The sequence below is a fragment of the Balaenoptera musculus genome, chromosome 3, assembly GCF_009873245.2.
Source record: "Balaenoptera musculus isolate JJ_BM4_2016_0621 chromosome 3, mBalMus1.pri.v3, whole genome shotgun sequence".
Taxonomy (NCBI): Eukaryota; Metazoa; Chordata; class Mammalia; order Artiodactyla; family Balaenopteridae; genus Balaenoptera; species Balaenoptera musculus.
The window spans coordinates 111,048,290-111,322,927 of NC_045787.1; the positions used below are offsets into that span (position 1 = coordinate 111,048,290).

General features: G+C 41.0%; 6 protein-coding genes, 1 long non-coding RNA gene and 2 other non-coding genes across 24 annotated transcripts; 7 read left to right on the forward strand and 2 right to left on the reverse strand.

Moving 5' to 3' along the window:
* The first annotated feature begins 277 nt into the window (after window positions 1–277).
* Window positions 278–50,098, forward strand: JADE2 (jade family PHD finger 2). Its single transcript, XM_036847779.1, is given in 15 exon segments — window positions 278–359; window positions 3,824–4,008; window positions 5,542–5,670; window positions 8,954–9,011; window positions 11,135–11,223; window positions 21,992–22,149; window positions 26,344–26,504; window positions 27,178–27,389; window positions 28,654–28,821; window positions 30,329–30,445; window positions 31,698–32,162; window positions 41,213–41,330; window positions 44,011–44,139; window positions 45,410–45,504; window positions 45,506–50,098. Coding segments are annotated over 13 exon segments (2,550 nt in total). The 5' UTR covers window positions 278–359; window positions 3,824–4,008; window positions 5,542–5,604; the 3' UTR covers window positions 46,220–50,098.
* Window positions 50,099–54,025: 3,927 nt separating this feature from the next.
* Window positions 54,026–56,880, forward strand: LOC118892126. Of its 2 annotated transcripts, none has more exons than XR_005019239.1 (3): window positions 54,026–54,168; window positions 54,797–55,025; window positions 56,802–56,880. It is a non-coding gene; the product is annotated as an uncharacterized LOC118892126 (long non-coding RNA). The 2 variants fall into 2 exon arrangements; XR_005019240.1 differs by lacking the exon at window positions 54,026–54,168 and adding an exon at window positions 54,342–54,392.
* Window positions 56,881–59,515: 2,635 nt separating this feature from the next.
* On the reverse strand, window positions 59,516–90,487 carry SAR1B (secretion associated Ras related GTPase 1B). Of its 2 annotated transcripts, XM_036846311.1 has the most exons (8): window positions 90,338–90,462; window positions 80,988–81,103; window positions 80,332–80,407; window positions 76,310–76,429; window positions 67,411–67,476; window positions 65,839–65,942; window positions 64,655–64,786; window positions 59,516–63,382 (listed from the first exon to the last, which is right to left on the reverse strand). In XM_036846311.1, the coding sequence occupies exons 3-8, from the start codon at window positions 80,387–80,389 to the stop codon at window positions 63,266–63,268; spliced, it is 597 nt and encodes a 198-aa protein (XP_036702206.1). In that variant the 5' UTR covers window positions 80,390–80,407; window positions 80,988–81,103; window positions 90,338–90,462; the 3' UTR covers window positions 59,516–63,265. The 2 variants fall into 2 exon arrangements, with proteins under 2 accessions (XP_036702206.1, XP_036702205.1); XM_036846310.1 differs by lacking the exon at window positions 80,988–81,103 and having other exon boundaries at window positions 90,338–90,487.
* Window positions 69,706–69,778, forward strand: TRNAR-UCU. The gene has a single exon. It is a non-coding gene; the product is annotated as a tRNA-Arg (tRNA).
* Window positions 74,702–74,808, reverse strand: LOC118893766. Its single transcript, XR_005019606.1, has one exon. It is a non-coding gene; the product is annotated as a U6 spliceosomal RNA (small nuclear RNA).
* A 7,555-nt stretch (window positions 90,488–98,042) lies between the features above and the next one.
* SEC24A (SEC24 homolog A, COPII coat complex component) lies at window positions 98,043–158,962 on the forward strand. 3 transcript variants are annotated; one of them, XM_036846085.1, is made up of 23 exons: window positions 98,051–98,640; window positions 111,575–112,057; window positions 116,042–116,212; window positions 118,126–118,203; window positions 118,778–118,938; window positions 119,230–119,402; window positions 121,710–121,812; window positions 122,844–122,970; window positions 124,851–124,960; window positions 127,150–127,262; window positions 128,634–128,752; window positions 133,414–133,469; window positions 134,561–134,767; window positions 135,612–135,732; window positions 136,052–136,210; window positions 142,594–142,767; window positions 145,650–145,760; window positions 147,419–147,594; window positions 151,147–151,284; window positions 153,801–153,905; window positions 154,231–154,323; window positions 155,490–155,593; window positions 156,016–158,962. In XM_036846085.1, the coding sequence occupies exons 1-23, from the start codon at window positions 98,544–98,546 to the stop codon at window positions 156,128–156,130; spliced, it is 3,294 nt and encodes a 1,097-aa protein (XP_036701980.1). In that variant the 5' UTR covers window positions 98,051–98,543; the 3' UTR covers window positions 156,131–158,962. The 3 variants fall into 3 exon arrangements, with proteins under 3 accessions (XP_036701982.1, XP_036701980.1, XP_036701981.1); XM_036846086.1 differs by lacking the exon at window positions 118,126–118,203; XM_036846087.1 differs by lacking the exons at window positions 134,561–134,767; window positions 135,612–135,732; window positions 136,052–136,210; ... (6 more) ...; window positions 155,490–155,593; window positions 156,016–158,962 and adding an exon at window positions 133,842–134,542 and having other exon boundaries at window positions 98,043–98,640.
* Window positions 158,963–163,079: 4,117 nt separating this feature from the next.
* CAMLG (calcium modulating ligand) lies at window positions 163,080–173,512 on the forward strand. 2 transcript variants are annotated; one of them, XM_036849348.1, is made up of 4 exons: window positions 163,083–163,508; window positions 165,091–165,551; window positions 169,256–169,321; window positions 172,902–173,512. In XM_036849348.1, exons 1-4 carry the CDS (start codon window positions 163,337–163,339, stop codon window positions 173,091–173,093), a joined length of 891 nt encoding a protein of 296 aa, XP_036705243.1. In that variant the 5' UTR covers window positions 163,083–163,336; the 3' UTR covers window positions 173,094–173,512. The 2 variants fall into 2 exon arrangements, with proteins under 2 accessions (XP_036705244.1, XP_036705243.1); XM_036849349.1 differs by lacking the exon at window positions 169,256–169,321 and having other exon boundaries at window positions 163,080–163,508.
* A 4,354-nt stretch (window positions 173,513–177,866) lies between these two features.
* DDX46 (DEAD-box helicase 46) lies at window positions 177,867–233,874 on the forward strand. The gene is made up of 23 exons (XM_036846611.1): window positions 177,867–178,050; window positions 180,284–180,472; window positions 181,770–181,913; window positions 186,844–186,940; window positions 189,255–189,420; window positions 190,882–191,033; window positions 192,792–192,905; window positions 194,298–194,463; window positions 195,180–195,300; window positions 195,867–196,042; window positions 196,970–197,091; window positions 199,057–199,135; window positions 200,944–201,026; window positions 206,919–207,083; window positions 207,950–208,112; window positions 217,061–217,254; window positions 218,889–219,026; window positions 219,341–219,490; window positions 222,328–222,504; window positions 224,673–224,891; window positions 225,288–225,432; window positions 232,252–232,325; window positions 233,503–233,874. Exons 1-23 carry the CDS (start codon window positions 178,034–178,036, stop codon window positions 233,548–233,550), a joined length of 3,099 nt encoding a protein of 1,032 aa, XP_036702506.1. The 5' UTR covers window positions 177,867–178,033; the 3' UTR covers window positions 233,551–233,874.
* Window positions 233,875–242,660: 8,786 nt separating this feature from the next.
* C3H5orf24 (chromosome 3 C5orf24 homolog) lies at window positions 242,661–253,300 on the forward strand. 11 transcript variants are annotated; one of them, XR_005019386.1, is made up of 5 exons: window positions 242,661–242,954; window positions 248,771–249,200; window positions 250,912–250,985; window positions 251,532–251,577; window positions 251,839–253,300. XR_005019386.1 is itself a non-coding variant. In XM_036848089.1 (4 exons), exons 2-3 carry the CDS (start codon window positions 248,774–248,776, stop codon window positions 250,950–250,952), a joined length of 468 nt encoding a protein of 155 aa, XP_036703984.1. In that variant the 5' UTR covers window positions 242,661–242,954; window positions 248,771–248,773; the 3' UTR covers window positions 250,953–250,985; window positions 251,532–253,300. The 11 variants fall into 11 exon arrangements, 5 of the variants coding, with proteins under 5 accessions (XP_036703984.1, XP_036703985.1, XP_036703986.1 ...); XR_005019387.1 differs by having other exon boundaries at window positions 252,116–253,300; XM_036848089.1 differs by having other exon boundaries at window positions 251,532–253,300.
* The last annotated feature ends 21,338 nt before the right edge of the window (window positions 253,301–274,638 follow it).

Below are 274,638 nucleotides of genomic sequence, written 5' to 3' on the forward strand. Positions count from 1 at the left end.
CTTCCCACGCCGGCCCCAGCCGCGGCGCGTAGCCGGGGGTAGCGGCCCTCGGAAGGGCACCGCGGAGCAAGGTAAGATCCAGCCCCCGGCGACTGGCCCTGCGCATCTCCACGGCGTTATTTTGTGTTTTTGCAACAGATCTCCAGCGCTCCTCGCTCCCTCGCGCTCTCTCTCTCTTGCTCGCTCGCTCCCTCTCTCTCCTGCTGGCTGCTTGTTCTAGGAAGCCAGCGCGCGGGGGGGGGGGGGGGTGCCGATGCACAGCACAGGGGAGAGAGATTGCGCATGTTGGTCAGTCGTGTTTTAAAGAGTACATTGCGGGGAGGCTGAGAGGGGCGCATGCAACAACAACTTTTGGAAGGGTGAGCTTGGCGACCTTCTTTATTAATGACTGCGGCAAAGCGCCCCCGGGCCGGGGAGGGGGCGCGGGCGGGCGGGGGCGCGCCGGGGCTGCAACTTGCCCCGCGGGCTCTGGCAGGGCGGAGGGGCTGCGGCGGGAGACCTGTGCGGAGAGGAGGTCGCGCGGCCGGGTACGTGGGTTCGGAGGACCCGGGGCTATCTGCCCTCCTGTCTCCCCGAGTTTATTTTGTTGATACGCAGCACGTCCGGGCGCCGAACCGGGCTGAGCCGGTGCACATGACCCTGCGCTGGGCTCACGTGCAGCCGGTCCGGTCCCAGACACCTTCCGGGGGCCACCGCCTCCGCCCTGTCGCCCCCTCTCCGGGCTGGGTGCACGCGGGCTCTGCACGCGGGGGCAGCATGCTCAGCTCCCGGACGCGGAGGCTCTGCACAAATTAACCACAGTTTTTTGGAGGGGCGGGGGATACCCTTTCCAGGTGAGTATGGAGGGTGCGCAGTCCCAGCGCGGGGGGCGCGGGCTGGGGGTCGGGGGCAGCGCCCCCCTCCAGGGCTGCGCGGGAGTCCAGCGGGGGAGAAGCGCTGGGAGTGGAAATGTACCGGCGGCGGCCGGAGCGGCGGGTGCGCGCCCGCGGGGCGACGGCAGGGGGCGTGGCCCTTGTTTACCTTCTCCCAAGTCTGCCGGTTCGCGTCCCGCTCTGGGGACGGTTCTGCAGTCCCCTGCCGTCCGCCTCCACCCCTGAGTCCTGGGTAGTACCGGGAAGATGTAGGCAAGCGGCGGCCCGAGCCTGGGACCTACTCACCTGACTCCCAAATGAGTGACATTGCAGCCCCCGCCCCCACCAAGCACCGCTGCAGTCCCTCTCCCGGATCCCGGCCCCGCCCCGCCCCCGGCAGAGGCATCTTCCCGGCCTCACCTCCTTCCTCCCTCTCTCCCTCTCTCCCTCCCTCCTTCCCACCCACTCGCCTGCGCCTGCGGAGCCGCTCCTGCCCGCCTCCTCCCCGCCTGGGTGCAGACTTGTGGCTCCCTCCGGTCCATTCCCGCTTATCCCTGGGCCCTGAGACACCCTCTTCTTCAGGCCAAGGGATGAGAGGGGGTCAGCCTGATGACTCGTAGCTTTAATGTCAGAAAAGGGGAATGTCTGCGAGACAAGCAGGAAGCCTTCGCTATAGCTTCTAGAGGCCCAGGACACCCACCCTCCCTACACACACACCATCCTCACACACACAGCTGCCACCCCCCAAGGGGCTCGGCTGCCCTCACCCGCTACGCCTCAGCCCCTCCTCCAGCCCCGGGGGCCAAGGCCACCTCCCGGCGCCACCCCGGGCCCGAACCGCTTCTTGCCCTTCCTTCGACTGGGCCAGAGCCCCCCGCAGCCACCTCCGGCTCCTCCTCCCGGCTCCCGCGGTCAGAATCACGCCGGCGCGCCTCCAGCCTGCTGTCCCCCGGACTGCCTTTAGGGGCAGGCTGGAGGCGCGCGCCACCCCCTCCCAATCCCCTTATCCTCTGCTGCCGGCCGGGACATTTTTCCTTAACACCTTGAACGCAGATCTCCTGCCCTGGGCTACTGGGAACGGGAAGGGCTGTGTTTCCCTTTTCTCGGTGCCAAGGGCAGGAAGCATGCGGCGCCTCTGGTCTCTGCAGACTCCCAAACCTTGCCCCGCGCTTAACATTCTCTCTCACTCCTTTACCCCATCCCCCCGCCGCCTCCATCTACTGCGGGATTCCAAGACACAAAGTTTCATATAGGGTCTGAGTTTTCAGGGTGTCCTCAGGAGGAGTCGTGTTTGCACTCCGAGCTGAGGAGCTGAGTGGGCACGACTGACCTGCCACCTTGCCTTTGTTGCAAGGGGGAGGAGCCCTGAGCTTTGAGTCCAGACAAACTGTGAGGATGTCCCTTTAACGTTTATGTTTGCAAACTGAGTCCTGGGCCTGGGTGGTGGTTGGGCTGCCTGGCCCCTCCTCCCAGGGTGGCATTAACTCCCTCCCTTCACTGGTAAAATTCCCAGTAGGACATTTGGCAGAAGATCTGGGCAGGGAGCTGCCAACCAGGCCTGGCCCTGTCTCCTGGGTTCCCAGGATGCTGGCTTCTCCCCTACCCTGACTTCTCCCACCTTAGGGCCCCAAGTGAAGGCACCATCCCTCCCATCCCATCTTCCTCAGGCGGGTTGGGACTCGCAAAGTGATCTAACAAGAAGAGAAGGAAAATAACAACAGAGTAACTGTAAGAGGAAGGAATGAGTAATAAAGCCGACCCAGGCAGGGAGGAGGGCTTTTATGTTTAAGAGATGCTATTTGCTTTTTAGGTCACAGGCTGCAAAAACAGGCTTTGATCCGAAGTGGGCGAATAATTTATTGAGAAAGTTTGCATGGTAGGGGAAAAAAGGGATGTTTGTTTGATCTGGAGGCCTCTCAGTTGTCCCAAGTGCTGTTGGCTGTTGTTTAGAGTGGAAAAGCATTTGGTTCCACAGCAAATGCCTCACCGAGGGAAGTCCTCGCCCCAGACAGCAAGACTTGCAGTGAATGTTGGTTTTGAAATTGTTTAGCCAAGGGTCTCCCCAGCACTTTTGGAGTTGAAGTGTTTAAGGATAGAGTTGTTTGGGCTCGGGATGCAGCAAATGTGTCCAGAACATTTCCCATCCAACAGGCTTTTCCTTTCCCTAAATTGCCTGGCTAAACAGCCAATAACACTGATCCAAGAGGCTGTCAGAAATCTCCACGTAGCTTTCGTTGACAGGTGAGGTGGGACTGCTGATCCCCAGTCCCCAAGTCCTTCCAGAATCATGAGGTTAGGCTTTTGACACTGATTTCCACATCCTTGAGTTTGGGGGCAAGGTATTCTGGTTAATCAGTGTTCCAGTTAACAGGGAGGTACTTGTCTTATACCCAAGACCCAAGTCAGAGGCTTCTAGTCCAAATTCTTAACAGCTCATCCAGCAGGCTCTTTGTGGGGCTCACAGTTTTCCCTTTAGGTTCTCCAAGGGGAGGCCAAGTCAGAGTTATGAGGAGGAGGGTACCCCTTGCTTGCCCTGTCCTCCACATAGGACCCTCACTATGTGTCTCAAAGATGAGGAACCCAGGAAGATTCTCAGACAGCCCATAGGAATCTGGAATACCCCAGCCATACCTGGGAGTTGTAGGTCTGTGCACTGTACACTGTACCCCCTGGGGGGGGGAGGGGGGCAAGGTGCACTATTTGGAGCCAGACAGTCTAGGTTTGAATGCTAGCTTTGCAGTCACCAGCTGTGGCAATTGCTCTGTGCCTCAGTTTCTTCATCTACAATTGAGGTTAATAACAGTACCTACCTCATGGTGGGTGTGTGGATTAAACGATATATTGCATAAAGAAGACTAAGCACAAAGCCAGGCATGTGGTAAGCACTTGATTAGTATTAGCCATTCTTACTATTATTATTAATGACCTGGATAGGACCCAAATGCAGCTGACCTTTGATCTCTCCCCTTTAGGCTAGGCCAGAGAGCCAGCTCCCTTCTCTGAAGAAGGGATCAGAAGGACCCTGCAGTTGCCAATGGGCAGCCATCCATGGGAGCGAGTGGACTGAGCTTTGCCCTCTCTGAGGTGGAGGGTAGGGTGCGAAGGTGCTGAAGGACAAAGTAGACAAAGCCCCTTTCTGTCTCCCAGGATCCCCTTGGTATGTCCCCAGAACTGGGTCTGGAGGGTGGGTGTGGACAGTGTGTTCTAGGGGAGCTGGGTGCCCCCTGGGACACTTGGAATTGCAGGTGGGCAGTGGTGGGTGTTGGAGGAGGGTTAGGCTCCCGCATGATTGGAGAAGTAAGTTTGAGGATCTGTGTATACAGAATCATTTTTGTCATGGCAGTTGCTGTCCCCGAGAAGGCATCAAAGTTAATGAGAGATAGCAAAGAGTGGGGCTCTGACCCCCGTTTAAAATGGTTTAAGAGTGTGCAGCTCTTGCTTTCTGAATGTCTGGCCTTCCCGACACAAGCAGGCTCTGAGGACAGGTTTTCCAGCCGAAATATCATTAAATTGTATTAGCATCTTATTACACACACGCCTTAGTGGCCTGCCTCAGACAGGGAGAGTTTTTGTTTCTCTTTGAAAGATTGTGTCTGGAATGGTAAATTGCCTGCTTGAAAGCCTCCCCACCCCCCCTTTTTTTAAGGAGGAAGACGAAATCCTGCTGTGTGTGGTGGCAGGCTGGGTAGGCCTGGTGGCCCCCAGAGAGGAGAGGCCGGAGGCCAGGTTGGGGTGTTTTAACTGCCTAGGGAGCTGCTGCAGTAGCAGGCCTGAAAGGCCCACTGTTTCCAGGGTCAGCTGGAAGGGCGTTAATGGACGCCCAGGGTGTTTATTTGAGTTTATTTGTGGAGAGGTCTTTAAAAGGGGGCTGGCATTGGGCATTGGTGTTTCAAGTCCAGACCCGAGGCCCCCACTAAGACCAATGGCTAGTGTTGCCAAGAAAACATCTGCCACCAAATTGCTGCCCTATTACTGAGTTGACATTGATCATTAGCCAGGAGCCCAACCAAATAAAGCCTCCTGGAAAATGTGTGAGGTTAAGACAGGGAAGGCGGGCTATGCAAACGGGACGAAATCTTGGGCTGAGGTGTTTGCTCCCGCAAGCCGCGAGCAGGCCAGCTGGGCTGTGTGGTCCCACACTTCTAGAGGGAGGAGACAAGAACACACGCGGCACTCCATGTGTACCAAGCCCCTGTTATGTGCTGGGGCGCCAGCAGGGATCCAAACAGTTGCGCTTTTTACTCTCGTGGAACGTATTTTCCCAAGGAGAAGGACATTCAGCAAGTAGCTCAACAAACACAAATTATGATGGGTGCCCTGAAGAAGCGGACTGATTGGGTGGTGGGCTTTCTGTAGATAAGGCAGCTGGCATAGACCTCTGTGACGTTTAAGCCGAAACTTGAAGGATGAAAAGTCAGACGTGCCTAGGCTGCGTAGATCATCCCAGGCAGAGAGCACACCTGTGCACAGGTCTTGACCCATGGACTGTTTGGTTTGTTTCGGGAAATGAAAGGAGGCCAGTTTGGCTGGGAAGTGGTGGGGATGGGGGCGGTGGTCAGTATGTGGTAGGCAGGGGTAAGATCTCGTAGGGTCTTATGGTCAGAAGCTTGAGTTTTGCCCTTTGAGCAGCAGGAAGCCTTTGAAAGATTTTAAATAGGGCATGACATGATCTGATTTATGCTTTTTGAAGATTATTCTGGCTGCTGTGTGGATCTTGGATTATGAGGGAGCCATAGCGGAAGCTGGAAGATGAATGAGGAGTCCTGCAAGAGATGAGACTGGCTTGGACCAGTATGGTAGCAGTAGAGATAGGGGAAAGGTGGGTGGATTCTCACTGTGTCCTGGGGGGAGCGCCCACTGGACTTGCAAGGGTTGGCGGTGGGGCGGAGGAGGCTGTGGGCTGCTGCTCATTGAGGGGACTCAAAGGGGGGGCCCGAAGGAGAGCCGTGTGTGTCTCCGTGCTGGGGATGGTGTGGGAGTGCAAGTGGGCTGGTGGCAATGGCAGGAAAAGGGGACACTTTCTTTCCCAGAGTCGTCTTTGTAGGTAAGGTTTCAGGAGCACTTTCTGTCCCTAAAAGCAAGTGCCTTGTGACCCTGAGGTATTTTCCCAGAGCAGACCTTGCTTTGGGAGAGGTTGGGGGAGGCAGTGGAAAAGGAAAACCAGAGGCCAAGACCATGTCTTGGCACTCCCATCCCCCGCCTGCATGTATAGCCCTGGATTTCAGCTTTGGTAAAAGAGTCGTCCCTGTCCCCTTTGCTGGGTTGGAGAGGGCCTTCATGGGGCAAAGGGCTATGCCGCACGGGAGCCCAGGCCTCATTTGGGGCTTCATTAGCCACTGATAGTAGAGGCTCACCTGCGGCAGGGAGGCCTTTGGAACAGACTTGGTTCAAAGGAAAGAAGCAAAGCAGTGGTTTCCCTCTGAAGCCTAGTTATTATTCAAGTTAAGCCACCGCAGAATCTGCTCCCTTAATAACACCCTGCTAAGGAGGACTCTGGGGTGTTTCACAGAGGGCAGGTTGGACGGGCGGCCGGCTGAGGGTGGCGTGCAGGTCTGCACGCTGACAGGGCACACTGGTCCTAGGCAGTGAGAAGGTCATTGGCAGTCAAGAGGTCCTGTTGTAGGGGACCTTGCTTACCATACAGGCTCACTGCCTCGCTGAGGAGGCCTTCAGGTGGGCGCTGGTTAGGAGGACTATCCACCTGGCCCGAGTCCGCTGTGGAATTAAGAACCAGCACTCATACGGAGTGCCAGCCACTGTGCTAAGGGCTTTATACTGCTCTCATTTACTCACCAGCTGGTTCTGGCCCACAGATGTGTTTAGTTTGGCCCTCTCAAAGTGTTTTAAAAATCTGAATCAGTTGCCAACATTTTAAGTTCAGGAGATTTATGTAAAATTCCAGATCCAGTTTGTGTCCTTTGGGAGGTGTGTCTTTTCCAAGGTCCCTGGTCTAGTGAGGGGTGCATGTAGTATTTGAACTTGGCCTCCCTGAATCCAGTGCTCCTGCTTTTTATGCTATGAGAGAGCCTGGCTTGCAAGTGCCCCTTTGCTGGAAATGAAGAGAAATGCAATTCATGTAGAGGATTGCAGGAGAAAACAGGTGGATGCGCTTAGAGCACCTCTCCCCCTACTCCCGTTCCACCTGTGACAGGGCTGGGTTGGCAAGATGTAGGCTAGAGTCAGAGTTCTGCTAAAGTCACCTCATCACACTCAGACCCCGGAGGACAGCAAGGATGGGCAGCTGTGGGTGGTGGAGCATTATTGCCCCATTCAGTGTATGACCTGAGCCACTGGGCTGCTTGCACTCTGCTGCACAGAGGCAGGGTAACCTAAAGGTCAAGAACATGGTCTCCTGAGTCAGACCTCTTACGAGCACTGTGATCTTGGGCGAGTCACTTAACCTCTGAGCTTCATTTTCCTCAGCTGCAAGAGAGAAGCAGCCATCAGGCCCACCAGCACCAAAGGGCTGTTCTGAGGCCTCAGTGAGGACGCACCCCCTCCCCAAGCAATGGGTGCTTAGCAGTTTTAGCTCTTGTTCCTGCCTCCTTGGTGTCCATGCTACCACTAGGCATCCCTCCATACCCCCACACCCTCTAGAGAGCACTTTGCCTGCACCTTTGGAGCTGGGCAGCAAGCAGCCCCAGTGAACCTTCCTGTCATCCTGATCCTGCTACTGGGGACACAGGGGTGGAGAGAAGCTCCTGGCTAAGGTCAAGTATGAGGCAGGAGGGTACTTCTGAGTAGCTCAGAGTTCTGGGTAGTCACACCCCACCTTAGAGAGCCAATGCTCCCTGGTCTCTGCAGGGCCACAGTCAAATAAGGTGACCCCCAGGCTTGGGCATGAGCAGACTTGGGATGACAGCAGGTGGCAAATGGGATTCCGAGTGGGGGTGGGGAGCCTGGCTGGCCTGCAGCTGGGGCGGGCAGCGGGGCTTTTTCCCTACTGACACTGGCTCCTTGTCCTTTGCTGTGGACAGTGAGGCGGCCCAGGGTCTAGACTGACAGGAGCACGGTGGGAAGCACTCTGGGCCCTGAGCCCCAGGTCTCTTCTCACGTTAGGACTCGGCCACTGACTAGCTGCGAGACCCGGGGCAGGTTAACAAGCCACTCAGTGTGCTCCCCTCCAAGAGGGGACAAGAGCAGGCTCTGCCACCCAGGACTCTGCAGGATTAGAGGAAATAGTGGGTGGGAAAGCACTTCCAAGAGGCAGGAGCTGACAGGGGCACAAAGGCAGCTCAGTGTGGGCTCAGGGATCAGACCACGTGGATTCAAACCCCAGCTCAGCCAGTCACTAGCAGGACAAGGCACTGAGCCTCGTCAGTAAAAGAAGCTAATAGCTCACAACTCCCCAGGCTGTTAGGAGCTGAGATAGCATGGGGAGGGGAAAGAGCTCAGTATGGGAGAGCTGCCCTTCCTACCTCGAAGTTAAATACTGTCGTGGAGAGAAAGTTGGTTTTTACTTTTATCTGGAGAAGGCCATTGAGGGGAGGGAGGGCAGCCCAGCCCAGCCCATTCACCCTGGGCCTGGTGTGGCTCAGGGGCCCAGCTTGCAGCCTCCCTGCCCCCACCCCATTTCCACACCCCTCTGGCTGCTGCTCTCAGTATGTGCCCTCAGTGCTGTCTGGACTGGCTTGTCCCTCAACTCCGATAACCTGGTCCTCCTGGAAGAGTCAGTCTTGTTTCCTGTGCCCTCCCTCCTCAGCACCCAGCAGGGTACCACTTGTAACTTGTAGGTGAGAGTGGATTCTTCGGTGGGCCTGAGTTTCCTTGAGTAGAAGCTGGCACTGGGCAGGTCCTAGTCTCTGTTCATTCTGGGGCTGCTGACCCCTCTTGCCCTCCCTCACCTTTGACCAGACTCTCCGTTGTCTGAGGCTCTGGGCTCAGGAGGTGGGAGATGCCGCCCCCTCTTCCAGCCCCAGGGCCCTTGTAGGTGGGCGGGGAGAGGGAGAGGCTGATGAGGAGAAGGCTAGGGCACGACCTTGTTCTCACTCTGTCTCTGCAGTGGGGTGAGCGTGGGGAGGTAGGTTATTGGGCAATTTTCTGAAAGACTGAGGATTTCCCAAGCCGCCTGTGAGTATAATGGGGCCTGCCTTTCATTGCAGATGGAAGAGAAGAGGCGAAAGTACTCCATCAGCAGCGACAACTCTGACACCACTGACAGTAAGGCCTTCCATCTGGGGCTCCTACAGGGAAAGTGTTTGCATAGTTATCAGGCCCACAGGCCCAGGTGGGGGGACACTGCCCCATGGTCTCAATGGTGATGAAAGCATAAATCAGGCCAGGTCCCTCTGCTCCTAAGAAAGTCCCCACACCACTATGGCCTCCAGGGCCTTGCCGTCCTCTTTACTCTACTCCCCTTTACCCTCTAGCTCTCAGCCCCATGTGTTTTGCTCTGGTTGGAACAGATCAACTCCCCCCTGGGCCTTTGCCTGTGCTGTTCTTGGCTGCTAGGAACACATCCCTCTCCCTCTGGCCCTGCCGTTGAGTCAGGGCCCTGTAGAAGTGTCCACACAACAGATAAAAAACCTGTCACTCTTCATTATAGTGACCTGATAAGTATCATTTCCCAACCAAGTATCATTTCCTTATTAAGGTAAGCTCCTTGATGAGAGGGGTCATGTCTTGCTGACGGCTGTATCCAGCTAGATTGGGCACATAATAGGTGATCAGTAAATGTTTACTGAAAAAATTGATGAAGGAGTCTGACTTTCATGGGATCTTGGCAACAGAACCTCAGGGTAGACTTGTGCAGGGGCTGGGTGTGCCAGCCCTGGATGGGGGGGTGGGGCACTGTTACAGAGAAAATGGGGCTTAGGGAGCCTCTTCTGAAATACAGAGGCAAAAAGGGAGGTTTGTGTCAGGTGAGGGCTTCTTTCTGGTACTAGAAGGCAGCTCTTCTCAGATGCCCTAGGAACCTGGGCCTGCATGAGCCAGTCGGAGTAAAGAGTTCCATTCTGCCCTGTGTAGGAGAGACACTCTGCCAGGAAGATCCCACTTAGCGGTGCCCTCTGGTGAAAGCCCAGGCTGAGGAAGAGCCTGCACTGCCAGGGAGGCTGGGCCTGGAGCTCTGCAGCTGTAGACCTTAGTTTGTTCACGTATGTGGTGAGCAACGGGGATTGGGGAGATCTCCAAGGCCCCTTAGAGCTCCCGGAGTTCTCTGATCCCCCGGAGCCTGAGGACACATGCACTAGAATGAGAAATCAGGTCCCAGCCTCTTCTCTCCCTCCAGGTTTCACTCATTGTCCTTTGGGGTCTGTTTGCTCAGCTTGGCTCTGGTGTCTGACCTGGCCGGCTGTTCCTCCCTGCAGCAGTAGATCACAGTGTCCGGCCCTTTGTGGCTGCAGTCACACTGCCTGTGGCCTGTTTCAGTAGAGCCAGGAAGAACTGCATCCTCTGCTTCTAACTTTATTTCAGGCAAAGGAACTCTTGAGGGCCAGGCGCCCGCAAGGGAGAGCATCTGGGCAGCTGAGCCCTGTTTCTGCATTGGAGTTGGGCCAGGCTGAGGCATCCTCCCTTTTCACCAGTCCCCACCACTACCCATCCATAGCTGCTGCTCCTTTGACCTGTAGGAGTGGGGGCCAACCTGAGTGTAGTCCAGCGAGGGCCTCTAGACCCTAGTGATAATAGGTAGTCTTTATCAAGGCAGCGCTGTGTGCCAGGGACCGTGCTAAGACTTTACAGGCATGATGTCATTTAATTCTCACAACAACTCTTTGAAGATAGTTATTCTCTGCCCCCATTTTATAGAAAAGCAAGCTGAGGCTCAGAGAGACTAAGTCATTCGTCCAGGGCGAGGAGCTAGTAAGTGGCTGAGCCAGGGCTCAAGGTTAGTCTGTGGGTCTACTTTAGAGCAGCAGTCTTCCCACTACCTTGTCTCGCCTCTGCATACCCACTGGGCATCATCCCAGAGTGTCTAATCAGCAGTGGGGGTGGAGAGTGGCCACAGAAGGCTTATTATAGCCCTCCTTCACCAAGGAGGAAGCAGAGGACCAGAGAGGGCAAGGGACTTGTCATGGATCACACACAGGAAGCTAATACTGAGTCCTTGTCCAACTGCCTTTCACCTCCCAGGCCTCTTCTGGTTGGTGAGTAGAGGAGGCATCATGTCCCCATTCATCGTTGGAAAGGCCCAGAGCAGGGTCAGTCCACCAGGTGCTTACAGAGGTCTCCACCTCCTGAACATTCAAGACAGAGCTTTCCTGACAGGTTTCCTTTCCTTGGACATGGGTGGGTGGTGTTCCTGGCCTTCCAGGGGCCCCTCATGGGCTGTGCTCTCTCTGCAGGTCACGCTACATCTGCATCAAGATGCTCCAAACTGCCCAGCAGCACCAAATCAGGCTGGCCCCGGCAGAACGAAAAGAAACCCTCAGAGGTGGGTAGTGACAAGTATCCTGGAGAAAGATGAAACAGAGGTGGAAAGGAGAGGGCGGGATGTATGGGGGAAGTGCAGGTATATGGGGGGAGGGGAGAGGATTCCTGGCAGAGGGTGCAGTCATTGCAGAACAAGACCAGTATGGCTGAGTAGAGTGGATGGGAGGAAGGGGTGGGGGAGCCAGTTCTCATAACCTTGTAGGTTGTTGTAAAGATGTTCCTATTGATCTGAGTGAGAGGAGAAGCCTTTCAAGGATCATAAGCAGGGTAATAATATAGTCTGCAGTTCTAATGAAAGGTCCCACTGGCTGCTGTGAGGAGAGGGGAATATGAGGGGCAAGGGTGGGAGCGGGGAGGATTCTTTGGCAGTTGTCCAGGAGAGAAATGACTTAGTGGCTTAGAGCTGAGTGATGGCAGTAGGATAAGAAACAGTAGGACCTGGGACATTCTGGAGGTTGAGCCAAGAGTGACAGGATTTGCTGATGCAGGGATGAAGGGTGGAGTCCTCAAAGTCATCCAGTAGGTCATCCACTCCTTATTATGCCCATTTCACATGCATCTGCCCTTTAAGCCTTCCTTACTTTGACTCTGTTTCTTGGGACAGGTAGAGGTACTTATGGCCTCTGGAGCTGTGGAGAAGAGCTTTGGGGGTGGGTAGACAAATGGACATGCGATCCTGCCTCTGCAGCCCCTGAAAAATTGCATCCTAGAGCCTCATCGCTCCCTCTTAGGTCTTTAATGCATTGCACTGGGCACAAAAGAGACCCTTGGCACAAATGAGGCTGCCAGAGCCTTGAGTACCCAAGAAGGGGGTTGCTTTCGAATCTGACCCTTAAGAGAGAGATTGTTCTGCAGCCCAGAGAGTAGCCAGGCACTGGGCTAGACACTACTTTTTTAACCCTCCTGTTATAATGAGGAAATTGAGGATCCTAAGGTTATACAGCCAAGATGTGAGGTTCTTGGGGCCAACCGCGCCAAGGGTGGGAAGGCTTAGAGTTCTGGGGCAGAGCACTTGGCCCGGGTTGAGGGAGGATATCTTTGTTCTGAGCCTGGCAGCCTCCTCTCCCCTCCCTCACTGCAGGGGCCATCCTGGAGCTGCTATCATTAGCCAGTCCCCAGGGGGGGGGGCGTCTTCCGAAGAACCTTGCATTTGAAAAAGGACTCCCCGCCTCCTCCGGGAGCTGGCCTACCCTGGGACTCTCCTTTTGTGGGGTTGGGGGTGGGGACACCTTTGAGACTTGAAACCTCCCATTCCCATCCCCCAACCGAGTGTCCTCCCTCGGCCCTATAGGGGAGCGGTGGAGATGGAAGGAGATATCTCCAGGAATGCAGTCAGGACTGGCATGAAAGCAGAGGGTGAGGTGGGCATGGGAGGATGCTGTTCTTGAGGCTCTTGGCACTTCCTGGTCTAGCCCTGCTCAGTGGGTGGAAGGCATGTGCTCATGTGCACTGGGAAGTAGGATGCAGAGTGTGCTGGGCCCTGGGGGTCCCTGGGACCACCCCTCCACCCCTCTACCCCCACCCCCATCTTGAGAGCTGCAGGGGCTCCCAATTACTACTAGGGTTGGATTAGTAAAACAATAGCCATCTTTTGTGCCTTTCTGGTCCTGGAAGGCAGGAATTGTTCTGCCTGTTTTGGAGCTGAGGAACCTGCCTCTCAGAATCCCACCTGCCCCCTGCTTTCAGGGGCTATTCAGATTGGAGAAAGGAGGGGAAGTTCTGGGGAGGCCCTGGGGCTGGCTTAATCCCTTCCCCTGACTCTCCCTTCATGCCCCAGTGGGAGGAAGGGCCTCCTCTCAGGGCGCAGATGCCTGGGGCAGTGCTGCCATCTACACCCGGGATAGGCAGGGGGCTGGGGGGAAACAGGTGTCAAGCAAAGGCTGAGGGGAAAGGGTGATTTGCATGGGGCTGAAAATTCCCCTGCCTCTTGGGTTTTCCAGCACAGGGCCTTTGAACCTTTCCCCACCTAAAAATAGAGTCAAACCATTGCAAGGGTGTTGATCCCCAGCCCTGCTGGGGACTGGCCATGCACGGCCCTGGGTTCAAACCCAGGAGCCTCTGCAGGGGGCTCTGAGGCCTGACTGGAGACACCCGCCCTCAAGTCTTAGGCTCCAGGAGAGCTGAGGAAGTCTTCCCCGCCTTGAACTGTCGCCAAGGACAGGCTTTTCCTCCCACAGCAGGCTGGAGAGCAGCCTGCGAGGTTTCCCTCGTCCCCTAAGTGAGGAGGCTGAGCCGTAGCCGGCATAAATCCCAAGTTATCGTGGGGCAGAGAGGAAACCATCAATGAAAGCTTCCAAATTATTTGGCTCATGAGAAGGCAGAGATGAAAGCGAGGATTTGGCGGCAGATAACGTTTGCAGTAAATCTCTTCACTGGGCTGTCCCTTCTCTTTCTGTGCATGGGCTGGAGAGAAAGGCCTTTATAATCTGCGGGGGCTGGGGGCCGAGGGCTGTGGACACCTGGTGAAAGGGCATCTGGAGTCCCTTCTGCTCAGTCCCCAGAGTAAGAAGCCGGAGGGGGGGTGCTGGTTTTCAGGCTGCTCACACGGTCTGCTCCCAGTCTGGCCCAAGTTCCCAGCCTCAGTGCTTGCAACTTGAGATGTGTGTGGCGCAGGAGTCCCTTCCTGGCGGCCGCAGAGCCACGGGACCCGTGGTTTACTTCGTCTCCTCATCTGTGAAGGTGGACGGTGATGGGTGGAGATTTGAAGATTAGGAGTGTTTAGCGTAGCAGCAGCACTGGCACGTAGAGAAGCCACCAGCTATGGAAAGAGCTGGGGCTGGGTTTAGGCGACACTGGCAGGGCTGCCCCTGGAACGACCTGTGCACTCTGAGGGTGCAGATCAAGGAGCACCCTATACACCAGCGGGAGGTGCCCCAGGCTGGAACAAAGTGCTCTGACCAGGAGTCAGGACCCTGGACAGGGCCGAGGCCTTGAGGCCCAGCTTCCCTTCTGGCCCTTAACCAGTGGGTGGCCTCCCTCATCCTGAGTGAAAGGGGACTGCAGGCCTCAGTACTGGGGGCTGAAAGAACAGGCCCTGGAATTCCTGGGAGGCTGGGTTAGGATTTTTGGTGGAAGTACACTAAGTCTGCAGTTGGCCCCAGGATCCCGTTCGGCAGTGGAGGGGAAAGGTGGGGCTGACCCCAAGAACACAGGCTGCTGCCTTCTTCTGCTCTGCCTGCCAGCGGGATCCCAACAAAGCTGAGATCCGACCCTTGGGGCTTAAGTCGGCCAGACTAGTCCTGAAGGAGAGGAAGGGATTAGCCTGGTTAGGGAGGTGATATTAGTACATAAACCGTGCTGAGGCCTTGGGTTTCTGGCCTGGCCTGTCTCACCAAATAGCATGAACATAACTTAGTGGGTCGTATCTGTGAGAGCCTGATAGAGATCACAGACCAGAGATTATTTTTTTAAATACCAATATCAGACCCCCATCCCTTATCATTCCCAAGAATTCTGACTTAAATGTTCTGGAGTAGGACCCCAGGTACCTGTACTTTTTAAAAGCCCTCCTGCTGGAAGCCAGGCTTAAGAACTACTGCCATAGGGTAGGAATAAAGACGCAGACGTAGAGAACGGACTTGAGGACACAGCGGGGGAAGGGGAAGCTGGGATGAAGTGAGAGAGTAGCAGTGACATATATACACTACCAAACGTAAAATCGATAGCTAGTGGGAAGCAGCCGCATAGCACAGGGAGATCAGCTCGGTGCTTTGTGACCACCTAGAGGGGTGGGATAGGGAGAGTGGGAGGGAGGGAGATGCAAGAGGGAGGGGATATGGAGATATATGTGTACGTATAGTTGATTCACTTTGTTATACAGCAGAAACTGACACAACATTGTAAAGCAATTATACTCCAATAAAGATATTAAAAAAAAAAAAAAAGAACTACTGCCATAGACAGTTTCTCCTGATCTGCTAAGACAGGAGTTTCTGGCTTGGTCCTCCCTGGAAGTTGAGGGAGGAAGGGAAGGCCTTCCAGCCTGGGTCCGTGACCTAAACAAAGGCTGGGAGTGTGGGTGGGGGCATCCCGCAGCTCACCCCTTCTCCCAAAGCAGCCAGGGGACTGACAGGTTTCTGCCAAGCCCTCCGCCTAGCATAGGTGGGAAGGGCAGTTTGAGAAGAGACCCGGAGGCCGTCCTGTGGTTTGGAGGCTGCTGTCTGAAGCTGTATCTTCCTCAGGCCTGGGGCAGAGAGGCAGATGGAGGGGCAGGCCGAGAAGTAAGGGTTTCCCCTAGGCAGGCTGTCTTGAGGTAGAAAGCTGAAAGCTGTGTTTTCAGGAAGTCAGAGTCCCCAGAAGTCAGCCAGTGGGCAGGGACATAGGTCTTTAGGACCCTAGAACTAGTGATTAAACTCAGCAGACACTTGAGAGCACCTACTAGGCCCAGCCTACTGCTAGGGGCACAGAAAATGCAGGCCCTATCCCTGGGGAGCTTGTCCTCTGACTGTTAGCAGGATGCAGGTGCTATACAGGAAAGTGTCCGTTATGAGAGGTGCAGCCGCTTTGCCACTAAGGAGCTCTGTGACCTTGGGCAAGTAATAGTTTCTCTCTGAGCCTCAGGGTCATCATCTATAGAGCCCTGCCCTGCAGTTACTGTTCTGTAGATGTGACTGTCGTGTCCTGAGGCCTGTGGAGCCTGGGGGTGGGGGAGATCCCAGACGTGAGTGGAAGTGAAGCTTGCCTCCCTGGGATGGAAGCCTGGATGGTCCCAGAACAGGGTGGGCAGGAGCTGGCCTCCTTTTTAGGCCCCGGTGACAAACTGTATATACCCCTAGATGAGAGAATGGGGCTTCTCTGCCTGTCCACAGGGGCCCTTCACCAGTGCTCAGCCTTTCACCTCTGGGACAGGGCCCAGGAGAAAGAGGTGACCCTGTGAACAGCCTCTGCCACCAGTGGAGTGTCTTCCTGACCCAGGGTCTATGAAAGTTCCTCTATAAGGATGGCCTTCCCTAGGAAAGGCAGCGAGTGGAGAGTGAGAATGCAGTATATCTGCTTGACCCATTGCTTTTGAAAATGGACCCCTTCCTCCCTGGGTGAAGGCAAGGGTGACCAGATTGTGCTGGGGTGCAAAGCCACAGGATAAATAAGGTGTATTCTTGGAGGAGCCAGAGGTGTTACCCAAATGTTTGAAATAACATATTTTATATTAAAACAATGATGGCGTATGTTGTAGCAAAATGCTCCCAAACTTGAGAGGTAAAACAGGAGGCTCCAAAAAAAAAAAAAAAAGTTTTTTGCTTGCCCCTGTGGTTTTCAGCGGTGTTTCTAGCCAGCAGTTCCTCTGCTGCCCTGGGAAGCAGGCAGGCAGTGAGGGGAGCCCTTACGCTGGGCTAAGCGCCTGGTCTCTGAGCCTCCCACTGCCTTCCTCTGGGGTGGGGGGCAGAATCCACTTCTCGTATAGTTGGAAACATTGCTGCTCCCGCCAACTGGAAAGGCCTCCCGGCCTCTGGGACTTGTCTTGCAAAAGAAATGTGTGTAATAAATTCTCTTTAAGAGCAGGAAGTGCTGTTATCCTTGTGAAAGAGAAAGAGATGTTGAGTGTGTGTGTGTGTGTGTGTGTGTGTGTAAATGTCTGACCAAATTAGCCTAGTGGTAGCTTGAATGGGACTGGGAGGCTATTTCCAGAGCCCTTCTCTGGTGTTTTAGGCCTAATTTTAAGTATCTAAGTACGCTCTTGGCTGAGATAGTCTTTATCAGTTTCCAGCCCAAGAAAGAGATTTTTTTTAAAAGAAGAAATAGCTGACTGGTTTGCAGGCAGCATTACATTGGTTACAGGACAGTGCAGACCTTAGACAAGTGGTTTAACCTCTCTGAGTCTTGGCCTCCACATCTGTAAAGTGGGAGTAATATGAATTAGGTGAGATTGTATATATATAGCGTTTAGCACAGCACCTGGCATACTATAACAGGGCAATCACTTTTCACTATTAGCTGTTCTTTCTAATGAGATGAGGTGCTCAGAAAAAAACTGATTTCAAATGAGGTGCCGGTAGTAATTTTACTTGGCTCTTTCAGGACAGACTGTCAAACATCCTTGGGGAGATTAGAGAGAGGGGGCACTCCTAGCTTTGCATTGGGACTTTTGGTGTGGACAGAGTCAAGGAGAGGCAGTCCTGGCCAAAGCCATTTTCATTGGCTTTGGGACAGTGACCAAGACCAGTTCCTGAGTTCCACCTGGAAGAATCCTTTGGGCCAGCCCTCTGTCTCCACTCTCCCTGCTAGGAGGACAGGACAGGAAGTTTCAGAGTTTAGTCATACTTCAGACCAATCCTGGGGTTCATTCATTTACTCACTCACTTGTTCCACAAGCATTTCTTGAGTACCTACCTGCTATGTGCCAGGCACTGTGCCACAAACAGGCACAATGATAAGCACGACACATGCAGTCTCTGCCTCTCTCAGCTTGATTATTAGAGGAGATGGACATTAAACAAATAATTACACAAATAATCATATTCTGTAATTATGATAGGTGTTGGAGCTTTTCCTTAAGTGACTGAACTTCCCCTTGTGCCTCTTGGTCTGAAATACACTATGATATAATACTTCACCCTTGAGAAAAGGAAACAGAAACTAAGGTCCCAGGATGAAATGTTCAAATAACATTCATAAATCTTGTGATCATATACAGAAACTCTTAGCATAGCAGAGTGAAAGTTGCCTGTTGTCATTGTCTTTATTTGCTTTTGGACATCATGTCAGACTCCAGATATGACATGCTTTCTGGCATAGCCTGTTTTTGGTTCTTCTGGGGAAATAGATACAGAAAGCTCAATAGACTTTTCAATGCCTGTGGTCTTCAGTCTTGGGAAAAGGAACTAGAGGGCAAGCCACGTGCAGTTTCCCCACGTCTGGGCAGAGCAGGGTCTTCAGCTCCCTTCAGAGCTGCATTGGCACCTCTGGCACTCACATTGGTTACTAGATTAGAGTTTTAGACCTTTAAGCATTCTTCATACTGTTTGAAGAAGCTACAATTAACATCTCCCAAGCAGCTCAGCAGAAGTTGGTTGCTAGGCAGCAGACCTTTAAAGACAATTTGTCAATTTCTGCCAAAAGAGAAAAATAGTAAACATTCACATTCTTAGAAAATTGCTTGTTTTCCAGCTTCCAACTTCCTTGCCATGGCAAGGCCTCCAGTTCATCAGTGTCCATTTTATTCCTTATTTAGTTTTCATAAATAATTCAGAGACATTTTAGGAGAATAATCAAGCCTTTTTTTAAGCCTAACCTTTGGCAGTTCAAAACAGAAAGATGTTTGGGTTGCCGTATTTGTGGACAGGTTTTATATGAATGTACAGGGGTTCCTTTGGAAGGTACAGAGTACCGAGCTGTAGCCTTGGGCAGCTACCCAGAAAGGTGGTAGCAGATCCATGGGAGGCTCTTGAGTCATTCAGCCTTAGTTAGCACCTAGCATGTGTCAGGCCCTGCGTGCACTGCTGCAGCAAGAGACGAGGAGATTCCAGTACAGGGGCTGTGGAAGTTCAGAGGAGCCCAGAACTCAGCCTGGCATCAGGGAAGACTTCCCAGAGCAGATGTGGGCTGGACTAATACCCTAAGCGTGAAACAGGCTGCCCCCACTTTGGCAGGGAGAAGAGTGTCCCAGCAGGGTCCTCTCATGTGCCAAGGGTGAAAGGTACTTGGGAGGGAGACTACCCGTGCATCCTTGTGGCCATGGGGCCTGGTAGACTCTGCAGCTCAGCCTGAGGGCAGTGGGAAGACAGTAGAAAGCCACTGGGGAACTTGGAACTTGCGAAGGTCACTGTCTGATTTGCATATTCCAGCCCTTGGGGAAACCACTTGATTTGGCTTAGGGTTAACTCAAGGGCATTGGCAATGAGCAGGTGGCCAAGAGGGGCTGGGGTTGTGCAGGGGTGCTGAATGGCTCCGGTGTTGTCTATCTGGGTTCCTTTGCCACTTCCAACATGAAGGACCTTGTGTAGGTTATTAAACTAACCTGAGTCCCGGGTTTCTCAACTGTAAAATAGGGATGATGGTAGCACCCACCTCACAGAGTTGGTATAGGGACTAATAATTCAAGAACAGCCATTAGACTGGCGCTGGGCACACAGTGCTCGTTAAGTGTTGACTGGTACCACTAAGATAGTGCTGCCCTTCCTGTGCTTCCATCAGTCCTCTGCCCAAAGGGGCCACTGGTGTCCAGTCTGCCCCCTGCTGCCTGAGTGACCGCAGATGAAACTTGCAACTCTCTTGGGACTGGACTCTTTTTTTTTCTCTCTCTCTCTCTCTCTCTCTCTCTCCTGAATCTCCCTGACTGAATTGAGCACGGGATCCCTTCCAGCTCTGAGTTCTCAATGCCAAGCCTGTTCCTAGGTCAGGGCCACGTCTCCGCCCGCTGGTGTGGCTTGGCACTGTGTCTGTGCCTTACAGACTAGGGCTGCCTCTTGCTCCATTCAGTCCACGTGCTTGGGTTATTTCAGCTCTGGGTATATCCATGATGTGTATCACCTGTTCATGGGGGTTCAAAAAGCATTGCCAAGGAGCCAGCTGGGGGCCCTGAAGGGCCCTTTTATTCATTCATTCATTTAATCATCCACTCAGTCACTATTTATTGAGCACCTACTATGTGCCAGTCACCCTGCCAGGCATTGAGAATGTTGCAGAGAATAGGACAGGTGTGGCAGGAGAGATGACAAGAAGCAAGCAACATGCATACACCAGTTAATTTTCAGGAGTATAAGTACTGAGACGTGAGGCAGAATGATGGGCTGGAAAGTGGCTCTGTCGGGTGGTTGGCGGCCCTGAGTCAGGGTGATCAGGGTGATCCCTCAGAGGTGACATTTAAACTGCAGCCCAGGATCAGGGAACAGCAAGAGGTTTCAAACTCACCTGTGCCTTTTTGGAGGGGCACACAGTGACACTTGGCTCTTGAACGGTTGATTTCTGGTGCAAGATGACAGGCTTTCACTGTTGGGCGGTTCCTTTTGGCATCAGAGCAACAGGGCGTTAGATGTCGTACCACGTGGCTTGCCAGGGTTGGGAGAACTTTGAGACAGTCACCAGTCCACTGTGGGTTCAGTTTACCCCCACCAGGTCCTATACTGGGCCCCAGAGGGAAATAACCCAGCCCCAGCCAGCAAAGGGAGGTGACGAAGGATACCACAGAAGCACCCAGTACCTGAGTTTGTGTTCTTCTATCAGCCGTCTTGCTACTTGCTAGTAAGATATGCAAATTATCAGGGCTGTGAAATCTTTGCACATTTCATCTTCTGTTTAATTAGCATTTAATCGTAATCTCATTTTAATTTTTTCACACTGGCACCCTAATTAAATGTTAGGGTGTTAGTCTTAACAATTAAATTATATTGGCAAATAGAGTCTTCAAGAAACTTGACCTTTTGCAAGCCAGGGCCCTCTCTAGCTAGATGCAGACATTAATTTTCTGCAAGATGCTGCCTTGAGCCCCCTTGGTGCCCCCATTTCAGTTGTTTCCTTGTGGTTACAGCCCTAGGTTCAAGAGAGACACACAGCCAGCGGGTGGGGCCTCCTGCAGGCAGAGATTACCACTGAATGGCTTGTCACGAGCCTCTGGAAGGCCAGTGGATGCTGATTCTTCCGGGGAGGGGAGTGGGCTTGGAGCTGGGTCTGAGGCCTGGAGGACTCCTTGAAGTGGTTTCTCTTCTCTCCACAATGTGAACTCTCCTTTAACTTGTGATTCTCATGTGATGATCACTGGGAAAGTTGGTACCAAAGCAAGTCACATAGTGTCCAGTGCTGCCACCAGGTCCTACAGCAGCCCTTTGTGGAGGACCCAGTGAGGCCGAGCAGCCAGGGCAGGTGAGGCACTGCCAGTGCCACTGAGACTTGCCTTGGAGGTTGCTCTGGGGTGGGGGCAACAGACAGAATGTGGGAAGAGCTGTTTCCCCCCGAGTGAGCAGGTGCTCAAAAGAAAACCAAAGCACGAGGGTGCGTCCACTCACGGCCTAGCCCTGAGGGAATTTGGATGGGCGTGATTGAGAAGGAATTCAGCACGATCCTCCTACCCCATCACAAACAGAGAATGGTACTTCAGAGCTCCCACCGAGCAGGGCTCATGGTATCCTTGTTCTTTTTTTTTTTTTTTTTTAATTTTTATTGGAGTAGAGCTGATTTACAATGTTATGTCAGTTTCAGGTGCACAGCAAAGTGAACCAGTTATACATATACATATATCCACTCTTTTTTAGGTTTTTTTTCCATAGATGCCATCACGGTATCCTTGTTCTTGAGAGACCACGGAGACCCTGACCCATGAGAGGCTGTTCTCTGGGCTGCCCCAAACCCTGGGCTCTCCCTCAGCTATCTGCATGAGGCCCTGGCACGTAGTTGCCTGGACTCTTTGACGCTTGTGACTGTGGTAGCAACAGCAAACATAACTTTGAATCTTCAGCAGAAATTTCTGAACAGTCACTTCACGGCAGTATTGCATTCACAGAAGCCTTTCTGCCATCTGATTTTTCCTCACTGTTTTTGCTTTTCTCGGCAAGTCTTTCCTCTTCTCTCTGAGGTCCACTACCGTCCATCACCAGATTCTGTCCTTGAGCAGGTCAGAGCACATAAATTCAGTCCAACACATTTACTGAAGATCTTCTGTGTGCAAAGCACTGTGCTGGGTTCAGAGAAGATGCATTCTTGTACTTACTGCTTTTGTGCCGTCTTCTTATTTTTGAGTGAGTGGGCTTTCTGCATTTGCCTTTTCCTGCCCTGGCCTGTGAAGCAGATCACACTGAGGCAATCTGAAGCCATTCCCTCTCCACCTTTGCTCCCCACAGGTTTTCCGGACAGACTTGATCACAGCCATGAAGATTCCAGACTCATACCAGCTCAGCCCGGATGACTACTATATCCTGGCAGACCCATGGCGACAGGAATGGGAGAAAGGTGTGCAGGTGCCCGCCGGGGCAGAGGCCATTCCAGAGCCCGTGGTGAGGTGAGCCGGGAAGCCCAGGCCAGGGGGGCCATAGGCAGGGGATGAAGGGGAGGCTAGGACCAGTCAAGGGATTCCTTTCTAGTGTGTCTCTATTCTTAGATTCTTTTGCCCTAAAAAAAACATTGCAGTGTTCCAGAAATACTGTAGCTTACCTCTGAGGCCAAGGGTTTGAGCTTGGGCTCAGCTCCGGAGCCAGACAGCCTGGGTTCAAATTGCCAGTCATATTCAGTGCGACCTTGGGCCAGAAATGTAACCTCCCTGGGTGTCAGTTTCCTTGTGTGTAAAATGGGAGTGATAACAATAGCACCTGCCCCATGCAGTGGTCGAGATGATGTAGAGAAACGATGCATGGAAGGTCCTGGACACAGGACCTGGCACACACGAGCACTCAGTGAAAACCGGCCGTGGATTAGCTTGATGTCGATCCAAACTGGGTCCCACCAGAGGATCTTCTCAGGGAAATCTCCAGGCTTTTAACTAGTCCTTAAGATAGGGATAAGCCATGCTCTTGACTTCTTAAACCTTTTTAAGGAGTTCTTAGCAGGACAGAATGCAGTGCCTGGCACACACATCAGATGTTCACGAAGCAGTTGCTCTGACCAGACTTTGAGGAGGCCCTCCTGCCAGGGCTAGGTCAGGGTTGGGTCAGGGATGAGTCCTCTTTGGGCTTTGGTGCCTTATGCTCTTGTAGGTCAGGGAGACTCCTGGTGCTCTTGTCAGGAGGTGGCCTTGTGGCCGTAAGCCTTGCATCGAGTGACAGAGTTCAGCCAAGTGCTTCTTTCTGCACCCCGGGAAACCCTCCAAGTCATGTCTTGGGATACAGGGGCCTACTGTCCTGGCCTCCTCTGCCCACCAGCTTGCCTGGGCTGGGCAGCTTGTGTTATTGGCAGTTCATTCCCGGCCTTGGCAGCCCTGTGGCTCTCACTTAGGCCCATTTTGACCAGGCCTGGGGCAAAGACCTCAGCTGTCACCTCCCTTGACGTTGGCACTGTTGCTTCCTGGCAGCCACACCTATGACTGGCTCACAGACACCCAGTGCCTGCCTGATGCCAGGCCTGTGCTGGGCATGGGATTACAGAGGCGAAGCAGACTCTAAGCCTCACTCGGTGCTCAGCGAGGATTGGGTGTTGGGCAGTGCTCAGCCTCCTGGGCTCCCAAGGGATGAATGCCTACCAGCTCTTGTCTTCAGCCCTCTGAGAATCAGGGAAGCTCCAGGCCTCTCTGGACGGGAGTGTATGCGGGATTTAGAGAAAGAATTTATTCTACACATCCTCTGCCCAGGGCCAAAAACATGGGTCAGCCTCCTAGCCAGTTTCGCACCCTCACCTCTGCAGACTGAAGAACTGTTACTGACCTCTTTGAACCTGTTTCCTTCTCTGTAAAATGGGTCTAAAAACAGTACATGCCTGATACTGTGGTGGTGAGGATTAAATGAGAATTCACATGCCAAGGGCCCAGGATAATGAGGCAGAGGGGTGGGCCACCAGCTGGGCAGAGAGGAGTGAGCCCTGATTAGGCTCAGCCCAGCAGTCTGTCCTCTGTCCTTGATGTCAATGTCAGGTGGTTCCAGAAACATCCGCCGGCCTGGGTAATTACTTGCAGATGCCTCCACACCAGTAGCTTGGCTACAGTTGGTGTTTTATCTGTTGACATCAAGACGAGAGCATGTGTTCAGACAGCTCTGGCTCTACTAGGTACATTCCCCACATACACATGGCTGCTCTAGGCTGACAGGGGCCAGGCACTCCTGGACTATCCATGCTCTTTGGAGAGGATAGACTGGAGGGGGAGAGATGCTCTCGTGGAGATACCTCTGTGCCCCATCTTTCCCTGTCTCCCTCCAGCCTGGTCCCTGCATCTTCTGGGGTGCCTTCCGCCGCACAGCCCTCATCTGGAAGCCAGCACGGCAGCCACCGTGCTCAGAATTGTTATAGGAACGCTGTTCCTGAGAACTTGCTATGCCGAGCCTGTTACTCTCGTCTTCTCATTTAATTATCATGTTGGCCCTCTAAAGGGCATATTGCTGTCCCCATTCTGTAGATGAGGAAGTTGGGAAATTCTGGGGAATTCCCTGCCTGACCGCCGCCAGGGCCTTGTGGGCTGGGCCGGGAAAACACAGGCCACGGGAACAAGCCCTGGGTTGCCCCTGTGTGGCCCAAAGAGAGTCTTATGCCCTGATCACCCTGGCTTGCTGACTCTGCCCTCCCCTGCTGCTACCCTGGCTCCATCCATCCCTCTCTCCTAGCCCAGTCCTCCCTGGCCCTTGAGCAGGTCTGCCCACCTCATGGTCTGAAACTTCTCTGGATAATGAGAACCTCTCACTCTCAGATCGTGAATTGAGGGAGGGCCTACTGCTCCCTCGGTGTGGCCAAAAGACTCAGCTCAGGGCAAAACCAACCTCTGGTGTCCGTCTGGTCTCCTGGAGTAGAGAGCCCTCCCCTTCTCCAGATCCCAGCCCAGCCATCCACCTCCTCCCAGCTGACCTCAGTCTTACTGGCTGCAGCTGAGACTGAGGCCTTGGCCTAGGGTAAGGTCTGTCCACCCTTGATAGGAGTGTTTCCTCCATAGTCAGAGCCAGAAGAGGCCAAACAGATGAAGATGAGAGCCCCAGGAAGTACAGGAAATGCCTTTTTTGTTGTGAGCCCTTTAACCTCAGCTTCCCAGAGAAAGGAATGTGATCTTGGCCCCAAGAGGTCTGGCCAGGTGGCAGCTGACTGAGCACACAAGTGTGGGTAGTTATGCCAGTAGGTGGTGGGCATTCGGGCAAGAGTTATCCAAAACCCCAGCTAAGCATATGCTGGGGGCACAAACAAGGCAGGGTCATGGCAAAATTATGGTGTTTTTCAAAGAATATGTTAATTTAAATAAAAGCCTCATGAGGAAAGGCAGAATTTTGTAGGACCAAGAGTACTAATATTCTTTCTATTTGGAATGATCTGGGGGTCAGGGGGCATCACATCATTATCTTTGCCTAAGACCTTCCTTTATCTGGACATCTTGTGTGGGAAAAGGTGGTGCCAGGCCCTTTCCCTTTCTCCTTGTCTCCCTCAATCTCCTCTGGGCCTCCCTCCTGCCTGGAGGCCATTCTGCCTCCCTGTCTCCTTCATCCTTCCTGCCCCCCTTGCTGACACCGGGGCATTTCCTGGCGCCCAGGAGCCCTCCCCACAGCTGAGCCACGTCTGTGCATCCAGAGCCCTGCCTTCTCCTCCCCAGTCGGCGCTGAGTCACAGCCCCTGGCAGCCCTGCCTTCGACCCCAGGAGGCCTCTCGGGCAAGTAAGGGGCCTCTCAGCCCTGGCAGGGCTGGCCAGATGGAGGCCAGGCTCCGCAGCAATAACCATGGCAACTGGTAGGGGGTGGGAAGAGCTGGCATTCTGAACTGGCATCAGGAACTGAGGGGCAGCACACAGCTGATCCAAGAGAGGAAGCTGTGCCCTCCCAAAAGGCAAAACACCCTCATATACCATTTCAGAAGAAGCAAAATGTATATCTTAAAACACATACTCACACACATATAGTGCTTACTACATGCCAGGCACAGTTCTAAGAGCTCTACATGTATTCATCCATTTAATCCTCATGCCAACTGTAGAAGGTAGGTGCTGTTATCATTAGCCCATTTTCTGGGGCACAGAGAAGTTAAGTGGCTTACCCAGAGTCACCCATTAAGTGGTGGAGCTGGGCTTGGAGACCTCACCCTGCAGTCAGGGCACTTCCAAGCTGCCTCAGAGGCAGAGCCATGGCCTGAGGGTGGGCTGACCTGGAGTGTGACCCTGAGACTGTAGCAGGTGCATCCTCTTCACCCCAGAGGAGCCCTGGCCTCAGTGCCCCTGAGGCTATTGGTGGAGGAGGGGCCAGAACTTGTGAGGGCCTGGGAACAATCCCTGGCCTCTCCCCAGCTTTGAGGGGTATGCTGAAGGACCTGGAGGCCAGCTGGCTCTATCCTCCTGGTCCCAGAGTGGCTGGCACTGGGCATTGCCCAGGACAGCACTTGGAATGCCTCCTACAGCCTCTGCAGGGTGGGCAGGTGGGAGGAGGGAATGGAAGGAGGTGGGCCCTGCTCGGCATCGAAGTCTCACTCCTCACTTGCCCACTAGCTCCTCAGCCATGCTGGCCAACTTACTAAAGGCCCCCAGACCCAGCAAGAGTAGCAGGCTGAGGGCACCCTCCCCTCACACCTTCTCTTGATTTCCTAGGATTCTTCCACCATTGGAAGGCCCCCCTACCCAGGTGTCCCCTAGCGGCTCCGAACTTGGTGAGGGCTCCCAGCCTGATTGGCCAGGGGGCAGCCGCTATGACCTGGACGAGATTGATGCCTACTGGCTGGAACTCATCAACTCGGAGCTCAAGGAGATGGGTAGGTGACCCGCGAGCTGAGAATGGGGTGGGGGCAGGCCAAGGAGGGTTTTCTTCTGAACCCCAACATCCTCACCCTCAGAAGGGCAGTGGCCATCACTGGTCTTTGGCACTTCACAGGTCTGGGGGGAGAGTCCCTGCTGCATTACTGATTAGTGTGCTTCAATTTCTGTAGCTCTCAGATGGAGGCAATAATAGCATGTCATTTATACGGTTTGGGGGAATATTGTAGTAAGTGTGACTGTTGCATGAAGACTGAGTGAGCCCTGGGAGTCTAGGATTACAAATGGGGCCAGGGTCAGTTGGTATGGGCCTTCTGGGTGGAGCCTACCACGTCCCAAGAAGGGCCAGCTCTGCCATATTCAGCCACCTTCCCAGGTCCCCCCATACACATAGCTCAAGCAGTGGGTTCCCCACGGAGCCGGCTGCATCCCAGAGACACTTCCATGGTATCTGTGTGTACACAAGCATGTGTGTGGTCACAAGCAGGGTCTGAAGTCACAACACCACACCAGGCCCCGGGGGCCTTTGAGGTTGCGTGGTCCAGCCCAGTCAGTTTTTGGACCATGGAGCTGGGGTCCTGAGATAGTGCAACCAGTGAATGGGTGGAAACCCTCCTGTACATCTGCCCTGAGAGGCCAGGCTCCTGACACCCTGCCCTGCTGTCCTCACAGAGAGGCCAGAGCTGGATGAGCTGACGCTCGAGCGCGTGCTGGAGGAGCTGGAGACTCTGTGCCACCAGAACATGGCGCGGGCCATCGAGACGCAGGAGGGGCTGGGCATCGAGTATGATGAGGATGTCGTCTGTGACGTGTGCCGCTCTCCCGAGGGTGAAGATGGCAACGAGATGGTCTTCTGCGACAAGTGCAACGTCTGCGTGCACCAGGTAGGCAGCCCCCATCGCCGTCCCCATGCTGTGCGGGCAGGCCCCTGCCTGACCCGGTCACCCTGGCTGTAGGGGTGCAGCAGCACTGTGGGCACGGGCCCCTAAGAAGGAGGGCGAGGGGGTGGAAGGGAATGGCGTGAGTGCCCGTGGTGCCAGGGATACCCAGGGCCCCTCGGCTCAGCCCCCTCAGCCAGATTTGAGTAACGCCCATTGGATGGTCTTTCTGTCCTTTCCTGCCGGCCTCCCTCAGATTCCCCCCACTGAACACCCTACCCCGCTCCTCCTCTGCTCCTCACCATCCTGAACTTACAACAAGGCAGCACGGTGTAGTGACTGAGGGCAGAGCCTGGAGCCAGGCCACCTGGTTTCAAACCATGGCTCTGCCCTTTGCGAGCTATTTGATTTTGGGTAAGTTTGTTAATCTCTCTGAGCCTCTGTTTCCTCAAGTGTAAATAAAAGTAAGTTGTTGTGAGGATTAAGTTCTTTGCTATGAGTCATTTGGTTAGAACGGTATGGTAAGAGTTGTTCGTGTTTGTTAACATTATTGGTATTATAAACCAGGTGCCGCCTGACTAGGCTCCCCTCTTGATCTTGGGCCCCAAGGCTCTAGGTCTGGGGCATCTCTGGGCCTTGTTTGTAGAAGATGTAGAAGACCTGACTGGAACCCAGTGGACCCACTCTGGCCCTGACTTTGAGGCCCTCCCTTACCCACTTCTGCTGGAATAGCACCCGGGGAGCTTAAAAGGGCTTCACCTGGCTGGCAGGTTGGTAGGCAGTGCACCACCCTCCTCATTCATCTACGTCCCTTATACCCAGCAGCTCTTAGGTCCATAAGCCCTAGGCATTACCAGAAGGGTGCCCAATCACAGATACCTGTGAAAAAAGATGAAAGCTCTGGGCCTTGTCCTCAGGCAGCATACATACCCAAATTTGTATTCAATTTAAGGGAGTTCATGGATGCCCCTGAAATCCATCACTGATTAGGAACCTCTGCTGAAGTGACTGTCCTCCCAGCAGAGGGCAGAGCTGAGCCCTTTCACAGAAGACTGTGAGATGGTGAAATTTCAGCGCACAACCCACGCAAAGAGAATCCCTGGGGCCCTTGCATTATAGTCCCTTAGGAGATCTCTTTGGCAGAGATGAGTAGCAGTGTCACTCTGTAGCTCCTAGCTTGGGCTGGGGCTAGGACTATTTGTAGCCGAATGCTGACCAGACGCGGATTGGCCAATGCCTCTGACCTGTGACCACCCTGATCTCTCCCCAGGCATGCTACGGGATCCTCAAGGTGCCCACGGGCAGCTGGTTGTGCCGGACGTGTGCCCTGGGTGTCCAGCCGAAGTGCCTGCTCTGCCCCAAGCGAGGAGGAGCCTTGAAGCCCACTAGAAGTGGGACCAAGTGGGTGCACGTCAGCTGCGCTCTGTGGATTCCTGAGGTGGGCAGATGTGGGGCTGGGGCGGCCCTGGGGCACAGCCATGGGGAAGTGGGTCTGAACAGAACTCAGAACCCCGACGGCAGCGCACTAGGAAAAGAAGGTGATGGGCCACGTTAAATGGCGGATCTCAGGTGTCGAGCCTGGGAAGAGCTCAGGCAGCAGCCCACAGGGAACTTCACCCATGGACCTAGGCAGAACTTGGGTGGCTGTTCCCATGGGAAAATGGGATTATGAGCCACTGGGAGATCCAGGTGGTAGGTGTGAGAGCTGGACAGAAGTCAGGCAGCCGACTCTAGGGGAAAGTAGGTTGTGGGTCTACCCAAATCTAGGCGGTGGTCCCAACCAAAGTCAAGTGCTTTTTTTAAAACGAAAATAAGCCAAATGACCTAAAAGGAAATCAGGTGGGGAGCCTGATTAAAATCGGAGAGTAGGGCTGTGGCTGGAATGGGGGGAGGTGGGCCCAGGTCTGAGTCTAGGCTGGGGGGCGGGAACCATGGACGATGGGCTGGGCCCACAGTGAGTTAGCAGAGGCCCTGGGCTCCTGTCTTATTTGAAATGTGAAATGCTGACATTCACTGGCGTTTCAGCCCTCTCCCTGCTGTGTGCCCTGACCCAGAATGAGGCCCCACTCCAATGCTGCCTGTGCCCGGAAGCAAGCCAGGTGGCCCTGTCAGCAGGTGGCCCCTCCCCTTCCTGGGCTCGCAGTCTGAAAGTCCTTGCTGGGACCCACATCACAGGTTTCTGTGATCATAGTGGTTATGTCAGCAGTAGTCACTTGCTGCCACATCAGCATCTTGAAGTCTGGGACTACCTCTGAGTATACCTGGTCTGGGCACGGCAGGGACACAGAGGATCAACAAGGACCTACCATGGGGGCTCTTTGGTTCAGGATCTCTGGACAGGGGCCCTTTTTCCCTCCTTAGGCATGGGCAGTAGGAAGGCAAATGTACCCTGCCTCTGGGGCTGAGGAGTGGGCTGTGCCCAGGAGACGGGCATGATTATAGCCCTGTCTCCATAGGAGGGGCTAAACAAAGGCACATCCCCCTTGGCCAGGAAAGCCCTGGAGGTCCCCAGGAAGAGATCCTACCGTGGGGACCTATAGTCACCACCCAGAAAAATAAGTAAAATAAATTCAAGTTCTAATAAGAACTCTGAAGATGCTATTAACAAAGGCCTGAGGTACAGAAGAGAGGGGGACCTTGCATGTATTCATCTGCACATGGAAGCATCTCTGTCTTGAGACTCACATAGTCACAGGCACACATACACTCAGTCAGTTACACACACGGAAGCGCACTCTCCCAGTCACAGTTTAAGCCTAGCCGCTATAGAGCACACACTAACACTCACTCCATGGTCAACTTGGGAAGCCAGGAAGGACTTGGGACTCTCCCACTGCCGTGTCTGCTCACCGCCTGGTTTCAGCAGATGGGTCCCCCATTTAGGTGATCCCTGGAGGCAGGCTGGGGATGAGAGGCCTGATGCAGCTCCCTGTGTCCTGCCCCAGGTCAGCATCGGGTGCCCCGAGAAGATGGAGCCCATCACCAAGATCTCGCATATCCCAGCCAGCCGCTGGGCTCTGTCCTGCAGCCTCTGCAAGGAGTGCACGGGCACCTGCATCCAGGTACACAGCCCCTTCACCCCGCTGCTGCCCGGGAGCCCATGTAGGAGCCAGCTACACAGAGGGGTGTGTCTGGGACACCCTGTAAAACAGGCCACTGCCAGCACCCTCCACCTGCCCCATGGTGCTACAGACAGAAGCACTGATGCGCCTCGGACAGGGACCAGAGTCAGCACCCCACCTGCCAGGCACTCCTCCATCCCTAGTTCCACTAGGCACGGGGCACAGGCCTGGGGAGCCAGGCTCACCACCCCGTTACAGTACTGAGGGGGCTTTCCCCACGAGCAAGGGTCTGTGGGCTGAATAAATACGTTGACCTCTCTTCTGATGTCAAACTTGACATGTGAGAGGGGTAAGAATCAAACTTTTCCTCCAACTAAGCTAACAGGCTCTCCCTACACAGGGCAGGGCTGTGTTAGTTTGTTGACAGTAACGGTTCCCAAATTCTAGGGCTCATCAGTATTACCCAGAGGACTTGTTAAAACACAGATTGCTTGGCCCACCCGCCAGAGGTCCTGATTCTGTAGATCTGTAGGTGGGGCTGAGAATTTGCATATTTCTAGCAAGCTCCCATGTGATATTGATGCTCCTGGCCTATAGGTTGGGAAGTGGGAGGGTCATCCTTTCTCTCCCTTGTCTCTTCAGGAACAGTTGTCATTGTAAACACTAGATGTACCTCTACCCATTTATAATACTTTCAGAGTTTGTGAGTGCAGTGTAAACGGCCACTAATATTTCGATGGGTTATTGCTGCAACAGTTGTCAGCTGCCCACAGCCATCATCCCAGGTAACCCAGGCCCTGAGTTGGCCCTAACTGCCTGGACAGGAGAAGAAGGAAGGGACCCAACTCTAGCCCCTCTTCCCAGAGGACAAGGGAGGGGCATAACTCCCCGTCTTAGATGACACTGCAGGAGTAGAGGAGGCAGGGACCCATCAACAGCCTCTTTCTTTTGATGCCTCAGATCCAAAGTCATTGTCCACACAGAAATGCAGCTTGTCCCCAGAGGGGTTGTCAGTCATCTGATTGTTGACTTCCCCAGGGTACATGATGCTGTCCAGCTCCCCCAGAGCTCCCCCTTCCCATCTTCCATGACTCCCTCCACAACCTGCAGGATGTTGGCAGCCCGTGCCATTTTGTTTAGGGTCTCACCAGCATTCTGCATTCTCAGTGTAACCCTGGGGGATGCCCCACATTCTTCTTCCCTCCCACCAGGGCTCCCTTCATACCTCACCCTGCCCTTCCTCTCCCTCCAGTGTTCCATGCCTTCCTGCGTCACGGCATTCCACGTCACATGCGCCTTTGACCACAGCCTGGAAATGAGGACTATATTAGCAGACAACGACGAGGTCAAGTTCAAGTCGTTCTGCCAGGAGCACAGTGATGGGGGCCCACGGGGTGAAACCACGTCCGAACCCGTGGAGCCCAGCCCAGCCAGCGAGGACCTGGAGAAGGTGACCCTGCGCAAGCAACGGCTGCAGCAGCTGGAGGAAGACTTCTATGAGCTGGTGGAGCCGGCCGAGGTGGCCGAGCGCCTGGACCTGGCTGAGGCGCTGGTCGACTTCATCTACCAGTACTGGAAGCTGAAGAGGAAAGCCAACGCCAACCAGCCACTGCTGACGCCCAAGACCGACGAGGTGGACAACCTGGCCCAGCAGGAGCAGGACGTCCTCTACCGCCGCCTGAAGCTCTTCACGCACCTGCGGCAGGACCTGGAGAGAGTGAGTCCCCCTGCCGCCCCCCAACCCGCCTGCCCGGTGGGCAGCCCAGGAGGCCTTTCCACCCCTCCCTCGCTGCCCTGGAGCAGCCGTGGTTCACCAGGATTCAAATTGTGAGCTCTGGCCAAGGCGCTGAGGGCCTCCCGCTCTCAGACAGGGTTGGGGTAACTGAGAGTTTGTAGAACAGGGGAGGATCCAGCTCTGGAGTCTCTGAGTCCCTCTTGTCCCAGCCCTTTTGCAGGCCTGGTGAAGGGTGGGGGCCCTGCCAGGACTGTGAGTCTGGGAAACACCAGGGCTGGGGCAAGGACCCAAGCTTCTGACTCCTAGTGGTCTCTGTGGGCCCTGCCTGGTCCCAACACACGTGCTTTGCTTGGAGTCGGAGGCAGGGGAGGAACTGGGAATCACAAGTGAGTTGAATCAGTGTAATAAGCACGTGCTGGGCCAAAGCAGGGAAGACAGGTGTGAGTGCAGCTCCTGGGGGTGCTGGATAGAGGGAACGGTGTGAGCAGAGGCACCGGGGTGTGAGGGTGGGCTGGAGACCAGCAGCGGCCTGTGTGGAGTGGAAGGATGGGGCTGGGTGGGTGGACCAAAGTGTGTCTGGAAGCTGCAGAAGTGTTTTAAGCTGGGACTGTCCTGCTGTGGCTGCAGGTTCCAAACGCTCACCCAGGAGGTGGAATCACAGGGCCCAGATGGAGTGAGTGGGTTGGCCAAAAGCCCTCAGCTGTGCCCTGGGAGGCAGGTGATCTTGCCTTGGTCCAGGCGCATCGCTTTGGGGGCTGAGTGAGATGTGGAAGATGTGCAGACACCTCGGTTCTGGGCTGGGCCGTGGAGATTGGGGACCAGTGAGAGTTGCTTTCCTAGAGCATGGAGGCCCCCCAAAGCCTCTAATGCCTGCTGTTCCTCCCAGAAAGAAGGGGAAAGGATCCTGCCTTCTGTGGAACTTGGCTTTTTTGGTACCCCTCCCCTGACTCCTCCAGCTGATAAAGTACCACCCCCCAAGTTGGGGGCACCCCAAGGATGAAGCAGGGTGTTCCAAGTCCTTGATCCAGTCCTCTGAACCCCAAGTGCTGTTCTGGCCTCTCCTCTGGGGGACATTCAGTTCTAGGATTCGGAGTATGAGGGGTCATGTCAGGGAGACACAGACTCACATGCCCACCCGCTCCCCAGGCCATGCTGGGAAACAGCCGGGGTGGAAGCATCAAGGGGGCTTTGTGTGACTTAAGGCAAGCTGCTTTGCTTAGGCGTGTCTCAATTGGCGAGTCTGGTTAGAGCAATTCAGCAGATGTTGTGCTGTGGGCTGGGTGGGGCGGGGCGGAGGGCATGGAGGTGGAGGCTCTGAAACTGGACCCAGCTTCTCCACCCTCCTGCACCCCACGCATCTGCCCTGATGCCTGGTCACGTGGAAATGACCCAGCTGGCCTGGGAGGGAGCTTACTGCCTGGCAGCCAGCCTGCCACCAGGTCAGAAGGTGGGGGGGCAGGGGGGTCACCAAATGTCCACGGCTCCAGCCAGGACAGAGAGCAAGGCCACCTACACTGCAGTCACCGCTTCCTGGGTAGCCCAGCCTCCTGTCTCCCAGGGCCATCAGGTACAAATCCTTCGAGACCAAAGCTGCTTCCACACTTGTCCTCAGGCCACCCTTGAGTCTCCACCCCCAGGGTCTTGAGTACAGACACCCTGCTTTTAGCCCTCCTGTTTCCAAACGACTCAGCACATCTGACCTCCCTGGTCTGTGCTGCTCAGCCCACATGTCTGGCCCTGGCTAGGCTGCGTGGAGAGGTCAGGGGACGGGCTCACCTATTGAACCATCATCGTGGAAAAAGAGATGAGAGGTAGATAGTGCCACCCTTAAGGAGCAGATGGGGAAGGTGGGGCTCAGAGAGGTGAAGAAAGCCTTGGAGGAATGTGTGTTTTCTAGAGTTGAGTTGAATTGGGGCCTGAATAGGGGAGGAGTTTGTCAGAGAGTTGTTGGCTTATTCTCTATTGTGTACATTTCCTGGGCAAAAGTACCCCCTTATCAGTCCCCCGACCTTCCGACCCCATTGTCAACTGGTACAGGTGAAGCCAGGGGCTGAGGTTGTCATGGGCTAGGATACTGAGGTAGCTCTGGGGCTCCTGGGTCTGTTCCTCACAGACGCCTTTGGTTGAGGCACAAAGCCCTCCAAAGTCAGGTGTGAGTTGGTCCACTCTTCCCCAGGAAGAGGAGGCAGGGCCAGCCTTGGAGTCTGTGCAGCTTCTTAGGGCTCAGGAGGGCCCTGTCAAAATGCTGCTTCTCCAGCAGCCTCCAGGCTGGGCTGAAGGGCACCAGCTGAGTGCAAGGCCAGGGAGTACACAGCCCTGGCAGGCTGAGGAGAGGAGGTCAGACAGCCATGTGCCAGTTGACCCCCTCCGGTCCAGCCTCAGATCTTTTCACGGCCATGCGTTGGTGACTCGAGTGAGTGAACAGGGCCGAGAACTATGCCATGGGGGAGGCTTTCTGCAAGGACCATGGCTGTTGGTGGCCTGGCCAGCAGGCCCAGTCTCTGACCATGACCCTGTGCCAACAGTCAAGAGTATCCAGCCTGTCACTGGGCACCACGCCAGCTTGGGCTGGATCCATCGAGGATTCAAGGCAGGGGTTGAGACTGAGGCTGTGTGTAGCCTGGGTCTACATTCAGTTCCAGCACTTCCAGCTCTGTGCCTTCTGAGTTATAGTTTCTACTTCTCTGAGTTTCAGTTTCCTTGCCTGTAAAATGGGAATAAGGATCTAGCTGACCTTAGATCCCAGGAAAGATGGGGGGACAGAGCTTAGCACACTACCGTCCATTGTTAGGGGTGGTTATTGTTGCTGTTCTGTCTCCTAGAAGGGTGGGCTGCTCAGACGGCGGGCTCCAGGGAGGACTGAAAGGGCAGGCCCAGTGCTAGGGCCCAGGAATCATGCATCCTCCCTGATTTTTTTTTTTAACTTTTTATGTATTTATTTATTTTTTGGCTGTGTTGGGTCTTCGTTTCTGTGCGAGGGCTTTCTCCAGTTCCGGCGAGCGGGGGCCACTCTTCATCGCGGCGCGCGGGCCTCTCACTGTCGCGGCCTCTCTTGCTGCGGAGCACAGGCTCCAGACGCGCAGGCTCAGTAGTTGTGGCCCACGGGCCCAGTTGCTCCGCGGCATGTGGGATCTTCCCAGACCAGGGCTCGAACCCGTGTCCCCTGCATTGGCAGGCAGATTCTCAACCACTGCGCCACCAGGGAAGCCCCATCCTCCCTGATTGATTTGCCTCCCAAGGCAGGAGTTTTGCTGAGAGAAGCAGGGGTCATGCTACCACCAGCATGAAATCCCATTTTACGGTCAGCCCAGAAGATGTGCTTTCCTAAAATTTCAGCCTTGGGCCTCAGCTGTGGCAGGCAGCACAGGAAAGCATGGCCACTGCAGCCTCCCAGAGTTATTCACAGCTGACCAAAAAATTGCAGCACTGATGATCAGCGATCAGCCCAACAAACACCGGCTGGTGTCCCCTAGCAACCGTGCTGGTAGTTTGGGCTACGCGGGGCCTCGCTGCCTGTGGCTCTGGATCTGGTTACCAGGAGTTTATTGAAGGTTTTACCTGGCCTGAGAGGAGCCGAGAGGGCAGGGGCAGCTCTCAGACACACACGCCCCAGGGGATGGACATGTAGGAACTCCCCACAGCCTCATTCCCCATAGCTCTCTCCAGGAGAGGAAGGTTCTGCCCTCCCCCACACTCGCCACCTGTTTTCTCGGCAGTTGTCACACCCCGTTTACTCTGTCCTCAGTGCCTGGGTTGTGTCTCCTTGACCTCCCACCAAAGCCTATCTTGTCCCGGGCAGCCGTGGCCTCCAGCCTCCAGCTTGTCAACCCCATGGCTCCCAACTCTAGGATTTTTTCCAACCCATTAGCCCCTCTACCCACTCAAACCCTGTCACCCCCTCCAACTGCTTCGGGTCAGTAGCCCCAAATCCCCAATCCCCCTTCTTCACCACAGCCTCCCATTCTCCCTGCTCAGTTCCTCCTTCACTGTCCCCTGCTTTCTTCACTCCCACCCCATGTGGCATTAGCTCACTGCCAGTCCCTTGCACCTGTGCAAAGGCCACACCCCGGGCAGAGCCTCACCCAGTAGGAGGCACTCAGCCCACCAGGAGTGATCCTATAGCAGTGAGCAGGTGAGCCCCCCAGGGTGCCTGCCAGCCAGCCTTGTTGGGACAGTAGCCAGCAGCATTCTGGGCCCCCCCATTACCACCTGTCTCCACCCCTGCCCCCCTCCCTCAGGGCTCTCCCGTCTCTTAGCAGACCTCACCTCCTGTTCCTCAGACCAGAACCCTCCAACTCCTTGCCCGGTGGTGCCCTCTGTACCCATTCTCTGCCCTTTTCTCCCATGTCCTCCCCTCCCCGCCCCCCCAGGGATCTCTTTCCAGCCCACACCCCGCAGCACAGGAGTATCTATCTTGTCTTCACCCCTTCTCCGTCTCCAGGATTCCTCCACTGTCCGAATTCATTTTACCTTCTCCCATCTTCAAAAACAAGTCCTCCCTCCCCATGTCCCTCTAGTCATGGGTTTCTCACCCTCGTTACTCTCTCCTTTTCTGTCATCCCTCACTGTTCTTTACTTCTTTGCTTCTCACTCCGCCTAGGTTCCTGCCACCACCATATTCCAGAACCTTCCACCAGGGCCACCTACAGCCTCCATCTCCCGCTTCTCCATCCTCATCCCCCAGCCTTCTCAGCAGTGGTTGCCACAGTCAAGCATGCCCTTGGTCTTGAAACACTTTTCCTGTGGATGCTCTGACCAGATTCCCCCCGATACCCCAGTTCTGCTCCCTCTCTGAATCCTCCTTGGTCCCAGTGGTCATTCACCACACTAGGTCTGACCTCTCATTGCGCATCTGCTCCACAGCTTTACTCCCCATCAGGAGGCTGGCTCCAGCCCACACCTCCCTCCCCAGCTCCAGCATCTCGTGCCCAGTATGCCCTGTCCCCACCACAACCTCCCCGGGCTCCATAAATGCCCCCTACACTGGTCCATTCTAGCTCAGGATAACTGGCTGGGAGTCCTCCCTGCTCCTCTCCTCACCTCAGCCCACATCCAGGTTCTCTTTGCAAAACTTGCTGTTATCAGAACAATTTTATCAAAAAGTAAAACCTGCTTTTATTACTGATCCCTGCTCTAGTTCAGGGGGACTTTTCCACTTGATTCTTTTTTGTACTCTTTGATTTTTTTTTTTTTTTAAAGAGAACGTTTTGCCTTTATAATTAGAAAAAAACAATGTAAGGAGTCCGATAGCCTGGGTGGGCTTCTAAGGTGGTATCTATAGTTTTCCCCAAAAGCCATCAAGGAAGAGGAATTTTAACAACATTCAGTAACATGTAGCTATATTACCAAGAATCTTGGGAGAAATTAGAGAAGTAATTGATGATTCCAGGGTGAAGTGGGAATAAGGGGTCACAATGTGACCAAAGTACCAACCAAAGAATGCGGGCACCATTGGGATTCTCACAGAATCTTCCGTAGCAGGAATCTCCAGACATTAGTGATTGTGTAATGTAGGTACCCTTATCATGGAAAGAAAATTGAGCATTTACCTCCAATATATTGTATTTTTAATATCTCATTTATATCTTCCATGGTATATTATAAAAGCAAACCTAATCAGAATTTCTAATAGGACCAAAAAACCCCCCAACACTAGAAGTTCTAATATTTTCTTCCTATACTGTGATGAGCTGTCAAAATCAACAGCCCATGGAGCTCACTTTGGAGGCCCTCGGCCTAGGACAGTAGTTCTCAGGTTCCATGGTGCTATGTAAGATGTATACTTGAGGGCCCCCGCCTCCAGAGAGTTTGATATTCCCCCAAGCCTGCAAATCTGTATTTTTAACCAGCCACCCCAGGGATTTGGGGGTAATCTTGACCAGTAATTCATTTGAGCCTGCCTTGAGAAACCTTGCTCTAGTGTTTCGAAAAGATTAAAAAAAAGAAAGAAACTATATCTGTATTTTAATAGGAAGTAGACCTTGGCTGATCTGTTTTTAGGCTGGATATATTGACTGGTTTATTCTTAGGCCTCCAAAGTAGCCACGAATCCATCCACCTCTCTTCATCCCTACTGTCCCCATGCGCACTTGGCCGCATGATTGCCAGGAGGAAAGAGACCAGGGTATGAGGAGAATAAGGTTGGGCTGCTTAGATGTGGTGGACAGGAATGCCCTCTGGAGGTGATATTTGAGCCAAGACCTGAAGGATGAGGTCTAGCCTTGGGAAGAGAGGGTTGAAGAGCATTTGGGGCCAAGAGTTGAATGTATATCAAGGCCCCAAGGCAGAAGTGGGCTGGACACAGAAAGAAGGGGACTGGAGGGCAGTGCGGCTGGAGCTTGGAGAACCATGGGACATAGACTGTGAGATGACAGTGGGAGGTCAAATTGGGCAAGGCTCTGAGCTGTGGCTCTGGTTTTTTTAAGTGTGACAGGGAGAAAGCTATATCTGTTTCCTAGGGCTACTGCGACAAAGTACTACAAACTCCGTGGCTTTAAACAACATGAATTTGTTTTCTCACAGTTCTAGAGGCCAGAAATTTTAGATCAAGGTGTTGGCAGGGTTGATTCCTCCTAGAGGCTCTGAGACTGAAACCCTCCATACCTCTCTCCTAGCTTCTGGTGGTTGCTGGCAACCCTTGACGTTCTGTGACTTGTAGACCCATGACTCCAGTCTCTGTCATCACATGGCATTCTCTCAGTATGTCTTCACATGGCCTTTTATAAGGACATTAGTCATTGCATTTAGGGCTCACTCATATCCAATGTGACCTCATCTTAACTAATTACATCCAAGGTTCCAGGTGGACATAAATTTTGGGAAAGGGCACCATTCAACCCAATGCAGAATCTATTGGAGGTTTCAAGGGAAGGAGGATTTACATTTTAAGATTTACATTTGTATTTCAAGAATATTGCTCCAGGATAGCAGAGAGGTGAAAACAGCTGGCCATCCAGGTGAAGATGATGGGGGTGTCCAGGAGGTGGAGGGAGCTGTTGGGATGGGAGGGAGTCAAGTTCACCAGGAACGGGAATTCCCTGTGGTATTCCAGTCCAGTGGTTAGGACTCCGCGCTTTCACTGCCATGGGCCCGGCTTCGATCCCTGGTCAGGGAACTAAGATCCCGCAAGCTGTACAGGGCGGCCAAAAAAAAAAGTTCACCAGGAAGGACTGATGGGACATACTGATGGATCAGCTGTGGGAGCAGATGAGGGGGAGCTGGGTCCTTAAGGATGACTCCTGGGTCTCAGAACTTACACATTCCTGCTCCCTGTCCCCACCACCACCAAAATCCCTCCACAGTTCCCGCTGACCTGGCTCAGTCAGGCCTCAGAGCCTGACACTCTAGCCACAAGGCCTTGCTCTCCTCTCCCCTACCTGGCCTTACTCTGGGTTCTTGTCTTCAGCCTGTGCCCCTCTGTGATCACCTCCCACCTGGCCTATCTGCCCCTTTCTCCAGGGAACCTTCTCCCCACCCCCAAGTCTGGGTCAGGGCTGCCTGGGTCAGTACTTGGTCAGCATCTCTCTGCTCTGCTGGGCAGCAAGCTCTCAGAAGAAAGGGGCCCTGGTGGCACTGCTCGCAGCTGAGCCCAGGGCCCAACACAAGCCTGTGCTTAGGGACATGTGGGAGGAGTCCAGGATCTGCGAGAAGTCAGACGGTGCCAGTGAGCTGGAGCAAGGGCAGCTGGGCCAGGTGGCTGCCCCCTGGGGAGGTGCTGGCCACAGGAGAGCCTGGTGTTCACAGTCTCGGCTGGGGTGCGGAGTGTGCTGAGAGTCTGTGCAGAACCTGTTCTCCAGAGGCCTGCTAGCCTGGTTCAGGTGTTCGGGGTCTCCTTCACCACTAGGCTCAGGAAGGAGAGGAGGGGGCCACGCCAGCAGAGAGGTCTGATAACGGCTACCCCAGGGCAGTAGAAGTGATGGTCACGACGACAGGCAGGGCTCTGGAACTCTCAAGTCATGCCCAGGCAGTTTAAGGATATGAAGACTGAACTCAGCCTTGAAGACGGAACCCAGCTGGAGGTAGAATCTGGTGGGACCCAGGATTCCAGTCCGCACTTTCTGGCCAGCTGTCCCTGTTGCTGCTGGAGACTGTGACCAAGCTGAAGACAGTGCCAGAGCAAGGCAGTGTCCTGATGGGGAGGAGGCCTGGTCTTGTTCCCGGAGGTGTGATGCACCCTGGGAGCAGCCGGAGGGGGATGGCACACTGGGCAGAGGGAGGTGCCGGGTGGACAGGGAGCAACGTGGCCCATCCTTCAGGTGCTTCCAGACCAGCTACAGGGTGGGCCCTGTCCCATGGGCTAAGCAAGCTGGTCTCCCAGGCCCTAAGGGGCTCCTCCTAGCTGGCCTAAGGGAGTCAGAGAGGCCCTGCCCTTCCCCCTGAGGAGTTCTGTCTCTAGCCGAGCAAATATGGCCGAGTGCACTTGGGCCCTTGACCAGAGCAGCTGTGGGCCTGGCTCAGGGCCAGTGCAGCAAGTGGACACGGGTCAGCTGCAGGCTGGACCCCAGTGCATCAGGGACAGCCTGTCCGTTCAGAGCTGTTCTGCTGGAGCTCTCTCTACTTATGTGCCGGTCATTCGTGTCTCAGGATAGGAGGTGGGTGGTTTTTGCCCGGGTGCTTGTGGCTGAAGTTTCTTCAATGGAAAGAAGCCTTGGACAGGAGCCAAGGGGTGAACTTGGTGACCTCTCAAGGCCCCGACAAGCCTTGGGGCACTGTGTATACAGGGCAGGGCAGCCACGTTGGAAGGGCCTTGGGCGCTGGCATGACTCAGCCTGGAAGTTTAGGCCGAGAAGAGGAAGGCAGAGTCGACAGCCCGAGCTCCGCAGATGCTCTCCCTGCTGGCTCTGATCCAAAACACAGCCTTGGCCCCGTGTTTTGGATCAGAGTATTGCAGCTCAGGGCTGAGGATGCATTCAGGGCCTGGGTATTGATTCCCAGATGTCCTGGGCAGGTCAGGCAGCGGTGGCCCCTCAGAGCTGGGAGGTCGGGGTGGTTGCTTGTGAGTAAGGTGGAAAACCTCTCTTGTGTTTCCTCAGGTTAGAAATCTGTGCTACATGGTGACAAGGCGCGAGAGAACGAAACACGCCATCTGCAAACTCCAGGAGCAGATATTCCACCTGCAGATGAAACTTATTGAACAGGATCTGTGTCGAGGTAGGCGCCCCCCCTGCCCACCGCTGCCACCCCTCCTGTGCACACCCTCAAGGGGCTGGGTCCCAGGGAGGCTGTGCATCTTCGGGGCCTGTTGTGGCATGTGTACAGGGTCAGGGGCCACTGGCCCCCACCCCTACCCTCTGTATCCAGTTAGTAGGCCCAGGCGGGGGCCTGCCGGGGTCCTAGGTGTGTGTTGGCAGGCAAGGAGCCAAAGATGCAATGTGGGCATCGGGCCTGCCCTCGGGGAGCTTTCTGGTTCACAGGACGCTCAGGCAGTGCTGGGCCATAGTGGTTCAGGAGGAAATTGCACGTGAACAGGTACAAACCAGAAGTCCCAGCGGCTCTGTGCTGGTGCTGGGGCAGGAAGGGCCCAAGCTGGTGAGCTTCCCTGAACCCCTGTGTGCCTGCATTTCGATTCTGAAGAAGGCAGCTGCCCCAGAGGTGGAAGAGGACCTGTGTATTTGTTCTCCCAGACCCTGTCTGACAGGATTCAGGCCCTGTGCCAACAGTTTTTTCCCTCTGTCTTATGCTTTTGCCATCACATGCATTTAACAGATCTGGAAATCAAAGGTCAAAGAAGCTCTGACAGTGTTCTTACTTATTAGTTGTGGATATTGCCGGACAACAGGGCCCTTCCTGGACTGTTTACATGTTAAGGAAGGCAGTGCATAGCCCAGAAAATGGTACTCTAATGTTGAATTGTATGCAGCAGAAATAGCTGGATGGAGAGATTTTTAAGCCAGGGGCTGCCACTGCCAGCTCAGCCTATGGATCAGGCTGGGCCTGGAGTAGAGGGAGGAGAGCTGCCGGGCCACCACCAAAGCCAATGACTGAGAACCTGCTACTGCCCCACCCCTGCCCAAGAGCTGAGCTGCCTCGACTGCGCTTTGGAATCACCACCCACTCTGGCCAGCACTTCCCAGGACAGGTGCTGGGTCACGGTGGGTCACAGCCATGTAGAGGTCAGGGCTGACCGTGTACCTCAAGGACTATGGCAGCTTCCTGGCTGCCCGACCTTTCCAGGCTCCCTGTCATCTGTCGGTTCCTTCGGCGAGCACTGATTGAGTGTAGACAGGATGCCGGGCTCTGTGCCGGGCACTGCGAGCACTCTGCCATGGACTGAATGGACAGGCTTCCTGTCCTCGTGGAGCTCACCATCTGGAAAGACAAAGGAAAGTGGTGTCCAAGGGGCTGCCATTGGTGCCAGTGCAGGGACAGAGGTATCAGGGATGGCTTCCTGGTGGTGGTGTTGCCGGAACATCTCAGCCTTCTTAGGACTCACTATGGCCACACATTCAACTGCAGGAAGGCAGCGGAGAGTGGTAAGGTGTGCAGTGCTCACAGGCACAGGATTCCAGAACCATGGTCAGGAGCTTGGAGGGTCGGCATCCCCGCATTGAGTCTGGAGACATTCGCAGCTCCTAGACCTGAGTGGCAGCAACAGGCCACCTTTTGGTCAGGGCAGGGCATTTGGAGAGAAGACCGATTTGCCTCTGCTTGAAGCTGGTGCCCTCAGTGTTGTGACGCTTGACCCGTGGGGTGAGACATGGGCTACAGGCATATTGCTGAGGCCTGTCTGGCCAGAGGGCTAGAGAAGGTTTCCCAGGGGCGGTGTATTTAAGCTGTGAGCTGAACCAGGTGAAGGACAAGGCAAGGAAACTGCATATTTGGAGACCTGGAGGCCAGAGCTGTCTTGTTAGAGAAACTGGAAGGAAACTGGCATATCTGCAACTAGGGCAGAAGGAAAATGTCTGAAGTGAGGCCGAGGGGTTGCCAGGGTCATATGTGCAAGGTCTTGTGCCCTTGGAAGGAGCTCAGACCATGGTGAGGGCAGTGGGGGACTTGAGAAGCCTCTCTCTGAAGTACCTAGGCACTGATCCCATGTGATAGATGAGAAGACTGAGGCCTGGCCTGAGGTTACACAGGGAATTAACAGCAGAGCTGGGAAGATTCCCGGAGTTGGGGCCACACTCCTCAACCTTCTCTTAAACGCTTACTCAGGAAGCCCTCCAGCCTCTGGCTTAAAAGCTGGGAGAAGATTCCTGGCAGCTCCCCACCACAACATGTCCCTCCCCTGCTCCATTGTGTTCTACGGCTCCCCAGACCCATGTGGTCGTGGACTAAAAGGATATGAGGGCCAGATGTGTACCCTGAGTCTCCCATCAAAGCAGACCAGGAGAGCAAGGCAGGGGACTTGCTCAAGGGGGCTGACCACTGTGTCAGGAGGGGAACTCAAGGCTCTTGACTCCTCAGAGTGTCCTGTCCACCTTCAGGTCTGGCTCCTTGGCCTGGCATTTAAGGCCCTGCCCTGTCCACTCACCTCCAGCCTTCCCACCCACCAGGACTCTGTGCTGAGATCTTTAGGCCATATAGATCAAACCGCAGTCCAGGTTCTACAAAGCGGTCTTCCACCCTCCGCGTGGCCCTGTGCCCCTCACCAAGCCCCTCAAGGGCAGTTACCCCTCTCTCCCACACTAGCTACTCCCTGACTCACTGGAGCCCCAGTTATCCCAGGTCCCACATGGCTCAGAGCCTGGACCACAGAGGCAGGAGGAGGTGGCCTAGAAGGCAAGGCCCTGGGTGATGGGGAGGACTCCTTGGATGCCACACAGTGGTCTTAGTTCCGGCTGGGCTGCTTGGGGTAACCATCTCCCTCCTGCTCTCTCTTTCCCTGACGCAGAGCGGTCTGGGAGGAGAGCAAAGGGCAAGAAGAGCGACTCGAAAAGGAAAGGCCGCGAGGGTCCGAAGGGCAGCCCCGAGAAGAAAGAGAAAGTGAAGGCAGGGTCCGACTCAGTCCTGGGGCAGCTTGGTGAGTGGCCTGGTGCACACAGCCAGGCTCATGCCATCACTCCACTTGCAGCTCCCCACGAAAGGCCATGGGGACCACCAGCATCCCTGCTGCAGAGTGGGACACCCGAGAGGGGTAGCCAGGCCCTTGCTTGCCCACGCACTCCTTCCAGCCATAAAGGAGACTGGGATCTGGCGTCCTGAGAGTTCCTCTTCTGTAGACTGGAGACTGGGCCCAAGAGCTCAGGGACTGCTAGGCCGTCCTGGCCCTTCCAGGAGCCCAGCATGCTGGGAGGTGAGGGCCTGCCATAATTCTCCGTCCCTGTCCCCCTCTGCCAGAATGTCCTCAAATGGGCCTCCCTTCTGCCCCAGCAAATCTTCTGGGAGCCACCCAGAGAGACCCATAGGAGTGGCCCTGGCCCAGCCCATCTCACTGTCACAGACCTATTTACTGCTGCCCCGTTAAGCACAGCAGTCCTAGAGGGACCCTCAGCCTTGGGCTTTGTCTCCTAGGATGTCACATGCTTCCTCTAGAGCACTTCTCAGGGCAGGGGTGGTGTCCCCTTCCCAACCTCACCTCTAGTGTAGAAGCCCCAGGTCATCTTTTATTTTCCTCAGTCTCAGGAAGGAAACAACTTGATATCTAATGGGAAGCCCAGTCTCACCAGCTGCCGCCTCCCAAGACCTCAGTAAAGGAGGGAGGACCCGTAGCTGGAGCTGGCCCTGGCATCCAAAAGGGACCCTCTACCCAGATACACCTTGCTATCCGGTTCATGCCTGATGCCCATATCCAAGTTACCTGCTTTGGAAGCTCTGAGAAGCGGCACATGAAAATCTAGTGCCCCCTGGTGGCCTGAGGGCGCTTTCCTCCATTCCTCCATCCCTTAATGCCCCCAGGATACAGGGTGATGGGCAGGCCTGGGCGTCCACCTTGTGCAATCTCGAAGGACCCTCTCTTGGTTTCATGCTCTGCTGTTGCCACTTTGAAATTCTTAATAATTTTTGAACAGGGAGCCCACATTTTCACTTTACGCTCTGCTTCTCAAACTGTGAAGCCGGTCGCAGGAGCAGGACGTCCTTCTGGGGAGATGGGTATTTGGTGTGGAGCCTGCTTTTTGGCAGTGTTGGCAGGATGGTTGGACGAAACAAGATAACTCAACAGGGTCTAGCACAGAGGGAAAGAGGGAGGAAGGCACGGTGGCTTGCAGGGGAGGGTCAGAGAGGGCTTCCTGAAGGAGAGTGGGACACACACCTGCTGGCATCTCACCTGCCTTCTTTCTCCCCTCGGCCAGGCCTGTCCACTTCATTCCCCATCGACGGCACCTTCTTCAACAGCTGGCTGGCGCAGTCGGTGCAGATCACGGCAGAGAACATGGCCATGAGCGATGTGGTCGTTAAACAATGGGCACCGCGAGGACCCTGCTCCGGGGCTGCTGTCGGAGGAGCTGCTGCAGGACGAGGAGACGCTGCTGAGCTTCATGCGGGACCCCTCACTGCGACCTGGCGACCCTGCCAGGAAGGCCCGTGGCCGCACCCGCCTGCCTGCCAAGAAGAAACCACCACAGGATGGGCCCGGTTCACGGACGACTCCAGACAAAACCCCCAAGAAGCCCTGGGGCCAGGATGCTGGCAGCGGCAAGGGGGGTCAGGGGCCACCTGCCAGGAAGCCACCACGGCGAACGCCTTCTCACCTGCCGTCCAGTCCTACAGCCGAGGACTGTCCCGTCCCAGCAGCTCCCGAGAGCCCCCCACCGCTGGCCCCCGAGACCCCGGACGAGGCAGCCCCAATGGCTGCCGACTCGAATGTCCAAGTGCCTGGCCCTACGGCGAGTCCCAAGCCCTCAGGCCGGCTCCGGCCGCCCCGCGAGAGCAGGGGAACCCGGAGATCGCCAAGTGCCAGGCCTGATGCCGGGACAGGACCGCCTTCTGCTGTGGCCGAGAGGCCAAAGGTCAGCCTACACTTTGACACTGAGACTGATGGCTACTTCTCTGACGGGGAGATGAGCGACTCAGATGTGGAGGCCGAGGACAGCGGGGTGCAGCGGGGTCCCCGGGAAGCAGGGGCTGAGGAGGTGGTCCGCATGGGGGTACTGGCCTCCTAAGTCACCCCCTACCCCTGTCCTGGGCCCTGCCCTGGTCCGCCCACGAGGCCTCAGCCCAGTCACAACTGCCATTTCCAATCTCTGCTGAGTGTCTCAGACCCTCGAGGCTGCCACTCTGTTGTGGTTTTATTTTTAATATAAAGAGAGTTTCGAATTCCACACTATTGTCTTTCCTCTGTGCTGGCCTAGGACATTAGGATTCCTTACATGGCTCTGGCCACAAGGACCACACCAGGTCCTGTGGCACCATCCCTGCCGCGGCAGCATCCCCGCCCGGCCCACGCGGTATTGCTGGGCTCCTGGCTACACGTAGGCAAGGTGAAGAAGAGCTCAGGACTCCAGCCCGCTGCCACTGGGTGACACAGAGTGTCATTTGGGCATTATTATGGCAGATGGGCCAGCCCAGGGCCTGTCCCACCTTGCCCCCAAATCCCACTGGGGTCCATCTGGGGGGTCCTGCTGCACTCCACTGATCCCCAAGGAAGTATAATAAGTGATACCCAGCCAGAGTCTACTCACTGTCACAAGCACAACGAGCTTATACGAGAAAGCACTGAGGGGGCGAAGAGGGCCTGCTGGTTCCAAGGGAACCACAGCCGTTCCTGATCAACCCACATCATCTGAGGCCTGCCCGCCCACCCTGTGACCCTCCACTCCCTTGCTGCTCTGCCCCTGCCAGTGCCCAGCCCGGCGGCTCTGGGAAGGGCTTCCCAGAATCCTTCCTGAGCTGTGCCGTTTTCTCAGGGGACTCCCAGCCAGCCAGCCGCCAGTGCCGGCGGAGGGCTGTGAGGGAGGGCCAGTGCCCAGATGGGGGGCGTGGGGCTCAGACTCGCCCACTGCAGAGAATCGCTCTGGGACTCCAACTTTCCTTCCTTCCTTTGGGGCCAGTCTCGGCCGAGGTCTGATCACTCCCAGATAGCTGACCAGACCAGACCACTTGCCTTTTCAAGTTTCCCAGTCCTGCTAAGAGATGAGCTTCTTCCTCGGTTTCCTTTTGGAAACTCCTCTTTCCAACAAGCAGTGGGATCCCGGGGCCCAGGACGTGTCAGTGACGGCCGGCTGGGGCTGTTTTAAGTCTTGATGGATCTTCCTGGTTCTCTCTCTCCCTCCGAGCCTTAACCCCCTTTCCCAGCCATTCCCTCCCTCCCCCCCATCACCGTCCTGCCTTTCCACCCCCCCCTCTAGGTCCCCGGTAGTAGCTCTGAGGAGTTTCAGTGGAGTGGCCCCAGGGTGACAGCTCAGGAACAAACAAAAAAAGGAATCAGTGAAAATGTGTTTTTCTTTCTTTTATGAATTACTCGTGGATCACTTCTGCCACTGGTAAAGCCAGAACTTCTCCAACAAGAACCTTGCAAAAGTCCAGTGAATCAGTCGAATCATTCTGTGGATGCCAAAGAATATTTTGACCATAACACAGCACAGCCTGGACCTGACAACTTGTCACTTGGACTTTTTTTTAAATGGAGCTCTTTAGCAACCAAGTATAGAAACATGTTCATTGCACACGTCCAAGAGGCGAGCCCAAGCTCTTGGACGAGGATGCTGTTCTGCTGCTGGTGTTGGATTTCAGATCCCCGGGCTGGGCCCACTGTGAGCTCTCCTGAACTCTGAGACTCACTGTGGGAGGAGACTGATGGCGAAACCAGCGTGGCAAAAGTGTTAACCATGGGGTTGCCCCCACGTGACACACAAAGCGCAAATCAGCGGGATGGGGAAGCAGCTCGAGCACCCATCCCCGACTCCAAATTTTCAAGGTACGACAGTGGCATGATCATCGACACTCAGTTTCATGTGAATTTTATCAAAACAGGAAACAAAGACAACGACTAAGTTTAAAGGGTCGGACAGATTTGTCCAGTCGGAGCAGACTCGGAGTGGGCTTCGAGGACTCTGGGCGTTGGGATGGCATGAGCTACCATGTAGAGTTTAGTCTGCCTGCCCGCCCACCTTGGTAGTAGTGGCCAGTGCAGTGTCAGCATCAGCGTCCCAACCCCATTCTCTGTTTACTGCCTTTGAATAGACCTTCCTTCCCCGTGCTTCGGGTCACCTCGGGCCACAACCTTGTCTGTGCTGGATTGCTCGGTCTGACCTCACAGGAAGCAAAGGGACGAGCTTTAAAGAACAACCAAACTCTGCCGGGGGATGGGGGTGCCAGGAATGGCTCGGGTCCGGTAGACCCAGTACTTGCCTGTTTACCCTTCATCCGTCCTGAGGCAGAGTCTGGGCTCCCTGGGGGTGAGGGTAGGGAGAGAACCAGGGTGGGAAGGTAGTGGGTCTGGCCAGGGTCTGGACTGGGTGGGCCAGGCCAGGCAGCCAGCACTCTTCAGAGGGGCTCTACTCAAGTCGGCCTCTGGATTCCGACCCTCTTCCCGATTGGCTCTTGCTTTGGATTGAACTATCCCCGGGGCCCACATCCTGCACGGAGTCCAAGTGTCTGTAAGGCTGGCTGGCCGGGGTCTCCCAGGCCACGCCCTAGAGCTGTCCTTGCCTGGCAGCTGTCCATCCCTAGGATGTCCACCGGGCTGCAAGAGGACAAGGATACCGGTTCCCACTGCTGCCCTTTCTGCTGTTAGCCACAGCCCCTTCGCTCTTTTTCCAGCCTGCCGACGGCTTTGCCGCCTCGGAGGTTAAGATGGGAAGCTGGGAAGAAGGCAGGAGGCCTTTTCCAGACCAGAGGCTGAGGCAGATCTTTTGCTTGACCGTGTCTGCCCACACTCACTGGCCCTCCTCAGGGAGGGAGAAGCTGCTCTGGAACTCATCCGGGCTGTCGCCACCCTCCCAGTCCCCACTGTCCACCTCCTTCCCCCTCATCACAGTGAGAGAGGATAATGTGCGAGGAAAGTATTTTTATGGATCATAAATGTATTTTAGAACAAATAAGGAGAAGAAAGGTAGAAGGGTTTATTTTACTAAACGAGCTCTGACTCAGTGACAGTGTGTGAGCATTTGCAGTGTAAAGGTCTCAGGTTCCTTGGAGAAGCCACCCAGGTTTCCAAACATGGGTGTTGGACTGTGGATGTGTGAGCCTGTTCCAGAGCACACCTTGTGTGTGTCCGAGTGCATGCGTATCTGTGTGTGTCGTGTATGGGCACACGATGGGACTTGGGGGACAATTTCTAGAGAATCACCTGCTCGATTCTAACAGACATTGGCAGCAGCTGGATTTGGCATTTCCTTGCTTACTGCCAGATGTGGCCAACCTCTGCCCATACCCGAAGCTCTGTAGAATGGCCTGGGTGCCTGTAGCAAGGCCCTTGGGGAGGCCACTTCCCATGCCCCTGGCCCAGCTGGCCACATTGGCCAAAGAGTCAGGCTGGAGTCTGGGACCTTTGGTTGTTCTTTAAGGCACTTCCTGCTACTTTGTCCCTCAGATGCACAACACTCTGTGCTCCACATCGGCTCGGGGTGGGGGGATGATATGAATGTCGCAGGAGGAGACACCTTCTGTCTTTGTTTCAATGAAAGTGATGTGCCATTTGTTAATATACAAGAGAAATATTGAAAATATATTGAAAAGAGCAATTTTAAATTATTTTTGGCTTATGTTGCAATATTTATTTTCTTGTATTAGAAAAGATTCCTTTGTAGAGAAAAAATGTATTTTTCATTAACGCAAAAACCTATTTCTCCTTTTTGTACATTGTCCATGTTCGCTACCCTTCACGAGCAATAGAATGTATGGCCGCCTGGGGGTGGCCGGTGCCCGCGTGCCCTGCATGATTCTGTGTTGCCGCTGCTGCGTAGCTCCCAGTCCCATCCTGTCCTGCTCACTCATGGGGGTCTTCCAGAGCCCAGCCCCCACTATGGCCCGTGTCTTCAGGACCCCTCTGCACTCCTCGTGTGTTGGCAAACGCAGTTAATAAAGCGATGTTTTCTGTGCTGGCTGGTGTGAGGCTCTGTTGCACCAGGGGCGGGGGGTAGGGGTTCAGTGAAACGGCGAGCGTTCCCTGGGTGTCCCAAGGGACGTAGCGAGTGCGCAGTACGCACCGGGGCTGGCGTATTTCATTTGCTCCGCACTGCTGTCGTCCCCTGGAGTTCCGAGTGGATGATGGAGCTTCCCAAAGCCACACCCCTGGTAAGAGGTGAAGTTCAGCGTTAAAGTCGGGACCCCTTGAGCCACCTACCTGGGGCAGTGGGAAGGTTTGGGAGGAAACTCGGGCCTCTGTCCCTAGATCAGGAAAGGCTTTTGCCCAGGCTTGTTTTTCACTCATTATTTCCTGAGTACTTACTCCGGACCAGCCTCTGTAAAGTGTGGGGAATGTAGCCACCATCTCTGCCCTGGGGGAGCTCACAGTCCAGCAGGGACACAATGAGGGAACTGGAAGGTACCATGGAGGCCTGGGCTGATTGGGCAGGGGTGCATTCAGGTTACTCTGAGGAAGCAACACCATTCGTTCATGCATGCATTCAATCATTCATTCATTCACTTGACAATTAGTCTACTGAGCATACATCTCGTTCTGCCAGCGTGCTGGGTCGTACACTGTGGATGGCACCAGGACCCTGCCCTCCCGGAGCTTCCAGGCTTCCAGGCGATGTAGACTTGAAGAATAACTAGTTGCTCGCCCAAGGGGAGCTGGCTGGGAGGAAGGGACAACAAGCGCTCTGGGTAGAGGGCTCGGCAAGCGCAAAGATGGATTAAGCTACGTGCAGAGGGGTTTTGAACCTCCTCTGAGAGCCCAAGGGGAGGCTGTGTGCAAAGGGGCTTGAATTGAGACTCAAGGAATCTAGCTTCTGGGGCCGCTGACTTAGTTGTTAACCACAGAGAACTGCCCCATTTCCTCACTGATGCAATAGAAGGTAAGTCCCCGTGGGCACCTCCAGATCCAAAGTTCTGTGATTCCCCCCGATGCAGAAAAGTGATGGAAAGAAACCTGGGGCGAGTGTATGTGCTTTGAACGCCTGTGGAGGGAGGTGTCCCTCACTGAGGGGCCACATCCCTGCTGCTGGGACCTGGGAACCCTGTCTGACAGAGCTGTGTGAGTTCTTTCAGGGCATCCAGCTGAGAGTGAGAAGGGCTCACTCAGCATCCTCAACCGCAGTCAGCATGAGGTGCTGGTGGATCAGCCCCAGGGTTGAGGGGGCTCCTGCTCGGCCAGCCCCCCTAGCTGTGGTTTGGGGCTGTCAGCTCTCTGGGCCAGCTGCCCTGGGCTCGGCACCCCAGCCTCTCCCTCCTCCCAAATCCAGGCCCACTTGGCCACAGTGCTCCAGAAGAGTGATGCAGGGGCTCCGTGGCCAGGCCTGCAGCTGCAAAGCTGTGGGGCAGGAGAGGTCAAGGTACGTGTGGGTCCAAAGCAGCAATGTGCAGTAGAAATAAAGTGTGAGCCACATATGTAATTCTAGTAGCCACATTTTTAACAAGTAAAAAGAAACAGGTAAAATGAATTTTCATAACATATTTAATGCATTATATCCAAAATATGATCACTTGAACCTGTAATCAATATAAAATAATTACCAATGAGCCAGTGGCACAGGAATCCGAGGGGAGGCCAGGTGTCCACTCCCCCCGCTTCGTTCATGCACACATTGATTCAGCGCTCACGGGGCATCAGCTGCTAGGCCCTGAGGACTCTGGGATGACCACATGCCCCTGTGCAGAGACCAGGCCAGTGTGGGAGACAAACTTTAACCTGATAGTCCCAAAGCCATGTGCAATGACACACAGACTGCGTGGCAGCGGGGAGGGACTCTCGTGCCCACCCTGAACTTGCCTTGTTCTTGTGAAACTCCTGCAGGGTAGGATCTGGGACGCCATCTGCTGCCCAGCCCTGATGCCGGATGATATGTGGTTTTTTTGCCACAATTTTTTTAAAAAAAGAATACTATATAGGAAAAAAAAAGTAACCCTGCTACATTTAATAATGTATGACTGCTTTGCTGCAACAACAAACACAATGTTAAGGAAAAAGAAGCCATTCTAAAACATTAAAAAGGAAAAAGAGGGGATTCCCTGGCGGTCCAGTGGTTAGGTCTTTGTGTTCTCCCTGCCAGGGGCCCGGCTACAATCCCAGGTTGGGGAACTATGATCTCGCAAGCTGCGCAGTGCGGCCAAAAAATTTTTGTTAATTAAGAAATAAAAAAGAGGGCTTCCCTGGTGGCGCAGTGGTTGACAGTCTGCCTGCTAATGCAGGGGACACGGGTTCGAGCCCTGGTCTGGGAAGATCCCACATGCCGCGGAGCAACTAGGCCCGTGAGCCACAATTACTGAGCCTGCGCCTGTAATTACTGAGTCTGGAGCCTGTGCTCCACAACAAGAGAGGCCGTGACAGTGAGAGGCCTGCGCACCACGATGAAGAGTGGCCCCCACTCGCGGCAACTAGAGAAAGCCCTCGCACAGAAACGAAGACCCAACACAGCCAAAAATAAATAAATAAATAAATTTAAAAAAAAAAAAAAAAAAAAAGAAATAAAAAAGAGTTCACATTGGGCCTCTCTGCCTTTCCTAGAGCACCCATGACTCCCCTGGGCCCCCCAACTCAAACTCAAGTCTTCTTTTTATTTTAACCCAACCCTCACAGTTTTTTGCACAGTGCTGTAAGAAAATATGTCTGACCCAGGCTGAGGAAACCAGGGTTCTAGTCTTCTCTCTGCCGTTGACTTGATGTACCTCAGTTTTCCCATCTGTAAAATGGGAGAACAGGTTGGGGATACTGCTTTCTCTAGGTCCTGGGGGGGAGGGTCCATGGTCAGAGGATGTGGTCAGTGAGGATCAAGTGAGAGCCTGCCGGGGCCCTTCATTTTACCTTAAGGCCAGCTGGGTGAGGTGGGGCTGGCTGGCAGAGGGGGCTACGTGAGCCTCCAGACTGAACTTGGACAGAGCAAGAGCAGGAAGACGCTCCAGGCTTTCACACAATCAGAATGACATCATGGCCGCTGATTCATCTGTCACCAGGTGAGGGGTCAGTAGGAGCATAGCATTAGCCATGGGTGTGATCATGAGGTGAGACACAAGGTCCGGTTGGGACGGTGACAGGGTTAAGCACTGAGCAGGGCCTGCAGGCACTGGAAGGAAGGTGAGGTGTCCGTCCTCCAGGCTTGGGAATGGGACCGAGGCCTCCCTGGCAGGGCTGGGGGGGGGGGGGCTCTGTGATTTGGGTGACAGCAATTGTAGGGTGGGCTTGCCCAGGTCTAGGGGTTTGTGTTCAGTGGGCAATTCCCCCTTATTGTCCCTCCATCCTCAGTTAACATTAGCTAACTGTGGCCGTTCAGGTCCAGGGAATTCATCCATGAACACACCATAGAGGAGAAAGTGACTAGAAATGGATTCTTGTGGGCCTTGTGGTAATGGAGAATTAGGGACTGTGTTTTGGCCCTTTCTGGGCCTCAGTTTCCTCATCTGTCAAATGAGGATGAGAGTTCCTGCTGGGCCCACCATGCAGGGTGGCTGAGAGTCACAAAGTGGGCAAGGATGTGAAGGGAGCAGAATGAGGAACCACTGACTGGGTGAGGGGAGGGGGAACAGCGGTTTAGGCAGAGGGCGCTCTGACGCTGGCAGACTGACCAGAGGCCAGGAGACCAGAGGGATTTGTTTACTGACTCCCGGAATCCTAGAGGTGAAGCCGCGCTGTTTACAAGTTCTCACGGGCCTTCCTACGCCCAACCAGGACACCTGTGGTCTGGGGGCAGGGCAGGGACTGGCCACGTGCGGCCCGGGAGGGGCCGGCTAAGGGCGGGTTGTAAGCACCTGGTGTTCATCAGGGAAGCCACTCACGTGATGCCTGTGCCGGTCAGCTGCCTATGCCTGAGAAACACCCACCTTCCCAGCATTCCCGGTTCCTCGGTGGCCATCCTGAAACCTTGTAACCCAGGAGGCCCGAGGTAGCCGAATTCCTCCTGTCCCGCACCCTCACCTCCTTCTGCAAAGAAGGAACGTTCCATTGCTAGGGACTGAACGTTGGGAGCAACACGAAACTCAGAAGAGCGCCAGCGTTTGCAGGAGAAGCCAAGTAAGAAAAGTGACTCAGCAAAATAAACCATCACCTGTGGATATTCTGAACTGCTATCTTGGGACTCTGGGTGATTGCCCGGTTCTGGCGACAGGTGCTTGGTATACAAAACTTTGTTTCCCACATGCCAGCTGTAATATTCATGCTCATCAGCTTACAGAAGGAAGCCTAGCAGGCTTGGGAAGGAGCTGCCATGGACGGGCCTGATAGCTGCCTCGTCCAACGTTAAGACTCCTAAATGGGTTCACGGCAAAGGGAGCAGTGTGCCCTGTAGGGACGTCAGGAACCAGAGGGGATGCTTAAATCTTAGGGACCCCTCTGCCCTCCAGGAGCACATCCTTCTGGTCAAGGAGGTGTATGGGACCAGTACCAACCTGCACCATCAGTCCTGGGTCCTACTCGGCCCTCATCCGAGGAGCTGCATCAGGGTGATAGGACCTCAGTGTTTAGAGGGGGGTGGAAAGCACATCTTGTCCACCACCTTCTCTAGGACAGCCTCTGAACTCTAGTGACAGAGAGCCTGTCACTTTATAAGCAACCCACTGCTAAGCCACCTGTATTAAATTAAAAAATGTCTTCCTTAAATTCAACTGTAATTGTCACTCTGAAACGATGTTTCTATTCACAGGCGGTTCTGAGCCCGGGAGCCACAGAAGTCAAGTCCAGTCCAGTGTTCGCTGGGCAGCCCTTGGGCTGTGTGATGAGTTAGGATATGCTGCCCACCTGACTTTTCAAGTTCAGGACTTTCCTAGGGGATGAGAAGGCAGGGTACTCCCCTCATCTACTCTATTACGCTTCTCCTGCTCGATGGATGGAACCACCAGATCCCCACACTGTGCAGGCAAAGCCAGTCCCAGGTAAGAGGTGCATGGAGAGGGGGGTCAGAGAGGGACAGATGTGGTCTCAGCTCCCCACTCCCAGCAGTACCCTCAGGGAGCCCCACTCCCTCAGCCCGATGTCTTGTAGGTTGTGTAGCTGTGTCAACAGCTCCAGCTTGTGTTTTATTTTGACCTCAAACATGCGTCTTCCCCGTTGTCAGCGCCACACATTCTGGTGCACATGCTCAGTGTGGCATTTTGGGGATACAAGTCTGTCCAGATGTTCTCAGCTTCAAATAGTGTATCCTGATCTGATGGCCCCATGAGCAGGCTCTCCTGGTGGATCCCCGGCTCCTGCCTTGGGTTGGAAAACATGGTCATACATCATAAAATGCTGGTTTGGGAATCAGTGTTAGAAGTAGCCTACTTATCATGACAGGTGAGAAGCAGGTTGAAAGATGGGAAAGATCAGCCCCGCTCTTCTGCCTCCTTCTCAGTTCAGGCCTCATGTTCTCGTCTTTCCCTCCACTGACATTTCCGTCTAAGATGCTCTCCACACAGCACCTCTTCAGGCTCTGGGCTCCACCGGCCCCAAATCACAGCGTGCCCTTTTCTGCTGTGCCTCTGTCATTGCTGTTCTGTCTGCTCGCACTATCCTCTCTCACCCCTTCTCCACTAACCAGTTTATACACCTTCAAGATTCAGCTCTGGTGCCCCTTTTCTAGAAACCTCGATGGTGTTTGGGGGCCTTTCCCTTTTGCCTTCCATGGTGCCTTGGGCAGATCTCTGCCCGTTTTTCATCATTCCATGCCAGTCCCCAGCAGGCAGGTGTTGAGGAAATTCCTGCTGACTGACTGGTGGAAGGGCAGACAGAAAGTAAGGCCAAATGTCCCAACCTGAATCCAATACCAGCACAATACTTGCAAAGTCCCTGGTGATAACGGTTTTCCACACGTAAGGTTTTGTATATGAGAGAGAGAAAAAAAGAGAGAACCTGGTGAGTAGGGACCCCGCCTCCTATTTTGCCCAGCCCAGCCCTGCGCGTGGAGTGGTGGGCAAAGGCTGCTGCCCACATACCAGGTAATCAGAGGGTCAGGCACTGCTTCTCCAAAGATGGAAGGCAGATTGAGGCCCCAGAGAATCCAAGAGGGGTCCTCCTGCCACCCGACTGCCAGAGGCCTGTGGATTCTGAACCTGGCCCCACATAGAAGCTGAGGTGGAGAAAGACTCAGACTGTTCTCTGAATATCTTTGTGCCGCTGCCATCTGCTGCAGTCGGGAAAGAAAGCAGCGTTGTGTGGTTTCCTTCAGGAGCCGTCAGAGCTGTGTCCCCATGCAATAGAGCCCCTAGTTGTAAATAAGCTCTGGGGCCCAGAACAGGGCTGGAGCTCTCCTGTTCTGCACCTTACCCAAAGAGGGGCTCTTGGCCATTCAGATCTCGAAAGTGAAGTCCCTAGAATGGAGGAAAGTCAACGTGCTTTTCTCCAGACTGCAATCAATCTGGCGTGGCTTCCCAAACAAGAGGTGGATCTAGAGAGCTCAATCCAAACCCAAGGGCTAGGAGAAAACCCTAAAAATGGTGCTGTAACTTGGTAATGTTTATAATCTCTAGTTTCTGAGATTTTGCTAATCCCGGATGAAATGAGACTACAATTCCACTGATGAGGTTCACATTCAGTTCCTTTTAGCTCAAGAAAGTAGTAAACAAAAATCTCCATTTTTTTTTTTTTTAAATCTCCATTTTTGACCCCCAAGTGTTTCTCTGTCCACCTGTACCTCACCTCCAATTATTTCTTCCCTTTGTTTATTTTACCAGCCATGAAACATGACACCTGTGAAGATTTTTGACTGGAGGACTGTTACCCATTAACCCAGGCCCTTTCAATACAGTCAGGTAAGAAAGCTCTTCAGTTTCTTTTTGCAACATTACCAGCTTGTTTGTAGTGGCATAGTGCCATCACTGAAGTCACAGTGACTTTAATAAACATGTTAAATGGTTCACCGTAATGCCCCCAATCAAAATCCACATTCCAAAGCAAGGCTTCCTTTGTTTACTAAATAATAGCCAGAAAATTATTGTCTTGGTGTCTGATTTTAAATAAATTGAGTTAAGAGCCTTTGTAAACACAGGCTCTGACCTTTGTCAATTAACTGAATCCCCAGGTGAACCCTTTATAAGGGATGCAGCAGAAACAGGGCCTGTTTTAGGACCTTTGTTAATCATCAGGTTTCTAAGCTGTTGTTCTCACCTTTCAATTAGGAGGATGGTGGCCACCACCCAAAGGGCTTCTTTTACAGTTTCCTAGTTCCTCTATTCCCAAAAAGGTGCTTTTCACACTCTTTTAGGGGCTATGACATTGCATTACTTGTAGCTTTAGTACAAATATCAGATAGTCTAGTGGGATATTATATAGCTAAATTCAAGAAAATGAGCTAAATAAACTGGACTTTATTTTCTTAGCATTTATCCCTCCAGTGCATTCACTACCTACCTATTAGTTTCAGTTCAGCAAATAACTTGAGTCCATACTAAATCTCTATTTGATGGACCCAACTGTAATAGAATCATGATTGTTTATGTTAAGAGTTAGCACAAAGCTTGATGTCCTGCACACTGTTAGTGGGAAGGTTAAAGGGATGGCTGTAGAAAGGTTTTATATTTGGATTTAAGTCTCAAAAGTAGCTTGATAATCCTTAACAAAATGATAAAATTTTTCATTCGAATCACCTGAGGAGTTGAAAAAAGTCTGCTTCCTGAGGGCAGCCTGGGATTTGGGTAATTCTGAATTGCAGCCAAGGTTGAGAACCACCGACTACAGGTTACATCGACATAGGATTTACTAATAAATGAATTCTCAGGGGAAAAAAAGAAAAGATAAATCTTTTTCTTCACTGATTGGCCAATGACCATTTAGTGTTACTAGTATTTAGTGTTATATTACTGTTTTTCCTAAATGAAAATCCACACACTTTGGCACCAGAAAAACCTGAGAACCTTGTTGAAGATTCGGATTACTGCCCTCCACCCCACCCCGGGATTTACTGAATCACAATTGTTTGGTGGATTTTTTTCTTGTGTGTGTGTGTGTGTTTTAAAGGCCAGCTCCCCCTGGCCACAAACACACACACAGAGGAGATTCCGATGCATACTAAGCTAGAGAACCTTGATGTAGATATAAACCAACCAGCTGCCTTATTTTTCACATTTCAACTGAATTGGCATTGTGTAAGTCCTACTACAATGCGCCCATGAGTTGTTTTCAGTCTTACAAGGCAAATTAGGCCTCGGTACTTAATTTAAGCAAAGGTTCCTTGGAATCCTTGCACAAAGGGTACGTTCTATAATCTTGATAATTTCAAAGTCCAAGAAATTTCTAATAAGCACAATGAAAATTACAATTGGATGGTAAAATGGGACTTGACACCAGAGTGTTTCAAAGACCAGGTAATCATTTTATTTTTCTATTACTGACACTCAAATTCATAGGGGGGTGAAAAGGACAATAGAACATAATCAAATAACACACAAACACAATTCAAGGACATTTAACCAACTATGATAGCTGTTCTTTGTAAAATATATAAGGTAAACAAACATCTTTATATAAATTAATGCTTAACAATCTGTATACACTGTAAAACAATTGTTAAAATTCACACTAAGATGCTAGTGCAAGCAGTGGTGTACAAAAGTGCAAACAAGGTTAGTGATGAAAAACTTACCACTGACTTACCACTTCAACATACTCTGCATTCAGTCAAATACTGAAGGCCTCACCACGGAAAACACTTTGATCACTTTTAAAGTTATGTGACTACATTCACCCTGAGCGCTCTTGCCTCAGTATGGCAACTGATTACGAGTTCAGGTTAGGAGCAGCACCAGGGAATCCAGAAACCCATGTGAAGTTGGCCATTCTGATGTGAATCTTCATACTTGATAATGAAAACAATTTCAAGGACAACTTGTATGTCAGAAACTGTAGAACTGTCACCTCCCTTTACCCTGAAATATTTAAAACTAAAATTAAATCTAATTCCCCCGCTTCATTTAAAATACATTGCTGAAGAAGAATTCATCCACTCCAGTGTGGCTTTTCCAGAGAAAATAATTCTGCATGAAATCACTCAAAAGCCTTTCCCATTTCTGTCCTAAGATCTATTTGGGGTGGGGGCACTCCTGAAACAAAGTTTACTTTGGATAAATTTGCTTACTTTACTGTGATTACTTTGGATTCTGTTTAAAAGTGTGGTCAAAGCCCGGAAAAATCAATCAGAGGTATTAAATATATTAGCTACTTAATGTTCTAAATTATGAGGACAAAAATTAGTTAGTTCAAAATTGCATCTTCAACAGACTCTGTAGATTCCCTTTATACTCAGGGATCTTTTTATCCAGGTGTGAGCTGGGGTATGTGAGGGGTAATGGTTCCAGGGTTCAAGAGTAGAAACATGGTTTTAACAAAATTCCAATCACTTTACACAGAGGCACAGTCCTATATTTTTAAGAGCTTGTTCTCTTTCTTTTCCTTTTCATCTTTTTTTCTGGTTAAAAAGCACTAATTTGCATTTCAAAAGGACAATGATGGAAATGACCAGAAATATAAATATGGAGCTTTGAAAATTTAGTCCTTAATTGAAGGTATACTGTTTTCTGAACTCTTAACTATTTATTACAAAAAAAAAATTTTAATGTTTATAGAAAACCTTTAATTCCCTATTAATTTTGCATCCAGAAGTTTATATTTGCTAATCTCTATTTTTTTCATGCTCTCTTGGAGATTTGTTGAAGCTTCACCAACTTTTACATACGTTTAAAATGATCCAAACAGGGACTTCCCTGGCAGTCTCCACGATTCCAATGCAGGGGACACGGCGATCCCTGGTCGGGGAACTAAGATCCCGCATGCTGCATGGCACGGCCAGAAAAAAAAAAAAAATCCAAACCATATACTCTAAATAAAATCAACACAAGATTTTTTGAGAGACTTCCTTTTATATTAGCTATTTTCAAGGTACTCTGGTCAAAATTTATTTGGCAATAGAAGTCTTGCAAACTTCAGTCCTGTAAGTGACTAAGACTGAAATGCTACGTTGAGTCACATACCAAGTACAGTTTCAGAAAATGTAAACCTGTCTCCTGAAACTCTCAAATCATGTCAACTAGAGGTATTCTGTTTTTAAGGATGGAACTTGTGAAAATGCTGGGTTAATTAAATCATTTTGCAGAAGGCAAGAAACACTATTATCAAATATTACTCTATTTTAATGATTTACAAGTAGCTTATGTGCTGGAAAGTGCTACACAGAAGTGTGAGCCAGTTGAAAACTAAAGAAAAGAAATGTTCTGTGTATACATTGTAAACCACAGTAAATTTGTATAAGTACACAGGCACACAAAACTAAAATTTAGATCTATGCAGGCAATATCTGAATTCATACTTCTTTGGCTCTCAAAGATACTGGGTCAACTAAGCCAATGGTGAAGAATATTTTTTCATATGCTTTAGGAAATATCTGTGCCCCAATTTTTAAAAATGCTATAATCTTCAATCTAAAAATTCACCAAGATAAACTGGAATCCATCAATTTAAACAGTTACACAAAAGTATAATTAACAGCAGTCATTGAAACAGGTGTGAGGTTAAGAAGCTCTTCTTTAAAAATATAAAAGCCAGCTGAGACCCTCTATTTTTCGTTTTGGACTTAAGATTTTAAAACATCTTTTGAACACTTCCTGATTTGTATGGAATCCAATCTTAACTTGTATACAATAGTGTTAATTACATTTTCACACTTTACAGTGGGAGGAACAAAATTAACCTATGTCCCCAATACTACCATTTACCCAAAAACTACTCCGCAAATGTACACACTTGCACAGGCACATACAGAGTATATGTTTTCCCCATGTGCTTTTACTGCTTCTTGGCATTCTCTTAACTTGCTTCTCCTGAAGGAAGCAGTGACTCAGTGTATATGCTCTGAGGAGCTCTCAGAGCTAGATGGTAAGCCCAATGGCTGGGCAACTCCGAGGCCCATCTCCCTGGAGCTGGCAGGAAAGTGCAGCTTCATTTCCAGAGGTTCAGGCCATAAGACTCTTACATCATTGGGAAAATATCCACAGTTTAGCTGTGGTCCACAAAGTGACTTTGTTCCTTTGATCCCAGTGACAGACCTAGAATGAGAGTTCTGGAACAAGATATTTTGTACCAGAAAGCAAATCCCCTCTAGAGAAACCAGTAAGCTTTTTCCTTTATACCAATTTATAACACAAATAATTAACTTCTCAATTATCACAATAGATACTAGGAAATACTTGAAGAAAGGCATGTCCCTGTAAATATTGAAAAGGTACCATCAACAAGAGGCAATTACTTTTAATAAGGCTTAATTCTGTCTAGTCAAGATGTTAAAAATGAGTACTTTAAATATATCTGGCAGAATAAACCAAGAGGCTGAAATGTCATTTGCTACTTTTCCCATGGTGCTACTGACGTTTCTAGGCAGGGAGAAAGCTATTTATTTTTGTTTAGAAGGAAGCTGAAAGTGAAATAGAATAGGTGAATTCCTAAAACCAAATGTCATGGTGAAATGACCTTGTTTGTTTAGCTAACTGGTAATTCCTTCCAGGCATATCCTTCAATCCTTATTTGCTTCATATATTACATTATTGATGACAGAAAGGACTACAGTAACTCTGATTTGGACAATAGCTAGATAAAACACTAATTCTGATATTAAAATTACTCTTGATGGAATTGGAGCAATCTATTCTCAATGGAATTGGTTAAATATACTACAAAACCTTGGTTTATGACCAAGAGAGGAAACCTTAAGTTTGACAGTCTTTAAAAATAAATATTTGGCACTTGTCTTTCAGTTAATTATGGGAATCTCCGACATATGGAAAAAAAGAACTCAATTTCTCAGGAAATTAAAATGCTTTAAAAAGCTAACTAAAATCTTATCAGAAAGCCTATCAATGAGGCTTGCAGACACTATCACATGGCAAGAATTGTATCTAAAAACAAAAGCCTTTTGTGCTATAAAGTGAGAGCTAGCTGAGAATAACTAAAAAAAGAGAGAATTAAATACATGGATTCATTTTCTTTCCACCAAGAAATAAAATATGCCCAAAATGCAAAAGAGCTGTAGGACAGGAGCAAAATCCCCAAACATTTCAGTGACAAATGAAGGAGAATAGGCTCTTTTTCCTCAGATGCACGCCTCCACGATGAAACTGCGCACAAGACCCTACTTGTCGTTTGCCCTGGAGAGTACCATTAAGTATAAAGAGACTGGGGAGTACCTCTAAATGTGGGGAGACTGGTGCCTGTCACTACTTTTGGTGAAGAGGCACAGAATACCAAACCAGTAAGATGGAGCACTTCAGAATCAGACAACTGGAATGGGCCTATCAAACCAAAAATTAACCTTGGGTTGTACCAGAAGATGTGCTTTTTGGCAGAAGGCCGATCCCACAGGGACTAGGACATGGACCCCATCAGCACTGGTAATGGCAGTGTTACAGATAAAAATACACATGATTCAGAGATAAATGTGGTATAAGGTACAACCAAACACAACTTGTCTCCTGGAAAATGCAAAAGCCTCTAGGAACTTAAGCATTATTCTAAATATTCTGAAGCAGTCTCCTTTCCCAGTAACCCCCTCATATAGATAATAGTAAACATACAAAATTTCAGAGCATACTAGCCAGATAAGACACATTAAAATGAAACATTTGCCCAATAAGGATGCCAAACATTAGGGTTTGCTTTATTGCATGACGTTTGCATAAGAAAAAATAATGAAAACTGTAAGGCATCATGCAATCATCAATAAGCTAATTATTAACTGTTCACTTAAGATAGGTGGACACATAATCTAAAATTTAAAAACTAGTTCCAAAAAAGTACATAAAAAGTTTAACATGATGAACTTTTAAATATGGTTTACATTTGTAGTTTCATATTGTTAAAAAGTGCTTCAAAGGTAGTCTGGAAAGTTGCTCTTTAAAAATGGTGCTGGGGGTAATGTTAGATTATAAACTGTAAAATCTAATTATTTTTATGGAATTAGAAAGCTACATTGTGATATTCAGCTTACTTGAATCAGTCTTCAATTCTCACTCAAATTAGGTTGATAAAATATTAATCATCTAAAAAACATCTGTTTTCTAACCAACAAGTCTATTGAGTTCAAGTTATGCACGTTGAGTGATCAAATCTCTGAGTAGGCCTGAATGGTGAGACCTTGAACTGATGCCGGCTGGTGTTAATCAATGTACTGAGCCATCCAGCGGAAGCCTTCTCCATAGCCTTGTCTTTTGAGCACACTACACATAAAAACTTCTAAGGGCCGGGCATTCAGTTCTTTCAGAGATACACTGCCCTAGAAGAGAAGATAGACATTATGTTGAATGACCCCGTAATGAAATAAAAGCTCCACTCCCCAGGAGAACTGCAGCTTGTACATCTTAGAACAAAGGGTGACTGTGATAAAGCCACGGCTGTTTGGCATCCGAGTACCCTCCCCTAAACACACAGGACGTCTCCTCTCACTCTACTGGAGGACAGGATGTCTGCTCAGTGGGACAGAGGTGAGCTTGTGAGGCACACAAGAATGAAAATAATCTGTGACTTAGAAAAAATTCAAGTTACCTGGGACAACTGGCTTCACTTATATTAAAAACAAACATTCTCTGAGTAGGTTTATGACTAAACAAGGCATTTCTTAAAATTAATGTGGAGCAGTGACTTCCCTGGCGGTCCAGTGGGTAAGACTCTGAGCTCCCAATGTGGGGGGCGCCAGTTCGACCCCTGGTTGGGGAACTAGGATCCCACATGCAATGCAGCATGGCAAAAAAAAAAAAAAAATTAATGTGGAATTGAGTTATTAAAAAGAAGAAACAGAAAATAGACCAAAGTCTACCACATCTAACATAAGAGTCTCCTTCCATAGGCTGCAATATTTCTCTACTCTGGGATTTTTCAATACTAAGGTCCTTCCCCAAAACAAATACCAGTAAAAATGAATGCAAAAATAATGTGTCTTAAAGCTTATTATAAAGTATATGTTCAGAAAACCCCAACACTGCTATGGCCAAGTTTACATTTTATTTTTATCTCTGTTGAACTCAGGGCTTAAACATTGAACTGAGGGCCTAAATACACTACTGGTATGCTTAAACATTCAAGTATATTATTTAGTGGCTAATTCTGAAAAATTATGACAAATAAAACTTTGAAAGCTTTCATTTAGTTTCTCATAAGCATAGGCTTTGACATTTTTGATATCACCAAGAAAAGGTTTCATTTCATTCAGTGGTAGAAAGAAAATAAATGAGAACATTAAAAAAAGACCCAAATGTATAAATGACAGTTTTTAAGAAAAAAAATGAAAATGGGCTTATGAGGTAGGACAATAGTAATTTAAAGACATCTGGTTATACACCTGAAACTAGTATAATGTTGTATGTCAACTATACCCCAATTAAAAAAAAAAAAAAAAGCCAGACTGTACCAATTAAACCGATAAGCATGATACTGTTCGGGGTAGTGTGGGAACAAACTATATCAGAAGATTAAAAATAAATAAAAAGATATTTATACTACTGAATGAAATATTCACACTTGTCAAAAATTTTCCTTTTTTTTTTTTTACCTTTCCTGTTGTCTGACCATATAAACCAAACATCTCTCGCAACCTCTCTTCACTGATGGCTTCAGGTCTGTCAATCTTATTTCCAAGAATCAGTATAGGCACATTAGCAACAGTTTCATCTGTCATTAGTGACTGAAAAAACAAAACAAAACAAAATGAACGACAAGATGTTGATATGAAACCATCTAAAGGGTTCATTGTGACAAGCTACCAAATGGGTATCAAGGACTGATTCTCTATCATACCCGTCAGTTTGGCTAACTTTCTTTGGCAAACTCTCCCTACATTTTAAAGTGAGCTCAACAAACCCAAAGCTCAATTCTTCTGCCTCCCTAAGTCTCCTTCTGTAAATGCTCACTCTGTGAATAGACCCAACACTTAAAGCATGCAGACCTGGTTTCATTTCTAGTTCTGCTGCTTTTGAGTTGTGAGATCTTACATAAATAAGGCTCATTGAAGTTCAAAGAGAATTTGCAATAGTACCACCTACCTTATGGAGTTAATTTGAGAATTAAATGAGGTAATATGCACAGTGTCGGGCACAAAGTAGGAACTCAGGAATTCCCTGACCCTGTTCCATGACCAGAGAACCTATCTGGACTTTTCCACATGAATAAGTACTTGTTTGCTTGCTCTAGGCAGAGGCATGGTCAGGTCAACCTTCCATCAAATCATGGACCTGCTTTCTCTGTGGACCCAGATCTAGCACTGACCTTGCCTACTGCTTCTGAGCCCCTTTACGAAGCATGTGACCTGGGAGACGGGAGAGGAGGTGGCTACACATGGCCCTGATCACTCCTGGGAGCGGTGACAAAGATAGCATGTTATGCCATTTCCAGGTTCTGGCTAACTCCTAAAGAAACCAGCATCCTAGGAGGACCAGGGGCTTAAGACAAAGCCACTACAGGAATGTAGCAGACATGAAATATACTACAAGGGCACACTCTGCACAGAGTGAGCCCAAGCCTTCAGGAAGGAGGTCTGCATTAGTACCTCCTCAATAGCTACAATTACTCCAAGCTACTCCCCCTACATTCTAAGTAGAATAATCTCAGAACTCCACAAATTGTCAGGAGTTACATCAGAGGCTGCAAAAAAGCCACACTCTGATACCTACATATCCAACCTATTTCCTCAGGCTTACCAGTGATTCAACTATGTTTAGTTTTAATTATTTAACTTACATCAAGTTCTTCTTTTGATTCTAACAGCCTTTCATGGTCTGCACAATCCACCAGAAATACAATGCCATTGATAGCAGGAAGGTAGTTTTTCCACACTCTTCGAGCTAATAAAAACAATCAGGAGTTAGATTTTATTTGCTGGTCAAACCTAGCAGATAGTTTGAGGGAAGAGTCCAATAAGATATCAAGTGTAATTATCCCTTAGCTGCTGCTACTTCACTATATACTCAAGTTAATCTTTCACCCAATATTGCCAAAATCTTTCCAGGTGACCAAAGAAGAAATAACAGGTTTTCCTTGATTGTGGGCAAGTCAAATACTTCACTCTGCCCCAATTTTCCTATGTTAGAAGAAGAATTAATATTTGCTACTAATGGACAAGGATGCACATTAAGTTCATTGGAGGGACCACTACTATTTCTTATATGCAGTATTCATTTTTCTGACATTCCTAGTTTATCAGTTTTTTGCCAGTGATAAATCTGGAGTCAGTGACAGAAGGAAATTAGTATCGGGTACAGACTTGTTAAGTTAAAATAATAAAGCAAACTGTTCTACTCATAAGAGAAATTAAAGTTTATGAAACCATTAGGGTAATTTTTGCCATGACATTCTCTTTTAGAGGGGAAAACAGTTTTGGGGGTACCCTAGGGGAAGGTAACTTTTTTTTCTGACTTCAGTTTTATAATACACCTTAAAATAATATAGAAATGAAGTCTCAAACTCCATTAGGTTCTAAATCTAATCATTAAATTCCAGGAATTAGTTTATGTATATTTTAAACAATTGATATATGTCTCAAATGTGCTTTCACTAACCACAGGCTTTGTAATATTCATTATTTATGAATTACCATGTGGTGGATACTGCTAAGTCCTTTTGGGGATATTAAAAAATAACTAGGATTTCAGTCCCAGAAAGTTTAGTAGAGGAAATAAGACAGTCGTTCCAAACTTGCAGATATGTATACAAACGCACTAATTGCTACGTAAGTATAGTTGAGAGCACTCCCAGCTGGGAGTGGCTTCTCAGGGGAGGCAGCAGGACTTACACTGGGCCCTGAAGGTGGGTTACCTATGTGCAGATGGGGATGGCATAAGCACAGAGGTGGGAGAACACCAAGATGGTTTGGTTTGGTTGGAGTAAAGAGAATGGGAAAGGATATAGTGGGAAATAAAGACTCAAGAAGTAAAGTGCGATCAGATCATAGAGATCCTGAGTGCCAGGTCAGTGAGTTTGGCCTTTATTTTACAGGTAATGAGTTAGCCACTGAAGGTTTTTCATACAGAGCAATAACATATTCATAACATGATTACGACAGTAAGCGAAAGGTGGACTGGAGCAGAGAAAGAATGGAGGCTAAATTTTACTCATATGCTTTACCACCAAAAGCAATTCAGACTTAAATTGGAGTACCATGAAAATCATCCTTTGCATTTAAAGCATTTATCTAGGGGTAATAACTCCTAAATTTTAAGTCTACTCTGGCTTTCTTTGAATAGAATGAGATTTCATGCACTGGAACATAATGGTCACATTTTTATTAAATAAAACAAAGCAACAGAATCTCACCTTGAATATGTCCACCCAGATCAAAAGTTGTAAATGTCATGCCAGCAATGGTTAGTTCTTCTGACGCTAAATAATAATACAAAATATTTTAACAACATGAAAATTAGAAATCCATTCCTGGCATATATTGCCACTTAAAGTTTGATTTACTTTAATTGCAAATAAGGTCAAATCAAAAAGGAATTCTCTGTTGTAACTACTATATTCCATTTCATATTGCCAATATAATGCACGTAAATGGTAATATTCATTTCTAGTATTCACTACCCACCACAAATCCAACACTTACTTATTTTTCCTTCTCTATCCTGCTGAAATTGACAATTATTTACTGTGAATTCAAGTGACTGCTCCAACCTAATAATTTTTCCTGTAATTCATCTTAAACGATAAAGGTGAAATAACAGTATTCTCTCATGGCTGTCATATTTGGCAGGAGACAGTCTTTAATGACAAACACAATTATAATAAAAAATTTGGCTATTATTTCTTCAAATATTTTTTCTGCTCCCTTCCTTCCCCTTCTGGGACTTCAATGATAGGTTTGCTAGACTACTTAATATTGTCCCACAAGTCACTGAGGCTCTGTTGATTTTTTTTTTCAGTCATTTTTCTCTGTGTTTCTTTTAGTTTCTATTGCATTGACTTAAGTTCACTGGTCTTTCCTTCTGCAGTATTGGCACTAATTTGCTATTAATTCTTGGGACTTCCCTGGTGGTCCAGTGGTTAAGACTTGTGTTCCACTGCAGCGGGTGCGGGTTCAACCCCTGGTCGGAGAACTAAGATTCCACGTGCCGTGCAGTGTGGGACACCCTCCACCCCACAAAAAAAATTGCTATTCATCCTATCTAGTGAAAATTTCATTTCAGATATTTTATTTTTCTTTTCTATAAGTTCCATTTGGTTCTGTCTTCTTTTTTTTTTTTTAAACAACAGCTCCTGTTTATTTTTTAATTTTTATTTATTTATTTAATTTATGGCTGTGCTGGGTCTTCGTTTCTGTGCGAGGGCTTTCTCTAGTTGCGGCAAGTGGGGGCCACTCTTCATTGCGGTGCACGGGCCTCTCACTATCGCGGCCTCTCTTGTTGCGGAGCACAGGCTCCAGACGCGCAGGCTCAGCAATTGTGGCTCACGGGCCTAGTCGCTCCACGGCATGTGGGATCCTCCCAGACCAGAGCTCGAACCCATGTCCCCTGCATTGGCAGGCAGACTCTCAACCACTGCGCCACCAGGGAAGCCCTTGGTTCTGTCTTATATCTTCCATTTCTCTCCTCATTATGTTCATGTTTCCCTTAAATCCTTAAGCATATTCATAACAGCTATTTCAATGTCCTTATTTGCTAATTCCATCATCTTTTTTACTTCTGCCATCATCTTTGTTACAATCTGTTTTTACTGATTAATTTTTCTCCTGGTTATGGATCATACTTTCCTGCTTCTTTGCATGTCTAATAATTTTTTATTGAATGTTGGATTTTTAAAAAATTAATTAATTTATTTATTTTTGGCTGCACTGGGTCCTCCCTGCTGCGCGCAGGCTTTCTCTAGTTGCGGCGAGCGGGGGCTACTCTTCCTTGCAGTGCGTGGGCTTCTCACTGCGGTGGCTTCTCTTGTTGCGGAGCACGGGCTCTAGGCACACGGGCTTCAGTAGTTGTAGCTTGCGGGCTCTAGAGCACAGGCTCAGTAGTTGTGGCGCACTCACGGGCTTAGTTGCTCCGCGGCATGTGGAATCTTCCCGGACCAGGGATCGAACCCGTGTCTCCTGCATTGGCAGGCGGATTCTTAACCACTGTGCCACCCGGGAACTCCCTGGATGTTGGATTTGTTGTACCCTTTTCAAGAAAGTTGGACTTTGGGAATTCCCTGGCGGTCCAGTGGTTAGGACTCAGCGCTCTCACTGCAGGGACCCTGGTCGGGAACTAAGATCCTGCAAGCCACGGGACATGGCCGAAAAAAAAAAAGAAAAGAAAGTTGGACTTTGTTCTGGCAGGCAGTTAAACTGCTTGCAGATCAGTTTTTAAGTTTTGTTAGGGCAGATCTAAAGTAGCCTTTACTTTGGAGCTACTTTAGCCCCATTACTAAGATATGATCCTTTGGAGTATTCAACAAGGTCTCTCCTTTTTGGCTGGTACGAACTTGGATTCCCGGCCCCATGTGAGCTCTGGGAATTATTTGGCTAACAACTCCACTATAACTGTTCTTCCAGAAATTATTCTTTGACTGGCCATGTGTAGTTTCACCCTATGTATGCACAGATTGGTATTCAGCCATGAAAATATCTGGAGTTCTGGGATTTCCCTGGTGGTTCAGTGGTTAAGACTCCATACTTCTACTGCAGGGGGCCCAGGTTCAATCCCTGGTCAGGGAACTAGATCCCGAATGCATGCCACAACTAAGAGTTCGCATGCCACAACTAAGACCCGGCGCAGCCTAAATAAATATATATATATATTTAATTTCTGGAGTTCCTTCTCTGCAGAGCTCCTTCCTCTGTGGTAATCTGCCCAGCAAATTCTAGTCACCTCAGCCTCCCCAAATTCTGGTCTCTGTCTCCTCAACTCAGTAAGACTACTGGGTTGTTTGGGTTTCCTCTCCCTACACCATGATCTGAAAATTACCTCCTGTGATAAAACTTGAATAGAGAAGTGTTTGTTTTTCTTCTCTCAGGAATCATAGCCCTGTGCTAGCTATTGCCCAATATCTGATAACAGTTGTAGTATATATTTTTGTCCAGTCTTCTAGTCATTTACAGTGGGATGGTAATTCCAGACTCTGTTATTCCCTCATGGCCAAAAGCAGAAGACCCCCTACAATTACAATGAAAGGTTCAGTATAACTGTTAACTATTCAGTATAACTATGAGACCCCAGAGTAGTTTATCTTGCTAAAAAATTCTGTATGAAGACTGCCAACTGAATGAATAAGTAATACAATTTGTGTTCAAAGCATGATCCTTTCCAATAAGGAAAAGATAATGCTTGGATGTGGTTGGCAAACTACCTCTATGGTTACAATCCTCAGTACACTTCCTGCTTTATAAAAGAAGTCCCAATTTGATTAATTAAGATACAGAACACTGTTAACATCCCAGCAAGTTCCCTCTTGCCCATTCCCAGTCAGTCCACACCTCCACTCCCAGAAGCAAGCACTGATCTGAATTCTATCACCACAGGTTTGTTTTGCCTGTTTTAGAATTTTATATAAATGGTATCATATAGTATATAAATTTTGTGACCAGCCTCTTCCATGCAATATAATATGCATCGTATGTATCAGCAGTTTATTCCTCTTTCTTGTTGAGTAGAATTCCATTGTTTATCCATTCTTTTTTTGAAGGACATCTGAGCTGTTTCCAGTTTGGGGCTATTACAGATAAATAAAACTGGTATAATAAACATTCTTGTATGAGGATTTTGGTGAACACATGTTTTTCATTTCTCCTAGATAAATACCTAGCAATGGAACTGCCAGATCATAGGGTAGATATATGTTACCTTTTTCACATATGCTTTTTCTTTTTAAATTTTTATTGGAGTATAGTTGATTTGCAATGTTGTGTTAGTTTCAGGTGCACAGCAAAGTGAATCAGTTATACATATATACCCATTCTTTTTCAGATTCTTTTTTTTTAAAGATTTTTAAAAGATTTATTTTAAATATTTATTTATTATTTATTAATTTATTTTGGCTGCGCCAGGTCTTAGTTGCAGCACATGGGATCTTTGTTACCGCATGTGGGATCTTTAGTTGCGGCATACAGGATCTTTTGTTGCGGTATGCAGACTCCTTAGTTGTGGCATGTGGGATCTAGTTCCCTGACCAGGGATCGAACCCGGGCCCCCTGCACTGGGAACACGGAATCTTACCCACTGGACCACCAGGGAAGTCCCTATTTATTTATTTATTTTGGCTGCACCGGGTCTTAGTTGAGGCACGTGGGATCTTCGTTGCCAAGTGCAGGATCTTTAGGTCCGGCATGCGGAATCTTTCATTGCGGCATTTGAACTCTTAGTTGCGGCATGCATATGGGATCTAGTTCCCTGAACAGGGATTGAACCCGGGCCTCCTGCGTTGGGAGCAAGGCATCTTAGCTACTGGACCACCAGGGAAGTCCCCAAATTCTTTTCCCATATAGGTTATTACAGGATATTGAGTAGAGTTCCCTGTGCTATATAGTAGGTCCTTGTTAGTTATCTATTTTTTTAAATTTCTTTTTAAAAAATTAATTTATTTTTATTTTTGGCTGCATTGGGTCTTCATTGCTGCACGTGGGCTTTCTCTAGTTGCGGTGATTGGGGACTACTCTTCGTTGCGGTGCATGGGCTTCTCTTGTTGCGGAGCACGGGCTCTAGGCACGTGGGCTTCAGTAACTGTGGCATGCAGGCTCAGCACTTGTGGCTCGCGGGCTCTAGAGCACAGGCTCAGTAGTTGTGGCGCACGGGTTAGTTGCTAAGCAGCATGTGGGATCTTCCCGGACCAGAGTTCAAACCTGTGTCCCCTGCATTGGCAGGCGGATTCTTTTTGTTTTTTTTTTGAATTTTTGAATTTTATTTTATTTATTTTTTTATACAGCAGGTTCTTATTTGTTATCCTTTTTTTTTTTTTAATTTTTTTTTAATAGCTACTTTATTTATTTATTTATTTATTTTTGGCTGTGTTGGGTCCTCAGTTCGTGCAAGGGCCTTCTCCAGCCGCGGCAAGCGGGGGCCACTCCTCATCGCGGTGCGGGGACCGTTCTTCATCGCGGTGCGCGGACCTCTCACTATCGCGGCCCCTCCCGCCGCGGGGCACAGGCTCCAGACGCGCAGGCTCAGCAGCCGTGGCTCACGGGCCCAGCTACTCCGTGGCATGTAGGATCCTCCCAGACCAGGGCTCGAACCCATGTCCCCCGCACTAGCAGGCAGACTCCCAACCACTGCGCCACCAGGGAAGCCCTTGTTATCCATTTTATACACATCAGTGTATACATGTCAATCCCAATCTCCCAATTCATCACACCTCCCCGCCCCCCAGCTGCCACTTTCCCCCCTTGGTATCCATATGTTTGTCCTCTACATCTGTGTCTCTATTTCTGCCCTGCAAACTGGTTCATCTGTACCATTCTTCTAGGTTCCACATATATGCATTAATATACGATATTTGTTTTTCTCTTTCTGACTTACTTCACTCTGTATGACAGTCTCTAGATCCATCCACGCCTCTACAAATGACGCAATTTCGTTCCTTTTTACGGCTGAGTAATATTCCATTGTATATATGTACCACATCTTTATCCATTTGTCTGTCGATGGGCATTTAGGTTGCTTCCATGACCTGGCTATTGTAAATAGTGCTGCAATGAACATTGGGGTGCATGTGTCTTTTTGAATTATGGTTTTCTCTAGGTATATGTCCAGTAGTGGGATTGCTGTGTCATATGCTAATTCTATTTTTAGTTTTTTAAGGAACCTCCATACTGTTCTCCATAGTGGCTGTATCAATTTACCTTCCCACCAACAGTGCAAGAAGGTTCCCTTTTCTCCATACCCTCTCCAGCATTTGTTATTTGTAGATTTTCTGATGATGCCCATTCTAACTGGTGTAAGGTGATACCTCACTGTAGTTTTAATTTGCATTTCTCTAATAATTAGTGATGTTGAGCAGCTTTTCATGTGCTTCTTGGCCATCTGTATGTCTTCTTTGGAGAAATGTCTATTTAGGTCTTCTGCCCATTTTTGGATTGGGCTGTTTGTTTTTTTAATATTGAGCTGGCAGGCGGATTCTTTACCACTGCGCCACCAGGGAAGTCCATAGTTATCTATTTTATATATAGTAGTGTGTACATGTTAATCCCAATCTCCTAATTTATCACTTCCCCCCACGTTTCCCCTTTGGTAACCATAAGTTTGATTTCAAGATCTGTGAGTCTGTTTCTGTTTTGTAAATAAGTTCATTTGTATCATTTTTAAATTAGATTCCACATATAAGTGATATATATTTGTCTTTGTCTGACTTTACTTCACTTAGTATGATAATCTCTAGGTCCATCCATGCTGCTGCAAATGGCATTATTTTGTTCTTTTTTATGGCTAAGTAATATTCCACTGTATATATGTACCACATCTTCTTTATCCATTCCTCTGTCGATGGACATTTAAATTGCTTCTATGTCTTGGCTATTGAAAATAGTGCTGCAATGAACATTCAGGTTCATGTATCTTTTTGGATTATGGTTTTCTCCAGATATATGCCCAGGAGTGGGATTGCTGGATCATACAGTAGTTCTATATTTAGTTTTTTAAGGAACCTCCATACTGTCCTCCATAGTGGCTGTACCAATTTACATTCCCACCAACAGTGCAAGACGGTTCCCTTTTCTCCAGACCCTCTCCAGTTCTTATTGTTTGTAGATATTTGATGATGGCTATTCTGACCATTGTGAGGCGATACCTCATTGTAGTTTTGACTTGCATTTCTCTAATAATTAGTGATGTTGAACATCTTTTCTTGGGCTTTTTGACCATCTGTCTGTCTTTGGAGACATGTCTATTTAGATCTTCTGCCCATTTTTTGATTGGGTTGTTTGTTTTCTTGATATTGAGTGGCATGAGCTGTTTGTATATTCTGGAGATTAATCCCTTGTTGGGCTCTTCATTTGAAAATACTTTCTCCCATTCTGTGGGTTGTCTTTTTGTTTTGTTTATGGTTTCCTTTGCTGTGCAAAAGCTTTTACACTTAATTAGGTCCCATTTGTTTATTTTTGTTTTTATTTTCATTACTCTAGAAGGTGAATCAAAAAAGATATTGTGGGACTTCCCTGGTGGTGCAGTGGTTAAGAATCTGCCTGCCAACGCAGGGGACACAGGTTTGAGCCCTGGTCCGGGAAGATCCCCCATGCTGCGGAGCAACTAAGCCCGTGAGCCACAACTACTGAGCCTGCGCTCTAGAGCCCGCAAGCCACAGCTACTGAGCCCGCGAGCTGCAACTACTGAAGCCTGCACACCCTAGAGCCCGTGCTCCGCAACAAGAGAAGCCACTGCAATGAGAAGCCCACGCACTGCAAACGAAGAGCAGCCCCTGCTCGCCACAACTAGAGAAAGCCTGCGCATAGCAACAAAGACCCAACACAGCCAAAAATAAATTAATTAATTAATTAAAAATATATATATATTGCTGAGATTTATGTCAAAGAGTGTTCTGCCTATGTTTTCCTCTAAGAGTTTTATAGTATCCAGCCTTACATTTAGGTCTTTAACCCATTTTGAGTTTATTTTTGTATATGATGTTAGAGAGTATTTTTAATTTCATTCTTAAAAATATGGAATGCTTCACGAATTTGTGTGTCATTCTTGTGCAGGGGCCATGCTAATCTTCTCTGTATCATTCCAATTTTAGTATATGTGCTGCTGAAGTGAGTACACATATGTTTTTTGATTAATTGAAAAATATTAGTTGAAATGAATGTGAGCCACAGGAAGGTTGAGATAGCATCTGTTTTGTGCCACTGCTTTTACCCCTAGTACTTAGAACAATGTCTGACATAGAGCAGGTGCTCAAAAACTATTTGTTGAATAAATTAAAAAGGGCAACATCATAAAATTTTTAAAATGACTTACACCTAATATAAGACCACTGTGTAATCTCTTCCATTTCTGTTGTTTTTGCAGATAATTTTATATACTCAATTTCACCATGATCATTTTTCTTTAACAGTATTGTTCTTGTATCAGAATCTTATTTGTCAAGCCCCACTTTCCTCTCCTAATATAAAAAAAAAGTATCAATTTTACAAAGTCTTCCTTTTCCAACTTCACTCACTAACAGCTTTAGAGATAAAATGGTAATTTGTTTTGCTCTGTTTTCCTTCCTTGTTCTTTGTATATTTACTGAACTAAATTAACTATCATATTATTTACTTTTTAGTCCAGTTCTCAATTTTATACTCATTATTAAGGCCAACACTTATTATTTCATAATTAATCTATGGATTAACTTGTCTTTAAACTCTCTGTGTACTTGATTCATCGTCTTTTCAACAGTAAAAGTAAGTTCACAGGTATTTTAAGATTAGACTTCCGTTTCTAATAATTTTATCACTTTAACATTAACTTTACTTTCTCAAACAGTACCTATTACACAATCTTATATACAGGATGATATGTATTAAGTGATTTATAGAATCATTATTAATGTCTTTCAGGTAGTCTTTCTAAAAGGAAGCACAGTAAATTATTTTTTAATTATTTTAAAACTTTCTAGGGAATTCCCTGGTGGTCCAGTGGTTACAACTCGGCGCTTTCACTGCCGTGGGCCCAGATTCAATCCCTGGTTGGGGAACTAAGATCCTGCAAGTCGTGGGGTGTGCTCAAAAAGAACACCAAAAACCAAAAAACAAAAACCTTTGTATAAGTGTATGAATACATGCCCTGTTTTTTGGAATAATTCTATGGGCTTTATATTAGAAATAGTTCAGGTTGTTAGGACTAGAAAAATAACTGGTTAATAAGTTGAGAGCTACCAGCAAAGTATAAGACTATCATCTGTCCATTGAATAATGATTAAAATAGTACAGTTCTAAAATTTGAAAGAAATTTAGGTTATGTAACAAGCTAATGGTGACTATTTATAACCTAAGCAATATGTTGTTGAATATCATATCATAATCCCTGAGACAATAACTTTTTAATTCCTCTAGCTGGACAATGGTATACTAACTGATAAGAAGATATGAGTATTATTTCAAGATCTAAATATACTCCCTAGAGTTGGGTCACTTATTATTTACTATACTATTTTAAGAACAGGTGAAATGACCTGATCATAATTTATCCACCAAAAAAACAAACAAAACCTTTTGGTTAGGGCCTATGAATTGGTATCACTTGATCAAGTAATATATTGTATGGGAGAATATACTTACTGGGATGTAACGTTGGGACATGTTGTCCAAGTCTATCATCTTTTAGCATGTGTAGCAATGTTGTTTTTCCCGCATTATCCAATCCAAGAAATACCAATTTACCAGTTTTCTTATATAATCCTGCAGAATAAGAGCTATGATTAGTCAAAGTGATATCTGACACAGACTACACAAATAAAATGACTTTAAATAAATGTATAATATTCACAATTTAGTTATTTAGATACTTTTCCTAATTACCCCAGATTTTTGATAAAGAAACACTTATTAACCTTTTGAACTTTTAAGATTTTATAAATTGGCCTGAAAAAGCTTGGATATCTAACCTATTTTTAGTTTTGAAGAGCTGTTTTAAATCTATTATGATTTGGGAAGTCAAATCATTATAAAACTAAACTTTGCCCCGATCAATAAATGTGTGTGTGACCTAAACTTATCTTGCAATGCCAAAATGCCAATTCCCTTGACAATTTATCTTAAATCCTCTTTTATTTTATTTTCGTTTATCCCTTGATAAATATCTGTCCTCTACTAGAGAAACACTCATAAAATACTTGACATCATGTATTTATAAAGCTAGACCAAAAGAAAAAGAGTATTTTTCCACAGATAAAAATAAATTAACCATTTTTGACAATAAAAATTACAGTGAGTTTTTTTCAGTAAAAAAGTTTAGTTCACTGTCAAATTTCCCTGAGAATAAGGTTAAACTATTCACATGATTGCATAACACTACGCAACAACAAAAATATCCAAGCACATAATTTTAAATATATCAATCAAGCATTGACAGATAAAGTGATAAACAGATAAAGACAGCATTGACCAATTTATAGTAGACTGGCATTTACTGCAAAATTCCATATTGAGCTATATATATATATGTGTGTGTGTGTATTTTAAAGACTTTTCTTAGAGCACTTTTAGGTTTACAACAAAACTGAAAGGAAGGTACAGAGATTTCCCATATACCTCTGTCCCCACACATACATATCCTCTCCCAAGAGGACAAAAGTTTAATGACACATATTCAACAGTATACAGAGTATTTTCACCACCCTAAAAAGTCCTCTGTGCTCTGCCTATACATCCCATCCCACCCAAGGCCCAGCAACCACTGATCTTTTTTTATTGTCTCCATATTTTTGCCTCTTCTAGAATGTCATGTAGTTGGAATCACTCAGTATGTAGCCTTTTCAGATTGGTTTCTTTCACTCAGTAATATGCATTTTAGTTTCTTCCATGTATTTTCATGGCTTGATAGTCCGTTTCTTTTTAGTGCTGAATAATATTCCATTGTCTGGCTATACCATAGTTTATCCATTCACCCACTAGAGGACATCTTGGTTGCTTCCAAGTTTTGGCAGTTATGACTAAAGCTGCTACAAACACCTGTGTGCAGGTTTTCGGGTGGACGTAGGTTTTCAGGTGGACGTAAGTTTTCAACTCCTTTGGGTAAATACCAAGGAGTACAACTGCTGGATTGAATGGTAAGAGTATGTTTAGTTTTATAAGAAACCAACAAACTGTCTTCCAAAGTAGCTGTACCATTTTTCATTCCCACCAGCAATGAATGAGAGTTTCTGTTGTTTCAGATCCTCACCAGCATTTGGTGTTGTCAGCGTCTGGATTTGGGGCATTCTAATAGGTGTGTAGTGGTATTGAACTTCATTTTTCATGTCTTTAATTGTCTAACACCCATGGAATTACATGAGGACAGGGAATGCAGCAGCAGCTCAAAAAATACTTAATCAATAAATGAAAGTTTTAAGACATTAGGCAATTACAGATTCAGGCCATCCATCTTCTAATAAGTTCATGCCAAAATTACATCTAGTTCTTTACCCACATTTAAGTTTAAGAAGTAAATTATTTAAGTCTTAATCTTTTGATCACATATTGACCAACCATTCCAATCCTAAAGAGAAGACTGTTTTCCATATTTACTTGAGCTGGGATATTACATCTCTCCTTTAATTATAAATCTGACTAATAATCTCCTTAAACATTTCTATTTCTTAAAAGGTTTCTACATAGACTGTTTCTAACCAATGCACTCAATCTTACCACTCTTTCTTTTTTCTTAATATTTAATTTTATTTATTTTTGGCTGCGTTGGGTCTTTGTTGCTGTGCACGGGCTTTCTCTATTTGCGGTGAGTGGGGGCTACTCTTCGTTGCGGTGCACGGGCTTCTCATTGCGGTGGCTTCTCTTGCTGGGAGCACTGGCTCTAGGCATGCGGGCTTCAGTAGTTGTGGCTCGCGGGCTCTAGAGCGCAGGCTCAGTAGTTGTGGCACACGGGCTTAGTTGCTCCACGGCACGTGAGATCCTCCCGGACCAGGGATCAAACCTATGTCCCCTGTATTGGCAGGCAGATTCCTATCCACTGCACCACCAGGGAAGTCCCTACCACCCGAACTTTTAAATAGTAAAAGTGTACAGGATAATATACTAAAAGGGAACAACTAGAGCATTTAATCTTTAAACTGAGTTGGACTAAATTCTTATTTTGTGGTAGGCACTGTTAAGCACCTGCATACATTATTTCACTTAATCCTCAACTCTGTGAAGTAGCATTATTATTCTCTTTTTTACAGAGGGGAAATGAAGACTCAGAGTTAACTTGCTCAAATGCTGAAGTCAGATCTGAGATTTGAACCTATGTCTGATCCCAAAGCTTTGGTTCATTTTCATTTCTCTATACTGCTTCCTAAAGTTAGCACTATTAACCTTCTTGTTCCTGATTGTGATGCAATCTATTTTGCCTTTTCAACATAATTCAGCATAGATTCATTGTTCTATAAACTGAGATATAGATTCCAACATGTTATAACCCAAAGCCCCAGCAAAATAAAGTTTAAAAGCCTCTATTTCTGACCCAGTTCTTGCAAATATGTGACAAAATATTTCAGTCTGATAAAAAGATTTAAGAATTCTCTTGGAGGTAGTATAGAGAGATCTGACATTTGACCTGTAGTAGAGCAACAGTATAAAATAATGTGAGGAATTATATTTTTTAAAAGAAAAAAAAACACTCTGGGTTTTAAAAAATTTGCAATTAAGGAAGGTTCAACTAAGAAATAAAAATACAGTGACAAAATTTGATCTTACATTTTTATCCTTTTAATATATAGTAGTCAAACAAAATTTATATTTCCCAATCAAAATTTATTTCCTCAGTCAAGATTATGTTTGTGGAGAAAGAAATATTTATATAGGAGATATCATTCCATAAGTATGGTTGTGGCCAGTTTAGAACTATGTTGACCACTCTGTAATTACATGAAATGCTTCTCTTTCTGCCAGTTTACAAGATGATGGTTAGAAGGAGACTAAACTTAGGACAAAATTTGAAAATAGGAGACTAGAAATATTTTCATTAATTTTTACAATAATAAAATTGTGTATATCCCAACATAAAAGTTAATCAAAAGCCTGTTTCAGGGAAAAAAAAAAAAAGCCTGTTTCACCGAAAAATGTGACAAGTCAAGGGTGTCAATAAAAGAATGGGAAGCAAAGATTTCTCCTATCTTTAAAATTTATAAAGAGAGGAAAATCACTAGTCAGAATTGCTGGGTAAACAAGACTCATTTAGTAGGTTATAAAATGCCATTTATAATATATGAGGTACTTTATGGAACATGCATTTTTATAATAATAATAAAAAAAGAAACAATGCATTGGATTCCTGTGAGGATTACATGAGGTAAAGCATGTAAAGCTCTTGTGCAAACTGGCTAATAAATGGTAGCTATTCCTGTTAACAATATGCTTATCAACAACCTTAAAAGATAGGAATTATTATTTTACAGATAAGGAAATTAAGGCTAAAGTGGAGAAAACAGTTTGTCTAAGATTACTTTGGAACAGGTAGAATGAGTAACTGAACATGTTTGTATGATTCCAGAGCCCACATTTGTAACTACTGGGTTACATACAAAGAGGCTCTGGGCAAATAAAAGATACTTTTATATAAGTAGGATTAAATGGGATAACAAAAGAGAACAAAGGGCCAACATTACCTAAAAACTGTAGCACACTGCTGAAACCACTGTAAATCCAGTCAAATATGAAGGACATAGCCAAATCTTATAGGGTCTGGAAAAAAAAGTGTTTTGAATTTAGTAGTCAACATTAAACACCAACAACATTAAACATCAACTGTGAGTAAATAATCCTACAACCTTACTACAAAGAATTAAACACTCTTTTCCATGCCAGTCTAACCTGATCTATACTGATGAATAAAAAACAAAATGTCATTAAAATATCAAGTAGAGACCATTCTTTGCCCCTCAAAGTAGCAAACATGAAAAAATTATAACAGTCAAGACTAGAAAAAATGTGGTAAAAGAAGCATTATTAGTGGCAGTATAAATTGGTACAAATCTTTTTCAAAACCAATTTGACAATAATGTATCTGTTGATACCATTTGACCTAAGAATTCTACTTTTAGAAATTGTCCTAAATATGGAAAAGCTTATGTATAAAGATGTTTATCAAAGTGTTCCATAAGAAAATTTTTAGAAATAATCTATGTTCAATAGTAAATTAAATATAGTATCTATGGCATATGAAATATTTACCAAAACCTCAGAGTGGGGGACAGGAGAGAAGGGAGAAAAGAGGAGAAGAAAGGAAATTGATCATGAAATAAGTTTCCGAGTCTGATTTTACCTATGTGGAGTAAAAACCCTTTTTCTTTTTCTTTTGTTCTTTTGTAGCAGTTGGTACCAGATAGTAAATTTCTGGGTTTGTTATCTTTCTGCATTTTTCAAATTTTAATCATGTTACTAAATGTAAAAAAAAAAAAAAAAAAAAAAAAGATTAAATCACAGTAGAAAATACAGAGCATAGTTCAATTCATCATTTACTTGACATGTACTTGATAAACTAATATAGCTAATATGGAAAATAAGAGAAAAAAAGCCTCTTTAGAAAAAAAAATCACTTATACAAAAATATGCTTTCAGATCAACAAAGTTCATTTTCTAGAGCTGAACAAAAAAACCCAGGCCCAAAACTTGGGCCAAGTCCAAAAAGTTTGAAGGGTTGTGCTATGTTTGATATTCTTCAGACTAAGTATGACACACAACACTGCTTTCTATAACTGCCTCTCCCTCCAGTGGGCTGCCAAGCTGGACACAGATGGGCCCACCAAACTCAATATTCCTAGAGGGTAAGATGTTGAGAGCACATCACCTTGAGAGTCAGAAACAGAGAAAAGAGACAGCCTACCTCCAGTCTGTACAAGGCCTAGCAGTGTTTACTAGGAAATCCCCTGGATCCTGGCAATAGATTCTCCCCTCTTCTATTAACTTCTTACTTGAATTAGCATAAGCAGAATTTTGTTCTTGCAATCAGTTGATTCCTGATTAAGACAGAGTGGCTGGCAAACTATGAATAGTTTCATTTGTCAGTATCACAAGAATGAGAACTACAACAGCAACATAAATATATAAGAATCTATTATCTTAGAAGTTCTCATTTTACTCAAGTTGAAAATTATACCTCCTTCTACTATTATCATTTTAGGTCATGCAGGAATTGAAACTTAAACTCAGAGAAAATATATACAGGTGGCTTGTCTTTTCTGAAGATTCTGAGGTATATGCTTTTCAAAGGGAATCATAATAATTTTCACTGTAGAGAATCAAATAAAGTAGTGGTGTGTTGAGATATTTTATTTAATTTAAAATACATTTACCTAGTTCATATTACATCCAAAGTCCTGAGCTAGACATCATGGGGAATACAAATATTGATGACAAACATGGCTCTTTCTCTCAAAAAGATTATAGAGTGATAAATTAGCTACACAAATGCAATTAAACTGAAAAATGTTAAAACTGAATAGGATATTATCTAAAATGGTCACAACTCACCCTATAGAGTTTCAAGACTTATTCAAACACAAGGGGAAAAAAATGCCCATACTGTAAATCCTAAGCTACTAGGGGAGTAATAATCATAAGAGCATAAAAACAAAATAATAAAAATAAATAACAGAGATATGAGGTATTTATGTGCATACCAACAGAAAGAGGTATGGTATGCTCACAAATACACTTTATATTTTGTATGAAAAAAGAAAACCAGTCCTGCTTGTCTCTACATCCGAAGTCCTATTTCCATAGTTCTATGGTGACACCAGGGTACAGCTAAGGAAAGGTTTCTTAGATGGTGTTTAGCCTGAATGGGTACAGCAAAAAGTTGGGAATTGTTAGATAATATGACTGGGGTTAGGGGACTGCAAACTGAGAGTAAAAAATCAACGGTGCTAATTAGTGATGCAGAAGCCAGATTGATAAACAAATCTGAGACTAAATTTAGACATTAGGTCTTCATGCCTGCTACTTTTAATATATGGACATAAGAAATGATGCTGAATCCGCCTTTTAATTTAATAAAACAAAGCAAAACAAACAAACAAAAAATATCAGCTACCATTTATTGAACCCCTACGAGCATTACGGTCTAGAGGTTAAGAGCAGGAGCTCTGGTGCTAGGACTTTACTATCTACTTTAGGTAAGTTACTTCACTTTCCTCATCTGTAAAATGGGGATAACAATATTACCTGAGATGGTTATTATGAAGATTAATTACTACACGCAAAGCATTTAGTATTTCGCATGGAGGAAGCATTTAATTTTAGCTGCTGTTATTATTATTTCTTCTACTACATGGCCCACAGTACTAGACACTTTACAGATATCACCACTAAATACCCCAACAACCTTTCAGAGTACATATATTATTGTTCGCATTTTACAGAAGGAGCTGAGGTTACAGTAAGTAAAACTCAACTATCAGTGATAGGCACAACTAAGTTTCAAACATAAGTCGAACTTCCACGTCCATCCCCTTTCCCTTACATTGCATTGGCTCTCTAAAGCTTTATAACAATAGTTTTAAAGGTTTAAATTTACTTAAGTCATTACATACCATTTTTTAATAACTCCAGCTCATGACTCTGACATGCAATTCCTTCCTCTCCCACACATCCCACACCCAGTCATTTCTTAGTTCTATCAATTTCTGCACTGAAGTCTCAAGCCTTCTTTGATTCTCACAGGAGCCACCTAGTCAAGAGCCTTACTGTCACTTTCCAAAACTACCATCTTAACATCAAAATGTGTTTCTACCCATCTGTACATGCCCTCCAGAGTAGCTTCCCCAAAATGTCATCTTGGACTTGTTGCATAGTCAGGGTGACTATAACTCCCAGTTTGCTGGGGACAGTCTCAGCAAAGTTATTTCAGTGTAATTATTAACAGTGCTTCCTCTCACTCTCAAAAGGGTCCTGATTTAGGTTAAATTTTATGGCCACTCTATGCTTGTGGATGCAGAGCCACTGGAGGTTTGTGAGCTGAGAAATGATACAATCAAACTCCTAGGCCAGTATTCCACATTCCACTCTTAGCTACCTTTCCAAGTTTAATACATATTACTTCCCTACTTGTAGCTTTCCCCAGGCCAAAGTAAACTGCCTGCCATTCACCACTGGTGACCTGGACTTTACTACCTTAAAACCTCTGCTCATTATCCTTCCCAGCATCAGAATATTCTCCCACTATCTCTGCCTAAAGTCTCCTTGCCTCCAGCACCAGCCAAATGCTATGAAAGAAATTAATTCTCACTTGAGGGACAGATATAGGTGGAAGAACCAAAAGAACCCAGGAAGGGTAAAAGAACTAGAAGAGAGAGGCAAGGAAAGAAGTTAGCCACATTAAATGCAGAGATGTCACAGCTAGCTTTGGTGACAAGGAGACAACAGTTGACAGCATGAGTAGCCTGCAGTGGAGTGGTAGTACAGGAGAGCCTATGTCTGGTACTTAAAGCACAGCAGAGCTGTGTGACCTTGAACAAGTTAAAATCTCTCAGGGTGTTTTAAGAGCAAATGAGATACAATGCACAAAGTAAGTATCAATATTTAAAACCTGGCTTCTGTCATTATTGAGAAGAGAATGGGACAGGAGGTTAACAGGTGGATGGAGGCAGTGAGGAAATTCTTCTTTCAAAAAGTTTGAAATGGGATGAGGGAAATGAGATTTTCTTCTTAAGGAAGGGTGAGGCTTGAGAATGTTGATAAATTTAAAGGAAGGAGCTAGTGGCAAGGAAGAGGTTAAAGATGAGAAAGAGAAGGAGTTAACCAAAAGGGTCAAAGGCTCAAGAGGAGCCTGGGCAGAGAGCACACTCTTTCTCTAAGATGAGAAGGAAGGAACCCAGGAAAGATGAAGAAGGGGTGTAACTACTGAGCCCGCGAGCCACAACTACTGAAGCCCGCGTGCCTAGATCCCGTGCTCCGCAACAAGAGAAGCCACCGCAATGAGAAGCCTGCACACCGCAACAAAGAGCAGCCCCCGCTCGCCTCAACTAGAGAAAGCCTGCACAGCAACGAAGACCCAACACAGCCAAAAATAAATTAAATTAAATTAAAAAAAAAAAAAGAATAGCTATTGTGGGGAAAAGATCAAGTTAAAAGATTGCTAAAAAGAGCCAGGGACTTCCCTGGTGGCGCAGTGGTTAAGAATCCGCCTGCCAATGCAGGAGACGTGGGTTCGAGCCCTGGTCTGGGAATATCCCACATGCCGCGGAGCAACTAAGCCCATGCGCCACAGCTACTGAGCCTGCGCTCTAGAGCCCATGAGGCACAACTACTGAGCCCACATGCCACAACTACTGAAGCCTGCGTGCCTAGAACCCGTGCTCCGCAACAAGAGAAGCCACCGCAATGAGAAGCCTGCCTGCGCACCACAACGAAGAGTAGCCCGTAGCCCCCGCTCACCGCAACTAGAGAAAGCCCGCGTGCAGCAACAAAGACCCAACACAGCCAAAAATAAATAAATAAAAAATAAATTAATTAAAAAAAAAAAAGCCAGTTGCTAGGGTTGAAAAACATTCACAGCAGTACCAACCTGTACTGATTTCTATACCCCACCCCCCCCCACCCCCCAAGCAATGCTCAGCTTTAGAGAACAAGGAGCGAATGGGGTTTAGGGACTTCCAGAACAGCAAATGAAAAAAAGACAGGGGAGCAGAAATTTGACAGTACTAGCGACAGAGACTGAAGTAATCTGATCAGAAGTTCAGGCTGAGTGGATAAGGTATAAACGCAGATAGCACATGGAATGGGGTGGGGATCAAAGGCAGGCTCCTCACAGAACAGAAATGGAAGAATAGGGGAAGAGTCTTTAGCTAAATAGCAGGTGTAGATGTAGTAAAAGGGTGCGAGAAGTGAAAGGTGGGTCAGAATTGTGCCTGAACAGTGGAGGAAAATGTGGGGTTCAGAATTCAAGAAAGGATTGGGTCTGGGTGGTGGCCAGCTCCAAGGCCTGGCTCTGACATGGGCAGCTGAAGAGAATTAGAGGTGAAGGATTCGGGAAGCTGGGCTATTCCACACTGACGGGCAGTGGAATCATCTAGAAGATTGGAGGGCAGGGTTTTAGAAAGCAAGACTGTGAATCAAGTGGCAAAATCCTTACTGAAGATGACTGTTGGTAGGTGAGAGCCACGAGGACTCAGGGAGGGTAGAATGGGTAAGCCATGCAGGTAAATGGATTTTTTGCATAAGGATGGTACCAATTTACTTTTGTATAATTTGTCCCAAGATAACTACTCTAATAACATATATGGGGAAACTCTTCTTTAGAAATTAATGAGATATTTACATTTCTATAAAGTCATGGTTTCTGAGATCCTTAAACAGAAACTCCTTAAGCTAGGAGTCATTAGTCATTTTAAAGTAGAGGGAGTGAAGTAAGTCAGAAAGAGAAAAACAAATACCGTACGCTAACACATATACATGGAATCTAAAAAAAAATAAAAAGAAAAAGTTCTGATGAACCTAGGGGCAGGACAGGAATAAAGACGCCAACATAGAGAATGGACTTGAGGACGGTGCAGGGGGCGGAGTAAGCTGGGACAAAGTGAGAGAGTGGCATGGACATATATACACTACCAAATGTAAAATAGATAGCTAGTGGGAAGCAGCTGCATAGCACAGGGAGATCAGCTTGGTGCTTTGTGTCCACCTAGAGGGGTGGGATAGGGAGGGTGGGAGGGAGACGCAAGAGGGAGAGGATATGGGGATATATGTATATGTATAGCTGATTCACTTTGTTATACAGCAGAGACTAACACACCATTGTAAAGCAATTATACTCCAATAAAGATGTTAAAAAAAATAAAATAAAGTAGAGGTAAAAATGCCAACTAAGAATAAAAGTTACTTAGCCACAAACAGATACCTGAGCCCTGAGAACAGGTTACACAACACCATGAACACACTATTAAGACATGTGAAAAGCAAAGGTCAAGAACAAGGAAACATATACACGTCAGCAGATTTATTTATTGCATGAACAGCAAACAGGAAAAGTCGCTAAGCAGATTAGAAAAGTGATCTACTCAAGTAACATGAAAATCAGTGCAAAGGGTGTAATGGAACAGAAATTCTCAAATTACAAATAACTTCTGAAAGCCTTGCCTCATTAAACTCATAAGGACAATTCCATTTATATGAGATGTCCAGAATAGAACAGAATCTATTTAGAATAGATAGAATAGAATAGAATAGAATCTATTTAGAGTAAATAGGTTAGTGGTTGTCAGACTGGGGGGAAGGTGAAATGGGGAGTGCCTGCTAATAAGTACTGGGTTTCTTTTGGGGATGATGAAAATGTTCTGAAGTTACTGGTTATGGTTGCACAACATGATGAACTAAAAAAACACTGAATTGTACACTTATAAAGGTAAGAAGTGTATGTACAAGTACCCTTTATGGTATGTACTCTCTCTCTCAATAAGGTTATTATTAAAAAACAAAGAAAATTAAATGTTGAAAATTTACATGGACTTTTAATATTTATAACTAATACAAGTAATTCAGCAAAATCATTTAGGTATGAACTTTTAAAAAATATACATAAGGAAAAAAAATACACATAAGATGACAAGATATAAATACTCCAAAAAGTAGTGCTGGTAGAAAATAAAAACTATTAATATTCTAAGGAGGTAAATCCTATTCAGAATAGAATTCTAGAATCAATACATTAATAACTTTGGGAAGCAAAGCATGGTAGAGCTGTGGTAAAATGGATGGAGTGCCTGTCCTAGAATTTAAAAAATCTAAACTGAATGCATCCTTTTTTTTTTTTTTGGCCACGCCATGCAGCAAGGGGAACTTCCCCCACCAGGGATGAAACCTGTGCCCCCTGCAGTGGAAGCTCAGAGTCTTAACCACTGGACCACCAGGTAAGTCCTGAATGTGCATCTTTCGAAATACCATAATTTCATTCTGCGAAAGCCAATCTTTCTGAGTGCCAGTTTGCTTCTCCATATAAGGGAAATACCACCTGCCTCACAGAATGTTAAGAATGATTAACTATGATAATGTACATGAAAACACTTTGAATACTACCCCATATAAGGTGGTATTAATTCACTCAAACTAAATTAGTTAAAATTCAAAGCACAAAACTTTTAAATGCCAATTTTCAAGTTAACTTCAATATTAACAACTATTAATATGAAAAAGTATTTTTTCATAATGTTCTGATTTTACTTTAAATATTAATAGCACCATCACTGTCACCAGAAAAGGCATTAGAAGAGTTTCCTTCAAATCCAGGTAAGGAAATTTCACTAGGAGAGATTAATCACAATTTTCTACACAATTTTGTCAGGCTTATGATTAAAATATGTACAAATTCCATAAGATCAGTATACTATCTGTAAACTAATTTAGGAACTATACATACCTCTCTCTCAGATTCAAACAGTACTAGAAATACAAAGGCCAAACTCTGCTTGACCATGTTTTGTAGAATTTCAGCAAGGCCCTATGCCTTTCAGTCGTCCCTTGATGTCCTAGAGGATTGGTTCCAGGCCCCTACACCCCATCCTCAAGTCCCTTATATAAAATGTCATAGTATTTACATATAATCCACGCACATCCTCTAGTATACTTTAAATGATCTCTCAATTACTTATAATATCTAATACAATGTAAATAATAAGCGAATAGTTGTAAATACAATGTAAATGCCATGTAAATAGTCGCCAGCACTTGGCAAATTCAAGTTTTGCTTTTTCAAACTTTCTGAAATTTTTTCCCCCAAATATTTTCCATCCGTGGTTGAATCCTTAGAGTGGAACCCGTGGATACGGAGGGCCAACTCTGCTAAAAGTATGGACAGTGACAACGTTGAATGTTTTAAGACAATGTTACTTTATAAATACTCACCCCTAAAATTGTTAAATTTTCTTTTTACAACCTTTATTGAAACAGTGATGCAAATAAAAAAAAACTCTAAAAAACATTTTAGAATTGAATGTATAGCAATTATAATAATGGAACTAAAAACTAAACCTTTTAGTTCGTGTAATGAACAAAAAGTACATAATCAATTTTCCTTTAAGGGAAAGTGATGCTCGATTGAAATAAGGTTAAATCTATGACAAATATAAATAGGATTTTTTAAGAGGAAAGGAAAAAAACTCTATATTAAAAAAAGTTGTGCACCTGAGTACTGAACTTGCCTATAATGAATTAAGAAAAAAAAAAAAAAAACTGACATAAGCAATGACAAGTTCAATCATTAAAATACTTTTAACTCAAATTGTTCTAAAAGCTATATACAAGGAAGAGAAACTTTTCAATACCATGATTTGAAAATTATTTGCTTAGTAATATTTTGCAGAAAAATAATTTGAGTTTCAGCCAAGTGTACTTAAAGAAGAGGGTGGAGAAATAATGAATCATTACTACAGAATTCTGATTTATAAGTTTCAAATGATGTGGCAGTGATTTTCATTTCTGATAGCCTACTCTTTGGTGTCAATTCTTGCTTGAAGTGCAAGGCAAAGGAGGGTTAAAATGTACCCTATTTAAACTGCTAATCTGCATAATTAATGACAGTGCTTCTTTAATATTTCTAAAATGAAGGCAACACCGTCCTCTTCTGCAAACTCAGAAAACACCAATGAACTATCCTAAAGTTTTTAAAGTTCAAAATATTTTGGTGACGAACGCAAGCCCACTAAAACAACGTTTGATATACACATTGCTTTGAAATGTCAGCACCACTAATTATTGATAAAATGTAAACCTTCCTGTATTCCTCATGTGTAAAATAGAGACGATACTACTACTTCCTCACTGGATTGCTGTGTGCATAGCTAGCGCCTTACACATAGTAGAAAACAAATGTTCCTTTTCTTCTTTCATTTGCTTCATTTAGACTTACTCTAATTCGTATTCTAACACTCAACACTGAACACAGGACATTCTTCAGTGTGAGACACAGTGGTAGTATAGAACTTGATATATCAATAAAAACGTGCAACTAATATTAGGTTTAGTTTTTCAAATTAAAAGGATTTCTTCACCTCATTTTGCCCCATGTACCTAACACCTTAAATTCCTGATGAGTTTGGTTTTTTTGGTCAACAATGTCAGAGTTTTAGCTGTTGTCAAAATCAATTTCTATCTTGTTGGAAACTCTTGAAATAATCCCTAAATCATTGCAGTTTTCCCCCAACAGTGTATCTTTTTCCCAGTCAACTGGGACTTGGGCTATGGGAAGACGTTAACCACTAGTGGGAAAGGAAGTTCGATTTGTCCCCACACTAAGTGGGAGAGCTGAGAACAACACGCCGCGTCACAGCCTCTTGAGCTGTCAATGATCCCCGCCGCCTTCACCTTACTCGGTGAGGAAACTGAGGCCGAGGGGAAGGAAGGGCTTGCCTGCAGTTTAGAGTCATCTCGTTCATTCCTGAAATAACCCACCGTGTGACAGCAGCGGTGTCCTATCCGGATGACCGTCAGAGAGGCCCCGCGAAGCACGAAAGGAGCCCGTCCTCTTTCCCGCCGCCAGATTCCAGGGCAGAAAACAGGAGCCCCTTCCTCGCCCGGCTACAGGCAGGGGCATTGGGTGGGCCCAGGCCCGAAAGGCGCTCCTTCTCCGGGGCCCACAGCTGCCGCCCGCCGGTTCTCCGGGCAGGAGAGGCCGCCACTTACCTGCGATTGGAGAGAACACAATTCCTTGCTTGGCGTCGGCCCTACTCACTCCGACACCGAACTGCAAAGCGCGATGGCTGCCGCTGCCCTAGTCCGCGCTAGCTCCTTCCGGGCCGGTGGGTGCTTCTCTCCCGAAGGTTCGCAGGACAGCAGCGCCGCGCGCCTCCAGTTCCGCCTCCTGGCGGTTCCGCGGCCAGTCCTACCGCTGAATGCTCCCAGAGCTGGGGCCTGCTCCCCATACACGCCTGAAGGGGCTGCAGGGGCTGAGGGCCTAGGCAGGGAAGGTAACACCGGTTCTTAGCTTGAGGAGATTATACGTGACATGCTTTCCTGAAAAAATACATTTTCAAAGTGCACCTGTTTCTTGAGTTCAAGTAATTTACAAAATGTAACTATGAGCTTTAAACAAGACTGTCTTGACCCCAGCCGTTCTTTGCTCATGGATGTTACTTTTCTTAAATGTATTCAAATGGGAATACTTGGGTGCCTTGAATGAAAGTGTGATGATAGTGCTTCCAAGATTGCTCTTAAGCCTAGGATTCTAGGTGATGTGGACAGAACAAGGAGGTGTTTGGGGACTGAAGCGGAGTTATTTGATAGATTCCCAACAAAGCCTGTAACCGGCTCAGCTGGATCTCCCCCTCTTTCGTTCCAGCCTCAGGAAATGCCTTACTCCATTGGTCCTCCCTTCGCACTTGTTATTCTTTCTGCCAGAACTGCTTCCCCAAATCTCTCCTCTCCACCCAGGTAACTCCTATACACTCTTCAGGTCTCAGCACAGATAGCTCTCTCATCAAAGCCTCCCTCTCAGACTTGGTTAAGCCCTCTATTTCAGGTTTCCCCAGCAACTGTACAATTTACCTTATCATTGAAGTTATCTTGCTTATAATTTTACAGTTAAATATGTATGATTATTTATCTATAGCCTCCCCCAACAGGCATTCTAGAAACTTCCTTAGGTCAAGAACCATATCTGCCTTTCCCCTCTTAAACCGTTTTCAGTGCTTGGCATACAATAGGTGCTTAATACATATGAGCAAGTGATTCATTCATAATATGAAGGACTCCTAGCTACATTTTTGTCCTCAAGGGGTTAAAGAATTTCCCTGGAGTCCATTGGTCTGAGCTGGAGGAGCCTGCTGTTCCAGTCTGGGTTCACCTCTATTCTCCTTTCCACTCACCTAGTCTTAAATTCAGTTTGGTTTAATAAATACTTTTAAGTAGCTTGAGGCACTTCACCAGGCTCCTCAAGAGTACTCCACAGCTCTTTTCCTGGATTGCCTTTCTTTCCTGATATCCCTGGCATTTTAGTGAGCCTTTAGATAGAAATCTAAATTATGATTCCTGCTGACTTCAGCAACAGATTGTAAATCCTCTAGGAATGGGGGAATGACAATAAGCAAGACAGTCTCTTTCCTCCAGGGCCTTTCGGTTTGGCAGGGAGATGTGTTCGTTCACAACTAACTATAAAAGAAGGTAGGAGGAGAGAAAGGATAGCAAAGTACAAACTTATGGTAGGGGTGAGGAGGTGGAGAGGCAGGAGATATCAGTGTTTGAGGAGAGTCTAAAGGATACATAAGATATTTACCCCCAATCTTTTTGAAGATTGTTATTGTTATAAAAGTAATACTTAGTCATGGTTAAAAAGTTTGGAAAATCCAGAAAAACATAATGGAAACAAAAATCACCCTCTGTCACACCTCACAGATATAACCAGTTTTATAAGATTATAATCATACTATGAACAGTTTTGTAAAACGTTTAAAATTAAAAACATTCCCATGTAATTAAGTATTCTTCTAAATCATGAATTTTAATGGCTGCATTTTTATTTATTTATTTATTTTTGGCTGTGTTGGGTCTTCATTGCTGTGCATGGGCTTTCTTTAGTTGAGGCAAGCGGGGGCTACTCTTCATAGTGGTGCACGGGCTTCTCATTGCGGTGGCTTCTCTTGTTGCGGAGCACGGGCTCTAGGCGCCCGGACTTCAATAGTTGTGGCTCGCAGGCTCCAGAACGCAGGCTCAGTAGTTGTGGCGCATGGGCCCAGTTGCTCCACAGCATGTGGGATCCTCCCGGACCAGGACTCAAACCCATGTCCCCTGCACTGGCAGGCAGATTCTTTTTATTATTTTTTTTTAATTTATTTATTTATCTATTTATGGCTGTGTTGGGTCTTCGTTTCTGTGCGAGGGCTTTCTCTAGTTGTGGCAAGCGGGGGCCACTCTTCCTCGCGGTGCGCGGGCCTCTCACTATCGCGGCCTCTCTTGTTGCGGAGCACAGGCTCAAGACGCGCAGGCTCAGTAATTGTGGCTCACGGGCCCAGCCGCTCTGCGGCATGTGGGATCTTCCCAGACCAGGGCTCGAACTCATGTCCCCTGCATTGGCAGGCGGATTCTCAACCACTGTGCCACCAGGGAAGCCCTGGCAGGCAGATTCTTAACCACTGTGCCACCAGGAAAGCCCAATGGCTGCATTTTTAATAGAGTATAATAGTTAAGAGTACAACCCCTAGCTATAGACTATGGTTCTAACATTATTAGCCACTTGAAGTTTCAGTTCCTGTATATGTAATATGGGGATTAATATCCAGCAGGGATAATATATCATAATGAGAGAATAACATTCAGAAAGGAATAGAGATGGGAAAAGCATCAGGCAAGTATTATGGTTTGACTAAATAGCTTTCGACAGGACTACCAGGGACCTTGACTCCCAAACTGTAGAGCCTTTCGGAGGTTCTGAGCAGAACAGGAATATGGTCAGCCATATTTTTGAAAGTTTGCTCTGGCAGCAGTGCATGGGTTGTATTGGAACAGGTCAGGACTGAAAACTGAGATCAGTAATGAGACAGCTGCAATCACAGAGGTGAGAGGTAACGTGGGGCGGTGCTTGGTCAGTGGGAACAAAGAAATAGGGAGTCAGACATGACTGATTACATGTTGGTAGCAAAAGTAAAGGAAATACCAAAGTTCAAAGTTTTAACTTGGATTAGTGAGTCTACTTCTATCTCCACTACAACCACCTTACTGCAGGCCACCATCATCTGTGGCCTGGGTTACTGCAACAACTCTTCTTTCCCCACCAGTCAATTACCCTCACAGCTGTTGGACTGATTTTTTTTTAATGGATTCATCTTAAAGCATGAATTAGATCAAATTACTCTGCTGTTTACAACTCTTCAATTGCTTCCCAAAGTCTGTAAACTCTTTACAATGCCTTATAAGGCTCTTGCTGCTCTGCCTCCTGTATTTCTCGAATTTCACCTTGTGCCATTCTGCCTTGTTCACCACAGCAAGCTTATTCCTGCCTCTGGGCTTTTGTAGGTGCTGTTCCCTTTGCCCAGTGTCCTTCTTCTCCCCATCTTCTCCCTTTGTATGGCTAGCTTCCTTGTCCTTTAGATCACAGCTTAAATGTTACCTCATGTCCTAACCCTCCTATCCAAATCAGATCCCTGCTTCCTATTCTCTATGTCACTACCAATACCTCAACAGCACTTATCAAATTCGAAACTTATAAAGATATATTTATTTACATTTTTATTGCATTTCCTCCACTGTAAACTCCACAGAAGGAAGAGATCCTATCTATCCTGTTCTGTTTTTGCTTGGTGCCTGACATATGGAAGGAATTTAATCAATATTTGTTGAATGAATGAATAAATCAATGAAAGAGCTGATGAGTAGAAAGTATGATGAAAAGATAGGTTTAAAGGGGAATTTATATCTCAGATCTCTGATACCGTGGTGCCAGGATGTGTGTAGATGGGGCAGGGACAGAGCGATATCTTTAGAGTTAGAAAAGGAAAAAGAGTTGGCATTTGATATTGTACCTCCAGTGCTACTCAGGAGAGATAGGGTCTGACCAGAGGCTAACACTATTTCAACTACACTACCAGGTCAGTATCAGATGGGACACAATGCAGCGTAATAGTTAAGAATAAAAGAATTAGAGAACAACATAGTTTAGAAACAAGTGCTAGTGGTGTGGTTTGGGCTACAGTTGCAATATGAACGTAGTGAATTAGTGAGGCTCAAAATATTCAGAATAGAAGATTGGAAGAGATGACGCTTTAAATTTATCCATTCAAAAATGTTTATTGAATACCTGTCAAGTGTGAGGCCCCAAGCCAAGTGCTGAGAATACAGAGGTAAATAGGACACTGGCCCTGGTCTCCACTTTCTTACAGTCTAAATAAGGAGACAGACATGATATCAAAACAATTACCCTGGGCTTCCCTGGTGGCGCAGTGGTTAAGAATCCGCCTGCCAATGGAGTGGACACGGGGTTTGAGCCCTGGTCTGGGAAGATCCCACATCCTGCAGAGCAACAAAGCCCATGCGCCACAACTACTGAGCCTGTGCTCTAGAGCCCGTCAGCTACAACTACTAAAGCCCGCGTGCCTAGAGCCCGTGCTCCGCAACAAGAGAAGCCACCGCAATGAGAAGCCCGCGCACTGCAACAAAGAGTAGACCCCACTTGCCGCAACTAGAGAAAGCCCACGCACAGCAACAAAGACCCAATGCAGCCAAACATAACTAAATAAATAAAATAAACTTATATATAAAAAAAGTTACCTTAGAATTGTCACGATATGTATAGAATTTTATTCCACTGAAGAAAGATAAACATAAACACTAGTATATAACAATGATGAGAAGTGCTATGAAGAAAAAAAAGCAGGGTAAGAGGGATAGAAAGTGAGCACGGAGGGTATGTTGTTGTATAGGGTGTTCAGAAAAGGCCTCGCCATAGGTATCATTTGACTAAAGAAGGGGTGAGAGATTGAGCTAGATGTGTGTCTTGAGGAAGAGCATCCCGGGTAATGGAAATAAGTATTAATGCAGACTTGTGCTTGGGTAGCTAGAGAGATAGCAAGTGCTGAGTGAGAGGGAGTGTAGAAGATGATGAGGGGAGAGAAGTAGCAATGTCAAGTCATCTGAGGCCTTGTAGGCTATGAGTAGGACTTTGGATTTTACTCAGAATGAGATGAGAAAAGCCATGCAGTGAAACTTTAACTTGATGGAGCAGGCAAAGGGAGCAATTACAGGTTTAGGGGTATAGGAAAATAAAAATGGAGTCAGTACTTAGGCGCTCCATTCAGCATGAAGGATGGATGGGAGAGATTGAAACCAATAAGACCATCCCAGTAGCTCAGGTGCAAGATGATGAAACTGACCAGAGTGGGCAGTGAGAACTACATAAAGATGAAAAGTTTTCAAAGAAAGCAATGGGATTTACTGGTTTGGTGTGGGGTGACTGTACTTGTAATGTACCTTCAGAGCTACTGACTTCAGATACAGACAGATGTCCTGTGAGAGGCAAATGAGGCCAGAGGAACTGTTCCTAAAGTGGAGCCACAAGAGTTTCAGAACAAACCTGCTGTTTGTAATTGAAACTAGTTCTTTGTTTGTTTGAAATAGAAATAGAAAAAAAAAAAACCAAAACTAGAAGACCTAATATAATTTCCCTTACCCTGAAAAGTAAACAGGATTGATCCTGCTTATCAGCTGACAATTCAAGAGTCATGAGCAGGCAGGCAAAGTGGACTTAGGCTGGTGTGAGCCTAAGTCCACTTCTGCAAATCAACAAATTTTATTAGGAATGCATCTCCCTCTTTTGGGTCTAAATAAGTAATCAAATTTAATGAAATATTCTTTGTATAGTGTTGTCTCCTTACTCAAACACTTTTGTGTCACTTATTTTGTTGTATATAATTTTCTTAAATAGGGTTGAAGGCTCTGAAAATAATATGCAGAAAATGTGATTCATAGATAAAAATATGAAGGGGCATATGCAGTAGAAGGGTCCTGTTGTTCTGAAAATCAAGGATAAGAAAGTAGAATATATTACTGACATTAGCTTAGAAAAGTGTATGGTAGTGTAGGGTAGATATAAATAATTGACCAAAGAAATATCGATACCCTTAACAACTGGTAATAGCACTAATAATTTTTCCATAAAATTTATGTGGCCAACTTAAAGAAGCCAGAGAAGGATTTGGTAATGTGTGGATAATATTTAATAGGAAAAGCACTTAAATGTTTAAATATGTTGTCTCACCTCAGTTATTTACACTTACCTTCCAACTATTCCTAAGGGTGTGCAGATGACAAATTATGCGTTTTTCCTCAATATTTTAAAGCTGACTACATTGAAAATGTAAAAAACACTTGAAAGACTGAACCATTAATTTTGTTTCTTGTTTTTGTTTTTTGGAGTGGGGGTCATAATAGCAACAGGGATACTTAGGGGTGGAACACATTTTAGAAGAAGCACTGTTTACTTATTAGCAAATTATTTATGTTTATTTAACCTGATTTAACCAGAGGTTATTTACTTTTTAAAATGGCTAATTCTTCTTCATCAGTATTTTTTTTTCTCAATACAGATATTGCTTAAACAGAACAAAGTCCAGAGAAACCTTGATTTAACCAAATCAAATTCCTGTGCCAAGGTCAACAAACCAAGATCATTTAAAAGTTGAATTAAAAAAAAAAGACGAATTCAACTGAAGCAAGTTTGAGACCAGGCCTAAGGATCTGCTCTTTTGAAGAGCGACGCTGACTTTGTCTGACCTCAGGGAGGTTCAGTTTCTGAGGTCTATTTTCTCTTTAAACCATTAAGAGGCTTGTGTTTGTGTATCTTTTCAAGTGTTCTTGGGATATGTGATTTGGGATTTGGTTATAGGGGCTCTAAGCTGAAAACAGTTTGACCAAAAGTATCATCTTCATCCTAAAGAAGTCTTGTATATTGTACAAAGGAATTTAATTTTTCAATTTCATACACAGCAAACACATTTTTACACATCTGAGGCAAATGATAAAAAAAGGATAAAAGTTAACATTTAGTTATTTGAATTCTTACTGTTTTTCAGGCATCACACAACAGTTTAGTTCTTACTCTTTTTGTATGTAATATAACATTTCATAATAGGCATTTGATATCAAACGAATTAAGTAAGATGTATTTCACCCTTCACCGGTTTTGAAACTGTTGGCATGACATTTTAATGAACAGTACAAATCTGCAGTCTAAAGAAGGGCTTTATCATCAGCTCAGAACAGGAAAACCTAAGTATAATGAAGGTGGCTAAGATGACTACTGAGATCATTAATTATGTTGTCTAATCACTCCAGTTTCTACCTCCTTTTGGCCTCAAAAGTAAAAAAAAAAAAATCTACTTGCAAGGAAAAAAAAAAGTCTCCTTGACTAGAAAAGAAGTTTGAATGTTGTACCTTACTGCAAACTCTTAGAAGAGGAAATAAAACTGCCATTTAAATATGTTGTTAATGAACTTTGGCGTGACTATGCTATATGAATCAGCGAGTTTCAAAATTAAAATTACTTCTGAATCCTCCGGTCAAAAAGCAAAGGCCTCCTCTTCGATTTGATTACTCTGAACACATGTACATAATTAACCACTCCTTTTTAAAAAATCTCTTACAATTTACACCTGGAATATGATGATGAAATGTGAAATGAAATACTGCGACGAACATTAATCGGCTCAGCTACTCGGCATAGTCTCAGCAGAGGACGATGACGTCTGTCCTCTCAGGTAATCTTCACAAAAACTCGAGGAGAGGAACTGTCATTCCCACCCCACGAAAGCTTCCACTGAAACCCTGACTGCACTCAGATCCCGGCCGTGCCGGCTAGATGACGTTCATCACGGCGGGGATTTCCGTATCGGTGACACACGCCACTTCCGGCCGACGGTGAAAGTGACGTGGCAGGAGAGGCCGAGCTCCGTCCTTCGGGCCGGGACACCCGGAGCTGTCAGGTGGCTTCAGGGCAGCCCTGCGGTGAGAGAAGAGCTCACCGATACCGGCGGCAGCTGCGAGGCCGGAGCCGGAAGTGCCACGTGTCCCGATTGCGCCTGCGCGGCCGAGGGCTGACAGGCAGTTCCGGCCAGGGCCTCCCTCCGTCTCTCTCCGCTTGGTTGCTGCCTACCAGCCCGGCGTTTTCGGCCACACCGGCCCGACTTCCAAGCTTTAGCCCCCAGACCAGGCAGTCACCGCCGGCGGGCTAGGGAGAATGCGGCGCCATGCCTAGGGCTTCCTGCGCCGCCCTCTCTCTATCCCGCCTTCAGTCCTAAGTCGTTAGCCCCCCTCTCTCCGCTTCCAGCAGTCGTCTTTCAACTCTCGGCTTGGCGCTGCCGCAGACGCCAACCAGCCCCTTCCAACCCCGATAAACATCGTCGTCATGTCCCAGCCCGGGATACCGGCCTCTGGCGGCGCCCCCATCGGCCTCCAGGCCCAGAACGGGGCCGCCCGGGCCTCGGGGTCTCCCTACACCAACGGTAAGTGCCGCCCGGGGGTGGGAGGTGGGGACGGCGGGGGCGCTGGGGACGGCAAAGTTTGGGCCCCGGCTCGAGCTGACCTTTGGTTGCTGCCGCCGTCTGAGGGGAGGGTGACTTCCCTGCCCGGGTCAGGAACGGCTGGAGGTGGGAGGCTGAGCCAGGGACACCGCGGCTCGTCTTTGTTTTTCATATTTATTTATTTATTCTTTCGTTCAGCACACAGTCGCTGAGCACTTGCTGTATGTAACGCCCTGGGTATACATGGGTGAAGAATACAGATTCGGTCCGTACTTCAAAACTGGCATACAAGGCTCATAGTGTCTGTTTATGTGCCTTTCCCCTCCTCGCCCCTATCACCCATGTCTTCTAGAGAGCAGGGTTTGGGGTCTGATTCATTTCGGTCCCGTCGGGCCTGCAGTGACTTGAGGGTCGTACTCAGTGTGAATTTGCGGAGACGAATGGATGATTGTGCCTTGGCGAGACCTCCTTAGGGTCTGCTTCATCTCTCCCTGAACCTTCCCCGAATTGTACTTAGGCCCCCTCGTTCAGTTTTTCAGCTTTAGAAGGGGAGGATCTCCTGTTTGATTTCCAGAGGTCTTTACATCACTTGGAAGGAGGTTGGACACAAGTCTCTGGACCTCTGACCAGAGTGTACATGTGGCACTATAATTTGTCATTTGGTGTGAGGGTGTCTTCTAATTTTATACCCCTTCTAGGATTCTTTAAATTGTCGTATGTTGTGATTTGCTAAGTTTACTATAATCGTTATAATAAAGACAGATTTTCTGCCAACAGTTTGCCAAGTTACCAATTTACTTATAAATCTTTGGTTCTTGGAAACAAAACTGGTAGGATAATAGTAAATGTAATGCTTAAGTTGCCCATTGGAATCTACGATTGCTGTGAAGTTCGAGAAAATAATCAATGACTAAAATAGCTAATTTACATTGTTTTTAGAGACTACTGTTTTCTTTACAAAGAAGGCTCTAAAAGACTTTTAAAAATGTCTATGAGTAGGCAGGTATGTAGGCAGAAGCAAGAATAAGTGGGGGTAAGCACTGAAATGGTGTTAAGTTGAATCAATTGTTCTTTTTCAAATTTATGGTAACATTATGTAAACTACATTTTATTTTAGGCTCTTTAGTTACATTTTCACCGAGGATGAAATTATTTTAAGACATTTCACTTTAAGGTCAAAACTCTTAAGCAAGATGTCATATGACTGTGGCTTTTTCTTATAATCTATAAATTGCAGTTTTACATGCTTTAAATGGCAAATCCTGTAAATATGCATGTAAACTTATATGTAAGTATATTTTTGATAATTTTGAAATGATAAAGCAATTTAGCCACTGTATGTACTGTATTGGAGATGTTGTCACTATGTTGATTTGATCCAGTCCAGCAGACATTTGTTGCACACTTAAGTTCTGTCCTTGGGAATGTAAAAGAGAGTAAGAAAAGAGTCCCTGTACACAGGTTGCTCAGAGCCAATTCTGGAGTCAGATAGGGAAGGAAATCATAGGATTGCAAATATGTACCCCTGACTTTTTTTTTTGAAAAGATTTATTATTTATTTAATTTATTTTTGGCTGTGTTGGATCTTTGTTGAGGCACGTGGGATCTTTCTTTGCTGTGTGCGGGCTCTTCGTTGCAGTGCTCGGGCTTCTCTCTAGTTGTGGCATGCAGATTTTCTCTTCTCTAGTTGTGGCACGCAGGCTCCACGGCGTGTGGGCTCTAGTTGTGGCGTGTGGGTTCCAGAGCGCGTGGGCTCTGTAGTTTGCGGCACACGGGCTCTAGTTGAGGCGCGTGAGCACAGTAGTTGTGGCACGCAGGCTTTGTTGCCCCGCGACATGTGGGATCTTAGTTCCCTGACTAGGGATCGAACCTGAGTCCCCTGCATTGTAAGGTGGATTCTTTACCACTGGACCACCAGGGAAGTCCCTAGCCCCCACTTTTTAAAAAATAAGTTTCAAGTGTATAGCATTATAATTTGACATCTGTATACACTACAAAGTGATCACCACCACAAGTCTAGTTACCATCCATCACCATACACAGTTGACCCTTTCACCCATTTCATCCATCTCCCCAACCCCCTTCCCCTCTGGTAACCACTAATCTGATCTCTATATTGATGAGTTTTTGTTTTATTTTGTCTGTTCACTTGCTTTGTTTTTTTAGATTCCAAATATGAGTGAAATTTTATGGTATTTGTCTTTGTCTGCTTATTTCACTTAGCATAGTACCTTCAAGTTCCATCCACGTTCTTGTAAATGGCAGGATTTCATTCTTTTTATGGATGAGTAATATTCCATTGTGTGTGTGTATATTTATCACATCTTCTTTATCCATTCATCCATTGATGGACACTTAGGTTGTTTCCATATCTCGGCTGTTGTAAATAATGCTTCAGGGAACACAGGGGTACATATATCTGTCCGAATTAGTGTTTTTGTGTTCTTCAGATAAATGCCTGGAAGTGGAATAGCTGGGTCATATGGTATATACCCTTGTTAAGATATAATTTTAACATTCTTTTTATAAGCCCCATTTCTAAAGTTTTTTGAAAAAGTATTCTCAGTAAAATGGCTAATGTCCTGTATTGGGTTCCTTTATTGTTCATCCCACTAATAATAAAGAGAGTAGGGATGTGGTGGAGAATTGGAGGGGAGGATATTTCTCTAGAAGGTGAAAAAAAAGTTCAGTGCTGGAATCTAATTTTTTTGGTTAATTCTTTCTAGGCACTTATTGCTGCTTAAATATTCTATTGAATTCTCTTACGCTTCAGGTTTGATGTAGCTTGCTTAAATTACATATTACAGTTTAGTTGGATCTTTTGTTTTGTTTTGTTTTTAGATTATAATCTAAAAGGTGACTGAGGAGTCACCTTTTTCATTTTTCTGTAACTTGCTTTCATATTGTATAGTGTCATTGTATTACAGAATGCCTCACATCTGGACATTTCTTTATGTGGTTGATTATTATATTGCACTACAATCCAAAGGTTGTCTAGACAGGTTTTTCTAAGTCTCTGTGTAGATTTATGTACACTTATTTCCTTTGCAGAAGTTGATGGTGAAATTGCAAGACTACTTAAACTGGCAGATCTTCATCTGATTACCATGTAATAAGGGCTAAAGGCAAATCGTGACTCCCACTTTTTAAAAAAATTAATTTATTTGCACAGGGTCTTAGTTGTGGCAGGCTAGCTCCTTAGTTGCAGCTCAAGGGCTCCTTAGTTGTGACATGCAAACTCCTAGTTGCAGCATGCACATGGAGTCTAGCTCCCTGGCCAGGGATTGAACCTGGGCCCCCTGCATTAGGAGCACAGAGTCTTAACCACAGCGCCACCAGGGAAGTCCCATGCCTCCAACTTCTAATTAGCTTCCTTATTGACTATTTGAGTCAATTTGCTAAGGCAGTTAGAAACTATGGTTTTATTAATAGTATTTTTTGTAATATTATGTAATATTCAACTTTTCCCCTTATAGATTGAGTGAGGAGGATATTCTACACCCTCTCTCCCACCCAGATTACCCTGTTATAAAATAATACTAGTTTTCCCTCTAGACTGTAAGTCCTATGAGGACAAGAATATCTGTTTTTGCACATCATCCTCTCTCCAGTAGACTCACACGGTTTCTAGCACATTTAAGGAATTACCAGTTTTATCGAATGAATATCCTAGAATTGGGTATTTTGCAGTTTAGTTCACTAAACACGCATTAACTTGTTCATGATAAGATTTGAGCTCATTTTCAACTTCTTTTTTTTTCTGGTGAAATTTTCTGTGGATTTTTGTACAATAGTATCAGCTAAAACACAGTAGAATATGGGGGGCTTGGTCATCAGTTTAAATGCTTGACTTGTGCTCATATCTCTATTTTAGGCATGACAGAAATGTAAATCTCTTTTAGTTTCACTATGAGGAAAACCATATTTATGATGTATTTTTAATATAGGAAGTCTTTAGTCGTGATCAAAGCATGTTGAGAATAACATGTGGTCTATAACACTGATTGTTGTGGCTGAGTTCCCCTTAATGTTTTCAGTGGGCACAGTAACTTTGGACTCTCATAAGACTCTTTGCATACCTCTAATAGAACTTACTGCATTGAGCTTCTGGTTAGTCTCTGCTGTTAGACTGGGAACTCCTGAAAGACATAAAATAGTAACAATAAGCACTAACATTTACTGTTTACTTACTGTATGCCCAGTCACTGTGCTAGGTTGCATTATATGCGTCATTTCACTTAATCCTCACAACAGCCCTATGATAAGAGAACTGTTAGGTTTACTGACCAGGAAACTGAGATGAGTGGTCAAGCAACTGGTTCAAGGTCACACAGCGAATACGTTGTGGAACCTAGATTTAAACTAGGCAGTCTTATTTAACCACTGTTATTCAATTTACCTGGTAGTTATGCCTGAATCAAGGATCAGAACCTTCTCTTTGGTTTCTTTATGTAGGTGGATACATATAATTAGAGTAAACATTTGCTGATATTTTTTGAAATTGCCACCTAGCTTAGTTTCCTTTGGATTGTAATTAATATATGACCTGACCCTCACTTTTGTTAGTATTGAGTCCATTTCTTTGCTGTTTCAGTATCACATTTCATAAATGTCTTGTAGACCCTGAAATTGCCCATACCCCCACTTTGATTCTTAGCATTTGCTCTTCCCCTTTGATTGCTTTCTTAAAGCCGGTACGTATGTCTAGTGACTGACCCACAAGCTGTTTTCATGCAGTAGCATCCATTTGTTGCACTATAGTTGCAATTGGTCAACTCTTTAAGTGATCAGAGTGTATTTTGATGTGCAGGATCTTTTTCCTCTTACCTTACTATTAAATTTATGTGAAAAGGTAGTTTATTCATTGTGTTCTTGTGACTGTTCAGTAGGCTTTCTTGAAGAAACTTGTAAAGTTAACCTTTATTTTGTATTCATTGAGATAGTGTATCAGAAGTATCTTTTAATTTTTACATTCTAGATTTCATGAATAATAATATGTCAATCATTTTTATATGTCATTGGTTTCTAAAGTTCACAAAGTTCATTTTGAAGTATGTGAGAATCACCAGTACATGAAAATTTTATTAATGTAGATTCTGGGATTCCATTGAGTCCTATAGAATAGAAATTTACAAAGGTAGAACCTAGTATCTGTTTTTGAAGCTGCTGGTTGGGTGATTGAGAAGCAATCACCTGCATCTATTTTAATCTCTCATTTGTTTCTTTTCTACTGTTTCTAATTTGGCTTCTACTTCTATACATCCACCAAAACTGCCCTTAATAAGGCCACAAATGACTTCTTGGTTATTAAGTACGAAAAATATTTTTCATTCCTTTTTTTTTTAATTCTTTTTTTTTTTTTAATTTTTATTTATTTATTTATTTATTTATTTATTTATGGCTGTGTTGGGTCTTAGTTTCTGTGCGAGGGCTTTCTCTAGTTGTAGCAAGTGGGGGCCACTCTTCATCGCGGTGCGCGGGCCTCTCACTATCGCGGCCTCTCTTGTTGCGGAGCACAGGCTCCAGACGCGCAGGCTCAGTAATTGTGGCTCACGGGCTCAGTTGCTCTGCGGCATGTGGGATCTTCCCAGACCAGGACTCGAACCCGTGCCCCCTGCATTGGCAGGCAGATTCTCAACCACTGCGCCACCGGGAAGCCCTCATTCCTATCTTTTAATTGCTCTCTTTTACCTAAAATGTTGGTGTTCCTCAGAGCTTTCTGACCTGGTTCCCTTCTTTTTCTTCTTTTCTTAAAAAAAACAAAAAACAAAAAAACAATAAACACAGTAAACATTTATTATTTCACATAGTTTCTGTGGCTGGCTCTTTTCTTACTCTGTACATACTCCCTGCATGATATTATTAATTCTCATGATAGCAAATATTGCACATATGCCAGTGAGTTCCAAAGTTATATCATAAGCTGAAACCCATCTAGATAGATGTCTTTCTATTGGACATTTCCACTTGAATCTCTTGGTGACACCTAAAGTATGTTGAAAATAATTCTTCATTCCCTCTTTCCTTTGCTATTCCCTGCCTTCCCCAGTTCTTTTCTCCTCCTTCTGTCCCAGTGAATGGCACTGCCATCTACTGACTTGCGCAGGTCAGAATCCTGGGAATCATCCTTGGTTCCTTCCCCACTTCAATTCCACATCAATTTGTATATTCAGTCCCCATATTCAATTCCACATCAAATTCCATTGGTTCAATTTCCTCTATCAGTTTTTTTTTTTTTTTTGGCCACACTGCGTGGCTTGTGGGATCTTAGTTATATATACTATATACCATCTTAATAGGGGAAGGGGAGAGAGAGAAGGGTACTTATGGGAAAACAATTTTTAGGAAAGATAAATTGGTCCTTAGTAGAATAGATGGGAGACTTGATCATTTTGTGACAGTGTATGTTTAGGTGTGGTGTGGAGACTTCTCATCTCAGGTAATGAGGCAGTCTTCTCTGGTTGCTCCTGGGGAGGAGATTTATGACAACTTAATTCTTTTGAGTTCTTTTGGGAAGCTCTGCTTTTGGGCAGGTAAGTGATTCCCGAAACTCATGCCCTGTACTCAAAATAATTTTTATGCCATGGTGGTATATTCTGGACCCCTTTAATGTCTCTGATCTATTATTTTGATGGGCTACATAATTTATTAATGACTTCAAAATAATATTAAAATCCATTTAGTAAAAACTTCATTACATATTTACTACTGCATTTCTAATGAACTATTGCAAGTTGATACATATAAAAATAAAAATTTCACATTATAAGTCACTCAAAATGGATCTATGATAATGACTACTACAAAGCAGGTTCTTTTGTATTTGTCTTTCTACTGTGTGGTCTTATGACTGCATATTCTTTTCATTTTCTTCATTGATATACTGTAAGACTTTTGCTTATTTTGTTCATTTTGATGATATTTGGCTTTCACTTGGGTGCACTTGGCTTGAAGGCCTCTAGCATGATTGGCCTGTGATAAAACAACAAATAAAATACGAGAGTGGGCCGTGAAATCTTGTGGCAATACTAGGCTGTGAGATGTTGGTTTTTATCCAGATGACCCAGAATATGCTAATAAGTTAACTTTTTACAAATGTTTTCATTGATTCAAACACCTCTGTATTCCCACTGCTGCTGTTTAGTCAATTATTTCTTACCTGGATTACTGCTATAGACTCCAATCTCTTCCAATCTCTGATCTCTCCTCCAATCCCCAAGAGGTTCTTTTATGTCCTAACCTCCTGCCTCACTTCAGACATTTGACTCAGTCACTTGACTCTGCGGTGCCATACTGATTTTTCAGACTGCCCTTTCATGACCACAGGCAATTGCACATGTTGTTCCTTTTTCTTGCACATGTTGTTCCTTTTTCTGGGAACACCCTTGACAGTCCTTTTCCTGGGGCTAACTCCTATTATCTCTTAAGATTTCACTCTGTTTTGTCCCTGCCTGGTTATATGTCTTCCTGTTTGGACTATAGCTACTTGAGGGCAGGGATGGAGTGGACCTTACTCACCTTGTGTCCTCAGTAGATATTTAGTAAAGTCTGTCTTTTCAATTAGTCAATGAATGGAGTGTTCCTAACCATTTGTAGTAAAATGAATGATTAGCCTAAATATAGTGTTGACAATAAAATTAATTAATAGTCTAAGATCTAAGAAAGAAATGAAAATTTTATTCCAACCAACCTGAGGATTATAACCCGGAAGACTGTGTTTTAGAGAGCTCTGAGGAATATTCCATCTGTTAGAGGTCAAAGTACAGTTATATACCTTTTTGAGACAAAGGAATATACATCAAATCACGTATTGACAGTTTACATAATCCAGATCTGCATGTACAAAGCTAGTAGTAGAGTGTTCTTGGCAGAGTAAAAAGTGAAGAACCCTACAATAGAAGCATTTTTAAGCTTGTTGAAGGAACGTTAAGAAGGTGGATGTGGCTGGAGCTGAGCAGAGAGGAAGAGTAGGAAGTTCTTTGAATAGCTTGCTAGTAACGGCCTTTGACCATTAAAACAGAGTAATTGGGGCTTCCCTGGTGGCACAGTGGTTGAGAATCTGCCTGCTAATGCAGGGGACACGGGTTTGAGCCCTGGTCTGGGAAGATCCCACATGCCACGGAGCAACTAGGCCCGTGAGCCACAACTACTGAGCCTGCGCGTCTGGAGCCTGTGCTTCGCAACAAGAGAGGCCACGATAGTGAGAGGCCCGTGCATCGCGATGAAGAGTGGCCCCCACTTGCCGCAACTAGAGAAAGCCCTCACAGAAACGAAGCCCCAACACAGCCAAAAATAAATAAATAAATAAATAAAAAACAAACAAAAACAGAGTAATTGATGTCAGTTCACATAGTGACCTTACCATAAGCAGTTACTAAACTCAAAGAATTGGTGTTCCATTATATGGACAGGGCTTTGAGTTTCTAGTGGAAATTATTCATTAAGCCATTTTGGATTGTATGATAAACTGTTATAAGGTAGAATTGTAAAGGTATGTGTTTATTTGGAACTGCAAGTCTGCTCCAAGTCGGCTTAAATACAGCCTGCATAGACATCTTTCCAAAGTTAGAGATATCAGATAAAAAGACCCCTTGGCCTATACAGATGAACAGATATTATTTACTAATAACAAAGTCAAATTAGGATGGAAACAGCCTAATAAGAGAAGAACCATGCATAAAATTAATACAACAAAGATAGAACTAATGAATCTGTGGTTCAAGACATTGGCTTATTGTCTGAGTTGACATAGTCTATGTTAAACCTAATCTTAAAGAAAAATTGAACTTTATATTAAAATTTGTTTAAAGAACAAGTAAAAAACAAATAGAATCAGAAGACGACAGGATACTTACTTCCAGATCAGAAAGAACGTATTATCCTGGCACTGTTTCATTAAAATGAAATGAATGTTCAATATTTTAAAAAAAGAAAGTCGGAAATGAGACCAGAAAGGAGGCCAGGGACATAGAGGATATTATAAGCTAAGATAAAGACTTTGAAAGTTTTGAGTAGGAAGTTGATATGATCCATGTTTTAAAAGGTAATAGAATGTGTAGGAAATAAATCATAGAGGGATAAAGGAGGATGCAAATGTATCAGTTGGTCACGGCTTTCAGACTTTGACTATAATCTACAATAAGAAATATTTTAGTGACCCAGTATATATATTCATATATGTATGTATTTGTAATGAAACCTTACAATACTTGCCTTATTACATGTAATGTCCTGCAATATTTTCCATTCTTAACTATGTTCTTTTTCATTACTGAAAAGATAGTTTGTAACTCATTGATATTTTCCTTTTTTTTTTAAATTAATTAATTTTAATTTTTGGCTGCATTGGGTCTTTGTTGCTGCACGCAGGGTTTCTCTAGTTGCGGTTAGCAGGGGCTACTTTTCATTGCGGTGTGCCTGCTTCTCAATGCAGTGGCTTCTCTTGTTACGGAGCACGGGCTCTAGGTGCGTGGGCTTCAGTAGTTGCGGCCCATGGGCTCAGTAGTTGTGGCTCACGGGCTCTAGAGCACAGGCTCAGTAGTTGTGGCGCACGGGCTTAGTTGCTTCGCAGCATGTGGGATCTTCCTGGACCAGGGCTCGAACCCGTGTCCCCTGCATTGGCAGGCGGATTCTTAACCACTGCTCCACCAGGGAAGCCCCTAAATTTAATTTAAATAAGGTATAAGACATCTTTACGAAAAAAGCATGAAATATAATTGGAAGATATAAAACAAGTTTTGAATAAATGGAGAGATACATACCATGTTTATGATAGAAAGGAAGTTGTTTTCGTTTTTGTTTTTGTTTCTTTCCTGCTGTGCTGCATGGCTTATGGGATCTTAGTTCCCTGACCAGGGATTGAACCCTGGCCCTCGGCAGTGAAAGTGCAGAGTCCTAACCACTGGACCACCAGGGAATTCCTGAAAGATTTTCTATCATAAAATGTCAAACAATCCAAAATGAGTATATAAATCAAATGTAATTCCTATTGACATTTTACTTTTTTTGTGTGGGAGACTGCATAGTCTTATATTTTTGTGTATGTCTGAAAATTTTCATAATAAAAAGGTTTATAAGAAAGGTATCATACTTACCTCTCTATAACTTCCTTTTTTTCTCTTAGTATTCTTTTTGTAATTTATTTCAGTTGGTAGATGTACGTCTGGTTTATTCATTTTATTGATAATTAGCCCATTGTGTGACTAATCTACAAGTTATTTATTCAATCTCCTGCTGATGGATATTTAATTTGTTTCCAATTTTTCATTATTATAAACATTGCTGCAACTAACACATATGGATCTATTTCTTTTGTCCTGGAAGGATACCTGTTTTTTTTTTGGTTTTTTTTTTTGCAGAGCAATGCGTATAGAGACTCTCTCTCCCCAGCTACATATTACTTATGTGTGTATGCTTTTGTAGGCCTCCCAATCCTACCTCTCTTTCTATATGCATATGCTTATGTATGTTTGTATAAGTATTGTGTAATTTATGAAATGATTCAAATTAGGCTGATGATATTTGTACATTGGTTGCATGGATTGAGGGGGTATGATTGGAAGATATGTATTTTCTTTTTATACCTTTTGAATGTAAACAGTCCAAAGAAATTAGGTTTATATGCGTGCCATCTTTTAAAAAATATTCATCTTATTTCTTTTCATTGTTTAGTTTTATGGGCAAAAATGACAGCATATTCCTGAGAAGTGATTCTAGAGATTAATTTTTTAATAACAGCTTTAAAATGTACAGGTCAATGATTTTTAGTGTATTCACTGAAAATTGGAACCATCACTACAATCAGTTTTAAAATATCTTTATCACCCCAAAAAAAGAAACCCCATACCCATTAGCAGTTACTACCCATTCCCTCCTTCCAGCTGTTGTAACCACAAATCTACCTCTGTGTTTGTGGGTTTTCCTGTTCTGGACATTTTATATAAATGATTTATACAGTGTATGATCTTTTGTGACTAATGCCTTTCAGTTAGTATAAAGTTGGGACTTCCCTGGTGGTCCAGTGGTTAAGAATCCGTCTTGCAATGCAGGGGATGCCGGTTAGATCCCTGGTTGGGAAACTAAGATCCCACATGCCGCGAGGCAGCTAAGCCTGCAAGCCACAACTACTGAGCCCACACACCACAGCTAGAGAGCCCGTGTGCTGCAACTACAGAGCCCACACATTCTGGAGCCCGTGTGCCACAACTAGAGAGAAGCCCATGCACTGCAATGAAGAGCCCACGTGCCGCAACGAAGGATCCCACGAGCAACAACTAAGACCTGATGCAATAAATAAACAAATAAACATAAAATGTTAAAAAAACCCCAAAACATTAATAATCTCAATAGTCTTTAAAAAAAAATAAAGTTTTCAAGGTTCGTCTGTATTATAGCATGTCATCAGTACTTCATTCCTGTTTATGACCAAATAATATTCTATTGTATGGTTATGCCTCTTTTGTTTATCTGTTCATTAGTTGATGGACATTTGGGTTGTTTCTCCTTTTTGGATACTACAAATAATGATGTTATGAACATTTGTGTACAAGGTTTTATGCAGACGAGGAGTGGAATTGCTGGATTGTATAACTATGTTTAACATTTGAAGAACTGCCAAACTATTTTCCAACGTAGTTGCACCGTTTTACATTTCCACTAGCAATGTATGAGCATTCCAGTTTCTCCACATCCTTGTCAACATTTGTTACTTTCCAGCTTTTTATTTTTAACCATCCTAGTTGGTGTGAGTGGTATATCACTGTGGGTTTTTTTTCTTTTTTTTTTCTTGGCTGCATTGGGTCTTTGTTGCTGCGCACGGGCTTTCTCTAGTTGTGGTGAGTGGGAGCTACTCTTCGTTGTGGTGTGCAGGCTTCTCGTTGCAATGGCTTCTCTTGTTGTGGAGCACGGGCTCTAGGTGTGCGGGCTTCAGTAGTTGCAGCATGTGGGCTTCAGTAGTTGTGGTTCCTGGGCTCTAGAGCACAGGCTCAGTAGTTGTGGTGCACAGGCTTAGTTGCTCTGTGGCATGTTGGATCTTCCTGGACCAGGGATCGAACCCGTGTGCCCTGCATTGGCAGGCGGATTCTTAACCACTGCGCCACCAGGGAAGTCCCTCATTGTGGTTTTGATTTGCAGTTCTCTAAATGACTAATAATGTTGAACATTTTTGCATGTGCTTACTGGCCATTTGTTTACCTCTTTGGAAATATATTTGAATGCTATTTAAAGCCTTTGCTCTTTTTTTTTTTTAACATCTTTATTGGCGTATAATTGCTACACAATGGTGTGTTAGTTTCTGCTTTATAACAAAGTGAATCAGCTCTACATATACATATATCCCCGTATCTCCTCCCTCTTGCGTCTCCCTCCCACCCTTCCTATCCCACCCCTCTAGGTGGTCACAAAGCACCGAGCTGATCTCCCTGTGTTATGTGGCTGCTTCCCACTAGCTATCTGTTTTACATTTGGTAGTATATATAAGTCCATGCCACTCTCTCACTTCGTCCCAGCTTACCCTTCCCCCTCCTGTGTCCTCAAGTCCATTCTCTACGTCTGCGTCTTTATTCCTGTCCTGCCCCTAGATTCATCAGAACCTTTTTTTTTTTCAGATTCCATGTATATGTGTTAGCATACGGTATTTGTTTTTCTCTTTCTGACTTACTTCACTCTGTATGACAGACTCTAGGTCCATCCACCTCACTACAAATAACTCAATTTCGTTTCTTTTTATGGCTGAGTAATATTCCATTGTATATATGTGCCACATCTTCTTTATCCATTCATCTGTTCTGTGGTCATTTTTAATTAGGTTATTTGTCTTTTCATTGTTGAGTTGTAAGAGCACCATATGTTTTACTGTATTTTTTAAAGTATTGCTTTATTTGTTTGTAAAACTAATTTTTCCTCCTCTTATTGGAAGGTCCTGTCCAAAATGCACTGATGTCTTCACAAGTGTCAGTGAGCCAAGGATATAATTCTCAGCTTCCAGGATCCTACCCTCATCTAATACCAGCAAAGACTTTGAATCCAGTCCCTGGACAGTCTAACTCTGGTGGTTCCCAGACTGTTTCTCCACTAAGTAATTATCAGGGACCTGGACAGACTGTTTATAGACCATCTGTGGCTTCTAATCCAGTGACACCTTCACTTCGTAGTGGTCTTGTTCCCCAAATGCCACTACCTACTTCTCAGAACCCAGCTGCTACACCAATGCCTTCTGGTAGCTTTCTTCCTGGAGCCAACATACCACCACCTTTGAATTGGCAATATAACTATTCGTCACAGACAAACCATTGTCCTCGTGCGTCATCCCAACCGACCATGTCTGGGAATACAAATTTGACAAGTCCTCAATATGTTTCTTCTGGAGATACTTCACTTCAAAACAACTTCATAAAATCAGGTAGAGTTCCTATAGGACTGCTTAAAATGTAGAGATGGGAAAATTTTGCTTGTTTAAATGTTTTTAAATTATTATTTCAACCTTAAAATCATATGGAAGGCTATTGATATTTTTGATCATTGTTAATCTTTAAATAGATTACTTCTGTAATCTTTGGGTCAACTTAAAATCATGATTGTTTCTGCTTTGCTTCTTTCCTTTGAAGGTATCCTCTGAATTTCTTTGAGTCACCCATGATATTTCAGGGTTTCAGGTATGCATTCAGAACCACTTACTTAAGTACTGGCCATTACTTTTATTAATGGGTTTCCATCTTGTATTCTAGGGAAGCTTAATCCCTGTGGTCTCTCTTTGGACTTGATCTAAGGCTTGGCTTGTCTAATTGTTATGGCATAGACAATTTTTGGCTCCAGAAACCAGAGAATCCTGGAAGGGCAGGTGAAAACAGACAGTACTTTTGGAGTGAGGAGGAGTATTGAGCACATCCGTGGTCAGAAAGCAGTGCACAGAGATTTATCTCTGGTTTTTTTTTAGGAGTTTTGTAACTTTAGTTCCTACATTTAGGTGTTCGATCAATTTTGAGTTAATTTTTGTGTATGGTGTTAGTAGGTAGGGATTCAGCTTCATTCTTGTGCATGTGGATATTACAGTTGTCCCAGGACTATTTGATGGAAAGACTATTCTTCCTCCCATTGAATAATCTTGACGCCCTTGTTGAAAATCAGTTGATCATAAATGTAGGGTTTATTTCTGTACTCTGAATTCTATTCCATTGATCTATATTTTTATACTAGTACTAAACATCTTGATTAGTGTAGCTTTGTAGTAAGGTTTGAATTTGGAAAGATTGACTCCTCCACCTTTTTGGGTTTTTTTTCAAGATTGTTTTGGGTGTCCTAGGTCCCTTGCATTTCCATAAGAATTTTAGGATTAGCTTGTCAATTTTTGCAATAAAAAGACAGCTGTGATTTTGATAGGGATTGTGCTGAATCTACATCAATTTGGGAAGAAAGCTATATACTCTTGGACTGACTTTGATCATTTTATTTTTTAACCTCAGTGCTTGGTCATATATGGTTCAAAAGTAGGTTCATTTAACCGTTTCACTATTCCCTTTTTTTATATTAAAATTTGTCTTAAACACTTATCAACATTAATAGTGTTACTTTGAAAAGCATTTCGGATTCTGTATTGGGATCTGCAGGTTGATTCTGCTCAGCAGACATCCTCAAGGAAATGAACTAGTAAAAGTTTCCAAGTGAAACAGTAATATCAGTCATTACCTTTTTATATTCATTTGTATTTCTGCATCTAGATACTACATGCACTTCATTAGTTTTGTAGTTTGTTAACTGCTGAAACTATTTTTCTTAGCCTCTTGATTAGCCACTGGCCCTGGTGAATGCATTTTGGACTTGTAAAGATTAAGGCTGCTTCTAGAAACTTAGTTTCTTTGGAGAGATCTTCTGATCCATAATTGTTAGACCGAAAATCCTTCTGATTACTTTTATTCTTATTCATTTGACACCATGAGTGAGCATCAATCACTTGAAGTTAATGAACATTCACTTCTTTATTAAGGTAACATTTATTACGTAGAATTTTAGGTCACATTTTAGGTAACATTTTTAGGTAACATTTATATAGGTATCATTTATTGAATGTTTGTTATTTTCCAGCACTTTACCAAACTTTAATGTGTGTTATCTTATTTAATCTTTACAGCAGTACGTTTTATAGATAAGAAATGTGAGGCTTGAATAATTTTCCCAAAGCCACAAGAAAATAGGTTGGGAAAAAGTACTATTTAAAAGTAGGTGTAGCCTCTCATTAAAAAGCACGTGATCAATAATCTGAAATATTTTTTTGGCTGTAACAGAAGCCCTCAGGTAGAGCACCTTGATTACAGCACAGATGTGGTGAAAGAGACATAAGGAAGTGCCAAAACTTACGAAGGTTTCTGTATAAAAGAAGGGGAAAGAAAGATACATAAACTAATAAAATGAACCTAAAAGAAATGTATGACTGCCCTCCTCTTTTCTTAATGAGAACTCTAAAAAAAATTCCCCAGTTTTTACCTCTGTTTTTTCATCATTGTTAGTAGGTGCCTGATTGTCTGATCTCAGAACTGTATCTAGGGATTTTTTTGGTGGTCCAGTGGTTGGGACTTCGCCTTCCAAAGCAGGGGGTGCCAGTTCTATCCCTGGTCAGGGAGCTAAGATCCCACATTCCTTGCGGCCAAAAAGCCAAAAAAACCCATAAAACAGAAGCAATATTGTAACAGATTCAATAAGGACTTTAAAAATGGTCCACATCAAAAAAATCTTTAAAACTACCCCCAACCCCCGTATCTAAGTTATGCAAATTTCTAATTTGCATATTAAAATTCTCTGACTTTTTTTTCTAATGGGACGCCTTTTAGCATGTAATTAGTTTTAGGGATCTCAGAAGGCAGATTCTGAAACTCTAACTATTAGTGTTCTAAATAAGAGTCATTCAACTTGAAAAAAATAATGTCTATTTTATGAAATGTAGCCTATTCTGGATTCAACAATATTCCTCTTAAAGCTGTGAAAAATCTCTATCAGCTCACTTGTATTCTGTTAAACATTAGGTTGTTACATCTTTGTGGCCAGATGTATCAAACATTCTTATTCATGCTGAGTTGCAAGTGTACCTTGCCCTTTTGTTCCTTTGACTTGTCTCTATTGCCATAGATATGTATGGGTGCTTCTTTGATAAGGGAGTTACATGGCAGTAATCTTTGTCTTCACTTTTGACAACAGGGCACTGATTAGTCTTGTTGGGAGATCATTTTTCAATTTGGCCCTGGAGAATTGAACAGTATTGAAGAAACATTGAAATTTTTCATATTTGGGTCTTTATTCCTTTGATTTTACAAAATACAGGGTTTTACAAAATACAGGTAGAATATATTATATGTAAAATTTATTACCTATTTCACTTACAAATTCAGAGGATTAAAAGTCTTGTAATGAAAAATTAAATCACATGTATTTTATCAGTAGTATTATCAGTAGTATTTTATCTACTTTGTAGACTTTGTTCCTCCTCTTTGGCAAATGAGAAGGTGGAAGCAGTATTATTGATTTGAATGAACAGGTGGTTGTGGGTTTTGGAACTTTCCATGTCACACAGAAGAATTTCCCCAAGAGTAACTGACAATGTTTTTACAGTAGTCAGAACTTACTGTCCTAATAGAAAATTGGTGAAATTGAGGCAGTGAGATACTGGTAGATACAAGGACAAATACCATGTCATTTCTTAGTTTAGTTTGATGGGTACTTTTAAACCTCTTGGATATCAGTGTTTCATAAGGTTTATACGTAAACTTTGGATCATTTCCTGATTTTTAAGCCTAGGGAGTGTTCTTAATATAGTATTTAAGCAATTATTGAAAGTAAACTACTTTTAATGATTATTAGGTAAACACTGAACAGTGTACACATTTATTATCTATTTTAACAGGATATACCCCCCAAAAAATGAAACAAAATGAAATAAAACTTGGAGAATTTAGGATAACCACAGTAGTGTGTAGTTTTAGAAAGCTAACTCTAAACCTAATTGATGATAGTGAATGGACTATATTGATAGGTATTCATAAAGTTTTATTAATGTTAATTTCTACTGGAATATTTGATGTGGCCTGTTGAAACTGTGACCAGTTAATGAAAAATTAATCAATAAACAGGGCATTGTATCTACTCTATAAGTGATTTGATGCTGACTTTATACTGCTTTAATAATTGACAGGTAAAACTTATGGTAGGAGAGACTTGGAAATGTGTAAAGTATGCATATAAATTAGAAAGTCATTCATCTGGGAAGTTAACTTATTTCTAGTAATTTTTGGTTTGTAGTTGAAATACAGATTTGGAAGTTACTTAGATTCGGTAAAAGGCCGTTTTGGCTTTTTTCTTAAGTTCTTAAGTGACATGTGAAAAACCACTGTTTCCATAGGATCTGCACCCCCCTTAGTGAATCCACCTCTGCCTACCACTTTTCAACCAGGAGCTCCTCTTGGGCCCCCTCCAACTGGAGGACCACCTCCAGTGAGGGCCCTTACGCCTCAGAAATCAACACATAGAGCTGTGCCCCAGCCCACCTTTAATTCAGCTAGCAACCAAGAAGGTAAGCAAGACAAAAACCAAGTCACGTCCTAAAGTTTTGACTCAGGGTGGAAAGATGAATATTATCTGAATTCCGTGCATTCAAGTCATATTCTAACAGAAAATCTAGTTTTTTTGGTTAGAGATGCTCCTCAGGAATTTAGAGTTTAAAAAAGTTTCTCAGTATTCCACTGCCCTATTCTGGGCTGTGGAATAGCTTTTGGGATCACTGTTGACTTTTTTTGTTGCTGTGCAGATTTTAAAAATCATGGCTATAAGTTACATGTCTATTGGGAGAGGGAGGCAAGAGAGGAACTTTTGCTTTTCTGGACATGATGTTAGAACTATCCTTTTAATACATTGGCCCTTTTTTATGGAAGCAGTATTTTGCTTGCCACCCTTACTGTAAATGTAACAAATATTTATGAGCCTAAATAAAAAGTCAAATATACAAACATTTTGATGTTTTATAGTTTTAAAGCATTGTCTTCAGAGGTAACTTTAACATATAAGTTTATTAATTTAAACAAAATATTTTATAAAGTAAGAAATTTGATTTTAGCCGTAATATAACCATTGCAACAAGATTGGAAATAGGAAAACAGAAGAGGAGGGGAAAAAACCACTGCTCATATCCTACTACTCAATATAATCGATATTATCATTTTTGTATTTTCTTCTACCATTTCCTTTTTTTAGTATTGTTAGTAGGGAAAAAACTGACCTGTGTATAATTTGAAAAGAATGGTGTTAACAATGAGTAACAAAATGATAAAGCCATGTCCCACTGGTTGCCATGTGATAATTTTGAATATCAAGCTACAATAAGTATTTAAACTTTTAACCAACAAAAAATATGCTCAATGTTTTTGTTTGTTTCTACAAAACAGTTTTACTAAGGTTTTCTGTATCAACTCATGGCTAAAGACCTGGTGGTCTTGAGAATTGGAAAGGAGTTACTAACTTTATTGAAACTATTAAACTTATATATTTGGTGTTAAAACTGTTAAAAGTTAGCACCTTTATACTTAGGCACTAGAGGTTGATGCTATTCATTGATTTTAGTTTCTTCTGTACCCAAATTAGAGCTAATAAATAGCAGAGGTACCTAATGATAAATTTTTATTATTCATTTTAGTGGTTGTTTGCCAGACCAAAGCAATTGTTCTAATTAATATATATCACCTTAAAGTTAACTCTAGATTCTACTGTGTTCCATATTTTTATTTTTTTAATTTATTTTCTTGTATTCTATTTTTTTTGAATTTTATTTTATTTATTTTTTTATACAGCAGGTTCTTATTAGTCATCCATTTTATACACATCAGTGTATACATGTCAGTCCCAATCTCCCAATTCATCCCACCACCCCCACCCCACCCCACCCCCACCACTTTCCCCCCTTGGTGTCCATACGTTTGTTCTCTACATCTGTGTCTCAATTTCTGCCCTGCAAACCGGTTCATCTGTACCATTTTTCTAGGTTCCACATATATGCGTTAATATCCGATATTTGTTTTTCTTTCTGACTTACTTACATATTTTTAAAAAAAGGTTTTTATCCTCATAAATTTATTTCATCCTTAAATAGTATTGATTTTGGTGACTTATTTTAGTGCGTACTGCTCCTTAGAAGTTTTTAATGCTGCTCTCACAACTGGTAAAATCTTTCAGACAGTATATAATTTTATAAACTACACAAAGTACCATTCTTTTTGGAAGCTTATAAAGTTATTTGAAACTTTTGTATATTTTGTATATTTAAAATCTTACATTGTTTGAAAATTTTATTTCAACATTTCACATTTCCTGGGCTGTGGTTTTAAACTATTTGTCATTTGGAAAGTTATCATAAATTTTAGACATTAGCTCAAATCTTGCAAAAATTATAATAATGGTTCTAATTTAAATATTGTTAATAAACTTCCTCCTTAGGTATTATACCAAATACCAATAATGGATCTATGGTGGTTCACAATAGTTATGATGAAATTGAAGGCGGTGGCTTCTTGGGTGAGATGCTATGAAAGTTTTTTTGTTTTTTTGATATGTGTTCCTTGTAGGAAACAAAGAAGAAAACTTCATAATTATGTCACACAATGATACCTACTGTTAGCATTTTTTATCTCCATGCGTTTAGATTTTTTGTTAGGTTTTTTTCCCCTTTAGGATTGGGATTATGGGCTTTATTATTATTATGTTATGACCGAAGAGTATTTTTGTCAGTTAAATCTATTTAAATTTACTTATCCAGTTGAACATTTAGTATGTTTTAATTAAAGTTGTTTTGACTTAAATTTTAGTCTGAATACAAAGTTTAGTACATGATATGAGATATGAGAGTAAATTAATTATACTAAACTTATTTTTGTGTGTTTACAGCTATAGTCCACTTTAGCTAGATTTTAATCATTGCTCTTACTTTGTTACTAGTGTTTATTTGTTTTATTTTACAAAATTGATGAATGAAAGTACTAAATTACCCAAAGGATTTTGGAGTTATAATTTCTATAATTTAATGGATCTGTGTGTTGATTTAAAGTACTCTGGAGTGTAAAATAGAACTTAAAAGTTATCTCGTTTCTAGCAACACCACAGCTTACTAATAAGAATCCTACAATGAGCAGAAGTGTTGGCTATTCATATCCCTCCTTACCACCTGGTTATCAGAACACAATACCACCTAGTACAACAGGAATGCCACCCTCTTCCTTGAATTATCCAAGTGGTCCACAGGCATTTACTCAGGTATACTTTTTGTTTTTGTGTTTTTACCTGTATTCCACTTCAGTTTAAACTGTATTCACATGGAAAAATTTTAGGAAGGTATAATGAACATTTTTAACCAGTTAGAATGGTAATGAATATTTCATAAGGCCTTTGTCCTCTTATATATCTCCAGAACCAAAAAATTGACCAGGAAATCTAGATTACAGTGTTGTTATTTAGAGAGAAATTAAGTAACCAAGTCCTTATACTCTTCTCTTTTCAACTGAAGACATTATAAAGGCTACTTACTTTGAAATTATGTATCTTTAGACTCCCTTAGGTGCTAATCATTTACCTGCAAGTATGAGTGGATTAAGTCTACATCCAGAGGGGCTAAGGGTTATCAATCTACTTCAAGAAAGAAACATGCTTCCATTGACACCTTTGCAGCCTCCCGTTCCAAATTTGCATGAAGATATCCAGAAACTCAACTGTAACCCAGAGTAAGGCTTCAAACAGCGCTTCTTATTAAATATGACATTTTACTTGTTCTAAAATTCTTCCAGATTTTTTTTGAGCTTTATGTGTTACGAACAAGCTATACAAATGTATTAATTTATGAAAGTAGTTCTGCATGCAGAAAACAGCACTTTGTTAGTTGCTTACTTGATATTTGAAATGTTCTAAGTCAAGAAATAGAGTTGTAACCCCTGATCTGATAGCTACTCTTATCAGCTCTAATGGGACTATGATATTCATTATCATTATGGTGATTACATTATATTTTCAAAGTCCAAAGGACAGACTTGATTCTATATAATCCTTTATTTGCTCTCATTTTAAATTGTTTTTCATAACCAACATAATTATAATACTCTTTTCTCTCTTAAAATTGATTGTGAGTTTAAGTGTATATGAAGACTTTCTGATAAATTGAATTTTGTTATTTTTATTTTTTATTTATTTTAAAAATTTATTATTTATTTGGCTGCATTGGGTCTTAGTTGCAGCATGTGGGATCTTTGTTGTGGCATGTGGGATCTTCTGTTGCAGCGTGTGGGCTCTTCTCTAGTTGTGCACAGGCTCCAGAGCGTGTGGGCTCAGTAGTTGCAGTGCTCGGGCTCCAGAGTGCGTGGGCTCTCTGGTTATGGTGTGTGGGCTCCAGAGCGCGTGGGCTTAGTTGCCCTGCAGTATGTGGGATCTTAGTTGCCCAACCAGGGATCGAACCATCGTCCCCTGCATTGGAAGGCGGATTCTTAACCACTGGACCACCAGGGAAGTCCCTAAATTTTTTTTTAAAAATTAATTAATTAATTAATTTTTATTTTTGGCTGCGTTGGATCTTCGTTGCTGCACGTGGGCTTTCTCTAGTTGTGGTGAGCGGGGGCTACTCTTTGTTGTGGTGTACGGGCTTCTCACTGCAGTGGCTTCTCTTGTTGCAGAGCACAGGCTCTAGGTGCACGGGCTTCAGTAGTTGTGGCACACGGGCTCAGTAGTTGTGGCACGGGGGCTCAGTAGTTGTGGCTCGCGGCTCTAGAGCGCAGGCTCAGTAGTTGTAGCACAGGGGCTTAGTTGCTCCGCGGCATGTGGGATCTTCCCAGACCAGGGCTCGAACCCATGTCCCCTGCATTGGCAGGCGGATTCTTTTTTTTTTTTTTTTTAAATTAATAGACTTTTACTTTTTTTTTAAAAAAAAGTATTTATTTATTTATTTATGGCTGTGTTGGGTCTTCGTTTCTGTGCGAGGGCTTTCTCTAGTTGCGGCAAGCGGGGGCCACTCTTCATCGCGGTGCGCGGGCCTCTCACTATCGCGGCCTCTCTTGTTGCGGAGCACAGGCTCCAGACGCGCAGGCTCAGTAATTGTGGCTCACGGGCCTAGTTGCTCTGCGGCACGTGGGATCTGCCCAGACCAGGGCTCGAACCCGTGTCCCCTGCATTGGCAGGCAGACTCTCAACCACTGCGCCACCAGGGAAGCCCCAGGCGGATTCTTAACCACTGTGCCACCAGGGAAACCCAATTTTGTTATTTTTAAATAGTCTTTTTAAAACCTTCAGCAAAACTGAGCTTTTCAGTAATACACAACTTTTTTTTTTTTAAGATTTATTATTTATTTATTTAATTTATTTTTGGCTGCATCGGGTCTTAGTTGCAGTACTCAGAATCTTCCTTGAGGCATGCAGGATCCTTCATTTCAGTGCGTGGGCTCTTCCTTGTGGTGCACGGGCTTCTCTAGTTGTGGCGAGTGGGTTTTCTCTTCTCTAGTGGCACGCAGGCTCCAGGGTGCATGGGCTCTGTAGTTGCGGCACGCAGGCTCTAGTTGAGGCGTGCGTGAGCTCAGTAGTTGTGGCACGCAGGCTTAGTTGCCCTGAGGCATGTTGGATCTTAGTTCCCTGACCAGGGATTGAACCCATGTCCCCTGCATTGTAAGGCAGATTCTTTACCACTGGACCACCAGAGAAGTCCCAGTAATACACTTAACTTTGCATATGCAAATTTGGGTCATCACCTTGAAATTCCAGTGCAATCTAGATTTATATAAAGAAAAATAAGTTCTTTGATAGTCTAGACTGTCTTTGCACAAGCTGAGAAGAAAGTATATTTTAGTTATATAAAATGGGATTATAACCGTCTTCCCTTTCTTTCTGAATAGGATTTAAATATTTAACAAGGATAAAATTTGTGAGGGGCTATTGAAATACTTCATTTGTAATCTGATCCAGTGTTAAAATGTGTACCTTTTAATAAGTTTTTATTTTTGTCCAAAAATAGTCATGGTAACAACTGACACATGATTTTTACGTTGATATAGGTTATTTCGATGCACACTGACTAGCATTCCTCAGACTCAGGCCTTACTGAATAAAGCCAAACTTCCTTTGGGACTGCTGCTTCATCCTTTTAAAGACCTAGTGGTATGTTTTACTAGCGAAAGTAAATGTCTTGTGGAAAATTATCTTGGTGGTAAGGAATTTTTTATAATAGTGCAAGAATTTGTTTGAGCTATCTTTAGGAATTTGACCATTGGCCGATTATTTGTATTTCAACCAAAAATATTATTATCAAACACTTTCACAAAGAGATAAAATGAACATATTGTTGAAAAATTCAGGAGGTACTGAATAGAATAGAGGTACTGAAGAAAATAAATAAATGAACCATACTATTTTAACAAGTTGTAAATTGTTTACCCATTAAAATACTTTACCCGTTCTCCCAGTTCTTCCATTCTTGGAGTAAATTCTGTTGCTTTAAGAAGCTGTTTCCAAAAAGAAGAAGAAAAGAAAATACGCCCTTCTACTTTTGTCCTAAGGCTCTGGGACCTTGACATGTGACCACATACGGTTTGAGAGAATCAGTCCATAAGTGAAGTGACTTTCCCATAACAAACCTCCTTTTGGTAATAGGATTGTATTGCCTTTACTGATTTTTGACTTTAACTTTAAATCTTTTAAAACGTAGGATAAACTTTAAATAGGAGCATAATTGCAAAGTCCAATAAAATATTTAAATATAATTTAACCATACCTTACTTTGTGACAATTCTTTTATGAGAACTTAGTAGCCTGTTAATATAACATGAAGAAACTTCCTAATGATTTAATTAGTCATTTTTTTAGAGTATTGATCCTTCCTTCACCATTCAGCTCACAGATACGTTGTAAATTTACTATGTTGGTTTTGCAATGTAAACTTTTAATGAGAAAATAAATACTTTTTAAAAGGCAAAATTTAATGAGAATGGTCCTGGGGAAAATCACTAGGGTTTAAAAACCAGTACATTTCATTACATAATTTTTTGTTTGGCAGCTTGGACACATTTTTTTACCTTAGTTTTTTCTCTAAAATTATAATATCCCAACAATTACTTGGAAGGTATGGATTAATTGCTTGACCTTTAGACATGATCATCATTGCCTTTAATAAATTAGTCCTTTTTTTTCAGCAATTGCCTGTGGTTACCTCTAGTACAATTGTGAGATGCCGTTCATGCAGGACATACATCAACCCTTTTGTCAGCTTTCTTGATCAAAGGAGATGGAAATGTAACTTATGTTACCGAGTCAATGATGGTATGTTTTTTTTTTTTTTAAACATTTAAACATTTCTACATGCGTTGTAGGGAAGTCAGATAACACAAATGTGAAGTTAAAAAACAAAACAAAACCTGGTCTTATTTACCCGTAATCCTTTCACTCAGATATAACTTCTTTTAACTTTTTTCTAGGCATTTATACTTATATATAAATAATTATATACTTCTTAAGCAAAAAATGTGATAATACTACTTTTTTTTTTTTTTTTTTTTAATTAATTAATTTATTTATTTATTTATGGCTGTGTTGGGTCTTCGTTTCTGTGCGAGGGCTTTCTCCAGTTGTGGCAAGTGGGGGCCACTCTTCATCTCGGTGGGCGGGCCTCTCACTATCGCGGCCTTTCTTGTTGCGGAGCACAGGCTCCAGACGCGCAGGCTCAGTAGTTGTGGCTCACGGGCCTAGTTGCTCCGCGGCATGTGGGATCTTCCCAGACCAGGGCTCGAACCCATGTCCCCTGCATTGGCAGGCAGATTCTCAACCACTGCGCCACCAGGGAAGCCCAAAAAATGTGATAATACTACTTTGATACCACTTTTTTACATTTATTCTATTGGGTATATAATAAATGGCATATTTCATGGTATTATTTAAGCCTGTAATTTAAGAAATATTTTTATTTAGAAATTGTCCCATGCCTTTTCTCTAGGGTGAAAGAAAATAAGTCCGCAGAGTAGCTGCCATTAGCTTCATTCACTGCTGTATGAAGGGAGGTGGGCAGTGCTAGAAGGTTAGTTGAATGTAGTTTTTTTTAGTAACTGATGAGGAGGAGATCTTCTTCAGTAACTGTTTCACAATTTATATTTGAGGAATATCATCTAACCAACAACATTCTATTAGGATTAGAGAAGAAAAAAAGGGCATGCTGTTACCCACATTGAAAATTTGGTCTCTGTTTAGAAGGAAATTTCATTAAGCATTGGGAAATAGAGGAACTTGAGAGATTTTTTAAAACCATTTTTATTGTTTGTGTTTTTAGAGTAGAAGAAGTGAGGGTAGAAAAAGAGCATTCTTTTTACTCTGTAATGCAGAAAATATATGTATTTATAGTGTTTAGTACACCTTTAAAATCTTATGTATATATGCTTCAATATATGAAATTAAATTATAATAAGGATTGAAGTCACTTTTGTGTGCAGCCCAGACCATTTCATGAACCATGGCTTACCCTTTAGCATATATAGGAATTTTAATTTTTAAACAGTTACTGGGAAGACAGATGCAATGATAATTAACACATTATTGACGGGGGGATTTTTGCAGAAACTAACGCCTGTGGCCATAATATGTCTCTGGTCAAAAATGTGTTAATTTAGAAAATACTCTTTGAGCACTAGTGTTTTATAGGCAGTAGGCAACCGATATTCCATAGAGGTCTTATAACTATTGAAACTCACCATACCCTTAGGCTTTAAGCTTTGAAGTATTTTACCGTAGCTTTCTAGGGGCAACCGGAGTCTGTACATTTCATATGTCAAATGTTATTATCCATGTACCACTGTGAAATTTAAGACAAAGTTTAGTCTTGCATTTAAGAAAATAATTGGCATTTAATGAATTTTTATTATCCTTTCAAACTACTTTAGGAAAGCAGCTTTCCAAGAATTAAGAGAAAAAAGGGTATTAGAAGATAGGGAAAGAAAAATCATAGTGCTTGTGGTTGTAAAAGCAAAACATACTTAGTGCCATTCAGTGTGGAGGGGAATTGAATGGGACTCAAAAACAAAGTGTATTTAGCCCTTAATATTTAGTCTATATTGAATTATTTATAAATTCCTAAATTAAGAAAACAGCCAAATACAAGCTATATTAAACTTAATCCTTTCAGTTTTAACATTATATATTGTTAACTCACATAGTTCCTGAAGAATTCATGTACAACCCTTTGACCAGAGTCTATGGAGAACCTCACAGAAGACCTGAAGTTCAAAATGCTACTATTGAGTTTATGGCTCCTTCAGAATACATGGTAAACTTTCATTTTTTATGTAGCACAAATATTTCATTATACCTGGTTTTAAATAAAATATAAAGTCCTTTAACCAAAATTTTATATTTTTAATTTATAAAAGTTATCCTTGTTCATTATAAAAGTAGTTAATTTGTATATAAGGGTAAGTTTGAAAAGTAAAAGTGTATGTAAAGTTCCACTTACGTTTCTTGGGCATCCATCCAGAAACTTGCAATATAATATTGGGATCATACTTACTTTTAGGTCACTTCCAGTTTTTTTCTGTTACAAATAATGATGTGATGCACATCCTCTTTGCAACTACTTTTATACACTTGTGTGAATATCTGAGGTCTTGCATTTGAAAAGATAATAATTATGCCTAATGTTTAACTAGCACTATGCATTTTATAAAGCACATATATTTTTGATCATCACAAATAACTCTTAATTAAGCTGTTAATCCTGTTTTACGGATGTGAAACAAATTTAGTTAGGTGACTTTCCAGATCTTCTTTAGCAGGTGCTAGAGGTCTCATAAAAATTTAGGACTTTTGACTTGATTTCTCTTTCCTCATGCAATAATTGCCTCTAAGGAAAGGGAATATGTAGATAAGATTTAATACCAACTTTTAATATTTTATTTTAGTATATTTTTGTGGGATTGTCTCTATCTGGTCAATTGGGGACATTTTAGTATAGATATTACAAAGATTCAGTCTCTTTTCATCACATAGAAATTTCAGTGTAGAAAACATTTTTGTGACACTTAAATGGCTGGTGATCGCTTTCTGTAGTGTAGCTGTCCCTCTGTTGAATTAAAACCAAAAAATCAGAAGCATTTGTTCTTTTGAATTGGCCTTCCTGGGTTTCTTTAACTCCCAGGTTTTGTAAAAATGGCTTCCTTTAAATTTGGAAATTTGCCTATAGCAAGAGGTTTTCTTCCTTCCTGACTTACCTCTTGGGCAACAGGTTCTATGGATTTTGCAAGTGATATGTACAAAAAAATATAAAAGTTAGTATACTACACGTGGAGTTCTGATTGTGGTTATTTGGTGCTTTTTATTTTATTATTATTTTTATTGAAAACAAAATACTTTTTATTTTGAGATAATTTTAGATTTATAGAAGGGTTTCAAAAATAGCACAAAGAGTTCACCCAGCTACCCCTAATGTAAACATTTTACGTAGCTCTAGGACAATCATCAAGCTTAAATTAACACTAGCACAACACTATGAATGAAACTACGGACTTTACTTGGATTTCACTAGTTTTTCCACTTAACGTCCTTTCCCTGTCCCAGGATTCAATCCACGTTGCATTTAGTTTCTGTTCCTTTAGTCTCCTCCCATCTGTGGCAGTTCCTTAGCTTTTCCTTGTCTTTCATGACCTTGAGCTTTTTTTTTTTAATTAATTTTTATTGGAATATAGTTGTTTTACAATGTTGTGTTAGTTTCTGCTGTACAGCAAAGTGAATCAGTTATACGTATACGTATATCCCCTCTTTTTGAGATTTCCTTCCCATTTAGGTCACCACAGATCACTGAGTAGGGTTCCCTGTGCTAAACAGCAGGTGCTCATTAGTTATCTATTTTATGCACAGTAGTGTATATATGTCAATCCCAATCTCCCAATTCGTACCTGCCTCCCCACCCCCCCCGGCTTTTTATTGAATTGAAAACAAATCTTTGAACTTGGAAGTTTAAAATATACTTGTACATTTTTCTGGAACTTGGCTGAAATGTGTTGGTTAAATAACCAGCTCAGGCTAACTTGATTTGTCATTTTCAGAGCTGTACATTTCCCTAAATTGTGAAATATAATGTACATATGGAAAAGCCTATGAAACATAAATATATAGGTTACCAAATAATCATAGCACCACTGTTGCACCACACAGATCAAGAAATTGAACATTGCCGATACTCATAAATGCCTTTCTGATCACATTTCTTCCTCTTCCTGTCCTAGAAAAGATACTCTTCTGACCTATGATAATCATATCCTCATTGTCCTTTTTCTAAGTATGCATCTGAAAAAAACTTCTTTCTATATTATTTTCTTAATGTATTATTATTTATTGTGGTCTCCACTTAATCTGTAAATAATGCTTATTTTATTGTTTTGCTATATATAGACACGACAAATGGTAAGTTTAAATTTAATTCTGTTAATTGTATTTAATGAGATCCTTTTTCTCCTTCAGTTACGACCACCTCAACCTCCAGTGTACCTTTTTGTATTTGATGTGTCTCACAATGCAGTTGAAACTGGATACTTGAATTCAGTTTGCCAGAGTTTGTTAGACAATCTGGATTTGTAAGTATCTTAATTCAGGTTAAATTATAAACTAACGGTGTTTGTAAAGTGAATAAGTAGTTTCAAACTATATTTTAAAAGTTATGTAATTATGTTCTAAAAGTCCACTTAAATCAGTACATAACTTTAGGCCTCACTTTCTCTGAGAAACATTAATTTATTTTAACGTTTTATTATGGAAAAATTTCAAATATGTAGTAAATAGAAAGAATGCAATGAAGTTCCAGGTACCCAGCCTTCAACTTCAATATTTTTAGCATTCAGCTGTTCTCGCCTCATCTAACCCTTCCCTTCCCCCTTTTTTCCCTAGAGTATTTTAATACAAATCTCAGTCAGTATATCATTTACCTAGAAATACTTGGAATTATTTTTAACCCTAACTAAAATATGAGAATCACATCAAACAAAATTAGCAATAATTCCATAATGTGATGTGATACCCAGTTCAATTTTTGTTCCTGGTTGTCTCCAGAATGTCTTTTTACTGTGGGTTTGTTGAAATAAGAATCTAAACAGTATCTACACATTGCATTTGCTGGTCATATCTCTTAAGCCTCTTAAAATAACTGTACTTTAAGTGGTTCTTAGATACTTAGTGTAACACGTAAAAGCCAGTGTGACCTTTCAGTGTAATGAAATACTATTGTGCTCTTGTGTGTAAGGAAGAATGTGTAGGACCAAATCTCATCAGAAGTGGACTAACTCCCTCACCTTGGCGAAAGGCATTCTTGTTCTTATCAGCATTTGTATTTTTAATGTTGTAGGTTATGTATGGGGATTGTCTGTTGATGAGAGAGTTCACTGACTCACCCAAACATGAACAACAAAAATGAAAACTAGTTTGTCTTTCCCCTTATGAAACTATGGTCTACATATTTAAGTTCTTCAAAAACAGATCTTTTTGTTGATCTTCTTAAATGAATGCTTAAACAATAATTGAAAAGAGGTTTGGGCAATTTTTGTTTTAAAGATATGCAGTTCATAAATTTATATTACATTTTAGAGTTGGTGTATGGTAATTTTTTTGAAGTATTTTTTATAAATTAAAATCATCCTCAAACTTTTGTATATACTTTCCAGTATTTTTTATATATCATTTCCTAAGTGATTGATATAACTTTATATAGGTGTAATGAGTTTTGGATTGCTGTATTATTGCTGGGTTTTGTTGATTATTTGACTTTTATATAGTGTTTTCTTTTGAGTAGTGTATGTTTTCATGGTGATTAAACATTGCACGGGTTAAAAACATTTATGTTGGGGCAGTTTTCATAACACAGAAGTAGATATTTGTATTTAACTCTTTGCAGATATTTTAGGTATATATGTATATGGGAAAACTATAAAATACTCTTCTGAATTTGTTTTTAGGCTTCCTGGCAACACTAGGACAAAAATTGGCTTCATAACATTTGATAGTACAATCCACTTCTACAGCCTTCAAGAAGGTCTATCTCAACCTCAGATGCTAATAGTTTCAGATATTGAAGGTATATATTATATACTTAAAATTATTGAACTGCCTGAGGAGTTTTTAGTTTTAGAAATATTTCATGACTGTTCAACAAACTAGCAGCATATGGTATGATTCTACTATACTGAGGAAAACCTTGAGTATAAAATCATAAGATTTTTGGAATTGTAAGAGTCCCTCAGTCAAATCTCTCATTTTATAGAAGAGGAAACAGAATTATGGAGGTAAAGTGAGTTCTGAACAAGTCAACAAAAAACAAGTTAATGTTAAAGCTCATTCAAGAAGTATTTGAGGATAGACCTAGATTAATTGAACAGAATAGAGAGCCCAGAAATAAGCCCTCACATACATGTTCAGTTGATTTTTGATAAGGACGCCAAGACCATTCAATGGGGAAAAGACAGTCTTTTCAACAAATGGTTCTGGGAAAACCAAACATGCAAAAGAATGAAGTTAGACCCTTACCATAAACCATATTAAAAAAAATTAACTCAGTGGATCAAAGACCTAAACTTAAGAACTAAAACTGTAAAACTCTTAGAAGGAAACATAGGGGAAAATCTTAATGACGTTGGGTTTGGCAGTGATTTCTTGGATATGACACTAAAAGCAGAAGCAACAAAAGAAAAAATAAATAAATTGGATGTTATCACTGTTAAAATACTTTTGTACATGAAAGAAAACTGTCAAGAGAGTAAAAAGAAGTCACAGAATGGGAGAAGATATATGCATATGCAAATCACACATATGATGAAGGATTAATATAAAGAGCTTCTCAACTCAGCAGCAACAACAAAAAAACACAATTCAAAAATGGACGAAGGACTTGAATAGACAATTCTCCAAAGATGTACAAATGGTCAGTAAACACATGAAAAAATGCTCAACATCATTAGTCACTAGAGAAATGCAAATCAAAATCACGAGATACCACTTCACATCCATTAGAATGGTTATTATTTTTTTAAAAATGGAAAATAACAAGGGCTGGCAAGGATGTGGAAACATTGGAACTGTCATATATTGCTGGTGGGAATGTAGAATGGTGCAGTATTACGGAAAACAATTTGGCAGTTCCTCAAAAAGTTAGACATAGAATTACCATTATGAGCTACCAATTCTGCTTCCCAGTATATACCTAAAAGAGTTGAAAGCAAAAACTCAAACAAATACTCATACACCAATGTTCATAGCAACATTATTCACAATAGCCAAAAGTTGGAAACAACTTAAGTATCCATCAAGAGATGATTGGTTAAATAATGTGGTATATACATATAATGGAATATTATTCATCCCTAAGAATGAAATTCTGATGCATGCTACAACATGAATGAACCTTGAAAACATTATATCAATACTAAGTGAAATAAACCAGACGCAAAAGGACAAAGATTATGTGATTCCGCTTATATGAGGTACCGGGAATGGGTGAATTCATAGAGATATAGGTTAGAAAGTAGATTATAGATTACCAGGAGCTTGGGGGAAGGGAGAAATTATTTAATGGGTACTGTTTAGGATGATGAAAAGGTTCTGAAAATACATAATGATGATGGTTACACAACATTGTGAATGTACTTAATAGTACTGAATTGTACACTTAAAAATGATTAAGGTGGAGCTTCCCTGGTGGCGCAGTGGTTGAGAATCTGCCTGCCAATGCAGAGAATACGGGTTCGAGCCCTGGTCTGGGAAGATCCCACATGCCGCAGAGCAAGTAGGCCCGTGAGCCACAGTTACTGAGCCTGTGCGTCTGGAGTCTGTGCTCCGCAACAAGAGAGGCCGCGATAATGAGAGGCCCGCACACCATGATGAAGAGTGGCCCCCACTTGCCGCAACCGGAGAAAGCCCTCGCACAGAAACGAAGACCCAACACAGCCATAAATAAATAAAAAATAAAAAAATAAAAAAAAATTTAAAAGTATCTTCTAAAAAAAAAAGATTAAGTATATTTTGTATATTTTGTATATTTTACCACAGTTTAAAAAATTAACTCCAAATGGATCATAGATCTGAGTATGAGACTAAAACTAAAACTGTTAAAACATAAAAGTAAGTCTTCGTGACCTTGAATTAGGCAGTGATTTCTTAGATACAACACCAAAAGCACAAACACCAAAAGAAAAAACAGATAAGTTGGGCTTCCTAACAATTAAAAACTTTTGGATAAACAGCAAGGTCCTGCAGTATAGCACAGGGAACTATATTCAATATCCTGTGATAAACCATAATGGAAAAGAATATAGAAAAGAATATGTATATGTATAACTGAATCACTTTGCTGTACAACAGAAATTAGCACAACATTGTAAATCAACTATACTTCAATAAACTAAAAAAAATTAAAATTTTTAAAAATTAAAAAAGATTAAAACCTTTTGTGTTTCAAAGGATGCCATCATGAAAGTGAAGAATGAGAGAGTGAGAGAAAATATTTGCAAGTTACATATCTGATCAAAATATATATCTAGATTATGTAAAAAACTTCTACAACTTATTAAAAAGACAACCTAATTAAAAAGTGGGCAAAGGATTTGAATAGACATGTCTCTATTCAATACACCATACTCAATATTCTGTATATGCAGTTGGCTTATAATCCCTTGAAAAGATGCTCCATATCATGAGTTATCAGGGAAATGCAGATGAAAAACCACAGTGAAATGACACATCACACCAGTTAAAAAAAATTCTCAAAACCAAAATTTTTTGCTGCTCTGAGCATATCTGAATAGCTGGGAAGGTTCCATGAGTATTGGTTTTGGGGTTACAAATAAATTTTAATAAGTAGGCAAGTTTGCAACTATAAAATCTATGAATTAGGGGGATTGACTGTACAACTTTAAAATGAAATAGTTGAATAGAGCCCCCTTCTGTCTTGGTTGTTCCAGGTCTCACAACAGAGCAGCCAAGTCAGTCATTCATTTCCCTTATCTATTTACCCAGGTACTTATTTGGCATAAAATAAAATCACTGAACAGGTGATTCTGATGATGGGCCAAGTTGTGAATTTACTGATATGGTCCAGCCTCTCAATTTTATACATGAGCTGATAAATGGAATATCCCTTGCTGGATGTCACATAGCAAAACTTTTTTTAAAGGACAGTGACAAGTATTTGCAAGGATGTGGAGAAATCGGAACCCTCATTAACTAGTAGTAGGAATGGAAAATGGTGCCGCCATTAGGGAAATCATTTTGTCAGTTCCTCTGGAAGTTAAACATAGAGTTACCATATAACCAGCAATTTTACTTAATAGGTATATGCTCAAGAAAATTAAAAACATGTCTATACTGTAAAAGCAACTACACTTCAATTTTTAAAAATTGCTAAATATGAATTATTAAAAATAAAACAATACAGAACATGTCCACACAAAAATGTGTACATGAATGTTGGTAGCAACTCAGCCAAGAAGTGGAAACAACCCAACATAAACAAAATGTAGAATATCCATACAATGAAATGTTTTGTTACTCAGCAATAAAAAAGAATAAAGTACTGATAAATGCTACAACATGGATGAACCTTGAACACATGAAGCTAAGTGTAAGAAGCCAGTCACAAAGGACCTCATAGTGTGACTCCATTAATATGAAATGTCGAGAATAGGCCAATCCAGAGACAGAAAGTGGCTGCCTAGAGCTGTGGGAGTTGACGGGGAATTGAGGAATGACTGTTAATTGGTGTGGGGTTCCCTTTTGGGATGATGAAAAGGATCTAGAATTAGATAGTGGTGGTAGCTGTACAACTCTGTGCATATATTAAAAAAATCACTGAATTGTATCTTCTGCAAGGGTAAATTTTATGGTATGTGAATTATATCGTAAAACTTTTATTAAAATCTGTTTAATTTTAAAGAAAAAGGAAATCTAAAGAATAGTACATTATTTATATGATAGTTAAAGTAAATATTTAATGTTTCAAATTATTTGTTAGTGTTATTTTTCATGAACATTATGATGAGCCTTATTTTTGTAATTTTTTAATAAAAAATAAACAGTACAAAAATGTAGAAAGTGAGACCCCTCATAATCCTGCATCACCACCCACATTTCCTTCACAGTTTGCTTCCTTCTAAGAAAGGATATTTAATTCCTAAGAAAGAACAAATTTGAATCCTGAGAAGCTCTTCTGATGTGGCCATTTAGCATACCTCCTGATTTACTTGACTTTGTAGTCCCATAAGTAGAATGGGGGCCTTCTTTATGAGAAAGTATGTGCTTTATGAATGACAGAGCTGTTGGTGGGCTGTATTACTTCCATGTCAAGACGCAGAATTCTTGTGTGTCATCTTAGTCAACTTTTTTTTTTAATGCCAAGAGTGTTTCTTTGGCTGGCTTCTGGGGCTAAGCAAGAATTCTAAAGCAGGATTCTAAATTGTCTTTAACCTAAGAAGCAGAGTACTTGTACAAACCCTTACTGAGTGCTTGTGGGTCAGTATTTTCTATTTGGGAGGCTATTTACCTTTTACATGGTAATAGATAAGCTGCAGTAAAAGCCTAAATCAGTGCTCTTTTGGTGACCCTGAACATACGTAGACATTGCTGTACAAATGGAGGAGGTGGCTCTTCTCTAAGTATGGGGGTGGTTAATTATATCACTGTTAATGTATTTGGAACATCTTTAACAATTAAGTTTTGTTTAAGAGAAATATTTATTTGTTCTTTCAGATGTTTTTATACCTATGCCAGAGAACTTATTAGTAAATTTAAATGAAAGTAAAGAGGTAAGGGACACTTTCCTATCTGACATGTTTAATTGAAATGTTGAAGGAATATATTTTTAAAATGAACTTTAAGTAGAATTTTGCTTCTCTCTGTGACATTTCTAAGATGTGTAGCATTTTATATTTGCAGTTAGTTAAAATTCATCCGATGAACAGCTTTTGATTTTGCCCTTGAACTGATTGCTTTTAAGTTTAATGTATCCATTTGTAGTAGGGTAGAAGATAAGCCTATTCCATAAATGAGAGAAACCTGAAGGAAACCTGCCTTGCCAGCCATTTGGGAAATTGGGAGGGTTGCTGAGATAAGCTTCTGGTCACTACATAGAAGCACTTTAGGCTGCTTTCAGTGCCCTTTGCTTTTCTGATTCACAGAGTGTCATTGGGGTCAGTTCAGAAGAAACTCTTATTACCTGCCTGGAAATTGCCATGACATAATACAGTGAGAGGTGAACAGAATGTGTCTGAAGGGGGGATGTTGTCTACCCTGTACATGCATATATGCCGTAGGGGTAACATTTTAACTAGCAAGTCTATGGTCTCAGCTGTTGGCAACGGTGACTTCGCCATAGTGTGAAGTATTTTTTTCCCATTAACTCTCTTTATTTGTACAACCTAACTTGAATAGGTAGTTGTTTTTTGTTTTGTTTTTCTTTTGTAGTAATATTACTAGTTGGCAAATTTACTGGCTATCTTAGATTTTGCAATAGGGAAGAGTTAAACGCACTTTGGAACTGAAAAGAATAAAGTGTATAGAGGTGATTGAGAAGGCCATATTTCATGGCATTTAAATATGTAAAATCTCTAAACTGATGGTTCTTTTGGATACATTTGGACTTATAGTCTTGCTGGACTACTGCATGTGCAAGAACTGTAAGGCCCCAATTTTGATTTGTCTTGCTTGCCAATTTATAATGTTGACTTAAAATGGCTTTCTTGTCATTTGACCAACTTCATTGTTTACTGTACTGTCTGTAGATTCTCTGACCATCATCATGACTCAATGTCTTGTCTATTGTATGAGTCAGTGACTTAATGTGAAAAAAATTTTTTTTATTGTAACACTCTTGAGTTTTCTTGCTTTATTTCACAAGCTCGTCCAAGATTTACTGAAAACTTTGCCGCAAATGTTCACCAAGACCCTGGAGACCCAGAGTGCCTTGGGTCCAGCCCTTCAGGCTGCCTTTAAGCTGATGTCCCCAACTGGTGGTCGAATGTCTGTTTTTCAAACACAACTCCCAACTCTTGGAGTGGGAGCCCTGAAACCACGAGAGGAACCCAACCAAAGGTCGTCTGCTAAGGTTAGAAAGTCATCAAGTGCATAAGATTTATGCTGGTGCTTTGTCCCTTTGAGTACAGAGCTTATTTCAAATTTATTTTTCAGTTGTGAAAAGGAGGGAATATAAGGAAATGGATAAAGCGTTTCTCCTCTTTTATGTAGACATTTCTATTTTATTACATTATTTTCTATCTGATTCACCCATACCTTATGTATAGATCTTTAGCAGGCCATAGCAATGCCACCTGCCTTTGATGAGAAAGTCAGGCAGACTAAGAGAATGCTTGCCAGGGACAAAGTAGAACCTGGATGATGAATAAAAAGTAGTCATGGTTTGGTATATTGACTGCCATGGATTGCTTTTGAGCACCTTGTGTGTGTAAACTTAGTTTGAGATGTGTATTTCTCAAAAGATTATGATAGTGTGGCCATATACTGTAATGATTAGGGTGTCAGTCTTGGAATAAGTCTGCCTAAGTCTCACTGCTTTTTAGATGTGTGAGCTTGAATAGTTACATAATTTCTTTGCCCCTCTTTTTCCTTATATTTATAAAATGAAAATATCGATAGTACCCATCTCTTATGATAGATGAAAAGTATTACATATGAATTTAGAAGCTTCCAGAATAATAATCATTTAATAGATTATCAAAATTAGTATAATAGATGTATTTCTTTTTAAAAGTAAAACAAAATAGTAAATTCTTAAGCAGGACATGTTTCATACTGAAAAAAGAGGAAATAACACAAAAGGATTTTGTAGAATGCCCAAGGATAATTGTTAACCCTTGGTATATATGGATAGGTGTATAAATTTTATGACAATTTAATGATTTAAAATTTTTTCTCTTCGTAATTATGAATAGGAAATTCACTTGACACCATCAACTGACTTCTATAAGAAATTAGCCTTGGACTGTTCTGGTCAGCAGGTAGCTGTTGACTTATTCCTTCTCAGTGGACAGTATTCTGATTTGGCTTCTCTGGGTAAGTTCTTCCTAGTGATTATTTTTCTCATGTGAATGTCAAAATGGTATTTTTATGATGATATGTTAAAGAGAGGACAGAGTGAAAGAATTCTTATTCCCTTGGGAAGTTAGTTTAGTTTATAATAAACTTTATAGTCTTCTACTCTGAATATTTATAATAGAGAAATTTCTATATTACTATTTAAAGGGATGAAATAATTCTTTTTTGCCAATATCTTAGGAGGCTAAGGAAAGATTGATTCAAATGCTTGTAGTTACTCTGGTGTAGTAATAGTAGTTAATAGCAGAATTTAAAAGGAGTATGTGTTCTCTTCCAGGTTGTATTTCTCGGTATTCAGCAGGTAGTGTCTATTATTATCCCTCTTACCACCATCAGCACAACCCAGTGCAAGTGCAGAAATTACAGAAGGAACTACAGAGATACCTCACTCGGAAGATTGGCTTTGAGGCAGTCATGAGGATTCGGTGTACCAAAGGTGGGGGCACTTTTTTTTTTTTTTTTACACTTACAAAGGCGTAAATGTTGCTTTTTTTTTTTTTTTTTTTTTTATTTATTTATTTATTTATTTATTTATTTATTTATTTTTGGCTGTGCTGGGTCTCCGTTTCTGTGCGAGGGCTTTCTCTAGTTGTGGCAAGCGGGGGCCACTCTTCATCGCGGTGCGCGGGCCTCTCACCATCGCGGCCTCTCTTGTTGCGGAGCACAGGCTCCAGACGCACAGGCTCAGTAGTTGTGGCTCACGGGCCTAGTTGCTCCGCGGCATGCGGGATCCTCCCAGACCAGGGCTCGAACCCGTGTCCCCTGCATTAGCAGGCAGATTCCCAACCACTGCGCCACCAGGGAAGCCCGTAAATGTTGCTTTTGATATGAATAAATATACACATATTTTTACCTAGTCTTTTCTCATAAGATTTGTTCTTCTAAGGTATTGTACTTACTTTGATGGACTATGCAATTACGAATAGAGAAGATACGTATTGAAAAACTAAGCACTATTTTTTTTTATAGGAATTGCTATTTTTAAAAATTTATTATTTTATTTATTTATTAATTTATTTATTTTGGCTGCGTTGGGTCTTCGTTGCTGCAAGCGGGCTTTCTCTAGTTGCAGTGAGCGGACTTCTCATTGCGGTGGCTTCTCTTGTTGCGGAGCGCAGGCTCTAGGTGTGCGGGCTTCAGTAGTTGGTGGCTTGCAGGCTCTAGAGCACAGGCTCAGTAGCTGTGGCACATGGGCTTAGTTGCTCCGCGGCATGTGGGATCTTCCCAGACCAGGGCTCGAATCCGCGTCCCCTGCGTTGGCTGTCGGATTCTTAACCACTGCGCCACCTGGGAAGCCCTAGGGACTATTTTGAATATACTAAAAACCACTGAATTGTACACTTGAAAAGTGTGGGGGTTTTTGTATGTGAATTGTATCTCAGTGAAAAAATATCTCATCCCCAAACAAAATAAAACATATTACTGATGGATTTTTATTCCACTTATTGAACAGTAGTAGTGGAAGATCTTTTTTTTTTAACAACTATTTTTTAAAATTGTGGTAAAACAGACATAACATAAAATTTACCATTTTACAGGACTTCCCTGGTGGTCCAGTGGTTAAGACTCCATGCTTCCGATGCAGGGGGCGCAGGTTCAATCCCTGGTCGGGGAACTAAGATCCCACATGCTGCACAGTGCAGCCAAAAAATTAAAAATTAAAAAAAATTTTTACCGTTTTACCATTTTTAAGTATACATTTGAGTGGCATTAAGTACATTCTCATTGTTGTGCAGCCATCACCACCATCCATCACCAGAAGTAGGGTATCTTTTAGTTTGTGTTCTTCTCATTCTGCACCTGCTACTAATACCTTGCCACACTGTTGCTTTGGAAGTAGTCTCACAGTTTCAGAATGCGTATGTTCAATGTGTTTTTCAGGATAAATGTTTTGTGGTTGCTAAATGTGACAACTATTTTCTTATGAAAGTGGGAAATTATAATTCTTGATATTTCATTTCTTCACATTATCAACCTGTTTCTACTCTTTTATTCAGATTTTAAAATATTACTGCTCTGTAAAAGGGTGTGAAGCAATAATTTTTTACAGTGGAAAGATTATGTGAAATATGTAGCAAAAAATAGGTATCAAAAGATAAGGATCCACAAACCTGTCCACTGGATAGATGTTAAAATCTGTTGATCAAATGACGTGTCAAATGAAGTATCAGATAAACACTTAAGAGGTTGCCACGTCTCCAAACAGCGCACAGATATTGGTGTCACCCATAACCGATCAGTTTCCACAATAGCATTCTGTTTCCTTTCTTTTAATAGAAGCTTTATTGAGATAAAATTTACATATCATACAATTTACCCATTTGAAATGTACAATTCAGTGGTTTTAAATATATTCACCACGATATTACCACGATCAATTTTAGAACACTTTCATCATTCCCAAAAGCTACCCTGTACTGATTAGGAGTCACTTTTCATTCCCCCACCTAGGCGACTGCCAGTCTGCTTTCTGTCTCTGGACTCGCCTGTTCTGGGTATTTCATATTAATGGAGTCATACAATATGAGGTCCTCTGTAACTGGCTTCTTACACTTTAATGTTTTCAAGGTTCATCCATGTTGTAGCATATATCAGTATTTCATTACCCCCCCCTTAAAAAAATATTTCGTTTGTTTTTATTTCTCATAGTATTCCATTGTATAGATACCTCATTTTGTTTATCCTTTTATCAGTTGATGAATATTTGGGTTGTTTCCACTTTTTGGATATTATGAATAGTATTGCTATGAACTTTTTTTTTTTTTTTTTTTTAAATTTTGGCCACGCTGTGTAGCATGTGGGATCTTAGTTCCCCAAGCAGGGGTCGAACCCACGCCCCCTGCAGTGGAAGCGCAGAGCCCTAACCACTGGACCGCCAGGGATGTCCCTTGCTATGAACATTTGTGTAGAGGGTTTTGGACCTGTTTTCATTTCTCTCAGGTCTATACCTAAGGTATATACTTGAGTCATATGGTAACTATGTTTAGCTTTTTGAGGAACAGCCAGACTGTCTTCTAGAAGTTGCACCATTTTACATTCCCACTAACAGTGAAAGTACTGATTTCTTCACATCCTTTTCAATACTTGTTATTGTCCTGTTTTTTTTTTTTTTTTTTTTAGCCATCTTAGTGGGTGTGATGTGGTATCTTGTTGAGGTTTTGATTTGTATTTCCCTATTCATGAATGAGGTTGAACATCTTTTCTTGTGCTTATTGGTTTTATTTATCTTCTTTGGAGAAATGTCTGTTCAGATCCTTTTTCCATTTAAAAACTTGATTTGTTTGTCTTTTTATTATTGAGGTTTTTTTTTAAAAATAAATTTATTTATTTATTTATTAAACTAATTAATTTTTGTCTGTGTTGGGTCTTCATTTCTGTGCGAGGGCTTTCTCTAGTCGTGGTGAGCGGGGGCCACTCTTCATCGTGATGCGCAGGCCTCTCACTGTCGTGGCCTCTCTTGTTGCGGAGCACAGGCTCCAGACGCGCAGGCTCAGTAGTTGTGGGCCCAGTTGCTCTGCGGCATGTGGGATCTTCCCAGACCAGGGCTCGAACCCGTTTCCCCTGCATTGGCAGGCAGATTCTCAACCACTGCGCCACCAGGGAAGCCCTATTATTGAGTTTTAAGTGTTCCTTATATATTTTTAGATACAAGGCCTCTATCACATATATGATTTGCAAAATTCTTTCTCCATTTTGTGGGTTGCCTTTTTCACTTTCTTAATGGTACCCTTTAAGGCACAATTGTTTTTAATTTTGGTGATGTCCCATTTATCAACTTCTTCTGTTTGTGTTTTTGGTATCTTATTGTAGCATTAAACCACTGCTTAATCCAAGGTCATGAACATTTATGCATATGTTGTCTTCTAAGACTTTTATAGTTACAATTCTTATATTTAAGTCTTTGATTTATTTTTAGTTAATTTTTGTATTTGATGAGGAAGGTGTTTGACTTCATTCTTTTGCATCTGGATATGCATTTGTCCCAGCACCTTTTGTTAAAAAGACTATTCTCTCCCTGTTGAATTGTCTTGGTGTCCATGGCCCCTTGTTGAAAATTAGTTGATCATAAATGTGAGGGTTTGCTTCTGGATTCTGAATTTTATTCTTTTAATCTGTCTATCTTATGCCAGTACCAAACTTTCTTGACTGTTGTGACTTTGTAATAAGTTTGAAATTAGGAAGTATGAGTCCTCCCAACTTTTCTCTTCCTTACCAAGATTGTTATGATATTCTGGGTCCCTTGCATTTCTGTATGAATTTTAATTTCATCTTGTCAATTTCTGCAAAGAAGCCAGCTGGTATTGGATAGGAATTGTATTTAATAGGTAAATTTGGGGAATATTGGCATCTTAACAATAATAAGTCTTCCCATCCAAAAACATGGTATGTCTCTTCTTTAATTTTTTCAACAATATTTTGCAGTTTTCAGAATGTAAGTTTTGCATTTCTTTTGTTAAATTTATTCCTAAATATTTTTTCCTATTATATTGTAAATAGAATTATTTTTAAAATTTCTTTCTCCTATAAATATAATTAATTCTTTGTGTACTGATCTTGTATCCAGCAACCTTGTTGAACTTGCTTGTTAATTCTAATAGTTTTTTAGTATTTATGTTTTAAAGGGCCCATTTGTTGTATCCCATTCATTCAAGATTGATGGACCTCAGAAATGATTATTTCTGCAGATATTGGCTCTAAATTAAGTGCATCCTAAAAGTGCTTTTAAGACTTTTTCTATTTGGCAGGACAGAAGCTATTTTATATGTACCTAACTTTGCATAAAGAGCTTGGACATAGAAACCAACCTATGCCCTCTTTCTAGAGTGCTTAATTTACTAAATCTTTGTGGTTAATTTGCTTAGGTTTCTCTCTCTTTTAATGGTAAATTACATTAAATTCATATTACATGAAATAATATGCTCTTGGTAAAGCTACAAAAAAAAAAGGTACAGTAGAAAAAGATATAAAATGAGAAATTAAACTTAAGCCAGTATAGTCTACCTCAGAGTTTCTCATATGCCCTTGAAAAAGTTTTCCCATGCATATATAAGCATGGGAATATATTTTTGCCTTCAAATAAAAGCAGCGAGGATCACATCCGGCTTCTTTTTCTGTACATACTTTGTTTTTGTATGTACAGAACTACATCCTCCTTTTTTTCCTGATTACTGTTGTAAAGTTGGTTTTTATTTCACAAGCAAAATATATACCTGTTATTGTAAAAAATGAAAACATTATTGATAAAGCTAAAGTCCTCTTGCATAAGCTTGTGTGTGTTATTTCACTTTCACTCCGTCCTTATGTAGTCACTATAACCACATTGCGGTAATGCTAAGTTTTTCTATACATTTACATACATATGTACCTCTCCATGGAAAATATATAGTACAGTGTAGTAGCATAAATAACATTGTACATGTTTTCAGCAAGTCTTGAAGATCTAATAATATTAGTTTATGTAGATCTGTCTCATGCTTTTTAACTTCTACCCAGTATTCAGTAGAATGTAAACATCACAATTTAGTTATTTTCCTACTGGTTGTCATTGAAGATATTTCTGATTTTTTTTGTTACGCTTAATTTTTTTTTGCACATATAAATTTGGCACTTAATTGTATCTATAGAATAAATTTTTTTTTTTTTGAGTTGTCAGTGTGAGCAAATACCAGTTGTGAGATTTGTTAGTAGAAACACTGTTATGAGGATATTTTACAAGGATATTCTAGGATAAATTCTTAGTTATGGAATGACTGGAGTCGAAATAAGTACCCATTTAGAATTTTGGTAGATATTGCCAAATTATTATCGAAAAAAGTTTTTTGAAAATTTGAATTCATTTAAGAAGATATCTTTTATTCCTTCCCCACTCTCACTAACTACTTATATGATTCTGCTTCCAGTTATAATGTGTGGGTTGTTTTTCTCCACACTACCAAGCAGTTAACTCAGTTCTGACATCGCCTATGTAGAGCTAGCATCAGATCTCACAGGTTATGGGTTCAGTCTCACAAGACTGTCTCCCATCCTTCCCCCCACACCACCCCATATCAGAAGCCAGTTGCAAGTCCAGTTTGTTAACCTGTGCTTCTGACCAACTGGCTATAGATTGGATGTTCCAACGAATCCCTCCTTTGGTTGAAATTATTGGCTAGAGTGGCTTATAGAACTCAGAGAAACATTTTAATTACTAGATTACTGGTTTATTTTAAAAGGATATAACTCAAGAACAGCAAAATAGAAAAGATGCATAGAGCAAGATATAGGGAAAGGGAAAGGGCATGGAGCTTCTGGAGATTCCTTGCTCTCTTTGAGAGCTTCACTCTCCCCAAATCTCCATGTATTCACAATCCCAGAGCTCTCTAAAGGACTCCATCCTTTTGGGTTTTTATGGAGGCTTTATTACATAGTCATGACTGATAAATCACTGACATTTGGTGATTGATTCAACCTCTAGCGCCTCTCCCTCCCTGGAGGTAGTGGTGGGGGGGGGTTGAACTGGAAGATCTAACCCTCTTATCATATGGTTGAATCCTCTGACAACCAGCCCCCATCCTTAGGTTACCTAAGTGCTTTCCAAAAGCCACTTTGTTAACATAGCAAAAGATACCTTTATGACTCTCAGCACTTAGGGAATTCTAAGGGTTTTAGGAGCTCTGTGCCAGAAACTGGTGAAGACCAAGTATATATTTCTTATAAACCACAATATCACATCTAAACTTTTTAATTTACTCTGTGCTATTCTGATAAGTGACAAGGATAAAATGTAAATATCTATATGTAGGTATATATAAATCATTTTGATATATTTTTCTTTTCTAGGTCTTTCCATTCATACTTTCCATGGGAACTTCTTTGTTCGGTCCACAGACTTACTGTCTTTACCCAATGTAAACCCAGATGCTGGGTATGCAGTACAGATGTCGGTGGAAGAGAGTCTTACTGACACTCAGTTGGTTTCCTTTCAGTCAGCACTCTTGTATACATCCAGCAAAGGTAAGTTTTTTTGTTTGTTTTACTGTGGCAAAAACACATAACATGAGATCTATCCTCTTAACAAAATTTAAGTCTAAAATACCGTATTGTTAACTATAAGCACAATGATATAGCAAAGGTAAGATTTTTGATTTGGCCATGTAGTCTATGGCTTGTGATAAACTCCTTGAGAGTCTAGTTAGTGTCTGAAATATGTTCTGGTAATAACAACAGTCAATAAAACTGAATTAAAAACCTTTTTCTCATAGTGCTTATTCTAGTAGGGGAGACAAACAATAAAGAGGATACATAAGTAAAATAGTAGTATGTTACATAGTAATATCAGTTAAGGAGAAACAGAAAGCAGGTGAAGGGTTTAAGAAGTGCTGAGGGGATGGTTTTTAAAGATAGGGTTGCCAGGAAAGGTCTCACAGAGGGTGACGTTTGAGTTAAGTTTTGAAGGAGCTCAAATGGAAGATAAACACTTTTTAAAGGTATAATTTGTTTAGTACTAATTAATTTATAATGTGTTTTGTCCTAAAGATGATGTGAAGGCTGGTTAAATTTATTTTTATTATTTTAAAGATTCACAGCTCTCACCCTATTCTGTTTTGTCTCCTTAAAAAAGGTTTTGGAAGTGTTTCTGTGCTATGTCTACTGACCTTCACAGCCCCACCAAAATCTATAAAAAGTGTATAATACAGATATTTTAATGAAAACCTTTAGTATGAGAGAAGTCTAGTTTTTGTACTATGATTGTAATACTGCATACCATAAATGTAAAAGTAAGATGGATTTCTGTCTCTAGGTATCATTTTTTGTTTGACAGAAGAACATCCCAATCCTTTTTCTGCTCATTGATTTTTCTTAACATTTAAAAAAAAAACTAATATATAATTGACCTATGGTAAAATCTACCATTTTAATATATAGTTCCACAAGTTTTGACAAATGTGTGTGTGACCACCACCACAATTTAGGTATCACAATCTGTTCTATTACCCCTCAAATCTCCTCGTGTTTTTGTAGTCATTCCTCTCCCATCCCCAGCCCCTAGCAACCATTGATCTGTTTTCTGACCCTGTAGTTTTGCCTTTGTAAGACTGTCTTGTGAATAGAATCATACAGTAGGTAGCCTTTTGTATCTGGCTCTTTCACTTAGCATAGTGCATTTGAGATTCATCCATATTGTTTCATCCAGCAGTAGTTATTTTTTATTCCTAAGTAGTATTCCATTGTACCCAGTTTGTTTATTCACTTTCCAGTTGAGGTACATTTGGGTTGTTTCCAGTTTTTGGCAGTTTCAAATATAGCCCCTATAAACATTTGCATGTGGATTTTTGTGTGAGCATAAATTGTGATTTCACTTCGGTTAATACTTTTTTAGTGTTTTCGACGGATGGCTAGGTTGTATGGTGAGCTTATGTTTAACTTTTTAGGAAGTTGCCAAACTGTTTCCTAAGTGGCTGTACCATTTTGCATTCTCACCAGCAGTGTATGAGAGTTCCAACTGCTCTGCATCCTCACCAGCATTTGCTGTTATCAGTGTTTAGTTTTTGTTTGTTGTGTTTGGTTTGAGGTTTTCTGTTTGTTTTGTTTGTCTGTTTTGCCATTTTACTAAAGTATAATGATATCACTTTTATTTCATGTTTCCCAAATAACTAACATTGGATATCTTTTTATATATTTACTATTTGAAATTTAGTTTATTTCTAATGTTTTGTTTTTATGGAAAATGTGATTATAATATCTATCCATGTCCACAAATCTTTGTCATTTCTGAAAATTTCCCTAAGATGGATTTCTAGGATTGGAAATAAAAAGTATAGAGATCAACTGTTTAGAAAAATCTTGGTATTGCCAGATTGCTTTTCAGAAATATTTTACCAATTTGTAGTCCCATCCAGTGCCCATTTCATTTCAGCCTCTGATTTTGTGTGCGTGTATCTGTGTGTGTCTGTATCTATGTGTGTAATAGTTGTTGTTGCCAATATGATAGGCTAAATATTGTATCTTATTTCTTTTAGTTATAAATGTTTTTATCTAGACTAGAAGCACTAAACAATGTTACCCTTTTTTGTAGATATCACTTCTTCTCTTTAAAAATAATTTGTATGAGCTCCTCCTAGATACAATTTCGTTAGTCTTCGTGTGTCCCTGCAGGTTGTAGTGTGGATATCCTCTCTAGTTTTTTTACTTGTTCTTTTTCTTTGTTGTTCAAGGTCTTGCTCATTAGAAATTTTTTAAAGATTGACATGATATTTGATATTTTTTGGCTCTCAAAAGATTTTCATTTTTGTTTCTTGTATTTATTGATTTTTATTGTTGTGGGTAATTACCAAAGAGGAAGTATTGTGACTTTTAGTTGATTTCTTTCTCTTTTTTTTTTTTTTAATGAAAGCTTTATTTGTTTGTCTGTTTGTTTATAATTTGGCTGTGCTGAGCGGCTTTAGTCTATTTCTTTTAAATTTTTTTCCTGTGATTAAAAAGAAACATAAAATTTCTCTGGACTTAAAATATCAAAACAAACTCTAGAACACATCTTGGAGTAGTGTTGTTTTACAGTTTGTATATTTTCCCAAAATTGTTTTTGCGAAAAAGGATAAAGTAACCAAAAAATTCAGAAAAGAAATTTTTAAGAAGCTAGCATGTTACAATCATTTGGATATGATCCCTGTGGTCTTTTCAGTAATACCTTGAAGAAAAATAATTTTGTAGTAAAAAAAAATAAAAGAAATAATGCTTTAGAGTTTTCACGAATTAAAGTTTTGATACTGTCCCTGCTTACTATATATAACCCTGTTTGGTTCCAAATTCAAAAGAACTGATTTTTCCGAGTAACTTTAATACAAACTTTTTTTATAGTGCTGTCCCTCACTATCATTTGTGTGTTTTGTCCAAAGGTGAAAGAAGAATTCGTGTTCATACTTTGTGTTTGCCAGTAGTTTCAACTCTAAATGAAGTCTTTCTTGGAGCTGATGTTCAAGCAATTTCAGGGTTATTGGCCAATATGGGTAAGAATTGTTATCACCTATTGCAAATATATTGCAAGTAGTAACATTTGAAATATCCACATAGTTTTGTTTTCCTTTAAATAATTAACTTTACAATTTCAATATTTTGGATCCGGTGTATGCCTGCTAAGTAAATGGATCTGCTACAGATAACCTGATCCTCTTTTTTTTTTTTTTTTTAATTTAAACAGCTTTATTGAAATGTAGTTTCAGTTTATTGAGATACAAGTGATACAACAATCACTTAACCCATTTAAGTATACAATTCCATTGTTTTGAGTATATATATACAGATTTGTGTGGCCATCACCTCAATCCAGTTTTAGAACATTTCTGTCACCCCCAAAAGAACCTCATGTCCATTAACACTTACTGCTCACTCCCTTCTTCTTCCCTCACTGGCCTTAGGCAACCACTAAACTGTTTTCTGCCTCACAATCTGCCTGCTGTGGACTTAAATAACCATGTTTTCCTTAATATCTTCCATCTCAGACAGAGTTGCTTTCTTGGATTTTTTTTTTTTTTTTTGGGTCCTTTTTTCAAATACATAGAGCTTAACATCATTTTGTTTCTTGCTCCCTTTCTCCTTCAGGGATGACTACCAGTGGGTCCATTTACTTCAAACTCAAATCTGCCTATAATAGGAATAATTACCTATTTTCTTGAATTTCCTATTGGGAAAATTTTTCTTTAATGGAACATGGTAAAGATTCTAACCTCACTTTAGTCTCATGTGTTGTCAAAACTTAAAAATTGTGACCTAAGAAATTTGAGGGTCATTGCCTTTATATTTTGTTGAACTGGTATGTTTTGGTAACAATGTGATTATTATTATTTTCAGTAACAGCTATATATCAGGCAGTATTTGTGGATTTAAAAAAAATCTTCACAACAAATATTAGTTCTGTTATTAAATTTGGTTGATCCCAATAGGCACTTTTTTTCCACATTTTGTCAAAATCTTTAAAATCAGGATGTCTTCAGTTGATAGAGTCTTAGAGTTACTGTTGATCAGGTAACAGTAGTCTTCATTCTTTCTTGCTTGTGTACAAATTTGGTCATAGCAGTTAATAACATCACTTCATTGAGTGTATTTTTGATAGCACATGAATTGAGTGTAGTAGTAGTTTGAGAAGTCTTCAAAACAATTATAGTGTTTTTAGTATTGAAGAAATTTTTTGAGTATAAAGAAAAGCATAAAATAGTGGCATGACAGATGATGAAGATCATCTAAATAGCCAAGAGTTCTTTCAATAAATATGAAATTAAAATTCTCTGTGTTAAGAAAGCATGTGTGTTTAATTGCAGAGTTTTTTCTTTCTCAATGATACATAAAATAAAATGGTGGGTTACAATTAATAACATCTTAGATTTGGCGAAATACAGTTTTCCCATTTTACAGGTAAGGATACTGAGGCTCATGAAGGTTAAATTACTTGCCAAATATTCATACTGCTAGGAAATAGCAGAACAACATTTCAACACAGGTTGGTTTGATTTTCCAAAGTGTGTGCTTTTAACTGCTATGTTTGGTTCCTTGTGTATGTAATAACTTGAGAGAGAATTTGTATAATTAAAAAAAACTTTTCTTTCCTTAACAGTGGGGTAGCTAAACTTCTATCTTTTTTCTCTTTTGTCCCTACCTCAACCTCTGTTAGCTGTTGACAGGTCTGTGACTGCCAGTCTGAGTGATGCTCGGGACGCCCTAGTGAATGCTGTCATAGACTCTCTTTCAGCTTATCGTTCTTCAGTCCTAAGTAACCAGCAGCATGGACTTATGGTTCCTTTTTCTTTGCGGCTTTTCCCACTGTTTGTGTTGGCTCTCCTTAAACAGGTAAAAGAATCAGAATCAGAAACTAACACAGTGAAAATGTCAATAGCCAAAGTTTTTGTCCTGTGAACCACTAAACATTGTATATATAACTTTACATCAGTTAAGTTTTCTGAGGACAGGGACCTTAACTCCTATTGTATCTTAAAGGATTTGTAACCAAAAAAATTTACAAAATACTGATTTAAAGTATGTGCTTTCTTTGTAAGAGATGCTCACTGATGAAGTATTCACTGATGTTATCAAAGATGCAAATGATCAGTTTTCCAGTTTTTCAAAACAGGAACTGTATATTTTACTGCTAGAGCAACAAGTCACACACAAGACTCTTCTTATGATGCTTTCCTGCTGCCTGCAATATTTCAGCCATATTTCATTTCTTGTTTTTTGTAATGCAATTACTATTTATTTATTTAGGCTGCGTTGGGTCTTCGTTGCTGCGCACAGGCTTTCTCTAGTTGCAGCGAGCGGGGGCTACTCTTCATTGCGGTGCATGGGCTTCTCGTTGCAGTGGCTTCTCTTGTTGAGCACAGGCTCTGGGCGCACGGGCTCAGTAGTTGTGGCACACAGGCTTAGTTGCTCTGCAGCATGTGGGATCTTCCTGGAGCAGGGCTCAAACCTGTGTCCCCTGCATTGGCCGGCGGGTTCTTTAACCACTGCGCCACCAGGGAAGTCCCACATTTCATTCCTTAATCTTACAGATGCCTTCTCATACATGTGTACCTATTTCCATGATCTGCATTATGCTTTCCTGTCCTTGTCTTTGAGCTCAAATGTCATCTCTCTGGCAGTTGCCTTTCCTTCTGTGACCCAGTAGCTCTTTGTGCATATATTTATTTATAGAGGACTTTTGAAAAAAATATTTATTATTTATTTTTTTATTTTTTATATTATTATTTATTTGTCTCCCCTGCCTACCTTTTGCCCATACCCCTGGCTCCTGAAAAAAGAAAAAAAGGAAACTCTAGCCTGGTGGAGGAGGCTTATTTTTCTAATGTCCAAAATATAATGTCCTTAGAAAACAAACATGGTTACTAAAGGGGATAACGTGCATTGCGGGGGAGATAATTAGGAGTTTGGGATTAACATACACACTACTATATATAAGATAGGTAAATAACAAGGACCTACCGTATAGCACAGGGAACTATACTTAATATCTTATAATAACCTATACGGGGCTTCCCTGGTGGCGCAGTGGTTAAGAATCTGCCTGCCAATGTAGGGGACACGGGTTCCAGCCCTGGTTCAGGAAGATCCCACATGCCGTGGAGCAACTAAGCCCGTGCGCCACAACTACTGAGCCCGCGCGCCTAGAGCCCGTGCTCCACGACAAGAGAAGGCACCGCAATGAGAAGCCCGTGCACCACAACGAAGAGTAGCCCCCGCTCGCCGCAACTAGAGAAAGCCTGTGCACAGCAACGAAGACCCAATGCAGCCAAAAATAAATAAATAAAATAAATTTATATATATAAAAAAGTAACCTATACTGGAAAAGAATCTGAAAAAGAGGAAACTGAATCACTTTGCTGCACACTTGAAACTAACACATTGTAAATTAACTATACTTCAGTTAATAAAAAAATATCTAAACTTGTAGACTTAGTATAACTTTCCCTTATAAAAGTTTATTAAAAAGCTCATGTTAACAGATCACCTGGGGAACCATCCCAGATTCCAGGATGAATTAAGGACTGCTCTTGTCAATTTGTATACTTTCTGAACTCCAGCATTGGCCTGTCAGGTGTATGTTGTCTCTTCCAGGCAAGAAGGGCAACCTGTTACACATTGATAGAAATAGCTTTTGAATCTACTTCTAGTTTCTTTAACTCAAATTATGTATTTCCACTTCTGAATATAATGTAAATGCACAGAGGTTACATAAATACTTAAATTTTAACATTTAAGAATCTGAGCTCTTCCCTCTTCAGGTCTTTCATTAAATGCTGTCCTTCACTGAGGCCTGCCTCCCCTCATCTCCCCATTTAATATGCAGTACTCTCATCCCATCTCACCCTGACATTCTTTATCTCTCTTTCCTCCTTTGTTTTTCTCCATAGCATTTAACACTGAAATACCACATATTTTGCTTGTTTGTTATTTACTTCTCCCTTACTAGGATTTTTGTCCACAAGGACAAGGATTTTTAACTTGTTTGTCTACCACTTTGTCCCTGCATCTAGAACAGTTCTTAGTACATAGTAGGCCCTCAGTAGATATTTTTTGAATGAATAAATGGAACTTCTTTCATTTCCCATAGTACTCTTTCTTTAAGAACCTTTTCTCTTGCTTATTTATAGTCAGTGTAGTCAGTGCATTTGGGTTTTTTTATTTGTTTTATAAAAAATATTTATTTATTTATTTGGCTGCACTGGGTCTTCATTGCGGCATGCAAGATCTTCGTTGAGGCATGCGGGATCCTTAGTTGTGGAATGCAGGATCTAGTTCCCTGACCAGGGATTGAACCCAGGCCCCCTGCATAGGGAGCACAGAGTCTTAGCCACTGGACCACTAGGGAAGTCCCAGTGCATTTGTTTTAAGGCATACTTTCACTGCTGTTATCTCTCTGCCTCTTTCTATTCCTTTGCATCAATAGAAATGGCTAAAACCTTACCTCAGAACTTCATTATTCTTCATGGAGCTAATATTCCAGTTGAAACTCACAATTACTTATTATCTGTATTCTGCTAAGCAGTTGTCTTCAAATTATTAATTTTCCTGATTGATTTGTGAGCTTTGTTACATTAATTTCTCTAACTGTGGGAGAAACAAGGATAGTTAACCACCATTAATCATCACCCAGCTTTTACAGAAACTTAGATCTTTGGTCCTTTATATTTCATACGTGTCTTTATTTTGTCATCTGCAATATAACTTTATCCTTCTTGCGATGTTATTTAGATTTTTACATCACTATTGCTATATGGTAGATAGAGTGTTTAGATCGATTTCATTGATTAGGAAACAAATGCTGGAGAGATTAAATGACTTTGCCATGGTCAGATAATTAATCTGTCAAGACTTTCAGGTGAGGATATAGCCACAGTTTAATAGATGTGTGTGACTTATTAAGGTGTATATATATATATATATCTATATATATATAGATATATATATATATATTTTTTTGGCTTCGTTGCTGCACGTGGGCTTTCTTTAGTTGTGGTGAGCAGGGGCTACTCTTCGTTGTGGTGCACGTGCTTCTCATGCGGTGGCTTCTCGTTGTGGAGCACAGGCTCTAGGCGTGCGGGCTTCAGTAGTTGTGGCTTGCGGGCTCTAGAGTGCAGGCTCAGTAGCTGTGGGCTTAGTTGCTCTGCGGCATGTGGGATCTTCCCGGACCAGGAATGGAACCCATGTACCCTGCGTTGGCAGGCGGATTCTTAACCACTGTGCCACCAGTGAAGCCCCAAGATATATTTTTGAAAGAATAATTAACGGTAAATTTGCTAATTCTGTCTGAAGATATTCTTTTAACAACTGATATTTGCAAAATTTTTTATGTATTTGTTAAATACCTTTTCTTTTTTTTAATGGAGGTGTATTTTTTTGTTATAGAAATCATTTCAGACTGGGACAAATGCAAGTCTAGATGAACGCGTTTTTGCTATGTGTCAAGTGAAAAATCAGCCTTTGGTTTACCTTATGCTCACAACTCATCCCAGTTTGTATAGAGTTGACAATCTCTCCGATGAGGTAAGATTGATTCATTTTTTAGTTGCTTTTACTTGAAGGTTTATAAGCCTAATTATATTGAATCCACTGCAGAAATGAAGAAAGGTGTTTTCTTTTTTAAAGCTTCTCATTTTATTCCTATATAAAGAAATTTTGGTTTGGGGAAGCTCCTGAAAATAGTACCTTTATTTAAGTTATTAAAATAATAAGCTTTACTGTTTATTTAAGACAAATCTTTAGAGCAGATCTAAGTAAATGAAGAGATTGTCAGATTGACCAGAGCAACCTATGATTTATTTATTTAAGCAAATTGATCTGAAAGGAGTATCCCTAGAGTAAAATTACTCTTAATTTAAATACCTCAGGTCAATGTTTAGTGTAATGGTGTTCCTGAATTAAAGAGAAAATATTTATCTAAGTTGTAACATTATTTTCCCTTGATAGGAAATTAACCTGAGTTAAAGCTACAAGCATGAAAATGTTAAATCATAACCTTTCTTCCTACATTGTGATCAAATTAGGATATATATGTTGGAAGTAATATTTTGGTTAAAACCTTTTTGGAGTTTAAAGATTTTAGGATACCTTGCATAATAAAGGAGAAATTGCCTGTGAAATTTGAGGTAACTTTTTAGCAAATGAAAACTGTTGATGACATTATTAGTTTGTATTACAAAAATAATAACTCAAGATTAATCCTGTGTTTGACAAGTTCAACTAACTGGACCTATCTTTTTCTCACATTAAAAAAAAGGCAAATTAACATAAAAATACAAATGCAATATATTAGATGTGTATAATATGGAAACCACTAGAAAGAAGAAAAATAAATCACTCATATACATTCAAAGACAAGCACTACTAGGACTTTCGGTGGTGTATTTATCAGAACTCTCTTTTTTGCAAGTAAGCTTAGGAAGGAAAGGGGACTGATGTGGCACTCAATCACAAACCACACGAAAGGCTAGGGTATAACTAAACTCAGGTCTAGCTCAGATTCATAGACTCTCTAGCATTGCCTCGTTCTTTCAGATTAGCCTTTTCTACAAGACTAGAAAACAGAGCCACTGATAGCTTCCCATCCTTATCACCAGAGAAGGACAAGGCTCTCTTTTCCTAGTTCACATTAATTTCTGAATGGCTGTATTTAAGTTATAGTCTCTCTTGCTGCCCACACACCCTAAGGCCAGAGGTCTTAAGGTGCTGTGATTAATAGTTCCTGGTAGAGCTAAAGCCTTATCAAGGTAGTACCCCTTGACAGGTCAGTATTTTATTTACTTTCTCCTTTAGATAAGGTTAATTAAGTACCAAGTTTTAGTACTTAAATCAACTTTTGGTCAAAAATGAATCGTTATAAATATTTAAAGGTGTGTGTTTGTGTGTGTGTGTTTTAAGATGGCAGTACTATACTCAATTATAAATGAAAACCTTCCATTTCTGGCCTTAATAAATATTAAATTGGAGAGAACTATTAAAAACTCATTTGCATTAGACTTACTCTTCCCTCAGGATGTGTACATTGATCTAAGCCACGCAATCATCTGTTATTATTAACTAAATTCCAGACTTTATTTGGATCTCACTAATGTCATTTATCCATTTAGGATACGTGAATATTGATTGCATTTATTGTATTAGTTTTTAAAATAATAATTAAGATCAGAAATTATTTTGGCTTTATTGGGATTCATGGTGACTTTGTTTAGATAAGTGTTACATATTTCTTCCTCTTCTTTTTATTTAAATATGAATAATTGTGATTTACCTAAATAAGTTCCAAAGTCTCAGAGGTAACACTCATTAAAATTTTTGTTTGTTTAATTGTGGCTCCCTATTACCTGTATCTAAAAGCTTTAATCTTTTTTTTACTTTATTTATTTATGTATTTATTTTTAACATCTTTATTGGAGTATAATTGCTTTACAATGGTGTGTTAGTTTCTGCTGTATAACAAAGTGAATCAGCTATATGTATACATATATCCTCATATCCCCTCCCTCTTGCATCTCCCTCCCACCCTCCCTATCCCACCCCTCTAGGTGGTCACAAAGCACCGAGCTGATCTCCCTGTGCTATGCGGCTGCTTCCCACTAGCTATCTGTTTTACATTTGGTAGTGTATATATGTCAATGCCACTCTCTCACTTCGTCCCAGCTTACCCTTCCCCCTCCCCGTGTCCTCAAGTCCATTCTCTACGTCTGTGTCTTTATTCCTGTCCTGCCCCTAGGTTCTTCAGAACCTTTTTTTTTTTTTTTAGATTCCATATATATGTGTTAGCATATGTATTTGTTTTTCTCTTTCTGACTTACTTCACTCTGTATGACAGACTCTGTGTCCCTCCACCTCACTACAAATAACTCAATTTTGTTTCTTTTTATGGCTGAGTAATTTTCCATTGTATATATGTGTGACATCTTTATCCATTCATCTGTTGATGGACACTTAGGTTGCTTCCATGTCCTGGCTATTGTAAATACTGCTGCAGTGAACATTGTGGTACATGATTAAAAGCTTTAATCTTTTGCTTAATTCTTTAGGGCGCAGTCAACATCAATGATCGCACTATACCTCAGCCACCTATTCTTCAGCTTTCAGTGGAGAAGCTGAGCAGGGATGGAGCTTTCCTCATGGATGCAGGCTCTGTGAGTAGTCTTGACTGTGCTGGATTCTTCTCTCTGCATACTGTTACCTTCATTCCACTTAATATTTCTCTTCCTTAACAGATTATATGCTATTTAATCTGTGTATTTTTGTATTAGCCACTTCTCCCTCCATAGTCTCCTTTCATGCCAAGCATAAAATGTCTCATCATGGTAAATAGTAGTTATCATTACTTCAGTTGAAGGCTGTACAAGCTCAGTAAACATACTCATCTTTCTGATCTTTTGAAACATAGTCAGTGGTTAAAGGTAAGTCAACAGCTCACTGTTAAACTACATCTCAAAATAGTTTTCTTCCCATCCCTAGGTACTAATGCTTTGGGTTGGAAGAAATTGTGGACAGAATTTTCTCAGTCAAGTTCTAGGAGTTGAAAACTATGCATTAATTCCACAGACTATGGTAAGATTATGTAATTATAGTGATTGTAGTAGGCTTAAAGGCATTTCAAATGTGGCAAAACATGAACATCCTATTTTGAAATCATAGCTATATTTTAAAGGCATTCTTTAGGTTATTTTGCATCTTTGACTGACTTATTCTTATGTGTGTGTACTATTTTAGGGAGAAAGTAAGGAATTTAGTTAATGGCCAAAAAAGTTTGCTGCTGTTGGCATTAGTGTTAGGGCTCTTTTGTTTCTGTGTTTTGTGTTTTTGCAAGTGATTTCATTGTTCTTTGGCAGGGTCCTTTTAACCACTGCTTTGGAGTAAGAACTAAGCTAATTTCCACACAAGCAAATGACTTGTGACCAGTGTCAGTTGGATTTATATTGATTATTGGACAATGTAATAGTGGACTCTCTGTCACTAGCTCTGTGACCTTGGTCAAGTCACTAACCTGGACTTGACCAGGTTTGTCAAACCTGGTCAAGCCTCGTTTGTAAAATAAGAATGCTATTGCTTATGGAGGAGTATTTGAAATAACACGTGAGAAAGCCTGTGTGAAACTATGTACCATTTGGATAGCTGTGAATTTTAAAGTTAGAATTAATTATAACATGGTCTTACTTCACATCACATTTTTCAGTTTCAACTCTCAGTTTGTCACCAGCTTTGGAATATGTTTTATGTCAGCATCTTTTCATATTTATGGGTTTAACTTCATTTATAAAAGTCATTAGGAGATTTATATATTTAAAAGACGTATATGTCAGGATTCTATCTAGGATAAGCAGTAGCTTAATGGCTGGTCTGGATGACTAGGCATTTTAGATAATGAGGAGATAAGAAATGGTTATATTTGTAATAACTGCCTGAATGGATCAGTTAATTCTAGATGTTATAATGTATAGTCTATGGCTACTTCAGTGGAACAGTGGCAGAGTTGAGAATTGCAACAGAGACCAAATGACCTGCAAACCTAAAATATTTATTATCTGTCCCTTTAAGAAGTTTCCAACCCCTTACTAGAAAACTGTGGTATGCAGAATCTCAGGCTCCTCCCCAGACCTCCTAAATCAATGTCTGCAGTTCAGCAAGATCCCCAGGTGATTCATATACAAGATGAAGTTTGAAAAACACTGTAGATGATTAGAATAAGTTGGATGTTGCTGGTTTTTGTTTAATAGACAGACCTTCCAGAACTTGATACACCAGAATCTGCCAGAACAATAGCTTTCATCTCTTGGCTTAGAGAACAGAGACCATTTTACCCAATACTTTATGTAATAAGGTAAGTTGAATTTGTCATTTACTGATAGTGAAACAATTTGGCCTTGCAAGGATCTGTTTTGAGTCCTTGTGACTCAAATATGTGTGACCTTTTGCTTAAGCAAACTCTTTATTGATTGATTGATTGATTGATTGATTTGGCCACACCGAGCAGCTTACAGGATGTTAGTTCCCTGACCAGGGTTGGAACCCGGGCCCCGGCAGTGAAAGTGCAAAGTCCTACCCACTGGGCCGCCAGGGAATTCCCGCAAACTCTTTAGAAGAATATAGAAAAAAAAATTTTTTTTAATAAATAGTACTAAGTTATGCTTTATATCCAGTTATTAACAAAATGTGTGTCAAAAGCTTTGTGACAAATCCACTGTTTATGTTACTATTACATTTTTGTCTAACGTATGTAAATATTTGTCTTTTATTCCTAAGGGATGAGAGTCCAATGAAAGCAAACTTCCTTCAAAACATGGTAGAAGACAGAACAGAATCTGCATTATCATATTATGAATTCCTCTTGCATATACAACAGCAAGTGAATAAATGAACAAATGAAGATACTTGGTAATTTCTAAGGAAAGTTACAATAATGCAGAACACCTGAAAATGTGTAATACTTTCCTTTCCTATTAGGTTTGTGGACTAATGTGATGATTATATGTTCTCACTGTGATCTCAACAAACTATAGCAAATAAAGGAACACAGCAAACATGCAACTCTGAGATACTGTATTTTTCAAATCAAAATATATCTACATATGATTGGATACCTTTTTTCCTTTGCTGCCAATTATGTTTGAGTTGTTATGGATCGAAATAAGACAGTATTACAGAGGCAAAGTACATTTTGTAAAATAAAGACTTCTGTGTTCCAAATGTATATTTCTCATTTTTTTCTGAATTTTTGGCTGCTACATTTAAAACCTCACAAGACTAAGTGTTGCAGGGAAGTTACAAATCCATTGATAATGATCTTTTTAAAATCAAAAAATTTCTTAAGTAAATAATATGTTAGAAAACTAGAATCCATCCCCCACAATTGTTTTTTTAAGGAAGAAAAAGGATCATTATGTTAACTAAAACTAGAGTAAACTAACTCTAGTCTAGCTTGAGAAGACAAGTAATACAGTCAAGCTTTAAAATCTGTCAGTATTCTCTATACTTGAAGAACAAAGTCACTGATTTGAAGTGAAAACTATATGTGATTTTCTGATTTGACTGCAGAAGACTTGGTTGGACACACTGTCTTATTCTGCAGTGAAAAGAATCTGAGCTGTCTTCATAAATACGTTGGGACTGGCAATGATAATAAGGAGATGAGAAACTTAGTTATCTTGATCCTCTAAGTGGGTTTTATTTGGTACATTTTTGCTCTGTGATGTATAATAAAAGCATTATATTGGTGAAATGAGTATGAATGAAAAAAATTAAAGGTTTCTTAAATGCTGTCTCAAATGCATCAGTAACATTTTTCTAAGGCGTTTAATAATTAAATTGGAAGCTGCTCATAAGATTTATTCTTGGATATTAAAAATTAAAGCATGAATGCCACTGTTTGGTTTAGTGGATATTAAGATTATACAAATCTGATATATGAAAATTACAAAAGAAACTTGATTTCTGAACATGCTCAAGACACTGCTTTTTTTGATTTGGCCAGAGAAATATTATAGTCAAAACTATTCAGTGAATTTTGTTTACAAATAGGTAAATTATACATCTGTATGTTTAAAGTGCCGTGATAGAATATCTTTAAAAGAGTTTGGTCCAGTTTTCACAGATTCATCTTGTCTTATATGAACTTCTTAAAGTAAAAGTTGTTCATAAGTAGTACTTGATGAAAAGATTTTTGTTTCTTTGTTTTAATGGGTTAGAAAGATGTGTTTACAATCTTGATCTCATATGATCACCAATGAAATAGTAACTTTCAGGTTTACATCAATATGAGCTGACTTTAACTGAATTGTTTTGAGGTAGCGAAGAAACAGGTCCCACTAGAGTATATACTACCGCTTGCCAGCAAGATCAAAATAATTGTGTTCTATAAAAATATTATCTCCCTTAAGCAGTGTTAAGGTTTATTTTCAGTATGCAAGTGGTACATTGAACTGGAAATTTTCTTGAAAGCTGCTTCATTTATTAGGAAGCAATTTTCAAATTGTAGCTGGTTAGAATACATTTATATTTTCCCCTCTTCTGAAGAAACTGAGAGTCATTATTATGCACTGATGTTTCTTAAAATAACTAAAATTCTGTTCATAATGTGAATTTTAAATGTTGATATTGTAGGTTCTTTTTTAATAGTAGTAAAGAATCTTCCAGAGGGAAAAGTTTGTGCTCCTAGGGACAATAATCTTCCTTGTGCCTCACTTTTATCCCTAAGTGCGTATGACTCTTGTTATTACAACATGCTTTGTTAGTGTATTACACAAATTTACTTTAAAAAATTATTTTAGATATTGCATAACATGTGCAATCCAGAATAATTTTATAATAGCCAGGTCATAAAAAACATAACTTTAGTAAGGATTCACAATATTTGTTCTCCCAGTAATGAGGGAATGAATGAAACTTTTGGAGATATTGATATTAAGCAATTATTTTTTGCAATATTGTATGTGTTGTTTAGTTTTGTTTTTTTTTAAATAGGGCACTACCTGCTATCTCATCTTGTATTACTTTTTGATGTAAAGCAACTAATATTTACACTATGCCATATTTTTTTTATTGTAGTTGTAAATTATGAAAGATCCTTGAATTTTCTACAGATCTGCAACTACTAAAATAACTGACAAGGGCAATCTTGTTATTTAAATCTGAGCATGGCAGTTCTACCATAAAAAGTACTCTATTTTTCTAATTTCTAGGATTTTTAAAATAACATTTCTGTAAGTCTGGCACATTAATATTCCCTCAAGCTGTAGCATTTATTTTAGTTTGCATATATTTTATTGTTTTAATTTAATGTAATATATTGAGTCTAATAGACTGTTTTACAATAATTAGAATAAAAGATTTTCTTCTAATCAAAGATGAATAACAGCTGTTATCTAGGGGACCACCAAATGTGATTTCAAGATTTCATTAACTATTACAAATATAATCCTTATATAGAAATTTTAATTTTGTAAAGTAGTGTATAATATTGTAACATTAAATTCTTGTTTTCAAATTCAAAAATGTATTGATCTTCAATGTGCTGTGTTAAATCTTGCTTCTCTGAAACGTTAGAGACAAGATGTCTTCCTTTTTACAGTTTGTAATTTTCACTGTTTTATTCCTGTAAAAAAAAAAGTCATTTGTAACCCATGCAAATAACCGTTTGAACTGTGCTAACTTATCAATTTGGCTATTCAATAAAGTTAATTGAAAGAGCTTACATACTGTGATTAGTTATTTAAATTGGTATGAATAACTTGACAGTCACTGAGTAGTGCTATGTTTTGCACCCAAATTAAGTAAATGGAAAACTATTGCTGAAGGTTCTTTAAACCTGAGTCAGTGTCTGGGAAGTCATAATCCAAATTCTGGATGCTCACTCTTCAAGAACAGCTAGGTTTAAAATTCTAGATTGAAAGGGTTTTCAATTTCTTTATTCTCAATATGTTTAAGATACTACTCCACTGTCTTGTGGACCCTTTTGTTACTGATAAGATGCCTACTGTAAGTCTAATTGTTGTTTATTTGAAGATAATCTGTTAGCTTTTAAGATTTTTCTTTTATCCTTAATATTCTATAGTTTTAATACTCTGAGTTTACTGTTTACCCTGCTTGCTTTTCAGAGCATGCTTTAATCTGGAGATCCTTGTCTACAATTCTGGAAAATTCTCAGTTATTTTTAAAATTTTTATTTATTTTTAAAATTTAGGTATAATTGACATATATTTTCTCTTAAAATATTTGCTTCTGTCATTCCCTCTATTCTTTTCTTACCTTCAGAATTCCTTTTTTAAAAAAATATTTATATATTTATTTATTTTAAAATTTATTTTGGCTGCTCAGGTCTTAGTTGCAGCACACGGGCTCTTTGTTGCGGCATGCAGACTTCTTAGTTGTGGCATGCGTGAGGGATCTAGTTCCTTGACCAGAGATGGAACCCGGGCCCCGGGAGTGCATTGGGAGTGCAGAGTCTTACCCACTAGACCACCAGGGAAGTTTCCAGAATTCCTCTTGTGACTAATTCCTCTGTGACTATGTCCAGTTGGAGTTTAATCTCATCTATTGATTTTTATATTTGTATAACTAACTATTTTTGATTAATTTCTGCCTATTTTGTTCAATAATGTATTAAAATTGTTCTATAAAATTCTTTCTGGAGTGAATTCCAATTTTTAATTTGGCTGGCAGAATTTAAATGTTGTATTTCTTCATGTTTGTTAGAATTTGGGTTTCTAGGCTTATTTGATTGGGAGGGTTGTTATTTTCATTTTAGCACGTCTCTCTCTGTCCAAGCTTTCCCCCTCGCTGTCTATGGGTTTTCTAGTTGCATTTTCCCAAAACTAGGGCTCATTGAGGTGTTTTAGGGCTCCTGTCCAGTGATTTGGGGATATCACCATTCCAGTCACCAACAGTGGGAAGTCTAGTTTTTGCCCTCTCTTCTGCCTCTCTGTTTATTAAGCTGAAGTCCAATAGCAAATGATATTTTGAATATTTTTCAGGGAGGGCAGACCTCAAGCAGCGAGTTTGTCCTGTTCATCCCTTTGTCTCACGCGGAGCACTTTCAGGCCCTCTTACACATAGAATGTGCTACCATTGCCTGCTTCTGGATCTGCAGCCCAACAGGCACCTGACTTTAGCTCCACTGTGCTGTTTCTGATACTTTGATCTGCTGAGATGTTTCTCTTGTTTTTGAGGCCAGCTATTTCTTTTTTTTCCCTTTATGTTTTTTTTTTAATATTTATTTATTTATTTGGCTGTGTCGGGTCTTAGTTGCGGTGCACGGGATGTTCGTTGCGGTGCGTGGGCTCAGTTGTTGTGGCATGTGGGCTTAGTTGCTCCGTGGCATGTGGGATCCTAGTTCCCCGACCAGGGATTGAACCCGCATCCCCTGCATTGGAAGGCGGATTCTTAACCACTGGACCACCAGGGAAGTCCCTCCCTTTATGTTTTTAACTGTTACTGATTGCTATGTGTAGTAGAGGGGTGTCCAAGCATGAACTTACTGTCTATATTTAACCCCAGAATTTGAATTCTACTTTTATTACTTATGACTCAATATGTTCATACATATTTGTCAGTTTGTAGCTACAATTTGTCAATAAAGTATTAATATTAGCCTACCTAAACAATGCTGGGATCAAATAAAAATTATACATAAAACTCATTGAAAATGCCAAGATTTGGCACAAAAGAAAAATTTCTGCAACTATTCAGGTAAATTTAATCTAGTGCTCTCAGTGCTAAGCATGGGGCAAAGTGATCAATTTTTAAAAATGGAAAAAAAAATAGTTTTAAAAAATTTAAAAATTTTTTAAAGGAAAAAAAACGAAACAAAAAAATCACACACACACAAGAAAAAAAGATGGAGGTGGGCTTGCCCTTGTAAAGTCTATAGTGAGGGAGATAAAAATTAAGACAAGAATCGTTAAGTATGCACATCATTTAGCAAGGAATCATATACCACTGAGAAGCACAAGGAAATCTAATAACTATGGAAACCCCACAGGGAAATGGTTTCCCAGAAATAAGTAAGCATGTAATATGAAATCTTGACACTTTAAATTCTTACCTGACTCTATCAGCCATCATACATCAACACATCTATCTAAAGAATCAAAATATCCATTTGGTTTCTATGTGCTATCTCAAGTGAAAAAAATACTTTGTTTACCCTGGAACTGTTTTTGGTCTTGACTCATCAGGATTTTACCTCATCAAGTTCTGCACATTTATTACTAGTACTTAATTATTTCAATTGTAGAAGTTTTTAAGGCACAGTCTGGGCCTCAGAGATGTAGATCTGTACAGATATGCAGGGAAACCTTTTCTAATGCTTTAAAATTACTAGCTAGGGCATGTCCCTGAGATTTAGCTATCCAATCAAGGGGGAATGTTCTATGTTTATACCTGAGCTCCTTACATTGTTGAACCCAAAAGATAAGTTGCTGTTTGTTTTTACACTTTTTTTTCAAAATCCTTTTCTGTCTGAGACAGGGTCAGGTGACTAACAGTTAAAAATAGTATTTTATTACCTTCTACCTAAGCAGGGTTTCACCCACTTGCTGACTTTGAGCAGGCTTCATTGCAGGGGACACACTAGGCTGCCTCACCCCCTGCAGCCTCAGGTATGAACTGGCCATGGTGTCCTCTCAGCAAGGGTTGAGAAGGGATTCAATTCCTTCATTCATTTACTCATTCACTTAGTCATTACTGTGCACCAGGGCTGCATTATGACTTTTGTGGGCTGTAGATATTTTGCTTTCGTGGGCTCCTTCCTCTATAAAAGCATATTTAAAATTATATTTTATGACTGTGTTAGTATGAGAATGACTACAATCTAGGCTGGATTCATCATTATACAAAAATTATTACTACACTTTTCTTCTGATTTAAAAAAAAATTCAAATAAATGAACTTATTTAGAAAACAAACAGACTCACAAAGAAAACAAACTCATGGTTACCAAAGGGCAAGGGAGGGATAAATTGGGAGTATGGGGTTAACTGATGCACACTTCCATATATAAAACAGATAAACAGCAAGGGTTTACTGTATAGCTCAGGGAACTATATTCAATATCTTGTAACAAACTATAATGGAAAAGAATAATTTAAAAAAGAACATAGACATGTACATACATATATATCAATATGTATAACCAGATCACCTTGCTGTACACCTGAAACTAACACAATATTGTAAATCAACTATACTTCCATCAAAAAAAATTCAAAATAAAACATTTTCTTGGGCCCCTATTGTGGGCCCTCACCATGGCCTAATGGATAAAGCAACCCTGTTGAGCGCTCACACTGTTCTAGGAGTTGCAGCCGTGAACAAAACACATTACTTGTCTTCATGGAGCTTACATTTTAGTAAGAAGCAGATAATAAACACAAGAAGTACATTCAGCTTTCGAGTCGGTTATAACTGTTAAGGAGAAAAGGCAGATAAGGAGAATAAGGAGTGTTGAGAGGGGACGGAAAGGGAAGGCTTCACTGGGAAAGTCTTGAACAAAGACATGAGGAAAGCCTGGAATGAACCAGGTGTGTATTTGGTAGTAGCACTGCTGAAGATGAGGAATCAGCACCAATAACAAATCCCAACCGCAAGGGTCCCTAAAGCGTCGCTCTCGGAGTTACGCATTCCCGAAGCCTATAAGCGAGGCCGAAGAAGATCACTGGAAACCAGTGCCTGCCGCTGCAATCTCCATTTTGCTTCCTGGCACCAGGTGGGAGGAGTTTATTCCTCGGTCCCATACGTTTTCCGTGCGTCAGGCTAGGTGCCGGTTTTCTTCACTTCCGAGGGATCGCCACCGGGTCCCGCTGGCGCGGGGAGAGGAGCAACGCGGGCCAGCCCAGGTGGGAGGAACTGAAGCTTCCAGCGATGCCCTCACTCAAGATGGCGGCGCAAGGCTCGCGCTTGGTCCCGTCAGGCGGCGCGCGTGCTTAGGCTGCATTTGCGGCCAAGCTCTAGGGAAGGGGGCGGGTCCACAGAGGTAGAGGGACGCTCGCCCTGCGGCCCGGTCAGGACTCTTCGTCGCCGCGGCTCCCGCTGCTGTCACCGTCACCACTCCCGGATTGTGGAGGGGAAGATGGAATCGGTCACCATCGCTACCGACAGCGGGGACCGGCCGGGGGCCCCGGCGGGCTCAGGCCTGTCGGCTTCCCAGCGTCGGGCCGAGCTGCGGCGGAGAAAGCTGCTCATGAACTCGGAACAGCGCATCAACCGAATCATGGGCTTTCACAGGCCGGGGAGCGGCGCCGGTGAGAACCTCCGTTTCCCCACAGTCTCCTGCCCATCCCTTTTGAGTCTTCGGGATCATTCTTCCTTTCCCTCCTCCACCCTAATGACCTTTTTGACCAAACCCTGGTCTCTGACCTCCCCTCTGGCCCCATCCCTTTGATGATATCCTCAGTTCTCACTTCTTAACCCCACGACGTTTCTAGTCTCTTTCCTCAGTTTTCCGGGGGCTCCGCCCTTAGGTTGTCCCCACCTCCGCCGCCGGCTGCGAAACTCTCGCTCCTGAGACCCTGTGCCGTGGTGCCCTCTGCCCAGTTACCCTGAGACAGCCCCCTTCCTCCTTCCCCACTCCCTCGCCTCTCTTGAAGGGCGCACATTTTATCCCCAGACTGCTCTGTCTATTGTGCCCGTCGGGAAGATTGCCTGCCTTTATTTCCTTTCCAAATGCTTTCCCTTCCAGTGCCTTCCCTGGCTTGTACCTTCTTTTGCCTTTGGCTGTAACTCTGTCGGCTTGCATGAGCTTGTCTTTACTGAACTGCCCCCTGGTTCTTCCTACGTGGATCAGAGACTCTTACGGTCAAATCCTAGTGTCTGTGTTCGGTGCTCTCCACACTGTCATGTACAGGCCTTCTTAAACAGGTGAAAAAAATTGGAGGGACCATTTTTTAGAAACCCAACAAGTGGGACATGCCCATCTGAGGCCTTATCTCCTAGTGTGCTGAGATTGATGTGAGTGATGTTGGGAACTGCATTTAACACTGAAGAGAGTTCCTCATTTCTCCCCCAACGACATGTACAATGAGTTTCTTAAAATTTTGTTTCATGTGAATATTTACTGAACACTCAGTATGAGCTAGTGTTCTCTAAATTACCATTGAGCGTTGCCTTTAATATTTGGCCTTTAGTCACTGATTGCACGTTCCTTAGATCCTTGTGACTTCTGCTCTGTGGGGCTTTAGATATATAGCTCTGAACTTTTAGACAGTTAACAGGTTTGCGACTGAAAACTGCCAAGAGAGGTAAGAGCCCTATTTCAAATTCTAGAACAATCATTAGAAGACACATCTTCCCCTTTAATGATTAGTAGTAGAATATTTATTCTTTCCCAAAACGTCTACTTTGTTATTTTGCTTTGAAATTTTTATTTTATCTGTCATTAAAGGTTTTTTTTCCCTTTGTTTTGTATTAAACCAGAACAGCATCCTAAAACTGCTTAAATACCTGCTAATGGCTGCCAGACTACAGTAGAAGGATTACGTAAACCGTAGCTGTAGTATATGCCACACCCTATGCTGACAGGACTCTGGATTCAGAAATGTAATATTAAAAATACAGATTTTAAAAAATCTCCATCCCTAACTGTCTTTCCCAATTTGTCTAATAGCGTTATCTTCTACCCCCAAAGTTTGGGGTATATCCTCTGAAGGAATACTCTTTTTGACATTTTGAGTGTGTAGAGGAAGGAACTAGTTTGTCTCATGAAGAATAGTATTAATTAAATTCAGAGGCTGTGAAGTTCTAGCTCTAGTGGCATATTTTTAAATACTAATAAGAAAGGTGTTTGCCAGTACGTAATACTTAAGGCTTCTAAATTTCTTTTCTCAGAAGAAGAAAGTCAAACAAAATCAAAGCAGCAGGACAGTGATAAACTGAACTCCCTCACCATTCCTTCAGTTTCAAAGCGAGTAGTGCTGGGTGATTCGGTCAGTACAGGAACAACTGACCAGCAGAGTGGTGTGGCCGAGGTAAAGGGGACTCAGCTGGGAGACAAATTGGACTCTTTCATTAAACCTCCTGAGTGCAGTATCGATGTAAGCCTTGAGCTCCGGCAGCGCAACAGAGGAGACCTGACAGCAGACACTGTCCAGAGGGGTTCTCGCCATGGCCTAGAACAGTACCTCTCCAGATTTGAAGAAGCAATGAAGCTAAGGAAACAGTTGATTAGTGAAAAACCCAACCAAGAGGATGGAAATACAACTGAAGAATTTGACTCTTTTCGAATATTTAGATTGGTGGGATGTGCTCTTCTTGCCTTTGGAGTCAGAGCTTTTGTTTGCAAATATTTGGTAAGAAACAGTGGAAAATGCAAACTGATGATAATAATGAGTGCTTTTGTAAGATTCATTGCCAACAGTAACTTAATATTTACCAGATTCGTGTGGATGTTTGGAGATGTGTTATAAACTGCTATTCGCCTTAGGTATAGAATGAGGTGTTCTGGTTAAATACAGAGCCTGATAATAATTGCTAAAATCTTTCTACATGCTAAGTAACATTCTAAGTGCTTTACATATATTAATTCATTTAACCTCATCCTTATGAACCAGGTATCATTTTTTTTTAACATCTTTATTGGAGTATAATTGCTTTATAATGGTGTGTTAGTTTCTGCTGTATAGCAAAGTGAATCAGCTATACATATACATATATCCCCATATCCCCTCCCTCTTGCGTCTCCCTCCCACCCTCCCTATCCCACCCCTCTAGGTGGTCACAGAGCACCAAGCTGATCTCCCTGTGCTATGCGGCTGCTTCCCACTAGCTATCTATTTTACATTTGGTAGTATATATAAGTCCATGCCACTCTCTCACTTCGTCCCAGCTTACCCTTCCCCCTCCCCGTGTCCTCAAGTCCATTCTCTATGTCTGCGTCTTTTTTCCTGTCCTGCCCCTAGTGAACCAGGTATCATTTGAATCTGTTTTATAGATGAGGGAATGAAGACTCAGAGAGGTGAAATCATTTGTCCAGGGTCACACTACTAAGTGACAGCTGGGATTAAACCCAGGCACTTTGATTCCAAAACCAAAGGGTAAATTACCTACATATACTATATATTAATTACCACTTTTCAAATTTGAAATATTAAAATGCAGTTCCTATGGTCCTGAATGTGATGTAACTTTTTTATGGTTCAGAAGGCATTCTGCATTTTATAGTGTAGTATTATCATAGGAGCAGTTCTTTTTTTTTTTTTTTAATTTTTATTTATTTATTTATTTATTTATGGCTGTGTTGGGTCTTCGTTTCTGTGCGAGGGCTTTCTCCAGTTGCGGCGAGCGGGGGCCACTCTTCATCGCGGTGCACGGGCCTCTCACTATCGCGGCCTCTCTTGTTGGGGAGCACAGGCTCCAGACGCGCAGGCTCAGTAATTGTGGCTCATGGGCCCAGCCGCTCCGCGGCATGCGGGATCCTCCCAGACCAGGGCTCGAACCCGCGTCCCCCGCATCGGCAGGCAGACTCTCAACCACTGCGCCACCAGGGAAGCCCCAGCAGTTCATTTTTGTTGTACCTTCATATGCCATGGCTGTTCAGTGAAAGTTGGGATTTTTTGGTCCTTTTGTTTCATAGTATGTGGAGGAAAGAAGAAAAGCATAACAGTGTCTTGCTCTTTGAGGTATTTCCATTCAGTAGACATTTTAAGAATACCTACCAAGTACCAGCCACATAAGTAAATTTTCAGATAATTAAGGTTTATGTTATTAAGAAAAAAAGGGTTTTTTATTATTGTTATTTTTAAAATTTATTTATTTTATTTATTTATTTTTGGCTGCATTGGGTCTTCGTTGCTGCACACGGGCTTTCTCTAGTTAGGGTGATCGGGGGCTACTCTTCGTTGCGGTGCTTGGGCTTCTCATTGTGGTGGCTTCTCTTGCTGCGGAACACAGGCTCCAGGCACGCGGACTTCACTAGTTGTGGCACGCAGGCTCAGTAGTTGTGGCTCACGGGCTCTAGAGCACAGGCTCAGTAGTTGTGGTGCATAGGCTTAGTTGCTCCGCGGCATGTGGGATCTTCCCAGACCAGGGCTCAAACCCGTGTCCCCTGCATTGGCAGGTGGATTCTTAACCACTGTGCCCCCAGGGAAGCCCAGAAAAAACGTTTTTAAAAGCCTATTTTTTTAATGGAAATTCCCATCTTTTTTAAAAAAAATTTATTTATTTATTTTTGCCTGCATTGGGTCTTTGTTGCTGCACGTAGCCTTTCTCTAGTTGCGGCAAGTGGGGGCTATTCTTCTTTGTGGTGTGCATGCTTCTCATTGCGGTGGCTTCTCTTGTTACGGAGCATGGGCTCTAGGCATGTGGGCTTCAATAGTTGTGGCATGTGGGCTCAGTAGTTGTGGCTCACGGGCTCAGTAGTTGTGGCACACAGGCTTGGTTGCTCCACGGCATGTGAGATCTTCCCGGACCAAGGCTCGAACCCGTGTCCCCTGCGTTGGCAGGCGGATTCTTAACCACTGCGCCACCAACGAATTCCCTAAAAGTCTATTTTTATGCCAGTTTTTTCTTAAAGAGAATCTGTTGAACAGATTCGATTTTTTTTTTTTTTTCCTGATGATAAATTAGCATCATAGCTTTCAGCGTTTAGTGAGATGTATAGCTACTTTTTTTGTCTTATCTAAGGGGCTCTGTACTTCCATGCTTTTAAAATTATGTCCTATTTTTGTGCCTCATTTTGTGTGAGGTTTTTTGGCTTTCTGGGCTTTTTTTTTTTGCTGTCAGATTTTCAGCTATTAATCACTGCTCTCACTATTCTTCCATCTAGTAATATTTGCTCCTTCACTCCCTGTTTTAACTTTAGAAATAAATGTAAATTAGGTATTATTTTGATCTTTTCTGTTTTTTTGTGTGAGAAGTGAGATAACCGGGCTTCCCTGGTGGTGCAGTGGTTGAGAATCCGCCTGCCAATGCAGGGGACACGGGTTCAAGCCCTGGTCTGGGAAGATCCCACATGCCGCGGAGCAACTGGGCCCGTGAGCCACAACTACTGAGCCTGCGTGTCTGGAGCCTGTGCTCCGCAACAGGAGAGGCCGCGATGGTGAGAGGCCCGCGCACCGCGATGAAGAGTGGCCCCCGCTCGCCACAACTAGAGAAAGCCCTCGCACAGAAACGAAGACCCAACACAACCAAAAATAAATAAATAAATAAATAAATAAATTTATTTAAAAAAAAAAAAAGAAGTGAGATAACCAAGCCATTTTATCTATAATAAAAACACCTCGGGCTTCCCTGGTGGCGCAGTGGTTGAGAATCTGCCTGCCAATGCAGGGGACACGGGTTCGAGCCCTGGTCTGGGAAGATCCCACATGCCGCGGGGCAACAGGGCCCGTGAGCCACAACTACTGAGCCTGCGCATCTGGAGCCTGTGCTCCGCAACAAGAGAGGCCGCGACAGTGAGAGGCCCACGCACCACGATGAAGAGTGGCCCCGGCTCGCAGCAACTAGAGAAAGCTCTCGCACAGAAACGAAGACCCAACACAGCCAAAAATAAATAAATAAAAATAAATAAATTTATTAAAAAAAAAAAAAAAACACCTCGTCATTTGAGGGCCAGAGATTAATTCATTTCTTGCCCCGAAGTGTGAGTGAGGTATGTATGGCATCTCTTTTGCGTATTGAGCGTTTTAGGTATGCTTTCAAATTGTCAGTTAATTACCTCTAGTTGAGAGAGATGTTACTGCACGATGATTATACATCAAATCACCGCTGAGAAGTTACCTTTTAAATTATTTAAAAGGTAAGTTTTTAAGAGAGAGGGAATTTTGGGGGATGTTGAAAGAATGTGACTTGACTTGAGAAACATGTTTTATGTTAAGGAAATCAAATCTCTTTATTTTTGTCACTCATTTGCAGAAACAAGAATCCTTTCAGCCACTAAAATTAAATATTTTATTACAGTTTTTTTGCTTGGAATTTTATAACTGCTGTTAGTTTGATTTATTGTGATTTGAACGATTATGTTGGAAATATGTAACTTTATCTTCTGTCTTCACAGTCCATATTTGCTCCATTTCTTACTTTACAACTCGCATACATGGGACTATACAAATATTTTCCTAAGGTAAATTAAAATTTTTTCTGAATTATGGTGATATATTTAGATTAACAACTAGATGATTTTAAGAACTTAAAAAAAATTACTTATACTTATGGTCTGAATCAGTGCTATTCAAAGAGTGATTGGCTCACAAGTGCAGATCTTCAAACTATTTGTTTCTGTTTGTAATAAGTTCAGTTCAGAAAGTAAGTAATTAGAAACTTGTATAGCAATATGACATTGCCATAACATCTTTGTCATATTTTACAAAAATGTTGGTCCACCATGGAATAGGGGAAAAGCCTCATGACAGAGTCTGAATAGTACTTGTCTAAGAAAGTGTTCAACTTAATTACTTAGTAAATTTAGTAATATATTTTGTTTTTAACAAAGGAAGTTATTTTAAAAATGGGTTCAGTTATCTTACTGTGCTCCTTACGGAACACTTAATGACAGTGCACTTTATCTTTAATGCCAAGGGTCTGATATTTGTAAGAAATATTTGGCCATACTTACAGAACAGAATCATGGGGAGTATCAGTGTTTATCTGGTCAGCTTGACTCCAATTATACTATACGGTTTTATGGAACTTGCCTTGCCAGTAGAGAAGATAACCTGACTTGTGTAATTGAGTTTTTGTGTGAGATTTTTGCTGAAAAATGGCTACTTGACTGTTTGCTTAGTCATTTGTAATGCACTGATAGACCTCATGTGTGTGTTTAATGGGTTTGAAACATTTTTTTGAGGGGTCAAATAGTCAAATCCACAAAGTAAAAGAGTAAAGAAAAATATGTAATTTTATTTATTTACTTATTTATTATTTTATTTTTTTAATATATTTATCTATTTATTTATTTTAGTTCTGGCTGCGTTGGGTCTTTACTGTGCGCGGGCTTTCTTTAGTTGCGGCGGGTGGGGGCTACTCTTCGTTGCGGTTCGTGGGCCTCTCATTGCGGTGGCTTCTCTTGTTGCGGAGCACCGGCTCTAGGCGCACGGGTTTCAGTAGTTGTGGCATGCAGGCTCAGTAGCTGTGGCTCGTGGGCTCTAGAGCGCAGGCTCAGTAGTTGTGGCGCATGGGCTTAGTTGCCCCGCGGCATGTGGGATCTTCCTGGACCAGGGCTCGAACCCGTGTCCCCTGCACTGGCAGGCGGATTCTTAACCACTGTGCCACCAGGGAAGCCCTGTAATTTTATTTTTTAATTAAAACTTTTTTTATGATTAGATGTATATTCATTGATCCCCTCCCAAAATGTAATTTTCATTAGAGCATTTGTTTAGAAATTTACCCTTGAAACATTGATTTTAGTTTTGCAATAGCAAAAGTTTGGAAACAACCTAAATGTCTACTAATAAGTGACTAGTTAAAAAAAATTATGGCCTATCCATTCAGAATGATAAAGGTCTCCATGTACTGATAATGTTAAGCTCGCCAAGAAATATTAAGATATAAAAATACAGAATAGCATCTATAGTATACTCCTTTTTTTTGTAAAAAGGAGGAAAATCCTATGTATTTGATTTTGCTTGTATATGTGTAAAGAAACTCTGGAAGAATATTACATGAAATTTTTAACAGTGGTTATTTGTGATAGAGTGTGTATCGGTTACTAGGTAAACGGGGAGAGAAAAGGAAGGGAGATTACTGTATAATTTTCTTTCAACAAAACATTTTGTTGTTAATAGGTTTCAACAGAAAAGTTGAAAGAATTGTGCAGTGAACACCCGTTTATGCTTACCACCTAGATTCTGTAGTGAACATTTCATTGTATTTATCATATATTCACCCAATTTTCTATCCATTTTCAATACATCTTTTTTTTTTTTTTAATTTTTTTTTTTAACTTTGGGTTTATTTATTTATTTATTTTTATGGCTGTGTTGGGTCTTTGTTTCTGTGTGAGGGCTTTCTCTAGTTGTGGCAAGTGGGGGCCATTCTTCATCGCGGTGCGCGGGCCTCTCACTATCGCGGCCTCTCTCGTTGCGGAGCACAGGCTCCAGACGCGCAGGCTCAGTAATTGTGGCTCACGGGCCCAGTTGCTCCGCGGCATGTGGGATCTTCCCAGACCAGGGCTCGAACCCGTATTCTCTGCATTGGCAGGCAGATTCTCAACCACTGCGCCACCAGGGAAGCCCAATACATCTTTTTTTAATACATCTTTTTTTTCTTGATGCATTTCAAAGTATGTTGTAGATGAAGACATCAGTAGATTTTACCCCTACACATTTCAGTTTATATATCAACTACAATTCAGTGTTTCTTTATGGTTCTTTTTAGTTATTTTGAGGTAAAATTTTCATACAGTGAAATGCTCAAGTCTTTATTATACCATTTAATGAGTTTTGACAACCTGTGAAACCCAAATCTTTTAAGATTTAGAACATTACTGTCAGGAAGTTCCATCATGTCCTTTTCCAGGCAGTCCCAACTCCTGCACCATGAAGGTCTGATTTTCTTTTTCCCACTGTAGATTAGTTTTGGTTGTTTTAGTACTTATTTTAAATGGGATCATTCCTGTATGTACTTCTTTGTGCAAGGCTTCTTTCATTCTGCATCATATTTTTGATATTCATTCATATTGTTGAGTGCATAAGTAGTTCATTCTTTTTCTCTCTCTCTCTCTTTTTTTTTTTTGCTGAGTAATACTCCATTGAGTGAGTATATCCATTAATTTGTCTAATTACCTATTGCTGGACGTCTTGGTTGTTTCCAATTTTTGGTTAATATGTCTAAAGCAACAAAGAACTTTCCTGAGTGGGTTTTTTTTGTGGACATAGGCTTTGATTTCTGTTGGGTAACTATAGCTTTTTATATTTAAAATGTTTTGAACCATGTGATTGGATTTGGTGATACCAAATCAATAAATTAAATGAAAATTCAGCCTTGAATCTCTTAAAGAATGAGACTAGAAAATTATATTAGGAAATAAATGTTCAGTGATATTCTGCTGCATATGTAAACAAATGTCAATTCCTTTGGATGGCAATTAGGGCTGACTCTACAGAATGTTCCTTTGATTCTGTTACAAATTATTCACTGTCCTCCAGTACACCTATCACTCTTCTGACTTTCGTTGTCATGAGACTTAACCTTACAATAAGATTTATCCTCTCACTTTTGCTCATCTTAATCTTACTCATTCTTAAAGGCCTGTTTTTAATTCCACTTCTTCTGAAATCCTTCCCTGTGCTTTACTTATATGTAAAACCCTGGAGTAATTTCTGTCTTCTTTGAGCCACTATAGCACACGTCATCCATGTCGTTCATTTAGCAATTATTTATGTCCTGTCTGGTAATGCTTTTCCTGTTTTTGTCTTGAGCTTTTGTATGTATCTTAAATTATTATTTATATCTTGCCTCCAAGATAAGACTTTTTTAAAAAGTTTTGATAGCAAGAATGGTGTCTTTTCCCTATTGCCTAGCAGTTTGCTGCTTTACATATTATATACTCAGTAAATGTTTCTTCGTATATTATTGATTGATATTTTGAAACTTCATTAACAGTTTTGAAATCAGTTAGGCAAAAATAGCAGCACTGATGTTTTTATAGAGCTTAAGTAGTCTTCTGAAAGCTGTAAGATTTATTGAAGTCTTTCTCTATGCAGGGTGAAAAGAAGATAAAGACAACAGTACTAACAGCTGCGCTTCTATTATCCGGAATTCCTGCTGAAGTAATAAATCGATCAATGGATACTTACAGCAAAATGGGCGAAGTTTTCACAGATCTCTGTGTCTACTTTTTCACTTTTATCTTTTGTCATGAACTGCTTGATTATTGGGGCTCTGAAGTACCATGAAGCCTGCAGAACTCAGAAAGAGAAGCTTACAAAAAAAAATTTCTATATTGCAGTGACTCTAAAGGAAGCATATTGGTTTACACCTTTATGAAATTCTTTTACTTTTTGAGGTTGTAAAACCACTTGATTAGGAATGGAATGGCAGGTTCCCTGACTGGAAAGGGTTGAGTTTGTATTAATACTGATGTGAAGATTAGAGTACCAATGTCAGTAATCGATTTTTCTTGTTTAATTAGAATTCCTAGTCTACACCTTTCCCTAACTTCTCAGATTTGTAATTCCTCTTTGAGAGCTGAGCTAGTGCTTTTAGGAGAGCAGATGAATGTCGTCTCAGCCAGTCCCAAGGACTGCATCTTGTATTTGTATTGTTCTGTCCTGAGAAATGGAGCCATCTTAAAAATAAAATGAAAGAAATTGAATTGTCTAGTGTTAAGTTTGCACATTTTAACTTATAAGGGCTGAATAAGGTAGCCAATTTTATCTTTTCTCGTTGAGTCAGTATCTTAATTTTTATTTCAGCATAAATATTTAATGGAGGAAATGATTAAGATTCATACATGTGAAATTAAAAGGTATTTATGAAATCTTTATTAATTTTAATTTATGAAAAATTTTATTACCAAACTCAGAATTGGAAATTTTTACTTTTGAGTTTCAGATTTTCAGAAGTATGTTTTTTAAGCAATAAGCATAGAATAATTAGATATAAAAATGGAATTTGAAGAATTGACTGACGTATTCAACCCAATAGCATAAATACCCTTTTAACTAACGTGGTAACACTGTCATATTTGGAAGGTTTGACTTAAAAGAGTATAAAGCATAAGTGTTTTATCACTTGGTATTACATTTCCCTAGTTTTTTTGTATCGTCTGTTTGATTAATTCTTGTGATATAGACTTTTTTTTTTTATTACTCACAAAGTTTTTTTATTTTGAACCACAGTGATGGAGAATAAGTATAACAATTTAAGTCTATTCGTTTGACTTAGGGTAAGATTACAAGCACACATTTTTCCTAATTCCATACAAATCTAATATCCAGAGGACTGGATAGTATTCTTGAATTTGTCACACTCTCCCCAATCCCTGGGAAGACACTAGGGATTTTCAATTGCACATTTTATTTCTTCCATTTTGTCACTTTACACATGCAAAGTTTTAGTAATTGTAGGTCATTATCAAATTTATTTCAAAGAGAAGACATGAGTATTTGCTTAGCATGTTGAATAATATCAAATGGAAATGCAGGTTTATTAGTGTTTGGAATAATTAAGAAGAATTTTTTTTACTTAGAAATTTCAGGGATTTGAAATGTTTATGAGTTAAAACTAGATTGCCAAGGATGGTTGTTGAGGACTTCTCTGGTGGTCCGGTGGTTAAGGCTCTGCGCTTCCACTGCAGGGGGCGCGGGTTCTGTCTGGGAAGTTCCTCGTGCTGTGAGGTGCAGCCAAAAAAAGAAAAAACAACAACAACAAAGGATGGTTGTTGAGAGGTGACATCTTTGACCAGTAGATTTTTAGTCTTATTAGCTGTATAAGCGGATGTGTGTACACACAGTTGGTGTTAAAAACAGCAAGAGGGTTATGAGATTCAGAACTAGGTTAGTTAGAATCAAAATCTGCTTTGGAAGCCAGGGCAGTTTGCTAAATAAGTGATGTATTGGAGACATAGTAGACTATAATTAACTTCCTTCACCTCTGCTAATAGATAAAAGTAGTTTCTTCAAGGACATAGAAATGCTGTGAACTTACCGTAAATATGCTGTGGGCACAAAAAGCCAGTTAGAATTGTCACGTGAATATGTTCTCTTAAAAGGGAGTTAGAGGTACTTCCCTGGTGGTCCAGTGGTTAAGACTCTGCACTCTCAGTGTGGGGGGCCGGGGTTCGATCCCTGGTCAGGGAACTAGATCCTGCATGCATGCTGCAACTGAAGATCCTGCATGCTGCAACTAAAGACCTAGGGCAGCCACTAAATAAATGAATATTAAAAAAGAAAATAAAACTATTAAAAAAAAAAGGGAGTTAGAAATGAAGTGTCTTGGAAAGAGCTCTGGCCTGGGTATCAGATGCCTGGGTTCTGGTTCCAGTTTAGATTCCAAGAAGATTAGTGATCTGGGATTAAATTTGTTTCCCATGTCTCAGTACTCTCCCTTAAAATCAAGAAATTTGAATAAGTGATTTAAAAAATCTGTTCCAGCTATATCAATTTTTGCATGGCCTCATCCAGTTCCTTGGCTTCAAATACCATGTACAGAAAGTCCCTGAGTTAGGGTGGTTTGACTTACAATTTTTTGACTTTATGGTGATGTCAAAGTGACACATTCGTGGGCTTCCCTGGTGGCTCAGTGATTAAGAATCCGCCTGCCAACGCAGGGGACACGGGTTCAAGCCCTGGTCCGGGAAGATCCCACATGCCGCGGAGCAACTAAGCCCATGCGCCACAACTACTGAGCCTGTGCTCTAGAACCCGTGAGCCACAACTACTGAAGCCCACATGCCACAACTACTGAGCCCTCGTGCCATAACTACTGAAGCCCATTCACCTAGAGCCCGTGCTCTGCAACAAGAGAAGCCATCTCAATGAGAAGCCCGCGCACCACAACAAAGAGTAGACCCCACTCGCCGCAACTAGAGAAAGCCCGCGCACAGCAACGAAGACCCAACGCAGCCAAAAATAAATAAATAAAATAAATTAATTTAAAAAAAAAAAGTGACACATTCGTTAGAAACCGTGCTTTGAATTTTGAATTTTGATCTCTTCCTGGGCTAGCCATCTGCAGTATGATACTCTCTAGTGATGCTGGGCAGTGGCAGAGAGCTGCAGCTCCCAGTCCATGATGATCCACTTAAAACCGTTCTGCTTTTCACTTTCAGTATAGTATTCAATAAATTACATGAGATATTCAACACTTTATTATAAAATAGGCTTTGTGTTAGATGATTCTGCCCAACTGCAGGCTAATGTGTGTGTTCTGACACGTTTAAGGTAGGCTAGGCTAAGTTATGATGGGTAGGTTAGGTATATTAAAATGCATTTTCCCCTTGCAGTGTTTTAAATTTACGATGGGTTTTATCAGGATGTAATCCCATCCTAAGTTGAGGAAGATCTGTATTATACATTCTATAAAGTGCTTATGACCCTTATCTCTCCAATCTCTATTTCTCCTTTGAACTCCAGACTCATATATTTCCTTTCAGCCATTATCTCCTTCTGGATATCTAGTAGGCAGAAACACTGATTTTCTCTCCTTTTCCCACCAAATCTGCTGCATCCAGGCCTTTTTCATCTCCACAAATTCACCACAATCCAGAGTAGCTCTGTTCAAAACCTGGGAGTCATCTTTATTCCTCCCTTACCCTTGCAGTTCACATCCATTTTATCAATTAGTGTTTGGAAAGCTGCCTGTGGAATACATCCAGAATCTGACCACTTGTCAGTGTCTCCACACTCCTTACCTTCAGCCCACATACAAGCAATTTACAATGGCTCTCATACCTGACCCTCATTGGTGTCCATTCTGTCATATATTGGCTCAGGCCTTCCTTAACCCTTGGCATGGTCTGCCCTGCAGCCACAGGTGGGCAATAAATCACAGAGGAAGAGCAGAAGCCAGTCTTAGAGTCTTAAACTCGTTGGTTTCATTTTTTAAAAATTCAAATTTATCGAGGTAAGATTTACATACAATAAAACACACCAATTTAAAGCATACAGTTCAGGGAACTCACTGGCAGTCCAGTGGTTAGGACTCCACGCTTCCACTGCAGGGCCCCGGGTTGGGGAGCTAAGATACCGCAGGCTGTGGGGCACGGCCCAAAAAAATAACAATAAAATAAAAATAAAGCGTACAGTTCAATGAATCTTGACAAACATCCATGCAATGACTGCCACAGTCAAAATATGGAACTTTTCTAACATCCTTATGTGTAAGAACATAAAATAGTACAGAGGCACATAAAGTAAGTGAGAGCCTGTCCCCAACTCCTTTACAGCTTTCTGCTAAAACAACTGAACATTGCAGCGTAAGTTCCACTAGGCGAGTCGTTCTTCGCCTTGACCGGACTGTACTTCACAATCACCTGGGAAGCTTTAAAATTCCCAATGCACTGGAAGCACTCCAGACCAATCAAATCAGAATATCAGAATGGAACACACGCATCCGTATATGTATTTTTAAGCTCCCAAGCGCAGGCAATGTTGAGAGCCATTATCTTGTGTAACGTATTTTTAGCTCTTCGTCCTCTTCACCAAGTTAACTCCTACTCAGTCTTCAAATCATACCTCAAAGGTCACTTCCTTAGGGAACTCTTTTTCTGAACCCCTTTCCTATGGTAGAATCTCTTTTCTGTTACATTACATCTGCTTATGTTTTTGTTAATGCCTATATCTGCCACGAGATTGAAAGCTCGTTGGAAGGTAGAACATGCCTAACATGTAACAATATGTTTAAATGAATGCATGTAGAAATGATGAGAGGGAATGGAGATGTTTGTAGCATCGCTTAGATGTCAGTACACTTCCTGGGACAGCTCGGGGTTGCTTATGGCGTTTCAGTGCCCGCTGTAGGAAAGACCCTCCCAGGGCTTGCATGGCTGAGGCATCACCCTCTACCTCACCAAGCCTAGGGGGCTTCCGCGGCTGTGCAGGGAAAACCCGGCCGAGGCAACCTCTTTAGGCGCAGCCGGCACTGTGCGGCCTCCAGCCGAGAGGGGGCGCTGTGGAGCGATAGCCGCTTCCGGCCCGCTTTTTCCTTCCTCCTGCCGCTGGCGCCAGCACGTCCTGTTTTCGTTGGCCGCGTTCGGATGGTGCCTGCTGCTGTGGCTGCTGCAGCTTGTTAGTGCTGCTCCTCGCTCGGCGTGCTGAGGGCTGTGCGGCCTCTTACTTTGTCCGGTTCTCCTGCGCGTGGTCCCGAAGGGCGCCGCTTTCCCGCGGCCTGCGGCATGGGCCGGGAGTCACGGTGAGGCGGCGCGCTGGGCGTGCGAGCGGGAGAGTCTCTTCCTCAGGCGGGAGTCGAGGTGGCCGCGGGGTCGGGCCTGGCTCGGTGCGGCCCCACGTGCGGCCAGCGCTGCCCGCGGCTACTAGAGGGGCTGGGGGACCTCGGCTGAGGCAGTGGGTGTGCTTGGGTCGGCGGCGGGCACAGGGTTCCCTTGCACGGCCATCGGCCGGTTCGAGCCCTTGGAGGGGGAACACACCTCCGGGACTTCGACTACATCCCGCCATTTCCGCGGAGCTTACCCGTATAGCCTCAGTCAGTAGCGATCCCAGTTAAATTTCTCACCACTTCGCGTTTGCAACATTTCTTTGGCCCCTGTCGCTCTCTACTTTAGTTTTTTGTGCGCGTGTGGTATTTTCTTAATTGAAAGGAGCGTGTGGCCAAACATTTTTACATCGCCTGCAATACTACGTGACTAGGTTTGTTTTGGGCTACAATAAATGCTTGTTGCATGGGCATTTATTTCGCACATAGATTTAAAATTTCTTTGTTATGTGTTTTTTATCCTTTTTAAACTGAGAACTGGGAGGTCTTATTAGAACTCTGATATCTCTTCAACATTTCAGATTGTTACCTGGTTTGGGACCTTGAGATTTTTATCTTAAATGTGCGTGTTTGCTTAATGTTTAGCTGTGACTGAAAGATCATTTATATCTAGGATATAAATAATAAGTAAGTAAGGTAATAGTAGTTTACTGAGGTATAATTAATATTAAGGGAAATGGACAACGCTTAAGGGTAGAGCTTGGTGAAATTTAGCTCATATATAAGCCGTGTAACCATCACCTGGATAAAGAGTATTTCCATAACTACAGAAAATTCGTGTAAAGGTCATTTAAATCTCCGTGAAAGCATTGCTGTTCATCTGGCCACCCAGACCAGAAACCTGGAAGTGATATTTGTTTGACTGGTTCTTCTCTCTCTAACATCCAGTTAGATACTGCACCCTGTCACCATTCCTGCTCTCCCTGACTTAATTCAGGCCCTAATCATTTATTACTCAGACTGCTACACCTGCCTCAAGTTATCTTCCTCTGATCTTGCTCTCCCAGTTGATTCCACACTGCAGCCAGAGTGACACTTCTGAAATTAACATAAGATTATGTCATTTCCTTGCTTTCATGTCTGTTGGTTCTTACTGCTTCCAAGATGAAGTGAGACTCTTCAGCACAGCCTTCAGGGCCCTTCCCAAGAAGGTCCTTTCCATCTCTTCGGCCTTCTCCCCCACTTCTCTGCCTTGCCTTGCTTGTGTACTAGATTTGCTGTTGCACTTGACATTTAATTAGTCATTAAAATGTCCAGATTTTGACACTTCTCAACAACTCTACACATGACATTCTGATCCAAGCCAACGCTGTCTCTTACTTGGACGATTGCTGTAGCATTCTACCTGTTTTCCCTGCTTCTGTCCTTGCCTTTCTTTGGTTTGTTCTCCCCTCAGCAGCCAGAGTAATGCTTTAAAAATAGTAGGGAGGTTATGTCATTCCTCTGCTTAAAATCTTCCAGTAGCTTCTCATCTTTTCTCACAGTAAAAGAGAAAGTCCTTATAATGGCATATAAAGCTCTCCACATTTGGCTACCATGCTGTACCTCTGACCCCATCTCATGACACTTTCTCTCACTCATTCAACTCCAAGCACATCTGGTTCCTTGCTGTTCCTTAAACACACCAATCAAGGTTCCTTTTCAGGGTCTTTGCACTTACTGTGCCTTTTGCCTGGAAAGTTTCTCCCTCACATATCTCCATGGTTCCTTCCTTTACTTCCTTTAAACCTCTGAAATGGCACTTTATTAGTGAGGCCTTCTCTAATCACCTGGTGTAAAGGAGCAAACTTCCTACCTCCCACTGTCTCTCTTTTTCCTTTACTTTCATCTGTTTTTCTCCGTAGCACCAAATACATATTGTATACTTACTTCTTTACTTGCCTGTCCTCTCTTCCTTTACCAGAATGCAAGCTGCTTGAGGCCCAAAGGCAGGAACTAGGTCTCTTTGGCTTACTGTCCTTCCTTCTTTTCCAGGACAGTGTGCTGTAGCAGAAGAGTTCATTCTTTCCCCCTAATTTTAAAAAAGTTTACGTATAAGAAGTCCTTTCAATGTTTAATTTATCTGCTGAGATTTTTTTTAGAAAATAATAAAATAAATAAAATGTAATAGAAGCTGTGTTTGCTAAGCTTAATCTTTAACTTAATAATCTAGCCACTATCGGAAGCGATCAGCATCACGGGGACGCTCTGGAAGTCGATCTAGAAGTCGCTCACCCTCAGACAAAAGAAGTAAACGTGGAGATGACAGAAGGTCTAGAAGCAGGGATAGAGATAGAAGGAGAGAGAGATCTCGTAGCAGGGATAAAAGAAGATCTCGGTCAAGAGACAGGAAGCGTCTGAGGTAAGACATTAATCTCCACAGGACTCTTGTTAAATTGGACCTTCTCAGCTAAATCAGGCTTCTTCAAAAATTTTGGACTAGAATTTAGTGGCCCTTTTGCAGGCCCTCTGCTTTACCCCAGCTTGTTTGATTAGGTACAGAAGTGATTTGCCTAGAACAAAAACTTACAGTATTTTTTTTTTCCCTTTCCACTGTCATTTTCAAACAGTGAAGTAAAAGCTAAGGTAATATGCCATCAGGGGGGTTCTAGTCTAATCCTGTCCCAAGAAAGCTGACCCCTGTGTTCAGAGCAACCGCTAGAGCCGACAGGAGAAGGAAACAGGGCAGAGCCATCTCCATACTCTGTTTGAAACTATTTTAAAGAACTTTTTTAGATTTAACCAAAGAACATCCTAATTTTTTTAAACTTGATTAAATATTCCATGGTACCACCCAAGCAGCCATAACTTTTCTGGAGGTAGAAAACAGTCTCTAAATAAAAATAATCTTCCCCACACCAAAAAAAGATTTCTAATAAAGTTTCTCATTAAAATGGGAAAGAGGACAAGGTTATACAGGTGCTGTGAACTGATCACAGAAAGAACTTTGACTTTATCTTTTTCAGACCTTGGAAGGAGAGATTGCCTAAGTGTCACCTGGTACTGAGGGAACATACTTACCTGTAACAATGTGGATAACGCTAACTTATTTAATTTTATATTATGAGGTACCAGGAACAGTTTCATACAATTCAATCAAGTACTTGTTAAGTGAAATTGGTCATTTAAGATTTGGCCTTTGACTTTTTGGTGTGAAAGAATCACAAGATTTTAGAGCAAGAAGGATTTTGAGATTATTTGGTGAAGTCTCCATATTTTACAGATGAGGAAACTGAGACCCAGAGAGTTGATCTGCCCTATGTATGTCACTAATTAGTAGCACCAGGGTAGAAATTCTTGTCTCTTAATTTTTCATATCTGTGATCTTTCCACAGCCCCATTCTGCCCATCCTTATACTTAGGTTTCGGCTGTCTTTGAAATTTAGATTTTCTGCTATAGGTCATAAATTTCAAACAGCTCTTGTTACATATTTCCTCTGTTTTTCACCAAACATCACTTTGAAATTAGTATCATGTATTTCATTGACCACTTGTAAGGAATGGCTTTACTTGTTCCCTGTTTAGCTGATTTGATAGTTAATTGAAATCTGTCTTTAATAATGGTAATAATTAAGAAGCTTCTTTCAACATGAGGCAGAACCATGGTCTGAAGTAGATGTTCCACTTGGTCATAGAATAAATGAAGTGTCCCCTTTCAGGCGTTCCAGAAGTAGAGAGAGAGATCGAAGTCGAGAGCGAAGAAGATCTCGAAGTCGAGACAGGAGACGTTCGAGGAGTAGAAGCCGCGGCCGGAGATCCCGATCCTCCAGTCCCGGCAATAAAAGCAAGAAAGCTGAGAATAGGTAGGTTGGGAACTGACTCTCTTCCCTACAGTTTTTTAAAAAGATCTTTATAAATACTGAATTTGGCTGCTGCCATTAGCTGTTAGCTGAATTATTTCAATAGGTTATAAAGCTTGTAATGCTTTTAGAAAATGCTAGATTCTATTAGTTTTAACACTCATAATGCATTGTTCTTTTATTTAATATCTGCTATTAATGGTCAGAAATGCATTTTATATACATCTTTGTGGGAACTATGTTTTTTCCTTTGAAATTATTTTCTTGGCATTTCCGACGTTGATTGACAAATAACTTTTTTACTCATGGTGTGTATTGCTGAATTGCTATTCATAATGGGTGAACTTTGCTTTTGTAAGTTAAATGTACCTGCTTCCTTAAGATGTTAGTACCATTCAATTTTGAGGTATCATTTATGTCTATTAGACATAATACGTTTACTCTTTTTGTTTCTCTTGTTAGTGGTTTGTTCTTTGCCTATTACTGTTTCTAAAGTGGTGTCATGGGATGTATGGATTTGTTCTGTGTTCTCTGTTTTCTCCATATTAGTTAATGAGGATTTTTGCCATGTCATTTATTTTACTTTATAAATTTTACTTTTATTTTGTCAAGGTCAGTGTAATAATGCCCATTGGGATTATTTTAAATTTTAAAATATAAATGCAGAGAAATGAGTGAAATATAAACATGCAGCTTATTAAATAATTATAAAGCAAGATCCACGTAACCACCACCAAAGTCAAGAAATAGAACATTTTCTGTACCCCCAGAAGCCCTCCATTTCCCTTCTCTAACCCAGCTCCCTCCTTCCCTATATAAAATCACTCCTGACTTTTGTGCTAGTAATTTATGTCCTGATTGTTTCCTTATAGTTTTACGACCTGTGTGTATAACTGGAAAAAGAATAGTCTAGATTTATATGTTTTTAAACTAACTTTACATGAATGAGTCTTGTCTTCTTTTGCATTTTTGCTCAACATTGAGAGTTATCTGTGTTGCTCATAACAGTAGTTTATTTTTATTGCTGAATATTATTCTGTGGTATAAATATACCACTATTTATTTATCCATTCTACTGAGATGGATGTTTGGGTTGTTTTAACTTTGGGGCTATTATGAACATTTTTGTATATATATCCTAGTATACATGTGTATGAGTTTCCCTTGGGTATATAACTAGGAGTGAAGTTACATGGTCATAGAATAAACATAGCTTCATTTTAACTAAGTAATCCGAAATGCTTTCCAAGGAGTTTATACTAATTATACTTCCAGCAGTATATGAGAATTGTATCCCTCCATACCTTTGCCAGTATTAGGTATTGTCAGTCCTTTTAATTTTTGTTTATTTGTTAGACATGTAATAGCAATATCATTGTGGTTTTAATTTGCATTTCCTTGATTACTAATGAAGTTGAACACTTTTTCATGTGGTTCTTGGTCATTCAGATTTCCTCTTTTCTAAAGTACACGTTTAAATGTTTTGCTCATTTTCCTATTGGGTTGTTTCTGTTGTTAAAAATTGATTTATAGGGGGTTTTTGTTTTTAAATATTCTGGATAGTTGTTTTTTGTCATTTATGTGCGGGGCAGATATATTGCTCTGGTTTGTCTTTTTACTCTGTAATGATACTTTTGAGGGACAAAGACTTAAGAAAGAAGAAACATGCATAAAATGAAGAAAATTAATAAGATGATAGAGGAAAACCTGACAAGGCAGTGTGCAAAAAGAAGATTATAGGCTATACTCAGTCTAAACATAAAGGATTAGCATGCTGCTTTTAACAATATATAAAAAAGATAATACAATCATAAACTAGTTGGATTTATTCCAGGAATGGAAGGTTGGTTTAACATTGGAAAATCAATCAGTATGATCCTCTACATTAATAAGATTCAAGGAGAAAAGTCTTGGTTATCTAAGTAGATTCAGGAAAAGCATCTTATTAACTTCAACATATATTGATGTTTAAAAGTTCTTAGCAGACATGAATAGAAAAGTATTTGATAAACTGATTATAAAATTAGGAATGCAATGAAAAATCTGAAAGTGAAATTAAGAAAACACTCCCGTTTACCATTGCAACAAAAAGAATAAAATATCTAGGAATAAACCTACCTAAGGAGACAAAAGACCTGTATGCAGAAAATTATAGGACACTGATGAAAGAAATTAAAGATGATACAAATAGATGGAGAGATATACCATGTTCTTGGATTGGAAGAATCAACATTGTGAAAATGACTCTACTACCCAAAGCAATCTACAGATTCAATGCAATCCCTATCAAACTACCACTGGCATTTTTCACAGAACTAGAACAAAAAATTTCACAATTTGTATGGAAACACAAAAGACCCCGAATAGCCAAAGCAATCTTGGGAACGAAAAATGGAGCTGGAGGAATCAGGCTCCCTGACTTCAGACTATATTACAAAGCTACAGTAATCAAGACAGTTTGGTACTGGCACAAAAACAGAAATATAGATCAATGGAACAGGATAGAAAGCCCAGAGATAAACCCACGCACATAAGGTCACCTTATCTTTGATAAAGGAGGCAAGCATATACAGTGGAGAAAAGACAGCCTCTTCAATAAGTGGTGCTGGGAAAATTGGACAGGTACATGTAAAAGTATGAAATTAGAACACTCCCTGACACCATACACAAAAATAAGCTCAAAATGGATTAAAGACCTAAGGGTAAGGCCAGACACTATCAAACTCTTAGAGGAAAACATAGGCAGAACACTCTATGACATAAATCACAGCAAGATCCTTTTTGACACAGCTCCTAGAGAAATGGAAATAAAAACACAAATAAACAAATGGGACCTAATGAAACTTAAAAGCTTTTGCACAGCAAAGGAAACCATAAACAAGACCAAAAGACAACCCTCAGAATGGGAGAAAATATTTGCAAATGAAGCAACTGACAAAGGATTAATCTCCAAGATTTACAAGCAGCTCATGCAGCTCAATAACAAAAAAAACAAACAACCCAATCCAAAAATGGGCAGAAGACCTAAATAGACATTTCTCCCAAGAAGATATACAGATTGCCAACAGACACATGAAAGAATGCTCAACATCATTAATCATTAGAGAAATGCAAATCAAAACTACAATGAGCTATCACCTCACACCAGTCCGAATGGCCATCATCAAAAAATCTACAAACAATAAATGCTGGAGAGGGTGGGGAGAAAAGGGAACACTCTTGCACTGTTGGTGGGAATGTAAATTGATACAGCCACTATGGAGAACAGTATGGAGGTTCCTTAAAAAACTACAAATAGTACTACCATACGACCCAGCAATCCCACTACTGGGCATATACCCTGAGAAAACCATAATTCAAAAAGAGTCATGTACCAAAATGTTCATTGCAGCTCTATTTACAATAGCCAGGACATGGAAGCAACCTAAGTGTCCATCATCGGATGAATGGATAAAGAAGATGTGGCACATATATACAATGGAATATTACTCAGCCATAAAAAGAAATGAAATGGAGGTATTTGTAGTGAGGTGGATAGAGTTAGAGTCTGTCATACAGAGTGAAGTAAGTCAGAAAGAGAAAAACAAATACAGTATGCTAACACATATATATGGAATCTAAGGAAAAAAAAAAAGGTCATGAAGAACTTAGTGGCAAGACGGGAATAAAGACACAGACCTACTAGAGAATGGACTTGAGGAGATGGGGAGAGGGAGGGGTGAGATGTGACAGGGTGAGAGAGTGGCATGGACATATATACACTACCAAATGTAAAATAGATAGCTAGTGGGAAGCAGCCACATAGCACAGGGAGATCAGCTCTGTGCTATGTGACCACCTAGAGGGGTGGGATAGGGAGGATGGGAGGGAGGGAGATGCAAGAGGGAAGAGATATGGGAACATATGTATATGTATAACTGATTCACTTTGTTATAAAGCAGAAACTAACACACCATTGTAAAGCAATTATACTCCAATAAAGATGTTTAAAAAAAAAATTAGGAATGCAAAGGGCATAAACACTTTTGAAGAACAAGTTATGAGGGCTTGCACTACCAGGTATCAAGACTTGTCATAAAGTTACAGAAATTAAGAGTGTTGCTTTATTGTAAGGATAGACAAGTAGATCACTGGAACCATATAAAGAACTCAGAATCAGATCCACACATATAAGGTCGTTTGATAAATGACAGTGGTGACATTGTAAATAGTAGGAAAAAGTTTTTCCAATAAATGGTGTTAGGGACATTTGCTGTCCTTTAATAAAATAGGACCGGCTACTTCATTCTGTGCACAGAAAGCATTTCCAAACAGATTAAAAACCAAATTAGATGGCAAAGCTATAAACTTTAGGAGTTTGTACTAGAGAATATCTTCTTTACCTCTTGAGTATCTTCATCAAAGTTGGAAAAATTTCTAAGATGCTTTAAAAAGCACCAATCATAAAGGAGGGAAAAAGGTCGACTAATTTGATTACATTACAGTTAAGGGATTTTATTCATTATTAGATGCCCTAAGTAGGGTCAAAATGCAAGCCTATTGAGATTTTAAATATTATTACATATATCAATTGTCTTGTAGACTATTAATGTCTTCGTGTATTTCTCCATTTGTTAAATTTTAACTTGTTATTTAAATTTTGTAATTATTTTTATATGCTGGGTCCAGTTTTCCTTTGGTCAATTTCCAGATATCTAATCATATTTGCAGTTAGTGTCATGGGATTAATTCTTCATTTTATTTCCAGAGTGTGTGTGTGTGTGTATATATATATATATATATATATATATATATATATATATATAAAAATTCAGTTGACTCTTGGAAGTTTATTTCTTACATAAAAAGTAAAATACAAGTCTAAGTATTCTAAAATTAATGTTTCCAAAAACAAATAGATGATGTCCCTCTCTTTCTCTCTCTTTTTTGGTAGGTCTAGGTCCAAAGAGAAAACAGATAGTGGGGAAAGTTCTAAAGAGAAGAAAAAAGACAAAGATGACAAAGAGGATGAAAAAGAAAAGGATGCCGGTGTATGTTTACTAACATAAGTAATCGTATAATATCAAATTTGTTTCTATAGTGACAAATTCTTGTTTTTTAATGCTGTGTGTTTTATTTTTAAGTAAATGATAATAGATTTGTAAAATAAACAGGTAAAATAACAGTTGTCCCATGAGAAAATTTTTCAGAAAAAAGTTGCATATCTATACAAATTATCTAATTTTATGTGCAAAATGTGATCATACTATATGCACTATTCTGTGCCTTGCTTTTTGTCACTTTTAAATTATGAATTGTTTTATCAATATATAAGGTCTTAAGAGTAATAAGTAGCAGTATACGAACTATCTAACGTAAGAAGTAGAATGCCTTTCTGTTTTCATTTGTTAAATATTGGATATCTTTCTGTAGCTGCATACAGAGGTAGAGCTTGTTGTTTGTAATGCTTGCATAGTGTTTTGTTGAAAAAAGGTAGATGGATATTTAGTCTGTCTCCAGTCTGTAGTTATAAACAATGGTATATTAATCCTTGTACACATGTGTTTTGTGAATATAGTATAGGGTAAATTGGTATCAGTGAAATAAATGACTTTGTCAATGGGTATATATATAGCTTTCCCTCGGTATCCTGGGGGGATTGGTTATAGGACCCCTGCAGATACCAAAATCTTCACATGTTCAAGTCCCTTATGTAAAATTATATAGTATAACTTACGCATATCCTCCCCGCATACATTGTCATCTCTAGATTTCTTATGATACCTAATATGACGTAAATGCTGTGTGAATAGTTGTAAACATAATGTAAATGCTATGTGAACAGTTGCCAGCATGGGGCAAATTCAAGTTTTGATTTTTGGAACTTTCTGGAATTTTTTTTCCTGAATACTTTTGATCCACAGTTTGTTGAATTCTGAGGATGTGAACTCACAGACTCAGAGGGCTGGCCATATACATTTAACATTTTGATGAATAGTATCAAATTGCTCTCCAAAAAAGGTGTATAAGTTTTATGATTTTAGACATATGAAAATGTCTGTTTCTTCACATTCTTGCTAACATGGGTATTTCAAAATTTAATTTTTGCCAGTGTAATTGGTTTCTTGTTATTTTGAGTTGCATATCTTTAAATATGAGTAAATATTTTTAAATGCTGTGAACATAATGTAAACTAATAATTAAATAAGGTATTTTAAGTTTATTTACTATTTGCACTTTTCTTTGAATGCCTAGTCATATCTTTTGCCCATTTTAGAATATATTATAGCTTCACCTTTTTTTCTTTTTTTTTTTGAGTTCTATTTGTTTAGTGGTTTTTTTTTAAGGGACCTGCTTTCTGAGCAGTGTATCTAAGAAAAGATATAACACAAGAAGTCTGGGAGTCTGGTTTCTGATCTAGTTTCTACTAGTCTTGAATGAGTGGGTGATCTTGAGAAAAACACATAAGCTTTCTGGGGCTCATCTTCAGAGAGGATGGAATTATTATAAAGGGTATAAATTCAGGAGCAAAGCTTTTTGTTTGTTTAAGAAATAATCTTATTTTAAAAATACAAACATAATATAACCGTATTATAAAATACTTGGAAAGTCAGAAATAATTCTCTGTAATCCCAGGTGCCCAAAATGCCATCATCATTATAATTTATTAATATTTTCTTTGACTTTTATACATGTGTATTTCCATACCTACCTGTAAGGTAGCATGTCTAAAATTTTGATTTCTATAATGCTTAATCTTTAAGTCCCTGATTATGACTGTGCAAATGATTTGCTCTCTCCTTTTAAGAGTATTATTAATAGTCTTGATACAGGCTTTAGAATGGCTGTTCCTAGGAAACCTAGACCTAAAGACTAAAGATCAAAACTTCTTAATCATGTTGATAAATAGCTTTCATTTACTCAGTAATTTGTAATAGAAAATTGCTTTTCATGGAGGCAATCTTGGAGGAGTTTGCAGGATTTAAAGTTGAGAATAATAACTAGAGCACTTTGCTTGCTAGTTGATTGAGTTTCCACTTAGAGGGAGAAATTGAATTCATGTGTGCATATTGCTTGTAACTAAAATGAGATTAATTTATGGTGTTTGAAGTCTGTCTGCTTTCTTAGTTGAAGATGCTTTTTATTGTGATTTCATTTTGCTAGTTTATTCCTGAATATATTTAAAAGATGTGTGATCTAAATCTGGTCTAAATTTAGGAGTTTTGTGTACATCTATTTTTAGGAGTTTTGTGTACATCTATTTTTCCTTTTTTTATACTTTGGAGAAGTTATCTGGAATGTCACTTAGAGTAAAATTGTTGATCCTTATTTCCCTCTCTCTACTTCTCTTTTTTTTCCCCCAAGAACTTTGACCAGAATAAGCTAGAAGAAGAAATGAGAAAGCGAAAAGAAAGGGTAGAGAAATGGCGGGAAGAGCAACGTAAAAAGGCCATGGAAAACATAGGGGAACTGAAAAAGGAAATTGAAGAGATGAAACAAGGGAAAAAATGGAGTTTAGAAGATGATGATGGTATATTCATTTGTTAGACTAATAGACTATATAACAATTCATGTAGAATATTCTAGAATTATGAGTAATAGACCATTTTTATTGTGGAAAAATATACATGATGTTTACTATTTTAACCATTTTTAAGTGTACAATTCAGTGACAATTAAGCACATTCACAGTGTTGTGCAGCCATCACCACTGTCCATTTCCAGAACTAAACAAAAACTCTGTACCTCATTCAACAATAATTCTCCATCCTGTCCCCCTCCCCCCCATTTCTGATAACTTCTAATCCACTTTCTGATTCTGTGAATTGCCTATTTTAGGTACCTCATATAAGTGGAATCATACAATATTTGTCTTTTTGTGTCTGGCTTATTTCACTTAGCAAAGTGTCTTCAAGTTTCATCCGTTTTGTAGCATGTATCAGAATTTCCTTCTTTTTTAAGGCTGGATGGTATTACATGGTACATATATACTGCATTTTGTTTACCTATTCATCTGTTGCTGCATATATAAGTTTCCATCTTTTAGGTATTGTGAATAATGCTTCTATGAGAATTGGTGTGCAAGTATCTGGTTGAGTCCCAACTTCCAGTTCTTTTGGGTATATACCTAGAAGTGGAATCACTAGGTTCATTTTGAGATTTTTAAATGCCCCTTTTAATGTTTACATTAAATTTTAAGTTGTATAGTAGTGTTTGGTAAGGATCACTGATTTTACCTTAGAGTGGAGAGTTAGGTGCTTATGGGCATAGTCAGTAAATAACTCTTTAATTTTTTACTTCAAATGTTAGTAATGAGGGTAAGTTAAGGGCATGTTTTCAAGTCCCTCTGATTTTTTCATAAATTATAAGAGAAACATTTCCCCTCCACATCTGATATTGATGTTTAAGATTTTAGTAAAGTGGAAGAGTGTGAGATATTATAGGAAAAGGGAATTTTGCTCCATTTTCTGTGAAAATTCCTGTGAATTTTTCATTTTCTGTGAAAGTTGAACTAAATAGATGAATGGATTATACCTTTAAGTGGTGATGATATCTTAGTTATGTAAAAAACATTAGATTGTCTTTAATTAAGAATGTGCTATTATTTTTTCTTTGTGTGATTTAAAGAAAGATAATTGCAAGAAATAAACATACCATTTTAGCAGACAGAGTTTTTAGTTCTGCTTCTGCTAGTGTAGTTGTAAAACAATACCGGAGATCCATTTTTTAGACATATTAGTCTTTCTTCCTCTTTTCAGTTTAATAATTTCTAATTTATTTCTTTTATTATTAGTATTATTCAAAACTAATACCTACTGGATTTAAAACCTTGCCAGTGTGAGTATTTGAACTGCGTTGTGCCTGGGTTAATTGGTAAGGAAGGTGTTTGAGTAGTAAGAGAAAAGGCTTTAATGGGGGGGCGGTGTGGTCTCATTGTGAAGTATTTCCTTTTGAAACACAAATTCAAAGAAAGTGTATTCTGATATTTTAGATGATGAAGATGATCCTGCAGAGGCTGAAAAGGAAGGAAATGAAATGGAGGGTGAGGAGTTAGATCCATTAGATGCTTACATGGAAGAAGTGAAAGAGGAAGTAAAAAAGTTTAATATGAGAAGTGTGAAAGGTGGTGGGGGAAATGAAAAGGTATGGAATTTTCTCCTATTTTTAAAAATTTACATTCCTAATTGGGTAACTTGAATTCATTGTTGCATTGACCTACTACTGACATGCGTGGCTTTATAAAGTTAATGATTTTGTTTCCTTCCCCGTCTCAGAAGTGTCAATGCTTTTTCTAAATAGCAGAGATACTAGTGAATTTTAACTGCAAATGTTCTTTTAGAAGTCACTGTTAACTACCATCATCTTTGTTTAGTATTTTTTCTTACTTGTTGCCTTCTCAGTAGGTCCTCTTCAGTGGGTCCTCTTCAATAAGCCCTGAATAGGTCCTTCTCCAGCACTCGCATCTTTTATACTCCTGATCCTCTTTACTCTAGTTTTTCTTTTTCTTAATAGCATTTATTACCTTTTGAAAAATTATATAAATTAATTTTTTGTTGTGTTTATTGTTTGTTCCTTCTTCTAAAAACTTCCCAAGAGCAGTGATCTTTACCTTACCTGTCTTGTTTATTGATTTATCCTAAGGTCCCAGAATAGTATTTGGCTTGTTGAATGAGTGAAAAGTACCATTTAGTAGTATTTTTAAAATAAATTATATTACATAATATTATATTAAATTATGTATTATATACCACATTACCTATATATTAATGTGTTACAAAATATAATGCAATTGTATTACATTTTTTTAAAAAGTTTTAAAAAATATTTGCATCGGGTCTTAGTTGTGGCATGCAGGATCTTCGTTGCGGTGTGTGGGTTTCTCTAGTTGCGGTGTGTGGGCTTCTCTAGTTGTGGCGCGCAGGCTCAGTAGTTGCGGCATATGGGATCTTAGTTCCCCGACCAGGGATCAAACCTACATCCCCTGCATTGGAAGGTGGATTCTTTATTTATTTATTTATTTATTTATTTATTTATTTATTTATTTATTTATTTATTTATTTATTTATTTATTTAGTTTTGGCTGTGTTGGGTCTTCATTGCTGCATGTGGGCTTTCTCCAGTTGCTGCGAGCTGGGGCTACTCTTCGTGGTGGTGTGCGGGCTTCTCATTGCGGTGGCTTCTCTTGTTGCGGAGCACAGGCTCTAGGTGCGCGGGCTTCAGTAGTTGTGGCGCGTGGGCTCTGGAGCGCAGGCTCAGTAGTGGCTCACGGGCTTAGTTGCTCCGTGGCATGTGGGATCTTCCCAGACCAGGGCTCGAACCCGTGTCCCCTGCATTGGCAGGCGGACTCTTAACCACTGCGCCACCAGGGAAGTCCCTGGAAGGTGGATTCTTAACCACTGGACCACCAGGGAGGTACCTACACTTTTAAATTCAAGCAAGTCAGTAAGGAGAAAGCAGACTACTTTTTTTTTTTTTAATTTATTTTAATTAATTTATTTTTTGGCTGTGTTGGGTCTTCGTTTCTGTGCGAGGGCTTTCTCTAGTTGCGGCAAGTGGGGGCCACTCTTCATCGCGGTGCGTGGGCCTCTCACTATCATGGCCTCTCGTTGTGGAGCACAGGCTCCAGACGCACAGGCTCAGTAGTTGTGGCTCACGGGCCTAGTTGCTCCACAGCATGTGGGATCTTCCCAGACCAGGGCTCGAACCCGTGTCCCCTGCATTAGCAAGCAGACTCTCAACCACTGCGCCACCAGGGAAGCCCCAGACTACTTTTTGTTTTTTCATTAGGTTGTCACTAACAACTAAGTTAATTCAAATTATAAATTGTGACAGTTATCATTGTGTTTCATTTGGTGTATAATTTGTGTTTCAACTTTACAATGTTTTATATTCTTTTTTTAGAAGTCTGGGCCAACAGTCACAAAAGTTGTCACTGTTGTCACAACCAAAAAAGCAGTCGTAGATTCTGATAAGAAGAAAGGTGAGCTAATGGAGAATGACCAGGATGCCATGGAGGTAATTCTTCATTAATTTTTATTTATTTATTTATGGCTGCGTTGGGTCTTCGTTGCTGTGCGCGGGCCTTCTCCAGTTGCAGTGAGTGGGGGCTACTCCCTGCTGCGGTGCACGGGCCTCTCATTGCGGTGGCTTCTCTTGCTGCAGAGCATGGGCTCTAGGCGCCCAGGCCTCAGGAGTTGCGGCTCGCGGGCTCTGGAGCACAGGCTCAGTAGTTGTGGCACACGGGCTTAGTTGCTCCACGGCATGTGGGATCCTCCCAGACCAGGGCTCGAACCCATGTCCCCTGCATTGGCAGATGGACTCTCAACCACTGTGCCACCAGGGAAGCCCCCTTCATTAATTTTTGACTTTGTTCGCGATACTGTCCTAGAAGTATTTATAAGAAAGCATTGATGGAAGTGTGCTTTTCAGTTACTCTTAGGAGAAATTCTTGCTATTCTCAACATTATTGTAGCCGAATATTCAAATTGGTAGAACATTCTAACATCTTAGACCTCTTGCTGTATGCCTACTTTTTTTTTTTTTTAATTGAAGTATAGTTGATTTATAATACAGTGTTAGTTTCAGGTATACAGCAAAGTGATTCAGATATATATATCTATCTATAGGTATATTTACATATATATACACATACACACAAACACATACCTATATACACACATATGTATATATATATATTTTTTTTTAGATTCTTTTCCATTTTAGGTTATTACATGATATTGCATATAGTTCCCTGTGCTATACAGTGAATCCTTGTTGTTTATTTTATGTATAGCAGTTTGTGTCTGTTAATCCCATACTCCTAATTTATCCCTCCCCTTCCCCTTTCCCCTTTGATAGCCCTAAGTTTGTTTTCTGTGTCTGTGAGTCTGTTTCTGTTTTGCAAATAAATTCATTTGTATTATTTTTTAGATTCCACGTATAAGTGATCTCATATAATATTTGTCTTTCTCTGTCTGACTAAATTCACATAGTATGATATTCTCTAGGTTCATCCGTGTTGCTGCTCAAGTGTATGCCCACTTTTTGATTCCCCCTTGTCCCTCATCAGCTCATCCCAGACATAGAATAGGGAGAGAAGAAATGAAGTGACAGAATAAATTAAATTTTTTTCCTATTAGCACTCATTGTAAAGATTTATATAGAGAAAACTATAGGAAAACTTTATTAAAGCCGTGTTAAAGTTATTTTTTTATTTTAGCTTTATATTGTTATTATAGCTTTCTATAAGGGCAAAGAAGAAATAAACTAAGTTGGAAAATTCAGAAAATAAAATAAAAGCCAAAGAATATTTTCTAGGAGAGGAGGATCTTTAAAACTAGGAATATTTCTTCCCATAGGAGAAAGTAGTAATGGATTTAGCTCTTAATTTTTCTTTTTTAATTGTAGTATTCTTCAGAGGAGGAAGAAGTTGACCTTCAGACTGCCCTTACAGGTTATCAGACAAAGCAGAGAAAGCTTCTAGAACCAGTGGATCATGGAAAAATTGAATATGAACAATTCAGAAAAAACTTTTATGTTGAAGTTCCAGAACTGGCAAAAATGTCTCAAGAGGGTAGAATTTTTTTATTCATTTATTGGTTATTGTGGGAACAGAGGGAGTACACTTCACCTTGCCTGCGAGGAATGTTGATAGGCCTGTGAGTTGATGCATGAGTAGGAGGAATTTGCCTGGCTTACCTGGAGAAATGAGAGGGAACTAGAAGGCAAGAAGTCATTCTAGAGAGTAGGACAACATCCACAAAGATTTGGAGCAGTGAAGAATTAGTGTGTTTTTGGAAACATTAAAAAAAATGAGCAAAAATTAGTTTGGCTCATGTAGTTGATATTTTTAGCATTGAAAATACTCTTCATGTGAAGTTAGCAAATAAAATATTGTTAACCTTTTCTGATATTTGAGAGTTAGGAACCAATGTGAATCTGTGTGATATTGATAGAATAAGGATAATCTGGGCAACCCTTGCTTGAAGAACAAGTGGTTGTATTACTTGTCAATCATTGTTCTTTTATTGCTGGTTCAATTTAAGTCAAAATAAAAGCCAAATTGTAGAAATTGGAGTGTTTCTTTTGTTCCTAATTGGTTGCAACAGTAATCACTTTAGTTGTCTCTCTGAGCTGTTCAGTGCTTTGTCACGTAGCTTTTCTATGGAATTACCTTCAGGAGCACTAGAAAATAATTGAAAATTCTTAATCTTACCATGCCTCATTGAAAAGTAGAAGGCACTAAGAGAACAATATTTAAGAGTTTTTAATCTGGATTTTGTTTTGTAGAGGTGAATGTATTTCGGTTGGAAATGGAGGGCATTATTGTCAAGGGAAAAGGTTGCCCCAAACCAATTAAATCTTGGGTTCAGTGTGGGATTTCTATGAAGATCTTAAACTCTCTCAAAAAGTAAGTGTTCAGTGGTTGTCCACATTTTTCAATATCTTGCTACTAAAAATAGCCCTTTACACAAATAATTCCTTTGCTTACATTTTTACTCTAATGGAAAAACTTGATTTTTTTTCTTAAACAGTTTTATTGAGATATAATTTACATACCATAAAATTTACCCTTTAAGTTTACAATTTGATGATTTTTAGTATATTTATGGAGTTGTGCAGTCATTACCATAATCTAATTTTAGAATATTTTCATTATCCCCGAAAGAGGCCTGGATCCATTAGTAGTCAGTTTTCTCCTTTCTCCTCCACATTAGGCAACCTCTCATCTATTTTTATAGATTTTTCTATTCTGGACATTTCATATAAATAAGATCATACTAATATAGTCTTTTGTGACTGGCTTCTTTCAATTAGCGTAGTATTTTCAAATATTTCTACATCATCCATGATGTAGAATGTCTCAGTACTTCATTCCTTTTCATTGTATGGATATACATTTTGGAAAACTTTTACAGTTTGAGGGACCCAGAGATCACAGTTCTTACCTTGTCTTCCTTTGGTTTGCTTTTTAAGGCATGGTTATGAAAAGCCTACGCCAATCCAAACCCAGGCGATTCCTGCTATAATGTCTGGACGAGATTTGATTGGTATTGCCAAGACAGGAAGTGGAAAGACCATTGCCTTTCTGTTGCCCATGTTTAGACACATCATGGATCAGAGGTCATTAGAAGAAGGAGAGGGGCCAATAGGTACAATTCCTTTCATTAAACTATTTTTTCAGTTAACAACTTTGTTGTCAGTTAATCAGAAAGACCTGATGCTTTGTAATGTTAATTATAACAATAAAGATGTCTTTATGTACATTTCCTTTATAAATTTGGCACTTTGGGGCTGATTTCCCCTTACCAGCAGGTGGAGTGAGAATCTTCAGAGCTCTGGAGTGACATCTCAGAAGTACAAAAACAGCCTCTCCTGGCACAGCTCAGTTTTTAAACTCTGACTCGGCAGGTAGACTCCTCGTGCATCTATCTGTTTATTTATGTTGAGGTTTGTTCTTAGCCCATATCAATGGATCTATAAACTCAACATAGAAGATTGTAGGGAAGTGTATTTTTCTTTTCTTTTTTTTTTTGGCCTTAAAAGGCTGTAGTGCCAACATTTCATTCAGGATTAGGTCTTTAGATTCAGTTTTGTTGATTCATTTGGCAGAGATGTCTTCTCCAAATTTGAGTAGGGTTTTGGAAAGTTGTTCAACTCCTCTCTTGGCAACAGAGGGCACAGTATATTTCTCCTCTGTGTGTGCCCCTCAGACCAAGGTTGTTTCCGGAAGCCACGGCATGGCTCTTCAGCACAGTGAGTCACTTGATTATCTTTGCTCTGTGATTTGCAGTTGAGAATGATTTGCATTCTTTTCAACCAAGTATTTTCCTGATGGTTGAGTAAAGGTATTTAAACTCTCATTTATCTTCCTATAGCATGTTCTTAAAATCTTCTTAAAATTATCCTTCACCACAATCTCTGCTATTACAGAACTTTTGAAATAGGATTTTCAAAGGTGCATAAAACAAAAATTAGACTAAGATCTGAACTTGATTGCAGAGGTTAAATTTAACACTATAAAGCTTAGCCTCTCAAGAATTTTGGTGGTTAGGCTTTTGACATATTTATCTTTTCAGCTGTCATCATGACTCCAACTCGAGAACTGGCTTTACAAATTACTAAAGAATGTAAGAAGTTTTCGAAGACCTTGGGCCTTAGAGTGGTCTGTGTTTATGGAGGAACAGGAATCAGTGAGCAGGTAGTTATAAAAGGAACATTCAGTTTTTCCAATCTTTTTAAAAATTGAATGACTTAATAATGTAAAAGTGATTTTTTGCTTTAGTGTTTTCTGTATTGATTGCTTCTAAAATCTTTAAAATGAGGTGTGAAAATAATAGTAAGAATGAATTATATTAAAGTTATATTTTAGAATTTTTGAGCCATTTTCATATCTTAGCTTTCCCGTGCTTGTCTTTCCCCGCTCAAGGAAGCAGATTATTTTTTCCATTTTACAGATGTTCAGAAAGGTTAAGTTGACCAAAGTCTTTAGCTTAGTAAGACTTTGTCCTAGAATCTAGGTCTTATGATTCCTGGACCAACGTTTATTTTCTCTAATCTAAATGGCATCTTTAAAACGTGGTTTTCAGTGGGATGTATTAATATCAGAGTTTCATCTGCATTCTTAAATGATTTTAGTGAGAATTATTTAAACATACCTTCATTCACTCTCTTTAGATTGGCATTTCTCCATGTGTCTTCTAAAGAATGCTAGTCATCAGATATTTTGTTTTAACTAGAAGAAGGAAAAATCCTGGGTTCTGTGGTCAAATAAGTTTTGGAAATGTTGGACTATGCAAAGTTAAAATTTTCTTTCCTGCAAGACTTCTTAGTTGTTAATAAGCTAATGTATATTGTGATGCTAGAAAAAATGGGATAAATTAAGTGGCGTTTTCTGAACATATTTAACCCCAAAACCCTTTCTGAGGACTTGTCTTCTCAGATTTTAGACACATCTTGGGAATATTCGCTTTTGTTATCCCAATGCTATTTTAAACACTTGAACTTAGTTTTCTGAGTTTATCTGTGTCAGTTTTTTTGGCCATAGCCTATAGTAAATACAGTTACAAAATAAGCTGGTACATGCATGCATATTTATATAGAAGTCAAACAAAGTTTTATGATGTCTAACAAAGTCTGGTGTTTTCCATTCTATTTCATTTTTATAAATTTATTTATTTATTTATTTATGGCTGTGTTGGGTCTTCGTTTCTGTGTGAGGGCTTTCTCCAGTTCTGGCAAGCGGGGGCCACTCCTCATCGCGGTGCGCGGGCCTCTCACTGCCGCGGCCTCTCCCATTGCGGAGCACAGGCTCCAGACGCGCAGGCTCAGTAGTTGTGGCCCACGGGCCCAGCCGCTCTGTGGCATGTGGGATCTTCCCAGACCAGGGCTCGAACCCATGTGCCCGGCATTGGCAGGCAGATTCTCAACCACTGCGCCACCAGGGAAGCCCCTATTTCATTTTTAAAACGCAGGTTGTGACTTACTGATTTTGTGATTCACTAATGGAAACAAATCTCAATTTGAAAAACATTGATCTATCAAATTTCTTTTTTTTTTTTTTTTAATTTTTTTTTTTTTTTAATTTATTTTATTTATGGCTGTGTTGGGTCTTCGTTTCTGTGTGAGGGCTTTCTCTAGTTGTGGCAAGTGGGGGCCACTCTTCATCGCGGTGCACGGGCCTCTCACTATCGCGGCCTCTCTTGTTGCGGAGCACAGGCTCCAGACGTGCAGGCTCAGTAATTGTGGCTCACGGGCCCAGCTGCTCCGTGGCATGTGGGATCTTCCCAGACCAGGACTCGAACCCGTGTCCCCTGCATTGGCAGGCAGATTCTCAACCACTGTGCCACCAGGGAAGCCCTCAAATTTCTTTATTTACTGCTCTCTCATATTCCTTTCTTGGTTTTGAGGAGTTGTGTCAAATTAAAATTGGTAAAAACCTCTGGTTTTCATTGATTTCAAAGTTACAGCATCATGTGGTCTTTGCTGCTTCCTATTCCTTTAGTAGTGCTCCAGCATTCCAAAGAATTAAGCAGGAGGCTTTGGTGTCTTCTAATCAGACCTGGCTGTCTTACCTTATGGAGCTCTGCAAGGACCTCAGTATTTTCAACTCTGTAAAGAAGCATTAGTGATAAATACACTATAAAATTTCATCTTTTCTTATTAGATTGCTGAGCTGAAAAGAGGTGCTGAAATTATTGTTTGCACACCTGGTCGAATGATTGACATGTTAGCAGCTAACAGTGGTAAGTCAGGGGTGTTGGGGGTTTTTTGTTGTTGTTGTTTGTTTTTTTGTTCTCTTTTCTCCTTTTTGAATTCTGTACATTTTTTTAAAGCAGATACAAGAAACAAGAAACCACCAAAGGGTTTCTACATTTCTTCTTGAAGCTGTAATATCTTGAAATTTGTATTGTAACAAGCTTTTGTTGCAAGTATTCATAATATTTTTGCAATTTAATTAAAAAAATTTTTTTCACAACTACTCCATCTGATTTTTTTTTTTTTTTTTTTTTTTAAGCACTTAACGTGGATTCTTAATTCAGTTTTGGCCTAGCTTTACTTTTAACAGGGTGGGAGACTATATTTTTTTAATTATACAATTTAGACTTTTTCTCCATAGGAGCTAGTACACTCTTACAATACTAGATAAGTTAAGATCTTGCAGCTTCAAGAAAATTTATCTTTTGTAAATTTGCATGTTTTTAGCTCAAATATTGTGCTTTGTTAAATTATTCCCTATCAAAACTGTTACTAAACTGTTGACATTATTTAACTTCTGTGGAGAAAGGCCCTTCAAGATTTATAGAACTGGGCTTCCGAGACTTAAACCATCAAAGGTAGGTAATTTAATGCTGTTCCCAAACCTGCAAAACTAATTGGGGCTGCACATGTTAGTATGGAATACTTAAATATTAGAAAGCATTTATTTTGGCACATTTCTGTTTTTTGAAGAAAATGCTTTCAAAGGTTTCCATTGTAGTATTCAGTGTATATATATCGTAGAGTATTTAAAACTTTGAGTAATGCATGTTTCTAATAGCATTTTGCTTGGATTTCTGTGTACACTTAATTCTAATTCTACATGAAGTTGGTAAAGTGACATTGGTATTGATAAGTCATTGTGCTTGTATAGCATATGAAAAGTTTTGGGTTGAATGCTGATGAAATAATTCCGTGTTTTTTCTCAATGCTGCATTGATTGTCTCCTGAAATTCATCTTCATTAATTTTATCTTTTCCCTTTATCTGTCCTTTTGGTTTATATTTAATAACTGTTTTATACATGTTTTTGCCAGGTGATTGAATCAACAATTGATAGAAATGCTTGTGTTAATCCTTTAGAAAGGGTTTCCTGTCTATGTATTTAGTTTTTTCTGGCTAAGAAGCCAGTTGCATTTATTTAAACCAGTGGGAGCACTGTGTAAAATAGGATTTATATCTTTGTATAGAAAAATGTATCTATGTAATACATTGATTTTTAAAATTTTTGTGTAATATGTTAGTTACCTAGTGATATTGAATAGCTTCTTATTTATGTTTTGACATGCCCGTTAGAAGCTTCTAACTGTATATAAGTAGGTTATGTACTACATAAAGTATTGTAAAGAGAGGTTTTCTGCATCTGAAGTAGTTAGCACTGGAACTTGCTTTCCACACATACGCTGTAATCTCTAATATGTTTTTTCCTAGGTGATGCTGTGAGATAATGGCTGATGTGGCTCGATGCTCCATCTCAGTCTTAGTTTTATGATGTGTTTTGGAGAGGGCTGTTTTCTGAATTTTACAGGTTCTTCAGGCCCTATGATGGTATGCAAGAGACGAGTTTGACAAAATAAAGGGCCTCATATACCCATTGTCAGAAAGTATTTGCCAGTAGATTAAGATATTGTAAACCAAAATTTCTTTTCACTGTTTAAAGATAACTAACTCACCCCTCTGGTTAAGTCAGGCATTTTAGTTCCCTTTACAGTTTTTTAAAGATTTTGGTAGTCATAAAATGAATTGTGACTGATTTTTAGTTTTCTTTTTGTCTTTATTTTTTTTCCTCATGTTAGGTCGGGTTACAAATCTTCGAAGAGTGACTTATGTTGTTTTAGATGAAGCAGACAGAATGTTTGACATGGGTTTTGAACCACAGGTATTTATTAAATTTCTTAGTGTTTTGAACTATAAAGTAAACCTTGTAACTGCCATGAGCATGAAATATTTGTATGCTTTCTGAAATTCTCACACACATTTCGGTTGTGTGGTCATACAGTGGATTGAGGACGTAGGGAATTGAAATAGATATTTATGTTCTGGATTCTTCATTAAACTTGTTCAGGAGGTATTTGTGCAGGCTTTCCTAAGCCATCTAAAACCATCATTGGTAAAATTAAAAGTGGAGTCCTAATAGAAACTTAAGCTTTCATATTTTATAGTTTTCATTGTACTTCCAAATAAATTGCTTTAATTCATGCTTTTCACTACCTCATGATCTAGATAGCACAGGTTGTTTACATTCTCCAAATGTAAAAACTAAGGCCCAAAGCATTTGTCTAGCTTAGATTTTATATTCTTCATATGTGCAGTTTCCTTCAATACAAAATTTTAGTGATAAAAGCCTAAAGGCTACAAAAAAAAAAAAAGCCTAAAGAAAAACATGTTAAAAGGTGGTAGAGGGACTTCCCTGGTGGTCCAGTGGGTAAGACTCCATGCTTCCAATGCATGGTGCCCAGGTTCGATCCCTGGTTGGGGAACTAGATCCCACATGCATGCTGCAACTAAGAGCCAGCATGCCACAACTAAGACCCGGCTCAGCAATCAATCAATCTACCAGTCAATAAGTAAATAAATAAATAAATAAGTTAATTAATTAATTAATTGTTTAAAAAGGTGGTAGAAAGTTTTCTTAGCAAGAGGAGCTGTATGAGTTGTCAGTGTGCTATGGATGCCAAAAAAATGCTTTTAAATCACAAACTGCAGTAATAGAAATGGAATATTGGAAAGGGATATGGTTAAAGTGTTCATTCTTTTCTGTTTATTCATGTATTCTCCAAATATGTATTACCTGTCATATGATAGTGCATGTATTGTGTTTAGATTTAGGGACCACATTCTAAATGAGATACAGAGGAGCATATAAGAATAAACAGGACTATTTATATTTATAAGGACTAATACTTGAGCCATGTGAGAAACAGTTAAAGGAATGAGGAATATTTAGCTTGAAGTAGGGGATTTGGTAGCATCCTTTAACTCTTTGAATAAAGTCTATCACTTGAAAGAAGCATTAAATTTATCCTTTGGGTCCCAACAAGTTGGACTGGGATAGTGGGGAAGCTATAGGGAGCTTGATCTGAGCGTAATGTGAAAAAGGACTGGATAAGCATTTTGGGGAGATTAAACAGGTTACTTTGTAGGAGGGAGATATTGAATATGCTTTTTATCTTTGTGTTCTAGTAGAGGCAGCAGGTCCATTTGTAGAAAGAGAGTAGAGGGAGTTGAAGAAATCAGGTGGAATATGGAGCTAGGTGCCCTTTCCCAGTCAGTTCAGTGGTTTTTATTGTATTCCTGGAACTTTACAACCATCACCACTATCCAATATCCGAACATTTTCATGCCCCCTCACCAAAACTCTGTCCTAATTAGTTGCTTTTGTTTTGAGACATATCATTGTGAATTTTAAAAAATCTCCTTTCTATAATGTTTTGTCATTCTGGAGGGTGTAAAAATAGATGCATGTGTTCAATCTTTCATTTTTAACCAGAAATTGATCTCATGGCTTTTTCTTGGTATATTCCTTTGTTTATGGACTGCTTTTTCAGTAGAAAGTGCTTGGAAGTACATTCTTTGAGTCTTTGCATGTCTGGAAAGTCTTTGGTCTACCCTCACATTTATTTGACATTTAGCCAGATATGAGGTGAGGATTATTTTCCCTCAGAATTTCTTTTTGTCTCCATTGGTTTTCTTTCTTCTTTTTCTTTCTTTTATTTTCTTTTTTTAAAAATATTTATTTATTTATTTATTTATTTGGCTGCGCTGGGTCTTAGTTTCAGCATACGGGATCTTTAGTTGTGGCATGTGGGATCTAGTTCCCTGACCAGGGATTGAACCCGGGCCCGCTGCATTGGGAGTGTGGAGTCTTAGCCACTGGACCACCAGGGAAGTCCCTCCATTGGTTTTCTTGAGAAATTCAGTGTTACTCAGTTATTAACCTTTTGTATTTAATTTGTACTTTTTGTCTTGAAACTTTTTGGATCTTTATCCTAATGTTCTATGTCATTTAGGTTTGTTTTCTTCAACTAGTGTCCTGACTACTTGGTGGGTTCTTTCCATCTAGAAACTCAAATCCTTCCGTTTTGAGAAATTTTCTTGAATTACTTTTTGATAATTTCTTTCTCTTTGTTTTCTGGAACTCTTATTATTTGAATGTTGGACCTTTTGGACTCATCCTTTAATTTTCTTAATTTTTCTTAAGTATTTTGCATCTCTATCATTTTGCCATACTAGGAGATTTCCTAAACTCTTAAGCTTTCAACCTTTCTGTTGAATTTTTAAATTCTGCTTTCATAGTTTTAATTTCTAAATGTTCTTTTATTTTCTGTGAATTTTTATTTTAAATGGCATCCTGTTCTTGTCTCATAGATACAGAAATTTCTTAAGTTTCCCTGGATATTGATAGTTTTTTGAAATTTTCATCTCCTTGCATAGTCTCTTTCTCCCTTCTTGCTTTTTTTTTTTTTTTTCTGTGTTTGCCAGTACATTTCAAAGCTTTAGGTTAAACAGATTCAAGAACACTAAAATAGTCTTACATTTGTTAAAGAAATCAACTTTTAATTTTCCTACAAGGAAAACACCAGTTCCTGACTATTTTTTACTAGCAAGTTTTACCAGACATTCAAGGAGTAAATAATTATGTTCCTAATCATACTTTATTTCAAAGTATAAAAAAGAGGGAATACTCATCAATTTATAAGGTCATTGTAATCTTTTACTTTTAAAAGAGCTCTGTTAAGGTCTAATTATATACCATAGAACTCACTTTATTAAAGTGTGTAATAAAATGGGTTTTAGTACACATACAGGTCTGTTCAGCCATCACCACAATTCAGTTTTAGAAGATTTCTTTCACCAGAAAAATGTCTTGTGCCTGTCTGCATTCATTTCCTGTTTCCACCTCAGCCCGAGGCAGCCACTAATTTGCTTTCTGTCTTAAAAGATTTGCCTTTTCTGGACATTTTATATAAATGGAATCATACAGGGAGTTCCCTAGTGGTCCAGTGGTTAGGACTCAGTGCTTTCACTGCCATAGTCCGGGTTCAGTCCCTGGTCAGGGAACTAAGATCCCGCAAGCCGTGCTGTTGGGGGTGGAGGGGGGTGGAGAATCATACAGTATACATCTAGCTTGTATTTATTTCACTTATGATATGTGTTTGAGCTTCATTTGTGTCCTAGCATTTGTCAGTACTTTATTCCTTTAATTGCTGAGTAATTAATATTCCATCATATGAATATATGTCATATTTTGTTTCTCCGTTAGCCAGCTGATGAACATTTGGATTATTTCCATGATTAGGAATAATGCTGCTAGGAACATTTGTATACAAGTCTGTGTATGGACATACGTCTTCGTATATTTTGAATAGATTACCTAGGAGTAGAATTCCTGATTGTATGGTAATTTATGTTTAACTTTCTAAGAAACTGCCAAACTTTTCCATAGTAGCTATTCCATTTTATAGGCCAATATAATATTGATACAGAAATCAAACGTTATGTTACAGTTTTATGTACAATGATGCAAAACCCCTAAAAAATATATTAAGGAACCAAATATAGCAATGTTTAAAATAGATAATTAATCATATCGAAGTTAGTATCCTTTGGATGCACGGCTGGTTTAACATTAGAAAAATCAAGTAATGTAATCCACCCTGTTACCAGAATAGAGGGAAAAACCATACTATTATCTCAAATAATATAGAAAAGCATTTGATAAAATTTCACTGATGGTTTAAAAATTCAGCACACTAGGACTAGTAGGGAGCTACCAGAATAAGTCTATAGCAACCCTTACACCTAATGGTGCAACTTTGAAGCTTTTAACATAAGAAAGAAAATTAAGTAGTGAACACTCACTCAACACTTTGCTGGAGGTCCTAGCACAGTAAGCAAGAAAAAGGTATAATATTTAGAAAGGAAGAAACAAGTGTTATCTGCAGATGATATGACTATCTTTGTAGAAGACTCAAAATAATCTACAGATAAATTATTAGAATTGATAAAGAGAATAGTAAAATTTCTGGACACAAAGTCAGTAAAGAAAAGTCATTTTCAGTTCTTTTCCCAGTAAGTTAGAAAATGTTCTTCAGAAATCATATAATTAACAGAAGCTTGAAAAAATAAACTTGACAAAGATGTGTAATATGTATCTGGAGAAAACTGTGAAACTTCACTGGAAAACATTAAAAAGAAAACTTAACTCTGAAATTTATGTAAAGATCAAGTGGTAAAGAGCAATCCTCCTGAAGAAGAGAAACAGGATAGGGTGTAAGAGAAGCCACTTCTTGAAAGTCTAGTTCATTCCCATTTTAGGATTTAGTTTTCTTTGGTCTGCTAAGTCAGGTACCACTTAATCAAAATGTTGTTGCTATCATGTCCTGTCTTATTTTCTTTGTCTTTGTTGGTTTGTGTAATTTTTTTTTTAATTTATTTATTTATTTTTGGCTGTGTTGGGTCTTCGTTTCTGTGCGAGGGCTTTCTCTAGTTGTGGCAAGCGGGGGCCACTCTTCATCGCAGTGCGTGGGCCTCTCACTATCGTGGCCTCTCTTGTTGTGGAGCACAGGCTCCAGGCTCAGTAGTTGTGGCACACGGGCTTAGTTGCTCCGCGGCATGTGGGATCTTCCCAGACCAGGGCTCGAACCCGTGTCCCCTGCATTGGCAGGCAGATTCTCAACCACTGCGCCACCAGGGAAGCCCTGTGTAATTTTTTAAAACAATCCCTGTATTGTTACATTTTACAGGGTTTTTCAAGGGAAGAGAAGTGTGTGTGGTCAACACTGAAACATTTTTAACTGAAAATACTGGCATAAGTTTTAAAGCCATCATTTTGGCTGCTGGGTGGAGAATAGATTTCAGATTGGACAGGAGTAAAGGCAGGAAAACCTGGTAGGAGACAATTGAAATAATCCAGATGAGAGATGGTTGAGGTTTGGACCAGGAGCCCAGGATTTCCACATGCCTTGGGTAGGGCAGCCCCTTTCACAGATATCACATCATCTTTGATTGGAGTAAAAATGTGGTCCTGTGTATTTCTGGCAAGACCTTTACCCTTTACAGTTTCCAACCACTCACCCCTGTCTCTCTTGAAACCATCATTAATAATTTATTCATTATGTCTTTTTTTTCTTGTTTATGCCATAAGAATCCTAGAACTCCCTGATTCCTCCAGGGCTCTTTAGACACTGAGGTAGTTAATTGGTACCTGAATCCCACTCCCTCAACAGTATGTCCACCATCATTGTTCTTTGTTTTCCTGTAGCTCTTATCACCATTTGTAACATAATATATTTGTTTATCCATCCTCATTAGAATATAAGCTCTATTAAGACAAGTTTTTCTCTATTTTTATTGCATATTCCAAGCACTTAGAACAATGCCTGGCACATAATGGTTGCTCAGTAAAAATGTGTTGAATAAATGAAGGAAAACAGAAATAGCAGTGAGGAATAGTTGCATTGTAGGTTTAGTTTGAAGATCAAGACTACTGAATTTGTTGATGGATTGGGTGTGAGATGAGTAAGAGAGAGAGTAGTTATGGATGGCTCCTAGATTTTTGGCATAAACCAAAATGACTAGAGTTGCCATTTCTTGAGAGGGGGAAACTATGAGAGGGGCAAATTTTAGGGTAAAATCAATTATAATATTCTAAGGTAACACATTTAAAAGTCACTGAATAGATGTTCTTAAAAGTTCCTTCTACTTGGTTTTACTGTCCTACAATTTTTGGAGACTACCCTCACCATGCTTATTTGTAATGTTTTCTCAGGTCATGCGCATTGTGGATAATGTTCGTCCTGACCGACAGACAGTTATGTTTTCAGCTACTTTCCCCAGAGCTATGGAGGCCTTGGCTCGCAGAATCCTGAGTAAACCCATTGAAGTGCAGGTTGGAGGCAGAAGTGTGGTTTGCTCAGATGTGGAGCAACAAGTGGTGGGTACAGTCCTTAGGAAACCCCCAGTTCCCTGTATGTTTAGGCACTGTGTCATCCTTTTGGAATCGTTGTGATGTAGGCAGATAATTTCTAAAATTAAATAGTACACATCAACTGCAGCCTTTAACATTTTACCAAATATATATATATATATTTTTAAAAATTTTTATTTACTTATTCATTTATTTCTGCATTGGGTCTTCATTGCTGCGTGCAGGCTTTCTCTAGTTGTGGTGAGTGGGGGCTACTCTTCGTTGCGGTGCGTGGGCTTCTCATTGTGGTGGTTTCTCTCGTGGAGCACGGGCTCTAGGTGCGCAGGCTTCAGTAGTTGTGGCTCACGTGCTCTAGAGCGCAGGCTCAGTAGTTGTGGTACACGGGCTTAGTTGCTCCACAGCATGTGGGATCTTCCTGGACCAGGGCTTGAACCCGTGTCCGCTGCATTGGCAGGCAGATTCTTAACCACTGTGCCACCAGGGAAGCCCTACCAAATATATTTGAATTTGCTCTTCCATGGAACTGTCTGTTTAAATGCTCTTTTAGTTTTTTTCACCAGAAGTGGTGGGCTGGTGATAAAATGTCACATACCTATGTTATTCTTTGGTTAATAGGATGTGAAGTTAAGAGTCAGAGAGAGAACAGATGATCATCTGTCCGCATTTGTAAGCCTCTTAGTCTCTGAAAAGTTACAATTTTTCTTTTGGTCTTAGTGGTTTATCAATTAAAATCAACATTTTCCTACCCCTTCCTAAAGTTATAGGAAGATGTTTGTTGTTTATATATTTGCCACAAATAAAATGAATATTTTTGTTCATGAAATGTATTTGGATTTTTACTCCATTAACTTGGTACAATGTGTTGTTTTCAGATTGTGATTGAAGAAGAAAAGAAATTCTTGAAGCTACTTGAACTTCTAGGCCATTATCAAGAATCAGGATCTGTCATTATATTTGTGGATAAGCAGGAACATGCTGATGGTCTTCTGAAAGATTTAATGAGAGCTTCTTACCCTTGCATGTCTCTTCATGGAGGTAATGTTTAATGAAGTCTCTGTTAAGTACTTAACTTAGCCAAGCACTGTGCTGTGTATTTCCTTTGTCTCTAATTTAGCAGTAAATTTTATGTCATCCATGTCAGTTTTCATTCACAACAGTTCTGTGGGGGGGTAAGCATTATTTTATTTCATCTTAGCGTTAAAGAAAATAAGACAACAACACATTGGTTTGATCAAATTCTATAACCATTAATCAGCTAAGGAGGAATTGAACTTAAAAATTTTTTTTTCAGCCCAAACCCCCAATATTTATTTACAAGTTATTTATATGTACAACTAATGTAATATGCTCTTTATAAACATTAACACACAAACAAGAAATTAAAAAACACAAAAATTAGAAATATTCTAGTATTTTCTTCGCCCTCCCCCAACGTATCATATCACACACACCCTATGTTACCTCTCCCCCCACCACCCCCTCACCCTCCACCATCACTTCGGAGCCCCTGCTGTAATCAAAGGGAGCCTTTGGAGTTTCTGAAACAGAGGAGGGACATGGTTTCTGATGACTTTCCCGAATCCGCAAACTAAAAACAGACTGAGACATCAAAGAACTGCAGTTGCCTTAGAGCGCTTTCCACGTGCCAGGAAATGCCTCAGTGCTTTAGTATAACTCATTTAATCCCCAAAACAGCCCTATGCTGTACGTACCATTATTGTCTTTTAAGATATTTTTATCTTAAGATGGAATCGAGGCATAGTGAGGTTAAGAAACTTTGCCAGGGTGACACAGAAATGGTGGAGCCAGAACTGGAACCCACCCTGGGTGGGTCCACGCTCCATGAGCTTAACCGCTACTGGAGGGAGATGAGGGGGGCTCCCTTGGTCAAGTCCCTCACCAGTCACTGCTGTCATGAGAATCCCAGGTACTGTGTGAGGAGGCAGGAGGAAATCACTAACCACCGGGGTACCTCTCACTCGGTTGTCTAGGCAAGGTTGGCTTATCCGCAGTCTCCAGAGGCCAACTCAGCTGGTCACTCAGGTGCAGATCGATAGGCTTGGTTTCTATGAACTTAAAATTTTTGATTTATGTTCTATTCTTTCCATTGTACCATGCTACCTAGAGGTTTTTATTATGATTCACATTAGAGCTTTAATTAATTTCTGTGTAATATCGCCATTGTTATATATATGTGGGACTTAGAACACTAAACATATGGAACAGAGACAGTTTGAATTAAACTCACTAACCAAGTGTTCTGGCAATATGGCTTTGTGACAAACCACCCCCAAATTTAGTGGCAACAGTCGTATTTTTTTTTTCTTTTTTAATGAATCTGCAATTTGTGTAGCTCTTAGCACACATAACTAGTCTTTCTTTCATGCTCTGTCTACTTGGATGGCTCAGTTGGGGTTAGGGATCCATTTCCAATTTGCCTTACTTAGGCAGCTGACAAGTTGGTACTGGCTCTTGACTGAGAGCTCAGTCAGGCTGTTGGCCACGAGTCCTGACTCTTTCACTTGTGAGCCTCTCTGTGAGGCTGCTTGGCCAGAAGGCAAGAACCAGAAGCTGCCAAGACAGTTAAGGAGGATAATGGGAAGTGGTGGAAATTTTATTTCCACCATATTCTATAGGTCAAAATAGTCACTAGACTGGCCCACATGCAAAGGAATGGAGGCATAGACTCCACCGCCTTATGGGAATATGTCATTCGATATGCAGAAGAGCATGTGGGATAGGACATGCTTTTGCTGCTGTCTTTGGAAAATACAATCTACCACACAAGGCTTCATGTGGAATGCAATTAAAAGGGCTTTGAGGATATGTATTTGGTTAACTTTTAATGTTTGAAAATGACTCGTTGTGTTTTCCTTTTCATTTATTTATTTTTAAAGTTGTGAGTTAGATTTTTTAAAAGCTAAATTTATTTATTTATTTATTTATTTTTGGCTGTGTTGGGTCTTCGTTGCTGCGTGCGGGCTTTCTCCAGTTGTGGTGAGTGGGGGCTACGCTTCGTTGTGGTGCACGGGCTTCTCATTGCAGTGGCTTTTCTTGTTGTGGAGCACGGGCTCTACATGCCCGGGCTTCAGTAGTTGTGGCACGTGGACTCAGCAGTTGTGGCTCGCGGGCTCTAGAGCGCAGGCTCAGTAGTTGTGGTGCACAGGCTTAGTTGCTCCGCAGCATGAAATTATGTAGGGCTTTTGAAGAATTATTTTTTTTAAAGGTGTAACCATGAAATTCCTAATGTGCACATGTAATTAATGTGCATTTCATGCATAATACATAATGTAATGGCATTAGTTGTGAGAAGTGTGGGTGTTAGTATGTCTGAAATGCATACAATTTTGTGCCCCTTTAGAAGAAAAAAGAATACAAACTACAAAACATTTAGTCCATTCTTCCTGCTAGGATTATTGCAACTGCAAGATGCTGCTCACTCTGGATTGTGACCAAATGACAGAAAATCCTGGACTTGTTCATTTGTAGGATGGAGATTATGGTATTTCTGTTCTTCTAAGATTGACCTCCGTAAAGGGGCAGTCAGGCTGATTTGCAGAACCTATCGCTTAATGGAATAATAGCTGTTTATTCCTGCTTACTCTTCTGAATAGTGAGAAGGAAGCTCAGAGACACTCTGAGTGCTGCCACTTCCAGAGCCACCTGTAGTTCTCTAGTCTTCAGGTCTAGTGGAGGGAGAAAGGGAGGCAGGAGGTTGGAGAGTGGATGTGTTCTGCCCACTCCTGGTTTTGTTAACCTGAGACAATTTTCTCAGTTCAACAATTAGAGCATTCCACAGTTGCTTGACTTTTTTGTTAGAGCACAAAGGCCAGGTAATTGTAGTTTATGAACAAAATATATGGAGAGCATATTGTTCTTAATACTGTATTTTTGATTTATCACATACCTGCATTCCTCTAAACTTTCCTCTAAACTGGGTTAAAAAATGAAAGAAGAAATCTGAAAATACTGTCATTAAACCATGGCTATAATTTCTATTCTGTCAGTCATCCATTTCTTCATTTTTGCACTAATAATGAAGAATTTTAAAATTCCTTAAAGACGCAACCTGCATTTAATATGGTAAATATTGCTGAAATTAGGAAAGTAGCACAATGGTTTCTACTTTCAGGTGTTTATGATATATGAAAACAGAGACATTTTAAAATAGGGCAAAATGCTTCAATGAGACTTTTGACATGTACTATTAATATCAGTTACTTTTTCTTTTGGTTCTCTGCAAGTAACAGAAAATATGAACTCAGCTGCTGTAAATCATGAGGAATATTTACTATTTTACAAAACATGAAATCCCATGGTCGAACGATTCCAGGGGACTTCCCTGGCGGTCCAGTGGTTAAGACTCCGTACTTCCACTGCAGGGGGCCTGGGTTCTATCCCTGGTTGGGGAACTAAGAGGCCACATGCTGCACGGTGCATCCAAAGAAAAAAAAAAAAACGGAAAACGATTCCAGGATTGCTTCACTCAGCAGTAGCTCAGTGTTACCATATTGTAGTTTCTATACTGCCATCTTGAGCATAATAACTTAGTTATTAAGTAAGCTTTCTTTATGGCAGCAAAAAGCCTTCTGCAGGCTCAGTCATCACTTCCAGATCTGACAACTTCCAGAGGAGGAAGACTGTTTTCCATATATCTATGGCTTTTCTTCCCCCTCATTTTTATTACCAAAATTTTCAAACACAGAAAATCTGAGAAAACTATATCGTGAACACCCTTGAATATCTAATACTAGATTCTACAATTAACATTTTGTTACATTTATCTGTCACATCTTTAGCCATCTGTCCTTTTACCCACTCCTCAATTTTTCTTAGTTTTTTTAAAAAATAAATTTCTTTCTTTTTATTTATTTATTTTTGGCTGCGTTGGGTCTTTGTTGCTGCGCGCGGGCTTTCTCTAGTTGCAGCGAGCGGGGGCTACTCTTCGTTGTGGTGCGCGGGCTTCTCATTGCGGTGGCCTCTCTTGTTGTGGAGCACAGGCTCTTGGCGCGTGGCCTTCAGTAGTTGTGGCTTGCAGGCTCTAGAGCGCAAGCTCAGTAGTTGTGGCACACGGGCTTAGTTGCTCCGTGGCATGTGGGATCTTCCCAGACCAGGGCTGGAACCTGTGTCCCCTGCATTGGCAGGGGGATTCTTAACCACTGCGCCACCAGGGAAGCCCTTTCTTAGTTTTTTGATACATTTCAGAATATGTTGCAGCATCAGCACATTTCACTTCAGTGTGCACATGATTAACACTAGTTAAAAATTTTTTTAAATGAAAAATCTGTAAGTAAACTATAGTGAAATATACAGATTCTGAGTGTACCATTTGATGAGTTTTGACAAATGCATGTAAGTTGTGAAACCCAAACCTCTGTTAAGATGTAACCTCAGAAATTTCCCTCAGTCCCTGCCCCCACTTCTTACATTTTTTTCCCAACTTTACCTGTTTTAGAATTTCAGATAAATGGAACCATACATTATGGACTGTTTTGTATCAGGTATCTTTGACTCTGCATATATTTTTGAGTTTTCATCCATGTTGGATGTAACAGCTCTTCCCTTTTATTGCTGAGTAATACTCCAGTGTATAAATATATCATAGTTTGTTTAGTCATTTCTGTTGGTCACCTAGGCTACTTCCAGTTTTTTGGCTATTTAACCATCCCAAAGGATTCACCATAATCAGGATACAGAATAGTTCCCTCACCCCGCAAAACTCCCTTGTCCTATCCCTATGCAGAGTAACTCTAAGGTTCTCTTTCCTCTTGTACATAGCTCCTTGAAACCACTGATGCGCTCTTATAAGGATGTTTATAAATGCAGTCATACATTATACAGCTTTTTGCAGTTGGCTTTTTTTTCACTCAGCGTGATGGCTTTGAGATCCATTCAAGTTGTTGCATTGTTCATTTCTTTTTATTATCTAATAGTATATTTTGTGTGGATGTACCACTGTTTGTGTATTTCTTTATCTGTTGAAGGACATTTGGGTTGTTTCCAGTTTTAGACAATTATGAATAGAGCTGCTATTAAATATGTAAGTCCAGATTTTTGTGTGAACATTTCATTTCTCAAGGGTAGATAACCAGGAATGGGATAGCTGGGTCGTATGGTAAGTTGATTTAGATATGATTTTCTTTGTATTCATTCTCCTTGGGGTTTACCGCCTTCTAGAATCTGTAAATTTATGTCTTGCATCTAATTTGGGAAATTCTTGGCTGTTATTTCTTTTTTTAAGAAATTAATTACTTAATTAATTAATTTGGTTGCACCAGGTCTTAGTTGCGGAAGGCAGGCTCCTTAGTTGTGGCATGCAAACTGTTAGTCGCGGCATGCGTGTGGGATCTAGTTCCCTTAACAGGGATCGAACCTGGGCCCCCTGCACTGGGAGTGTGGAGTCTTATCCACTGCGCCACCAGGGAAGTCCCTTGACTGTTATTTCTTGATTTATTGATTGATTGATTGTTTTACTGCCCTATTTTCTTCTCTCTTTTTGGGACTCCAATTGTATGTATGTTAAGCCTTTTGATTCTGTCTCACATATCACTGATGGTATGTTCAGTCTTTGTTTTTCAATCTTTTTTCTCTCTAAGACTGAATAATTTCTTTGACTCTGTCTGCAAGTTCACTGTGTGTTTTTGGTCATCTCTTATCTGCTAATAATAAGCCCATTCAGTGAATTTTTAAATTCAATTATTGTATTTTTTTTAGTTTTAGAATTTCCAGTTGGCTCTCTTTTATATTTTACTGATTCTCTAATTAAATTTCCTAGCCATTCATTATAAGCATTTAAAAGTTTTTTTCCTTGATCACAATTGTAATAGTTGCTTTAAAATCTTTGACTATTAATTATAATGTCTTGGTCATCTGAAGTCAGTTTCTATTATCTTTTCTATTGATTTTGTTTTATAGTTTTCTGTTTCTTTGTATGTCTAGTAATTTTGGTTTGTATACTGGCATTTGTGAATGATACCTTGTAGAGTCTGAATTCTCTTATGTTTTATTTAAGTTTTTTTTTTTTTTTTTTTTTAAATAGGGCATTAACTTGGCTGGACCCATATTTGAAACTGTCTTTCTTGTAATGGGCAGCCTCTGAAATTTCTAATAATTTCTTTCAGCCAGAGCTGGGCTACTTGGATTCTGCCGCATGTGTGTATAGTTTAGGTGTCAGATATTTGGGCAGCGTTTTTTTTGTTTTTAATTTTATTCCTTCCTCCCTCCCTCCCTTCCTCGTTTCTGCACCCAGGCGTTCTCTAGTTGCAGTGAGCGGGGGCTTTGTTGCAGTGCGGAGGCTTCTCTTGTTGCGCAGCACGGGTTCTAGATGCATGAGCTTCAGTACTTGCGGCATGTGGGCTCAGTAGTTGCGGTGCGTGGGCTCTAGGGCGCAGGGGCTTCAGTAGTTGTGGTGCATGGACTTATTTGCTCCGTGGCATGTGGGATCTTCCCGGACCTGGGCTCGAACCCATGTCCCCTACATTGGCAGGCAGATTCTTAACCACTGTGCCACCAGGGAAGTCCTTGGACAATGTTTTTATGCGCTGTTGGACGTGCCTGCTCTGTTGTTCTTTCTGGGATTTATCCTCTCTTTTCTGGTCCTGAGTTTATCCTGAATGCTTTCTTCTTGTTTCTTCTTGTCAGTAAGACTGTTTCTGTTCAGGTTTTGACTTCCCTACCTGGGCTGCTCAGGGCCTGCTCCCAAACAGAAAGTTTAAAATAAAGAAGTAAAATCCTGTAAACTCAACCAGTGCCATTGCATTCTTCCAGGTGTCAACTCCCTTCCAGTTTCTGCCTTCTTTTAGTCACTCTCTGGTGCCTTCAGGTAGTTAGTTTTTTATATTTTGTCCAGAATTCATAGTTGTTACCCACAGGAGGGTTAGTCTGTAAGATTTCCCCTACCTTGATGTAAATGTGTATTTTTTTATATATGTAAGGAAATTTTTCTCCATAATCCCCTGTCTGTACTTCATCTTTTTGTTCAGAATTGCTTCACATGCTTATGCCTAATTCATTCAAAGACAAGGGAATGACAAATGGTTCTTAATGTATTATCCTTGCACCCCTGAGGTTTCTGAGATTTTCAGGGGTTTCATGAGGTCAAAAATATTTCCATAATAACCCCGCCAAGTTATTTGCCTTTTTCACTTTCATTCTTTCATCAGTGTATATGTAGTATAGCTTTCTAGAGGTTGCACAGCGTGTTAAATTGCAACAGATTGAATGCAGAAGATATGAGACTCCAACTATCTTCTATTAAGCCAGACATCAAAGAGATTTGCAAAAATGTGAAGCACCTTATTTTTATTGTTTTGGAAAAGTTACTTCACAAAAATATATTTTTTTAGCATGTAATTGTTTTATTATTTTTTAAAAAGTTAATAAATATTTAAAATTTTCCTCAGTTCTAGTTTCTAATACATTAAATATTGATAGAGATGACCTAGATAAACTAAAGCTCTCTGGGTCTGGTTCTTATTAATTTTAAGAGTGCACAGACAACCTGAGCACAGAAAGTTTGAGAAGGGCTAGTTTACACTAATCATTACTCACCTCCTGAGACTGAGAATTAGGCTCATCTCTGGTTTGATACATGTGACCATGTGTTGGGTGGATAACAAAATTGAGGTCATGTTAAAAAGGAAGAGGGTTAATGGTTGCTGCCATTAACTACTAACTCTACTGCACATGTGTCAGGATACCTCAGTCTACAGTAAAAGTTGTGGTATTTTTAAATTATAAACTTAATGTATATTGTTACTGATTCCACTAATTTTTCTTATGAGGTTTTTGGGTACAGTGTTGGATCCTAGTTTCCTTGAGATAAGATCCAAATATTTTCCATAATTCAATCTTTGAAGAGTACATTTAAAACTTCAGGTAATATAAATTAATATTGATAAATATTTAGATGCTAAATGTTCTGTATATGTTAAACACAGGTTTTATACGGAATGTTAGAATATCTCTTGCTGCAAAAATGAATTTCAAGGTTTGAGAATTTATCCCATTCCCTTCTCTGATTACTAGAGATTCCCAGGTACCCCATCATAAAGTATATTTGTGGCCTGGACATTTTGTAAAAGAACATTTTGGTATTTTATGCTCTGCTTTGTCACTCATCCTGAGGCTCTTTGAGTAACAAATTTTAAGAGAGATCCAGTTGGGTACTTTTTAAGCAGTGCACCATAAACTTTAATGTGCATATGTAATCACCTATGGATCTTGTTAAAATGCAGAATCTGACTCAGTAGTTTGGGGTAGGATCTGAGATTCTGCATTTCTAACAAGCTCTCATGTGATGCTGCTCCTGGTCCTTGGGACAAAACTGTGAGTAGCAAGGCTCTAAATAACCTATGAGAGAATTAGAAAGATCTGAATCCTGTCAATATAGGCTGAATGTACCTGCCTTTTTCCCATTTGCCCCCATAAGAGATATAGGTTAGTGATTCTGAGGTTGGGCTTCTGGAGTGATAAGCCTTATATATAAGAAAGGGGGCAAAACAGGGCAGATTTGGAATTCATAAATAGCAGTAACTTTTGATCTTGCCATTAAATTTCCTTAGTCTTTTTTTTTTTTTTTTTAAATTTTTTATTGAAATGTAGTTGATTTACAGTGTTGTGTTTCAGGTGCACAGCAAAATGATTCAGTTATATATTATATCTATTCTCTTTTAGTTTCTTTTCAATTATAGGTTATTATAAGATGTTGAGTATAGTTTCCTATGCTATACTGTAGATCCTTGTTGGTTATCTATTTTATATATAGTAGTGTGTATATTTTAATCCCAAACTCCTAATTTATCACTCCTCACCAACCCCCCCACCCCAAGTCTTTTACTTTCTATATGGTAGTTGTTGGACATGTGGTCAATATAAGTTGGATTTGTTCTTTACCCCGTGTTTAACTTCTTTGTCTGAATGTCAGAGGAAATGGAAAATTTAATTTGAATATGTGGTTTTACAACTCTTTAATTTACTTGCAGGCATTGATCAATATGACAGAGATAGCATCATAAATGATTTTAAGAATGGGACCTGCAAACTTCTTGTTGCTACGTCTGTTGCTGCCCGAGGCCTAGATGTGAAACATCTGATTCTTGTAGTAAATTATAGCTGCCCCAACCATTATGAGGATTATGTGCACAGAGCAGGACGGACTGGAAGAGCAGGCAACAAAGTAAAAATAATTGCTTTTAAAGTTGATTTCTATTATGTTAAAATACAAGTGTTTCTTTATGATTATAAAGAGGAGATAATAGGAGTTATGGGGACATTCTGAAAATCCTTCATCATCAGAGTATGGGGAATAGTTGATGTTCATCATTTATATACATATACATGTCTTAAGTGCTGTTCTCTGTAGGCAGATAGTGTTAACCATTTGTGTCCCCAAAAGGTATTTTTCCCCACCTAAAAATTTCTGTATATACATACATGCATATAGTTCAAGATCTTTCATTGCTTTTTTTAAAATAAGGGATCATGAAATACACTCAGCCCACACCTATCACCCCTGTTCTCACCCCCCCATACACATGAATATTATTTGCTTTTTTGACTTATCTGTATTCTGTTAAGTATATAGTTCTAACTCATTCTTTTTGAAGGCAGCAGAATATTCCATTGTTGGAAGCACTGATGGTGATATATTTGATATTACAACCATGGACATTTCTACATACTGAAGCAATAATAATATTAATAGGTTATATTTATGGAGTATTTATTAAATGCCCACCACTGTTCTGAGTGCTTTACATATATCATCTCATTTTATTCTCACAAATTCCTTTTGAGGTGGATAATATTACCCTTTTTAACAGATGAGAAAAGTTGAGGCACACTGACATTGTTACTTGCCAGATTTACATAGCTAATAAGTAGTGATGGCATTTATTCTTTTAACCTGAGTTATTCTGTGGATTTGGGAAATTTTTTGTGTAAAGGGCCAGGTAGTTAAAATTGTAGCCTTTTTGGGCCACACACAGTCTCTGTCACATCGTGTGTGTGTGTGTGTGTGTGTGTGTGTGTATATATACACAACCCTAAAAAATGTAATACCACTTTTAGTTCATGGGTCGTATAAAAGTAGGCCATGGGTCAAATCTGGTAACTAGGTACTCCTGAAATAAAATATTAAATCATGTTTTAAAATTTATAGCAGTTCACTGGTAGGGTAGAGCTTTTTGTGAAGATGGCAATCTAATTGTAGTTTGCTGTTCCTCTACTTACAACTCCAGTCTTTCTCTTGCCTGAACCAAAGAGCTGCTGGGGACACCTGCATCCTTAGGCTTTAGAGAATCCCAGGGAAGTGATGTAGCTGACTTCATTTTTGTATATGTTAAAAACATACCAGATATACATGTGTGTATGTTTTTATATCTTTTAATTGGTCTTTAAAAAATATGGGAAGCTGTATTCTAGGACGTTAATACAGGTTAGCTGGGGTAGAGAGGTGCAGTAGGTAGTGGAGGAAGGGAATGCAAGCAAAAAGGGAGAAATAAGATATATTAAAGTTAATACTTATGACAGTGGAGTTGTGCATTTATGTAAAAATCACATGTATTTCCCTTTATGCATAAAGAGATTAGAAATTTTCTGGTTTTGCTTATTTTTAAATATTAAACTTAGGTATTTCACTTTCAACCATTAAAGAATTTAGTAGGACTCTTTTGTGGTCTTTGAAATTCTTTAGTAATGGAGTCATCTTAAAGAGGGTATATTAGGTGACTCAGATTTTATCTTATTTGTGATCTAAGGAGGATTCATCTTGTTAGTGTTTAATAGTACCACTTTTTCATCATTCACTAGGGCTACGCCTATACTTTCATCACAGAAGATCAGGCTCGGTATGCTGGTGACATAATTAAAGCCCTTGAATTGTCAGGGACTGCAGTGCCACCTGATCTAGAGAAACTTTGGAGTGATTTCAAAGATCAACAGAAAGCTGTGAGTTTTTTAACTCTCATTTTTATGCAAGTCATTGTGTTCTAAATCTTGAATATTTAATACCTGTAAATCTTGATAGGATTATTTTCATTTATCTCTTTAGAGAGGAAGGGAAAGGAGTGAAAACAAAATGCTCCCTTTTGCTTCAACTTAGTATTTTTTGTAGTCTACATAGAGTTCTTTTTTCTCACATGCTAGATGAAATGTTTTTGTTACATTGTCATACACCGCCTTGAAAAATATTTAATTGCCATAAATTCCTGAACATTAAAGTTTTTTATTATGAAATTAACTTTCTTGTTTTTCCTTGAAAGGAAGGGAAAATAATTAAAAAGAGTAGTGGGTTCTCTGGTAAGGGATTCAAGTTTGATGAAACAGAACAAGCTTTGGCAAATGAGAGAAAGAAGTTACAAAAAGCTGCTCTTGGTCTTCAAGATTCAGATGATGAGGATGCTGCAGTTGATGTAAGTATTGTTGTTCTAAGCCTTATTCTTACCAGTTGAAGCAGTTATTCCTTTTGTACTGGAGGTTTTACCATAGGCTTGTTTAGTTAGCAAGTTACTGGAAACTTTTCGTTATGTACCCTTCTCAGTTTTTTTCTATGTATACAGACGTATTCACCTATGCCTGTATTTCTGTATTTTCATAGAAATGAGATCATACTGCTTTATAATCTTCTTTACAATAGTCCTATGTTGAAATCTTCCCTTTTAGTAAATTCACTCTTATGCTATTCTTTGGTTACATATTTCATTATGTGGATGTTCCACAGTTTAATGAATCAAATCCCTATTTTTGAATATATGGAAACAAACATGTTTGTTTCCATATATTCCTTATTTGGAATATACTTTACTTCATCGCTCATTCTTGAACATTAAACCTTGCACATTCGTCGCATTAAGTCTTGAGGATGAATGTATAAATGGAATTTGCTAGGCCAAAGGGTATATCTAATTTGGTCTTAAAACGTTGTCAGATTGTTCTCCTGCAAGGTGAGTACCAGTTTGCACTCACAGTAGTGTTATATAAGAGTGCCTGGCTCCTTGTATCTTTAACATCATTGGTACTAATATTGTTTTTTAATCTTTTACAATTTAATTGTTATACAACATCCTTATTAATAATAATAGTCAGCATTTATTGAGTGCTACTAAGTGCCATGTCCTGTGCAAAGGGCTTTACAGGGATTATTTCATTTACTTCCTCACAATAGCCAGATGAGTGGATACTCAGAGTATTCCCATTTTATAATTGAGACCGAGGCTTAGGAAGAAATAATAACCTTTTCAGATTTGCATAGCTGTTATGGGGAGGAGCTGGGATCTATACCCGTTCTGTTCTTACTTCAAAGCCCATGTTCTTAGCTCACGGAATTATTTGTAACCCAGTGAAAAGGGACCCTGAGGACTCAGCAAGTTAAGGGTTTCACAGAGTATTCTTTGGAGCCCTAATCCCAGGAGCTTGAGCTTTAGATGTTTTCATTATAAAATAATTTTGGAAAATCTGCCTAATATATACCACTATTAGTGGTATCCTATCAAAGGATGTGAAAAGTCATTAATAAAATAATCTTATTTAACTTTATTTGACCCAGAAATCTTCCAACATATTTGATATTTGATCATAGAACTTTTTTTTTGTTTTTGAAACATACCCGGTTAAACCTTAGCTCAGAACACAATTTAGGAAATCAGGAATTCTATCTGATCTTGTCATTTCAGGAAATGACCACACTGGCTGTTAAGCACAGCCAGGACCAGAACCAGGGTCTCCTATTAACTCTAGGCCATTTCTTACTAGCATACCATACTGGCTTAAAATTCAGTTAAGTCAATATTTTAGTTATTTGTTACCATGTAACAAATCAATCCAAAACTTAGTAGGTTAAAACAATAAACATTTATTATCTCATGATTCCTGAGGGTTAGGAAATCAGGAGCAGTTTAGCCAAGTAGTTCTTACTTAGGGTCTCATGAGGTTGCAGTCAAGCTGTTGTCCCAGGTTGCAGTTATCTGAAGGCTTCACTGATGCAGGACCATCTTCTTCCAAGATGGCTTAGTCACTTTAATGTTGGGAGGATGCCTCTGTTCTTCACTTTGCACTTGTGTCCTTACAGCATGGCAGCTGGCTGCCCCAGAATGAGTGATCCAAGAGAGAGCAAAGAGGAAAGCCTTAGTACCTTTTATGACTAGTCTCTGAGGTTACATACTGGCTTTTCCACTTTTTTTTGTCTGTTAGAAACAAGTCACTAAGTCCAGCCCACATTTAAGGAGAGGCTCCACCTCTTGGAGGGAAGAGTATTAAATAATATGTGGCTTTGTTTTTAAAACCACCTCAGTTTTTTTATGTTACTTAAACATTTAAAAAAAAATCTCATAATGAAATATGTTGATTTTTTTCCTTCTTGTTAAAATATTATATAAGTTTTGTAAAAAAAAATAGAGCAATACTAAAGTGAATAAAGTTAAAAGTAAAGTTACCCCTGTCAACTAGCTCCATATACCTTCCCCATTCCTGATTTATGCATTTGTTTTGGATTTTAACGCCATGTATGCTGTTTAATTTAAAAGGGTTAATTAAATGTTAGTTTAAAAGTAGTTGGTAACTCAAACCCCTTATTAGATAACAAATATTTTAAAAAGAAGATAAGTTGTCTGTTTCCATTTCAGTAAAAGGTCTTTCTAAATTAACCTAATTAATTTTAAACCCTGAAAAAAGCTTGCTCCTCATTTGAGATTTAAAATATTAGCCTAATTTTCAGCATTGCTCTTGCTTTGATGGGGAAACCAACCTTCATTTCTTTCCTTCCTTGAAGGAAAAAAACAATAAAGGCTTTTTTTCCTGATTCTCTTACCCAGTTTTTTGGTAAATCCAATTGCATTTTCGGAGTTGGGAAGAATTTTAGGAACCCTGTTGCAGCATTTCCCCTGTGAACCACTGACTGTATTTTTAGATGTCCACTGGTCTTGAGTTATTGCCCTTCGTCCAGCCTCTTTCATTGCAGTGTATGTAATGTGGCCTTAAGGCCGTGGCCCTGGAGCAACTCAGCTGCATCAAGTTGTCTGCTCTGTCTTGACAGCACATGTTCTTCATTTACTGAATTGGGATGTATCTGTACCACTCAGGAGTCTGCTGAAGTGGTTCTTGCAGCCTTGTATCTGTTTCTTTCTTTCCTTCCTTCCTCCCTCCCTCTCTCTCTCCCCTCTCCTCCCTTTCCTTTCCCCTTCCCCTCCTCTTCTCCCTCTATAAATTGGTATTTTTAATTAGATTTTTACTAATCCTTTTTCTTCTTGTTTAGATTGATGAGCAAATTGAAAGCATGTTTAATTCAAAGAAGAGAGTGAAGGATATGGCTGCTCCTGGAACATCTAGTGTTCCTGCTCCAACTGCAGGAAATGCTGAGAAGTTAGAAATTGCAAAGAGATTGGCTCTTAGAATCAATGCTCAGAAGAATTTGGGCATTGAGTCTCAGGTATTAAGTAATTTGTTCCAAGTCTTAGTACTTCTTGTAAGTTCTTTGATTTAAATGCTTTTCAGGAATTATGTCAGCACAAGTGAACAAGAAGTTATTTTAGACATTGAGGTAGTAAGCATTTAACATTATTCTCAATACAGAATTCTTCAATTATTATATTTGGGTGATTTCTCTAGTGTGGTTGACTGAGGTCTTAATGCCTATTCTGGAAGGCCTAACTGTTAAGCATGTTAACCATGGATAATTTTATAAAGTAGTATTCTGATTGATCTTACCAAAATCCTAAAGAAATAACTCTCTTTTCTTTCTTTTCTGTTTATATTAGGTGGGTTATTGGGCACACAAACAATACCTTGGAAGTACGAATATCCAGTTACATAACTGAAACTAACATGGGTTTAGACAGTGGGAAAATGTGTTAAATATTTCACTTGCCTTGTTTCTCTTGGGAGTTTTTTGGTTAACTTAATTTTTTTTTTTTTTGAAATATAGTTGATTTATAGTGTTGTGATAGTTTTTGCTGTACAGCAAAGTGATTCAGTTGTACATATATATATATTCTTACTCTTTTCCATTATGGTTTATTACAGGATATTGAATATAGTTCCCTCTGCTATACAATAGGACCTTCTTTACCCATTCTCTATATAATAGTTTGCATCTGCTAATCCCAAACTCCCAATCCATCCCTCCCCCACCCCCCTCCCCCTTGGCAACCACAAACAAGTCTGTTCTCTATGTCTGAGTCTGTTTCTGTTTTGTAGATAGGTTCATTTGTGTCATATTTTAGATTCCACATATAAGTAATATCATATGGTATTTGTCTTTCTCTTCCTGACTTACTTTGCTTAGTATGATAATCTCTAGGTTCATCATGTTGCTGCAAATGGCATTATTTCATTCTTTTTTATGGCTGAGTAGTATTCCATTGTGTGTATGTATATATGTACATATATGTACGTGTGTGTGTGTGTTTGTATACACATACCATATCTTCTTTATCCATTCCTGGACATTTAGGTTGTTTCCATGTCTTGGCTATTGTAAATAGTGCTGCTATGAACATAAGGGTGCATGTATCTTTTTGAATTATAGTTTTGTCCAGATATATTCCCAGGAGTGGGATTGCTGGATCATATGGCAACTCTACTTTTAGTTTTTTGAGGAACCTCCATACTGTTCTCCATAGTTGCTGCACCAGTTTACATTCGCACCAACAGTGTAGGAGGGTTCCCTTTTCTCCACACCCTCTCCAGCATTTTGGTTAACTTAATTTTTAACTAAGGTTAAATTTTCATAGCATTCCTAAAGAACAATTTGTTAATTTTGACAGTATTTTTAAGATTTTGAGAGTTTGGGGACCTGCAGGGCCCTGTGTCCAGTAGCCTGTATAGGTTCAGGTCGGTATTGTCCAAGTGGGATGACCAAGCTAGAGGCCAGTGGGCTGACCTAGTGAGGCAGCCACAATCAAGGCTTAGAGCCTTGGGTCTCTGCATCTGTTTTATTTAGCCAGTGAGTTACTATGAAGTGTTTACTATACTCAAGCCTGTGCCTCTTCTGACAACGGACACAGCACCTCACCTAATATTGTCTTGGATTATTGCTACTAATAACTCTTTATTGTGAAAGCAAATGGCTCTAACTTTTCGCTGTTGTTGGAAGAGCTTGAGGTGTGAGTCGTGTATTACCCACAGAAGAATTATCTCTGCATTAGGCACATAGTAAAATTAAGTTCAAATTTAAAAAATGTGTTGAGTAAAGTCATTTACTGTAATTTATAGAATGTTGGGTTGGTCCGTGGAGGGAGGAAGAGGTCAGTGGTGGTAGTGGGCAAAGATTCTGATTCAGAGGAAACTCCTAGTAGCCACAAAGTATGTAAATGATTTTAGAAATATTATACTATATTTGATATCAAGAGTTACCTAATTATCTAAGATTCAGTAGAATTTTTAATGTAGAATTGAATATTCTTGTTTTCTCATCAAGTAAGGGAGATATATTAAACTGTCTGTTATAAATATATGCTGTTAAATTACACTTATGGGTAGCACTGTACATTAGAAAGATGCTTTTAGTTAGTGGCTTTCCAGAGAATACTTTGTGGTGGGATCTTTGGTCTTGTCTCTGCCCTCATTTGAGATTTGACTGTAGGTCTTCTTTAACTGCAGGATGTGATGCAGCAGGCCACCAATGCAATTCTCAGAGGTGGCACCATCCTGGCTCCCACTGTCTCTGCAAAAACCATTGCAGAGCAACTTGCTGAAAAGATCAATGCCAAGCTTAATTATGTGCCTTTGGAGAAACAAGAAGAGGAGAGACAGGATGGTGGACAGAATGAATCTTTTAAGAGATATGAAGAAGAATTAGAGATCAATGACTTCCCACAGGCAAGTAACAGATTTAAACTTTTTTTTTTTTATTGTAGAGTAGAAACTCCTTTTTTAGGAGCGAAAATGCCTTGTTTAAAACCCATGAACATTTAAATGGCTGCTTTACTTTTTATCTAGATGGGGAGACAACACTAGAAATTCCATTTTTATGATTATGTTCTAGTTACATTAGAATCTAAATGAATTTATGATGTAGGTGTTAATTATAATCTTAATATTGACCATAATATGATTTAGTTAACCTATTCTTTGTCAGTACATCAGGTTTCTTTATTCTGTTGTAAAGTGATTTTTCCCCCCACTCTTTTTTATTTTATTTTATTTTATTTATTTATTTATTTTTTTAACATCTTTATTTGGAGTATAATTGTCCCCCCACTCTTTATTTCATAGACTGCTAGGTGGAAAGTTACCTCTAAGGAAGCTCTGCAGAGAATCAGTGAATATTCTGAAGCTGCAATTACAATCAGAGGAACATACTTCCCACCTGGCAAAGAACCCAAGGAAGGAGAGCGGAAAATTTACTTGGCAATTGAAAGTATGTACTGTTCGTTCTGTTTCAATCTTGAGTTAGATCACAGTTGATATAGATGTAATAGACACAGAAAGAATATGAGGTCAGTTCTAGAGAGGACTGAAAATGAGGAACACCTATAAGAAAAAAAATAGTTTCATCTATCATTGTGGTCTTTATTTAGAAGTTTAGTACATATATAGAGGTGAATGATCTGTGTTTGGGACTCTTTCAGTTTTGACGATTTGGTCAAATTGAAAATCACTCTATAAGAAAACGTGTATTTTCGGGACTGGTCTGTTTATGCTTCCAGTAAGTAGAACGTTCAGGCCAAAGTTTAGGTTAGAAAGTAAATCAACTATATATAATAGTCCACTTAATGCTTGTTTATCCAAGCAAATATTGCCTCTGATTTTATGCCTAAAAGTTCATACATACCTTTTTAAAAAATAGAATAGGACAATTAATACCATAACTCACAGGGTATATTTACTTTTTTATTTTTGGCTGAGTTGGGTCTTCGTTGCTGTGCTTGGGCTTTCTCTAGTTGTGGCCATCGGGGGCTACTCTTTGTTGCGGTGTGCAGGCTTCTCATTGCGGTGGCTTCTCTTGTTGTGGAGCATGGGCTCTAGGCGGCTAGGCTTCAGTAGTTGCAGCACGCGGGTTGTAGAGCACAGGCCTCAGTAGTTGTGGCGCACGGGCTTAGTTGCTCTGCAACATGTGGGATCTTCCCGGACCAGGGCTCGAACCCATGTCCCCTGCATTGGCAGGCGGATTCTTAACCACTGCGCCACCAAGGAAGTCCCTCAAAGGGTATAAGTAATGCGTTATCTAAGAGTGATCAAGTGTGTTTTTAAACCTTATTTTATACATTCATGAATGAATTCAAAAGACAGTTTCCAGTTTGATTTTTTTCCTACTTTGTTATCTACTGCATGGTAGATAACTTGTCTCCCTTCATTTATATTTAATTTGAACATTTTTATAATAGATTTTTAAGCATAAACCAGCCACAGATCCATTTCTTCTATTTAATGAACTAAATATTTTTTGAACACTGGTGTTGGAGCTGTGAAGAGGTTTTACTCCGTGTGTCATGTAAATCCAGAGACTGCATATCTACTGCTTAAATGGCTTAGTTGGCTGCAAAGGAGCTCTCCCACACCTTGTATAATCTTAAACACCAGTCTAGTCCTTCGAGTTATACACATCACTTCTAACAAGGAAGCCTTACTTGATCTCATTTCACCACTCTGTAGCTCTTTACTTGCTTTGTTTTTCTTCACAGTACTCATTACATAGAAATTATAGTATATTTTTACTTGTTTCTGTCTCCCCTACTAGAGCTCTGTGAATGCAGTGACTTTATCATCTGCTGTATTCCCAGTGTCTGACACATGGTAGGCACTTGATAAATTTTCTGAATAATGCATCTGATCATGCTGTAGAGCCACTTCTGTTCTGCACACAAAATATTATTTGACAGGCATATCCATGTGATCTCTCTAAAGCCGCACTGTCCAATAAAAACTCTGATGGCTATGGAGCACTTGAAATATGGCCAGTGTGACCAAGAAATTTTAAATTTAATTTAATTTTTATTAACTTAAATCTAAATAGCCACGTAGCTGATGGCTACTGAATTGGCTAGCTCAGCTCTAAAGTTTGTTGCTGGAAAGATCAATGGAAGTATAAACTGAAAGTATATTGTAAATAAGGTTTATCACTAGTTAGTATTTTCTTGTTATATTTTGGCATTCCTTTGATTGTTGTGAAGACTTTATAACTGTAGGTAAGTTCCTTACTGAAATAAATATAAACTAAAAATGATTTAAATATATATGAGGACTTATTTTTAGGGTTTGATTCTTTCCTGGCCAAAACAAAGAGAATTTCACAGATGTGAAAGTAAGTTAGTACTGTGCCTATTTACTTTACTTTTAACTGGTGACCTCAAATTGTTTTTGTGTGACTTTTTTTTTTTTTAAAGAAATTCACGTTCTTTTATTTATTTATTTATTTATTTATGACTGTGTTGGGTCTTCGTTTCTCTGCGAGGGCTTTCTCCAATTGTGGCAAGCGGGGACCACTCTTCATCGCGGTGCGCGGGCCTCTCACCATCGCGGCCTCTCTTGTTGCGGAGCACAGGCTCCAGACGCGCAGGCTCAGCAGTTGTGGCTCACGGGCCCAGTTGCTCCGCGGCATGTGGGATCTTCCCAGACCAGGGCTCGAACCCGTGTCCCCTGCATTGGCAGGCAGACTCTCAACCACTGCGCCACCAGGGAAGCCCTGTGTGACTTCTTAACATAAAGACTACAAGAAGAGAAATGCACGTGCAGTGTGCATCCCATTTACCCTAAGTAGAAGTTGTTTCCTGGTCAAAATGCTTGATAGGATCAGAGTAAGTTAAAAAACAGAAAAGTTTTGTTACCAGGATTGAGCTGGGTTTTTGTTTTTGGTTTTTTCTCCTTTAATAAGGGTTTGCCTGGTTGATGTAAGGTTTTTATTAGTTTCTGAGTTCTGATAAAATTGATTTTAACAGTTTTTGCAAGTTTATTCACTGCTTTTGTGGAGGGACAGGCTTTTGAAGTTCCCTCCTGTGCCATTTTCACTGATATCACTCTCACTTTTGGACTTTTTAAAATGAATAATGATGAATTGTGGCAAAGGTAAAACTCAGATATAGCCTTTATGTTTTCCATATTATTGAAATTCTACCTTTACAGTACAGTAAGATTCATACATATGTTAAATGGTGTGCAAAGAATGTGGGTCCAGAACTAGGCAAGTCGTATTTTTTTATTTGTGATTGTGACTTTGAGAACCTGGATCATATCTATTTCAAGTCAGGTTTTTAAATGGCACCCTTTTATGTATCCTGAAAGACTTTTGCTCTGCCAGTGACTCAGTGTGTTTCTGAATCATGTGACACTGTTCCTTATTGTGAGGTAAAATGTGGGTTGCTGGCACCTCAGCGTTCAAGGAGAGAAAATTACACTGACATCTTTCTGCACTTGGAACTGGACAGCTTTCTCTTACTACTGTGTTCATTAGGCCATACAGGATGTCATTCAGTAGAATCTGATGATAAAACCTTTGGTAAACATGGAGTCATCCTTGTATATTCAGCTTGAATGTCATAGGTGTCATTTAAGCAAAACCAGTATTGTATTTTATTTTTATTATTATTTTTTGCAATAACATAACTGTAGTTTATTCTGACTATCTCTAAGATTTCAAAACCAGTATTTTAAATGACTGCCTTTTAAAGAGGTAAATCAGAGATGATTGTTTGCTTTGAAAAAGGATCCCATATATAATTTATTAATTTAAAGGTAATTATACTTATTTAGTGTAGTATAATTAATGTATGCCAGGTTTAATTTGTATATAACTTTATCAGAACACATCTCCTGTACTACCAAGTGAAGTGAAATGAGAAGCCCACAGCTTCTGCTGACTTTTCTATCCACCTAAAATGGTTCTGGGCGCTTCTTTCCACTGTCAACTTGTACTTAGGAAGTAACATCTAATTTTTATAATCTAAGCAAGGTTTTTCTCCCCCAGTAAAAAGAGAACCTTGTCAGAAATGAATCTTGAGAATTCTGGCGACATAAATATGCTAAATAAGAGCTGGAGATTGGTAATTAACATGACGTAAAGCTTTGAGAATTTTCATAGATGATTAGATTTAAAGGATCTTTTAGTTTTTGAAACTCCAACCAAATCAACTGAACACTAATAGGATGAAAACAGGTGTTGGAAGGAGCCTAGTGTCATCTGTTTCTAGTTCTGTAATTGGAGGGACCCCACTGCCTGGCTCCTTAGAGGCTCTGTGTGGCTCAGCAGCTCCCGGCAGTGCGAAGGAGAACAGGAAGGACGTACGTGCCTAGCCAGCCTGTATAATTTATAGCCCGTTTTGTGACCCTCTGTTTTTACTAGTGGAGAATCCCTTAAAAGCAGCCAGAGTTGTTTTGGGACCAATGAAAGGAAATGCCACTTTTTCATGACAGCTTATAAACATATGTAACCTATTACCTAAAGAAGCTGTGTCAGTCAAAAATTTAAACTGGTCCAAATGGTCAGGCTCTAACTAACGCAGGAAAATTGCTCTTCACTTGGAGCTGGGTGGGAGTATCATTTTCCTTCTTTTTAAAACAGCAGAGAATGTCAACAGGCTACACATCAACTCATGCCAAGTAGCACATTTTCCTCCTGAATTTCATTTTTTTAATAATTTTCATTCTGGCTTGGCTCTTGATTATACCCTTGGCTTCACATTCATCCACCTCTCTTCCCTTCCAGCACCCACAGCTTTAAAATGTTGTGGTCAGTGGCTGGTCGAGGTGTAGGAGTTAAATTAGATATGTTGCTATGACTTCACAGCCATACTCATGGCCCTTTCCTTCCTGTTGTTAAACTGTTTCTTTTTCTTCCTCCTTCTTCTCCTCCTCTTCTTTCTCCACTTCCTCCTCCTCCCCTCCCCGCTCCCGTTTCTTTTCCTCTTCTCCCTCCCACTCCTCCCTTCCTCCTTTCCTCTCCTCTCCTCTCCTCTCTATGGGTTTGAAAAAGTTAGCATATCTAATATGGGGGGAAATTTTCCCATTTCTTGTGAATTGTTTTCCTTATTTGATTTTCTTATATAAAATGATAAAAACAGGACTTCCCTGGTGGTTCAGTGGTTAAGACTTCGAGCTTCTACTGCAGGGGACATGGGTTCAATCTCTGGTCAGGGAAGTTCCACATGCCATGCGGGGCAACCAAAAAAAAAAAATTTTTTTTTTTTAAATGATAAAAACATAGTTCTCTACAACCCCAGTTCTTCTTTTATTCTTTGACATTTCACTCCTAGTCCTTAATCTCTAGTCTACTTCTTTGGTCCAGCTCTGTTCCTTTTATAGGTGTGCACCGTGTTACCTCTCTAGATGTACCTACTTCCTGGCATTGCCCCCTGGCTTCAAATCCCTCCACACTTACCCTTGATGGCTCTCTAACCTCCATCTCTCCTCTACTTCTGCTCCTTGTTTCCATTGGCCTTACTGAAATTTCCAACTTGGTGTCCCCTGAGCACCTCAGCCACAACGGTCTCAGAATCGAATTTCATCCACTATCACTGCTAATAGTAGCACCTGTTCTTCCTCTTGGATTCAATATCTCCTTTATTACCTGTTATTTTCTTTACTTGGTACTCAACTCTTAGCATCTTTGTTCCTCTTCTTCACTGTTCACATCTAGTCAGAAAAAAACGTCTTGTCCATTCTGCCTTAAAAATGTGCTTTCAGAGACTTCCCCGGCGGTCCAGTGGTTAAGACTCCACGCTTCCACTGCTGGGGGCAGGGGTTCAATTCCTTCTCAGGGAACTAAGATTCCACATGCCACACGTGTGGCCAAAAAAAAAAAAAAATGTGGTTTAATGATGGTATGAACACAATCCTGTGAGAGCCCTGAGGGAGAAAACACTTAACCCCACCTGGAGAAGTTAGGGAAAGATTCTTGGAAGAAGTGATACTTAAAAGTTGCTCTGGGGACTTCCCTGGTGGCGCAGTGGTTAAGACTCCGCCTGCCAGTGCAGGGGACACGGGTTCGAGACCTGGTCTGGGAAGATCCCACATGCTGTAGAGCAACTAAGCCCATGTGCCACAACTACCGAGCCTGCACTCTAGAGCCCGCGAGCCACAACTACTGAGCCCGCGTGCCACAACTACTGAAGCCCGCGCACCTAGAGCCTGTGCCCTGCAACAAGAGAAGCCACCACAATGAGAAGCCTGCGCACTGCAATGAAGAGTAGCCCCCGCTTGCCACAGCTAGAGAAAGCCTGCGCGCAGCAATGAAGACCCAATGCAGCGAAAAACAAATAAATAAAATTTTATTAAAAAATAAAATATCATGTTTGGTAATTGCAATCATTGTTGCTTTTGTTGTGGTCATCCATGTACAATGCTTGGTGTCAGTCTATTTATGTCTTGTAAAAATAAAATACAGTGTGTGTGTGTGTGAATAAAAAAAAAATAAAATAAAATAAAATAAAAGTTGCTCTGGTAGACTACTTACTACCTACTCATCTTGCTGTAATATCTTTACAAGTTTGTTTTTCTAGTAGCCTACAAGATCATAAAGAGATGAATGAGTACTTTGTATGATGAATCTCTTATAGTATAGCATACATGGTGGGTGCTTAATGTTTCTTGAATTTATAACTATACAGATGTCTCCAGCCTACCTCATCTACTTGGCTATCTTGCTGTGTTCTTTCACACACTTTAAAAAATTTTTCAACCATGTTGTACTTCTCTTACTTTTCAGTAGTTAAGCATGACTTTCTTAATCTGTACCATTACACACATGATTCCCTTTGTAAAATACTTTTCATGTCATCTCTCCTCCTCCAACTTGGCTAGTCCTCCATTCATCTTTTAAGACTTTGCTCAGGTGACACTTTTCCAAAACATTTGCTGACTTTAAAGAGCATAATAAACATCCAATAAATATTTGCTAAATAAATGAACCGAGGAAGTTATATTTTCCTTTTACTTTTTCTTCTCTTCTGGACAAATTGCAAATTATCTTTTCTTTGCATACCAACATAACAAGAACTTGTAACGCTAGTACCTCACTAACCTTAACACTCTTAATACTAACCTCACTGGCTACATTTGAAACTCTAAAAGTAATCATAATAATAAGCAGCCATGATACAAGGTAGATGATGTTCCACCAGGTATTGAAAGACTATCTTGGCAAGTAGTACAATGTTGCTGAAAGTCACCTACCGATCTCTATGAAGTAGATAAACATCCAGCATAATTCTAGTAATACAAATAATGTTCTCCACTCACTCACCAGGTGCCAATGAACTGGCTGTGCAGAAAGCAAAGGCAGAAATCACCAGGCTTATAAAAGAAGAACTGATCCGGCTGGTGAGTGAAAACCTCAAGGACTTATTTATTTAATAAATGTTTTATTGAACTATAATGTAAATAAGAAAAGTAGACAAATGATATACATATAGTTTGATGAATTTTCACAAAATAAGCACACTGATGTGATCACTACCCAGTTGAAGAAATACAGAACATCACCAGTATCCCAGAAGCCCTGCTCATGCCCCTCCTTGTCACTATTCATTGCCCCCAAATGTAACATTATTCTGACTTTCAACATTGCAGATTAGTTTCGCCTATTTCTGAACTCCATATAAGTGGAATCAAATGCTGTGTACTCTTTTATATCTGATTTCTTTCACTCAACATTACTTTGAGGAAATCAATAGTATTAAATAGTATAGTATTTAAGCATGTGAATATACCACAGTTAATTTATGTTTTAGACTTTGAGGTCATTTTAGTTTTTGGTTTTATGAATAATGCTTCTATGAACATTCTTCCACGTCTCTTTGGTACACGTTAGTATATTTTTTTCTTGAGTATATACCTTGGAGTAGAATTGCTAGTTATAGGGTATGTGTAGTTTAGCAGAGTAGTTATACCAGTTTACATTACCTTCAGCAGTGTATGAAAATTCCAGTTTCTCTACATTTTTGCCAGTGTTTTTAAACTTAGGTGTTTTGAGTGTTTTTAAACTTAGATGAGGACTTAATTTTTGGATAAAGCGGCCTTTTATAGACCACCTTTCCAAAGGAAGCAGACACATCCCTGTAAACTCTCCCTACAATGTGTACATTGGGATGAGGACCCTTTGAAAGGAAACTTTATCCTTTCTCTAAGAATGTGTTTTTGAGGGCTTTTCTCAAATTTCCCTTACAGAACATTCTTTCGGGTGGATAAAAAATTTAAAGAATAGAAGGTACACAAAACAAGAGGGAAGAATAAAAACGTTTAAATCAAGTGACTTTCACCAAGGAGTGATAGAAAAAGAATGTCACCACCATTAAGTTGGTTCAGAACCGTTGTTAAGGAGCAGTCGAGTGAACACAGGGATATGATTGTTGAATAGTTCTTTCTTCCTCAATATAATAGTAATATTTTTTATTTTAAATATCTGATAGTTTTATAAGTTTGTAAAGGAAATTATTTAACATATTTCTTTTTTTTTCCTCCCTTTTACTGATCATATGCCTTTTATTTTCTCTTGTAGCAAAATTCATACCAACCAACAAATAAAGGAAGATACAAAGTCTTATAAAACATCTGGAAAAAACTTTTTACCTGTGCTGGTCTGTGATACATGTGGCAATTGTTGTCTACAGTTTACAGTGTATTTTAAGTTAAGATTTTTGAAATTCTGTCTTGCTGATTTTTATTTTTTAAATACAAGAAACCAGTATTTGCTAACGAATCTTCTTTCAGTAAGTATCCCCAGAATTATCAAACTATATTTAAAGTTTTCATTAAAGTGCCCTTTAATGTAAATCTGGATAATATTCCAGAAGCGTAAGAAAATTAAAATATTTGGACTTTCCATTGAAGGAAATAAAGCATGTAAGTCGTTAAGGGGCTATTCACCTTATCTTCTTGCAGTGAAATTGTGATAATCTCCTCAGAAAAGGTAAAGTTCTCTAATTTTGTGATCACCTTGAGCTTAAATCTTACTTGACTCAGTGGAACAATATGAACTAGATTTGAGAATATTATAATAGAATTTTTACAAAATGGGCTCACAGTTTTTGTTTCAATTTTTATTATCGTGTATGGGCCATAGTTGGACTGGTTTTTGGTTTTGTAAAATTAAAAATTTGTAGTATAAGAATTTTTTGCATTCTTTTATACTGCTAAGAGTTTTAGTATTTACTACTTTTAGGTTCCCCTCACAACCTCTGGCTCTGTGCCTAGCTACTAACTCTTTTCTAATCTTCCTTAAAAGAAAGTGATTTGTAGCCTATAAATATTAATATGATTGTTTTTTCCCCCTGAAAGTGTGCGTTTATGCATCTGTACATGCAAACACCATACCAATCTGATTTTTCTTCAGGATTATTGAGTAGGTTGTGAATTTTCTTTCTTAAAAAAAGCATAATGGCACTCACATTTTAAACTTAGACTTTAAGCATTTCTCAGTGAAATTTAGTTCACAAAGAATCATAAATTATATTTTTGAGCCTTCAGATATATTTCCTGAATATTCTAATTTAAATTGTTATAATTGGATCACCTAATTTTTTTCAAGACTCCTGGTGTATTAGAACTTCATATTGTTGTCACTCCTTGAAAAAATAAAATTTTCAGGAATTAAATAGATGTATTTCTTAAATTAAAAGATACAGAAGTTCCTTTGAGTATTCTTGACTTAGAGTTTTTAAAAGAGAAAAAAACCAAAGAATATTATAGCTGTTAAATTATTTTAATAGTACGTTAGGTGGTTAAAGTGACAAGGAGTATCAATCATGATTTCTTCAATATAAAGTTATCCTTTATGAAAATCTAAGGTATAACTTGGAAATATTCTTGGATCCCTCGCATATCCTCTTTTTTTCTTAGAGGAAGAAGACAGACACAACACAGGTAACAACAGAACCAAATAAACCATTTACTATAAGATTTCAGGCATCTTGGGCTCCTCCCCCCTCCCCCCATTTTATTTATATCCTTATTTTTGTTACCTAGTGATAGTTTGTTTCTTTTGATAGAATATGTTACAGCCCCACATTGATGGCAATTGGTGCTCCCTTCAGCCTGCTCCATCACTTGGAGATTCAGAGTTTTACATCATTTTAGCATTATTACCTTTATGTTTGTATATCTAGTTGTAATAAGCCACTGATAGTATTTTGTTAAAATGAAGCACATTTCTCTGTTATTACATTTTTTTAGTGTCACACTCTTTGATTTTTGAGATTTGAATGACGTACAGGTTAATTTGTTTTTTTAATGCAATATCAGTATTTGCTCATGTTTTCTAAATTCCTTATAAAATAAAGTTAATTTAGTCTGAGTTTTCCTAAAATTATCTTTGCTGAAATGTTTTCTGCTGTTTATCTAATTTTGTTTACATTGCTAGGCATGTGAGAGAGGTATTATACTCTCTGTATCTTTATTAAAAAATTCTAGCAACACAAAATATATAGTTCTATCCAAAAATATCTTCCTGAAGAAGGCTCTTAGTCTTTGATGGTGTTTGTATTTGGCATAAGATAGGCTGTAGGTGAAATAATGGGTTCATGTGCCAGTTGGTGTTTTATCACAGTGACACTCATTCTTAGAAAATGGAAGTATAGAATGAAATGATAATGGCTAGATTCTCTCCAACTCCTTTTAGACAGTTTATTATCTGATATATTTCATACCTTACTAGCCTTGTTGGTATGCACATGGTATTGAACTGGTAGTCACAGTATACCTGTGACTGCAGTCCTTCTTTTGAGGGAGGCAGCCCCTATGTGCAAAGAAGTTTTTGTTTGAGCAGAACCAGCTCTTGAGTACCTGGGATTTATAAATCCTATGAGGCCAGCTGTGGAGCCCACTTCTAAATAATTCATCAGCACCTTAAGAATCACATGCTAGAGAGCAGAGCCTCCAAAGTTATAACTTGTCTGTGTGTGAGCTCTTTTTCCTATGATGCCTTGCTTTGCTTTATAAAACCATCAGCTAAAGTCCTTTAGTGGCAGATAACATAGCACTTGTTTAAGATAAGAGCTGGGGGTCAATATCAAAAAAAACAACCCAATCCAAAAATGGGCGGAAGACCTAAATAGACATTTCTCCAAAGAAGATATGCAGATTGCCAACAAACACATGAAAGGACGCTCAACATCACTAATCATTAGAGAAATGCAAATCAAACCACAATGAGGTATCACCTCACACCGGTCAGAATGGCCATCATCAAAAAATCTACAGGGACTTCCCTGGTGGCGCAGTGGTTAAGACTCTGCCTGCCAATGCAGGGGACATGGGTTCGAGCCCTGGTCCAGGAAGATCCCGAATGCCGTGGAGCAACTAAGCCTGTGCACCACAACTACTGAGCCTGCTCTCTAGAGCCTGCAAGCCACAACTACTGAGCCCGTGTGCCACAACTACTGAAGCCCACGTGCCTAGAGCCCATGCTTCGCAACAAGAGAAGCCACCGCAATGAGAAACCCGCGAGCCGCAACGAAGAGTAGCCCCTGCTCGCCACAACTAGAGAAAGCCTGTGCCCAGCAACAAAAACCCAACGCAGCCAAAAAATAAAGAAATTAAAAAAAAAAATCTACAAACAATAAATGCTGGAGAGGGTGTGGAGAAAAGGGAACTCTCTTGCACTGTTGGTGGGAATGTAAATTAATACAGCCACTATGGAGAACAGTATGGAGGTTCCTTAAAAAACCAAAAATAGAACTACCATATGACCCAGCAATCCCACTACTGGGCATATACCCTGAGAAAACCATAATTCACAAAGAGACATGTGGGCTTCCCTGGTGGCGCAGTGGTTGAGAATCCGCCTGCCAATGCAGGGGACACGGGTTCGAGCCCTGGTCTGGGAAGATCCCACATGCCGCGGAGCAGCTGGGCCCGTGAGCCACAACTACTGAGCCTGCGCGTCTGGAGCCTGTGCTCCGTAACGAGAGGCCGCGACAGAGGCCCGCGCACCGCGATGAAGAGTGGCCCCCGCTTGCCGCAACTAGAGAAAGCCCTCGCACAGAAACGAAGACCCAACACAGCCAAAAATAAATAAATAAATAAATAAATTTTAAAAAGAAAAGATGACTGCTATCTTAAAAAAAAAAAAAAAAAAGACATGTACCCCAGTGTTCATTGCAGCACTATTTACAATAGCCAGGACATGGAACCAACCCAAGTGTCCATTGATGGATGAATGGAAAAAGAAGGTGTGGCACATATATACAATGGAATATTACTCAGCCATAAAAAGGAATGAAATTGAGTTATTTGTAGGGAGGAGGATGGACCTCGAGTCTGTCATAAAGAGGGACGTAAGTCAGAAAAAGAAAAACATACTGTATGCTAACACATATATATGGACTCTAAAAAAGAAATGGTTCTGATGAACCTAGGGGCAGGACAGGAATAAAGACACAGATGTAGAGAATGGACTTGAGGACACGGGGAGGGGGAAGGGTAAGCTGGGACGAAGTGAGAGGAGCACTGACATATATATACTACCAAATGTAAAACAGATAGCTAGTGGGAAGCAGCTGCATAGCACAGGGAGATCAGTTCGGTGCTTTGTGACCACCTAGAGGGGTGGGATAGGGAGGGTGGGAGGGAGGCGCAAGAGGGAGGGGATATGGGGGTATATGTATACATATAGCTGATTCACTTTGTTATACAGCAGAAACTAACACAACATTGTAAAGCAGTTATACTCCAATAAAGATGTTTAAAAAAATTTAAAAATAAAAAGGAGCTGGGGGGAAAATGGTAGTTGAAGTCCAGGGTAAAAAACTATATTTTGTATAGTAAAATGCCCGATTCTGGTCCTTTTTAGATGACGGATGCTAAGTTCATGTAGCAGGCGTGAATTCTGAGTGGCTAGCCCAATGTGGTCAATGAGAATACTCTTCCTCTTAGAACTGAGTCTGGAGCTACCAGTTCTTCACATTGTGGTACATAGTTTTATGTAAGAATTGGAATCTATTGACATTTTCTTATGCCTTCTGCTTCTGGCATAAAAAGCTGAAGTTAATCTTTAAAAAAGGTGTGTATGTAAATACAAAGACAGAAAGAGAACGGATGAATGTGTGTGGATAGGTAGAGGGGATATCTTAACATTTTATTCAGTTTAGGTGTTGTAACCACCATTAAACCTTAATAAAATCTCACTGGAGTGAGGCATTTGACTTGGAGTATAGCAACATCTCACATGTTGCTTAGTGAAACATATGCTGTGTTCTCAGGCCAGCTCTCTGGAGCTAAAGGTGGCTACATTTCCATCACTAGGTAAAGATTCCCTGGTGTATTACCAATTGCAGATATTTGAAGGTCCTTTTTTTTCTGTATCAACTTATAATTTTACTTGAGCAGGAGTCCAAGTAGAGACATGAAGAAAAAGGGTAAGCAAATGAATTCTTTGCAATATCCCAACAATATCAGTGGTCTCACCTTTCTGGGGCTTTATGGCCAAACTGGTATGTAAGTGCATACCATCAAATCACATGACTAGTGAGGAATTTACTTTTGATTATTTTTCTTGACCTTGTTCTCTTCCAAATATGGCATAAGCTTATAGAAGTTCATGATTTTTGAAGCTCAGGCCTTTAAAAATTCTATATTTGTGTTAACCTTGTTCTTTTAGAGGGGTAAAAATGTGAAATAAAAGTTTTAACCCCTTTGGAAAACTGGAACTCAGTTACTCTCTCAGATACCATTATGATTACTGTAAAAGCTATAGAGTTTCAGAATTTAAGAAAATCCTAATTATCTTTAACAAATGGAAATACGTGATAGTTCATGTTTTGAGTATTAGTCCCTTTTCACAATTTTGCCTATTATAGAATAAAGAAAATGTGAGGATTCAGTATGAAAAATGTGCTCTATGACCACAGAAAAAGCATGTCATTTCAACTTGGCACTTGGTAGTAGGTGGATTTTTTTGCAGCCTGTCAACTGCCAGCAGTTCTAGCAGCCTTGGGTGTTAAAGTGTCCTTGGCCTTTATTCCTAAATTCCTAGGAGGCTCTCAGGTGCCTGTGTCCAGCCAGTGCAAGGTAATATCGAAGGTAATACTTTCTTTCCATGCCTTTGCCTGAGGGAGGCTTCTGGGAGCTGAGATTCCTAGAACTCTACTGTAGACTTTTGAAAAAGAGTCCTCCCCGTCCCCCAAGTCAGCCCACGGCCCAAGTCTCAGATTTGGAAAGCTCCATGGAAAGAGCAGGGGAGTGGATGTCTTTAAAGAGAGCACAAGTTCCCCTGTAACTTTTTACAGTCTAGAGTTGCTATTATAAGTGTGTTTGGGATGGTACTAATTCTTTGATACATATTCAAGTTTGAAAGCCACTGATAATCTTCACTTTGTTTTGTTCTTGGATTTTGACTGCCTGTCATCTAAAGCAGTGGTCTTCAAAGTGGGGCACATGTATAGTAAGCCATTAGAAAAAGGGAGAAAACACTGGATCCTCTATTTGTATTTCTTCTTTAAAATCTCATCTTTTAGGTTCCCACATGCCGTGGGGCACCTAAGCCCACGCACCACAGCTACCGAGCCCACGGGCCGCAAACTACAGAGCCTACGCGCTCTGGAGCCTGCGCGCCGCAACTAGAGAAGAGAAAACCCGCACGCCACAACAAGAGAGAAGCCTGAGCGCTGCAACGAAGAGCCTGCGTGCCGCAACTAAGACCCGACACAGCCAAAAAAAAAAAAAAAAAAAGTCCACATTAAATCTCATCCTTTAAATTTTTTGAGTAGATTTTATAATATGTTGTTACATGATATATCATGTATAGTATTATTACAGTTTAGAATAACAGTTCATATACATAATTATAAATAAATTCACATATTGGGTGATACTTGGACAACCTTAGGCAAGTTGCTTAAATGCTTTAAAATGTCTCACTTTTTTCATACATAAAATAGAGATAATACCTATCTGTTTTTGTGAGGATAAGATGAAATAATACATGTAAAGCATTAAAGCATATAAAAACTGCCTGGCATATGGTAAGCATTCAATAACTATTAGTACTCTTATTACAATGGGTGAATGGGAGTGCATTTTCTTAGGCTATCTTTCAATATTGCTGTATCTTTCAATATTGCTATAAGCTGTATATCTAGCAAGGACAGTCAGTGGCTACTGATAAACTAAAATCTAGAAAGTGAGATTCATTCTTCCTATGGATATCTTTCAGTTCAAATGAATAGCATTTAAGAACACTTGTTGCCTTAATTGAAAGGTCTTTAGAGGCAGCCAGTTTCCCACTCTAGTCGAATATTCCTGTTATGGCCTTCCTTTCACATGTATACAATCACCGCTTATCATGCAAAAGTCTTATTAACTAGTGGTTTGTCTATATTATCTGGCCTACTCTGGGCCAGGCTGAGGCTTTTGGAGAAGGAATGAAAAATGTCGAATTGAGTCCAAATCGTATTTCACAGGTATACGCTTTTGAAGAAGATATGTTTGGAGGTAAGTCAAATAGTGTGACACTTAATTAAAAGTGTGCTCTTTTTGCAAATGAAGTGATGATAAATGGATATGCTCTTGAAAAAGCATATCCATTTATCTACCCATGTTACGTGCACTATAGCACCTCATGAAGACCAACCTGAGATAATTATCCGAAAACACCAGATCATTGCATTTAACACTGTATTTTGATTATGTATTTGAGTTTTTGCCTACCGCACCAGAATGTAAACTTCCTGATGTTAGGGACCTTGTCTGTCCTGCATCGCTTGTACTTTGAATTCAATAAATATGTTGAATTAACTAGTTACTTGTCCATAGTCACACAGCTAGTAAGTGGTAGACTGAGGATTTAAATCCACATCTTTCTTTACCTATTAGCTCATTTTATTTCACAGCCCTACAAGACATCTTCATTTCACACATATGGAAACTTCTGGAAAAAGCAGTGACTTGTCTGAGGTACCATAGGAGGTGAATGGCAGAAAGACATTCAAACCCGGGAATGTCTGACTTCCTCTATTACTCTGGCTACTTCCCCATTGGGCCTGCAAATCATTTGACCTTATTAGTGTGAAAGTGGTTTTTTTGGCCACGCCTTGCAGCTTGCGGGGATCTTAGTTCCCCGACCAGGGATTGAACCCTGGGCCCTTGGCGGTGAAAGCGGGGAGTCCTAACCACTGGACCACCAGGGAATTCACAAAAGTTTTTTTCTTAAGTGGTTTTATGTACAAATGCCATTTCAGTTGAAAGTTTAAAGTTACGGTTCTGGAATAGTCATGGTATGGCAGCACAGCAGTGCATTCTCACATTTCCCTTCAAGAATAAAAAAGAAACCTTCCTTAGAGAAAACTTGTTTTCAAAAAGTTTTTTGGAAGGCTACTTAATATCCCCTAAAATCTGTGTACATATTTTAGCTGTTTCCTATATTGGTATTCTCCTTTTATATATGAACAATACTAGTATGATCAGTCCTGTTTTCTAGTATTCTATAGGAGTAATTAGAATGATACTTAAAATCATTTTACAAAACCCTGCTTGCCAGAAAATGATTGAGCTTGCCTGTTCTATGTACTGTATTTGGTTTGCCTCCTGGCTTGTGTACTCACCCAGAAAAGTTGTTGCTCTTTATTTCCTGCTGACAGCATCACTGGGCCAAGTGCTGTGCTCATGGTGCAATTCAGTGTTAAGAATTATCTCCTCAAACAGTCTTCATTGCATGGGCAAAAGGGATAAGCACCTGCCTCCAGCCTCTTCATGCTGTCAAAGAAGTGTCTTCCTGGGAATCCCCTGGCGGTCCAGTGGTTAGGACTCTGCACTTTCACTGCTGGCTCTGGGAACTAGGATCCTGCAAGCAGCAGAGCCTGGCCAGAAAAAAAAAAGATTAAAAATTTAAAATAAAACAACCATGCTTTATTTAAAAAAAAAAAAAAGTGTATTCCTCTCGGCAGCCTTCCTAATTCTGGATGCTCTCCTTTCTGACGTTTTAGAACTAACGGACCGAAGACCAGGGGAAACTAATCCCTTCTGCTAAGTGGCTTGTATGGAGTGACCCATATGTCAGAAATCTCGCAACAGCTACATAAAAGGGGAGATTTTGTAAGCAAGCTAATTCTTGTCCCATCCCTTCCTGTGATGGTGGAATGAAGAATATGGTAATTCAGAGGAGGTCATGGATATAAAAACTTGTTAAACTTTTAATATTAGCTTCACAAAATGAGGGTTTTCATTATTACATGGTGCTAGGACTGAGGGCCCAAACACCTCATGTTATTTGAATATTCCCCATTTTATTTGCAGGTGGAGATCTCACCCCACCCATTCGTAAGTAACTAAAAGTGAGAGGCTGAATCCTTTTAATATGCTTTGGGCAGCAGCTAGCACAATAAGGGATTAATAAATCTTTTTGCCAACGGTGATTAGAAGCACAGTTTCTGGAACAAGAATGCTGGGTTCAAATCCTGACTCCACCATTTATTAGTCCTGTAATCTGAAAAATGGGGTCGGTAGTAGATCCAGCATCACAGGATTGGGTTGAAAAATCCACGTTAGGAAGTTATTATCCCTTTGGGCGCGCGATCTGCACCAGAGCCTAAGTAGCTCTTTCCTAAGCCCCACCCCCTGTCCTCCCCGTGCCGCGCAAGCGCAGCCCGGCTCCCTGGGCTACTCTCCCCAGGCTTGCGTGCTGGTCGTCGGCGGGAGATTGGGTCTCGCGACGTGCGTGTGCGTGTGCGTGTGCGTGCGCGGTACTCGCGAGCTCGCGCACGCCGCTCCTTGCTCCACGGGGCTGTGGTGGCCTCTTCCTGCTCGGTCCGGTGCTGCGCTGTGAGCGGTGGCTGAGGTCGGAGCTGGGAACCAGCGTCCGCTTCGCCGCTACGGCCGCCCTGCCTGCTTTTCCCTCTGTCTTGGGCTCTCCGCGCAGTGTAGAGGCGCCGGGCTGGAAAGAGAGCGGCGCCAGCGTGAGGTTCCCAGCCGATGGGCAGCCCCTGGGCGCGCTGAGGGGCCGGGCTACTGGCGGCTGAGGTAGGTGGGCGCGCGGGGGTTTGTCAGACTGGCCGGGAGCAGAGTCGGGGCGGCGAGTGCTCGTGGAGAAGGCAAGGAGGGGGCCAGAATGAGGGCCTAGCCAGCTGGTGAGAAGAGGTCTCCGACCCGCGCCTGAGAAGGGGCTCTGGCCTAGCCCAGAGCAAGAGGAGGGGCCCCGGTCGTAGCCTGCTCTTCTCCGGGCTTGAAGCCATTATTTGGGGGAAATTCCTCCTGCGGCGGGGGGAGGGGTCACCCTTTCTTTTCTTTGCGAGGTCAGAATCCTCAGTTCTCCCCGCCATCACTTTAAATTAATGCTTGCCGGCTTCGAGATGGACGTCTAGATGGAGTGGCCTGTGGACTTGACCAGCTTGCAGAACTCCGGTGCACGACAGCGGGCTATCAGTTATGATTATTGGAGAGGGTTCACAACACTCTCTCTAGTGTGGGCGTGTATTTTCTGCAAAGTTCTTATTGCTGATACATTAATAATCGCTTTCGGGCACAACAGGTAATGCATTTTTAAACGCCTCTTGTCAAATAAGGATTCCGGCACTGGGGAAACTGCGCCGTGGAGGCACAATTAAAGAGTAGAAAGAAGACAAAGAAGACCGTTATTTATGTTCTCTCCTAGTATCAGAACTTTCCGTGGTGGGGCAGGATGCGTCGCTACTGGCATTTGTTTTAGCCTTTGCTGAATAGACTTTCTGAGTGATTGAGGTCGATCACCAATGGACTTTCACTTAGAATTATAAAATCGCATATGATTTTAGCTAGTTGTTACAAGTCAAATGACCTGAAATAACCTCTGAGAATTATGTGGTGTTCGCCCCTTGGAAGAGAGCAGAACTTGGTGTTCTTGAAAGGAAAATGTTCTCCATGTTTAAAAATGAATGCGTTGTGAAGTTACTAAAAATAGTTATAGTTCTTTATGTTGATAGTGATGACTGCCACATTCAGGAGAAGGAAAAGGAATTATTTCGTAAAGAACAGCTCACGGAAAGACTTCAGTGGTTAAACACAGAGTAAAACAGCTTCAGGGATGGCAAGTTTTAGCATATGCTTTAAGAATTCTAATTTAGGCATAGTTAAAATATATCGAAGCTCTTAGTTGATTCCCTTATATTTAGTGAACTATTTTAAAAGATTATTAACCTTTGCTAGTTCTGTATTCTTGGATTTCGTTCAGCCCAAACTTTCTAGAAATGTAGTATTCATTCTGACTCTATTGAGAAATGTGGCCTGCATGCTTTCAATGAACTCTGTACTATAGTTTGGGAAGAGTCTTTCAAGAAAGAACAGTTAGCTGGCGAGCCCTGAGGTGGAACCAGGGAGGCGTTATTAAATGTAGGATTAATGCTTGTATATGCACATACTGCATACAAACATACAAATTCTGCATGCGCCCACCTGTGTGCGCGCGTGTGTTTATGTATGATGGTTATGCACACAAGGATCTAATGGTGCTGACTCCCATCTTAAAAAGTTGACACCTGAAAGTAGAAAGGGATTGGTTTTAGCTCTGTTTCTTGTTTCAGTTAACTTTTTTAAAAAAAAATAAATTTACTTATTTATTTATTTTTGGCTGTGTTGGGTCTTTGTTGCTGCATGCGGGCTTTCTCTAGTTGCAGCGAGCGGGGGCTACTCTTCGTTGCTGTGTGCGGGCTTCTCATTGCAGTGGCTTCTCTTGTTGCGGAGCACGGGCTCTAGGCGCGTGGGCTTCAGTATTTGTGGCACGCCGGCTCTAGAGTACGGGCTCAGTAGTTGTGGCGCACAGGCTTAGTTGCTCCGTGGCATGTGGGATCTTCCTGGACCAGGGCTCGAACCCATGTCTGCTGCATTGGCAGGCAGATTCTTAACCACTGAGCCACCAGGGAAGCCCCTTTAGTTAACTATTTACATGAGTAACAGTCATAGTAAATTTCTTGTCCAGCTTCTTAATCAGTAATTGAGTAAGCAGAATACTGTACTGATTTCTTGGTGGTAGCAGGGAAGGAAAATATAGAACATATAGGAAGACTTGCCCTTTAGAAATGTTCTTTAAGTCAGTATTTTACTGTCTTCCCTGGGATTAACAGCTTTAATCCTGTCTATTTTGTGTCCTGATGCTTAGAATAGTGTTTTGCATGGAGTTGGCCCTCAATAAATGTGAGCAATGTCAGAAGTTAATTAACATAATACAAACCAAATTCATAAATTCCTGGAGAAGATTAAAGTAGTTGAAGATGGGTGGATTTTTTTTTTTTTAATTGCAGGTCTACTGTTTAAATGGTGTGTTTTTCTTCGGTGTTGGTTGTCTGAGTAAAGGATATATGGCAGAATCTGCTTCTGAAAGCCTAACATAATGTAAGCTGAGACTGTATATCCTGGGTGATAATAGATGGTGAATGTTCTGATATATTAAGAGAAAATGAAGTTAAAGGAAGTAAGGTCCAGAGGGAGGGTTTTGGTAAGTTAGTGATAGGAACTTAAAAGGCATGAGCTATAAACCATTGAAACAGATTATAGGAAAAAACATTTTCTCCCTTTACTGGCAGTGCTACTTGTGGAAGAGAACTGGTACCTTTCTATCTCTTTATACTAGAGCTTTCCAGCAGGGTGATTTCTGAATAATAAAATTGAAAAAGGGATCACTTTGGGAATTCCTTGACAGTCCAGTGGTTAAGACTCTTGGCACTTTCACTGTGTGGTCCAAGCCTCAGGGCACGGCTGAAAGAAAAAGTGATCACTTTTTCTCTTATAATCTGCTCAAAGGTCTGAGTGTGTTTCTCCTCGTATTTGCATGTGGTCTCTAGTCTAGTTTTATTGGCAATAAACTAGTATTTTGATTCCTATCTAATTCCTGTGTATATTTCTCCGTTAGTTTATAACTTGTAGGGGAGAGGAATGTGGTTGGTCCCTTCACAAATCCCAAGGCTGGCTTTTCTTCAATTTGGAAAACAAATCTATTTGAGTTAGATGTTGTAGATGTTATCAGTAGAAAGGTTCTGTGGATATTTGGAGAGGTTATCAACAGAACGGTTTTATGATTATTTGGAGAAGTTATCAACGAATTTTATGGATATTTGGAGAGGTAGGAGCTTAAGAGGTGAATAAAAACTTCAATAGGAGTGTTTTATTTTTTTATAAATTTATTTATTTATTTATTTTTGGCTGAGTTAGGTCTTTGTTGCTGTGCGCGGGCTTTCTCTAGTTGCAGCGAGCGGGGGCTACTCTTCGCTGCGGTGCACAGGCTTCTCATTGCGGTGGCTTCTCCTCTTGCGGAGCACAAACTCTAGGCACGTGGGCTTCAGTAGTTGTGGCTCACGGGCTCTAGAGCACAGGCTCACTAGTTGTGGCGCCTGGGCTTAGTTGCTCCACGGCATGTGGGATCTTCCCGGGCCAGGGCTCGAACCTGTGTCCCCTGCATTGGCAGGTGAATTCTTAACCACTGCGCCACCAGGGAAGACCAACAGGAGTATTTGAAATTGAGTTTTCTGTTTTCATTTTAGTATAGCTGAGTGATTCTCATGATAGGTGGCAGATTTTGCCCCCCAAGGAATATTTGGCAATGTCTGGAGAATATTTTGGTTGTCACAGATTGGGAGGGTAAAGAGGAGGGTGTAGCTACTGACATCAAGAGGGTGGAGTGGGTAGACGCCAGGGATGCTGCTAAGCATCTTAAAATGCACAGGACAACCCCATCCTCCACCCGCCCCCACCCTAAAGAATTATCTGACTCAAATGATAGTGGTGCTGTTGAGAACCCCGGTTGGTTCTGAAGTCAGATTATCTGAATTTGTATTTGGCTTTACCATTTCCTAATGTGTGACCCTGGCAAGTTGCTTAAAGTTCCTGCCTCAGTTTCTGTAAAACAGAGCTAACAGTATGTTCCCCATAGAGCTGAATTGTAGTGATGATTAAGTCAGATAATGTGCAAAGTGCCAAACTTATTACCTGGCACGTAGAAAAATCTCAAAAAACTCTCAGCTAATATCATTACACTTGGAACACATCTTGATGATCTCTTCTTATTTCTCATCTGAAATTAGGATTTGAGCAAATGAAGTGATAATAAACTCATTCTCTATCCTTGGGGAATAAGTGATGAATCACTCCATTTAATATTTGTGTTTAGCTCACTCTTGTTTTATGTTTTCAAGTCTATAAGGCTTCTGCTATAAACAAGTAGCTTCTCATTGTAAATGTTTTTCCTTCATAGTTAAGACTTTAAGCTAGCTGGCCAGTGGCTCTATATCTGTTGATTCTCAGCAAATATTTAGTAATGTAACTGAATTCAGTTCTTTGACTTCATTTCCTTTTAACCTTTATAACTGAAATAAATTTGCAGTGGTTTTGGCTCACATTGATTATCTATTCTTAGCCTCTGGGAGTAACTATTTTCATAACTGAGGTTTTGGTACAATTTTACATTTATGAAAGGTGCAGGTGAACGTCTAACAACTTGGGGCTGGACCTTTGTATACATTTGTGACTCTTTCGAAATATGAATTGGAACCCATGTGGTTTTTTTGTTTTTTTGTTTTTTACCTTATTGAAATATAATACTGTAGTCTATATAGACTCTCATTTTCTGTGTGTCTAAATGATATGGCTAAATAGAGAAACAATTCACAGGGATGTCTTCACAGATAGAGAGTTTGGACTGTTTGTTAAAAGCCACAGAGCTCTTGTAAGGGAAGAAGATCCACATCATTATTTATGGTCAAGGGAGAAAGCAGTGTTGCACATTCAACTTTTTGTCTTGATAACCACACTTTAAAAATAGAAAGTGGGGCTTCCCTGGTGGCGCAGTGGTTGAGAATCTGCCTGCCAATGCAGGGGACACGGGTTCGAGCCCTGGTCTGGGAAGATCCCACATGCCGCGGAGCAACTGGGCCCGTGAGCCACAATTACTGAGCCTGCGCGTCTGGAGCCTGTGCCCCGCAACAAGAGAGGCCGCGATAGTGAGAGGCCCGCGCACTGCGATGAAGAGTGGCCCCCACTTGCCGCAACTAGAGAAAGCCCTCACACAGAAACGAAGACCCAACACAGCCATAAATAAATTAAAAAAAAAAAAATAGAAAGTATTTTATTATGATTGTTACACATATTTTTGTAGTATAAGTCTCTGTAGTTTGTATAAATGTTCACTTATTTTAGCTAATGGAAACCTTTGTTTACCCTTTATGTTGTTATTGCCTCCTGTTTGGATAGAATAGTTTAAAGGGAGTCAGTACCTTTGGCCAACAGATTGTGTTCTTTCCTTGGTACATTCTATCTTTTGTAAAGTGTAACATACACTCAGGATTCTGTATAAATAATAAATGAAGATAATGATAAGGAAGTGTCCACCTTGTGAAAACTGGCCAGATCAGAAGTATACATGTGGGAAATATAATGAAAGGCCCAAGGAAGACATTCTAAGAATGCTAGGGAAACTTAAGAAAGAAAAAAAAAGAATCATGTTAATAACAATGCTTGTCTTTATTATTATCTTTTTAGGATTTAGTAGTCTAGAAGAAAAGAGCCTACAAAATGTAACATTTCATGTACACACTTTTCTAATTCCTAAGTAGAGAACATTATAACGACAAAATCAGTACTAGAGTTATCTTGCATGGCATTTGTGCCTGCCAGTGATTAAATTGAGAAAAAAAAAAGTATCTGAATCTGCTGATGTGTGTTTGTTTATAAGTGGTCTGGAGTCCTGCCTGTCAGCTAATTTTAGAGAGCCTGCATAGTTGTTGGAAGACAGACTGTTTTCCCACTAAATGCTGTCATACAGATATATATTTGTATATGTGTATTTATGCATATTTGTCTTTTATTTTTGGTAGAAAATGATGCATCCCGTTGCCAGCAGTAATCCAGCTTTTTGTGGGCCTGGCAAACCTTCCTGCCTCAGTGAAGATGCCATGAGAGCTGCTGATCAGTTTGACATATATTCCTCCCAGCAAAACAAATACAGCCACACAGTCAGCCACAAACCAATGGCTTGTCAGAGGCAAGACCCATTAAATGAAACACACTTGCAGACTACAAGTGGCAGAAGCATAGAGATAAAAGATGAACTAAAGAAAAAGAAAAATCTCAACCGATCTGGTAAGCGTGGCCGGCCTTCAGGAACCACCAAATCAGCAGGATACCGGACCAGCACGGGCAGACCCCTGGGAACCACCAAAGCGGCTGGATTTAAGACAAGTCCAGGCAGACCTTTGGGTACAACTAAAGCTGCGGGATACAAAGTCAGCCCAGGGAGACCTCCAGGTAGCATTAAAGCTCTATCCCGTCTTGCCGATCTTGGTTATGGCTGTGGGACTGCTGCTTTTCCTTACCCTATGATGCATGGTAGAGCAGTTCATGGCGTAGAGGAAACCAGCAGCGAAATCAAGCCACCCAATGAGTGAATGAGGCAGGAAAGGAGGGCCAGGTTTAGAAGGAAGATTGTGAATAATCCCAAAGCTTCCTGGTTTTATTTTGACATACATGATTTTATGGCCTGGGCTTTCCAAATTTGTTTTCCCATTTGATTTTTTTTTTTCCTGCTTTTGCTCAGAAACTGTCATATGCTGACAGATGCACTCAGGGCATAGCAGTGGTATTGTATTTGTACATAGGTTCAAGTGTAACACCTATCTAAATCATTTTTGCTTTTCCTTTAGAGTTATGGTTGTGTCTCATTACTACTTTTGGGTCATTCTAAATAGATGCTTCATGTGCTAAACAACTGAAACCATTATACCTATTAGTTTGTGAAGTAAGCTTACAATATAATAAAGATAATGTCGAAGGTATTTTTAACTGATGGAACAAAGCAAACTAATGATTCAGGATTACTTGAGGTAGTGGCTGTGAGGTTTTTTGTAACATGTTCATGAGACAAGACACATATTTGTATGCTTTGGCATTTATTTAGATTTCATATGTTAAAAATCTTATTTTTAATGTTCTAGGTTTAAGCAGCTTCCTATTTATTGATCTACATGGCATTAATTGATTTAACTATTATTCCTTTAAAAATTCTTCAGTGTTTGCCTTTCAGCCATGTTAGGTTGTGTATTTTTTAATTGCCTAAGAGCATGTATACCAAACACTACAAACAATTCATATTTACAAAAAAAATAAACTTTTTAATAAAAACTGCACATTACATTTTTGGTGAAATATTGACTACAGTGCATTCTGAGAATAGCATATTTAATATAATAGGAAAAGAAATATTCTTAAGGTCTGCATGTTGCTGTGGTTACTACATTTTGTCTTTCATATACTTAGTTTTAAAGCATTGTGCTTAAAACACTTATTAATGTTCATTTATTAAGAATATTTTTTAGTTTTTTCTGATAAATTGTCCCATTGCATTAGCAGTTACTGTGGTTTCAGGTCTGTATCTACCAAAGGACAAAAATTGAATGGTAGACCGTAAAACTGGTATAAACAAAATGTAGTTTTCTGACTGTCAGAACCCAAATATTAAAAAGTATATAGGAATCCATCTATGCATGAAACATGTAAGAAATATGTTGGTTAGTTTAATTAAAAATCTCATGGTGGCTCTAGTGAGACCACTTCGTTCAAAATAAATTTTTTTCTGACAGTGTTTGCTTTAGAAGCAAAATAGATAGGAAAGAAAAAAACGTATTAGGTAGATACGTATAGAAGGGACAGGGGGATATCTCTCTTCCCTCTTTCTGAAAGTAATATTCTTTGTTAATATACATTTTATTTATTCTGAGTTTGTTCTAAATAAAATAAACTATTATAAACTTCGGATTTGGAAAAAAAAATTCCACTGAACTTTACAATGTATGTATTTGTGAGCTTAAATGCCTTTGAGATTATAATGTAGATTTGCAGGACTCCAAAACTTTTAAAATAATTAAAATTTTAAAAGGGCACATACTGTGTTTGGGCTTGCTCTCAGTTACTGCAGACTCTGACTGCAAATGGATGTCATGTTTCATACCTTTTTTATCAGGAAAAAAGCAGCAAGCCTTCAGGTGTTCCAGTGATGCCTGACACAATGAGCTGGACTTTATGCTGCTCTTTACAGTAAGAGGTGTTGCATTGTATGTGGGGACTGTGTGTGCACTGGCATCTAAGACAGTGACCTCAACAATTTTAGCTTTGCACAAAGCATAGAGAACAATGTTGGATGACTACATAATCAGTTGTAACATTCTGGCAGCTAAATTGCTACAAGAGTTTCTTCTTGCAGAAGCTTAAAATATAAAACTTTTAAAATAATTTACTTAGAACAGTATAACTTCTGACACACACAGATGCTTACATCTTTATTCATATGTTCATCCATCCACTTTTATTATGTATCTGTCATTTAGTTGTTTCTCAAGATGATGTTCAGCAGTTGGCTGCTTAGAAATCCTGTTTTGAATTCCTGAAAACAGTTGTTTAATTAAATGTTCTTCCATGGAATTATATATATCATTGTCAAGGGTTTGGTTGCAGGTTGTGTTTTGTAGTACGCCCATTTGACATTTCCCTTTCAGTTTATTTGCTTTCCTGATTTTATTATACATGCTTTTTCTCCCTGCCTTTTTCTACATTCATTCCCCTCCCCCTTTCTCCATCCTCCAGCACATCTACTCAGTGGTGCTGTGCTGTGTGTCAGAAGATAAAGCAGGTGTGTTAATGTATAATGAATCTTATATACAAGTTAATGAAATGGTGAAATCAACTAAAGGAAGTATGTTCATAACAGTGTTTATTAACATCAGGAGCTATGTCCCAGGAAAAAAAGGGGGGCGAATGGCTACTTTTGTGAATGGATAACATCATTTAAAAAGCTGAATTTTCTGTGTTCATGTGAGTTGTTACCTGGAGTATTAGATCTGTATGTTGATGAGCATCTCCTGATTCCACTTCCTTTTCTCCTTGTGAACAGTTTGTTGGTGCCATGGTGAAGAGAAAGACATCTAAATGATAACATGAATGAAGTCTTAAAATACAAAATATTTTTACTTCTCTATAAAGACTACATTGTGCATCTTTTGTAACACTGTCTCTTGTCATGATAAACACTGAAATAGCATGTTAAACAATTGCCTATACTTTAATATAATCAGTTGGGGGAAACTGGCCTTTTCCTCCCACTGTATGATTGTTCCTTGAAAGGTAAATTAGTAATCTTATATTGTGTAATTCTGTTCTTCACAAAATAGGTTTCACTATTCTATATTAAAACTTTGGTCAGAAAATGATCTGCTCTTCAAGTAAGTTTGCTTTTACTTTTTTCTTTAAAAAATATTTTAACATGCCTTATTTATTCTTATATTAACAAATTAGGAGCTAATACAGAAGAAACTTTCATTTTTTGACAGCTATAACCTTGCATAACTAATCTTTAGCGTGGGATGATTTTGATACTATCTTTGGAGTTTTGCACTGGATATTTAAAAAAATGCTAGCACAGTGTATTGGAAGAAAATAAGTGATCAATTTTTAATATTTGGGGATGTTTTAAAAATCAGTATTTCAGTTAGACTAAAAAATTCTTTATATTTTTTATTTACTTTTTAAAAGAAACATCTGTTAAAGTAGTAAAAGTAATATTCATTCCAAACTAATGTTTGTGTGAATTTACGTGTATATTTTCATGGAATAAGAATAGCGTTTCTTTGAATTAAGGAGGAAAAAAAATTATCTGGATCCATTTATTAGGTTAAAGGTGATTCATCCAATGTAAGAAAAACCAGTGTATGAGCTAAAGAAAAAAAAAGTTTCTCTTTTATATTCTAAGAAGCTTTAAAAGAACAATTCAGGGGATATTGACAATAACTGCTACTCTGCCAGTCATTGTCTATATATGCAGTAAAATTTCATGATCCCTTTATAGTAAAATATCAATATAAGAATTCACAACAGTTCAAAACGTTTTTTCCCTTGAACATAAGATATTTTGATGCTATTATGTTTTTGTTTTTATCATAGCTTAACTATATGCTATTAAACTCTAGGATGTATCTAAATCTTTCCTTTGCTTTTCCCCCCTACTCCCAAGTAGATAAATCTGTGCTCTCACAAATAATGTATTTAATTTTTGGAAAATTTAATGCTATAGTAAATCAAGTGTGTGATTTATAGTAATCAGACCACTTTGATTCTTTGAGTTTCACAGTTTCCTTTTTCCACAGGTAATTATGGAGAAAATAATTACCAGTTAACTGATATAAGCACGCTGTTCTCTGCTGTAAAAAGTCTGAATAGATACTGTGTATGTTTTTATGTCCATGAACTTGAGCTACTCGTGTGCAATTATGTGTATGGGAATGGAGTAGTGTTCATGATTTGTATCTACATCATCATATGGATGTATATTTATTAATAAAGTCATTACTTTAAAACCAGCTATGTTTACTGCTTTATTTCTTAGCAAAGTATTTTCCAAGTAGGGTAATTGTAAATGGTAAAACCTCTTTCATGATTGGTGGTCTTGTATTTTCCTTGGGTTGTGCTTTCTGAAATCTGCCTCTCTCTACTTGTTTTTCTCAAAATAGTAATTATTTATATATTTGTAATTTAAACTTCTAACTTATAAATGAATCTCATTTTCTTCCAATTATTAAGATACTTCAGGCTAATGGTTCTACTAAAGGCTTAAATTATTATTATTTTTTAATAAATTTATTTATTTATTTTTGGCTGCATTGGGTCTTTGTTGCTACGCACGAGCTTTCTCTAGTTGCGGCGAGTGGGGGCTGCTCTTCGTTGCAGTGCGCGGGCTTCTCATTGTGGTGGCTTCTCTTGTTGTGGAGCATGGGCTCTAGGCGCGCGGGCTTCAGTAGTTGTGGCACGTGGGCTCAGTAGTTGTGGCTCACAGGCTTAGTTGCTCCACAGCATGTGGGATCTTCCTGGACCAGGGCTTGAATCTGTGTCCCCTGCATTGGCAGGCGGATTCTTAACCACTGCGCCACCAGGGAAGCCCTAAAGGCTTAAATTTAAATGTGATTGATCCTTTTAGTTTGAAAAGTTTAGATATTAAACGTGGCTAACTTTTTTAGTGTTAACCTTAGGGATAGCAGCATGTGCATATTTTGTAACTGTCAAATACTGGAGATATAAAAAGAAAAACACTTTCTCCTAATTATTCGAATATCTAATTACCTTTTCCATTTTCTCTGAATCCTGCATATCATCTGGAACAGAGGTTGGCAAACTAAGACCCACTGCCTGTTTTAGTAGTTTTATTGGATTAGCCATTCCCATTTGTTTATATATTGTCTCTGGCTGCTTTTGCACTACAATGGCAGACTTGAGTAGTTGTGACATAAGTCCTGCAAAGCCTAAAATATTTACTGATTATTCCTTTCCTTACAGAAAAGTTTGCTGACCCCCCTTATCTAGAAGGATAAATTGGAGTAGGAAACAGCAAATACAATTTGAAATTGAATTTCAAAACCTGAGCAAGTGATGGTTTTGGGGTTTTTTTTTTTCTGGCCACACCACATGGCATGTGGAACTTCACTGACCAGGGATGGAACCCACACTCCCTGCAGTGGAAGTGCAGAATCTTAACCACTGGACCACCAGGGAAGTCTAGTGATGGCTTTTTTTTTTTTTCTTTTTTTAGTAGTTTTATTATTTATTTATTGGCTGCGTTGGGTCTTCGTTGCTGCGCATGGGCTTTCTGTCTAGTTGCGGTGAGCGGGGGCTACTCTTCATTGTGGCACGCGGGCCTCTCATTGCGGTGGCCTCTTGTTGCGGAGCACAGGCTCTAGACGCACAGGTTTCAGTAGTTGTGGCATACGGGCTCAGTAGTTGTGACTCGCAGGCTCTAGAGTGCAGGCTCAGTAGTTGAGTCTTAAACTCAGGTTTAAGTTAGGTTCCTAACTTAAAGGAAACTTGTAACTGCTTCAAAATCAGTGTCAACTATAAATGTTATCTAAAAAACAAAGTACAAACCCCATTGGAGTGAAAGTATAAACAGGTACAGTAATAATGGCTTCTTAGTACAGTGCTTGCCATAAATAAATACATGATTTATTTTGTTAAACCATTGCAGTTTTATTGAATGGTGTCAAAGGAGTTGGGATATCCCTTTACTGGTAAGAAAACTTGAACCCCAGAGAGGTTAAATAATTTACCCAGAGTCATGACACCCAGTAAGTGGTAAGAGTCAGCATCTGAACCCATGAAAAACTGGGGCTCTTAAGCTTCTACTCACCATTGGAAAAATTTTAAAAAGAGGTTCTGCTTTTAGTAGGTATTTTTGTGCTGGCCCTGAAATAGATAAATGTGGCCATGGAATTCTAATACATTTGTTTTGTCTCCTTGCCAGTGGCCATTCTTTTCTGAGAACCTAAGGGATCTTGAAGTAGCTTCTTTGTAAGGAGGGTGACAGAGCCTTTTTTTTTTAAGTTTTCTCGGTCATTTTTCTCATTACTCTCAAAATCTTTAAAGATTTTTTTTTTTTTTTAATTTATTTCGCTGCATTGGGTCTTAGTTGCGGCACCCAGGATCTTCGTTGCGGCATACTGGATCTTTCAATGCAGCGTGCAGGCTCTTTGCTGCAGCACGTGGACTTCTCTCTAGTTGTAGCGCCACAGGCTCAGTAGCTGCAGTGCACGGGCTTAGTTGTTCCACAGCATGTGGGATCTTAGTTCCCCGACCAGGGATTGAACCTGCTTCCCCTGCATTGGAAGGCGGATTCTTAACCACTGGACCACGAGGGAAGTCCCCCATAAAACCTTTAAAAAGTTTTTAAGTCTTCAGAAATCTTTCAAAATCTTCATTCTGTTAGGCATTTATTTCCATATGAGCAGGGCATGTTTTTTAAGTACAGAATCTGCCCATTTTGTCTTTGAGCTGCCTGGTGCTGGTCTGTGACCTCTGAAGTTGGTTTGTGATCTGTTGTCTATCATTTGTCCCATTATCCTTGGGCTAGATTTTCTTGGGATAAGAAGTTGCATGTAGAATGGCAGTCACCCTAGTTGCTGACTTATAGCTGCACATGACCTATGGGCACCACAGACATGTAAGTTCTTTTTCCTTGTCTCTTTCGTATTGTTTTTACCTGCTGATTTTGTTAATTTGCCTCAGATAACATATCAATTCTTTATATATATATGTGTGTGTGTGTGTGTGTACACACACACACACACACACACACACACTTATTTATTTATTTTTGGCTGCGTTGGGTCTTTGTTGCCGCGCCCGGGCTTTCTCTAGTTGCAGTGAGTGGGAGCCGCTCTTTGTTGTGGTGCACGGGCTTCTCATTGCGGTGGCTTCTCTTGTTGCGGAGCATGAGCTCTAAGCACGTGAGCTTCAGTAGTTGTGGCATGTGGGCTCAGTAGTTGTGGCTTGCGGGCTCTAGAGTGCAGCCTCAGTAGTTGTGGGGCACGGGCTTATTTGCTGTGCGGCATGTGGGATCTTCCCGGACCAGAGCTTGAACCCGTGTCCCCTGCATTGGCAGACGGATTCTTAACCACTGTGCCACCAGGGAAGTCCCAACATATCAATTCTTTCTCATTAAGGAAGATATTTTTAACTAGTTTCAAAAATTACTAGTTTCTATGTTTATATGACTCTTGGTTCGTAATCTGTTTTTGATATTGGAAATTTTAATCTTTATTTTATTCGGTCTATGTAGTTTTTCTGAAAATCTGAAGTCTCGCATTTCACCTGCCTTTCTGTATCCTGTGTATTAGGCCTTATAGTAGTTATAGTTGTAACAAAGAGACCCCAAAATGTGATGGCTCTGATAGGGCTAGCACATTTCTCACCACTTAAGTGTCCTGTGCTGTCCTCCATGCAGTCTTTCAAGGACCTGGGCTCTAACTGACTTTGCTGTTTTCAAAATATGGCTTCTGAGATTACTCAGTTGTTTTCATTTTAGCCCCTGAATTGATGGGCTTTGGAAGTCTAAGCCGTTTTAAGTAAATAAGTTATATAACTTCTCACATTCTTTTGACAGTAGGTTGGTCACATGAATACATATAGCTGCAAGAGGCACTGGGAAGTGTAGTCTCTACTTGGGCAGCCAGGTCTAGTTACGCAAGGAGAGAATGGATTTTAGTGGCAATCTCTACCACATCTCTATAGGTAAGTAAGGGTTGTGGGCTGAAGTTGGGGTAGAATGAAGAAGCAAAATCCTACAGGTTACATGAAACCAAATTGAGGGTTCTGAAGCTAATTTAAGTGATTATTAGGTGTCATTTAAAAAAAATTGTTAATTTACTGAATATTTGCATACCATCGTTGAGCCAAACACTCTTCTGGGTGCACTAGACTACTGGTTTGTAGTCTAATGAAAGATTTGGACAAGTAATCAGAAAATTATACAATATGATGAATACTGTTTCTGGGGTAAATGAGGTGGGCTATGAGAGTGCTCAAAATGACGTTTAAGCTGGGAGCTGAAAGATGGATTGGTGTGTGGAGGAGGGGGAGAATATTAGGGACAGGAAAAACAACATACACATACACAGACCTGGAAGAGTTGTATATATGAAATTCTTTAAACAAATTATTATGTATGGTAAGTGGTGGTGGTGAACAAGGGTTGAGAAGTGGAGATGAAATGGACCAGATCATAGAAGAGCCCTGAAAATCAATTTAAAGAGTTTCTGTTTCCTTTTGAGGACAATGGCAAGCCATTGGAAGGTTTTAAATAAGGGAATGACACTCGCAGTTGTAGTTTAGGTTGGCTTGGAGGAGGAAAATCAGAGGCAGGCACAGTGGTAAAGTCTCATTTGAGTTGAGATATTCAGATTAAGATCAGGCAGTGAGGAAGAGAGAAGTGGACAGACTGATCTGAAATAGGTAGTTAATAGAACTTGGTGTCAGTAATGGAAAGAGAGGAGTCAATGAGTGGTGACATAGTATTAAGTAGGCTAGGGAGCATGTGAGTGTGTGCATGCACATGCACACATGGTAGGGGGAGTTGGTTCGATAGAGTATATCCAAGCCAAATACATACGACAGATTAAGATGCCCCTGCCTATATCGAGGGGTTATATTTCTCCTGGTATAGCTCAAGATCTATCCCTTTGTAAATGAAAGTAAATACTGTTTTTAATTGCTGGTGGAGGGTGTGGGGCCAAAAGGAGCTACTCTTTTTTTTTTTTTAACATATTAGTTTCAGGTGTACAACATACTGATTTGCTATTTGTATATATTGTGAAATGATCACATAAGTCTAGTTAACATCCATCACCATCCATAGTTGCAGAATTCTTTTTTTCTTGTGATGAGAACTTTTTTAAAATCTAGCAACTTTCAAATATGCAACATAATATTATTAACTATGTTCACCATGCTGCATATTACATCCCCGTGACTTATTTATTTTATAACTGGAAGTTGGTACCTTTTGACTCCACTCACCCCTTTAGCCCACACCCTACCCCCTACCAATCTGTCGCACACCAGTCTGTTCTCTGTAAGCTTGGTTTTGATTTTTGTTTCGTAGGTTCCACGTAAAAGTGAGATCTTACAGTATTTGTCTTTCTCTGTCTGACTTATTTCACTCAGCTTAATACCCTAAGGGTCCATCCATGTTGTCACAAATGGCAAGATTTTATTCTATTTTATGACTGAATAATATTTCGGTGTATAGATAAACGTGATATATAGATTTCTATTTCTATATGCCATGTTTTCTTTATCCATTCTTCTGTCATTGGACTCTTAGGTTGTTTCCATATCTTGGCCATTGTAAATAATGCGACAATGAACATGGGAGTGCATATATCTTTTCATGTTAATGTTTTCACTTTCTTTGGATAAATAGCCAGAGTGGAATTACGAGATCACGTGGTAGTTCTATTTTTAATTTTTTGAGGAACCTCCATACTGTTTTCCACAGTGGCTGCAGCAGTTTACGTTCCTACTGACAGTGCACAAGTGTTCCCTTTTCTCCACATCCTCTCCAATGCTTGTTATTTCTTGTCTTTTTGATAATAGCTATTCTAACAGATGTGGGGACCACTTCTGAAAATAGTTTATTATATTTTAGGTAAAAAAACCCCACTTTAATTGGTAATTTTCCCAAGCTTTCAACTGACCTAATAAATTCAACAACCTTAGTAACTGTTGAGCATCTCCTGTACAATGTAGCAGCTCACATACTGAACAAGACACAAGTCCCTAACCTCTAGGAACGCATACTAGAAAACAGATGCCTTAATATGTAGAACTTAAACCATGTAATGCAATTTTTATTTGGTCTGAATTGATATTTTAACATGCTTTATCTCTCAAACTAGCTAATTAATTTTAGCACAGAGCCAGTGAAACTCCAGCCCATCTGCTTAGTCCTAAGCCTTAGGCTTGTTTTTAGATGAATTTCCACAGAAAAACTGGTTATTGTGCTTATTCTCTTATAAGCTCAGAAGTATCAGATAATCCTGTAACAAACCATAATGGAAAAGAATATGAAAAAGTGTAATGTATAACTGAATTACTTTGCTATACACTAGAAACTAACACAACATTGTACATCAACTATACTTCAATAAAAAGTAAATTAAGAAAAGAAGTATCAGATAAGAGATCATTCATAAATCGTGATGACTCTGGCTTTTAGATCATGTTGGGAGCTACTTCTGTGGCTGTCGTGCTCCCTCTGTCACATAAAGAAACAAATAATAACTGCAAAGTGTTATGCACCCTCAATATGCCAGGTGCAGAATGGCTGATGACTGAAACTGATCATGATTTTTTTGGAGTAACTGTAGGACTGTAACAAAAACAGCACATACAGAAGAAGTCTTTGTAAAAATTCTGTTTAATTTTGGAAATTACAAACTTTCACAAAACTTAGTAAAAATAAGAGTATAATGACCCTCCATGTGGCCATCACCAAGCTTTAGTAATTAAAAATTCAAGACCTGTCTTTTGTTTTTTAATCTATATCCCTACCCATTCTCTTTCCCCCTCAATTATTTTGAAGCAAATTCTCCAAATCATATCATGTCATCCTAAAATATGTCCATACATAAATCTAAAACTAAAGACTTTCTAAAACACATAAGCATGATACCATTATTACACTTTGAAAAATAATAATTCCTAGATATCACCAAGTATCCAGACAGTGTTAAAATTGTCCTAATTTCGGAATTCCCTAGCGGCCCAGTGGTTAGGACTCAGCGCTTCCACTGCCGGGGACCCCGGTTCAATCCCTGGTCAGGGAACTAAGATCCCGCAAGCTATACGGTGTGGACAAAAACAAAAAAATTGTCCTAATTTTCCGATAATTGTAAGAAAAAATTATTTAATTGCCCTTTATTGAAGTATAATTTACATATCAAAAAATTCACCCATTGTAAGTGTACAGTTCATTCTACTTTGTATGTCTAACCAATTATTCCAGCACCATAAGACTATCCTTTCCCCCATTGAATTACTTTGGCATGTTTATTGAGAATCAATTGACCATAAATGTATAAGTTTATATCTGGCCTTTCTTGTCTATCCCATTGATTTATATGCTAGTACTTATGCCAATACTACACTTCCTTGATTTATATAGTTTTATAATAAGTTTTGAAATCAGGTAGTGTAAGTCTTCGTACTTTTGTTTTTCTTCCTTAAAATTGTTTTGGCTATTTTGGTCTTTATGTTTCCTTATAGATTTTAGGATACAATTGTCAGTTTCTACAAATCCCCATTATTTTGTTAGGGATTATATTGTATCTTATAGATTAATTTGGAAAGATGTGCCATCATAACAATATTCCAATTTAAGAACATGGTATATCTCTCCATTGGCTTAGGTATTCCTTGATTTCTCTCAGCAGTGTTTTATAGATTTCAGTGTATAAAACTTCCACTTATTTTGTTAAATTTATTCCTAGATATTTTATTATTTTTTAAAAAAATATTTATTTATTTATTTATTTGGCTGTGCTGGGTCTTAGTTGCAGCACGCGGGATCCTTAGTGGCAGCATGCGGGATCCTTTCTTTTTTAGTTGCAGCACACGGGCTCTTAGTTGCAGCATGCGGGATCTAGTTCCCTGACCAGGGATCAAATCCCGGACCCCCTGCATTGGGAGCGCGGAGTCTTAACCGCTGGACCACCAGGGAAGTCCCGATATTTTATTATTTTTGATGATATTATAAATGGAATTGTTTTCTTTATTTCACTTTAAGTATTGTTTGTTGCTGGTATGCAGAAATACAGTCCATTTTGTATATTTATCTTGTATCTGGCAACCTTGCTAAACTTACATAGTATTTCTGGTAGTTTTCTGGGGAGTTTCCATAGGATTTTCTGCATACAAAATCATGCCATCTCTGAATAAGGACAGTTGTTCTTTCTTTCCAAACTCTACACCTTTAATTTCTTTTCATTGCTTACTGCACTGGCTAGAACCTTCAATACGGTGTTGACTAGAAATAGAGTGGACATCATTGCCTTATTCCTGTTGTTAGCAGGAAAACATTCAGTCTTTCGTCGTTAAGTGTAATGTTAGCTGTATGTTTATGGTAGATATTTTTAAGAGGAAGTTCCCTTTGTTCCTAGTTTTTTGAAAGTTTTTTTTTTTTTAAATCATGATTGGGTGTGGAATTTTGTAAATGCTTTTTCTGCATCAATTGATCATGTGGTTTATTCTACATTATTGAACAAATAGTTCAATATGGTATATTACATTAATAGATTTTTTTGGATGTTAAACCATTTTTGTATTCCTGGGACCCATGGTTTATAATTCCTTTTATATATTGCTGGATTTTGTTTGCTAATATTTTCTTAATAATTTTTGTCACATAAGTGTTAGAACTACCATCCAAACAAGGTGCCCAGCTGCATTCAATCTCTATGTCTCTTAAGTCTCTCTTATGGATTCCATTTCTCTTTTTCCCTTCTTTTAATTTATTTGTTGAAGAAACTAGGTCATTTCCCCCCAAATTCTGAATTTTGTTGATTGCATTTTCATGGTGTTATTTATTTATTTATTATTTTTTTAAAAAAAATTTATTTATTTTTTGGTTGTATTGGGTCTTCGTTGCTGCGTGCGGGCTTTCTCTAGTTGCGGCGAGTGGGGGCTCCTCTTTGTTGCAGTGCGCGGGCTTCTCATTGCGGTGGCTTCTCTTGTTGCGGAGCATGGGCTCTAGGCATGTGGGCTTCAGTAGTTGCAGCATGTGGGCTCAGTAGTTGTGGCTCATGGGCTCTAGAGCGCAGGCTAAGTAGTTGTGGTGCATGGGCTTAGTTGCTCCACGGCATGTGGGAGCTTCCAGGACCAGGGATCAAACCCGTGTCCCCTGCATTGGCAGGCGGATTCCTAACCACTGTGCCACCCAGGAAGTCCCTCCCATGGTGTTATTTGAAGTTCTCTAACTCCTGTATTTTCTGTAAATTGGTAGTGAGCTCTAGAGGTGTGATGAGATTCCATGTTGATTTTTTGTCCATCTTAGGTAGTGTTTTGCACTTCCTATTTCATCATATTAGTTTGTCCATAATAACTGATTGTCTTTTATGGTGATATTAAAGTGTTCTTAGCCTGATTCATCCATTTAAAAATTCCTCTTCAGCTTTTCACTTAATGGTTTTAATAGCTATAGATAGATAGATAGATAGATAGATAGATAGATAAAGATATATTACAGGAATTGGCTCATGAGATTAAGGAGGCCAAGAAGTTCCATGATCTGCCATCTGCAAGCTAGAGAACCAGGAAGCTGGTGGTGTAATTCAGTCTGATTCTAAAGGCCTGAAAACCAGGGAGCCAGGGGTTTTAGTCCCAGTCCAAAGGCTCAAGAATCGGGGGGCCAATGATGCAAGTCCCGCTCCAAGTCCAAAGACTTGAAAACCAGGAGCGCCAATGTCTGAGGACAAGAAAAAATGGATGTCCCAGCTCAAGTTAAAAAGAAAATTTGCCCTATTTCTACCACTTTCTTCTATTCAAATCCTCAACAGACTGGACGATGCCCACCTGCACTGGTGAGGGTGATCTTTTCTCAGTCTACCTAGTCAAATGCTAATCTCTTCCAGAGACACCCTTGCAGCCACACCCAGAAATAATGTTTTACCTGCTCTCTGGGCATCCCTTAGCCCAGGCAAGTTGACACGTAAAATTAACCATCATAGTAGCCTTTGATGATGGCCTAGCTTCATTATTTCATTAGGGGCTGCTAAATGGCAATTTAAAATTCTATTGTTTCTTTAATTGGCTCAAATATTTCTATACAAATAAGCTTCCCCTTGTCAAATATTTGGTTACCCTGAAATAAACTTTGTGTGGGAAGGACACATAAACACCTAATTCTTTCCTTTTACCTATCAGTTTTCAGAATAATGAGTTAGTTCTCTAGCATCTTCCAAAGGTGATTAGGTGGTTAAAATTTCTTTTTTACCAGTGGGGAGAGGGAAGGCGGGAGAGGCAAATAAGGGTATAGGGTTAAGAGATACAAACTACTATGTATAAAATAAATAAACAAGGGTATATTGTATAGCACATGGAAATATAGCCATTATTTTGTAATAACTTTATTTTTTAAAAATTTTTATTGGAGTATATTTCATTGACAATGTTGTGTTAGTTTCAGGTGTACAGCAAGGTGAATCAGTTATACATATACATATATCCACTCTTTTTTTTTTTTTTTTAGATTCTTTTCCCATATAGGCCATTACAGAGTATTGAATAGAGTTCCCTGTGCTATACAGCAGGTTCTTATTAGTTACCCGTTTTACATATAGTAGTGTGTATGTGTCAATCCCAGTCTCCCAATTTATCCTCCCCGCCATCCCTCCCCTTATCCCCTGGTAACCATAAGTTTGTTTTCTACATCCGTGACTCTACTTCTGTTTTGTAAATAAGTTCAGTTGTACCCTTTTTTTTTAGATTCCACATATAAGCGATATCATGTGATATTTGTCTTTCTGTGTCTGACTTACTTCACTCAGTATGACAATCTCTAAGTCCATCCACATTGCTGCAAATGGCATTATTTTGTTCTCTTTATGACTGAGTAATATTCCACTGTATATACGTACCACATCTTCTTTATCCATTCCTCAGTTGATGGACATTTAGGTTGCTTCCATATCCTGGCTATTGTAAATAGTTCTGCAATGAACATTGGTGTGCATGTATTTTTTCGAATTATGGTTTTCTCTAGGTATATGCCCAGGAGTGGGATTGCTGGGTCATATGGTAGTTCTACTTTTAGTCTTTTAAGGAACCTCCGTACTGTTCTCCATAGTGGCTGTATCAATTTACATTCCCACCAACAGTGTAGAAGGGTTCCCTTTTCTCCACACCCTCTCCAGCATTTATTGTTTGTAGATTTTTTGATGATGGCCGTTGTGACTGGTGTGAGGTGATACCTCATTGCAGTTTTTATTTGCATTTCTCTAGTAATTAGTGACGTTGAGCATCTTTTCATGTGCTTTTTGCCCATCTGTCTCTCTTCTTTAGAGAAATGTCTATTTAGATCCTCTGCCAATTTTTGGATTGGGTTGTTTGTTTTTTTTTTATATTGAGCTGCATGAGCTGTTTGTATATTTTGGAAATTAATCCCTTGTCGGTCACTTCATTTGCAAATATTTTCTCCCATTCTGTGGGTTGTCTTTTTGTTTTGTTTATGGTTTCCTTTGCTGTGCAAAAGCTTTTACATTTAATTAGGTCCCATTTGTTTATTTTTATTTTCATTACTCCAGTAGGTGGATCAAAAAAGATCTTGCTGTGATTTACGTCAGAGTGTTCTGCCTTTGTTTGTAATAACTTTATTTTATTTTATTTTATTTTATTTTAATTTTTTGGCTGCACTGTGTAGCATGCGGGATTTTAGTTCCCTGACCAGGAATCGAATCCGTGCCCCCTGCAGTGGAAGCATGGAGCCCTAACCACTGGACCGCCAGGGAAGTCCTGTAACAACTTTAAATGGAGTATAATCTATAAAATGTTGAATCCCTATGTTATACACCTTAAACTAACATATATTGTAAATCAACTACACTTCAATTAAAAACAAAAAAAACAAAAACAAACCAAAAAACCATACTCATTTGCAGATCAGTATTGAAGTGTGAGCTCTGGTCCAGGCATGGATACAGGTGTTTCTCTTTAAAGGAGTTATTAAATCCTAAAAGTTCCTTCATTCCATTTTCAGCAACAGAGAGTGAGCATGCTGTCTTCACTGGTCACTAGCTGAGGGTGCTGGAGACTTCTGAGCCCCACATTCTCAGTATAGGTTGGCTGCTTTCACCTAAATGAGCCTCACTCAAGAGACAGCAGGACCTAACCTGGCTGATAGTGTAGGTGAGAACACCTAGTTCATGAAATGATAGGGAAACCAGTCAAATAATCATTATTTCTCTACTTTCAAACAGAAACTGAGAATCACTGACATAATTTTGGTTCATTAAAGGTTTAAAAATATGTTTCAATATGAACTCATGGATTCTAACATATATGATATATCTCCTTCTATTGAAATTATTCATTTTTATGCTCAAATTGTTCCATCTTTGGCTTGTAGGAGCCAGTTTGGCTCCTCAATCATTTTGGCATAGCCCTAGTATTCTTTGTCTGCTTCCTTGCATTTTTGTATAAGATGTCCCAGACTCACAAAAAAGCGTCTTTTGACTTAGCAAGGCAGTTTAGGGAAGCAATGTGCTCTACTTTGAATTTTAGGGTGTATGGGTTTTAGAAGAATTTTCTTTATTTTCTAGAATTGCTATTTTACAAAATATTTAAACTGTTTGAAAGAATCCTTACAATGACACTATTATCTTTAAAAAGATTTTTATAAACAAAGGATATTTAAAGAAAGGTGGGATGAGGAAGGAAAGCAAAGAGAAAAAAAAGGCACTAGTTTAAAGTACAACATCTGGCCTGAGATCTGTTCCAAGTAAACTTCAGATTCTTGGGTATCCCTTTGAGTAGACTTTAGAAGTGTGAATGAAATATGGCTAAACATATTACCTTTGTTTTCAAATTATAGTCCTCCTCTGCACACGGATGTCTTACCAATGGCCAGTTTCCTGCTCTTGTAAAGCATCCTCTAAACCTTTTTCTCTCTCCCCTTCACCCCTGCCATAGCACCCCACACAGCAGCTTCCCAATGAGAGCAGAGGTATTTGAATAAAGATTTGTTCTCTTCATGGCATTTGACAAAGTAATACTTTTGTTGCAGTTAGCTTATATGAAGTTAGATATTATTGATCTGGCGTTTGTGAAAAGTTTGAACCCTGATTTGGAATAGATATATTGACTACTGGTAAAATGTTGTTCTAGGGCACTCACTGCCTATTTCAGTAAATTATTTGTTTCATATTCCTAATTTGATATTTATAATATGTGTTACTTTTAATTTCTATGTTTATAGCAAAACACATTGGATTTAGAGATGGACCTGGATTTGAGTCCCTGCACAGCCACTCAGTAGTTTATGACCTTTCTCAGGTTGTTGCTTAATCTTTCTAAGCCTCAGAGATGGGTTTGTAGTGAGAATTAAATGAGAATACAGTAAGTCCCCTACATACGAACCTTCAAGTTGCGAACTTTCAACGAAGCAAACGTGGGTTCACATGTTGAATCACTTAATTAGTACACATGTCTGGTGTACATTGTCACACGCGTGCGTCTTCTACAAGTGGTTGTGTTTTCGTATACTGTACAGTACTGTATAGAGTACAGTAGTACAGTATCTTTATTTCAAGCCCGGGATGTCCGGAAGCAAGCGTAAAAGCAGCGGTGATGTAGCTGGTACAGTACTAACCAGACATCGCTGGATCGGTTTTTCAAGAGGGTAGATAGAATTGAATCTAGCAAGGAACCAGAACCTGTGCCATCAGCGTCAGGTGTGAGTGAAATTGCAGCTGGCCCTCTGTCTCGCATTGCTGACGATCCTTCAGCTCTACCGTCTCCCACCTCCTCTCCCTCTTCCAGTCAGTAACTCTTCTTGCCTGTTCCCTCGATGCCAGCCCCTGTATGCCAGCTGTTGTACTGTACTACTGTACTTGTCAAGGTACTGTACTGTAAGATTAAAAATGTTTTCTGTATTTTTTGTGTTTGTTTTTTGTGTATTATTTGTGTGAAAATTATTATAAACCTATTACAGTGCAGTACTACATAGCCGATTGTGTTAGTTGAGTACCTAGGCTAATTTGTTGGACTTAGGAACAAATTGGACTTACGAACGTGCTCTCGGAATGGAACTCCTTCATATGTAGGGGACTTACTAATGCATTTGGGCAATTTGGCATACTGACAGAGTTTAGTTTTGGGTTCAAATTCAAGCTCTGCCATTTAACGTGGGACCTGAGGCAAATTATTTACTCTTTTATTTTCTTCATTTAAAAAAATGTATATAATGTCTATGCCAGAGATATTGCAAGAATTATATGGGATATATAACCAAACTAAAATACTTAACCCGTCACCTGACATATTTTAGTATGATAATTTTAACTTTTGCTATACATTCTAAAAGGTCTTTTAACATGAAAGTATCTTAATAAAATGAAAGCAGATGTTGAATTTTCAAATTTGTAAAACATGCCCATTGATTTGGGCATTTTGTTATCTGTATTAGCAGAACATCAGGCAGTATCACAAGATATTCCTTTAACTTTCACATTATCTGAAGGTTATCTGGAGTGGGGAATGGACAAGAGAAAGAAGAGGAACATCAATTGATGCACAGTTGTTCTTTTTTTTTTCCTTTGGCTGCGACTTGCGGCTTGTGGGATCTTAGTTCCCCAACCAGTGATCGAACCCGCGCCCTCAGCAGTGAAAGCGCGGAGTCCCAACCACTGGACTGCCAGGGAATTCTCTGCACAGTTATTATTATATTTTTTAATATTTATTTATTTGGCAGTGCCAGGTCTTAGTTGCGGCATGAGGGATCTTTTTTAGTTGCGGCACCTGGGATCTTTTTTTTTTAAAAATAAATTTATTTATTTTATTTTATTTATTTCTTTTTGGCTGCGTTGGGTCTTCATTGCTGCATGCGGTCTTTCTCTAGTTGTAGCGAGTGGGGACTACTCTTCATTGTGGTGCGCGGGCTTCTTATTGCGGTGGCTTCTCTTGTTGCGGAGCACGGGCTCGAGGCACGCAGGCTCAGTAGTTGTGGCTTGCGGGCTCTAGAGTGCAGGCTCAGTAGTTGTGGCGCATGGGCTTAGTTGCACTGCAGCATGTGGGATCTTCCCGGACCAGGGCTCGAACCCATGCCCCCTGCATTGGCAGGCGGATTCTTAACCACTGTGCCACCAGGGAAGTCTCTGGGATCTTTTTTAGTTGCGGTATGTGGGATCTTTAGTTGTGGCATGCTGGATCTTAGTTGTGGCATGTGGGATCTAATTCCCTGACCAGGGATTGAACCTGGGCCCCCTGCATTGGGAGCTCGGAGTCCTAGCCACTGGACCACCAGGGTAGTCCCTGCACAGTTATTCTTGCTTGGAAGACTTGACTGTAAGGATACTTCCAAGACTTGAATGATTTTATTTTCCTTCTTAAGAATTGCATGTACTGTTTTTTTTTTGTTTACTTGTTAAAAGATTGAGCTATAGTTGATGTACAGTATTATATAAGTTACAGGTGTACAACACAGTAATTCACAATTTTTAAAGGTTATATTCCATTTATAGTTATAAAGTATTGGCTATCTTCCCTGTATTGTACAATATATCCTTGTAGCTTGTTTATTTTATACATAATAGTTTGTATTATGCCCTCTTAATGCCCTCCCCCTTCCCTCTCCCCACTGATAACCACTAGTTTGTTCTCTATATCTGTGAATCTGTTTCCTTTTTGTTATATTCACTAGTTTGTATTATTTTTTAGATTCCACTTATAAGTGATATTATACAGTATTTGTCTTTCTCTGTATGACATATTTCACTTACCATAATACCCTCCAAGTCCATCCATGTTGTTGCAAATGGCAAAAATTCTTTTTTATGGCTAAGTAATATTCCATTGTACATATATACACCACATCTTCTTTATCCATTTGTCTGCTGATGGACACTTAGGCTGCTTCCATATCTTGGCAACTGTAAATAATGCTGCTGTAAACATTGAGGTGCATGTATCTTTTCAAATTAGTGTTTTTGTTTTTTTCCAGATATATACCCAGGAGTGGAAGTGCTGGGTCATATGGTAATTCTGTTTTTAGTTTTTTGGGAAACATACTGTTTTCCACAGCAGTTGCTCCAGTTTATGTTCCCACCAACAGCGTATGAGAGTTCTCTTTTCTCCATATCCTTGCCAACATTTGTTATTTGTGGTCTTTTTGATGACAGCCATCCTGTCAGGTGTGAGGTGATATCTCATTGTAGTTTTAATTTGCAATTCTTTGATGATTAATGACGTTGAACATCTTTTCATGTGCCTGTTGGTCATCAGTATGTCTTCTCTGAAATGTCTATTCATGTCTTCTGCTCATTTTTTAATTGGGTTGTTTGTTTCTTGATGTTGAGTTCTATGAGCTGTTTATATATTTTGGATATTAATCCCTTATCAGTCATATCATACGCAAATATTTTCTCCCATTCAGTAGGTTGTTGATGATTTCCTTTGCTCTGCAAAAGCTTTTAAGTCTGATTAGCCCCACTTGTTTATTTTGCTTTTATTTCCTTTGCTTTAAGAGATAGACCCAAAAAAATATTGCTATAATTTATGTCAAAGAGTATTCTAGCATGTGCCATAAAGCATGTGTTAGTTTTTAAGACAAAAGATAGCCTATTGTCCTTTTGGTTATTTTTGGCCATGCCGTGGGGCTTGTGGAATCTTAGTTCCCCGACCAGGGATTGAACCCCAGGCCATGGTAGTGAAAGTCCTGAGTCCTAACCCCTGGACCACCAGGGAACTCCCTGTCCTTTTTTTTTTTTTTTTTTTTTTTTTTTTAAAACTTTTATTTATTATTTATTTATTATGTTTATTTTTTGGCTGTGTTGGGTCTTCGTTTCTGTGTGAGGGCTTTCTCCAGTTGCGGCGAGTGGGGGCCACTCTTCATCGCGGTGCGCGGGCCTGTCACTATCGCGGCCTCTCTTGTTGCGGAGCAGAGGCTCCAGACGCTCAGGCTCAGTAGTTGTGGCTCACGGGCCCAGTTGCTCCGCGGCATGTGGGATCATCCCAGACCAGGGCTCGAACCCGTGTCCCCTGCATTGGCAGGCAGATTCTCAACCACTGCACCACCAGGGAAGCCCCCTGTCCTTTTTTATAGTCACCATTTTTATGTCAGTTTTAATATTTTGAAGGTGGGATTAGTGAATCAGTATCTCCAAATGCTATGTTGGGTATACTATCAAACACAGTAAGTTGAATCATAATTTATGGATTTTTTTTATTGCTTGAGGATTTGGCATTTCCTAAACAGAACTTCTCAAATCTGTTGTAAGCTCAAGTACATCTCAAAAAAATCAGATTCAATGAATTGAAAAGGGGAGGAAGAACATATTAGGTAAGTAGGTAATTGACCATTAGGTAATGGCTTGGATAAGTATTTTTTATGTTATTTTCTTATTACTATAACATCATCAAGTATTAATACTATAGGTATTCACATCTTATTACTCAGTTGTGGTAAGCCAGCCTCCCATATGGCTCCTAGTGATCCTCACCTCCCGGTATTTATGTCCTTGTGTTGTCCCCTCCTACATTGTACATGGTAAAATGTATAGCCAACAGGATATTGCAGAAATGATGATGTGTGATTTCTTTTTTAAAATTTATTTTATTTATTTATTTATTTATTTTTGGCTGCATTGGGTCTTTGTTGCTGTGTGCAGGCTTTCTCTAGTTGTGGTGCACAGGCTTTTCATTGTGGTGGCTTCTCTCATTGCAGAGAACAGGCTCTAGGCGCATGGGCTTCAGTAGTTGTGGCATGCGGGCTCAGTAGTTGTGGCTCGCGGGCTCAGTAGTTGTGGCACACGGGATTAGTTGCTCTGTGGCATGTGGGATCTTCCTGGACCAGGGATCGAACCCATGTTCCCTGCATTGGCAGGCAGATTCTTAACCACTGCACCACTAGGGAAGTCCCGACGTGTGATTTTTGAGTCTAGGACATAATAGACTGCATTTAGCATTGCTCCCTTGGATCACTTGGTCTGGGGGAAGCCATCTGTCATATCATTAGAACATAGAAACTCTCCTATGGAGAGATCCACATGGTTAAGAACTGAGCCATCCTACCAACAGTCAGTGTCAACTTGCCATCTTGGAAGCAGATCTTCCAGCCCCAGTCAAGCCTACAAGTAACTGCAGCCCAAGCCAACATCTTGACTGCAATCGCATGAGAGATCCTGAGCTAGAACCACCCAAGTAAGACATTTCTGAATTCCTTACCCACATAAATGGTGTGAGATAATAAATGATTATTCCTATTTTAAGACAAAGTTTTGGGTAATTTGTTATGCAACACTAGATAATCAATACACTGATTGTACGTGATTGTTAGGTTATACTAAGTACTCACGTACCTAAGGAATAACCAACTCATAAGATTTCCCTTTCAAACTGATGTTAAGACACAACTATACCGATAAGGACATTAGCAACTATCATTATCTTCAACTAACTCCCCCCTAACCCCCGCCGCGGACTTTCCATCGTGCAAGCCTGGCAAAACACTAACTCTGGGCTAATTCTGGCTCCCTTTTACTCCAGGGCTGCTAAATGCTATTGGAGAAAAATGCTTAACTGCCATTTGCCACTATAAATTCCTGCTTTGCAACCACAGCTGGATCCCCAGCACTATCTTAGCAGTATCCTTAGTCAGCTCTCATGCCATTCTTTATTTAGGTTATTTCAGATTTCCACTCTCCACTCTCCTTAGATACTTAGATTACCACATGCTCTCTCTCAGCAGACCACCTTTCTTCTTGACACAGAAAATAGCTTATCTGCATTCATCCTTTCCTCCTATTACAATGAAGGAAATATTCCTCTTACTGTTTCTAGTTTATCCCTCTTTGGATCCCACCGTACTTTTTCCTCAGAAATTATCCTCTCTCCTGTATCTGAAACCTCTCTCAGTAGGATCCTTCTCATTAGCTTTTAAACACAATCAATTTAGTTAAATCTAATATTTATTACACAAGCTATTATGAAGTATTGGTTAACAGTGTGATAACATTTGAAATGGGTTACTGGTTGTATATCAGTGTAAAAATTTTGAATTCAGATTGATTTTCTAGCTTCAGCTCTGTCAGAAACTCCCTATGTGACACTGACCCATTTTCTCTGGCTTTAGTTTCCTAATGAGTCAAATAAGAATGATATCTCTGGGAGAAAGCCATCTGAGTGAAATCATAAATGCCAAGGGCTTAATACCCAGATCAGAAATGCAGAGGTTGGGGCTTCCCTGGTGGAGCAGTGGTTAAGAATCTGCCTGCCAATGCAGGGGACACGGGTTCGAGCCCTGGTCCAGGAAGATCCCACATGCTGCGGAGCAACTAAGCCCGTGCACCACAACTACTGAGCCTGTGCTCTAGAGCCCGTGCTCTGCAACAAGAGAAGCCACCGCAATGAGAAGCCCGTGCACCGCAATGAAGAGTAGCCCCCGCTCTCTGCAGCTAGAGAAAGCCCGCGCACAGCAACGAAGACCCAATGCAGCCAAAAATAAATAAATAAAATAAATAAATTAAAAAAAAAAAGAAAACATTAAAAAAAAAAAAAAGAAATGCAGAGGTCTCCTTTTTTTACAGTTGAGGTTTATACTTGTGATTATGCCAGGTAGCATCTCATGTACATCAAAGTAAAGCATGGTTTTGATTAGGAATGAAACTTAGGTTATGGCCTGTGATTTTTTTTTTTTTTTAGAGTTTTCTTAACTACTATACATTGCCTGATCTACCTTGTGCTTCAGGACACAAGTCTCTTAAATATCTTGGGAGGCTACTTAATTATTGAAGGAGCTTAGTTTAATCTGCTTTTGTTATAACTACAAAGCATATCCAGTATTGATGAAATAATAATGAGTACATTGGGTCATCTTAAGTCCATCAAAATACAAAATTAAAATGATAAAGACAGGAAAGGAGCTTGGAAGAATAACTATGTGAATACATGCCCAAAGTATTGATTTATTAAATTAATTAAATAGCCTCTTCAGATTAAAGGTATTACATTACAAAATAACACAATCCAGTTATCTATTCTATTTAAAAAATCACCAAAAACTTAGTGACTTAAAATAACAATTTTTTTTCAACATCTTTATTGGAGTATAATTGCTTTACAATGGTGTGTTAGTTTCTGCTTTATAACAAAGTGAATCAGCTCTACATATACATATATCCCCGTATCTCCTCTCTCCTGCGTCTCCCTCCCACCCTCCCTATCCCACCCCTCTAGGTGGACACAAAGCACCGAGCTGATCTCCCTGTGCTATGCGGCTGTTTCTCACTAGCTATCTATTTTACATTTGGTGGTGTATATATGTCCATGCCACTCTCTCACTTTGTCCCAGCTTACCCTTCCCCCTCCCTTTGTCCTCAAGTCCATTCTCTACGTCTGCATCTTTATTCCTGTCCTGCCCCTAGGTTCTTCAGAACCATTTTTAAAATGACATTTTTAAAATTTCTGTTTCTGTGGGTCAGGGATTTGGAAAGAGCTCAAGCTGTGCATCTCTGGCTATGGTCTCTCAGGCAGTAGTAGTCCAATAGTTGCCAAAGCTGCAACAGAATGGGGCCAGGCTCAGCTGGTGATGGTGGGCATCTCTCTTCTTGAAGTGTCACGGCTTCCCTATGCAAGCTAGTTTGAACTTCCTCAGAGCATACAGCCTCAGGACAGTCCATCTACTTACTTAGTGGCTCAGAACGCCTGTGCAAACCTTCCAGCAAAAAAGGATAAAGCTGTGTAGCCTCAGAAGTCATACAGGATCATTTCATACACTGCCACATTCTCTTGGTTATATGTGAATCACAGGACCACCCAGATTCAAGGGGAGGGAAATTAGATTCTACCTATTGATGGGGCAGTGGCAAAATTACATTGCACAGCGGCATGTGGGATGGGGAATATTTTTGTGGCAAGCTTTGGAGAATACACTTTGCCACAGTGATCTAAATGAAAGTAAATACTTGTCTGTTGATGAGAGAGAGGGAGGGAGAGAGACAAAGAGGTCCTCATGACTCAATAGATTAAAAAAATTTAGGCAAACCTATCAAGGGGGACAAAACACCAGGAGTGCAGGTGTGTAGCTGTGAAGAACAATTCCAATTATTATCAGATTCTTGTATGAACAATCCCCAGGCTGTATGGTGTTGGTGTATAGAGTTCATCTCAGCCAAAGGAAGAGGATGATGTCAACTTTTTTACCCCCTAGAAACGAAAGTAAAATCAAAGTTTCAAACCTGAATGCAATTTTCTCACTACAAATAAGTGCATGTGCCACCTGGTGGCGAGACAGTCAAATTCGCATTCTATCCTGTTGGCTGTATTTATTGAGTTTCCATCAGAGATTGTATATATAGTATTTATCGAAAGGCAACAAGTCTAACATCTGTAAGTGCATCTGTCCAAACAAACAACTAAAACACAGAGAGGGAAAAGGACATAACAAAAAGGAAGGAGTTGTAACCACAGAGCATCCACGTTGGAGTGTCCAGCTGAGTCAAATCAGCCTCCTTTTCATTAAGCCTAAATCCGCTTAATCCTCTGTCCCATTGGCTTTATCATGACCTTCAAAACTAGTATGGAGGGTATGGGAGAGAATAATTTAAAGAAGAAAATATTTGCTACTACACTTTTGGGGGAGAGGGAGGTTGTTGGCCAAAAGATG

Coding starts and splice junctions, on each gene's coding strand:
- C3H5orf24 (XM_036848086.1), top strand. CDS start 248,774: ATGATGCATCCCGTTGCCAGCAGTAATCCAGCTTTTTGTGGGCCTGGC.
- CAMLG (XM_036849348.1), top strand. CDS start 163,337: ATGGAATCGGTCACCATCGCTACCGACAGCGGGGACCGGCCGGGGGCC. Junction 163,509..165,090: donor CAGGCCGGGGAGCGGCGCCG/GTGAGAACCTCC, acceptor TTCTTTTCTCAG/AAGAAGAAAGTCAAACAAAA. Junction 165,552..169,255: donor CTTTTGTTTGCAAATATTTG/GTAAGAAACAGT, acceptor CTGTCTTCACAG/TCCATATTTGCTCCATTTCT.
- DDX46 (XM_036846611.1), top strand. Junction 180,473..181,769: donor AGAGACAGGAAGCGTCTGAG/GTAAGACATTAA, acceptor GTCCCCTTTCAG/GCGTTCCAGAAGTAGAGAGA. Junction 201,027..206,918: donor ACATGGGTTTTGAACCACAG/GTATTTATTAAA, acceptor ATGTTTTCTCAG/GTCATGCGCATTGTGGATAA.
- SEC24A (XM_036846085.1), top strand. CDS start 98,544: ATGTCCCAGCCCGGGATACCGGCCTCTGGCGGCGCCCCCATCGGCCTC. Junction 142,768..145,649: donor CTTGTATACATCCAGCAAAG/GTAAGTTTTTTT, acceptor TTTTGTCCAAAG/GTGAAAGAAGAATTCGTGTT. Junction 154,324..155,489: donor CATTAATTCCACAGACTATG/GTAAGATTATGT, acceptor TTTGTTTAATAG/ACAGACCTTCCAGAACTTGA.
- SAR1B (XM_036846310.1), bottom strand. CDS start 80,389: ATGTCCTTCATATTTGACTGGATTTACAGTGGTTTCAGCAGTGTGCTA. Junction 67,477..76,309: donor TGTCCCAACGTTACATCCCA/GTAAGTATATTC, acceptor ATTATTATTTAG/CGTCAGAAGAACTAACCATT. Junction 64,787..65,838: donor AATCAAAAGAAGAACTTGAT/GTAAGTTAAATA, acceptor TTGTTTTTTCAG/TCACTAATGACAGATGAAAC.